The following is a 274,881-nucleotide window of genomic DNA, read 5'->3' as shown; positions in this document are numbered from 1 at the left end:
TGGAGCTGTTTCACCAGGCCAGGGCTTCTGGTGACATGAAGTCGGTTTGCTGTGAGCAGTTCTGCATCAGGCTGCAGTTGCTGTTTCCCAGAGGCTCCCTGCTGCCAGAGACTCACACCAGAATCCTTTCCATCAGGGGCATGGGCACTCTCTTTTGGACAAGCCTTTGTTTAGAAGACCTTAACAACCTGCCTCCCGATCCACCTGATTTCCGTGCTCTCAGCTGTCAGTTTCCCAAGAGGAGGCAGGGAGACAAACCAGGCAAATCCCAGCCAGAAGGAGAAGGTGGCTGCGGCAGCGCTCCCCTGCAGCTGACCTCTCCCCTGCCTGCCTCTCACCGAAGCCAGGCCCAGCCCACAGCAAGGCAGCGATAGGGGAACGAGCGGAGATGTTAAGGAGGCCAAGGGCGTCTGGGCGGTTGGAGGTTGGTCCCTGCCCAGGCGAGGGGTGGTGTGAGCAGGGCTAGGGCGCTGCGCGGAGCAGCGAGTGCCTCCGCCCGCCTGCGCGCTGCTGGCCCCACGGCTTCCTCTGGCAGCGCCTGGCACAGGCTATTTTTGTGCTCTGAGAAGGAGAGAGCAGGGGAGAGGCAGCGCGGAGAGGGAGAGGCAATCAGTGAAGGTCGCAGGCACAGCGTGGCTCTGCCTGCTGCCGGGGCACAGCCTGAAGGGGGTGGCACAGGGGGCTGGGTGGGAGGCTCATCTGGGGTAGGAAATGGTCACAGTAACACAGAATCAGTGAATCACAAAGTGCATCAGGTTGGAAGGGACCCTCCAAGGACATCTTATTCACCCCCACCTGCAGTCAGCAGGGACACCTCCAACTAGAGCAGGTAGCTCAGGGCCCTTCCAAGTCTGACCTTGAATGTCTCCAGGGATGAGGTCTCCACCACACCTCTGGGCAGCCTGTTCCTGTCCACTCTGATTGTGCAGAACTTCCTCCTGATGTCCAGCCTCAGTCTCCCCTCAAGCCACTGCCCCTGCTGGAGGAGCAGATGCGTGGAGCAGGTCCATGCTCCACCTCTGCCTCTGCTCCTGGGGAATCTCCAGGCACCATGGCCCTGCCAGCACTGGGGATGGAGCTGGCAGCCAGCAGCCACTTCTGCTGTGGGCTGTGCACGGAGCAGCCGCTGCAGCAGGGGCACCGATGGAGCTTCTGCACGCAGCTGCAGCAGTGATGATCTCTCCCCAGCTGCACGGCATGCACCCAGCTCACGAGATGGAGTCACTCCTGTCCACTGTGGCAAAACCTTGCTAACTGGGGAAGTCCAGGTCGCTCCCAAAGGTGACAAGCAGCCTTTCTTCAACCCACTGAAACCAATGAGGGGAGCAGTGCCCAGCAACATGCCCCTGGGACCAGGCCAAAAGCTGTAGTCAGTCCTGCAGCACCCCTTGACCCACATTTTCCCTTCCTCCTTTACAGCCATGGCTTTCCTGGGAACATCAGGGAGAGGTGAGCACAGAAGGTGTCCTGCTGCACTGCACTGTGTGCAGGTGGGGATCTGGGGTCTGGGCTTTCCTCACTTGAGTGTGCTGGGCAAGAAGTGGGCCGAGGTGCTCCTCAGCATCCCGCAGAGCTCAGGAGCCGGGGCTGGAGCATCCTTGTGCGGCGCTGCCAGCGGCTGCGTCCTGCCGCGCGTGGGCAGCAGGGTCGGGTGGGCAGCCCCCGTGCTGGCACAGCCTCCTGCTCCCGGGGGAAGCCGCGGGCAGGAGTTCCCATCACTTTCCCATCTCGGAGCAGATTTACGAGGCTCCCAAAAGCTCTCCCGCAGCCCTCCAGGAAGGCTGGTGCTGGGGGCTGGGGTGGAGGGGAGCGGCGGGGGGGGGGGGGGGGGGGGGGGGGGGGGGGTCGTGAATCCACTTTCTTGCCCGGCTGCGTACCACTGTGCAACGGTAATCCCCTGAGCAGGGTGAAACGGAGGCCTAGCTACCATGACCTCCTCTGTGGGTTTCCATGGATACCATGTACTATAAATAAAAAAAGGAATTTCAAACCAGTTCTCAATCCTGCTTAGTGGGAATAGGAAACCTCTTTTGAATTTGGTTTCCTATCTCACCTTACAGGGGTTATTTTGCCAGCCCGCTGGAAACAAATAATTACCCCTTCAGCCAGGAAATTACCACCAATCAGACCTATTTACTTCCAAACACTCGGGCTAATTAGCACGTTGGGGAGAGCTGCCTATTTGCGAGCAGGAGATGGGAGGCTTTAGTGTCTTTATTTTGGCCGTGCCGGAGAGAGAAGAAGAGGGAAAAAAAAGAGGACGTGGGGGCCAAGGGGTCAGTGAGGGGCGTCAGAGCCCTCCGGAAAACAACACACACACACAAATAATAATAAGGGAGCCGAGGCAGGAGAAGCTGTAAAAGTGGAGACACCGAGATGCTGCCTGAATTAGCAGTGTGAGAAGCCCCAGCGAGGAGGAGCGGGGGGGAAATAGGGGGGGGGGGGGGGGGGGGGAATATTACATCTGCATCCATTTGCAATGAATCAGAGTCATGCTGCAGATTTTGTCTGGCATACTGGGTCTCTGGAGGATAGAAAATAATTTGGTCGCAGCAGTGGGAGGTGTGTGTGCGTGGAGAAGGGAGTTGCTTTCCAACAGCCTGCTGTGGTGAGAACATGCCTGACACTTCATTCCTTTCCAGTTAATGCAGCGAGGCCGGGAGGAAACTTAACCCTCTAATTGCTAAAGTGTTCTGGGGACTTTGGAGAGGGGGGAGGAGGAGGGGGGGGGCGAGGGGAGAGCCCTTGGAAAAAGCAAAGTGGGAAGCAAAGCCCTGGGCTGGAGCGGGGCTGGCCCCGGCACCGCTGGCAGGCAGCTGCGGGGATTTGCCCGAGCGGCTGGAGGTGGGGGCAGGGGAAATGCTAATTCGAAACAGGCGCTGGCGAGGGGGGCAGGAGGACAGAGGGGTTGTGTTCTGCGGACCTCTGGGCTGGCAGTGGGCCTGCAGAGTCCGGTCCGGCACAATGCTGGGGCCGCGCCAGCCGCACTCGCGGAGGCTCTGCGCAGGGCTCCCAGGGGCTGCTGCGCCCGAGCGGCTCCGCGGCCCAGGCTCAGCGCCGCGGGCCGGGCCCCTGGGTCGCCGCCGCTGCCCCTCCTCGCCTCCCCGAGCGGCTCCTGCCGGCGCGGCCGCACAGCACAGCCCCGCGGGGTGGCCCTTGCAGGGGGGGGCACACCTTCCGCAGGGCAGGGCAGGGGAGGAGAGGGATGCAGGAGTGTAAGATGAGCATGGCAGTGGGCGGCTGCGGCCCCTCCGTCGCTCTGAGGATGCCTGGGGGGTGCTCACAGAGGGCAGGACTCGCTCCCCGCTGCTGCCCTTGGGTGGGCTTCGGGAGGTTGCTCTCGGAAGGCAGAGAAGCGGCGCAGGAGCCAGCTGCCGGCAGCGCATCGTCTCTTTGCCTTGCTCATCCCAGTAAGGGTCTCCTAGACAGTGGAGGACTGGGACTGGCAAGCAGGAGCTCTCCTCAGCTGAGGAGGAGGAGGAGGAGGCAGGCGGCCCCGCGGGTAGCAGGGAGGCAGAAAGCAGCCGGGGCTCAGCCAGAGCTCGGTAAGCTCTGCTCAGAGCCTGTCCGCAATGGTTAATAGCAGCAGATGATCGCGGGCGTCTGAGCCTGGCGGCTGCTGCCCTCCTAAAGCTGCTCATTAGCATTTCCAGGACACGGATGTTGTGCTGGGATCTACGGGAAGCGCCAGGCACGGTGAGCGCAGAGCAGCGATGCAGCAGCCTGGGAGCGAGGCCCGCTCCAGCTCCACATCAGAGGCTGGGCTCTGCTGGAGTCAGGTGTCTCCTGCCCATTGAAATTCAGCAGCAGTTGGAGCCTGCTCCCAGGGCTTCTTTGAAAGTCCCAGACTTAATTAGTATTTATCTTAATTAGGGGGACGTTACCTGCTCTGGGAGCCTCAGCTATCTGCTGGATTCATCCCTGCAGCACCCTGGGAAAGGCTCCCAGCCCTTTTTGCAGTGGGAGACCGAGGCACAGGATGGCTCACGCTGCAAACCTGCAGCTCAGCAGGGACCAAAAGCCAAAACGTTTTTCTAGGGGCTGGCAGAGCCACAGCATTGCCCAGATGACCCTTTCTGGGTCATCTCCTCTTGGGAGGCCAGAGTAAATAATGCAGGAGGCTGCAGGGAGGTCGTTTGACTGCGTCCAGCAGGATGCTGCTGAGCACCTCCTGAGGGCCCAGGGGCGTTGCAGAGGGGACCTGGGTGGACACAAGAGGCAGCTCAGCCCCAGTTGTGCTCTGGAGCACCGCTGCTCGTTCACCATCTTCAGGCCAGGCCACAAATCGCAGGGTGGAGGATGGGAGGGTTAGGAAGGAGCAGAAAATCACAGATGTCTTGGAAACAAAGTGACCGACCCGGGAGGAGTCCCAGACCGGATCTGGTCCGAGCCAGACACAGGCAAGAAGGACAAGCCAGGGGGCTTCTGGACACCAGGAGTCTCACTCACACTCTCCTGCTGAGGCAGAGGGAGGCAGGCAAGTCCAAACAGTTCCCCAGTCCCCTCTACACAAGCTCCCAATGGGCAGGGGATCAGAAGTCTGAGAGCCCCTTGCCTGCCCCCAGACCCCTGCCTGGCAGCGCTGGGCAAGGTGGGGTTCCAGATGGTGGCAGCTCTGTCCTCTGCCCCTGCTTGGCTGCAAGGATGATCCCCAGCCAGGCTGGCAGCTGGCAGGGATGGGGTTTGTAACAGAAGCAGCAAGTTGTCCCCAGGCAGAGCAATCAAAACACTGTGCCCTCCCCTGTGGTGCCCTCGTGGGTGGGATGTAAAGCCAGGGGGGCTGGGGGTGGGGTGGTCCATAGATCCTGGGACTGCACAGGGATGCTGGGGGTGCACAGGTGGCACAAGGCCCTAGTGCTGTCATGAGGCAAGAGAGGATCAACATCTTCTTCCCCCTGCTTCTTCAGGGCAGCAGCCTCCAGGAAGAGCCATGAGTCTGGTCCTGACAGGTAAGATACCTCCAGAGGGTCACAGCATCCCAGAAACACTGCAGCTGACAGAGCCCTTCAGGAGCACCAAGCCCAAGCCATGTCCCTACCCTGCCAGGCTCCCCCTAAACCACAGCCCCGAGCACCACAGCCAAAACACCTCTGGGTTGGTGGCTCCAGCACCTCCCTGGGCAGCTTATCCCAGTGCCTGACCACTCTTGCCCTGAAAAACTCTTCCTAATGTCCACTCTAAATCTGCCCAGTGGCAGCTTGAGGCCATTCCTCTTGTTCTGTCGCTGCCTGTGAGCAGAGCCCAGCAGCAGCCTCTCCACAGCCTCCTCTCAGGTAGCTGCAGACAGTGCTGAGCTCTGCCCTCAGCCTCCTCAGTTTCACACCAACCATCCCCAGCTCCTTCAGTCTCTCCTCTTCAGATTTACTCTCCAGGCCCTTCCCAGCTCCCTTGCCCTCCTCTGCACTGCCTCCATCACTTCCACCTCTTTTGGGCACCAGTATTGAGGTGCCCAAAACTAAAGACACTCGAGGGTCAGCTTTGCCCCCAAGGCTTTCCTGGGGCACATGGAAGAGGCAGCAGGTGGTGGAGCATGCCCAAAGCTGGCTCACAGAGCTCGTGGGGACAGTGCAGGCTGTGCTGGCCCTGCTGTGCAGGCAGAAGCTGGAGAAGAAGGACTACAGGTGGGCTGGGAAGGGCAGGAGTGGGATGAGCCAGCTACAAACAGTGGGACAAGAGGCAGGGAGCAGGCATGAGGAGTGGGAGCAGCTCTGATGGGGGTGGACACCATGGTATGCTGGCAGGAATCTGCTGCCAAGCCACAGGGACCAGCCAGGGGGGTCAGCCCACAGGTGAGCTTAGGGATGTTTTTGGTGGCAGTCTGTGGGGCAGGGAGGTGTGTCTGAGCTGGCACTGGCTGCGGTGGTGCTGAGCACCTGAAGCAGCCCCACCAGCACTGCCAGGGCCCTTCTGCCTCACCATCCTTCTGGGCACTGAGAACCTACACCAGGGGCACAAGGCCTGACTGCTGCCCTCCATCAACAGCCAGGGCTGGGTCCAAGGGGTGCAGGGTGATGGCTTGCCCAGGAGATGCCATGGGAAATGCTTGGCACCCTGCTGACAGATGGCTGTGACACTGCCTGGAAGAGGCTGAGAGCCTTCATCACCCAAGCACTTGGCAGGAGCCTAAGGAAGGGATGGCAAGAGGCATCTCTTGCCATACCAGACCTCAGACCAGCTCTTTGTCCAGCTCTCCTCCATCAGTTCCCTTTCTGAAGCAAAACAAGGATAGAGCAGGCCCAGAGAAGGGCACCAAAGCTGGGGAAGGGCCTGGAGAAGAGGTCTGGGGAGGGGCAGCTCTGGGAGCTGGGGGGTTGGTGTGGAGCAGAGGAGGCTGAGGGCAGAGCTCATTGCTCTCTGCAGCTCCCTGAGAGGAGGCTGCAGCCAGGTGGGGGTTGGGCTCTGCTCCCCAGTATCAGGTGATAGAAGGAGAGGCAATGGCCTGGAATTGTGCCAAGGGAGGGTTAGGTTGGAGAGAAGGAAAAATGTCTTTGGTGCCAGAGTGGTCAGGGGTTGGCACAGGCTGCCCATGGAGGTGGTGGAGTCCCCATGGCTGGAGGTGTTGCAGAGCCCTGTGGCCACGGCACCTGGGGCCATGGTATGGTGCCCATGGTGGGGTTGGGTTGGTGTTGAACCAGGTGACCTCAGAGGACTTTTCCAACCGAAACCATTCTGTGGTTCTCTGGTTTACTTGTGGACTGGAGGGCTGGAGGTTGGGAAAGAAGTGGTGTGGAAAGTGGTCTGGAAGGGAACCAATATGGTTTCATGTCTCACAGAATCAATCAGCTTGGAGGAAACCTTTAAGGTTGTTGAGTCCAACCTATCACCCAGCATCATCTAATGAACTAACCCCTGGCACCAAGAGCCTCATCCAGTCTCTTTTTAAACACCTCCAGGGGTGGGGACTCCACCACCTCCCTGGGCAGTCCATTCCAGTGCCTGTCACTGTTTCTGCCAAGAGCTTCTTCCTAGCATCCAGCCTGCACCTGTCCTGTTGCAGCTTGAGGCTGTGTCCTCTCGTTCTGCCCTGGCTGCCTGGCAGCAGAGCCCAACCCCACCTGGCTACAGCCTCCCTGCAGGCAGCTGCAGGCAGCAATCAGCTCTGCCCTGAGCCTCCTCTGCTGCAGGCTGCACCCCCCCAGCTCCCTCAGCCTCTCCTCACAGGGCTGTGCTCCAGGCAGAGTGGACAGCAGAGGAATTAGTGTCTGGGGGTGCATGGTCCTGAAATGCAGATCTTCCAGAAATGGGTTGATGAAGGCTTTGAGTGCTCTCCTCTCCCCTGCCTGCTCTCCTCTCCCCTGCCTGCTCTGCTCTCCCCTGCCTGCTCTGCTCTTCCCTGCCTGGTCTGCCTTCCCCTGCCTGCTCTGCTCTCCCCTGCCTGCTCTCCTCTCCCCTGCCTGCTCTGCTCTCCCCTGCCTGCTCTGCTCTTCCCTGCCTGCTCTGCTCTCCCCTGCCTGCTCTGCTCTTCCCTGCCTGCTCTGCCTTCCCCTGCCTGCTCTGCTCTTCCCTGCCTGCTCTGCTCTCCCCTGCCTGCTCTGCCTTCTCCTGCCTGCTCTGCCTTTCCCTGCCTGCTCTGCTCTTCCCTGCCTGCTCTGCTCTCCCCTGCCTGCTCTGCCTTCCCCTGCCTGCTCTGCCTTCCCCTGCCTGCTCTGCTCTCCCCTGCCTGCTCTGCCTTCTCCTGCCTGCTCTGCTCTCCCCTGCCTGCTCTGCCTTCCCCTGCTTGCTCTGCCTTCCCCTGCCTGCTCTGCTCTCCCCTGCCTGCTCTGCCTTCTCCTGCCTACTCTGCTCTCCCCTGCCTGCTCTGCTCTTCCCTGCCTGCTCTGCTCTCCCCTGCCTGCTCTGCCTTCTCCTGCCTGCTCTGCTCTCCCCTGCCTGCTCTGCCTTCCCCTGCCTGCTCTGCCTTCCCCTGCCTGCTCTGCTCTTCCCTGCCTGCTCTGCTCTCCCCTGCCTGCTCTGCCTTCCCCTGCCTGCTCTGCTCTCCCCTGCCTGCTCTGCCTTCCCCTGCCTGCTCTGCCTTCCCCTGCCTGCTCTGCTCTCCCCTGCCTGCTCTGCCTTCCCCTGCCTGCTCTGCCTTCCCCTGCCTGCTCTGCTCTCCCCTGCCTGCTCTGCCTTCCCCTGCCTGCTCTGCCTTCCCCTGCCTGCTCTGCTCTCCCCTGCCTGCTCTGCTCTCCCCTGCCTGCTCTGCCTTCCCCTGCCTGCTCTGCTCTCCCCTGCCTGCTCTGCTCTCCCCTGCCTGCTCTGCCTTCCCCTGCCTGCTCTGCCTTCCCCTGCCTGCTCTGCTCTCCCCTGCCTGCTCTGCTCTCCCCTGCCTGCTCTGCCTTCTCCTGCCTGCTCTGCTCTCCCCTGCCTGCTCTGCTCTTCCCTGCCTGCTCTGCTCTCCCCTGCCTGCTCTGCCTTCCCCTGCCTGCTCTGCTCTCCCCTGCCTGCTCTGCTCTTCCCTGCCTGCTCTGCTCTCCCCTGCCTGCTCTGCCTTCCCCTGCCTGCTCTGCCTTCCCCTGCCTGCTCTGCCTTCTCCTGCCTGCTCTGCTCTCCCCTGCCTGCTCTGCCTTCCCCTGCCTGCTCTGCCTTCCCCTGCCTGCTCTGCTCTCCTCTGCCTGCTCTGCTCTCCCCTGCCTGCTCTGCCTTCCCCTGCCTGCTCTGCTCTCCCCTGCCTGCTCTGCCTTCCCCTGCCTGCTCTGCTCTCCCCTGCCTGCTCTGCTCTCCCCTGCCTGCTCTGCTCTTCCCTGCCTGCTCTGCTCTCCCCTGCCTGCTCTGCTCTTCCCTGCCTGCTCTGCTCTCCCCTGCCTGCTCTGCTCTTCCCTGCCTGCTCTGCTCTCCCCTGCCCTCTCTGACTTTTCACTGGCTCTGGGAGAAGAGGAGCAGAGGTTTGAGAAGGGAGAAGAGGAGCAGAGGTGGGAGAAGGGAAGCTCCAGTAACCAGGGGTTGGTGCTGAAGGCTTTGCTGGGATTCCCTGGCAATGTTGGCACAGCAGAGCTGCATCCTCGCAGAGCTGTGAGGGAAGCCTCCAGGTACTGGTGGCAGTGGCAGTGGGAGCAGACAGGCGGCCCCGAGCTTAGCACAAAGCCTGTCCTCAGCCAGGAGAAGTGTGGTGGTGCAGTGCTGGGCGGCTCCAGCGCCTCACTCTGCTCCAGAGCTTGGGAGGGAGCCGCCGGAAGGGCTCAGCCCGAGGCTCCGAGCTCGCAGTGTGCTCAGGTAAAGTGGCCTGAGCTCAGGGCAGCCTCTGGGAGCCTCCTTCCCATGGCTGACACTGGCAGCATGGCAGAGCCGCAGCTCAGAACGCGGAGCAGGGAAGCTGCCAGAGAGTGACCTGGTGAGGAGGGCAGTGGCCTGGGGCTGCAGTCCTGCCTGCCTGCCCCACCAGGGGTGCTCCTGCCTGCCCCAGTGGGGGTGCTCCTGCCTGCCCCAGCAAGGGTGCTCCTGCCTGCCCCAGCAAGGGTGCTCCTGCCTGCCCCAGCAAGGGTGCTCCTGCCTGCCCCAGCGGGGGTGCTCCTGCCTGCCCCAGTGGGGGTGCTCCTGCCTGCCCCAGCAAGGGTGCTCCTGCCTGCCCCAGCAGGGGTGCTCCTGCCTGCCCCAGCGGGGGTGCTCCTGCCTGCCCCAGCAAGGGTGCTCCTGCCTGCCCCAGCGGGGGTGCTCCTGCCTGCCCCAGCAAGGGTGCTCCTGCCTGCCCCAGCGGGGGTGCTCCTGCCTGCCCCAGCAAGGGTGCTCCTGCCTGCCCCAGCGGGGGTGCTCCTGCCTGCCCCAGCGGGGGTGCTCCTGCCTGCCCCAGCAAGGGTGCTCCTGCCTGCCCCAGCGGGGGTGCTCCTGCCTGCCCCAGCAAGGGTGCTCCTGCCTGCCCCAGCGGGGGTGCTCCTACCTGCCCCAGTGGGGGTGCTCCTGCCTGCCCCAGCGGGGGTGCTCCTGCCTGCCCCAGCGGGGGTGCTCCTGCCTGCCCCAGCAAGGGTGCTCCTGCCTGCCCCAGCGGGGGTGCTCCTGCCTGCCCCAGCGGGGGTGCTCCTGCCTGCCCCAGCAAGGGTGCTCCTGCCTGCCCCAGCGGGGGTGCTCCTGCCTGCCCCAGCGGGGGTGCTCCTGCCTGCCCCAGCGGGGGTGCTCCTGCCTGCCCCAGCAAGGGTGCTCCTGCCTGCCCCAGCGGGGGTGCTCCTGCCTGCCCCAGCGGGGGTGCTCCTGCCTGCCCCAGCAAGGGTGCTCCTGCCTGCCCCAGCGGGGGTGCTCCTGCCTGCCCCAGCAAGGGTGCTCCTGCCTGCCCTAGCGGGGGTGCTCCTACCTGCCCCAGCAAGGGTGCTCCTGCCTGCCCCAGCAAGGCTGCTCCTGCCTGCCCCAGCAAGGCTGCTCCTGCCTGCCCCAGCAGGGCTGATGCTGCCCACCACACAGGCAGGCTGCTGTCCTGCTTCATGAGATGCACAGGAGATGATGCCACTGCTGGACACTGGGCTGGGCTGCCTTGCCCAGATGCCTGCTTTGCTGCAGACCAGCAGGGGCTCTGGGGTTGTGTGGAGGATGCTCCATGGTGGGAAGGAGGAAGGTGCAGCTTCCCTTCCCTGTGTTGGCTGTTGCCAGAAGTGCTGGGCCTCAGAAGTCCTTCTTGTCCACAGGCAAGGACAGGATATTTAGGACATCTAATTTTAGCTTGGTGAGGCACTTCCACCCTGAAGGAGGTCAGCTCTTCTCCAGAGTGACCAGGAGGGAGAAGCTGCTTCAGCTGCTCCAAAGTGCTGCCTGGAGGAGCTGAAACCCTGCTGAACGCTCCCGGGAGCAGTGCTGCAGAGTAGATCATTTCCTCAGCAGTGTCTGAGCTGCTCTGACAAAGGTCCCAGGGGCAGCAGAGATGCCCAAGTACACAGCTGGGTCCTGCCCCACCACCAGAGAGTCCTTTCACCCATGCAGAGCAGAGCTTATTGCCCCCAGGTGCCCAACTTCACTGCTTCCTGCCTGTGGAGCACTGCAGTGGAGGACCTTGCTCAGCACTGCAGGGAGGCAGCTCAGCAGCCCTGTCACAGATGAGGAGGCAGCCAGAACAGGCTCATCGGGGTACACTGATAGAATCAGGCTCACAGGTTGCGTGGGGTTGGAAGGGACCTGGGAAGTCCTCTTGCTGAAGCCCCTGCAGGCACAGGGACAGCTCCACCCAGAGCAGGCTGCGAAGGGACACAGCAAGACTGACACTGGATGTCTGCAGGGATTGGACTTCGAGCACAGCCCTGGGCAGCCCTGTGCCAGGCTCTCACCACCCTCACTCTGCAGAGCTTCCTCCTGATGCCCAACCTGACTCTGCCCTGCTCCAGTTTCAAACCACTGCTCTCAGCCTACCACTCTTGTCACGAGTCCCTCCCCAGCTCTCCTGGAGCCTTTCAGGCACTGGAAGATTGCTCTAAGGTCTGCCTGGAGCCTTCTCTTCAGCCTGAACAGCTCCATAGCAGAGGTGCTCAGGTCATCTTTGTGGCCTCCTCTGGACCCTCTCCATCAGGTCCACATCTCTATTGTATTGAGCACAGCCCTGCAGGTGAGGTGTGTCCAGAGCAGAGGGGCAGGATCCCCTCTCTCCAGCTCTGCCCACGCTGCTCTGGGTGCAGCCCAGCCTGCCCTTGGCTCTCTGGGCTGCCAGTGCCAGACAGGAGCCTTCTGGCTCCTGCCCACCAGCACCCCCAGGTCCTTCTCTGCAGGGCTGCTCTCGATCTCATCACCCCCCAGCCTGGACTGGTGCTGAGGGTTGCCCCACCCAGGTGCAGGACCTCACACTTGACCTCATTGGACCTCCTGAGGTCAGCATTACAGAACCACAGAACCAGTCAGGGTTGGAAGGGACCACAAGGAGCAGGCAGTGCCAACCCCCCTGCCATGCCCAGGGACACCCTACCCTAGAGCAGGCTGCACATAGCCTCAGCCAGCCTGGCCTCAAACACCTCCAGCCATGGGGCCTCAACCACCTCCCTGGGCAACCCATTCCAGCCTCTCACCACTCTCCTGCTCAACAACTTCCTCCTCACCTCCAGCCTCACTCTCCCCACCTCCAGCTTTGCTCCATTCCCCCCACTCCTGCCACTCCCTCACAGCCTCAAAAGTCCCTCCCCAGCTTTTTTTAGCCCCCTTCAGATCCTGTCAGGCCACAAGAAGGTCCCCTGGGAGCCTCCTCTGCTCCAGCCTGCACAGCCCCAACTCTTTCAGTCTGTGCTCACAGCAGAGCTGCTGTAGCCTCTGAGCATCCTCCTGGCCCTACTCTGGACACTCTCCAGCATCTCCACAGCCCTCTTGTCCCAGGGGTTCCAGAGCTGGATGCAGTACTCCAGGTGGGGTCTCAGCAGAGCAGAGCAGAGGGGGAGAATCCCCTCCCTGGCCCTGCTGGCCACACTGCTGCTGTTGCATCCCAGGCTCTGGTTGCTCTCTGGGCTGCAAGTGCACACTGCTGGCTCCTGCTGAGCTTCTCCTCCAGCAGCACCCCCAAGTCCCTCTCCTCAGGGCTGCTCTCCAGCTTGGTACTGTCCAGCCTGGATTGGTGCTTGACATTGCCCCCCCTCCAGTGGTCGGGAACAGGCAGCATGGCAGGGAAATGGATCTGGCCGTGGGCAGATGTGAGCAGGAGCAGAGAGCTCTGCGTGTGAAAGGGAGGCAGAGCCCATCCTGAGCCTCTGCACAGCCACTCTATGCCGAGGGCTCCCGAGCTGGCTGCGACCTGCCAGGAGTCAGGTGGTTGTGTGACAGCTGAGTGCAGAGCTCAGGAGCCCACCAGGGACCACAAAGGGAGGCTGCAGAGGAGGATGGAAGAAGTTTAGCAAAGGCCTTAGAGAGGTGAAGTGGCACCACAAGGACCACGGCAGGGCTGCACACCCACCTCAGGAATGGCAGTGCCTGCAGGAGGAGGGCTGGGAAAGCAGCTCCCAGCCAGGCAGGCTCTGGGACTATTCTGTGCCCAGGCTTGGACCCATTTGGCTTGCAGAGTGCTGGAGTGCCAGCTCCTGCTGGCTGCAGGGTCAGAGGGGCTGCAGCAGCTCTGCTCTGAGCACAGGCTGAGAGTTGGGGCTGTGCAGCCTGGAGAGGAGAAGGCTTCCAGGAGACCTTGGAGTGACCTTCCAGGATCTGAAGTGGGCTCCAGGAGGGCTGGGGAGGGATTGGCATAGGTTGAGGGTGGTGAGACACTAGCACAGGTTGCCCAGGGAGGTTGTGGAGCACAGAAGCACCCAATGTGATCTTTGATCACATTGGGTGCTTCTGTGCTCCACAACCTCCCTGGAGGTGCTCAGGACCAGGCTGGATGAGGCCCTGAGTGACCTGTTCCAGTGGGAGGTGTCCCTGCCTGTGGCAGGGGGTTGGAATTGGCTGAGCTTTGAGCTCCCTTCCAACCTAAGCCATTCTGTGACTGTTGGGTGACAGGAGCCAGAGGCTTGCTCCTGTGCCTGCTGCAGCCAGCAGGAGCCTTTCTGGTGCAACGCTGTGCCCCGCGGTGCCTGGGCTGGCTAAAACCCGACAGGGGCTGCTCTCAGGTAGAAACCCTCCGGGGGGTCAGCGCTGTGCTCTCTGCATTTCCTTAGGGCATCTCCTAACAAGCCTCCGTTCAGTGGCAGTCACCCTCCTGCTGCCCGGGCTGAGGCTGCTGTGCCCCACCACGATCGTGGTCCCAGCTAGAGGAGCTGCTTGCAGCCTATGGCTTGGCTCATTTAAACACACCTGAGGCTAAAAGGGGCTTTGGCAAAGGAGCCACCTAAAAACCAATTAGGAAGACAAAGGGATGCTCCCATGGCCCCACAGAGCTCCAGACAAAGAGGTTCCTCTTGCCAGAGAGCAGAAGGAGGTGGTCCAGAGGAGCTGCTAAGTACCTGCAGGAGGTAGGATTAGGAAGGAGGAGTCTGCAGGACCCAGCTGGCATCAGCTCACCAGCAAAAAGATCTGACCATCAGGGTGCCCCTGCAGGCTCCTGTCCAGTCTTAGAGGGTGAATAGAATCACAGAGCTGTCAGGGCTGGAAAGGACCCCAAGGATCAGCCAGTCCCAACCCCCTGCCATGGGCAAGGACACCTCACACTAGAGCAGGCTGCCCACAGCCACATCCAGCCTGGCCTTAAACACCTCCAGGGATGAGGCTTCCACCACCTCCCTGGGCAACCTGTGCCAGGCTCTCACCACCCTCAGGGTGAAGATCTTCTTCCTAACATCCAAATTCAATCTCCCCTCCTGTAGCTTGGATCCTTCCCCCCCCAGTCCTATCACTGAATCATAGAATAGAATCCAGCAGCTTGGCAGACAGCTCCAGGCTCCCCCAGCCCAGCCTAGCACCCAGCACTGCCCAACCAACCAGACCATGGCACTCAGTGCCCCAGCCAGCCTTGGCTTCAACACCTCCAGCCACGGCCACTCCACCACCCCCCCTGGGCAGCCCATTCCAATGCCAATCACTCTCTCTGCCAACAACTTCCTCCTCACATCCAGCCTAGACCTCCCCTGGCACAGCTTCAGCCTGTGTCTTCCTGTTCTGCTGCTGCTGCCTGTCAGGAGAGCCCAAACCCACCTGGCTACAGTACCCAACTATCACTACCCAGCACCCTAAGAAGTCCCTCCCCAGCTCCCCTGTAGCCCCCTCCAGACACTGCAAGGCCACAATGAGGTCTCCTGGAAGCCTTCTCCTCTCCAGACTGAGCACCCCCAACCCTCTCAGCCTGTGCCCACAGCAGAGCAGCTCCAGCTCTGCTCATCCTCCTGGCCCTGCTCTGGACACCTTCCAGCACCTCCAGACCCTTCCAGTCCCAGGACTCCAGAGCTGGGCACAGTGCTGCAGGTGTGGTCTCAGCAGAGGCTGCAGAGGGGCAGAATCCCCTCCCTGGCCCTGTGCCCACACTGCTCCTGCTGCAGCCCAGGCTCTGGTTGCTCTCTGGGCTGCCAGAGCACACTGCTGGCTCAGGATGAGCTTCTCCTCCTCCAGCACCCTCAAGTCTCTCTCCTCAGAGGCTGCTCTCAAGCCTGGCACTGCCCAGCCTGTATTGGTGCCTGGGACTGCCCCAGCCCAGCCCATGGGAAGCTCTGCACAGGGCACAGAAGCAGTGTCTGTGTGTAAAGCAGATGTCCAGCACCCCCTGCCCCTTGCTCCAAACAGTGCCAGCATAGTGAGCAGTGACTCTGCTGCCATGTCCTGCAGTGGGTTGAGTTGGAAGCTCAGCCAGTTCCAACCTCCTGCCATGGGCAGGGACATCTCCCACCAGAGCAGGAGGCTCCAGGCCCTGAGCCTGTTTTCTTTGTGGAAGAAAGCTTGGCAGGGTCTGTTGATGCCTTCATTCATGCAGCAGCAGCAGCAGCAGGGTTGTGGTCGCTGTGCCAGGACTGCTCCACCTTTAGAGGAGCCACCAGAAAAGGAAGTTCCTGTGGAAGAATTCTCTCTTCCCAGTTCTCTGGGTCTGCCTTGCACTGGAAATGTTGGTGCACTTCCAGAGAGAAGGCATCAGCTCTCCAGTGCCCTGTTGACAGCCATCTCCCATGACCCAGAGTGTGCCCAGGTGGGCAAGCAGGGCACCAGCTGCCTGGCCTGGGGCAGCAATGGTGTGGGCAGCAGGAGCAGGGCAGGGATTGTGCCCCTCTACTTGGTACTGGTGAGGCCACAACTTGAATCTTGGGTTCAGTTTTGGACCCTTCACTCCGAGAAAGACATTGAAGGTCTGGAACAAGCCCAGGGAAGGGCACCAAAGCTGAGGAAGGGTCTGGAGCACAGGGCTGGGGAGGAGCAGCTGAGGGAGCTGGGGGGATTGGTGTGGATAAGAGAAGGCTGAGGGAGACCTCATTGACAGGTGGGGGTTGGGTCTGCTCCCTGGTCTCAGGTGATGGAAGGAGAGGCAATGGCCTGGAATTGTGCCAGAGGAGGGTTGGGTTAGAGAGGAGGAAAAATGTCTTTGGTGCCAGAGTGGTAAGGTTTTGGCACAGGCTGCTCAGGGAGGCATTGGGGTCCCCATGGCTGGTGATGTTCAGGAAGCCTGTGGCCATGGTTTGGTGCCCATGGTGGGGCTGGGCTGCTGTTGCAGAGGATGACCTCAGAGAGCTTTTCCAGCCCAAACAGTTGCATGGTTCTGGGGTTCATGGCTGCACATCACTTCTGCTCCACAGGAGTCAGCAGCTCAGGGTCCCTCTCCTGGCTCCACTCCTTGCTTGCTCTGCCATCCAACCATCCCTTGTTCCTCTCCTCTTCCCCACGTGCCCATCTGGGCAGCTCCTTCAGGCTGGGTGATGCCAGGACAGCAGAAGATGAATCTGCACAGCAGGAGCCCTGCTCCCAGGCTGAACCCACCCCCTGACAGCAGCAGCAGCAGCAGATCTGTGCCACATCCTCAGCGAACAGAGGGCTGTGGGACACTGATCTCCTGTCCTGAGGTCATTGTTGCCCCCGAGGCAGTTCTACCTTTGTGCCTCCAGGGCCTCCAAAACCTAAAGGAGGCAGCGAAGAATAGGGGAGGGTTTGGTGGAGGCTTCCTGGCTGCCTCCCACAGTGCCAGCTGGCTCCTGCTGCTGGCAGCAATGCCTGAGGTGCAGCACAGCCTGCTCAGGTGTGTGGCCTTTGCCTCCATGGAAGGTGCTGCTGCCACCCCTGCAAGAGACCTTCTGGGCCAGCGAGCTCTGCTGGCACTGATGGAGGACCCAGGGTGCCAGGGGCTGAATAACCAAAAGGGGAAGCTGCCCCAGCAGTGTTCTGATGGGACCTGTGTGTGTGCTGGAGAACCTCTCCTGAGCACAGAGCAAATGCAGGAGCCTCAGGAGGAGGAGGAGGCTTGCTCTGAAGGCGCAGGTGTCTGAGCCATGCACCTGCCCAGGGCTGCCAGAGACCACAGCTCTGCTCTGTCACCCCTGCTTAACACCCTGTCAGTGACAGGGGCACTGGGATTGAGGCTCCCTCGGCAGGGCTGCTGCCCACACCAAGCTGTGTGGTGTGGCTGAGAGCTGGAGGGGAGGATCCATCCAGAGGGACCTGGACAAGCTGCAGAGCTGGGCCCAAGCCAACCTCATGAGGTTTACCAGGACCAAATGCAAGGTCCTGCAGCTGGGTCGAGGCAATCCCAAGCACCAATACAGGCTGGGCAGTGCCCCTGCCCCTGCCCTGTGGAGTGCAGCATCTCCTGCCCCTGCCCTGTGGAGTGCAGCATCTCCTGCTCCTGCCCCTGCCCTGTGGAGTGCAGCATCTCCTGCCCCTGTGTCTTGGGTTCAAATGCAGGTTCCCAGAGACTCTTATAAATTTGGTAGACCCAATGACAATTTATAGGATTTATAGAGTTTATAGAGTGCCCTCCCCTCCTCCCCCTCCTTTCCCCAAAAGACAGGGAGAGAGATAAGAGGTAGGGACACCCCCAATGAATCAATCTCGACTCGATTTGGAAGTAAAAAAAGGAAAAGTTTAACAATAACTTAGAAAAAAGGGATTGGAGGTAGGGGAGTTTACAAAGGATAAGGAAGGGAAAACATCAAAATACAAAACAGGGATGGATACAACCCGAGTAGTGTGATGGTGTCTCTGCCTCGTGGCTGGTATGCAGTATCAGTGTGTGTGTGTGTTCGTGAACGCAGGTAGGGAGAAAGAGGGCGAAAAGAGGAAGAGACAGGAGAACTCCTGTCTTTTATACCACAGGAAGTGGGGGGAGTGGGCTAACCATCACCTGGAGTGTGGCCCACCCCTGAGGAGGGGCCAAGACCCCTAGGGTCAGGTTCAGGGTCACTCCCCCAGGAGTGTTAACCCTATACATTCCACCCCTTGGTTAGACCACTTCCACCTTCCTAAGAACAGTCTTCTTCTCCAAAGATGGGAAAAGTGTCCATGGGTTAAGAGTTCGTGAAGTCCTTCTTGGTCCCCGGCTGTATCCCAAGGCGATGTGCTCCTCTGGTCCGGTGCAGGTTGCTGAGATGTGAGCAGGGCAGGAACGGAAGAAAAGTCAGTGAAACAGGAACAGTTCTTGTTGGTACTCAGGAAAAAAGTCTTTTCCCTCTGCGAAGAAAACATCAGGAACAGTCTCTTCATGTCTGGCATCAGGGGAACAGGTGTAGATGAGATGGCTGTAGACATCCTCTGGAGGGAAATCAGGAACAGTCTCTCACTGCAGGGCATCAGTGACGAATCAGATGCAGGGTTCTGGTTGGACGCCGTGGTGTGATGCGATGCTGTAGGACTCTGGATAGCTGCTGCTGTCATGTAGGTTCTGTTGGACGCCGTGTAGTGGTGAGGGTGTAACTACAAAAACAACTTGTAACCCCTTATGAACTATGATACAAGTATTGCACAACTATGATACAACTATTATACAACTATAATACAAGATAACCTGAAAGTATCTGGAACACATGGAATCAACTCTGAGATTTCAAAACCTTTTCAGCTAAAGAGAGGTTTCTCTGAGGGACACACTCGATAACACCAGTTTCCATCATCACCCAGTATGTGTGACCAGGACCCTCTGCAGATACCACCCCTTTGATGGGTTTTCCCCCACCAGAGGCAGGAGCAACCCACACAGTCTTTCCCAGTAGATTCCTTTCACAGACTACAGGAACTCCATCTCCCTCAACTATGGGCAGTAGGGCAGACTGAGCAGGACCAGCTCTGTTAACTGATCCCCTGCTGTTCACCAGCCAAGTGGCTTCTGCAAGGTGCTTCTCCCAGTTTCTGAGAGTTCCACCTCCCATAGCCTTCAGGGTGGTTTTCAGCAGACCATTGTGTCGCTCAATCTTTCCTGCAGCTTGTGGGTAGTATGGGATGTGATAAACCCATTCTATCCCATGCTCTTTTGCCCAGTTGCTTACAAGGTGGTTCTTGAAATGGGTCCCATTGTCTGACTCAATTCTCTCTGGGGTACCGTGTCTCCACAGGATGTGGCTCTGCAGGCCCAGAATGGTGTTACGGGCACTAGCATGAGGTACTGGGTAGGTTTCCAGCCACCCCGTGCTTCCCTCCACCATGGTTAACACATACTGCTTGCCACTGCGAGACCGAGGCAGAGTGATGTAATCAATCTGCCAGGCCTCCCCATACCTGTACTTTGACCACCTTCCCCCGTACCACAAAGGCTTCATGCGCTTGGCTTGCTTTATGGTGGCACAGATGTCACATTCATGGATAACCTGAGTTATGGCCTCCATGGATATGTCCACGGACCTGTCTCGGGCCCATTGGTATGTGGCATCTCTTCCTTGGTGACCAGAAGAGTCATGTGCCCACCGAGCTAAGAACAGTTCACCTTTGTGCTTCCAGTCCAGGTCAATCTGGCAGATGTGGGCAGCCTGGTCAGCTTGGTGGTTATGCTGCTGCTCTTCAGTGGCTCTGCTCTTTGGGATGTGAGCACTGATGTGTCGGATTTTAACTGGTAGTTTGTCCAGGCGTGCAGAAATGTCTTGCCAGAGATCAGCAGCCCAAATAGGCTTCCCTTTTCTCTGCCAATCATTTCTCTTCCACTCCTTCAGCCACCCCCATAAGGCATTTGCTACCATCCATGAGTCGGTGTAGATGTATAGCATTGGCCACTGCTCTCGTTCTGCAATGTCCAGGGCCAGCTGGATGGCTTTCACCTCAGCATACTGGCTGGATTCGCCTTCTCCATCTCTTGCCTCTGCAACCCTGCGTGTGGGGTTCCAGACGGCAGCCTTCCATCTCCGCTTGCTGCCTACCAGGCGGCAGGATCCATCTGTGAAGAGAGCATATGCCTTTTCCTCCTCAGGAAGGTCACTGTATGGGGGAGCTTCCTCAGCACGGGTCACTGCCTTCTCTTCTGCTGGCTTTCCAAAGTCAGTGCCCTCTGGCCAGTTGGTGATGACCTCCACAATGCCTGGACGCTCGAGAGTCCCCATCCTAGCCCTCTGAGTTATCAGAGCCATCCACTTACTCCAAGTGGCATCTGTGGCATGGTGCGGAGTCGAACCCTTCCCTTTAAACATCCAAGTCAGGACTGGAAGCCTTGGAGCTAAAAGGAGTGGTGACTCCGTCCCAATCACCTCAGAGGCAGCTCTGACTCCCTCATAGGCAGCTAGGATTTCTTTCTCTGTGGGGGTATACTTGGTCTCTGAGCCTTTGTACGCCTTGCTCCAGAACCCGAGTGGGCGGCCTCTTGTCTCATCAGGAGCTTTCTGCCATAGGCTCCAGCTAGGGCCATTCTCACCGGCTGCTGTGTAGAGAATGTTCTTAATCTCTGGGCCGGTTCGAACTGGTCCCAAGGCCATGGCATGGACCACCTCTCGTTTGATCTGGTCAAATGCCACCTGCTGCTCAGGTCCCCACTCAAAGTTATTTCTCTTTCTTGTAACGTCAAAGAGGGGTTTCACAATTTGACTGTACCCGGGAATGTGCATCTTCCAAAAGCCCACAAACCCCAGGAAGGATTGTGTCTCCTTCCGGTTAGTGGGTTCCACCATAGTGGCCACTTTATTCACCACATCCATAGGGATGTGGCGTCGGCCATCCTGCCATCGAACTCCCAGGAACTGGATCTCTCTGGCAGGCCCTTTCACTTTGCTTCTCTTAATGGCAAAACCTGCATCCAACAGGATATTAATGATCTTCTCACCCTTCTGGAAGACCTCCTCTGCTGTCTCACCCCATACAATGATGTCATCGATGTACTGCAGATGTTCCGGAGCTCCACCCTTCTCCAGTGCAGTCTGGATGATGCTGTGGCAGATTGTAGGGCTGTGCTTCCACCCTTGAGGCAGTCTGTTCCAGTGGTACTGGACTCCTCTCCAGGTGAAGGCAAACTGCGGCCTACATTCTTCTGCAATAGGGATGGAGAAGAAAGCATTAGCAATGTCAATTGTGGCATACCATTTGGCCTCCTTTGTTTCCAGTTCATACTGCAGCTCCAACATATCAGGCACGGCTGCGCTGATTGGAGGAGTCACTTCGTTCAGGCCTCGGAAATCCACCGTGAGTCTCCACTCCCCTGTCTCCTTTCGCACTGGCCATATCGGGCTGTTGAAGGGCGAGTGGCTCTTGCTGATGACAAGCTGCTGCTCCAGGCGGCGAATCAGCTGCTGTATGGGTAGCAGGGAGTCTCTGTTGGTGCGGTATTGCCTGCGATGAACTACACGAGAAGCAATAGGTAACTTGACATCTTCCACCTTGTGGGTACCAACCACGGAAGGGTCATCTGACAAGCCAGGCATGATAGACAGCTGCTCTTTGTCTGCAGTCTCTACAGCTGCTATGCCAAAAGCCCACTTGTTTCCCTTCGGATCTTTAAAGTACCCTTCCCGGAGAAAGTCGATCCCCAGGATGCAAGGTGCATCAGGGCCAGTTACTATGGAGTGCTTCTCCCACACATTCCCGGTGAGGCTTATCTCAGCCTGCAGCACAGTCAACTCCCGAGACCCCCCTGTGACTCCTGCAATTGTAACAGTATCTGTCCCCCTGTGGCTGGAGGGGATCAGAGTGCATTGGGCACCGGTGTCTACCAACGCTCTGTACTTCTCGGCTTCAGAAGTGCCAGGCCATTTCACAAACACGTCCCAATATACTCTGTTATCCCTGGCCTCCGCCTGGCTGGAGACAGGGCACCTCTAATTCTGAGCAGTGTGACTGCATGAGGCACATGGACCTGAGTTACTGGCTTCACCACCCCTTGAGCGAGAGCGCTGCCTGCGGGACACTGGGGCAACCCCTCTTCTGGAGGAGTTATTCCCTGTGTTTGTCCCCTGCAGTTCCCTTACCCTGGCCGATAGAGCTGAGGTGGGCTGGCCATGCCATCTATCCATGTTTTCCCCATGGTCACACAGTGTTCTCCAGAGTGACCCCCTGTGTGTACCCTGTCTGCTCTGGGCTGGTCTCCTGCGGGGAGGAGGAGGAGCACGGCGGCGTGTGTTCCTTACAGCTGAGACTTGCACCCATTCTGAAGGTGAAGAGCAGTCATCCTCTGCCTTCTGCATTTCAGAGAAAGAGGCTTTCAGCTCGTTCATTTCTTGGGTGAGGGTCTCTACAGTGGCAATTAAGGTTTTCCTCGACAAACTGTCTTCAAAACTGTCTCAGGTCATTCACAAACTCCCTGATTGTGGGAAGGTTGTTGGGGTCTCTGCCCAGCAGCAGTGCTCCCAATGTGGGGGCATATGTGGAAGGGGCACACTGAGTCAGTTTCTTTAAGAGGGCTGGCTTCATGCGGACATCATCAGGGTCCGAGGGCCTCTGGTCGGCTCCATAAATTATCTCTTGAACCGCCATTTGCCTCAGGTATGAGATCCCCTGTTCCATATCTGTCCATCTAAGGGGATGGAAAATCATGTCATCCTTAGTCGGGTACCTGTACCTCACAGCTATCAGAAGCCTGGCCCAAAGTGAGTGGGTACCATCGAGCCTTCCCAGCTCCTTATCCACACCTCCATCCCTCGACAAGGATCCCAGCTGCTTCGCCTCCCTGTGATCTAGGTCCACTGTTTCTGCTCCTGCATCCCAGCATTTCAAAAGCCAGGCTAAAAGGGACTGTCCGTTTGCCCTTGCATACTCCTGCCTTATGTGCCTGATTTCCTTTCTGGGCGTGGAGCTGATAAGGATCACTCCATTATCAGGTCCATTTCCAGCTGGTTGCTGTTGCTGGGGGGTGCTGGTTCCCGAAGAGGTCCCTTGCCCTGGATCGGTATCTGCGGGAGGGTTTTGATTTGATCTTGCTGGCCGCGTCGTAATTGGCGCCAGGTGAAGGGGGCTGGGCTGAGGGGGCAGGGTCCGGGGGGCTGCCCTGGGCGGGACCGGAGGCGGAGTTCGGGGCGGAGCCGCGCTAGGGGCGGTCTGCCCGGTCTGCCCTGTCGCCCATCCCCCGCAGCTGCAGCTGGGGCAGTGAGGACTACCCCTCCCCCTAAGCACCCTAATGGCGGCGCCCACTCGATATTTCCACGTGTCCCAGTTCACCGCTATCTTATTAATTCCCAAACCCAAATTTACACACAGTGAAATAACAGCTATCCAGTACCATTTCTCGCCCAAAATATCTGGAGCTTCTGTGCTCCAATGCATATACTCAGATTGATTCCATGTTCCAGAAACATTTCTAAACACAGTGATATTACTAACAGAATTCAGGAAATAGGCATAGACTCGGGCAGGCAAATGCTTAGAATATTCCCAGAGCATATCAATGACAATCCAGAAGACATGGTAACTTATAAACTTTAACAGCCAGCCCCACAACAGCCATGCAAAAGCGTTAATGATTAAGACTGTCAGAATATCCATTTTTTAACTTCCAAATCTTCTCTGAAAGAATTCTTTCTACCTAGCCCCACGTTGGGCGCCAAATAAATTGTCTTGGGTTCAAATGCAGGTTCCCAGAGACTCTTATAAATTTGGTAGACCCAATGACAATTTATAGGATTTATAGAGTTTATAGAGTGCCCTCCCCTCCTCCCCCTCCTTTCCCCAAAAGACAGGGAGAGAGATAAGAGGTAGGGACACCCCCAATGAATCAATCTCGACTCGATTTGGAAGTAAAAAAAGGAAAAGTTTAACAATAACTTAGAAAAAAGGGATTGGAGGTAGGGGAGTTTACAAAGGATAAGGAAGGGAAAACATCAAAATACAAAACAGGGATGGATACAACCCGAGTAGTGTGATGGTGTCTCTGCCTCGTGGCTGGTATGCAGTATCAGTGTGTGTGTGTATTCGTGAACGCAGGTAGGGAGAAAGAGGGCGAAAAGAGGAAGAGACAGGAGAACTCCTGTCTTTTATACCACAGGAAGTGGGGGGAGTGGGCTAACCATCACCTGGAGTGTGGCCCACCCCTGAGGAGGGGCCAAGACCCCTAGGGTCAGGTTCAGGGTCACTCCCCCAGGAGTGTTAACCCTATACACCCTGCTCCTGCCCCTGTGGAGTGCAGCATCTCCTGCCCCTGCCCCTGTGGAGTGCAGCATCTCCTGCCTCTGCCCCTGTGGAGTGCAGCATCTCCTGCTCCTGCCCCTGCTCTGTGGAGTGCAGCATCTCCTGCCCCTGCCCCTGTGGAGTGCAGCATCTCCTGCCTCTGCCCCTGTGGAGTGCAGCATCTCCTGCTCCTGCCCCTGCCCTGCGGAGTGCAGCATCTCCTGCCTCTGCCCCTGTGGAGTGCAGCATCTCCTGCCTCTGCCCCTGTGGAGTGCAGCATCTCCTGCCTCTGCCCCTGTGGAGTGCAGCATCTCCTGCTCCTGCCCCTGTGGAGTGCAGCATCTCCTGCTCCTGCCCCTGTGGAGTGCAGCATCTCCTGCTGGCAGACTCCCCAGTCTAAGTGGGAGTCAGGAGGGACTCCAGGGTGGGTTCATTTCCCTGCAGCCTGGGTGCGGGGCTGAGCAGAGGGAGGGGCAGCAGCAGTGCTGGGGGGGGGGGAGGCCAGCCCCCAGAACACAGCTCCTTGCAGCACTCACTTGAAGTATGGTGGGGGGGACGACAGGGCTGAGAGTGAGGCAGAGTCTGGCTTGTCTCTCCTGCCTGCTTCAGCTGCTGGAGGATGTCTGCCTCATGAACTCTTCCCAGTGCCTCCCAGGGTGGCTCTTGGAATCACAGAGCCAAGGAACTGCTGAGCTTGGAAGAGACCTCTGAGACCATCTAGTCCAGCACCCACCCAGGGCTCACAGCCCCCCTGCTGCTCAGCTACTGAGCCACCTCCCTCGGCACATCCTGTGGCGCCTAAACCCCTCCAGGGGTGGGGGCTCCACCACCTCCCTGGGCCACCTGTGCCAGGGCCTGAGGACCTTTGCTGGGCAGATTTCTCCTAGTGTCTAATGTGAGCATCCCTGAGTGCTGGGCACAGCAAGTTCTCTTCTGGTGACAGGGCTGAAGCCCCCCCGTGTTCCCCAGTGCCCACCTGGGCTGCACACAGTGTGGGGGTGCATGGCCTGGCCCATGGTGCTTGCACTCTGCAACGCCTGACCCGGGCTGGCATCCCAGCTCCTGCTGCTGTGCCATGCCCCACGGGGGACAGTGCCTCTGGCCCTGCCAAGGGGGTCAGCTGGAGGAAGTCTGGGGAGGGAAATGTGGGCAGAGGAAGATGTCACAGCTGGAGGGTACACAGACCACAGCCGTGGGGCAGGGAGTGGCAGATGCCCCAGGCAGGGCTGTGACATCTTCCCTCCTGGCCTTCCTCCAGCCTCTGCTCCCTTCCCTTTCCATTGGGTGGGACCTTCCCAAGCTGCCAAAACCAGCTGGGCTGCCTCTGCTCTGACAGGAATCCTGGGTAAAGGCAAAGGGACCTGGCAGGAGCAGTTCCTCTGTGGACACAGGACACAGGACCACATCACAGCACCACAGCATGGTAGGGCTGGAAGGCACTTCTGGAGGTCACCCAGTCCACAGCAGGGCACCCAGGGCAGGGCACCCAGGAACACATCCAGATGGGTTTGGACTCTGCAGAGATGCAGACTCCAGCACCTCTCTGGGCAGCCTGCTCCAGGGCTCCAGCATCCTTAAGCTACAGAAGTTCCTCCTCATGTCCAGATGGAACTTCTGATGGTCCAGTCTGTGCCCACTGCCCCTTGCCCTGTCCCTGGGCACCACTGCACAAAGCCTGGCCCCATCCTGCTGCCACTCACCCTTTGAGCATTGTTCAGCATTGCTGAGATCCTCCCCAGGCTGCTGTCCCCCAGGCCAAGCAGCCCCAGCTCCCTCAGTCTCTGCTCACAGAGCTGTGCCAGGCTCCTCAGCATCTCTGCAGCCCTCTGCTGTGCCCTCTGCAGCCAGGCCCTGCCCTCCTTGAACTGGCAGCCCAGAACTGGACACAGTAGCCCAGCTGTGGCCTCACCAGGGCAGAGCAGAGGGAGCAGAGGGCTCGAAGTGCTGCCCCAGGGGCAGCCAGCACAGTCCTGCAGGGAGCAGGTCCCTCAGCAGCAGCTTCTCTTGGAGCAGTTCTGCTGCCCAGGGCCTGTTTGCCAGCCTAGCAGCGAGGCTGTTTCCCAGGGGCTGTTGTCTTGCTCGATGGTGTGATTATGGCTGCACAAACAGCTTCACCAGCTCAGCTGCTCCCCTGCCTCCCTCCCTCCCTCCCTCCCTTTGTTTGCAGAACCTGACTTCTCTCCAAGCAGCTTTTTGCAGGCATCTGAGCCAGATGCCAAGCCCAGGTGACGCTTGCAGGTGCCAGGGGAGCTGCAGCATCAGCGGTTCCTCACCGCAGTGAGGAGGCAGCCTGTGGGCAGCTGCTTGGGTGAGCTTAGCAAAGCACCTCCGGGGAAGGCACATCAGCCCCTGCAGCTCAACCACTCGTTTGGAGGCAGGGCAGGGCTTGAGCCCGGGCAGGGCTTGAGCCCAGCCAGTGCTGCCCCTGCTTAGAACAGGGGCAGTGGCACCTCAGCTTGCAGGGCTGTGCTGGGCAGGTGAAGCCAGCATCAGCCTGCAGCTTTGCTGAGGTGACTGCAGACATTCCTCACCCCCCAAAACTGGGCTGCAGCTACCTCTGGTGAACAGCCAGAACAGGAGGAGACACCCGGGAGGCAGCTGAGAGGTGAGCTGCACAGAAGAGGTGGGCAGGGCTTGTGCATTGCTGCTCCCAGGTGGGGAGCAGGGGACTGAAGCAAAGGTGAGGAGCTGGAGCAGGTGGAAGGGAGCAGTTTTCCCACAAGCTGTTGTGGTGCTGTGGAGCTCCTTGAGAAAGGACATCACAGCACTGACACCAGTGCAGGGCCATGGGCCAGGGGCCCAGGGGAGAGGCCAGAGCGGGGCTGGGCAAGGCCTGGGTGGTTGTGAAATGTGTTTGTCTTCTCCCTGTGTCCTTCTTCAGCTGTCAGCTGCTGCTGGAGACAGGACCCAGGCAGTACCTTGAGGGGCAGCATGACACAAGAAGTAGCAGCTCAGATGGGTCCCCATCAAGCGAGGTGCCCCAGGAGGACACCCACTGCAGGAGTCAGAGTCACAGAAACACACAAGTGTAGAGGTCAGAAGGGACCTCCAGAGGTCCTCCAGCCCAGCCCCCTGCCAAGCAGGATCACCTAAGGTAGTGCACACAGGAATGCATCCAGGTGGGGTTGGAAAGCCTCCAGAGAAGGAGACTCCACAGCCTCTCTGGGCAGCCTGCTCCAGGGCTCCAGCACCCTCAGTGCACAGCAGTTTCTCCCCGTGTTGAGCTGAAACCTTCTCTGTTGCAGTTTGTAGCTGCTGCTCCTTGGCTTATTGATGCTGAGCCCCAAAAAGAGCTTGGCCCCAGTACACATTGGTCAGATCTGCTCTCAGCCTTCTCTTCTCCAGACTAAACAGCCCCAGGGCTCTCAGTCTCTCTTCCTAGGGGAGATGCTCTTGGTGCTCAGTGCATGAGCAGGGCTGGAGGGCAGAGCTGCAGGGTGCTCACCAGGCTTTCATCCAGCTCTCTGCCCTCCTGCTGTGCCAGGTCAGACAACCAAGGCAGGCCCAGGAACAAGCCACTCAGATGGATCTCTCCTATGTTCAGGTGAAGTAGGACAGGTTAGCAGTGGGCCTCACCTCAGTGGGGTGCTAGTTGAGTTGTAAGAGAGCCTTCTGTGAGAAGGTGACTGTCAGTGGACAGGTGGTGACCTCTGGATATGATCTGTCTGTACTGCTGCAAGGCCTTTCACACAGTCCCTGCAACATCCTGCTGGCCACAGCTGGAGAGATGTGGATTTGCTGGGTGGACTCTCCAGGGCATAGGCAGTTGGCTGAGTGGTGGCATCCAGAGGGTGGTGCTCAATGGCTCCAAGTCCAGCTGCAGAGCAGTGCCAAGTGGTGTCCCCCAGGGGTGCACGCTGGGCCCTGAGCTGTTTAACATTTTGATCACTGCTATAGGCAGCAGGAGCAAGGAACCATCAGCACTGTGCAGATGGCACCCAGCTGAGTGGTGCTGTAGACATGCCAGAGGGACAGGACAGCATCCAGAGGGACCTGGACAGGCTGCAGAAGTGTGCCCAGGTGAACCTCATGAGGTGCAACAAGAGCAAGTGCAGGGTTCTGCACCTAGGCTGGAACAATCCTCACAGGCCAGGGGAGGAGGGCACAGAAAGCAACCCTGAGAAGGACTTGGGGGTGCTGCTGGGGGAGAAGCCTGGCAGCAGCAGGCAGTGCAAGCCTGCAGCACCAGCTCCACTTCCCTGCCATCCTGCTTGTTCCTCACCATGCTGACCTCAGGAGGTCTAATGAGGTCAAGTGTGAGGTCCTGCACCTGGATGGGGCAACCCTCAGCACCAGTCCAGCAATGCACACTGGCAGCACAGAAGGCCAAGGGCATCCTGGGCTGCATCCAGAGCAGTGTGGGCAGAGCTGTAGAGAGGGAATCCTGCCCCTCTGCTCTGGGGAGGCCTCACCTGCAGGGCTGTGTCCAGCTCTGGAGCCCTCAGCACAGGAAGGACCTGGAGCTGATGGGGAGGGGGCCAGAGGAGGCCATGCAAATGCTCAGGGGGTTGGAGCAGCTCTGCTATGGGAACAGGCTGAGGGAGCTGGGGGTGTTCAGCCTGGAGAGGAAAAGGCTCCTGCAGACCTCATAGTGACCTGCCAGTGCCTGAAGGGACTCCAATCAGGATGCAGAGCCTGCAGGGACAGGAGGAGGGCAATGGCTTCAAACCGGAGCAGAGCAGGTTGAGATTGGATGTGAGGAACAAGCTCTGCACCAGGAGGCTGCTGCAACACTGCAACAGGTTCCCAGGGAGGTGGTTGTGGCCTCATGCCTGATGATATTCAAGGTGAAGCTGGGCAGGGCTGTGGGCAGCCTGCTCTAGTGGAGATGTCCCTGGTGAGTGCAGGGCGTTGGAGTGGAAGAGCTCTGGAGGTCCCCAACCCATCCTGAGACTCCGTGGCCAGCAGCAGCTGTGTGCACTCCTGGCTGCAGACCTCTCCTTGCATCCTCTCTGCACCTACAGCAGCCCCAGACAAGTCACCACCTGCAAGCCAAATACATCCCCCTGGGAGCCAGCAGGCATCCAGCAACCAAGCTGAGCCAGGGAGCACTTTTGGAGCCCAGGACCTGAACGCAGAGCTCACCACCTCCTGCAGCCCGAAGCGGTCCCCAGCTGAGCCACTCTGCCCCCTCCCGAGCCCAGGGGCGGCGAAGGGCCCCGGCGCGGTGAGCCTGGCGCTGGAGGGCGGCCAGCAGGGACTGCAGGTGCCGGAGCCTCTCCCGGGCACGGCCACGGCAGCTGCTGGGCTCCACCTTCCTGCCGTGCAGCGCTCAAGGGCACTCCCAAAAATAGGCTGCTGCAATCACCTTGGCCAGAGCCCCTGCTGACACAAATCACCCTGGCACAGCATCGGGAGGAAGGAAAGGCTGAGGGATGAGCAGAGGGGGGAGGGCAGGGAGCAGAGGGATGAGCAGGGGGAGGGCAGCAGGGTGGTGATGAGGGCACCTTGCCTCTCTGCAAAGCCAGGCCCTCTGAAGGGGGCTCTGGGAGCAGCAGGGTGCAGCAGGGCTGCAGCAGTCATGCAGCTGCACCCCTCCCGGCCCGCAGGAGGCTGTGCTGCCCTGGCCAAACCAGTTCTGCCAGTAGCCCCCGGCAGAGGCACCCAAGTGCCAGCAGCAGGTGCTGAACGCTGCCTTGCTGCTGTAATCAGCAGGTTGGGCTCCTCTCCTGCTCTCCCTGCTCTCCGTTTCCATCTCTCTCTGCTGCTCGCAGGAAGGTGAGAGGCAGTGCCCAGGGGCTGGGGTCAGCAGCAGCCGTTGCCAGGCTGAGCACCTTAGCAACAGGGACGTGATGGGATGGGAATGCTGACAGCAGAGGTACCTGAGAGCCCTCTGGGTGGGCACCTCGGTGAAAGGACCTCAGCTGTAGCTGCTGCAAGAGTTTCTAAGAGCTCTAATCATAGAATCATGCAATTGTTTCAGCTGGAAGAGCCCTCTGAGGTCATCCAGTCCAACATCAGCCCAGCCCCACCGTGGCCACCAAACCACGGCCCCAGGTGCCATGGCCACACATGCCGTGAACAACTCCAGCCCTGGGGACTCCACCACCACCCTGGGCAGCCTGTGCCAACCCCTGACCACTCTGGCACCAAAGACATTTTTCCTTCTCTCCAACCCAACCCTCCCTTGGCACAATTAGAGGTCATTTCCTCTCCTTCTATCCCCTGAAACAAGGGAGCAGAGCCCAGCCCCCACCTGGCTGCAACCTCCTCTCAGGGACCTTCAGAGAGCAATGAGCTCTGCCCTCAGCTTCCTCTGCTCCACACTAAACCACCCCAGCTCCCTCAGCTGCCCCTCCCCAGTCCTGTTCTCCAGACCCTTCCCCAGCTTTGGTGCCCTTCTCTGGACCTGCTCCAGCCTCTCACTGTTGTGAGGGCCCCAAAACTGAAGCCAGGACTTGAGGTGTGAGTACTGCCTGGAATGCAGAGAGAAGGACTTCTGGGGTGCCCTTTGCAGGCCTCAGTGGCTCTGCCTGTGGTAAGCAGCTCCCAGTGCCCCGAAGGAGCAAGGCTGGCTCAGGTGAGTCTGCCTCCTCCACAGCCACTCCAAGTGTCCCACAAGACTCTGCATCATTGTTGTGCTGCAGCAGGCACAGTTTGACTCATCTCTGGGAGGCATCCTCCAAAATGTCACTGCACACCACCACTTGGTTTGTATCACTACCTACTGGGGCCTCAGCAGAGGGGGGAGGAAGGCAGGGTGTGGGGCAGGCTTCCAGCCTTGCTCTCCTCCCCACTGCTCTCCCAGGCTGTCCCTAAATGCCTTCAGCAAGCTGGTTCCTTCGCGGGGCTGCCAAGGCACATCCTCATGTTCTCCTGCTTCCTTCTACACGCCTGAGGGCTCTGCTCTGCCTTCTGCACTTCTCACCAAAACCCACTTGAACTTACCTTGCCTGGGGACTTGGTAGGGGTGGAGGACACCTCCGTGGTGCTTTGAGTGGGGAGATATGAAGCTCAGGACCTTCACCCAACCCCCACCCAGGCAGGAGGTGAGACTCATTATTGGCAAATGCTTTGTGCTTCCAAAAGCTCTAAACTGTCCCCGCCCGGGCAGGTCCCCGCAGCTGCCCTCTGGCTCCGGGAATCAGTCCCTGGGATGCCAGCAGGACACCGGGCAGGTGGCTGTCAGGGAGGACTCCTCAGAGAGCAGGCAGCCAGCCCAGGCTGCCCGAGGCAGGCGGTGCTGAAGCAGCCTCCTGAGCTCAGCAGGCTGTGCCACATCCAGGCAGCGCCCGGCTCAGGTGGCTGAGGACCTCTCTCCAGGCTGACCCTCAGGTGAGGAGCCAAGGGTGGCAGCCTGGGTGGCATCCTTCCCATCCTCCCTTAGCGACACCTCCACCAGGACACCCTTCTCTGGTCCCTTGTCATGCTCTGATCTCCACTGCTACTCAGTAAATGCCTTCACGACCCAAGATGGAGGGGAGAGGCTTTGGCTTCGGTCCCAAAACAGGTCAGAGAAGGTCTCTTCACAGCTGGAGTCTGTTGTAAAGGCATTGAATTTTCAGTTCCCACCTGAGCAGCACACAAGGCAGCACAATGGCACTCCTGAGCCCTTTCTCAGGCTCAAGAACATCCCTCAAGGGTACCTGACTGCCCGGAGCCATGTGTTCTGCACAGGGTGACAAGGCTGAAGGGTGGCTGGGGAGGACAGCTTGGGACTGGAGGCAGTAGCAATGGCACTGGAGAGAGCTTCACTCCTTTGAGGAAAGGGAATGAGAAACAGGCTGGGTCCAGCCCAGGGCGGGGAGGCTGCAGCAGGAGCACTGGCCCCAAATCTCCAAAGAGGAATGGCTCAGCAGCCAGGATGCTCAGCAGCAGCCTGCCCAGCTGGCCTCACCCAGTGCTCCGCTCCCAGAGCTGGCTACTGGGTGGACAGAATCATTCTGTAAGGAGGCTCCTGCCTGCTTCAGCCTCCCCCAAGGCGTCACTGCTACCCCCAGGCCAGATCCTTCACCACAAAGGAGCTGTCCCCTCAGCCCAGCTCAACCCCGCGGGGAGGGGGGTGGCTGTGCACACACACGGGACACAGGAGGAGCCCACGGGACGCCTGGGCAGTGCGTGGTGGTCTGGGGAGCAAACAGGGCAGGGCGGGAGTGAGCCAACCTGCCCGCTCCAGGCTCCTGCCGACAGCAGAGAGCTGAGAGTGCCTAGAGCTGGTGAGCACCTGCCTGGCAGCAGGCCAGCTCTGCCTGGTGGGCCAGGTCCCAGAGCTGCTGGAGAGCTGGAAATGAGGCTGGAGAGACTGGCATAGCCTGGGTGCTTGGCACACGCTGGCAAGGGCACCTCTCCGTGGTTGTGTTTTGCTGTGGCTCTGCCTTCAGGCACCGGGCACCAGCCACTTCCACGGGGCAAAGTCCCTCGGTGCCCAGCCTGAGGGACCCCGCACACGCTGGCCTGGCTGGGCACTGGAGGTGCCCAGGGACACAGTGCCTGCGTGTCTGGATGTCCTCACTGACCCAGACTCGGTGTCCTGCGTGCAGAGCTCCCTCGCAAACACCCAGCCCTCCTCTGCCGAGAGACACCGCGGGGGCGGGGACCAGGAGGAGGAATTTGCTGGGTGTGAGGAAGTGACTTGAGCTGTGGCACAAAAACTCTCCGGGTGGGTGTCATGAGCACACGCTGGGGAGTATCCCGTGGGCCTGAGCTCAGAGCTACATATGCTGCTCCTCTGCCAGCACCAAAGATGGCACCTGGCATCTGCTCATCTCAGGCCCCATTGGTACACCGAGGCGGTAGGTGGAAAGTCCAAGCCCACAGCACAGCCCATAAAGGTCATGTTTTATTCTGGCTGATCTCCTTCGCTTGCCTCATCTCCTGCAGGAGAGGGAAGTGGTAAACAGCCAGCAGCACAGTTTGGTTAGAAACAAACCAGGGCAAACAAACAGGGGATGGAATTCTGTCCCTGGCTGGCCTGGGGAGCTCTGCTCAGCCCAGAGCCGTGCTCTGGGGACAGCCACTCTGCCCAGACCCCCAAGTCCTGCATGGCCAGCTGGCAGTGGCTAGCTTCCCCGTGGGACTGGACAGCTGGGGTCAGGGTCTTGCTGCCCAAACAGTTTCCTGGGGAATACAAACATTTTTTTTTCTCCTGCAGGATTCCTGCTTCTGCGTTTCCCAGACTCCCAGTGAGGGGTCCCCACTGCCAGGCTCTGCTGAGCCTGACCATTCACTGTGCCCGGAGCAAGAGGCTCTCCCCATCCAGGGACACAAAGAAGGAATCGGGACAGCCACCTTGGCTGCCCAAGCCTGTGCTCAGAGCAGATGAGGCAGTGAGGCAGAGCAGGCTGGAGCTGGGCTCTGCAGAGGAGGCAGGCGGGACCGGGAGCGCAGGCAGCGGGTCCTGAGAGGCGAGGTCAGGCAGCGATCAGAGGCGTGTGACAGCGTGAGAAGAGGAGGGGAAAGGCGAGTGCTGGCCCGGGGGGTGGTGCGGGGTCTGCGAGCAGCTTGGTTTCATTGTTCGGATCCTTACCTTCCTCCCCCGAGTGCCAGCAGCTCCCAGTCTCGTACAGGGCTTCACGATCCCAGAACCTGGCAAACCGCGGCACTGGGAATTGAAGGAGGCCACCGGAGAAGATGAGAAGAGATCGTGTTCCTCTTCCCCCCTCCCTGGAACAAAGCAGAGCTGTCAGTTGGCGCTTCCCGCGCTGCCCAGCCCCGCAGGCTTGCCGGGGCCACTTCCAGCAGCCCCGAGACGAGAGCCGTGGGGCGGAGGCGTGGGACGGCCGCAGCGCGGGGCCGGCGCGGAGCGCTGCTGGCGCCGAGCCGGGGAGCGGGATCCAGCTGCCGGCTGCCTAACGGCGACGCGGGGTCGGGAGCTGCGAGCCCGGGCAGCCCGGCGTGTCCTGGGGACCGGGGCCTTGCGGCTGTCTGCTGGGCAGAGGGTTAGGAAATCGGGAGGGCTGCTGCCCAAAGTCTGCCCAGGCGCTGGCCAAAGTCTGCCCAGCCATGCAGCTCCACGGGACGGCTCAGCTCGGACCAACGTGTGTGTGTGTGTGTGTGTGTGTGTGTGTGTGTGTGTGTGTTGTATCTCTTCCTCCATCACCCACCCACCTCTGGGGTTTTTTTCTCCTTCCCCCCCCCGCTTTTTTTTTCTTTTTCCCTTATTTTCCCCCCTTGTTTTAACGAAGAAAACAAACCAAACCCAACAACAAATCAAAACAAAAACCCAGCTCGGTGGCACTGAGAACTTGCCTGACTGGTCTGAGGATGGTTCAGAAGGCCCACAGGAGAGCTGGGCCCACCTCCTCCTGCACAGGCTGCCATTGTTCTCCGTGTGGAGCAGGAGAACGGCTTGCATTAAATCCTAGGACTGGACTGGACCTCCTGGGTCATTGAGGCTGGACCCCGACCCGCATGGGCAGGCTCCTTCTCCGTGTTTGCTTCCGGAGGGCCTGGGCAGCATCCACACCTCCAGCCTGCAGGGTAGCTTCCCAGGCCCCAGGGCAGAGTGGGACAGGCAGGGAAAGGCTAAAATTCGCCCTTATGGCCCAGCCCAGCTATTGTCTGGCACCGCAGCCCTGGCAGGGTTTTCTGACCCATCCCCATCCTTTCCACCTTCCCCTCTGCAGCTCAGTCCCGAGCACTGTCCCTGTGGTCTGACATCAGGGGATGCTTCTGCCCTGCTCTCTGGAGGCCACATATGGTTTTTAACGGCTCTAGGCACCAAACCAAGCATGGCAGGCGAGGGGTGAGGGGAGCTGGCAAGGCGGCAGCATCTCCGTACAAAGCCCGCGGCTGAACACCATCCCCACTGCTGTCACCTTGGCTGCACCAGAGCTCCTCCAACCCTCTCCTCTTGTCCTCCGCTGCTTCTCATCTGCTTGTTATTCATGGCAGGGGGCAAGATGCTTCCCCCTCCACCGCCGCCACCAGCACCACCACTACCCCCCGCCCTCCACTGAATGTGCCGCCGGCTCGGCATAGCCCCAGAAGGTTGAATTTAATGCTGGGGGGGATTTGCAAGTCAAGAATTCCTGCGCCCACACAATGTGCAGCTGGGCTCTGAAAAGGCCTGGGGATTAAAATGCAACCGCAAACTTGACAAACCGGCGCGGGGGCCGCAGACAATGGGCTGCGGCTCCTCTTATCATTCACGGCGTGTGAAGGACCCGCGGCGGGCTCGGCCGGTTACAAGTCATGCGCCGGAGATGCTGCTGCTGCCGCTGCCGGCCTGGACACCAGCAGGGAGGGCTCCTTTGTGCTGCTCTCGCAGCGGGGAGCAACCTGAAAGCCAAGCCTGAGCCAAGAGACATCTCCGCTCGCAGCCGGGGGTGAGGTGGGACCCGCTGCCACCAAGCTCCCGCCTGGTTGGGATTCATGCGCCCCCAGGGGGCTCCAGGTCCAGCAGGCTTTGCTGGATGGGAATTAAAGAGCTTTTCGTTTGCTCCGGTCCTAGAGCTGTAACTTGTTTTGTGCAGGATGTGGGTGATGAGGGGATTCTGGGCGGGCAGGGATGCCAGGACGGGGTAGACGGTTTCAGATGATGACGGATTAGATACAGGTCAAGCGTGTAATAGTAAGGGACAATGCCACCTGGGGCTGCAATAATTAACACTCCGGGGACAAAGCCGGCAAAACAACCGGCTGCATCTCCCCGTGGGCATCTCCCCAGGCCCCCTCAGCCAGCGCCTGCTGCTCTTGGGGCATGCTCCACCATGCACTGCTCCAGCGGGCCCCCAGCGGGCTGCAGAGCAAGGGAAGGGCTGGCGCAAAAGGCTTGGGTCTGGCCGGAGCAGTGGGAAGGAAGGAGCCACCAAAGAGGTGATGTGACAAGCATCTGGCGCTTGTGTGGCTGTCATGGGTGGGATCAGCGATTTTAATGAGCCCACGGAGAGAGGTCAGGGAGGATTGTGACTGGGCTGGTGCCAGGTCAGCCAGGTCTGGGCAGGGTGGAGCACGCTCAAAAGCACGGCTGGGAAAGCCACAGTAGTCTCACTGAGAGGCAGCAGCCACCCAAACCTCCCTGCCAAGAGGAGGTGGGACTGAGTCCTCTTGTGTCCCAGCACCCTGGTGTAAAGGTGGATTGGGTGATCTCCCCCTTCCCAGCTGCCTTCCCACCGTCTTCCTCGATGCTTCTCCTACAGTGCACCAAGTTACCTCTCAGCCCATCAGAACGTGGAGCACCACAGGCAGAGCTTAGCAGCAAAAGAGCTCTCCCTGCTCCTCCGGGGTCTCCAAGCAGAGATGTGTGTGAGGGCAGCTCTTCCTCCTCTCAACAGACAGGTGGACTGGTGAGCAAACTCCAGCACAGGAGATGCAGCTACACCAACCTCACAGCAAGAAAAGCTGTCCACGCAGTGGGTCAGGGCTGGAGGGACCAAAGAAGCCACAGCCATGTGTGCTTGAGCAGTCCTCAGCAGCAGCCACCCTCACCAGGCTGTGCTTTGGAACCTATAGCAGTGCTCAGCAGCAGCCACCCTCATCAGGCTGCGCAGGAGGGGTTTGTTGTTTGGTGTTTTGGTTGGTTTGGTTTGTTTGGTTTGGTTTGTTTCTTCTTTTTCTACTCAGAAAAGCTTCTTCCTCCCCTCAGAAAGGGGCCTTGCAAAAGTGGCACCAAACCAACTTCAGGGAGTTTCTTGGGAAGCAAGGAGCTGTAAAGATGTGTCTGGAGGCAGGATGGGCACTTCCCCACTCTTCCTACACCAAAGGGCAGTTTTGTAGCCAAATTGATGGCAGTTTCAACAGATGTGCTGAAGAACAGCATGCAGCTGGGCTTGGAGCTAATGCAGCTGCTTCAGAGGGACCCAGGGAGAGTGAGGCTTTGAGCTGACTTTGCTCAAATCATCCACAGCTCAAGAACAGGAGACTCAGCAAACTGGCCTTGACCTGAGAGAGGAATCAGCCTGGTGGTGAGATCATGGAATCACAGAATGGTTTAGGTTGACAGGGACCTCAAGGATCAGGCAGTGCCAGCTGTCCTGGCATAGGCAGACACCTCCCACCAGGACAGGTTGCTCAGGGCCTCATCCAGCCTGGTCCTGAACATCTCCAGGGAGGTCGTGGAGCACAGAATCACAGAATGTGATCTTTGATTCTGTGCTCCACGACCTCCCTGGGCAACCTGTGCCAGTGTCTCACCACTCTCACTGCCAACAATTTCTTCCCCATCTCCACTCTCACTCTCCCCTCTCCCAGCTTCATTCCATTCTCCGTCATCCTGGCACTCCCAGCCCTTGTCAGAAGTCTCTCCTCAGTTCTCCTGTAGCCCCTTTGGGTACTGGAAGGCTGCTCTAAGATCTCCTTGGAGCCTTCTCTTCTCCAGACCAGCCTCCCACTCCCATGAAAAGCAATGGTTGTAGGCTTAGGGTTGGGTGGATTCTTTGAATGAGAAATGCCAGGCACCAGGCATGACCCTCTGGAGCAGAACATTTCCAGCCTGTTGCTGAGCTCACAATCTCATCTCTGCCCCAGTGAGGGGTGACCCATGGGTGCTGGTGTCTGCTGGTGAGGGTCACAGCAGAGCCAGGGTCCAGCATCACAGACAGAGGCCACCAGGGGCTGGGGAGGGTAGAGTGGCATTAGCTTATGGGGCTGAAAGACAGCTTGAGGAAACGGTACCTGGATGCTGGGGAGCTGAAGGGTGCAGAGATGGACCTGGCTGGAGACTCTCCTTGGTCCACAGCAGGCTGGGAACCCTCAGGGGCTGCATTTTGGAATCAAAACAAAGGAGCAACAAGAACTAAAACTAGAAGTCTCCTGGGTCTTACCGCCACAGAATCAGAGAATCACAGAACACTTTGGCTTGGAGGGGACCTTCAAGACCATCTAGTTCCAAACCTCCGGCCACAGGCAGGGACATCTTCCACCAGAACCAGCCTGCTCAAGGGCCACTTGTAGAGTCACAGGACTGTTTCTGCTGGCAGAGATCCCTACCATCTTGCAGTCCAACCATCACCCCAGCACTGCCACTCAGCCCTGGCCCAGAGTGCCATGTCACACCTGAAGCTGGCCTCCAGCTCCTCCAGTGAGGGGCCAGCTACAGCTTCCCCGGATGGGCAGGCACAGCCTCCTCCCGCGGTAACTGGGTCCTCGCAAGCGCTGGTGCATCTGCTCCACCTCCTGCAGCCCTTCCCTAGGGACAGATGCCTCAGGGCCACCTTCCTCCTGCCCGTCCCCATTGTGCCTGCGGAGTGCCGTGCTACCAGCGCATCTTCTTCCCTCGCTGTGCTGAGGCTCTGCGGGGTGGGCAGTGTGCCCTGCAGGCAGTTTGGCCAGATGCCCCTCAGTCCCCACCCCGGAGCAGAAGCCATCCTCCCGCCCCCTCGGGCCCCGAGGAAGGCCGGCGGGGAAGGGACCAGCCTGGGCTGAGCCTGCCAGCAGGCTGCGTCTGGGATACCTGCCTGGCTGGGCGGGCAGAGGCACGGCAGCAGCTATATTTGGAAGGTGCCGTTGGCTTTCCTCCCCCGATGGCGCAGCGAGCTGCCCGCGGCACCCCGCGCACGGCTCCCCGCACGGCCCCACACCGCCCTCTGCTCCGGCTTTTGTTTTGCCTTTCTTTTTTTCCTCCCCCCTGCTTTTCTCCCCCGCAGGGCTGTGAAAAGGTGCAGCCTGCCTGTGACCGCCTCTCCTCCCTCCCTTCCCCCTTCCCGCTGGTCAAAACCGGCATCCTGGAACAGCCCAGCGGATTACTGAAGGGATACCTTTGAAACCGATGCCAGCAAAGCTCCCTGGATCAGTTAACAGCGCAGTAGAAAAAGCCAAGCCTGGCTCCCCCCACTCTCCCCCCAGCTCCCGTCCTCCATGCCACTGGCTCTGGCTGCCGGCTCGCCCCTGGCTGGGGGCCTGCGATCCCAAACGTGCTCTCCAGCCTGGTTTGCCTCATTAATTAAAGAAGACAGATTTTGAGCTTCTCTTCCCCTCCCTCCCTCTCTCTAGTCCTTTTTATTTTTCTCTCTTTTTTCTCCTTGGGCTCCTGCTGGGGAAAGTGGAGCCAGCCCGCGGGGGCAGGGGGAGGATGAGGAAGGGCACCGGGGACTGCAGGCGCTGGCGTGCTCAGCACCCAGGAGGCAGGACGCCCTGAGTCTGCAGTGTCCCCTGTGCTCCTCGAGGGTGGCCTTCTGGGAATGTGGGGAGAGAAGACTCAGCTCCCCAGGCTCACAGTCCTGGGACTGCCAGCAGCACTCACATCCTCTGCAGGGACATTCCTGCACGGCTGACAGGCAGGAGCACCCCCACTGCCAGCAGCATCTCCCCTCCAACTGCTGCACTGCTGGGCTGGGTGGACCAGGGCAGGGGGCCTGTCCCCTCCCTAGTGCAGAGGTGACTGCATGCAGGCATAGGTGGTGCAGTGGGCATGGTGCAGCTGTGCATGGAGTGGTGCATGTGGCATAGCTATGGATGGTGCAGTGGGCATGGTGCAGCTGTGCATGGAGTGGTGCATGTGACACAGCCATGGATGGTGCAGTGGGCATGGTGCAACTGTGCATAGAGTGGTGCATGTGGCACAGCCGTGGATAGTGCCGTGTACATGGTGCAGCTGTGCATAGAGTGGTGCATGTGGCACAGCCGTGGATGGTGCAGTGGGCATGGTGCAGCTGTGCATGGAGTGGTGCATGTGGCACAGCCATGGATGGTGCAGTGGGCATGGTGCAGCTGTGCATGGAGTGGTGCATGTGGCACAGCCATGCATGGATGGTGCAGTGCATGCTCCTGCTCCAGGGATGTCTCCCACTAGCAGAGCACTGCTGTTCACTCCATCTGCGTTGCTGTTGAGGTAACACAGCTCTAAGCCCATCCCCAGCACAAGTCCATCCCTCTGTGTGAGCACAGGCTGAGACACAGCCACCCTGGCATGGGGTGCAAGGGGGAACCAGCCTCAGTGAGGACAGGAGGGCAAAACAGGGACAACAGGAGCTCCAAAAGGGGTTGGAGGGCACAACAGGAATAAGAACAGCTGCAAGAGGGACCAGAGGGCAAAACTGGGACAACAGGAGCTGCAAGAGGGACTGGAGAGCAAAATGGGGACAACAGGAGCTGCAGGAGGGACCGGAGGGTTGTGCTGTGCTGTGCTGGGAGCTGGCCCCTGACTCTCTCTGGCTGCATCTGATCTTCCCTGAGGAGAAGGCCCGGCTGGCTCCCGCGGCTGAGTCACGGCCAGGTCTCTGAGGCAGGCTGCAGAATTCAATTGCGAGGCGGTGTCTGGAAGAGGCAGCTCGCTGACACCCAGCCGCAGGAGCCGCGGCCCCCTCAGGATTTAATAATCAAACGAATGCCCGTGACCTGCCTGTTTGCTCACGCCTGGACCTTCCTTGATGGATGAACAGAAATTGCTCCCTGGCTCGGGTCACCCGCAGCAAAGATCGCCAGTCGATGGCGGAGCCCTGCCCGGGCTGCTGCGCGCTCGGGGCCGCGCTGGCGGCGCTGGGAGCCGGCTCCAAACGGATAATCAATAATCATCAGGCTGGACGCTGCGCCGGCACCTTTGATCCCGGGATCTCGGAGCACTTTGCAGCGGATAATGAAGGGAGCCCCTCTGCGAGCAGGCAGGAGCTCTGCCTTTGATGGGGGAGCCGAGCCCAAGGACGGGCTGACCCCGCTGCTCGCCGGCTCCGTCCTGCTCGGCACCCCGGCTGCGGGCGGCTCGGCCCCGGACGGGCACACGAGGAGGTGCCCGACGTCTGCGGGGCTCATTCCCCCTGGAGCTCGTGGGTCTGGTTCCTGGTGACAAAGCTATGTGGGGAGAAGGAGTGCAGGTTTGGGGCTCAGCGTGGCAGGAAACAGCAGCCCCTGGGTGCAGTGCGTTCGCCCTAGGGACTGGGGGCCCCCAGGACTCCTTCTGGCCCACGCCCTGGCTTGAGGCCACCTCTGTGGCACCATACACGGTGCAGACCTGGGGCTGAGCTCTCAGGTGCTTTGAAGCTGTCTCCGTTGCCAGGCCTGGGAAGAGAGGCTGGCAGGCAGCAGCAGAGCTGCTCGGTCCCAGCTCAGCCATCTTAACCACACAGCAAGCTGGGCAGGGCTGGTGGCACGCACCTTGGGCAGGGTGGTGACATCTGCCTGAGGAAGAGCTGCAGCCCCCAAGGCCAGGCAGCGGGGGCACAGGGGACCCATCTCTTGCGATGCCACCCCTGTGTGCCCAGTCTGCACCCCTCAGCCAGGGCGATGCCCTGCTGTTGGATGGGCTGCATGCCCCATGGCCAGGCAGTGAGGGGAGAGGGCTTGCAATTCGGGGTGCCACCCTCTGTCCCCAGCCTGCCCCCCTTGGCCAGGATCGCATCCCGCGCTTAGAGAAGCTCTGCTCCCCCACTGCCAGTCAGTTGGACGGCAGGGTGGGTGGGGGCAATTCTTGCGATGCCCCCCCAGTGTCTCCAGTTTGCACCCCCCGGGACTGGCTGGTCCGCTGGTGTCGCAGCGCCACCCCTTGCCTCCCGGGGAAAGTGCCTGGTGGCTTCTCCCACTCTCCAGCAATTAAGGGACTGATAGATTAATTATTTCTCATCTGCTCTTCTCCAAGGTCACCTGTAAGGCTGGGCAAGGGAAAGCAAACGTCCTCCCCGAGCCACCCCTGCCGCTCGCCTCAAGGGAAGGGGCTGCAGGCCGGGGACTGGCCTGTGGACCTCAAACCCTCCATCCCCAAAGCCACCCCTGGGACCACGGCCGCGGGGAGCTCCCCACCGCACGCAGCCGAGGTGCGGACGCTCGGTGAGGCGGATGCGAGGCTGGGCTCGCCCTTGGGCGGGCAGCGGAGGCTCGGGGTGGCGAGCAGGGGCCGGGGAGCCGCGGTGCTCCCGCAGCCCACCCTCGCCTGCCTTTGTCTGCGCCGCTCGGCGCCGCTTCCAGTCTTCAAAGCGTTAAAAGTTTTCAGTGCGCGCTGCAGATCCCTCGCCCGCAGCCTCCTGCCCTGAGTCAAATTAATCATGTACTGGGAAACACAGCAGGCATGTACTAGCCCTGGGCATGGTGTAGCACGTACTTTCTGGAATCTGTCACATGGGGAGCGCTCTGTTTTAGGCTCAATTGATCCTTTCTCGGTTTGATACTGTGTTTAATTGTGAGATGGGGCCGGGTGTGTTTGCGCCGCAGCCCCGACTTAAAGGGCCGCTCTTCCCTTGCCTTGTTTTCAGATGTCCCCCCCAGAACAGACGGCCGCTGTCTCCTCGCCCAGACAAAAAGCCTTTCTCTCCCCGCGCACAATATCCCCTCTGTATTGTCCACAACAAAGAGCAGGGCTAAATTAATTTTAGGTCCGGCTCTTTTAATGTAGGGCTGGGGAGGGGAGGTGCCTCCATTGCCGCAGCTGATGGCTCAGAACCGATCGGCGAGAGGTGGCCCGGGCCACCGGCAGCTCCCTGGGTGGTGGGGATGGGGAGGGGGGATGCTCCTGCTGCCACCTCGGCTGGGGCGCTCAAGGCAAGGTGAGGTGAGCTGGAGCAAACCCCAACTCTCCTCCTCCTCCTCACTGCAGGTGAGTCAGAGCCTGCTTGGGCTTTCCCCCCCGCGCCAGCTGGAGCACAGCCCAGTCCTCCTCGCTGCAGGTGGGGCAGAGCCTGCTTGGGCTTTCCCTATACACCGCAGGAGGGTTTCCCCCCTGCTCTCCCCCAGAAAGAGTGGCCCAAAAGTGGTCCCCCGCACTTTCTGGGTGGGACGGGAAGTGTCCCCACGCCCAAAGCGATCTCCCGCGGGGGCCGGCGTTTCCCCTGGGACGGGCCGTGGCCATAGCAGGATGCTCCTTCACCCTGCCTGCACAGGAAGGGTTTCGGGAGCCAAGCGATTAACAGTCTCCGGCACTGGGAAAAGAGGGGCGGCGAACGCGTTTGTCCATGTGCCTTCCCTGCTGGAAAGGGCTTATCTGGAGCAGTCAGTGCTGTGTGCAGCAGCGTGGAACGGAGCCTGTGGGGCCTGAGAGAGGGTCTCCATAGGGTCTCCTCACCACCCTGGTGGCCACAGTCCTCTGGTGCGCTGTGCCAGCTGCGTGCACCAGTGGGTTGCGTGGCTCAGCCGTGGGGACCTGGTGGGAGGAGCAAAGGGGCCGTGTGGCCGCCAGGTCCCAGCAGCATCTCCAGGATGGGGGATGAGCAGAAAGAGGGGAAAGAGCATAAAACTGAGGCAAGGAGAGCAGGGGAGAAGGGGGCTTGGGCTAGGGGTTGGTCTGGTATGGGAGGTGGGAAGGAAAGGGGATACTGAGGAGAGCAGAGGAGGGAGACAGGAGAACCTGGCTGGGAGAGTCGGGCACTGGGAAGGGGAACAGCAGCAGAGGGGTGCTGGGAGGGGATGTGGGAGAGGGGAGGGCAGTGGGAGAGAGGAGGGAGGTGGCGTGAGCTTTGCTGCGAATTTAAGCAGAGATGCAGGACGGAAAGGGGAGGGAGAGTTGTTACAGACAGCTCAGCTCTGTGTCCTCCTCGCCTGCATCTTCTTTGCCTTCCCAACCGGGCAGGTGGGGCAGACCCCACTGCCTGGTGTGCGGGAAGGGTTCTGGACACCCCCGTGGTGAGCCAGAGGGCGGGTGCCTGCTCTCTGCCCTGCAGCCCCCACCCCCGGATTCTCTGTAGCTGGGGAGGAACTTGCTGCTGGTTTATAAATATTCAGTGCCAGCAGAAGCCATTAATGTTGCATTAGGGCTGTGAGTCGGAAAGCCCCAAAGCCAGGCAGCTCCTGCGCCGCAGCTGCAGCACCAGCCGGGCCCCACCGTACATGCGCAGCTGCCCAGCCCCTGCCCAGGCTCCTCCAGCTGCCAGGGCACCACATGGCTGCAGCAGCGTGCTGCTGGAGAGCAGGCTTCAAGCTCCCAGCCTCCCTGGCCCCAGCACGGTGTCCAGCGCTCACTGCTCAGATCGAGGAAGCATGGAATGGGTTGGGCTGGAAGGGACCTCAAAGGTCAGCCAGTGCCAACTGCCCTGGCATGGGCAGGGACACCTTTCACCGGCCCAGGTTGCTCAGGGTCTCATTCAGCCTGGTCTTGAGCACCTCCAGGGTGGTTGTGGAGCATAGAATTGATCTTTGATCACATTTGGTGTTTCTGTGCTCCACAACCTCCCTGGGCAACCTGTGCCAGTGTCTGCCCACCCTCACTGCTAACAATTTCTTCCTCCTCTTCACTCTCACTCTCCCCTCTCCCAGCTCAAAGCCATTGTCCCTCCTCCTGTCACTCCCGGCCCTTGTCACAAGTCCCTCCCCAGCTCTCCTTGGAGCCCCTTCAAGTACTGGTAGGCTGCTCTGAGGTCTCCCTGGAGCCTTCTCATCTGCAGCCAAATCTCCCACGAGGAGCAACGTTTGTAGGCTGAGAGCTGGGTGGACTTTTTTTGAGTGAGAGATGCCAGGAACCCTCTGGCCCTCTGGAGAACATCTGCAGGTTTGGCCAGGTCTAGGGAGGAGAGTGAGGAGCCCCATGGCTGTAGAGTCAAGCTGCCTTGCTGTCATGGGCTGCTCCCAGCATCCGGCAGCCTGCTGGGAGCTGCATCTCCAGGAATAGGCAGCGGCATTAGAACAGAAGCTGGAGAGAGGAGCTGCATCTGTGCGGTGCAGCCATCCAAGTGTGACTGTCGGGACCACATTTCTCACTTCCAGGAGAGCAGCTCTGAATGTGAGAGCCTGCAGCCAGCTTCCCAGCTAGCAGAGCCCCTGGCAGCCCTGGCCCCGCTGTGCCGGCAGCGCGCCAGGCATGGCAGCGGCAGAGCTGGCTGCGAGAGGGGCACACCGATTCAGTGGGGAGCAGGCAAGCTGAGGCTGGCAGTTGGTCAGGGAATCACCTGTGGGCACTGAAATGGAGGCCAGGGTAGACCCCTGGAGGTTCAGCCCTTGGGAATGGAGGGAAGGCCACAGAAGGATCAGCCCTTGGGAATGGAGGGAAGGCCACTGGAGGTTCAGCCCTTGGGAATGGAGGGAAGGCCACTGGAGGATCAGCCATTGGGAATGGAGGGAAGGCCACTGGAGGATCAGCCATTGGGAATGGAGGGAAGGCCACTGGAGGTTCAGCCATTGGGAATGGAGGGAAGGCCACTGGAGGATCAGCCATTGGGAATGGAGGGAAGGCCACTGGAGGTTCAGCCATTGGGAATGGAGGGAAGGCCACTGGAGGATCAGCCCTTGGGAATGGAGGGAAGGCCACTGGAGGTTCAGCCCTTGGGAATGGAGGGAAGGCCACTGGAGGATCAGCCCTTGGGAATGGAGGGAAGGCCACTGGAGGATCAGCCATTGGGAATGGAGGGAAGGCCACTGGAGGATCAGCCATTGGGAATGGAGGGAAGGCCACTGGAGGTTCAGCCATTGGGAATGAAGGGAAGACCACTGGAAGTTCAGTTCTTCAGAATTAATGGCCCCTACCAGGTCCCCTCCAATGTCTAAGCAGATGTCCTCCTAGCTAGGTGGTGCCAGTGCTGCTCTGAGAGCTCGGTGGGCTTCTGGAGGCAGTTGGGTGGCTCAGGCAAGCCAGCAGCTGAAGCCACTACCCAGTCCTGGCCAGCATGGTCAAACCGTTCTCCTCCCTGCTCCTGTCCCTGTTCCTCCCTCCCGAGCTGCTGCTGAGTGTGGGGGAGCACAGCCCTGTGGAGGGGCTGAGGGCAGCACACAGGTGTTGTGGTTGGGAGGACAGGGGGGGAGGGCAGAGTCCTTCTGGGCTGGAGCAAGGTTCAGTACCTCTTCAGGATGCCTGCAGCTTCCTTTCCCAGGGGACTGGGAAGTTCAGGAAGCTGGCTTTGAGCTCCAGGAGAAGAAAAGCACTGAGTCAAGGAACTGCTAATTTCTGCTGCTCACCTGAAAGAGGGGAAGACTTCCCGAGAAAAGAGGAGAGGTCTCAGCAGAGCCCAGGGATGTGCTTGGCAGAGACAATGCAACCAAGCCACTTGGCCCCTGTGGTTCAGGCAGGAGGTCATTAGAGAGGGAAGGGTCATTGAGAAAGGCAGCCAGGATCAGAGGCTTTGCTTATGGAAGGAGAAATGCTGGGAGGAGCCAGATAGCCCAGATTTAGGGATGGAAAACCTGGGGATGCTGGGAAGGGAGCAGCAGTGGCCAGGCAGCAGAATCCCCTGGCTCTCGGTGCTGCACACAGCCAAACAACCAGCAGTCTTTAGGGACACCCCTGAGAGTGGAACAATAGGCAGGAACCTTCCAGAAAAAGGCAGGTCTGAAGCTGCTGTGACCCCAGCTGGGCTGCTGTGGCCACGCTGGAACCTGGTGTGGTGACTGCTGCCCTAGTTTGGAAGAGCTCCACATTGGAGGTGTCCCAAAGGCCCATCCCAGCTGCCTGTGAAAGCCCAAAGCTTGTGACTGGTGCCAGACTCAGCACAGCTCTTCCTCACCTTCGTCCTGTGGTTCCTGGTCTGAGTCAGGGGTGGAGAGCTGCAGGTCAGCTCAAGTGTCAGAGGTGTTCCCCCAGCTGAGAAACTCCTGTGCACAGACCCCCAGGCTGCTCTGGCTTCAGAGGGACATTCAGAGGTCATCCAGTCTGACCCCCTGCAGTCAGCAGCGTCTGCAGCTAGAGCAGGCTGCCCACAGCCCTAAACACCCTGACCTGCAGTGGTGCCAGGGATGGGCATCTCCCACCTCTCTGAGCAGCCTGGGCTGGGGTGGGGGTGGGGGGGCGCGCAGGCTCTGCTCACTACTCCCTGGGATAGGACAAGCAGCAGTGGATGGAAGCTGCAGCACAGGAGGTTCCAGCTCAGCACAAGGGGTAACCTCTTGACTGGAAGGGTCACAGCTCACAGGATGTCAGGGGCTGGAGTGGACCCACAGAGCTCATCCAGTCCAAGCCCCTGCCAGAGGAGGACCACACAATCCAGCTCAGGGCACACAGGAACACATCCAGACAGGCCTGGGAAGGCTCCACAAAAGGAGACTCCACAACCTCTCTGGGCAGCCTGTGCCAGGGCTCTGGGACCCTTACAGAGCCTGTCCCCCCCACTCCTGACCCCCAACCCTCAGGTGTTTATAGACACTGATTCAATTCCCTCTCAGTCTTCTCCAGACTCTCAGCCCCAGGGCACTCAGCCTCTCCTCACCAGCCATACCCTCCACTCCCCTCATCATCCTCACAGCCCTCCCTTGGACCCTCTCCAGCAGATCCCTGTCCCTCTGCACCTGGGGAGCCCCAAACTGAAGGCAGTGCTCAAATGAGGTCTCAGCAGGGCAGAGCAGAGGGGCAGGAGAACCTCCCCTGATCTGCTGGGCACACTCTGCTCAATGCCCCCCAGGCCCCCATTGACCTCTTGGCCCCCAGGGCACATTGCTGTGCCAGGGCTGCTCTCCCCCAGCACTCACAGCTCCCTCTCCTTGGGGCTGCTCTCCAGCAGTCACCTCCCAGCCTGGACTGCAGCAGTTTACTCTTCCTCCCCAGGTGCAGGACTCTGCACTTGTCCTTGTTGAGCCTCAGCTGGTTCCTCTGTGCCCAGCTCTGTGCCCAGGGCTCTCTGGATGGCCTCACAGCCTGCAGCTGTCCCAGCCAAGCCTCCCAGCTTGGTGTCAGCAGCAAACTTGCTGAGCAGACTCTGTCTGTCTGTCTGTGCCCTCATCAGTGGCACTGATGAAGCTGCTGACCAGGACTGGCCCAGCACTGATCCCTGGGGGACACCACTGGTCACAGCTCTCCAGCTGGGCCTGGCACCATTGATCACCACCCTCTGAGCTCTATCTTGCAACCAGTTCCTAACCCACCTCACTAACTGCTCTCCCATCCCACACTGCCTCAGCTGGCTCACCAGGATGCCATGGGGGATGGTGTCAAAGGCCTTGCTAAGGTCAAGGCAGACTACATCCACTGCTCTCCCTGCAGCTGCCCATTCAGTTATGGCATCACAGAATGCTCTCAGGTTAGCCAAGCAGGACTGCCCCTTGGTAAATCCATGCTGACTGCTCCTGACAGCCTTCTTCTCTTCCAAGTCCCAGAGCCCTGGCACAGGCTGCCCAGAGAGGTTGTGGAGTCTCCTTCTCTGGAGCCTTTCCAGGTCTGTCTGGATGTGTCCCTGTGTGACCTGAGCTAGGTTGTGTGGTCCTGCTCTGGCAGGGGGGTTGGACTGGGTGATCATTTTGGGTCCCTTCCAACTCCTGACATCCTGTGAGCCTTGTGCCATGCAAGCCCACCCCTACCACATGTGACACCAGAGCACAGCTACCCCCTCGTTTGGCATGGGCAGCACAAAGAGGTGTCCCCAGCACCCCCAGAGCCTTCTGAGACTTCACATCCCCTCACAGCTGAGAGAAGTGCTGAGCTAAAGAGAGGCAGCCAAGATGAGCATGGGAACAGGAGTTACTGTTCTTGCTCTGGAGGCCTTCAAGCCTGAGCAAAGCACCAGCTTGTGAGGGACGAGGCAGGGGCAGGGCAGGCAGAGCTCACAAGGCAGGAGGGCTGCTCTGCAGAGTAGGAGGAGGGGATCCTGTGCAGGCAGGGTGAGAAATGGTGGAGCTGGACCTCACCCATGCTACTTTGCCAGCTGCCTTGTAGAAGCAGGGAGGCTGCAGACAGTCAGTGGGGAAGGGAAGGTGCTGAGCTTCATCCAGCCTGGCCTGGAGCAACTTCACAGGATCCCATTCTGTGCTTCTGTGCTCCACAACCTCACTGGGCAACCTGTGCCAGTCTCTCACCACCCTCACTGCAAAGAACTTCTTCCTCACATCCAGTTTCAGCCTCCCCTCAGCCAGTCCAAACCCATTCCTCCTCCTGCTGTCATCCCAGACCTTGTCAATGGTCCCTCCCCAGCCCTCCTGTAGGTCCCCTTCAGACCCTGCAAGGCCACTCCAAGGTCTCCTGGAAGCCTTCCCCTCTCCAGGCTGCACAGCCCCAACTCTCTCAGCCTGTGCTCGGAGCAGAGCTGCTGCAGCCCTCTCAGCATCTTGGTGGCCTCCTCTGGGCTGGCTCCAACGCTTCCATGTCCTGCTTGTGCTGGGGGCTGCAGAGCTGCACACAGGACTGCAGGGGGGTCTAAGGAGAGCTGAGTAAAGGGGCAGAATCCCCTCCCTTGCCCTGCTGGGAAGCTCTTCCTGGGGAGGATGCCTTTGGCTCTCTGCTGTGATGTTCCACCCTCAGAGCACGGCCAAAACCCCACCCTGGCTGCAGTAAGTCGATAAACTAACCAAGTGTGGGGCGGTGAGAGAGCTGCCGGGCAGGGGAGAGGAGGAGACTGCTTTAGCCACACCGCTGCAGAGGGAGGAGCAGGCACCCTGGTGATGGCAGCGCTGGAGAGGAGGCTGCAGAGGGCTTTGCAGTGCTGGTCATTAGCGAGTGGTAATCAAACTAACAACATGTCCCTGACCTGGGGGAGACTTAGGCAAAGGAGATGCAGGCTTTGCTTGGAGGACCAGGAGAAGAGGCCAGGGAAGAGATGAGGCTGATCCATCTCTGCCTGCAGGGCACAGAGCAGAGGGTGCCTGCCAGCACTGCCCCTGGGTGTGAGGACAGCGACTGCAGAGGGGCAGAGGAGAGAAGCCCTGGCGCAGGAGATGTGCCTGGTGGCTGCAGAGATGGTGGCACCAGGAGCATGCTGCCCGGGGTAAGGGAGAGCTGACTGCTGGCTGGCACTGGCCAGGTGCCTCATGGTGTGATGTGCACCTGAGCAGGGGGCCAGGGAGAGCAGACCCCAACCAAAGATGATCATAGAATGGTCTGAGTGGGAAGGCACCTCCAGAGCTCACCCACTCCAACCCCCTGCACTCAGCAGGGACACCTCCACCAGAGCAGGCTGCCCACAGCCCTGCCCAGCCTCACCTGCAGTATCTCCAGGGATGGGCCCCAACCACCTCCCTGGGCAACCTGCTGCAGTGCTGCAGCAGCCTCCTGGTGCAGAACTTGTTCCTCACATCCAATCTCAACCTGCTCTGCTCCAGTTTGAAGCCATTGCCCTCATCCTGTCACAGGATCACAGAGTGAACCAGGCTGGAAAGGGCCTCTGAGCTCATCGAGTCCAGCCTAGCACCTAACACCTTCTAATTAACTAACCCATGGCACCAAGAGCCTCATCCAGGCTCCTTTTAAACCCCTCCAGGCACGGGGACTCCACCGCCCCCTGGGCAGCCCATTCCAGTGCCAATCACTCTGGCAAGAACTGCACCCAGCCTGAACCTGCCCTGGCACAGCTTGAGGCTGTGTCCCCTTGTTCTGCTCCTGGGGGCCTGTCCCTGCAGGCCTTTGCAAACAGTCTCTCTGCAGCCTTCTTGGAGTCCCTTCAGGCACTGGCAGGTCACTATCAGGTCTCCCTGGAGCCTTCTCCTCTCCAGGCTGAACACCCCCAGCTCCCTCAGCCTGTGCCCACAGCAGAGCTGCTCCAACCCCCTGAGCATTCACACGACCCTCTTCTGTCCCCTCTCCATCAGCTCCAGCTCCTTCCTGTGCTGAGGGCTCCAGAGCAGAGGGGCAGGATCTCCTCTTTCCAGCTCTGCCCACACTGCCCTTGGCCTTCTGTGCTGCCAGTGCCCATTGCTGGCTCCTGCCCAGCGTCTCACCCACCAGGTCCCTTCAACCTTTGCCCCGTGCCCCTCTGCTGGCACCTGCCCTGGCAGATGGCAGAAGCTCTCATTTTGATGATTTCTTCCAGCTTAGCCCTGAAATGCAGCACCAAACCCATTCCCTGCTCCACCTCTCCTGCAGGGCTGGAGGTGGATGCCAAGGGCCTTCACACCGTGTGCCCACCCTGCCAGACGGGCATGGAGACAAGATGCATGGAGGAGCTGAGCTGAAAGGAAAGGAGGCTTGCAGAGGCTGAAGGAAGCCACCCCCGAAGCCCCCAGGAGAGCCCCGGGTGCCTCAGGGCATGAGCTGCTCATCTGCGGGGGCTGGGAAGGAAGTTGTCACCGTCTGCCTCTCGTCTCTCCGCTGTGGGGAGCAATAAGCAGGTGGTGGGAGGAGGCTCCAGCAGCCTGCTTGGTGGGAGCAGGGCACTACCCCCCCAGCCCGCCCCCTCCACACCAGCCTGTGCCTGGCGCTGATGGGGGAGTACAGGCAGGGCGGGAGGGAAAATGTCTGAGGAGAGGGAGAGGGGAAGGGTGGAGGGGGGAGCTGAATCGATGGAACAGAAGCATTAGGGCACTCAGGGGAGTGTTTGCCTGGGCCCATTAATACACTTCTCAGGTGGTAAAAGCCACTTAGCCTTTAAAAATGATAATGAAATGTTAACTACCCAAAGCATTATTGCTGAGTCACGGAGAGCAGCAGCCCTGCCGCTCCCGCCTGCTGCAGGGTGCCGGTGGGGCCAGCGCCGGCTCAGGGAGTGGCTGCCGTGCTGCGAGAGGGCTCAGGCACTGGCACAGCCTGCCCAGCTTGGTGGCGGAGTTCCCATCCCCGGGGGTGTGCAAGAACCGTGTGGCCATGGCAGGAGGTGGTTTGATGGCTACGGTGGGGTTGGGTTGGTTGGCTCTGGTCTTAGAGAGCTTTTCCCACCCAACTCATTCTGTGGTTCTGTGATCTGGCACATCTCTGCTCGGGAACCCAGCCCCTGGCATGCCGCTGCACCTGCCCTGGGCATGGGCGTGGGCATCTCCACCAGCTGTGTCTGCTGCACCTGCTGCTCACCAGTGCTGGATCCACCACCCAGCCACAGGTGACCATGGCTGGAAAAGCCCCAAGCTGCACTTGTGGAGAAGACACAGTGCCTGTCCTGCAGTCCCTCTGCTGCCACCCAGCCTCTTGGGAGAGCCAAGAAGCAAAGATCAGCCCCAGGACTATGCCAGGGCTGCAGCTATGCTGCTTCCAGGTGACAAGGGGCAGGTGGGCATTGGGAAGCTGACCACCTGCAAAGGCCCATGTGCAGGATGCTCAGGGAGGTCCATGTGCAGGATGCTCAGGGAGGTCCATGTGCAGGATGCTCTGGGGGGTCCATGTGCAGGATGCTCTGGGAGGTCCATGTGCAGGGATGCTCAGGGAGGCCCATGTGCAGGATGCTCAGGGAGGCCCATGTGCAGGGATGCTCAGGGAGGTTCATGTGCAGGGATGCTCAGGGAGGTCCATGTGCAGGATGCTCAGGGAGGTTCATGTGCAGGGATGCTCAGGGAGGTCCATGTGCAGGGATGCTCAGGGAGGTTCATGTGCAGGGATGCTCAGGGAGGTCCATGTGCAGGATGCTCAGGGAGGTCCATGTGCAGGATGCTCAGGGAGGTCCATGTGCAGGGATGCTCAGGGAGGTCCATGTGCAGGATGCTCAGGGAGGTCCATGTGCAGGGATGCTCAGGGAGGTCCATGTGCAGGATGCTCAGGGAGGTTCATGTGCAGGGATGCTCAGGGAGGTCCATGTGCAGGATGCTTTGGGAGGTTCATGTGCAGGGATGCTCAGGGAGGTCCATGTGCAGGATGCTTTGGGAGGTCCATGTGCAGGGATGCTCAGGGAGGTCCATGTGCAGGATGCTCAGGGAGGTTCATGTGCAGGGATGCTCAGGGAGGTTCATGTGCAGGGATGCTCAGGGAGGTCCATGTGCAGGATGCTCAGGGAGGTTCATGTGCAGGGATGCTCAGGGAGGTCCATGTGCAGGATGCTTTGGGAGGTCCATGTGCAGGGATGCTTTGGGAGGTTCGTGTGCAGGATGCTCAGGGAGGTCCATGTGCAATGATGCTCTGGGAGGTCCACGTGCAGGGATGCTTTGAAGTGGAAAGCTGCAGGGCATGGCCTTGCCTGGCTGCACAAGGTGCCATGCTGTGGGGTGCTCAGGTGTCCTGTGCAAGAGAGCAAGGTCCTCTTTTGGCTCTCAGGACATGGCACTAACCAACAGTGGATCCCTCAGTGGAGCCCTCCTGCATTTCTAGTCTGCACCGAGGGTGCTGGAGCCCTGAACAGGCTGCCCAGAGAGGCTGTGGAGTCTCCTTCTCTGGAGAGACACCAAACCCTCCTGGATTTGATCCTGGGCAAACTGCTGTGGTTGCCCCTGCCTTGGCAGGAGGGTTGGACTGGATGATTTCCAGAGGTCCCTTTCAGGCCCCACCAGGCTGGGAGTCTGATGGTGTTAATTTAGCAAAGACTGGTGACTGCAGGTAGCTGGCTCAGGAACCCCTGGAGCTCTTGACCAGCCTGAGGTCCTGAAGCACCTCCATGCCGCTGAACCAGCTGAACTTTGGAGGCTGTGGACACTCACAAGGCAGTTACCAGCTCTGAAATCCAGGGGGGACACACTTCTGGCTGTGATCTTGTTGAAGAGAACTTTTTCACCTTGCAAAGGAGCAGGGACTCTCATTTCTCATCTTTTCTGTCTCTCTGACTCGTGTTTGATTGTGAAGGGCCCAAGCAGCCCCCTGCAGTGTCACAGGAGGAAATCCAGCAGGCCTGCACGGTCCAACGAGCTGCAGTGTGAGCTGAAGGTCTTCTCCTAGGACGAGTCGGTGCCCAAGCAGAAAATTAATTTCCTTCCATCCATCTGTGTGTGACCCAAACCCTTCCCCAGCCAGGGAGATCAAGAAGGTTTGTGGGGGTTTTGTTGGATTTTTTTTGGTGAGTGTGGATTGGAAGTCAGAGGTAGCTGTGAGGGATGCTGGAGGAGGAAGGGTGCTGTGTAGAGGAAGAGGGAGCAGCTTGGCTGCTGGAGCTGTTCCATGGCTCTCATCCCCAGCACCCATTTCAGGCACTGCTGAGAGACCTCTTTCTGGAGGGTTTTTTTGTCTCCCTTGAATGAGTTTTCACCTCTGTTAGTCAGGGCCTGGCAACACTTGAAGCAGCCAAACTCCTTTCCTTACCCTTTGTGGCCCTATGCAGAGGTCACTGTGTGTGCTGCTTTTGGGGATGTTGGATGTGCTAAAGGTCCTGCTCACCCTGCTCTGCAGGGCTGAGGGCTAAGGACATCCTAAGAGCATGTCTGGGAGCACTCACCCGAGCACTTTGGGAGGGTACTCAGCCATGTCTGAGGGCCAGCCTGGCTGCTACCAGCCTACACTTCCCAGACAGCTTGGGGAGGAGGGGCCCAGTCGCCAGAACCTGTAAATGTAGCCTTGAGGCTAATGTGCCTGGGGCAAGCCTGGCTGCAGGGTTCACATGGCTATGGCTCTCTCCAAGGCCAGGAAGGGCACTGCAGGGGCAGCTGAAGTGGCACAGCCAGGGTGCATATGGTGACAGCCCTCTCCGAGGCCAGGAAGGGCACTGCAGGGGCAGCTGAAGCCACATGCCCATTTCTGCAGCTGGGATGAGGTGATGCAGGACCAGCAGCTCTTTCTGCCTCCCTTCCCAGCTTCACCTTCAGGCTTTGTCCTCTTCCAGGGGAGAGGTCAGCAGGAGGCAGCTCTGATTTCTGCTGGACCTGCAGGTCCTGCTGGATGCAGTGGCAAAGCAAATCGCTCCCCAGCCTCCAAAAGTGCCCATCTTATTTCCTGGCTGACACTGGGCTCCAGGGATGCTTCCCTTCACCCCCCAGGAAACCTTTCCCTTGAGTTGCAGGGGGCAGCTGTGCTGCTCCTGCACACCAGCTTTGCCTTGTGGCAGTGCAGAGAGCCTGCAGGTACAGCAGCGAGGGCATGCAGAGGGCATTTGCTTCCAGCGTGGCACTCGTGCAGTTCAAGGGCACCGAGGGAGCGGCTGGCAAAGCGCAGGGCGCGGCACACCTCGAGCCGCCTGGGGAGCAGTTACCTGGGTCACGGCGCCCCAGAGGCTCCGGCAGTGCCTGCCCGGGGCCCGGGACAGACCAAGCCTCCTGCCTCCGCAGCAAGGCAGCCCCAGGAGCAGCTGCTGGCACCGGCGGCCAGCCCCGGGCCCGGTGCCGCAGCGCCGGCGCCCGCTGCGAGCCGAATTGCCTGCGCTCGGCTGGTGCCAGCCAATCTCGCTCGCAGCAGGGGCCGCAGGTGAAGCCCCTCAGCCGAGGGACGCCGCACGGCTCCGAACTTTGCCGTCGCCCGTCTGAGCGCAGGGCAGAGGAGAAGGGATATTGTGTGCGCTCGAGCAGAAGCAGGGAAGGTGCCAAGAGAGAAGCAGATGGAAAAGGCAGAGAAAGCTCAAGCTGAGGAGGGAGCAGGAAGGATAAAGCAAGAGGGAGGTGAGAAAGGAGCTGGAGCTGGGATGCCACAAAGCAGTGGCCAAGGCAGCAAGGGAGCTGCATCTTCCCTTGTCCTCCCCAGCCGGCGCAGCCGTGGCAGCAGCGACTCTTCCTGGCTCCCGCACAAAAGCATTCCTGCCGTGCCAGCGATCCAGGCGCTGCCATGCCCTGGCTCTCCCGGCTCAGCTGCTGTCAGTGCACCTCGGCGGCCCCCAACCGAAGGGGGAGCAAACTAAAGGCAGATGGCAATGGATAGCTCTAAGGCTGCTCCTGTATCACAATGCAATCGCTGCAGCCTTCTCCGCTGCTGCCTTCTGCGCTGCCTCCCCCCGGGACGGTTTGCTTGCACCGCAGCACTGCCCGGGTAGGCAGCAGTGGCTCAGCTCCGAGCCATGACTTAGCACCACGCAGGTGGGAAAGAGTCACCTTCAGGGTTTCAGGTTGTTGTGTGTCAGGTGATGGAAGGAGAGGCAATGGCCTGAAGATGTGCTGGGGAGGGTCTGGCTGGAGAGGAGGAAAAATGCCTTTGGTGCCAGAGTGCCCAGGAGGTGGAGCAGTCCCCATGCCTGGAGGTGTGCCAGACCTGTGTGGCCATGGCACCTGGGGCCATGGCTTGGTGCCCATGGTGGGGCTGGGCTGGTGCTGGACTGGATGACCTTGGAGAGCTTTTCCAATCCAGTTCTATGGTTCTGTCTCTGTGGGTCCCAGCCCCAGAGCAGCTCCCCAGCAGCAATGCTTGTGCTGAGAATGCAGCTGATGGAATTCCCATGGCCAGGGGATGTGAAATCTGCTCTGTGCAGACAGCAGGACCCAGGACCTCCCTGCCCCACTGGCCTCCCTGCCAGCATCACATTGGCAGGCTGAGTCTGGCACTCAGGGTGCCCTGCCTGGTGCCCCACCAAGCTGGCAGAGGAGTTTTAAAGCCCGGACAAGACTCTCCACTGTGGGCAAAGGAGTTTCAGTTCTGGGCTGGGCCCTGACTTTAAGCTATGCTGAAGCAGGGAGAGGCAGTTCAGGTTTGGAGAGTGGAGGGCTGGCAAGGGTGGCACAGCCAGGACATGCTTCAGCCCTTAGCACACCAGGTGTGAGCAGGGCCCTTGCTGCCTCTCCCTGCCACCCAAATTTGCCAAGCAGCTACCACTATGACACAGGACAAGTGGCCCAAGGTGGCACAAAGGTGCACCAGGCAGCAATCATCTCTGCCCTCAGCCTCCTCTGCTGCAGGCTGCACCCCCCCAGCTCCCTCAGCCTCTCCTCACAGGGCTGTGCTCCAGGCCCCTCCCCAGCCTTGCTGCCCTGCTCCAAACACCTTCCAGCACCTCAACTCCTTTCTTAAACATCCTTCCCAATTGCTGAGCTCTCTCCTCCTGCAAGGCCAACCCAACCCTCGTGTCCAGCTGGATGAAGCTGTCAGCTCTGGTGTTGCTGGGAGCTTTGGGATATTCAGGTGTCCCCAAGGTGAAAAGCAGACCTCTGATCTCCTTCAGGCAGGGGATGGACATCTTCACCTCTGATGCTGTTGTTTTGGAAACCCTCTTTCCTGACTTCTCACCCAGGACCACCATGGCCAAGCAGAGCCCTTTGGTCAAGATGGTTTTTTTACCCATGGAAATGAGTATCCCTTAGCAGACTGCCTGGAGGACAGAGCACAGAGGGCTGTGGGCAGTGGTGCAGGGTCTGGTTGGAGGCCTCAGGCAGTTTGCTGGTGGTACCAAGTGGGAGGGGTGGCTGAGACCCCTCAGGCTGTGCTGGCATCCAGCATGAGCTGGGCAGGCTGAGAGCTGGGCAGAGGGAACCTCGTGAAGTTCAGCAAGGGCAAATGCAGAGTCCTGCCCTGGGGAGAAACAACCTCCTGCAGCAGGACAGCTGAGGGGGGACCTGCTGCAGAGCAGCTCTGTGCAGAAGGCCCTGGCAGTGCTGCGGGCACCAAGTTGCCAGGAGCCAGCAAGGTGCCCCCGTGGCCAGGAAGGGCAATGGGGTCCTGGGGTGCATTGAGAAGAGTGTGGCCAGCAGGGCAAGGGAGGTTCTCCTGCCCTCTGCTCTGCCCTGCTGAGGCCACACCTGGAGCACTGTGTCCAGCTTTGGGCTCTCCAGTTCAGGAGGGACAGGGAACTGCTGCAGAGAGTCCAAGGCAGGCTGCAGGGATGCTGAGGGGCCTGAGGCAGCTCTCTTAGGAGGAGAGGCTGAGAGCCCTGGGGCTGTGGGGCCTGAGAAGAGAAGACCAAGAGGGGATCTGATCAGGGCTTATCCACAGCTAAAGGGTGGGGGACAAAAAGTAGGTGCCAGGCTCTTTTCAGTGGTGCCCTGTGATAGGACAGGGGGCAATGGGCACAAACTGGAACTCAGGAGGTTCCACCTCAACGTGAGGAGAAACTTCTTTGCTGCCAGAGTGCTGGAGCCCTGTAGCAGGCTGCCCTGAGAGGTTGTGGAGTCTCCTGCTCTGGAGCCTTTCCAGCCCCCCCTGAATGTGTTGCTGTGACCTGATCTAGGCACAGCTGCATTAGCAGGGGGGTTGGCCTCAATGATCTTCAGAGGCTTCCAAGCCTCACCCCTCTCTGATTCTGTGATGAAAGGAGTTCTTTTTGGGCTGCTTTAGAGAAAGCTTCCAATTGAATGTATTAATAACCATCTCTAGTGCACTCCAACCTCTCTTCAGATGGTGCTGGAATACTCAGGGCTTGCCTCACTAGCAGAGGAACATGCAGAGGCACAGGGCTCAGGTCCCCACTCCTGCTGAGCCATGGTACCTAGCAAAGCTGTTAAAGCACTGGGCCTAGGTCCATGAAAACCAAAGTTCTGCCCTGGGCACTGCACTCAGCCTTCAAGGAATTCAAAATCCAGCCCAAGCCACTGCTCCCAGCAGCTGGCAGGGGCCAGGAGCTGTGTGACTGTGCAGGAACTGGCAGCCAGTCACAAGTGGGGGCCCCTGGAGGTCCACATCAGGCCCAAGGCTGTTTAATATCTTCAGAAGTGATCTGGATGTTGGAACCAAGAGCACCCTGATGAAGTTGGCAGATGACACCCAAGTGAGTAGGGAGGTTGACATTCCAGAAGGGAGGAGCCACCCTCCAGGAAGACCTGGACAGGCTAGCAAGGACCTTGTGGTGTTCAGTGGGGACAAGTGCAGGGTCTGGCACCTGGGAACACACAATCCAGGAGCGCAGCTCAGATCTACTTGGCTGGAGAGCAGCCCTGTGGAAGGAGACCTGGAGATCTTGGTGGACAACAAGGCCAGCAGTGAGCTGCAGGGGCAAGGCAAGGCAGCAGGATGCTGGGCTGCAGTGCCAAGGGCATCACCAGCAGCAACAAGCCATGGTCACCCTCTGCTCGGCACTGGCCAGGCCACGTCTGGAGCTCTCTGCCTGCAGTTTTGGCCCCTGCCATACAAAAGTGATGTGGGCAGGCTGGAGTGTCCAGAGAAGGGCAGGAGAACGAGCAGAGGGCTGTCAGCCCTGCCAGGGGAGGGAAGACTGTGAGCTGGGTTGGTTCACCTGGAGGAGGAAAGGCTCAGGGCAGACCTCACCAGCATGGATCAGCACATGAAGGAGGCTGCCAGGAGGATGGAGACTCCCTTTGACAAGGAGTCCATGGAGCAGACAAGGGCTGATGGGGACAAGTTACTGCTGGGGACATTCCCATGGGACTCCAGAAGGAAATGTTTGCCCATGAGTGCAGCTGGACACTGGAATCATCTCCCAGGGCAAGCAGTGCAGTGCCCTGCACTGGGCTCAGCCTGCCAGGGCGCAGGGACAGCTCATTCTGGCAGCACCATCGCCCAGAATGGTTGGAGCAGGTGACCCTTGGGGTCCCTTCCAAGCTGGCAGGCTGTGACATGCTGCTCCAGCATGTTTCCAAGCAAAGGAAGGACCTGAGAGAAAGCGAGGGCAGGGCCTGGGCAGCAGGCGAGAGGAGCTGCATGGCTCTGCGCTGGCACCCGGAGGCTGCTTGAGCCAGGCTAAGCAGGGAGAGGAGAGAGCACAGGTCAGAGAGCCTCAGCGTCCCTCTGGCTTTGAGCCAGCCCTGGCAATCAGAAGCTGTGAGACGACAGCCAGGACACAGACAAGCAAAGGCATCGGGAGGGGACGTGGAAAGCTGGCTGGGAGGAGAGCTCCTGGCAGGAGCTGCTCTGGGTCCTGCCTCAGTGGGGCTCAGCAGCACTCGGATTTGAGAGTGCTGGGAGCTGTTCTGCACCACCCCCTGGCTCCTTGTGTGGGAAGCCTTCTGAAAGAGCCTCTCCTTAAAAGCCACTTGTGGGGTTATGAAAACTTCTGCCAGCACAGCCCCGTGCAAACAAGGGCAGGGCCACCCAGCAGCAAGCAGAAGGATCATTAATGGTCCTTGCCAGCAGTGCTTTATGCCAGAGCTTGCGCTGCCAGCCTGACCCAGGAGCTCAAAGCTGCTTGTGAGGTGCTGGGCAGCCTGGTTCAGCCTCTCCTTGCCATGTGCACTGGGGTGCATCTGTGAGCAGAGGCTGTGGGTCCCCTGCAGCTTCCTGTAGGCTCCTTAGGCAGGATCAGTGCTGGGTCCAGTCCTGTTCAATGTCTGTATTTGATCATCTGGAGCAAGGGATTGAGTCCAGCAGCAGTGAGTGTGCAGATGGCACCAAGCTAGGAGCAGTGTGGAGCTGTTGGAGGGTTGCAGAGCACTGCAGAGGGACCTGGCCAGGCTGCATGGGTGGGCAGAGGCCAAGGGGATGAGACTGAACAAGGCCAAAGGCAGGTTTTGCACTTTGGCCACAACAACCCCAAGCAGCACTGCAGGCTGGGGCCAGAGTGGCTGAGAGCAGGCAGGCAGAGAGGGCCCTGGGGGTGCTGGCAGAGAGGAGCTGCAGAGGAGGCAGCAGTGCCCAGGTGGGCAGCAGAGCCAAGGGCATCCTGGGCTGGCTCAGGAGCAGTGTGGGCAGCAGGACAAGGGAGGTTCTTGTGCCCCTGTGCTCAGCACTGCTCAGGCCACCCCTGGAGTGCTGTGTCTAGTTGTGGGCTCCTCCATTGCAGAGAGATGTTGAGGTGCTGGAAGGTGTTGAGAGAAGGGCAGCAAGGCTGGGGAGGGGCCTGGAGCACAGCCCTGTGAGGAGAGGCTGAGGGAGCTGGGGGGGTGCAGGCTGCAGCAGAGGAGGCTCAGGGCTGAGCTCATTGCTGCCTGCAGCTGCCTGCAGGGAGGCTGTAGCCAGGTGGGGTTGGGCTCTGCTGCCGGGCAGGCAGGGACAGAGGAAGGGGGCACAGCCTGAAGCTGTGCCAGGGCAGGTTGAGGCTGGCTGTGAGGAGGAAGCTCCTGGCAGAGAGAGTGATTGGCATTGGAATGGGCTGCCCAGGGAGGTGGTGGAGTGGCTGTGGCTGGAGGTGTTGCAGCCAAGCCTGGCTGGGCACTGAGTGCCATGGTCTGGTTGGTTGGGCAGGGCTGGGTGCTAGGCTGGGCTGGGTGAACTTGGAGCTCTCTGCCAACCTGGTTGAGTCTATGAGTCTGTGAATCACAGAAGTGGAGAAGTGCTGAGGCTGGAAAGCACCTCTGGAAGACCTCATTCCAGACAATGCTTTATGAAAGGTGCTGCCACCACTGCCAGTGAGAGATGCCACCCTCGAGCCAATGCAGCCTGGTTAGGAACTGGCTGGAGGGCCGGACCCAGAGAGTGGTGGTGAATGGTGCCACATCCAGCTGGCAGCTGTCACTAGTGGTGTCCCTCAGGGGTCAGTGCTGGGCCCCATCCTCTTTAACATCTTCATAGATGATCTGGATGAGGGCATGGAGTCAGTCATCAGCAAGTGTGCAGATGACACTAAGCTGGGGGCAGATGTGGCTAGGTTGGAGGGCAGAAAGGCTCTGCAGTGGGACCTTGACTGCCTGCACAGATGGGCAGAGTCCAAGGGGATGGGGTTCAATAGCTCCAAGTGCAGGGTGCTGCACTTTGGCCACAGCAACCCCATGCAGAGATATAGGCTGGGGTCGGAGTGGCTGAGAGCAGCCAGACAGAGAGGGATCTGGGGGTACTGATTGATACCCACCTGAACATGAGCCAGCAGTGTGCCCAGGTGGCCAAGAGAGCCAGTGGCATCCTGGCCTGCATCAGGAATGGTGTGGTCAGCAGGAGCAGGGAGGTCATTCTGCCCCTGGACTCTGCACTGGTTAGACCACACCTTGAGTGCTGTGTTCAGTTCTGGGCCCCCCAGTTTAGGAGGGACATTGAGATGCTTGAGCGTGTCCAGAGAAGGGTGATGAGGCTGGGGAGAGGCAGGACTGGACGTGGCACTTGGTGCCATGGTCTGGCCTTGAGCTCTGTGGTAAAGGGTTGGACTTGATGATCTGTGAGGTCTCTTCCAACCTTGGTGATGCTGTGATACTGTGATACTGTGATACTGTGACTGGCCACAGGGACAGCAGAACCCTCTGATGAGCTCTCACCAAGCTTGCAACAGCAGCATCAACCACGTGGGCACCCTGGGGCAGGATTTTCATCCTCCTGCTGAGTTACAGTGGGACCAAAGGCTTGGGTAGCACCTTCCAGACCATAGACTTTGCAGCTCATGGTTGTGGCTGCTCTCTCCCTGGAGCTGTTCAAGACCAGGTTGGATGAGGCTTTGAGTGACCTGTTCAAGTGGGAGGTGACCCTGCCTATGGCAGGGGGTTGGAACTGGCTGAGCTGGGAGGTCCCTTCCAAGCTACCCAGCCTGTGACTCTCTGAACACAGCTCTTCTCCTAGGCCATGCTATCAGTGAGCAGGGAGTGGAAGAAAGTCAGCTGCTGGGGGGTGTGCAAGGAAGCTGCCCAGGCAGCAAGAGGTCTGCTTAGGGAAGCCAAGGTGCAGTGTGACTTGAGTCTGGGCAGGGGGCACAGAGGGAGCAGCAGCAGCTCCTGCAGGTGTACCAACGGCAACAAGCAGCCTCGGGCAGGCGTGGGGCCCCCAGGCAGGGAACAGCTGAAGCACTCACCAGTGACGTGGCACAGGCTGAGGTTCTCAACCACTCCTTTACCTCAGTCTCACTGCAGAGGCCTCCAGCCACACTCCTGGAGCCAGGGAAGGTAATGGCAGGGGCTGGCAGGAAGAGCTGCCCACCGTAAGTGAAGAGCAGGTTCGTGATCAGCTGAAGAAGCTGAGAGTGTTCAAGTCCATGGGACCCACTGGGATGCACCCAGGGGTGCTGAGGGAACTGGCAGATGAGGCTGCTAAACCCCTCTCTATTCTGCTCCCAAAGTCCTGGCAGCCTGGGGCAGTCCCCACTGACTGGACAAGGGGACACAGAACTCCCAGTGTCAAACAGGGTTGGAAGGAGGAGCCAGGGAGCTCCAGGCCAGGCAGTCTCACCTCTGTGCCTGGTAAGAGCATGGAGCAGATCCTGCTGGAGGCACTGCTGAGACAGGAGAACAGTAAAGAGGTTATTGGCTGCAACCAGCATGGCTGCAGCAAGGGCAAATCCTGCCTGACAACCTGGTGGCCTTCTATGAGCAGGTCACAACATGAATAGCTGAAGGGTGAGCAACTGATGGCATTGAGCTGGCCCTGAGCAAGGCCTATGGCACTGTCCTGCATCACATCCTGCTCTCCAAGCTGGTGCCACATGGGTTTGAGAGGTGGACCACAAGGTGGCTTGGTGGCTGCACCCAAAGAGTGGCTGTCAATGGCTCCATGGCCAAGCAGAGGCCAGTGACAAGCAGAGTCCCTCAGGGATCAGTCCTGGGATCAGTCTTGTTCAACATCTCTGTGGGAGCCATGGACAGAGGCACCGAGTGCAGCCTCAGCAGCTCTGCTGCCCACACCAAGCTGTGTGGTGTGGCTGAGAGCTGGAGGGCAGGATCCATCCAGAGGGAGCTGGGCAGGCTGCAGAGCTGGGCACAAGCCAAGCTTAGGAGGTTCAACAAGACCAAGTGCAAGGTCCTGCAGCTGGCTCAAGATAATCTCAAGCCCAAATATAGGCTGGGCAGGAACTGGCTGGAGAACAGCCCTGAGGAGAGGGACTTGGGGGTGCTGGTGGGGGAGAAGCTCAATATGGGCCAACAGTGTGCACTAGCAGCCCAGAGAGCAACCTGAGTCTGGGCTGCAGCAAGAGCAGTGTGGGCAGCAGGGCAGAACCCCTCTGCTCTGCACTGCTGAGACCACACTTGGCGTTCTGGAGCCCCTGGGACAAGATATGGAAGTGCTGGAAGGTGTCCAGAGCAGGGCCAGGAGGATGAGCAGAGCTGGAGCTGCTCTGCTGTGGGCACAGGCTGAGAGAGTTGGGGGTGCTCAGTCTGGAGAGGAGAAGGTTCCCAGGAGACCTCATTGTGGCCTTGCAGTGTCTGGAGGGGGCTACAGGAAAGCTGGGGAGGGACTTTTTAGGCTGTCAGGGAGTGACAGGACTGGGGGGGATGGAGCAAAGCTGGAAATGGGGAGAGTCAGACTGGATGTTAGGAAGAAGTTCTTCAGCATGAGAGTGGTGAGAGCCTGGCACAGGCTGCCCAGGGAGGTGGTGGAAGCCTCATCCCTGGAGGTGTTTAAGGCCAGGCTGGATATGGCTGTGGGCAGCCTGATCTAGTGTGAGGTGTCCCTGCCATGGCAGGGGGCTGGGACTGGCTGATCCTTGGGGTCCCTTCCAGCCCTGGCTGACTCCATGATTCCATGATTCTATGACTCCTGTCACTCTGCTCCCCCAGGTCCTTTCCCACCACAGCTCTCCTGCCATTCTTCCCCGAGCCTGTAGCCTTGCCTGGGGTTGTTGCAGCCCAGGAGCAGGTCCTGGCCCTTTGCCTTGTTGAAGCTGACACAGCTGACCTCTGCCCACGGGTCTAACATACCCAGGTCCTCTGTAGAGCCTCCCCACCCTCAAGCAGACCAACACTGCCACCCAGTTTCATGCCACCTGCAAAATGACTGAGGGTGTCCTCAATGCCCTCACCCTGGCCACTGATAATGGCACTGAACAGGACTGGTCCTGGTGCTTAGCCCTGGGAACACCACTTGGGACTGCCCTCCAGGTGGGTTTACCTCCTCTGGCCACTGCTCTCTCCAGCCAGGCAGTGCTTTGCCCAGCAGAGCCTGTGCCCATCTCAGCTGGAAGCAGCCACTTTTCTCTCTCGAGGTTGCCAGGAGAAACCCTGTCAAAGGCCCTCTGGAGGTGCAGGTGCACAGCACCCCCAGCCTTTCCCTCACCTACTAAGCAGATCACCTTGTCACAGAAGGACAACTCACAGCAGCACCAAGCCTGCCTCCCGCGCTGCCCTGCTGCCAGGGCATTGCCAGCACCTCTGGCAGGAGCACTTTGAAGGCTGCCTGCAGCAGCCAGCTGCCCCTGTCTTCAGAGGAAGGGGAGGCTCTGATGTTAGCACTGTCCTGCCCTTCACTGAAAGGGCCTAATTATTCCCAAGCAGGCAGCTTCGAGCTGGGCAGCTGCTAACGAGCCTTGATAGGGAGGGAAAGGCATCCAGATGCAAATTGCAGGGCTGGCTTGGGAGGGTTTGGATGGAGATGATCCTGTGCTGGCTGATGGCTCAGGGCTTTGCTGTCTCTCTCAGATGTCTCTCCCTCTTCTTCCTTCTCCACCTCCTCCCAAGCTGTTTACAAGTCCTGCTGCAGGGAGCAGTGGCCTGGCTGGATAGATGGGCTGAGGCCAGCTGTGTGGTGTGCAGCAGGGCCAGGTCCTGCCCTTGGGTCACTGAAACCCCCATGCAGCTCTCCAGCCTTGGGGCAGAGGGGCTGGGAAGTAGGTTGGCGCAGAGGGATCTGGGGTTGCTGGTTGGCAGCCATCTGAAGATGAGCCAGCAACATGCTAAGGTGGGCAAGAAGGGCAGCGGCAGCCTGGCCTGGAGCAGCAATGGTGTGGGCAGCAGGAGCAGGGCAGGGATTGTCCTCTTGGACTGGGCACTGGGCAAGCTGCACCTTGAATCCTGCGTTCAGTCTGGGGCTCCTCACTGCAAGAAGGACACTGAGGAACTGGAGCAGGACCCAGAGAAGGGCACCAAAGCTGGGGAAGGGTCTGCAGAACAGGGCTGGGGAGGAGCAGCTGAGGGAGCTGGGGGGGGAGGGTGGAGAAGAGGAGGCTGAAGCAGAGCTCATTGTTCTCTGCGGCTCTCTGAGAGGAAGCTGCAGCCAGCTGGGGGCCAGCATCTTCTCCCAGGTGACAAATGATAGGACAAGAGGAAATGACCTCAGGTTGCCCCAGGGGAGGGTTAGGTTGGGTATGACGGTGAGGGTGGGGAGACACTGGCCCAGGCTGCCCAGGGAGGTGGTGGAGGATGAGGAGCTCGGGGACGCGGTCTGAGGGTCGTGCTGAGGGAGGGGTTAGGTTATGGCTGGACTGGATGGCCTGAAGATCTCCTCCACCCAGGCAGTCCTGCCTGCTCCTGTCTGAGCAGAGCTGTGTGCTGGAGGCTTCAGCCCTGGCTTGCAGGGCCCTGGCTTTGCTCTGCAGGGGCTGAGTCCCCTGCACCGGCAGCAGTCGCAGCTGCTGGGGGATGCAGGAGGGAGAGCTGCGGTGCCCCTGCGGAGCGGAGCGGCACAGCTCCTCAGGCGGCACAGCTGCCCGCGGCGCCGGGCACTGCTGCCTTGTCCCCAGCAGCCCTGGCAACAGGGGCAGAGGTGTGGCAGAGGAAGCAGGGCCTGAGCTGGAGGAGAAGCAATGCTGTGAGAGGCAGAGGGGTCAGAGCAGCTGAGAGCAGCCTCTGAGCTGGCCGAGGTACAGAAGCAGCTGCTTCAGACTGCATCCCTGCAAGCTGTGTGCCCCCCTCAGCAGTCACCCCTGGCAGGACCCCTCCAGCCGCGGAGGGGCTGATAATTGCTTGTCCATTGTCAGCAGCCTGAGGGAACCCAGAGCACACTGCTGGGCTGGCAGCAGCAGCCTGCTCTTGGCCTGCCTCTGCAATTCTACCTTGCAGAAGGAAGGCAAAGAGAGCAGGCAGAGGAGGCTGTGGCAAGCTCCAGCGGAAGGCAAGAAGTGTCAAAGCTGAGGCCACCCAGCTCAGCCTGTTTCTGGCAGGGCCTCTGAGTGCCAGCAGGAACAACTCTCCCCTTTCACGAGGTGAAATGTGCCTTGTTTGGTGCTGAGAGCTTCAGTCTGTGGAAGGCTGTTGGAGGTTTTGCTTCCCCAGCGTCTCCAGTGTGTGTCTGGCCCTGCTCCTGGCGAGCCTCCTGGGTGCTCTCCTGGTGATGCAAGTGTTTGCCCTCTCCTGGGCTGGGCTTTTCTCCCCAGCATCTGGCAAGGGGAGAGGCAGTGGCCTGGAATCGTGCCAGGGGAGGGTTAGCTTGGAGGGAAGGAAAAATGTCTTTGGTGCCAGAGTGGTCAGGGGTTGGCACAGGCTGCCCAGGGAGCTGGTGGAGTCCCCATGGCTGGAGGTGTGCCAGAGCCATGTGGCCATGGTGGGGTTGGGCTGCTGTTGGACTGGGTGACCTCAGAGGACCTTTCCAACCCAAACCATTCCGATTCTAATTGTGATTTCTGGCTGCCAGAGGAGAACCAAACCAGTACCAGTGAGATCTCCAGCAAGTGAAGGGCTCAGCCTGCACTGCCCCTGCCTGGCTGCTGCTGTGGCAGAGCTCCTTGGCAGCATGGGCACTGCCAGGGCAGCCTGCACTGCTTTGCCTCTTGTCTCTCTGTGCCTTTCCCAGTGTGCAGGGGCAGAGGAGGGCTGCAGAGAGACTCCCTCCAAGCAGCTGCTCCTGCAGAACCGCTCAGCCTGGCAGCAGTCTGCATCGAGTCCATCAGGGGCCACAACTCCCACCAGCCTTGCTCCCCTCCTGCCTTGCAGGGACACAGCTGAGCCCAGAGTGGCTCAGGATTTAGGCAGACCTCAGTTCAAAGGTCACCAAAGTGGTTCTGATACCAGCAACAACCTCACAGTTTGCTGTTCCCTCACAGCTCCCCTGTGGGCAGTGGCATGGGGGCTGGCAGATGCTCCCTGCAGCACTGCACTGTCCTTCCTGGGCAAGAGATGAGGGGGAGAGCAGGTGGGGCAGTGCAGAGCAGACGTCTGTCTGCAGGCTCCTCAGGGGAAGGCTGGAGAAGTCAGTAGGAGAGAAGCTCATTGAGGGAGACTAAATAAGCAGAAGTTGTCTCCAGAATGTCCCCAGGCTTTGGACACTGCCTCCCATCACGTCCCCGTGGGCAAGCTCAGCAAGTTTGGGTTAGGAGAGTGGGCAGTGAGGTGGGCAGAGATGAGTGGGCAGTGAGGAGGGTTGAGAACTGGCAGGAGGACAGAGCACAGAGGGCTGTGGGCAGTGGTGCAGGGTCTGGTTGGAGGCCTCAGGCAGTTTGCTGGTGGTACCAAGTGGGAGGGGTGGCTGAGACCCCTCAGGCTGTGCTGGCATCCAGCATGAGCTGGGCAGGCTGAGAGCTGGGCAGAGGGAACCTCGTGAAGTTCAGCAAGGGCAAATGCAGAGTCCTGCCCTGGGGAGAAACAACCTCCTGCAGCAGGACAGCTGAGGGGGGACCTGCTGCAGAGCAGCTCTGTGCAGAAGGCCCTGGCAGTGCTGCGGGCACCAAGTTGCCAGGAGCCAGCAAGGTGCCCCCGTGGCCAGGAAGGACAATGGGGTCCTGGGGTGCATTGAGAAGAGTGTGGCCAGCAGGGCAAGGGAGGTTCTCCTGCCCTCTGCTCTGCCCTGCTGAGGCCACACCTGGAGCACTGTGTCCAGCTTTGGGCTCTCCAGTTCAGGAGGGACAGGGAACTGCTGCAGAGAGTCCAAGGCAGGCTGCAGGGATGCTGAGGGGCCTGAGGCAGCTCTCTTAGGAGGAGAGGCTGAGAGCCCTGGGGCTGTGGGGCCTGAGAAGAGAAGACCAAGAGGGGATCTGATCAGGGCTTATCCACAGCTAAAGGGTGGGGGACAAAAAGTAGGTGCCAGGCTCTTTTCAGTGGTGCCCTGTGATAGGACAGGGGGCAATGGGCACAAACTGGAACTCAGGAGGTTCCACCTCAACGTGAGGAGAAACTTCTTTGCTGCCAGAGTGCTGGAGCCCTGTAGCAGGCTGCCCTGAGTGTCCTGCTCTGGAGACTTTCAAGACTCACCTGATTGTGCTCCTGTGTGACCTGCTCTGGTTGCCCCTGCTCTGGCTGGATGATCTCTGAAGGTCTCTGTGAGTCTGTGATCTCTTCCTCTGGCGCAGCAACCTGCTCAGTGGTGCCAGAGGTTGTGTGTCACCAGCTTCTGACCCTGTCCAGACTCCTGTGACCTTTTGGCCTCTTTGCCCCAAGCTAGAGAGGTTGAGTGCCTATTTATAAGGCCTGTGGTGGTAGGACAGAGGGCAATGGGCTTAGGCTGGAGCAGAGTAGATTTAGTGTGGACGTCAGGAAGAAGTTCTTGACTGTTAGGGTGGAGAGAGCCTGGAGTGGATTCCCCAGAGAAGCTGTGAATGCTCATCCCTGGAGGTGTTCAAGGCCAGGCTGGGTGAGGCTTTGAGGGGCCTGGGCTGGTAGAAGGTTGACCTTGCCTATGGCAGGGAGGGGGTGGAACTAGGTTCTCTTTAAGGCCCTTTCCAAGTCAAGCCTTTGGCTGATTCTGGGATGAGTCCTTCAGGCATGAGAGCAGCCTGGAGCAGCACTGCCCCTGCACTGGGCTCCTGTGTCAGGGGGGAGTGTGCCAGGGGGGAGTGTGCCAGGCTCACTCTCTCAGCACCTTGCAGATGCTGAGGCTGGTTGGCAGCAGCCTGCTGTGTGCTGGGCTTGCCTCTGATGGTCTGGGGGGATGCAGCAGAAGCGGGGGGTGCCAGCACCGAGCAGCCTCCCTCAGCCGTCGGCCGCAGCCCTGCTGTTGCCAGAGCTTGTTCCCGAGCTGCAGGTTCGGGGGGAGTGGCTGAGGAGCACCGAGTGGGCAGCAGCAGGGGAGATTGATTGCTCTGCTGCTGGAGCTCTGCTGCAGTGCTGCAGGCTGCGGAGCACAGGCAGAGCTGCCAGCACCCAGGGCTGGCTGCTGCTGGAGGAGCTTTTGTCTGCAGGAGCCAGGCTGGGCTGTGCACAGCAGCTCTTCCAGGAGCAGCTTCCTTTGTTCTACACCTCTGCCAAGTGCTGCTCCAAAGAGACACTCAAAGAGCCAGCAGTGTGCTCAGGTGGCCAAAAAGGCCACCAGTAGCCTGGCTTGCATCAGGAAGAACGTGGCCAGCAGGTCTAGGGCAGGGCTTTGCCTCCTCTACTCAGCACTGGTGAGGCCACATCTTGAATATTGGGTTCAGTTTGGGGCCTGTCACTCCAAGAAGGACACTCAGAAGCATGGAGCAGGTCCAGAGAAGGTCAAAAGAGGTGGGGAAGGGTCTGGGGAACAGGGCTGGGGAGGAGAAGCTGAGGGACCTGGGGGGGTTAGCGTTGGTGTGGAGCAGAGGAGGCTGAGGGCAGAGCTCATTGCTCTCTGCAGCTCCCTGAGAGGAGGCTGCACCTAGGTGGGGGCTGGGCTCTGCTCACATGCAACAAGTTCTAGGACAAGAGAGAACAGCCTCAAGTTGTGCCAAAGGGGAGATTCAGGTTGGAAACTGGGAAAAAACCTCTTCCCAGCAAGGGTCCTCAGGCACTGGCCCAGGCTGCCCAGGGAGGTGCTGGAGTCCCCTGCAGGGGTCTAAAGCCCCATGGAGGTGGTGCTGAGGGACCTGGCAGTGGCTCAGGAGCAGTGGTGGCATTGTGAGCTGCTATGAGCTGCTGTGAGCTGATCATGGCCTCACAAATTCCACTGAGGGCTTTGGCCCAGATGCTGTGTGGTACCTCTCAGAGCTGCAGATGCTTTGGCCAGTGCTCTGCTGCTTCCCACTGAAGGCAGCATCAAGCTTTAAACAGCTCCTTTGGTTCTCTCCCACCCTTCATGTTTGCTGCCCTGACCACCTGGGCCAGGTCTTGTGCAGCAGCACAGAGAGTCACAGGCTCACAGGATGTCAGGGGTTGGAAGGGACCCACAGAGCTCATCCAGTCCAACCCCCCTGCCAGAGCAGGACCACACAATCCAGCTCAGGGCACACAGGAACACATCCAGACAGGCCTGGAAAGGCTCCAGAGAAGGAGACTCCACAGCCTCTCTGCACTGGTCTCAGCACCAGTGGACATGCTGACCCCTGCCACCAGTGCAGTGCTGCTGTTGCACCTTGCCAGCTGCCTCCTCCAGCTGTGTGCAAGGGCCTGGCACTGGCAGCAGCTGGGCTCATTTAACCCAAGTGGCTGTTGAAATCCCAAGGGGTTCCTGAAAAAGCAGCTGCAACCCAGCCCTTGCTCTGGAGATGAGCTGTGGGAGCTCAGCTGAGGGGTGGCTCTGGTCTGCTCCATCCTGCTGGTCTCTGCTCACAGGTCCTTCATGACAGGACAAGAGGGAATGGCCTCAGGCTGCCACTGGGCAGGTTTAGACTGGATGTTAGGGAACATTTTTCCCAGCACTGGAATGAGCTGCCCAGGGAGGTGCTGGAGTCACCAATCCTGGATGTGTTTCAGGGTGGTTTGGCTGTGGTGTCTGGGGCTGTGGTTTAGGGTGAGCCTTGCAGGGATATGGGTTGGGCTTGGGGATCCTGAAGGGCTTTTCCATCTGGAATGCTCCTGTGATTCTGTGATCCTGGGCTTCAGGTCCTTGTCTCTGCCTTGGGCTGGAAGACAACGTTTGGCCCAAGCACAGCTCCAGAATAGGTTGGGACTCAAGGAGCAGCACCTCCCTGCTCTGCTAAAGGTCCTGGCATGTTCAGTGCTGTGTGGCTGAGGCTCGAACTGCTTGGATGGGAGCTCGAGGGCAGCACTCTCTGCACAGGTACCTCTGGCTCTGGTGGCCTGAGCCAGCAGAGGGGCTGGGGGGGTTGTGTGTCCCCAAGCCTCTCCTCTCCTCCACTGAGAGGCTTCACTTGGCTCTCACAAGCCCCTGGGGCAGACACTGGGCTGCCTTCTTCCTGCCTCTCAGACGTGCTAGGTCAGGCTGGGCTCAGCTGCCCCAGCAGCCATGGCACCAGCAGCGTCCCCCCCTCCTGACCCCCAGCCCTCAGATGTTTATAAACATTGATTCAATCCCCTCTCAGTCTTCTCCTCTTCAGACTAAGCAGCCCCAGGGACCTCAGCCTCTCCTCACCAGGCACTGCTGCAGACCCCTCATCATCCTCACAGCCCTCCCCTGGACCCTCTCCAGCAGATCCCTGTCCCTCTGCAACTGGGGAGCCCAAAACTCTCCCTCAGGAATTGCTGCACTTTGCCAGTAAGGAAATTCCAAACTGCACAAACACCCAAGGTGCTCTTTTTGCTGCTGTTGTTTCTCCAGACTCAAAGGATGAGTGGTCCATGGGTGCCAGGCAGTGACCACGCTGCATGGTAGCAGCTGCATCAGAGAATGCTTGGGGTGGGAGGGACCCCCAGAGATCATTGAGTCCAACCCCCCTGCCAAAGCAGCACCGCCCAGGGCAGGCCAGACCAGGGGCTGAAGATCCCCAGAGGGGGCGACTCCAGGAGCTCGCAGCGCAGCCTGCTCTGGCACCCTTACGGCCAAGAAGTTTTACCTCTTGTGGAGGTGGAACTCCTGTGATTGAGGTGACCTCCATTGCCCCTGGGTGTTTGTGGTGGTTTGGGAGTTCCCCACACCCCCCCGTGCTGAAATCACCCAGACTAGACTCAGCCAGCTGGACGTCAAGGCACGGAGCTCTCTGTTCACAGCCTGGCACAGCACACCGGCAGGTAGCTCCACAGAAACACGCCCGGTAAAGGTCACACAGACACACAGCAGCCCTCCCAGACGGCAGAGTGCCCAGCAGGGGCTCCCAACCGCCCCTCCGCCTCCTTGCCTCCCCTCTGCCTTGTGCCAGAGCCTGCCTGGGCGAGTCTGGAGGCTGGGCAGGGGGCTAGAGGCAGGGCGAGTTGGGTCGCACAGGAGAGCGGCGCAGGCACGCCCTGGCTCTGCCTTCTCTGTGCTCATGTTCTCGCCTTTGCACGTCTCAGCAAGCCTGTGGGTGCAGCGCCGTCACCGCCGGCTCCTTTCGCAGCCTGCCACCCGAGTCCCCGCTCAAAGGCTCGGAGCAGCCCCGCGGCAGCGAGCGGAGCCTGCCTGCAGCCCCCTGCCTGGCGCCGCTCCGGGCCCCTCGCAGCCTGCCCTTCCCCAGGCTCCGAGCTGCAGACCCCTCAGCAGACCCTCACCTCCGCTGTTTGTGAGCTGATGAACTGCCCCATCCGCCTGCGTCTCCTCCTTCCCTCCTCCCTTCCCTTGCCTCCCCCTCCCCTGCCCGCAGCTCCTGGCTGCTCAGCCCGCGCCTGGGCGCTGCTGCCCTCCTGGCGAGGCGACTCCGCGCCCGCAGTGTGCCTAAGCACTGCCGCCCGCAGCCGCTGGGCTCGGGGCAGCTCCGGACCGCCGCTGGAGGAGGGGATGATCAGTCAGGAAACGGCCTGGAAAATGCCCTCGGGGAAGCCTCTGCAGCTGTGGCGCTGCTCTGGGACGCAGCCTCACCAGCGGGGTCGTGGAGAGGGCCGCTGGAAAGGACTGAACGCAAAGACTTTGCCTCGGCACTGGAAGCCTCCGGGGAACAACTGCTGCAGTCTGGAAGAACAGCACCGGGAAGGGTCCTTCCAGGGGCATCCTGGCCTGGAGATCAGCACCAGGTGGGCGCAGGAGTAGCTCAGGAGGCAAAGTGCAAGGACCTGCACCTGGGTCAGGACAATCCTCATCGTTAGCACAAGCTGGGGAATGATGAGATCGAGAGCAGCCCTGCAGAGAAGGACTTGGGGGTGCTGGTGGGGGAGAAGCTGGGCAGGTGTCAGCACTGGGCACAGGCAGCACAGAAGGCCAAGGGCAGCCTGGGCTGCATCCAAAGCAGTGTGGGCAGAGATGGAGAGAGGGATCCTGCCCCTCTGCTCTGCTCTGCTGTGCTCTGGGGACACCTCACCTGCAGGGCTAGGGCCAGATGTGGGCCCTCAAAACAAGAGGGACATGGACCTGATGCAAAGGGGCCAGAGGAGGCCACCAAGATGCTTAGAGGGCTGGAGAACCTCTGCTGTGGGGACAGGCTGAGATAATTGGGGCTGCTCAGTCTGGAGAGGAGAAGACTTCAGGGAGACCTTAGAGCTGCATTTCAGTATCTGAAGGAGCCCTGCAGGCAGGCTGGGGAGGGACTGTTCAGAAGGGGCTGTAGGGACAGGACAGGTTTGGAACTGGAGCAGGGCAGAGTTAGGTTGGACATCAGGAGGAAGCTCTGCACAGGGAGGGTGGGGAGAGACTGGCACAGGCTGCCCAGGGAGGTGGTGGAGGCCTCATCCCTGCAGACAGCCAAGGTCAGACTTGCTGGGGCTGTGAGCAGCCTGCTCTGGGTGGAACTGTGCCTGTGCCTGCAGGGCCTTGGACAGGAAGCCCCTGGAGGGTCCCTCCCAGCAGCGGTTCTGTGGTTGCTGAGTGCTGCACACAGGCTGCTGAGCCTGGTGCACCTTTGTGCCACCTTGGGCCACTTGTCCTGTGTCACAGTGGTAGCTGCTTGGCAAACTTGGGTGGCAGGGAGAGGCAGCAAGGGCCCTGCTCGCACCTGGTGTGCTAAGGGCTGAAGCATGTCCTGGCCGTGCCACCCTTGCCAACCCTCTGCTCTGCTTGCACTGGCCATGCCCTGTGGGAGCTACACCTGTGCCACTGGAGCCACCCCCAAAGCTGGACTGTTGAGGTGGCACAAAGGGCTGCAGGTAGCTAATGCAGTGCAGCCCTGCCCTGGCTGCCAGCCCCCTGCGGCACTGCCGATGAGCTCTGCTGATCAGGCTGCTGCTGGGCACTGCAAATGCTGCCTCAGCCCAGCTTTTCATGTCTGCCTGGCTCCCAGAGGCAGCCTTCTCAGGCAGTGCTGCCAGGAATTACTGCGACTCTCTGCCTCTGGTAGAGCTTTCAGCAAGTTCTGGTGAGTCCTCTCTGACCTGGCCCCACACCACCAGCTGGAATCCACACCTTAGCTCTAGCTGGTACCAGGACCACACTGGCAGCAGAGATCCAAATGAGGCTCAACAAGGACAAGTGCAGAGTCCTGCACCTGGGGAGGAAGAGTAAACTGCTGCAGTCCAGGCTGGGAGGTGACTGCTGGAGAGCAGCCCCAAGGAGAGGGAGCTGTGAGTGTTGGGGGAGAGCAGCCCTGGCACAGCAATGTGCCCTGGGGGCCAAGAGGCCAATGGGGTCCTGGGGGGCATTGAGCAGAGTGTGCCCAGCAGATCAGGGGAGGTTCTCCTGCCCCTCTGCTCTGCCCTGCTGAGACCTCATTTGAGCACTGCCTTCAGTTTGGGGCTCCCCAGGTGCAGAGGGACAGGGATCTGCTGGAGAGGGTCCAAGGGAGGGCCATGAGAATGATGAGGGGACTGGAGGGCACTGCCTGGTGAGGAGAGGCTGAGTGCCCTGGGGCTGAGAGTCTGGAGAAGACTGAGAGGGGATCTGGTCAATATTTATAAACACCTGAGGGCTGGGGGTCAGGAGGGGGGGACAGGCTCTGCTCACTGCTCCCTGGCACAGGACAAGCAGCAGTGGATGGAAGCTGCAGCACAGGAGGTTCCAGCTCAGCACAAGGGGCAACTTCTTGCCTGGAAGGGTCCCAGAGCCCTGGCAGAGGCTGCCCAGAGAGGTTGTGGAGTCTCCTTTTGTGGAGCCTTTCCAGGCCTGTCTGGATGTGTTCCTGTGTGACCTGAGCTGGATTGTGTGGTCCTGCTCTGGCAGGGGTTGGACTGGATGAGCTCTGTGGGTCCTTTCCAGCCCCTGACATCCTGTGAGCCTTGTTGCAGCTCCATGGAGTTTTGGTGTGCTGTGCTGCTGAGGCAATGGTTAAATCCCCATCATCAGTCCAGCTGGTCACTTGAGCACAGAGGATGCCTCCTGTTGGGAGCTGCTGCTGTTGCCCCATGAGGCTGCTCGTTGGAGCACACTGCAGTTGGGCTCTAAGAGCCTTCAGATGAGCTGAGCTCCTCCCATCGAGAACGGAGCCAGTGGGATTCAGAGAAGTCAGTCTGCATGTGGTGAGTTTGTGCTCTCTTTTGTCTGCCAGAGAGGGCACAGCAGTGTCCTGTCCCGTGGTCCTCAAAGCACAGAGGGCTGGGTCTGTGGGGGATCACTGCTGATTGCCAGGCTGTGCTCAAGCACTTCAACAGCTGCACAGTCCCAGTGTTGGGACTGGTTGGACTGGATACTCCAGCCCCCTGCTCCAGCAGGGCACCCACAGCAGCTTGCCCAGGATCACAATGCCCACGGGTGGGTTGGAAGCTCTCCACAGAAGGAGACTCCATAACCTCTCTGGGCAGCCTGCTGCAGGCCTCCAGCACCCTCACACCAAACAACTTTCTCCTCCAGTTCAAGTGGAACCTCCTGGGTCCCGGCTTGTGCCCATTGCCCCTTGTCCTGGCGCTGGGCACCACTGACATTTGATCTTCTACCAGCTCTTATGGCTCCCCTTCAGGGAGATGTGAGCTCAGAGAGCTTCTAGGCTGAGCAGAGATGAGTTGAAGCCTGAGCTTTGTACTAGGCTGGATCCCAGAGCCCAGGATTTGCCATCCAGTGCTGAGAGAACCACAGACTAAGATAATTGTTTCAGCCAGAGAAGACCTCTAAGATCACCAGTTCCACCACCATGGCCTTTAAAGCATGGCCCCAAGCCATGTCCACTTGTGTCCTGAGCACCTCCAGTGGTGCTGACTCTTCCTACAGAATCACAGAACCAAGCAGGCTGGCAGAGAGCTCCAAGCTCCCCCAGCCCAGCCTAGCCCCAGAAGTGCTGCCCTGGAGGTGGAAGGGTTATAGGGCCCCAGTGTCCGTCCCCTGGTTTACGGAGGTGACCTGGAACCAAGCAAAAGAGCTCCTGGTGCCTGCTCCATTGAAGTCCTTCTCAGGAGCACAGGTTTTCAGTCTGCTTTGAGTCAGGCTTGAGAGGTCCTGGAGAAGGAATCATTTGCTTTTGGGTTCTGCAAGGCTACCCAGAAGGCCTGGTGTTGCATGGGAGCACTAGACTGTGTCTGGGATGAGGTTTAGTGGCCATGGTGGTGCTGGACTGGTGGTTGGACTGGATCATGAGCTCATAGCATCATAGAATGGCCTGGGTTGGGAGGCACCTCCAGAGATCATTGAGTCCAACCCCCCTGCAAAGCAGCATCACCCAGGGCAGGTCCCACAGGAACACATCCAGGGGCTTCTGAAGATCTCCAGAGGAGGAGACTCCAGAACCTCTCTGGGCAGCCTGCTGCAGGGCTCCAGCACTCTCACACCAAAGAAGTCTCTCCTCATGCTGAGGTGGAATTTCCTGTGGTTGAGTTTGCACCATTGCCCCTTGTCCTGTCCCTGGGTGCCACAGAGCAGAGCCTGGCTGCAGCCTCCTGCCAGCCACCCTGCAGGGTTTGGGAGACGTTGATCAGATCCCCTCTCAGGCTGCTCTTCTCCAGGCTCAGAGATGCAGATGCCCAAGCAGGCTCTCACCTCTGCACTTTATAATGCTAATTAAGTGCCCAGTCCATCTGTGTCTCCAGCTGCCCTTCTCCATTCCTCCTGCCTCATCCTCCTCTGACTCCAGAGCTCCTCCACTCCAACCCCCTGCACTCAGCAGGGACACCCTCCACTAGAGCAGGCTGCCCACAGCCCTGCCCAGCCTCACCTTGAAAGTCTCCAGGGATGAGGCCTCAACCACCTCTCTGGGCAACCTGTTGCAGTGTTCCAGCACCCCCCTGGTGCAGAACTTGTTCCTTACACCCAGTCTCAGTCGGCTCTGCTCTGGTTTGAAGATCTTGGAGAGCTTTTCCAGCCCCAAGAGTTCCTCACTTCTAAGATTCTAAGATCTCCACTGCAGCTGTGCAGCAAAAGCATTCCCCCAACCTCTCCAGCGAGGTCCCTGGAGGCTCAGGCCTTTGCTGCATTGCTGACCTGGAGCTGCCAGAACCCGAGGGCTCCTCTGACCGTGGTGCTGCCCCAGAAGCCACTCAGACGTCACCTCCGTGTCTCACTCCAGCATCGTTTCCTTTGGGTTTTTTTTGGTGTGTGCTTTTTTCCCACCCCCTCCAGCCTGTATTAAAAATCCTGCGATGGATTTAAGTACAAAAGGGGAAAGAAGAGAACCTTTCTGTGCTCAGGACATTTGGGACATCAGTAGAATTCCATCCATCTGTGATTGGCCCTCAGACCGTCATACTCAATTTATTTCCCAGCCAAAGTTTTTCAGCCATCTGCTCAAGTGGAACAGCTTCCAGCATTTATTCCCAACAGTGCTCCTCGGAGGGAGCTGGTGGATGTGCTCCAGCACCACAGCATCATAGCCTCCAACAAAAAAAGCCCTCGGCCCAGCCAGGCTGCCTGCCGCGGAGCCCTCCCCGCTCCGCGCCCCCGACCTGCGCTCTGCAGCCGCTGCGCAGGGCAGCTCCGAGCTGCTTCGCCCCCGCCCGGGCCGGCAGGACGTGACGGATGGCTTCAAAGGGCTGCTCCGCAGCGATGCTAATGAGGGCGCCCTGGATGCTCAGCCCAAACCGCTGTCGCTTCAGCTTCTTTTATGGCAGCCATCGACCATGACAACAAAACCTCCGCAGCAGCCCAGCAGCCGCAGATCTGCTTCGGGAGGGGTGGGGGAGTCCTGGCAGGCGACCGGAGCAGAGTCCACCTGCTGCCAGCAGTGCCGTGGCGGAGCCTCTCCAGCTGCCTGCTAGAGCATCAGCACAATGATCTCTGCAATTATGATCTCCTTAAACTGGAGGGGGAAAAAAACAACCCCAAACACCCAACCAAAAAGCAGCTACAAAGCTCCTGAGTTCCCCACACCTCCTACGGAAAGGGTCCCGGGAGAGGACTTGAAATGGGCAGCAGCAGAGGTCTGGGGGGAGCCAGGGACACCACAGAGACACAGAAGGTTAGGGGCTGGAAGGGATCCCCAGTCCAACCCCCTGCCAGAGCAGGGGCACCCAGGGCAGGGCACACAGCAACACATCCAAGGGGGGGTTGGAAAGTCTCCAGAGTAAGAGACTCCACAGCCTCTCTGGGCAGCCTGCTCCAGACTCCAGCACCCACACACTGACAAAGTTTCCCCTCCTGTTCCCTGGTGCCTCCTCTGCTCCAGCTGGCACCCAGTGCCCCTTGTGCTGCCCTTGGCCACCCCTGGGCAGAGCCTGGCTGCATCCTCCTGACACTGCCCTGCACATCTTTAGCACAGCACTGAGGGCAGCCCCCAGGCTGCTCTGCTGCCAGCTCCCAGCCCCAGCTGCCTCAGCCTGTGCTCACAGGAGATGCTCACTGCCTGCAGCAGCTTGGGGGCTCTGGGCTGGGCTCTCTCCAGCAGCTTCCTGAGGTGCTTTTTGAGCAGAGGGGCCCAGAACTGGACACAATATTCCAGCTGTGGCCTCAGCAGGGAAATGAGAACAGACTCCCTGTGTGCCTCAGGTCTGCAGGGCTCAGACACCCACTGGCATTCCTGCTGCTTACTGTGCTGCTGTCCATCAGCTGAGCTGTCAGAGTGGACTCTGCTCAGGTATAAAAAGCATGAAGGGTGGAAGCTGCTTGCAGCAGGCACCTCAGTGCTTTGATGAGCTCCCTGACACTGCTTACCATGGCTCCAAACAAATGGCTTGGTTTCTCTGAGCCTCGCTTCTCCCCACTCATCAGCAAGGCTGAATGCAGTGACGCAGCTCCCAGGCTTCAGTGGAGCTTTGAAGACATCTGTGGAGCTACTGATGGAAAGGTGTGAGGGAGTTCAAAAGATGAGCTCTGGCAACCAGCTCTGCAGCTGAGCAGAGACCAGAGTGATTCCTTGATTAGCAGTTAGATTAATCAGCCTGGAGAGGAGCCACAGTCGTTGTTGTTATTCGTTTACTACGAGCTTACCATTCCACTTCACAGGATCAGCTGCTTGTGGAGGGAGCATTCCTCTGTCCCAACCCAGCAGTGCCCAAACATGATCATGGAGAACGTCCTCAGACTCTGAAGCAGGTTGTCACCACAGTCATACGACCATGGAATGCTCTGGGCTGGAAGGGACATCTCCCACCAGCCCGGGGTGCTCAGGGCCTCCTCCAGCCTGGCCTCAAACACCTCCAGGGAGGTTGTGGAGCACAGAAGCACAGAATGGGATCGAAGATCCACAACCTCCCTGGGCAGCCTGTGCCAGTCTCTCCCCACCCTCAATCCCAACAATTTCTTCCTCATCTCCACTCTCAGTCTCTCCTCTCCCAGCTCAAAGCCACTGTCCTTCATCCTGGCACTCCCAGCCCTTGACACAAGTCCCTCCCCAGCTCTCCTGGAGCCCCTTCAGGCACTGGAAGGATGCTCTGAGGTCAACCTGGAGCCTTCTCTTCTCTGGGCTGAACAGTCCCAACTCCCTCACCCTTTCCCCACAGGGGAGGTTCTGCAGCCTTCTGATCATCTTCATGGCCTCCTCTGGCCGCTCTCCAGCAGCTCCAGGTCCTTCTTGTGCTGTGTTCCCCAGAGCTGGAGGCAGTGCTGCAGGTGAGGGCTGAGCAGAGCAGAGCAGAGGGGCAGAATCCCCTCCCTGTGCTGCTGCTCTCCCTGCTCTGGCTGCAGCCAGCACACATCTGGCTCTGGGCTGCCAGTGACCAGTGCTGGCTGCTGGGCACTTTGATACCAACTGACCCCCCCAAGGCCTTCCCCTCAATGGCATTCTCCTCCCAGCCTATATTTGTGCCTTCTGTCAAGCTCCTCTGCAGAAACCTGTCCTCCTCCAGCCTGTCCAGCTCACTCCTGAGGTCAGGCCATGGGGGACTGAGCTGCTGCTGAGAGGGATCCAACAGCCTCTTGGGTCTGGGGAGCTTCCCTCCCCACTGCTTCCTGTGGTGTCATCTGGAAACTTCCCGATGAGAACAACCCAGCAGCAGAGCTGTGAAGCAGCCCTGGCCTCAGGACCAGGCCCTCCAGGGTCTCCCCAGTGACGAGCTGCCAAGTGGACCTCTCTGCTGCTGGCCAACGTGCCCTGGCTGCCAGCTGCTGCCCACCTGCCAGCCACCTTCTTCAGCAAGTCCACATCTCCCCAGCTTGCCTGGCAGCAGAGTCGTGCATGGAAGGCTTTGCTACAGGCAGGGGGAGTCACTTCCACTGCTCTCCTCTCAGCCATGCCTTGTCCACGCAGCCACTGGTCCTGCCAGCCAGAGGAGTCAGCTGCTCAGGACCAGCAGCCCTTGGTAGATCTCTGCTGGATGTTCCCTTCTGCTCCTTCAGGTGCTGGGCAGTGACTGCCAGAGGATTTGCTCCATCAGCTTCCCAGGAGCAGAGGGGAGGTTAGGCAGGCTGCAGGGGCCCAGACTCTCCTCCTTGCCCTGCCCTAAGCTGTGTCTGATGTTTGTCTTCTCCCACTTGCCATTATCTTCCCAAGGGTTCAGGTGCAGCTTGCCATGGCATCGACCACCTCCTTCAGCATCCTCAGGCACATCCCACCTGCTCCTGTGGACTGGTGGAGTGGTATTCCAAGTTATTCTTTCTCCAGGATGGATCAAACCTCAGCTGCTGCACCCTGCTGCTAGGAGCAGGGACCTGAGAGGGTTGAGGAGTGGCAGAGAGAGCTGAGGGAGTTCAGCCTGCAGATGAGGAGGCTCAGGGCAGACCACGTTGCTCTCTACAACTACCCACAAGCAGGTTGTGGCCAGGTGCTCCCAGGCAAGCAGTGACAACAGAAGAGGACACATCCTCAAGCTGTGGCAGGGCAGGTCTAGGCTGGATGTTAGGAGGAAGTTCCTGGCAGAGAGAGTGATTGGCATTGGAATGGGCTGCCCAGGGAGGTGGTGGAGTCTCCATCCCTGGAGGTGTTTCAGAGGAGGCTGCATGAGGCACCTAGTGCCAGGGCTTAGTTGATTAGAAGGTGTTAGGTGCTAGGTTGAACTCGATGAGCTCGAAAGGCCTTTTCCAACCTGGTTCATTCTGTGACTCTGTGAGGGCAAACCTCAGCAACAACAACAGTGCCAAACAGGGCTTTGAGCACCTTGGCTGCTCTGGGTCCATGGTGGCTGTGTCCTGCCCCTGTGAGCTGCAGTCCACCTCTCCCTCATTCCTTCCTCGTGCTGCCAGTGTACTTCTGGGAGCCTCCTCCTTCCTCTTCACATCTGTTGCTGGCTCCCACTGCAGCTGAACTTTGTGCACTCCATATGACTTGGCCAACAGCTCTCCAGCCTTCCCAGGTTGCCTGTGCCCACTTCCACCTTCTGTGTGCTTCCTTCTTGCAGCTGAGCTCAGGCAGGCATTGCCTGTGAAGTGATGCTGGAGCCTGCCTCACTCACTCGGCTCCCTGCAGAGAGCAATGGCTCATTCGTGTCCTTGAGGAGGAGGTCTGTGGAGATGCAGCAGCAACCTTGGCCCTCACACAGGGTCCTGCTAAGCAGAATCACAGAACATTAGGGGTTGGAAGGGACCTCAAAGGATCACCCAGTCCAACCCCCCTGCCAGAGCAGGGTCACCCAGAGTAGGCCACACAGGAACACATCCAGGTGGGTTTTGAATGTCTCCAGAGAGGAAGACTCCACAATCCCCCTGGGCAGCCTGTGCCAGGCCTCCAGCACCCTCACAGTGAGAATGTTTCTTCCTTGTTGTTTCCATGGAGCTTCCTGCGCCTCAGCTTCCACCATTGTCCTTTGTCCTGTCACTGGGCATCACCCAGTGACACCTGGCTCTGTCCTCTGGGCACTGAGCAGATCCCAGAGAAGCTGAAAGCTGCTCTGCACCTGGGGCTGGGGCTGTGCTATGTGCCAGGCACCCTTGTTTCAGCAGCTGGAGCTCGGTCACCTCATGGCTGGCCTCAGCCTTCCTAGCCCTGGCTTAGGAGCCACAGCTGCAGCAGATCATTTCCACATGCCAGGAAACTGCCCTCAAGACACTCCAGAAGTCCCTGGGGCTCCTTGCACACAGTCCCACTGCAATTCCAGGGGCAGGGAGGCAGAAGTCCCTCATGGGCATGCATGCACCAGGCTTGGTTCAGAGCAGCCCACCCCTGAGAGAGGCTCTCCTTCCTGGACCAGCAGCTGCACTGCTGCTGCCTACATGAAAGAGATCCCCAGGTGGTGCTGCTCCTGCACAGGCAAGGTCTGTGCACACCAGCAGAGCTGCTGCTTCACCTGCAGGCTCTGCATTTCCTTCTCCAAGCAGGTGGAAGGGCAGGGAGACAAAGAAACTGGAGGCCAGCAGGGATCCTTGGCTGAAGGAGCAGAGGCTCAAACTACCCTCAAAAGAGCTGCATGGAGAGGCCTCCTCAGGCTGCAGAAGGACTGGGCTTGATTTGCTCTGCCCCCCTGTAGGCAAAAGGCAAGCCAGGGTAAGTCCAGGCTGCTTGAATTCTGAGCAGGGATGTCCACACAGGCTAAACTCCACACAGTGGAGTTCAGCTAATCCAATTTGCAAAGGTTAATCCAGATTCATTTTCCTGATGGTCTGAATATAGATAGGCCCAAGGTCACCTCCCAGGGTCACTGGCTGAGCTCAGGGAGCAGGAGCTGCTGCTCCTGGGCTGATCTGTCCCCAGCTGTGCCCTCCCTCTGGACTCCCTGCACAAAAGGAGACCTTCCTTCTGCCTTCCTCCAGGAGCAGTGAGTGCCACTGCTTCTTGCTGGCCCCTTCTAGGCTGCAGACCACTGCAAAGCCTTTTTCTGGGTGCAGTGCAGCCACTGGTGGTGGGGAAGGGCTCACAGTGGTGCTGGGAGATGAACTCACAGAGCCACACAGTGGGTTGGGTTGGAAAAGCTCAACCCAACCCCACCGTGGGCACCAAACCATGGCCCCAGGTGCCATGGCCACAGAGCTCTGGAACACCTCCAGGCATGGGGGCTCCTCCACATCCCTGGGCAGCCTGTGCTCCTCTGGTTCTCTGCTTCTCTGCTCCTGTGCTCCTCTGGTTCTCTGCTTCTCTGCTCCTGTGCTTCTCTAGTTCTCTGCTTCTCTGCTTCTGTGCTTCTCTGATTCCATGGTTCTGAGACCCTCTGATTCCGTGGTTCTGAGACCCTCTGATTCTGTGGTTCTGAGACCCTCTGATTCTGTGGTTCTGAGACCCTCTGATTCCGTGGTTCTGAGACCCTCTGATTCTGTGGTTCTCTGGTTCTGTGGTTCTGTGATCCTCCTGAAGGTTGAGCAGATCCTCCTGAAGGCTCTGCTAAGGTAAATGGTACACAAAGCAGAGGTGATTGATGGTAACCAGCAATGGCCTGACAAATTTGGTGGCTATTTATGATGAAGTCACAGCAACAGGGCACAAGGGAAGGGCAACTGACAGCATCTGCCTGGACCTGAGCAAGGCATTTCTCTCCGTCCCACAGGACATCCTGGTCACCCAGATGGAAACACACAGCCTGGATGGGTGCAGCACTGCTGGGTAGGGAGATGGCTGGATGGGGGCAGGCAGAGAATGGTGACCAAGGGCACAATGGCCACCTGCAGACCAGTGCCAAGTGACCCTCAGGGGTCAGTGCTGCACCAGTGCTGTTTGACATCTTTGTCAGTGCCATGGACAGAGCAATCAGTGCAGCCTCAGCAAGTGTGCAGCTGGCACCAAGCTGTGTGGCACAGTCGACTTGCCAGAGGGCAGGGATCCATCCAGAGGGACCTGGACAGGCTGCAGAGCTGTGCCCAGGCCAACCTCATGGCATTCAGCAAGGCCAAGTGTAAGGTCCTGCACCTGGGTCAGAGCAATCCCAAGCACAGACACAGGCTGGGTGGGAATGGCTGAGAGCAGCCCTGAGGAACAGGCCCTGGGGGTCTGGGGTGGTGAAAAGCTCAGCAGGAGCCTGAAGTGTGAGTGCAGCCCAGACACAACCCTGTGCTGGGCTGCAGCCAGAGCAGTGTGGGCACAGGGCAAGGAAGGGGATTCTGCCCCTTGGCTCTGCTCTCCTCACACCCCACCTGCAGTCCTGGGGGCAGTTCTGCAGCCCCCAGCACAGGCAGGACATGGAAGTGTTGGAGCCAGTGCAGATGAGGCCACCAAGATGCTGAGAGGGCTGCAGCAGCTCTGCTCTGAGCACAGGCTGAGAGAGTTGGGGCTGTGCAGCCTGGAGAGGAGAAGGCTTCCAGGAGAGCTTGGAGTGGCCTTGCAGGATGTGAAGGGGGCTCCAGGAGGGCTGGGGAGGGACTATTGACAAGGTCTGGGAATGAGAGGAGGAGGAGAAGGAATGGGTTTGGACTGGCAGAGGGGAGATTTAGACTCGATGTGAGGAGGTTCTTGCCAGTGAGGGTGGGGAGACACTGGCACAGGTTGCCCAGAAAGTTGTGGCTGCTCCCTCCCTGGAGGTGTTCAAGGCCAGGCTGGATGAAGCCTTGAGCGACCTGCTCTAGTGGGAGGTGTCCCTGCCCACGGCCGAGGTTGGAGCTGAGTGGTCCTTGAGGCCCCTTCCAACCTTCAGCATGGCCCCTTCAGAGACCATCTCTGATGCTAGGGTTCTCTAAGGCTCTGTGCTCCTGTGTTTCTCTGCTTCTCTCGTTTGGTGTTCTGTGAGTCTGTGGTTCTGTGAATCCCTGCTTCTTGAGGCTCTGCTTCTCTCCTCCTCTGCTCCTCTGCTTGCCCCACCACGCCTTCAGCAGGGGTCCTTACCTCTGCTGCTCAGCATCCCCTGCTGGCCCCTGGCTGGCCGCTGCGCTGCTCCAGCTGTTCCTAAGGGGTAAGCATCCAACCTCCAGGTATTTCAGCGGATGAAACCAAGCTACCTCTCCCCTCCCAGCAGAAAGGAGGAGCTGCCCTCCCCTGAGCCGACACTGTTCCAGCCCGAGGTTTGCCTCCCCTAGCACATGACAAAGGGGTGCAGGAGCGGTGCTGAGCAGCAGGCAGCAGTGAATGGTTTCCTTTCCCTGGCCAAGAGGAGGAAGCTCTGAGTGACTTAGTTAAAAAAGAACACTCAATAGGAAGCCTTTTCCCACGATCTTTTTGCCACGAGGCCTTGGCACTAGTTTCAGCACTCACTTCAAAGCACTGGGGTCTCTTTTCTGGGCTTCTTTCCTGCCATGAGAAAGGAGCTTGCAAAGATGAGTTGCCTGAGCTCAGCAGCTGACTGCGAGCTCCTTGTTCTGTTCTGGGGAGGACTTGCAGCCCCCAGCTCCTTGTGCTGATCAGGAGTCTCTGCATGACAAGCCTTGCCACCACAGTGTGTGTCCGCACCTCTGTCCCTTTGCCACCACTAGAAGGTGATTCCCTCTCCTCAGGGCTTCCCAGAGGACATCCTGGAGGAGGTGTCCCTCCCACGGCAGGGCCTTAGCACTAGGTGAGCTTTCAGGTCCTTTCCAACCCAAGGCACTCTGCAGCTCCTCGCAGCGATGCCTCCAGCATTTCTCATCTCTCCCCAGTGTAACTCCACAGATCCTCCTCGTCTTCATCACCATCTTCTTCTCAAGGCTCCTGTCTTAGACTGCCCTGCACCATTCAGGACTTGCTCCCTGCTGTGAGGACCTCTGTGTGGGAAGGGAAGACCAAGACCAGGAGTGGGGGCTGAGGGGTGTGCGGCAAGCGGGGGCCGTGAGCTCTCTACCAGGTGGTGTTGCTGTAGCCCACTCCAGAGAGCTCATGGGGAGCTTGGGACAGCCTCCAGCTGAGCTCAAGCTGTGCTGCACACATCTGCAAGCAGTGCCAAGGAACAAAGGAGTCTGCCAAAGAGTGCTGCAGGTCCTGATGTCCTCCCTGTCCAGGGACATCTGCTCACACCCTGCTGATGCGTCCAAGGCACCAAAGAGTTTGCCTCATTCCAGCAAAATGTTCATTCCTGCCGGGCAAGTGGAAATGTTCCCTCTTCTTGGTCTGCTTCAGCTGCTCCAGGTTAGGGCAGGGTCCAAAAGGGCCTGGTCTGCCTCTCCACTTCCAGCAGTGGTGCCATCTGCTGCTACGTTCTGCTGCTCTCCTGCTTCGGAGGCTGCGGGAGGTGCAGTGGGGGCAGCAGAGCAGCTGAGATGTGGGGTCTGTGCTGCACGGGGTCCTGGGGGCCACCTCTGTGCCAGAGCTACCTCCACAGCCCTGCCTCACCTCCCCAGCCTGGCAGCTTTAGAACACCTCTGAAACGGAGTCTGAGCTCATCCCCCAGAACCTGCAGCAACTTATAGAATCACCTGGCTTGGGGGGGACCCCCAAAGCTCATCCAGCCCAACCCCCTGTGCACTCAGCAGGGACATCCTCCACTAGAGCAGGTTGCCAACAGCCCTATCCAACCCCACCCTGAATATCTCCAGGCATGGGCCTCAACCACTTTCCTGGGCAGGTCCAGAGCTCATCCAACATCTTCACCACTGCTCCTCTCATCGGCCTCAGAAACGTTAAAGGCAACCTCCAACTCCCCCTTTCCTTCCCTCTTTCTACCCAGTCTTTCTGCCTAGGCCTTTTGCCTCCTCTTCTTTCCAAAAAGCCTCTTTTGAGGCAAACCAAGCAGCTGGGAATCAGGTAGTGGAGGAGGTGAAGTCACCTTGGCTTTGGAAAGATGGCTCTGAGCCACATCAGCCCATTTCTGCCTGCCAAGGACAGAGCCAGTGGCACTGCCCTCATTGAGTCAGATGTGATTTGTAGCAGCAGCTCCTGGCCTGAGCTGCTCCTGCTGCCCAGGTGCAAAGCCAAACTTCATTTCTTCCTCTAGCCATAACAGGCAGCTCCAGCTCCCACCTGCTTGGGAACTGGAGTCAGGATGCCAGGGCATCCTGCTGGCACTGCTGCCATCAATCATTTCTCCCTGTCCTGCAGGAGCCTGCACGTCTCTAGGTGGATTGATAGCCCAGGACAAGTCTGCAGAGGCTGCTGGCTGTGCTCTGGCTGCTGCAGCAGTGGCTCCTGGGCTTGCTCCTGCCCAGTGCTGAGTGTCAGGCAGCCCCTGCTTTGCCTCCTTGGCCAGAGCCCTGGGAGCTGCCCACGCTCCAGTGTGTGCACAGCTACTGAGGCTTCTGAGAGCTCCCTCTCTGGCGCACCTGCCTGATCCCTTCTCCGTGTGGCACCTCCGCACTCAGAGAATCAGAGAACGGTAGGGGTCGGAAAGGACCTCTGGAGATCTGTGAGTCCAGCCCCCCTGCCAGGGCAGGGCACACAGGAACATCTCCAGGTGACTTCTGGATGTCTACACAGAAGGAGACTCCACAGCCTCTCAGGGCAGCCTGCTCCAGGGCTCCAGCACCCTCACACCAAAGAACTTTCTCCTCATGCTGAGGTGGAACTTCCTGGGTTGCAACCAGCAGCCCAACTCCACCATGGGCACCTAAACCATGGCCACAGGTGCCATGCCTGCAGCGTTCTGCAACACCTCCAGCCATGGGGACTGCACCACCACCCTGGGCAGTCTGTGCCAACCCCTGACCACTCTGGCACCAAAGGCATTTTTCCTTCTCTCCAACCTAACCCTCCCCTGGCACAGTTCCAGGCCATTGCCTCTCCTTCCATCATCTGAGACCAGGGAGCAGAGCCCAACCCCCACCTGGCTGCAGCCTCCTCTCAGGCAGCTGCAGAGAGCAATGAGCTCTGCCCTCAGCCTCCTCTGCTCCACACCGCCCCCCCCCCCCCCCCAGCTCCCTCAGCTGCCCCTCCCCAGCCCTGTTCTCCAGACCCTTCCCCAGCTTTGGTGCCCTTCCCTGAACTGCAGCTGACCTCAGTTCTGCAGGACACTGAGTTTTCTTTGGCTCTCTGCTGTTTGCCCTCAGCAAAGGGATAGTTCCTGCTGGCTGCATCGTCCTGCCCCAGTGATGGCCACACTGCAGTGGGACACTGAGTTCCTCCCAGCACCAGCTGCAGCCCTCAGCCCATGCTCTCCCCAGTCCCTGCAAAAAGGAGAAGCAAGAAGCTGGCTCCTGGGCTGGGATTTGTTCCATTTGTAAAACTTCTCTTCCAGTTCCCTGTGCCCAGCAGGCAGCTTTGCTAGGCTGTGCCAGCACCACCCTGCTGCAAAGCCCAGGGCTGAGCAGGGTGAGAGGGAGAACAAGGTGGGTGGCATCCAGAAGGGGCTGGCACTGCATGGGGACAGTGGCAGGGCAAGGTTGTGCAGCCAAGTGAAGGGGCTCCTGTGCTGGAAGTTTGCTGTCATGCCAGGGCTGGGGCTTGCTGGTCTGTGCTGGAAACATCTGTGTGAACCAGGGCCCAGGGCAACCTGCAGTTGTGTGGCAGTGGTGATCTGCTGGGGTCAGCAGGCTCTGCAGAGAGACCTGGCCAGGCTGCAGCCATGGGCTGAGGGCAGTGGGGGGAGGTTCAACGAGGCCAAGGACTGGGTCCTGCCCTTGGGACATGACAACACCAGGAAGGCTCCAGCATGGGGGCAGAGTGCCTGTCAGAAAGGCCCTGGAGGTGCTGGGTGCCAGCAGCTGAAGATGAGCCAGAGTGTGCCCAGGTGGGCAAGAAGCAATCAGCAGTGGTGTGGGGGCAGCAGGAGCAGCACCATGAGTCCTTCCTTTCAGTTTTTGGCTCCTCACACCCAGAAGGACATTGAGAGGCTGCAGCAGGTCCAGAGAAGGGCAGCAAAGCTGGGGCAGGGTCTGAAGAACAGGGCTGGGGAGGGGCAGCTGAGGGAGCTGGTTGGGGGGGTTGGTGTGGAGCAGAGGAGGCTGAGGGCAGAGCTCATTGCTCTCTGCAGCTGCCTGAGAGGGGGCTGCAGCCAGGTGGGGGTTGGGCTCTGCTCCCTGGTCTCAGGTAATAGAAGGAGAGGCAATGGTCTGGAATTGTGCCAGGGGAGGGTTAGGTTGGAGAGGAGGAAGATGTCTTTGGAGCCAGAGTGGTCAGGGGTTGGCACAGGCTGCCCAGGGAGCTGGTGCAGGTGTTCCAGAGCCATTTGCCCTGGCGCCTGGGGTCATGGTTTGAGGGCCGTGGTGGGGCTGGCTTGCTGGAGGTCCTTTCCAACCCAAGCTCCTCTGTGCTTCGGTGACTCTGCCAACGCCGAAGGAGCCTCCCCCGCAGGCGGAGCAGTGGAGCGCTGTGCCCGGGAGCAGAGCCTGGAGCCCTGCGCCCCTCAGCGCCCCAGGGCAGGGCGGCGGTGCCCGCTGCGCAGCCCGGCGCGGGCAGCGGCTGTCTGCAGCCGGAGGCAGCTGGGTGATGGGCAGCAGCTGGGTGATGGGCAGCAGCTGGGTGATGGGCAGCAGCGGCGGCTGCTGTGCCGCACACGCCTGCAGGCAGCGCAGGCAGAGGCTGGTGTAGAAGCTCATTTATCCCTCGGTGCCGCTTCTGGTCACCGCTTCCATACACAATAAAAGGTTCCCCCCCGTTCTCCGGGGGTGCTTTCACTGGGGGTGGTTGGCTCTGGGCTGCCATGGACTGGGGCTCCTCTCCTGCCTGGCCTTTGTCTGCAGGCAAGGCTGTGAGCTTGCCGAGCTGGGGCCATCCCCAGCGAGCTGCGGCGGCTCCGGGCAGCCCATGCTCAGGGCACTGCGTGGTAGAAGCCGTCGGCGGCAGGCAGCCCCCCGTGGGCTTTGGATTTGAGCCTGGCGGGGAGGAGCCTGCTGGGCTCGGCGGCTCTGCCTGTGCGGGGCACGGCCGGGGCCCTGCGGGCAGAGCAGAGGCGGACCCTGCCCGCTGCAGGGGAGAGGGCACTGCTGCTGGTGTTCCAGCTCTGCGGAAGGGAACGGCAGGGTAGAGCCCAGGACAATTCAAGCGCTGGCTGAACACGGATGGCGTCTCAGAGAGGAGTCTCCTCTCTTTCCCAGCCCGAGCCAGGGAAGCAGGCTGACACCGGAGCTGCTCAAGGCGCAATGCTCAGCCTCCCTCTCTTCTGGGGCTGCCCTGATGCACAGCCCTGAACCACCTTCTCCCTGGGTACCCTGGGTCTGGAGTGAGGGAGGCAAGCTGGCAGGGAGTGAGCCCTGGATGCCAGCCTCTGCCTCCCCCTGGGGCAGTTACTGCCCACTCTGTACCCACTGGAAGCAGCAGGGCTTGTGCTGGGGGGAGTGTGATCCTAGCAGGGGGCTGCCTCTGCTCATGAGGCAGGAGGTGTGGGAGCTGGGGGCTGTGGAGAGCGTGGCAGTGTAGGGGGGGACAGCAAGAGCATCATGGCAGGCTCTGGGACGGGCACGTCCCTCCTGCTACCCGAGGAATGCAGAGCACCGAGCCTGCCAGGCTGCTAGGGAGGACAGGAGTGGCAGGGGGTGTGGGGGCAGTGACTCCTGCTACCGGCAGTGCAGTGGTCCCAGAGAGAGCCCAGTGCCAGAGGCCAGTAAGCCCCAGCCCCAGGCCCGGTGCCCAGGGGCAGAGCTGTCTGTCTCTCATGGGTGGAAGGGGCTGTGCTGACTGCCCAGGGGTTCAGTGCAGGATGCTGAAGGAGGAGAAGCTCCGGGGCCAGAGCTGCCAGCAGGAGGCTGCCTGCAGGGTGGCACTGCAGCACTAATGAACCTTTGGGGAACCTGTGGCAGTGCCGCTCAGGCGTGGATGGCTCCGGCTGCGCCGTGGGGCACCAACCCACCGCGGTGAGAGCACCAAGGGACACCAAGGAGCCTCCCACCCGAGCCCGAGGGCCCCTGCCTGGCTCCCCAGCCCCCACTAAGTGCTTTTCTCTCCTCTGCCCCTGTCTCTCCAGGCCAGGCTGCTGGTGACCCTCTTGCCCACCTGGGCACACCCTGGCTCACCGTCAGCAGCTGGTACCCAGCTCCCCCAGGGCCTTTTCCACTTTGCTGCAGGCTGCAGCCTTTCTGGGGCTGTTGTGCCCCAAGGGCAGGACCGAGCCCTTGGCCTAGTTGAATCTCATCCCCCACTGAGCTCAGACCGTGGCTGCAGCCTGATCAGGTCCCTCTGCAGAGCCTTCTACCCCCCAGCAGGCCAACACTCCCACCCATGTCAGTGTTACCTGCAGACTCACTGAGGGTGCACAGTACCTCTGCCAGCACCATTCCTGCCTGGGCACCTGAAATATCAATGCCCCCTTAGCTGAAGTGATGTGGGGAGTCTAAGTCCTTGGCCATGCCTGTGGCCATGCAGCAGAGATACCTCCACGTGGCAGAGCCAGCAGGGAGGCCACACTGGTGGGGCTGTCCTGCTCAGCAGGCCCTGTTGGGCTGCAGGCAGTGATGAGGTGATGGTTCCTGCAGCTCCCTCCCAGGAGCCAGGCTTGGTGTGTGCTGAGCCACATATGGCCAGCTGGGAGCTCGCCTGTGGGCCAGGAGGTTAGGAGGAAAAGTGGGATGAGAGGGGCAGACAGAGCAGATAGCCACGAGGTTTGCACAGGAGCAGCAGCACCGAGGAGAGTCCTGCAGGGAGCAGCCAGGTCAGGCTTGGCCATACCTACTGTGTGCCTCTGCTCAGCCACGCAGCTCTGCTCCCCAGGGGGAGGAAACTGCTTGGCCAAAGCCCTCTGGGGCAGGCAGGCTCAGACTCCTGGCAATATGGGCTGGGAACATGCCCTGCATCCTGGCAGCACCCTTCAATATGCCCTGCATGCTGGTAGCATCCTTCAACATGCCCTGCATCCTGGCAGCACCCTTCATCTCAGCCTGAAGCCCTGATGCTGCTGTCAGTGCCTGGGCAGCAAGGGGACAACCAAGGTTAACCCAGGCACTGCTGGCACATGCTGCTGTCACTTCAGATGCTGTGGCAGGGATGTGCCAAGCTTCCCACAGCTCCCCTCCAGCCATGCAATAGTAGCAGGGTCCTTCTTCTGTCACCCTAGGAGACTGCCTCCTGCAGGACCAGGGAGCCCACAAGGCTGTGGTATGGCTTGGGGTCCCCTGGGCCCTGTAACACCTTCCCCGAGGGCAGCTCCCCTGGGAGGTGCTGGTTCAGCCACGAGGGCCTTGCCAGCACTGCCCCACAGCTGCCCCCCAGCCGCCCCCCAGCCTTGCCTGCAGCTCTGCTGGGGCAGCTTTCCAGAGATGCCCTGAGGGAGAGCTTTCCAGCGTGGCTGGGGAGCTGCAGACAGCGGAGCCAGGAGGCTGCAGCAGGACCTGGCTTGCTTCAAGTGCCCAGCCTGAGGATGGCTTCACAGCCTGCACCCAGCTCCTGTCTGGTGCCTGCCTGGTTGTGTTCTCATGGAAAGGGCTGCACCAGATACTGTTCCTATGACCTCAGCCCAGCTGTGACTCATGGCAAGCCTGGGACAGAGCTGCCTGAACCACTGCAACCACCCCCGAGGGCTCTGGGACCAGCCTGAGCTGTGGCGCTGCTGGGCGCAGGCTGTGCCCTCACCGTGGGGGACTGTCCTGCTGCTGCCCTGCTGGGCTGGGCTCCGTGGGAGTCACCGAGGCTGCTGCCCAGCAGCTCTGCCCTTCTGCACCCTGTGCCAGCAGCAGCAGCAGCGATGCATCCTTGGTGAGAAGCTCAGCTCCTGAGGCACTGGAGTGGAGATGCAGCCCAGGCCCTGGTGTGTGCCATCCTTGGCACCCTGCCCCTGGCCAGAGGGTGTCGTCTGAGTCGCTGGCGGGGAAGCAGGGGAGCAGTGGGGTGGCCATGTGGCTGAGCAGAGTGTCACTAGGTGGTTTCCAGTAAGGACAGCTCATTCCTTCCACAGCATCTGAAGACAGGTCTGGAAATAGCTCTGCCCAGCCTTGGTAGCTGGCAGCCAGGGGCAGACTTCCCCAAGGTGGGGCTGGGCTCTGGCAGTTGTGCCATGACTCACTCTGTGCAGATGTTTTCTGCATGCCTGGGAAGGAGCAGCTGAAGACAGCTCATTATGGGTACCAGGCAGGAAAAAGCAGATCTGTCCCCCCCCTCTGCTGAGCTGGGTGGTGCTGCTGCTTCTGGGGCCTCCCTGGGTACAGCTGGGGCCACTTCTCTTTCACATCTTTAACCGTGAGCTGGACCAGGGCATCCAGGCTCCCTTGGGACATCTCCAGGTCATGCTAAAGTGGGTGGGAATGGACCTGCTGGGGGGTAGGAGGCTCTGCAGAGGGACATGGCCAGGCTGCAGCCATGGGTTGAACTCAGTAGGAGGAGGTCCAACTTGGCCAAGGGCTGGGTCCTGCCCTTGGGGCACAACAACCCCAGAAAGGCTTCAGCCTGGAGCAGAGTGGCTGGGAACTGCCTGTCAGAAGAGGCCCTGGGAGTGCTGGGTGCCAGCAGCTGAAGGTGAGCCAGGTTGTGCCAAGAAGGGCACCAGCATTCTGGCCTGGAGCGGCACTGGTGTGGGCAGCAGGAGCAGGGCAGGGATTGTGCCCCTTGACTGGGCACTGGGGAGGCTGCCCCTTGAGTCCTGGGTTCAGTTTTGTGCCCCTGACTCCCAGAAGGACACTGAGGAGCTGGAGCAGGTCCAAAGGGCAGCAAAGCTGGGGAAGGGTGTGGAGGACAGGGCTGGGGAGGGGCAGCTGAGGGAGCTGTGGGGGTTGGTGTGGAGGAGGCTGAGAGAGACTTCATTGCTCTCTGCAGCTCCCTGAGAGGAGGCTGCAGCCAGGTGGGGGTTGGGCTTTGCTCCCTGGTCTCAGGTAATAGAAGGAGAGGCAATGGCCTGGAATTGTGCCAGGGGAGAGAAGGAAAAATGCCTTTGGTGCCAGAGTGGTCAGGGGTTGGCACAGGCTGCCCAGGGAGCTGGTGCAGTCCCCATGGCTGGAGGTGTGCCAGAACCGTGTGGCCATGGCACCTGTGGCCATGGTTTAGGTGCCCATGGTGGGGCTGGGCTGGTGTTAGACTGGATGACCTTAGAGAGCTTTTCCAGCCCAATCAGTTCCATGCTTCCATGAATTTGTGATGCTATCCTTGCCCCAGCCCTGCCTGAAGCATGAAGCTGGAGAGTGCTGCTGCTCTGGCTGCCTGCAGGAGAGATCTGCCAGGCTGGCAGCTACCTGGCAGGGCTCCCTTTGCCCACCAGGGAGAACACCACAGGAGCTTCTGGCTTCTGCTGTGAGGAACAGCAACACTTTGAGGCTGTGCACTGGCACTGGTGGTGTAACCTGGGCAAATCCACCACCAAGGTATCTGGCCTGGGATAATGCAAAGGAGGAAAGAGAGTCTGGGCCCTTTGGTGCTCAGGGTTTTACCTGGGAGAGAGCAGGTCACAGCTCAAAGGATGTCAGGGGTTGGAAGGGACCCAAAGAGCTCATCCAGTCCAACTCCCCTGCCAGAACAGAGCCTCACAATCCAGCTCAGGGCACTCAGGAACACATCCAGACAGGCCTGGAAAGGCTCCACAAAAGGAGACTCCACAACCTCTCTGGGCAGCCTGTGCCAGGGCTCTGGGACCCTTCCAGGCAAGAAGTTCCCTCTTGTGTTGAGCTGGAACCTCCTGTGCTGCAGCTTCCATCCACTGCTGCTTGTCCTGTGCCAGGGAGCAGTGAGCAGAGCCTGTCCCCCCCTCCTGACCCCCAGCCCTCAGATAGTCAGAAACATTGATTAGATCTCCCCTCAGTCTTCTCCTCTCCAAACTAAGCAACCCCAGGGCCCTCAGCCTCTCCTCACCAGGCAGTACTCCCCTCATCATCCTCGTAGCCCTCCCTTGGAATTTCTCCAGCAGATCCCTGTCCTTTTTCAACTTAGACCCTCTTTCCACAGAGCCCAGAGAGCACAACCATCCCCTGGGCTGGACTTTGGCTACCAAGAAAAGAAGCCCAAACCTTTAGAAAGATACAAAGTGAGAAAAGATTTGAGATAAACCATAGAGCTTTGGTTAAAAACCATCCCCTGGAGAGCCCTCTGGAACCAAAGTGGAACCAAACCAGGCTCCACTTAGACTAAGCAGTAGTAAAAATTAGTTCTAAGTGCCAATTTGCCTAACCCCAAGACCCTTCTGGGATGTCAGTGGTTACTTTTCACCAGGGTTTAGAAGTTTGCTCTTGGACCAGTTGAAGTTGCATCAGTAAAGCAGGGAACCTTTTCTGCAGGGAGAGGATGTTTGTAAGGTGAGCTTCTGCACCAGAGGTCTCTGCCAGAAGAGAAAAGGCCTAAAGCTCCTCAGGAAGGAGCCACTGAAACAGGTCGTGCTCTGCAGGCACCGAAGAGCCTAACTTCCTGTGTCACAGCATCACAGAATTCCTTCCACGGGAAAAGCCCTTCAAGATCATCGAGTGCCATCATTAGCATCACACAGGCGAGTCCTGCCTGAGCCAAATGCCTCAGCACAGCATCTGCTCACTGTGAATCGCTGTGCTTGGAAAGGAGCACCAGCATCAGAGTCATAGGCTAAGACACCTTGGCAGAGAGCTCCAAGCTCCCCCAGCCCAGCCTAGCACCCAGCCCTGCCCAACCAACCAGACCATGGCACTCAGTGCCCCAGCCAGGCTTGGCTTCAACCCCTCCAGCCACAACCACTCCATCACCTCCCTGGGCAGCCCATTCCAATGCCAATCACTCTCTCTGCCAGGAACTTCCTCCTAACATCCAGCCTAGACCTCCCAGGATCATCCAGTCCAACCTTCATCCCAGCATCCTTCATCATGAGATCACATCCACTCTCCTTTTAAACCCCTCCAGGGATGGGGACTGCACCACCTCCCTGGGCAGCCTGTGCCAGTGCCTGACCACCTGCTCAGAAAGAACTTCCTCCCAACAGCCAACCCAAACCTCCCCTGACACAACTTGAGGCCATTGCCTCTTGTCCTAGCATTAGTAACTGGGGAGCAGAGACCAGCTCCAGCCTCACCACAACCTCCTGTTAGGTATCTATAGAGGGCAGTAAGGTCTCCTCTCAGCCTCCTCTTCTCCAGACTAACCACCCCCAGCTCCCTCAGCTGCTCCTCACAGGCCATATTTGCCAGAGCTCTCCCCAGCCTCGTTGCCCTTCTCTGCACTGCTCCAGCACCTCAGTGTCCCTCCTGTGCTGTGGTGGCCAAAACTGGGCACAGAACTGGAGCTGTGGTCTCACCAGTGCTGAGGGCAGGGGCATGAGCACCTCCCTCCTCCTGCTGCTCACACCAGTGCTGATGCAGGCCAGGATGCTGTTAGCTTTCTTGGCTACCTGGGCACACTGCTGGCCCATGTTCAGCTGCTGGCCACCAGCACCCCCAGGTTCCCTTCTCCCAGACAGCTCTTCAGCCACTCCTGCCCCAGCCTGTAGGGCTGCTGGGGGTTGTTGTGGCCAAAGTGCATGACCTGGCACTTGGCCTTGTTAAACCTCCTGCCAATGGCCTCAGCCCATGGCTCCAGCCTGTCCAACGCCCCCTGCAGAGCCTTCCTACCCTCCAGCACATCTGCAGCACTTCTGCTTCCTTTGGTGTCATCTGCAAACTTGCTGAGGGTGCCCTCAGCCAGGTCACGGATGGAGATTAAGCAAAACTGGCCCCAAAACTGAGCCCTGGGGGACCCCACTTGTGAGTGGTGCCAACTGGGTGGAACCCTATGGACCACAGCTCTCTGGGCTTGGCCAGCCAGCTGATTTCTAACCCTCCCAAGGGCCCACCCAAGCCAGGAGCTGCCAGCTGCTCCAGCAGAGTGCTGTGGGAGACAGTGTCAAATGCCTTACTGAAGCCCAGGCAGACAACATCCACTGCTTTGCCCTCATCCACCTCACTCCTAGATAGCTTGTCAATCCCCAGCAGCATTGTGCTCTCCTTCTCACCTTCCTCACTCATCAATTCCACTTCTCCTTCTGCCCTGGGTAAGAAGATCCAATTTAGATGCCTGGGGAAAAAAAAGATAGTCTGAAGGGAAGAGCTTAGAGCTCTGGAATTGAACCTTCACAGTCACAGGCAGCACTTCCAGGGACAGCCAACTGGTTTCCACCAGGGTTTGGGTCCAAGAGGCAGGAGGTGAATGGCAAGAGGAGGAAGAGACAGAAACAGTTGAGACCACTTTGGGGTGTGTTCTGCTCCCTGCCTGTTGGACATCTGTGTTGGGTTACACTTGGCCACATCAAGTGTCTGTCTCCCAGCTCCTGTTTCCAGTGGGTTCCACAAGCCCTGGACCTAGTTTGGTTGTTCCTGGTCCATGAGCAGTATTAGCATCACTGAGCATGAGCCAGCAGTGCCCAGCTGGCCAAGAAAGCCACTGGCATCCTGGCTTGGGTCAGGAGCAGGGTGGGCAGCAGGGACAGGAGGGGATCATCCCCTCCTCATCCTCAGCACCAGGGAGGCCACAGCTCGAGTGCTGTGCTCAGCTCTGGGCCCCTCACTGCAGGAAGGACACTGAGGGGCTGCAGCCTGTCCAGAGCAGGGCATCGAGGCTGGAGAAGGGCCTGGAGCAGCTGGGGATGAGGAGGGGCTGAGGGAGCTGGGGGTGTGCAGGCTGCAGAAGAGGAGGCTGAGGGCAGAGCTCACTGCTCTCTGCAGCTGCCTGCAGAGAGGTTGGGGTGAGGAGGGGGCAGCCTCAGCTCCTTGGTGCCAAGGGACAGGAGCAGAGGCAGTGGTTCTAAGCTGCCCCAGGGGAGGCTCAGGCTGGAGCTCAGGAAATGTTTCTGCCCTGGAAGGGTTCTCAGACATTGGCACAGGCTGCCCAGGGCAGTGCTGCAGTGCCCATCCCTGGGGGTGTCCAAGCAGCTGTGGCCCTGCTGCTTAGGGCCATGGTTTGGTGCTGAGCCTGCAGTGCTGGTGGAGGCTTGGACTGGCTGAGCCTGGAGGGCTCTGCCAGCTGGCTGCACTCTCTGGCTCCATGCTTCTGTGACCTGTGGTTTCAGGGGGCTGTCAGTCCCAACATCCCTGGTGTGTTTCTGACTCACTTCCAATTACCAATAGGTTTTGTCTGCTGTGGAGTGGCCTGCAAAGCCCCTGGGCTCTAGATTCTTCCATAGTCATCATGAAGAAATATTCCCCAGGAGTGTTCTCCCAAGAAGTGATGATTTGCTCAAGGTTGCTGGGACTGAGGTGTACAAACTGCCTTTGAGAAACCATTTTTAAAGCTTTAGTGAAAGGTAGATCCTTCACCAGGGAGAGAGACCTTGGAGGGCAGCTCACAGACCCCGTGGGGGCAGTCTGAGTAATCACAGAACCACAGAATGGGTTGGGTTGGAAAGGGCCTCCGAGGTCATCCAGTCCAACCAGCAGTCCAACCCCACCATGGGCACCACACCACAGCCCCAAGTGCCATGGCCACACGGGTCTGGAAAGCCTCCAGGCATGGGGACTCCACCAGCTCCCTGGGCAGCCTCTGCCAACCCCTGACCACTCTGGCATCAGAGAAAGTTTTTCTCCTCTCCAACCTAAGCCTCCCCTGGCACAATTGCAGGCCATTGCCTCTCTGCCTTGAGACTATGGAGCAGAGCCCAACCCTCACCTCACTGCAGCCTCCTTTTGGGGAGTTTTTTAGAGGCTTTCAGGTAGCTGTAGAGAGAGACTGAGAATCCATCTCTGCTGTGAGCTCAGGACCTTTACCTCCCTCTGCAGCCAGCCGTTGTAGGTATCTCCTGTTGGAGCACTGAAGGTGGAGGAGCAGGGGCCTTGAGGATCTCCAGCTGTGGGTCAGTTTCCTGCTCTCCCTCACATGGATGTGTCAGGCATGCCCTGGCTGTGTGCAGACCCTTGCCTTTTCTCTTCCAGCAGACTAGCAGTGCCTCTGAGCCCATCTCCTGACTCCAAGCAGCAGCCAGGAGCAGGTAGAGTGGTCAAAACCAGCAGGTCCTGCCCAGCTCCCGCGGCAGCAGCAGGACCTGCAGCCCTGCAGCCAGCCCTGGATGTGCTCTGGCTGCAGGCACTCTGCTGGGCAGGGGCTGCCTGGGGCAGGCAGAGGCTGTGCTGACGGATGAGGAGCTGTGGGGGCTGCAGGCAGAGAAGCACAGGATCACAGAGTTGTTTGGCTTAGAAAATAACCTCCGAGGTCATCCAGTCCAACACCAGCCCAGCCCCACTGTGGGCACCAAACCATGGCCACAGGGTTCCGGAACACCACCAGCCAAGGGGACTGCTCCAGCTCCCTGTGCCAACCCCTGACCACTGCCACCAGAGGCATTTTTCCCAATCTCCATCCTAAGCCTCCCCTGGCACAACTTCAGGCCATTGCCTCTCCTTCTGTCCCCTGAGACCAGGGAGCAGAGCCCAACCCCCACCTGGCTGCAGCCTCCTCTCAGGGAGCTGCAGAGAGCAACGAGGTCTCTCTCAGCCTGCTCTGCTGCAGGTGGGACATGGACCTGGTTATGAGAGCCCAGTTCTGTGATCTCCCATTTCTGCAGCCCCCTCTCTCCCTGGTGCTGAGCTGCTGGGTTTTCTTCTGAGGCTGAGTGGCGCCAGAGGGAGCAGAACCTGCCCTTGGTGCCTGAAGCCTGAGCAGCAGTGCTGAGCTCCCAGCAGCCTCTCCTCTGGCCCTGCTCTCCAGAGCACTATGATGGCTTCAGATGCTGAGTCCTGTGCAGACAACACTCCCAGCTGCCCAAGCAGGCATCAGCAGAGAGATGAAGCTGTGGCTGCCTAAGGAAAGGTTTGATTAACTGCATTAATTAGGCGCTGAGCTGTGGTTCCTAGAAGCAGAGTGCAAGTGGTGGGTTGGATGGGGGAGCTGACTGTGCGACAGGGAACAAGGAGCAGCCTGAGAGGAGCTCTGCTCTGCCTGAGATGCTTTGGTTCATTACCAGCTGGGTGCTGCAGAGTGACAAAGTTGCATCCAGGAGCACTCAACCCCCTGCGTGGTGGCCATGGCCAGCCCAGGAGGGTGACTCTGAGCCACAGCATCACACAGAATGGTCTGGGCTGGAAGGGACCTCCACAGCTCATGCAGCCCAAGCCCCCTGCAGTGCTGGCAGTGCCCTCTGTGCCCTCGGCCAGGTTGTTGATGAGGTGATCCCAGTAGGGATAGAGGATCTCTAGGAGGGACACACAGGGAAGATCACAGAATGGTTTGGGTGGGAAGGGACCTGCAAAGCTCCTCCACTCCAACCCCCTGCACTCAGCAGGGACATCTCCACTACAGCAGGCTGCCCACAGCCCTGTCCAGCTTCATCTTGAATATCATCAGGCATGAGGCCACAACCACCTCCCTGGGAACCTGCTGCAGTGTTCCAGCAGCCTCCTGGTGCAGAACTTGTTCCTCACATCCAGTCTCAGTCTGCTCTGCTCTGGTTTGAAGCCATTGTCCTGGACCTGTCCCCACAGGCCTTTGCCAACAGTCCCTCTGCAGCCTGCTTGTAGTCCCCTTCGAGTACTGGCAGTTACTATTAGCTCTCCCTGGAGCCTTCTCTTCCCCAGTCCTGGCAGCCTCTCCAGGTGCTCTTCCCATGGCTCTTCCATCACCCAGTCTGCACTGTGGGGCAGTGCAGCCCCCTGGGGCCAGCGTGGATCTTTCACAGATCCAGAGGTTCAGAGAACAGCAGCTTGGAAGGGACCCCAAGGACCATCCAGTCCAACCTCCCAGGGCAAGCACAGAGCTGAACTGAGCTGGCCCAGGCCCCTGCCACGCTGGGCCTGGAGCTGTCTGACCATGGGGAATTCACCTCCTCCCCGGGGAGTTTGTTCCAATGGCTCACAGCTCAGTGGGGAAAACTTTTCTGCTGGCATCCAGTGGGAACCTCCCCAGTAGCAGCTTCTCCCCATCCCCCCTGGTCGTTACCTTTGCACAAAGGGAGTCTCCCTGCTGCTGAGAGCTGCCCTTTGTGTCGCTGTACATGGTTAGGAGCTCTGCCCTGAGCCTTCTCTGCTCCAGGCTGAGCAAACCCAATTCTCTGAGCCTTCCCTCACAGGCAGAGCTGCCAGGCCTCTCATCATTCTTCTCTGCACCCTCTCCAGCCTGGCCCCATCCTTGTACAGCAGGGACCAAACCAGTACACAGTGCTCATGGTGGCCAGCAGCCACTGGGCTCCTACAGGGACCCTACCAGAGCTCTGCAGGCTCATTGGGCTGCTGCTGCTGCCTGTCCTGCAGCAGGACCACCTTCTGCTGGGCAAAACGGTGAAAATGGAGGAAATTCATCCCAAAGGCCACTTTGGCCTTTCCTGTGGGCCACACTCCATCTTCTCAGCATGTCTCCATCTTTTGGTGTCACTGTATTTGCTCTCTGTGGGGCTGCCCCAGTGGCAGAGCCATGGCCCAAGCTCCCTTCCTAGGCCCTGGGGCTTGGTTGTGGTCACAGCTGTAGCTTCCTCATCCTCTCTCTCGTCCTTGCACCTTACACTTGGCCTTGTTGAACTTTGTGAGGCTGACCTGTGCCCACCTGTCCACCCTGTCAGGGTCCTTCTGGTTGGCACCCTTTCCCTCCAGCATGCCAACTGGGCCAGGCAGCTTGGCTCTTGCCCTCCACCTCACTGCAGTTCCTGGGGACTTGCCTGCTGCCCAGGCAGGTGCTTGTCTGCCTGCTGCAGGTGGAGGTGAGAGGAGGATCTGTGCTTGTGGTGTGCTGCGCAGCATCCACTTTCTGCTCTCCACCTGAGCCATTAAGGAGCTGCCAATAGCCCAGTCTGGGCCTCTTCTGCCCACTGTCAGCCCACAGGGCCTTCTGCCCTGTCTCAGGCCCTGCTGAGGGGGCTGTGCTGCAGGGGCAGCTGTGCAGGGCAAGCTTTCCAGCCTCCTCCTTGCCACTTGTCGTTATGGATTGTGTCTCTGGTGCTGCAGGCAGTGAGCATCTCCTGTGAGCACAGGCTGAGGCAGCTGGGGCTGGGAGCTGGCAGCAGAGCAGCCTGGGGGCTGCCCTCAGTGCTGTGCTAGAGATGTGCAGGACAGTGTTGAGAGGATGCAGCCAGGCTCTGCCCAGGGGTGGCCAAGGGCAGCACAAGGGGCACTGGGTGCCAGCTGGAGCAGAGGAGGTGCCAAGGGGAACAGGAGGGGAAACTTTGTCAGTGTGAGGGTGCTGGAGCCTGGAGCAGGCTGCCCAGAGAGGTTGTGGAGTCTCTTGCTCTGGAGACTTTCCAACCCCCCCTTGGATGTGTTGCTGTGTGCCCTGCCCTGGGTGATTCTGCCATAGCAGAGCCTTGGACTGGGTGATCTCTGAGGGTCCCTTCCAGCCCCTACCGTTCTGTGGCTCTGTGACTCTCCCTGGGTTCCTGGAGTGTGAACTTGCAAAGGGTGGCTGCTCCAGGGGCATCTCTTCATCTGGAGCAGCTACAGCACAGGCTCTGCTCTCCCCAGCTGTGGATCCATCAGAGGTTCACAACCTGGCAGATCATCTTTCCATCTTGCTTTGAAAGGAAACCTTTCCTTTTGCAGCTGCAGAGGCACAGTTTCTGGTCAAAGGGCTGGAAACACTCGTGGGGACTCTGTTGTTGGCTCAGCAGACTTCTTGCACTACAGGCACTAGATCTCAGCCTGCTTTTCACACCTGCTGCACAGTAACCTGGGGCTCGACCATGGCTTTCTGGGAGCTGCCCAGCAGAGAAGTTGTGCACAAGTCTGCTTCCAGTCTGGAGGCAGGCTGGTGGAGCATCCCTCTAGGCAGCAAGGCAGCCAAGCTTTTAGCTTGCTCTTGGGAGCATGGAAAGTGACTGGCAGCAGGCATGTCATGAGGGGAGATACCCACTGCATGGGGTTGCCACCTTAGCCAAGCAATGGTCACCTACCCTTGTCCTGGCCTCCCAAAAGATCACCCCTCTCCATGGCTCCGTAGAGCTGCTGAAAGGTACCTGGCAGATGAAGACCCTTTATTGCTGATACCAGCCCCAGAGGGACTTCCTGTGCCAGGGTACATTTTGGGTGGCAGATGAGATGAGAAGGACTGTGATCAGCTGCAACAGTGTGCAGCAGACAGGCTGGAGGGCAGGGATGTCAGCCAGAGGGACTCAGACAGGCTGGAGAGGTGAGCACAAGCCAGCCTCAGGAGGGTCAGCAAGACCAAGTGGAAAGTCCTGCCTCTGAGCAGTGCCAGGCTAGAGAGCAGCCCTGAGCAGAGGGACTTGGGGGTGCTGCTGGAGGAGAAGCTCAGCAGGAGCCAGCAGTGTGCACTTGCAGCCCAGAGAGCAACCAGAGCCTGGGCTGCAGCAGGGCCAGGGAGGGGATTCTCCCCCTCTGCTCTGCTCTGCTGAGACCCCACCTGGAGTCCTACATCCAGCTCTGGAGCCCCTGGGACAAGAGGGCTGTGGAGATGCTGGAGAGTGTCCAGAGCAGGGCCAGGAGGAGGCTCAGAGGCTGCAGCAGCTCTGCTGTGAGCACAGCCTGAAAGAGTTGGGGCTGTGCAGGCTGGAGCAGAGGAGGCTCCCAGGGGACCTTCTTGTGGCCTTCCAGCATCGGAAGGGGGCTAAAAAAAGCTGGGGAGGGACTTTTGAGGCTGTGAGGGAGTGGCAGGAGTGGGGGGAATGGAGCAAAGCTGGAGGTGGGGAGAGTGAGGCTGGAGGTGAGGAGGAAGTTGTTGAGCAGGAGAGTGGTGAGAGGCTGGAATGGGTTGCCCAGGCAGGGGGTTGAGGCCCCATGGCTGGAGGTGTTTGAGGCCAGGCTGGCTGAGGCTGTGTGCAGCCTGCTCTAGGGTAGGGTGTCCCTGGGCATGGCAGGGGGGTTGGCACTGCCTGCTCCTTGTGCTCCCTTCCAGCCCTGACTGGCTCCTTGTTAATCCCCACTGCCCTTGCCTCGTGGGCAGCAGCTGGCAGCTCTGTTGTGAAGTGGCATCCACTCTGCTGCTGGTTCCAGATGAAGGTCTCCTGCCCAGGGCCTCTTTTGTTCTTCACTTGTGTGAGTCCTTCAGCAGGAAGGAGGAGCCTCCCTGGCGGCCTGCCCCGCGGAGGAGCCGGGCTCAGGCTGCCGCGGCAGCCCTGCCTCGCTCCCCGGGAGGAGATGCTCCCTGGCGCGGCGGCTCGGGCGGCTCGGGCAGCGCTCCCTCCGCTGCCTGGCGCCGGCAGCGATTCCGGCTGTGGCAAGATGCAGCCAAGTTCATCCTCTGACCCTCGTCCCGGCGAGATGATTCTGCAGCGAGCGGGACTTGCCAGCAGGCTCAGCTGGCACCAGGCAGGCCAACCGGAGCAGATCGCATCCCGCTCCAGGCTGGCTCCCGAGCCCGCAGGAGGGGAGGAGAGCAGCGGGCGGGCGCCGGGGCGGCGCTGGCCCGGGCTCGGCAGCGGGTGCTGGGCCATACGGCTGCCGCAGGTAGGCTCTGCAGCCAGGAGCTGGCAGCCCCCAAGCTCCCCCGGGCTTCTGGCCCCGGGCGGCTGGCGTCTTGCAGAGCCTTCTGATGGGACAGGTTTGCCAGCAGGCGGCTGGCGAGCACCGCGCGGGGTGGGCGGCTCTTGGGAGCCTTCCATGCCTCGCTGAGAGGCAGCCTCCTGCCGGCTCCGCGCTCAGCCCCGGCGGCAGAGCCACCCAGGCTGCCTTGGAAGGGCCCCAGCCCCGCAGGGGCTGCCAGCCGAGCTCCTGGGTTGATGTGAGCAGCCTGTGCCAGTGGCACTCGCTGACATGTTTCGCCATACAGAGCCGGGTGAGGAAATGCTCCTGCCTGCCAAGCCTGGAAACAGAGAAGTTGATGGGCAGCTGCAACACATCGCAGGAGCTGGGAAACAAAAGTCTTCCCCGCTCCCAGAGCAGCTCTCCAGGTACCTGGAAACCTCGGGCTCCTGCCCACCCGGAGAGGGGCACGTCCAGCGACAGGACGGAGGGCACTGGTGCCGGCTGGAGCAGGGGAGGTGCCCCAGGACCAGGAGGAGAAACTTTGTCACTGTGAGGCTGACAGAGGCCTGGAGCAGGCTGCCCAGAGAGGCTGTGGAGTCTCCTTCTCTGGAGGCTTTCCAGCCCCACCAGGATGTGTGGCAGGGTGCCCTGCCCTGGGTGCCCCTGCCCTGGCAGGGGGCTTGGGCTGGATGATCCCCAAAGGCATCTACCAACCCCTAGGATCCTGTGATTCTGTAGCCTGCGTTTCACACACTCACAGACCCCCTGAGCCTGCAGCAGCCCTCCTCCAGCAGCTGAACCTTGCCCCCAGGTGCCACATCCAATCTTCGGCACTGCGCCACCTCCCTGGGCACTCCACCCCCCTGCCCAGTCACCTTTCTGCCTCACCTTTCCTAACATCCAACCTAACCCTCCTCTGGCACAGCCTCAGGCCGTGCCCCCTTGTCCTGTCTCAAGCCGCCCGGGAGCAGAGCCTGGCCCCACCTGGCTGCAGCTTCCCCCCAGGCAGCTGTGGAGAGCAGCAAGGTCCCGGACCAGCGCCCCGCAGCCGCTGCAGGCACGGAGCTGGGGCTGGCAAATCCTCCTCTGCAGCCTTTCCTCTCTGCTTGGCTTCCTCCCGTGGGTCCCTAAGCAGTCGATGGCACTCTGCGTGTGGCACTCCACAGCCCACGGGCTCCCCTCGAGTGGGCCACGGCCCCTGGCACTGCTCCTGTGGGCACGGGAGGGGAAGGGAGGCTTGGGGGAGTCGGGAAGCCAATCCCTGTCCACATGGCAGAGCAGCTGCAGGCCCTGCGGGGCAAGGAGCTTCTGCTCCTGGAGAAGGGCACAGCCCTGCCGTGCCACCTGCCCTGCCCTGCCACCTGCCCTGCTGTGACACCTGCCCTGCCCTGCCTCCTGCCCTGCCGTGCCACCTGCCCTGCCGTGCCGCCTGCCCTGCCATGACACCTGCCCTGCCGTGCCACCTGCCCTGCCGTGCCACCTGCCCTGCCGTGCCTCCTGCTCTGCCCTGCCTCCTGCCCTGCCTTGTCACCTGTCCTACTGTGACATCTGCCCTGCTGTGACACCTGCCCTGCCTTGTCACCTGTCCTACTGTGACACCTGCCCTGCCGTGTCACCTGCCCTGCCTTGTCACCTGTCCTACTGTGACATCTGCCCTGCTGTGACACCTGCCCTGCTGTGTCACCTGCCCTGCCTTGTCACCTGTCCTACTGTGACATCTGCCCTGCTGTGACACCTGCCCTGCCGTGTCACCTGCCCTGCCTTGTCACCTGTCCTACTGTGACATCTGCCCTGCTGTGACACCTGCCCTGCCTTGTCACCTATCCTACTGTGACACCTGCCCTGCCGTGTCACCTGCCCTGCCTTGTCACCTGTCCTACTGTGACATCTGCCCTGCTGTGACACCTGCCCTGCTGTGTCACCTGCCCTGCCTTGTCACCTGTCCTACTGTGACACCTGTCCTGCCGTGACACCTGCCCTGCTGTGTCACCTGCCCTGCCTTGTCACCTGTCCTACTGTGACACCTGTCCTGCCGTGACACCTGCCCTGCTGTGACACCTGCCCTGCTGTGTCACCTGCCCTGCCTTGTCACCTGTCCTACTGTGACACCTGTCCTGCCGTGACACCTGCCCTGCTGTGACACCTGTCCTGCCACCTGTCCTGCTGTGTCATCCAGCCCTGATGTGTCACCCAGCACTGTTCTGTCACCCAGCCCTGGTGTGTCAATCAGACCTTGTGTGTCACCCAGCACTCTTGTGTCACCAGCCCTAGTGTGTCACCCCAACCTGGTGTTTCACCTAGCCCTGCTGTGTCACCCAGCACTGGTGTGTCACCCAGCACCAGTGTGCCATCAGCTCTGCTGTGTCACCCAACCCTGTTGTCTCACCCACCCCTGGCATGTCACCCAGCCCTGATGTGTCACCCAACCCTGGTGTGTCACCTAGCACTGCTGTGTCACCCAGCCCTGCTGTGTCACCCAGCCCTGCTGTGTCACCCAGCCCTGGTGTGTCACCTAGCACTGCTGTGTCACCCAGCCCTGCTGTGTCACCTAGCACTGCTGTGCCACTCAGCCCTGGTGTGTCACCCAGCCCTGCTATGTCACCTGGTGCGGGTGTGTCACGGTGGGTGCCTGTTTGTGACTGTGGAGGGCACACTGGCCCCAGCCGGTGTTTTGCTCCCGCTGTGCTCTCCCATCTGCCGAGGGCTGGGCCAGGCCAGCTCACAGTGCTGTCAGCCTGCAGGGCCACGGGCGCCAAGCATCGAACCTGTTCCACAGCAGAGCTGGCCTGGAGCGTGGCAGCAGTGTGGCCAGCCCCGTGCCACCCATCCCTGTGTCACCTAGCCCCGTGCCACCCAGCCCCGTGTCACCCAGCCCCGTGTCACCCAGCCCCGTGTCACCCAGCCCTGTGTCACCCAGCCCCATGTCACCCAGCCCCGTGCCACCCAGCCCCGTGTCACCCAGCCCCGTGTCACCCAGCCCCGTGCCACCCAGCCCCGTGCCACCCAGCCCTGTGTCACCCAGCCCCGTGTCACCCAGCCCCGTGCCACCCAGCCCTGTGCCACCCAGCCCTGTGTCCCCCAGCCCTGCTGTGTCCCCAGCCCTGTGTCCCCCAGCCCTGTGCCACCCAGCCCTGCTGTGTCCCCAGCCCTGTGTCCCCCAGCCCTGTGCCACCCAGCCCTGCTGTGTCCCCAGCCCCGTGTGTCCTCAGCCCCATGTGTCCCCAGCCCTGTGTCCCCAGCCCTGCTGCTGGGAGTGCACAGCACAGCAGCTCTCAGGCTCTCAAGGGCTGAGAGCAGCCAGAGCAGCACAGGTGCTGGTGAGGAGATGGCTTCATGCACAGCTGAGCAGGGAGGGCCCCAGGGGGCCCGGGGGAGCTCTTCCTGCCTGCCCTGCCTCTGCCTGGCTCCCCATAGGGTCATGCAATTGCCTGGGTGGAAAAGAGCACCGAGTCCAAAGAGGTCATCCAGGCCAGCCAGGACCTAGCACCTCCCTGCACAGGACCTTCAGGCCATGGCCCTAAGCTCCTCACCCAGAGGTCAGTGGTGTGGGCTCCAGCACCCCCTGGGCAGCCTGGGCCAGTGCCCAGTGATGCTTTCAGTGGAGCAAGTTTTCCTCATATCCAACTTACAGCTCCCCTGGCGCCACTTGAGGACACTTCCTCTCGTCCTGTCCCTTGTTTTCTGGCAGCAGAGCCCAACCCCCACCTGGCTGCAGCCTCCTCTCAGGGAGATCTCCTCTCAGCCTCCTCTGCTCCACACCACCCCCCCCAGCTCCCTCAGCTGCCCCTCCCCAGCCCTGTTCTCCAGACCCTGCCCCAGCTCTGGTGCCCTTCCCTGGACCTGCTCCAGCCCCTCAGTGTACTTCTGGGAGTCAGGGGCACAAAACCGAACCCAGGACTCAAGGGGCAGCCTCCCCAGTGCCCAGTCAAGGGGCACAATCCTGCCCTGCTCCTGCTGCCCACACCAGTGCTGCTCCGGGCCAGGCTACTGGTGCCCTTCTTGCCCACCTGGGCACCCTCTGGCTCATCTCCAGCAGGCCATTGACCCCCACATCTCTTCCTGCCAAGGTACTTCCCAGCCACTCTGCCCCCAGCCTGGAGCTCTCATGGGGTTGCTGTGCCCCAGGTGCAGGAGCTGACACTTGGCCCTGTTGAAGGCATGCAGCAGCCCTCAGCCCATGACTCCAGCCTGCCCTGGTAGCTTCCCACTGCTGGAAGGGGCTGGCAGCACTCAGAGGGCTCTCAGCATGTGAGGATGCTCCCTGGCCCTGAAGGTTGGATGCCTCAGGCCTACTGGGCACCCAGACAGCTGCTGCCTTGTCCCCTCCTGCAGGTCTGGGGAGAGCATGGGCAGAGCAAAAGGGGGAGAAGTTGTGGTCGAGTTGCAGCTGGGCTGAGGAGAGAGATGGAGCTGTGCACTGGCCAGGGGGGAGAAGGGACTCATGCCCCCTTCCCACGGGCAGGCAGATGTCCAGCTGCTTCCTGGGGGCAGGGCCTCAGCACATGTGATGCTGGCTTGGGGAGACAGACACCACCAAGAACAGCTCTGCTCCATCCCACTGCCCCTGAGCCTTCATGGCTCTCATCAGGGTACAGAATGTGCCTCGGGACAGCTGGGGACAGCTGGCCTGGCTCTGTGCCCTACACCCCACACCTTGGGGCAGGATGGGAACCAGAGAGCTGCTGCACACTGCTGGGCCCCAGGCAGGAGACCAGAGTGCTACCAACCTTGCCTAGCCACAGCTCCTAAAGAGGGGCTGCTGCCAGGGGCACTGCCCTCATGCCAGCCAGACCCAGCACACCCACCCAGCTCCACTTCCCAGAGCAGCATCCTGCAGGGCTCCACAGCTGGCAGGGCTCCAGCATCCTGCAGGGCTCCACTTCCCAGAGAAGCTCTGCAGGGCTCCACAGCTGGCACACACAGGGGCAGCCCCAGCAAGACCATTGGCCCTGCAAGTCTTCTGTGGATCCCAGGGACAGACAGCCTGAGGCTGGGGGCTGAAGGTGGTGGCTAAAGGGTGCCACTGCTCACTTCAGACAGCCTGCATGTCCCTGATGCCCTTCAGCGTGGTTACCTGCCCTGTGCCTTCTGTGCCCAGTGCCGAGAGCAGCAGCTGGCAGTGCTGGGGTCCTGGGCCTTGGTGGTGATGCAGGGACAGTAAGGAGAGAGTCTCAGAACCATAGGACTGGGCTGGGTGGGAAGGGACCTCCAAAGCTCCTCCACTCCAACCCCCTGCACTCAGCAGGGACACCTCCACTAGAGCAGGCTGCCCACAGCCCTGCCCAGCCTCACCTGCAGTATCTCCAGGGATGGGCCCCAACCACCTCCCTGGGCAGCCTGTTGCAGTGTTGCAGCAGCCTCCTGGTGCAGAACTTGTTCCTCACATCCAGCCTCAGTCTGCTCTGTTCTCATCTCAAACCATTGCCCCTGGTCCTGTCCCTGCAGGCCTTTGGGAACAGCCACAGAACCACAGCCCCTCAGGAGCACCAAGCCCAGCCTAGAACCCTGCTCTGCAGGATTCACCTTAAACCACAGCCCCAGGCACCAGATCCAAACCACCCTGAAACCCCTCCAGGCTGGGTGACTCCAGCACCCCCCTGGGCAGCTCATTCCAGCCCATGACCACTCTCTCCAGGAAAAACTTCTTCCTAATGTCCAATCTAAACCTCCCCAGCCTCAGCTTGAGGCCATTCCCCCTTCTTCTGTCTCCAACTACCTGTGAGCAGAGCCCAGCAGCAGCCTCTCCACAGTGTCCCTTCAGGTAGCTGTGGACAGCAATGAGATCTGCCCTCAGCCTCCTCTTCCTCACATTACCCATCCCCAGCTGCCTCAGTTGCCCCTCATAAGATTTACTCTCCAGGCCCTCCACAGCTTTGTTGCTTTCCTCTGCACTGGCTCCAGCACCTCCACAGCTCTCTGATACCGGGGTGCCCCAAACTGAACCCAGCACTCAAGGTGTGGCCTCACCAGAGCAGAGTCCAGGGGCACAAACCCCTCCCTGCACTTTTAATACCAGTCAGGATGCTGGGCACACTGCTGGCTCACACTCAGCTGCCTGGGCACACTGCTGGCTCACACTCAGCTGCCTGGGCACTCTGCTGGCTCACACTCAGCCCCCTGGGCACTCTGCTGGCTCACACTCAGCCCCCTGGGCACTCTGCTGGCTCACACTCAGCTGCCTGGGCACACTGCTAGCTCACATTCAGCCCCCTGGGCACTCTGCTGGCTCACACTCAGCTGCCTGGGCACACTGCTGGCTCACACTCAGCCCCCTGGGCACACTGCTGGCTTCTGTTCAGCTCCTGCCTGTTACAGCCCCCAGATCCCTTTCTGCAGGCAGCTCTCCAGCCACACTGCCTTGAACCTGAGTGTTGCTTGGGGTTGTTGTGCCCCGAGTGCAGGACCTGGCACTTGGCCTCTGCAGAACCTCTGCAGCCTTCTTGTAGCCTCTTCAGGCACTGGCAGGCAGCTCTAAGGACTCCCTGGAGCCTTCTCTTCTCCAGGGTGCACACCCCCAGCTCCTCAGTCTGTCCCCATAGCAGAGTTGCTCCATCCCCTGTTTGTTTTGGTGGCCTCCTCTCAAGTCTCTCCACCAGATCCATGCCCTCCCTATGCTGAGGGCTCCAGAGCTGGCCCCAGCCCTGCAGGTGAGGTCTCCCCAGAGAGAGGGCAGGATTCCTCTCTCCATCTCTGGCCAGGCTGCTTTGGATGCAGCCCAGGCTATGCAGCTGGCTGTGTGACCCCCCTCTGTGGCACAGCCATGGCATCACCTCCCCTCTGCCCTGCTGTGCCTTAGGGCTGCCTCTGCCCTACGACCTAACCTCCGCCCGGGGGGAGCCTGATCTGGGTTAAGGCTGGAGGAAGTTTCCCTGCAGATCTGTGCCACAAGATGTGATGCCAACCTGCAGCACATATGGCTCAGATCTCCTCCTTTCGTGTGGAACGAGGCTGCTCTCCAGCAGCCTGAGCTCAACAGCAAGAGACAGCAGCAGAGCCAGAAGGGAGCTGTGCCCCTGCTCCCCTGCCAGCTTCCTGGGCACAGCAGCGCTCAGCAGGCAGCCAGGCTCACCCACACAGCCTCCCTGCCAAGCACCCAGATGGGCACTGAGTCAGGTTTGCACGGAACCACTTCCAGGTGCTCTACTGGGTAGCCTTAGGCAGACCTTGTGCTCTGCTGCAGCTCCTTGCTGATGATGCTGGCAGGCAGGGCTGCACCCAGCTGGGTGCTGCTCAGCTTCAGGCTCCTGAAAGAGCCTCCCAGGGAGCACCCAGAGGCACTGGTGACCCTGTGGTGGCAAGGGTGGGTGACAAGAACCAGAGCCACAGAATGCTCCGGGTTGGGAGGGACCTCCAAAGCTCATCCTGCTCTCAGCAGGGACAAGAGCAGGCTGCCCAGAGCCCTCTCCAGCCTCACCTTGAATGTCTCCAGGGATGGGCCTCAACCACCTGCCTGGGCAACCTGTCCCAGTGCTCCTCAGTGCGCAGAACTTGTTCCTCACATCCAGTCTCAACCTGCTCTGCTCTAGTTTGGAGCCTTTGCCCTGGTCCTGTCCTTGCAGGCCTCTACAGCCTTCAGGCCTCTCCTCGGGTCTGGCCAGCAGCCTGGAATAGAGCTTTAGGTCAGGAGCTCGCTCCGAAGGGCTTCCGAGTGCAGGGGCTGTGCATGTGCCCAGGCAGGCAGGAGGGGCTTTGCTGTGCTGCACCCTCCTGGACAGCTGGGATGCTTTTGGAGCCTCAGCTTTTCTGCCCAGGCTGAGGCTCCTCTTTTGCTCCTTACTCAGATGTAGTTATTCAGATTTCCCTCCCCCCAACCCTGTCCTCCTCCTCCAGTTTCACATCAGTGAGACCACACCTGCAGCACTGTGCCCAGCTCTGGAGCCCTGGGACTGGAAGGGTCTGGAGGTGCTGGAAGGTGTCCAGAGCAGGGCCAGGAGGATGAGCAGAGCTGGAGCTGCTCTGCTGTGGGCACAGGCTGAGAGAGTTGGGGGTGCTCAGTCTGGAGAGGAGAAGGCTCCCAGGAGACCTTATTGTGGCCTTGCAGTGCCTGGAGGGGGCTACAGGGAAGCTGGGGAGGGACTTCTTAGGGTGTTGGGTAGTGATAGGACTGGAGGGGATGGATCCAAGCTGGAGGAGGGCAGAATCAGATTGGGCAATAGGAAGAATTTCTTCAGCGTGAAGTTGGTGAGAGCCTGGCACAAGTTGCCCAGGGAGGTGGTGGAAGCCTCACCCCTGGAGGTGTTTAAGGCCAGGCTGGATGTGGCTGTGGGCAGCCTGCTCCAGTGTGAGGTGTCCCTGCCATGGCAGGGGGCTGGGACTGGCTGATCCTTGGGGTCCCTTCCAGCCCTGACAGTTCTGTGATGCTGTGAAGAGCTCAGGACTCAGCTGCTCTGTTCCCTGCTGTGTTTCTCTGTCTTACTCTGTACCTGCAAACTGAGAAAAGATCATTTCTGCCAGGAGCTGTCAGCAGCCTCTGTCTCTGTCCCCCAGCCCCTGTGAGCTCACCTCCTGCCTCTCCGAGGCTGCAGGAGACATCTCTCAAGACCATTGTCTTTCTCTTGCCACTCTCCTGCTACTTCAGAGCTGTGAACTCTCCCAGCTGCTCTCACCCAAGGTGCCTCCCACTTTCTGCTTGCAAGGCTCCCACATCAGATGCCTGCAGCCTAGAGCTAGCAGATGTTTCCCCAGCCCATCAGCTCCCTGGGAAACTGAGACTCAGGCTTTTTTCCATTGCTGTTAGCATTGGTACCAAAGGCTCTATGGGATGGAAGTCTTCCTCACTGAGCACCTGCTCAGCCCTTTGCCTGCAGTCCTTCTGTAAAGGTCTGCTCCTGCCACTTCCCTGCAGATAGAATCACAGAATTGTTTAGGTTGGAAGGGAGCTCAAAGCTCAGCCAGCTCCAGCCCCCTGCCATAGGCAGGGATACCTCCCACTGGAACAGGTCACTCAAGGCCTCATCCAACCTGGTCCTGAACACCTCCCTGCGTAACCTATGCCAGTGTCTCACCACCCTCACTCATTCCTTCCTCATCTCCACACTCAATCTCCCCTCTGCCAGTCCAAACCCATCCCTCCTCCTCCTGTAATTCCCAGACCTTGTCAATAGTCCTTCCCCAGCCCTCCTGGAGCCCCATTCAGATCCTGGAAGGCCACTCCAAGGTCTCCTCCAAGCCTTCTCTTCTCCTTTGCCCTGCTGCCCACGCTGCTCTTGCTGCAGCCCAGCACAGGGCTGCTGTCTGGGCTGCACTCACACTGCAGGCTCCTGCTGAGCTTTGCATCAGCCTATGGCATGCAGAGTTGAGAAGAAGTCACTTCAGCAGTCCTGAATATCCCATCTTTGATTACAGGACCCTTCTGTCTTTCTCCATGTCTCCTGAGGATGTTTCTGACTGAAGCTGAGTGCTACCTGCCCACACTTCCCCACTCCTAAGAGCTGCTCTCCTCTTCATGGCTGGAAGGAGGAGTCACACTGGTGGAGAGCTACCAAACTCTTAGCAGGGGGAAGCTGTGACTCCAGGGGGAGGAAAGTCCTTGGTGGTTACATCTCACTGGACAAGGGTTTGAAGCTGCAGCAGGGCAGATGTTAGGTTGGACACCAGGAGGAGGCTCTGCACAATGAGGCTGCTGAGGCACTGAACAGACTGCCCGGGGAGGTCATCGAGGTCCCATGCCTGGAGATATCGGAAGTCAAACTTGCTGTGGCCCTGAGCAGCCTGCTCTAGCTGGAGGTGTCCCTGCAGAGGGCTTAGACAAGATGAGCTTTGAGGGTCCCTTGCAGCCCAGTGCAATCTGTGAGTCCCTACAGGGCACGTCAGGAAATGCAAAGCACAGCAGAGAGCCTGCCCCAACTGCATGGCTGCAGAAAGGAGCGGGAGGCTTTGTGTGGCTCCAGAGCAGGACCTTCCTCTGCTTCTCGAGCAGTGCTGGGGCTGCTGTGCAGGAATCCTGCCCTCGTGGCTGCTGTGCATCACCAGCCAGGGCCAGGGCCATGACCCAGCCCACAGCCTGGCTTCCCACCACCACCACCACTCCTGCACACCCCAAAGGGAAGCAAAGGATGGATGTGGAAGTGAAGAGTGCCAAGCACTTACCTGTCCTACCAACAGCCCGGCTGCTCCCTGGCCATCTCCAGGCTCTGCACCTGTGCCACAGCCTGGCTGCTCTTCTTGATGAGTCACCAGCAAAGGCACCCTCCCAGCTGCCTCCCCAGCAAGCAGCCTTGCTCTGCAGAGCTCTGAGTCACACACAGCAGCAAGAGTTTATTCCTGGCACCATCACAGCAGCTTAGCCTGATGCAGAAGGAAGCTGGTGGGCTGGGCAAGGAGGTGCCATTTGCACGTGGTTGCTTTCCAGGCAGGAGATGGACTCTCTCACAGCAGCTCAGCAAGCAGAGCTCTGGGCACAGGGGATCAGGGCATGCTCCAGCTCCGCCAGGGAATGCAGCCGAAGGGAAGCAGCTGCTGCATTCTCCTGCCAAGCCCTGTGGAAACCCAGGCCTTAGCTCTGACCTGTCTTGCTGCAGAGGGCAGCAGGCATCAGGACCCCACAAACTGCCAGTGAAGGAGATGGAAACCACAAAGGGCCTGCTGGGTGGAAGAGGACTTGGGAAAGCTGAGCATGAGGTTTTGATAAGGCACAGCCAGAGGTGCCAGGGAAGCTGGAAGAAGAGAGCAGCCACCACCTGCTCCTCACCAAGGAGCTGAGGCTGCCCCCTCCTCACCCCAACCTCCCTGCAGGCAGCTGCAGAGAGCAATGAGCTCTGCCCTCAGCCTCCTCTTCTGCAGCCTGCACACCCCCAGCTCTCTCAGCCCCTCCTCACCCCCAGCTGCTCCAGGCCCTTCTCCATCCTCACTGCCCTGCTCTGGACAGGCTGCAGTCCCTCAGTGTCCTTCCTGCAGTGAGGGCCCCAGAGCTGAGCACATCTGATCTACAGGAGTCCTGCTCCAAGCAGGGGGCAGCATCAGAGACCTCCCAGCCGAGGACTCCTGCAGGCTCTATTTCATGACTCAGCCTGGCAGTCTGGGCCATTGTCTGCTCCACTCAGGTGGGACACCCTCTGCTGAGGGCTGCTGTGAGCAGTCAGGCCTTGGGAGAGCTCTGAGCCCTTCTGTGCAGCGATTCTGGGGGTCAGGCAAAGGCAGGCTGAAGGCTATAAACACTTCTTATCCCACAGCCTCTGTCCTCACCAAGCCTTGGAGAAAGACCTTTCTTCTCAAGCCAGCAGAGGTGAGCACAGCTGGATGGGGCTGTCAGATGGCAGCCCAGATCCACCCAAGACAATCAGCCCCCTTGCCTGAGGCCAGCTCGGGGCCGGCAGGGGAGCAGGACCCCTCCCGGAGCTCAGCCCCCAGCCAGGCTCCCGAGCCCTGCTCGTGCTTTGCCTTCCATCAGGGACAGATGAGCAGGAACTCAGGGAAGAGCAGCAGGAATGATTACATGGGAGAGCTCTGTGGTAAAGGGTTGGACTTGATGATCTGTGAGGTCTCTTCCAACCCTGATGATACTGTGATACTGTGATACTGTGAGGGAATGGCTGAGGAGGAAAGGCTCTGAAATCTAAGGATGGATAGCCAGGCCAGGAGCCTAGACACAGAGGCATTGTCACCAGCCACCAAACAGGACCACAGCTCAGAGCCAGGGCAGGCTCCCGAGCCAGCACAGCTCAGGCTCCAGCGCAGTCAGCCCAGAGCAGCAGCACAGGGCTGGCTGGCAGCAGCCTGCCCACGAGTCTCAGCCCCAGCACTCACCTTTCCTCCCCCTCCTACAGGATCTCACATGAAGAAGGGAAATTCTCCTTGGCACTGGGCAGTTCCACCGGGGAGGCTGAGCACAAGGGAGGCTGTCTATAGGCTGGACTTCACTTGGCATGGCAGTGACTAGCCAGAGTGAGAGTCAGAGCTCCACTGCACAAATGCAGGCTGGCTGAGGAGTGGCTGAGAGCAGTCTTGAGAAGGCCTTGGGGTGCCAGGTGGTGCCAAAGTGCCCAGCAGCCAGCACTGGTCACTGGCAGCCCAGAGCCAGCTGTGTGCTGGCTGCAGCCAGAGCAGGGAGAGCAGCAGCACAGGGAGGGGATTCTGCCCCTCTGCTCTGCTCTGCTCAGCCCTCACCTGCAGCACTGCCTCCAGCTCTGGGAACACAGCACAAGGACCTGGAGCTGCTGGAGAGGGGCCAGAGGAGGCCATGAAGATCTCCTATGGAGACCTTAGAGCAGCATTCCAGCACCTGAAGGGGCTCCAGGAGGGCTGGAGAGGGAGTTTGGAAAAAAGCTTGGAGTGCCAGGGTGAGGGACAATGGCTTTGAGCTGGGAGAGGGGAGAGTGAGAGTGGAGGGAGGAAGAAATTGTTGGCGGTGAGGGTGGTGAGACACTGGCACAGGCTGCCCAGGGAAGTTGTGGAGCACAGATCTTTGATCACATTCTGTGATTCTGTGCTCCACAACTTCCCTGGAGGTGTTCAGGGCCAGGCTGGGTGAGGCTTTGAGCACCCTGGGCTGGGGAGAGGTGTCCCTGCCCATGGCAGGGGGTTGGCCCTGGATGATCTTTAAGGTCCCTTCCAACCCAACCCATTTTGTGGCTCTGGCTGCTGGGGATGCTGCAGTCAGAGGGCCCAGAGCCTCAGGCAGTGGCGAGTGCCCCGGCCCCGGCCGCGGGCGGGCACAGCGGTGTCCGGGAGGCTCTGCCGGCGCAGCCTCGCGGGGCAGGGGCCAGTGCTGCCTCCGCTGCCCTCCGCAGCTCCCCGCGCTGTGAGAGGCACTGTGCCAAGCCCGGCAGAGAAAGGGCAGCGAGTACCATGCAGCTGGTGCGCGGGCCGGGGCGAGCGGCGCCGCCGCTGACCACCCTGAGCTGCCGCCTGGACACGCAGGAGAAAGGCCGAGGGGCTGCTGGGTGTGACACCCAGCACAGCAAAACAGACGCAGCAAGCTGAGCAGCAGCAGTGACAGCAGAGCCCACGGGCTGGGGGGCACATGCTCGGCACAGAGAAAGCAGGAGGCCAGAGAGAAGCGCAGAGGAGCTCCAGCGAGGGTCAAAAGCTTGTGGTGCTGAAAGCCAGAACAAACAGCAAGTGTGCTCCTGCCACGCGTGGCAGCCTGCTGCAGGAGCTGCGTGGGGTCTCCACAGCCCTCCAGGAGCCATCCGGAGGTAGGCTGCTTCCCAGCTCAGCCCAGGATGCTCCAGCATCCCTCCTGCACTGCTCCGGGGAGCCACATGCTGCTGGAGGCGGTTCAGGGGCTGCTCCTCCAAAGCAGCCCTGCAGCAAAGCATCCTCTGCCCTCCAGCATCCAAGGCCTTCCTGCTAGGAGGGAGGGAAATCATCTATGCCCTGCTCAGTGGGATCTGTTGGTTGCACAGAGCTGTGAACTCACAGGGTGGCATCAGCTGGAAGGGACCTCACAGACCATGCAGGTGTTGTCAGCTGGGGCAAGGGCTGCACCAGCTTGAGGCTGCCAGCTTGGCTCTGCTGTGTGAGGGGACTCACATGGAGACTTGGGAGGGGAACAAAAGGTCCACAGTGCAGGGGCATTGTGCTGTGGGTCAGCACAGCAAGTGATGCCATGACAAAGTGGTGCCACGATGCACTGAGCTGGTTTTGCAGCCGGGGGCACAGGTGCCCAGCCCAGGAGCTCTCGTGTTGATGCCATCCACGAGTCTGGGTAAGCCTTCGTGGCTCCTGTCAGATGAGCAGGGCAGCAGACTGCTGTACCTGGTGAGGAACAGGAGCAGATCTGCAGGGGGTGCAAACCAGCAGAGCTGTGCCACCTTGCATGTGAGGGCACCTAGCCCCTACCTTTGGGTGCAAGGATGCAAAGACCCCAAGCTGGTGGCTTCCTGGCAGCACACAAACGACAGCAAGGCAAAAGCTGAGTGTAGCTGCACTTAACCTTCAGGAGCAGGAAACTTGCCTTGAACGTCTGAGGCCATTTAAAGAAAGGAAAAGGAAAGCCAACAACCACCCAGACCATCTGAAAAGTGCCCCCTGACTCCTGGCACCTCTGCTTGCGGCCTCCCTTGTGAAGAGCATAAAGGAGATACCTGCCGAGGGCAGGGTGGGGCTCCCAGATGCTTCTGGCGTCTCCCAATGCACAGCCCAATTTAGAGCAGCATTGCTCCATCTCCCCAGCTCCTGACAGCTAACCTGTGGAGCAAGACAGGCTCTGCAGCGCTGCAACAACCCATTAGACAGGCAGTCAATCACAGCAGCCAGCACTAAGCTGGCACACACAGCAGTGGGTGCTTCCCCACTGGGGCTGGGCACTGTAACATGCCAGCAGATCCCCTCAGCACCTACCAAGGGACCAAAGCACATTGAAGTGGTAAAAATAAACCCCTCAACCTGTTCTCTCCTCCAGCTGCCTCTGCTTCCTGCTGCTACAGACCCAGCGAGTTCAGGGTGCCCTGCCTGGGTTAGAAAGTGTCCCCTCCAGCTGGAGCTAGGCTCTCTGGGCAGCTGGAGCCTGGTCTCTGCCCAGCTGCCTTCCCAAAGGCAGGCTGCAGGGTATGCTGCAAGCACAGGTCTCTGCCTGTGCCTGCCAAAGGCTTTCTCAGGAGCTGTGATGACCAAGGGGAGTGTGGCTCCAGAGGGCAAGCTGGCCCTTGCTACAGCCCAGTCCTGCTTCTCCTGCCTCTCCCAATGCATCCTCAGAGCATGCTGGACCCAGGGACCAACATCTTGGATGCAGCAGAGAGGCTCTCTGTGCCCAGTCCCTCCAAATCTAGATGCAGGCAGCTCTAGGAACCTGCACCAAGAAGTGGTTTTATTTCTTCTCCAGACCAAGGCCCTCTGAAGAGTGCTGCCCACAGGCTGAAGCTCTTCCAAGCAAGCCTCAAACTAACTGAAGCATCAAAACCATGGAAGCAAGGTTGTCACCTCCCCCAGCCTCCCAACACCCACAGCCCTGCATTATGACCTGCCAAGGCAGCAACAGCTCAATGTCTCAGAGGGCCTTTCTGCAAGGGACTCCCTGGGTCTCTCCATCTTACTGGATGTTGTGCAGAGACAGCTGGAGAAGAGCCTCTGGACTTGGCCACTCCAAAGGATCTCAACTTTCTCCTGGCCTGAAAACTCCTTTATCAAAAGGACACTGACTCTGGGCACTGCCAGCAACAGCAGGGCCAAGGCTACAGCAGCCATTGACATCATCGTGGTGCATCTGCTGGGGCAAGCCTGGGGGAAGGAGGGGCAGGGAGGTGAGGAGGAATATGGTACACATGCAGATGTGTGAGAGGGACATGCAGCTGCTGAGAGGCTCCAGAGGAGGCCATGAAGATATAATCTGGGCAATGCTGGGCTTGAGAGCAGCCCTGAAGAGAAGGCCTTAGGGGTTCTGGTGGAGGAAAAGCTCATCCTGAGTCAGCAGTGTGCTCTGGCAGCCCAGAGAGCAACCAGAGCCTGGGCTGCAGCAGGAGCAGTGTGGGCACAGGGCCAGGGAGGGGATTCTGCCCCTCTGCAGCCTCTGCTGAGACCACACCTGCAGCACTGTGCCCAGCTCTGGAGCCCTGGGACTGGAAGAGTCTGGAGGTGCTGGAAGGTGTCCAGAGCAGGGCCAGGAGGATGAGCAGAGCTGGAGCTGCTCTGCTGTGAGCACAGGCTGAGAGAGTTGGGGGTGCTCAGTCTGGAGAGGAGAAGGCTTCCAGGAGACCTTATTGTGGCCTTGCAGTGTCTGAAGGGGGAGGAACTTCTTAGGGTGTTGGGTAGTGATAGGACTGGGGGAGGATGGATCCAAGCTGGAGGAGGGCAGATTCAGATTGGGCATTAGGAAGTTCTTCAGCATGAAGTTGATGAGAGCCTGGCACAGGTTGCCCAGGGAAGTGGTAGAAGCCTCATTCCTGGCGGTGTTTAAGGCCAGGCTGGATGTGGCTCCAGTGTGAGGTGTCCCTGCCATGGCAGGGGGTTGGGACTGGCTGATCCTTGGGGTCCCTTCCAGCCCTGACAGCTGCTATGGGGACATGCTGGGAGAGTTGAGGCTGTTCAGCCTGGAGAAGAACTCTGGGGAGACCTTACAGTAGCCTTTCAGTACCTGATGGAGGCCTGCAAGAAAGCTGGGAAGAGACTTTTGACAAGGGCTGGGGGTGATAGGATGATAGGGAATGGATTGAAGCTTGAGAAGGGCAGATTTAGACTGGATATTAGGAAGAAATTCTTTCTGGTGAGAGTGAGGAGATGCTGGAACAGGCTGCCCAGCAAGGTTGTGGATGCCCTCTCCCTGGGGATGAAGCCTTGAGGTTCCCCTGCCCTTGGCAGGGTGGCTCGAACTGGATGATCTTCAAGGTCCCTTCCTTTCCAACCCACTGCAAGGTTGTGAGCAGAGTGCAGCTGGGAACCCCTTACTGTTCCAAGACAGCCAAGCTGTGCTCCAGCCCATGGCTCTGCTGCTGGCAGCCTGAGCTGTGGATTCCTGATGATGAAGGTGGATGCAAAAGAAGCCTTTGTTAGTGATGGCTGTGATGGCTGCACTGAAATGGCAGTGACTGGTGAAGGCAAGCCAGACACAGTCATAGAGTCATGGAATCCAGCAGGCTGGCAGAGAGCTCCAAGCTCCCCCAGCCCTGCCCAGCACCCAGCCCTGCCCAACCAACCAGACCATGTGTCTTGGGTTCAAATGCAGGTTCCCAGAGACTCTAATAAATTTAATAGACCCAATGACAATTTATAGAATTTATAGAGTGCCCTCCCCTCTTCCCCCTCCTTTTCCCAAAAGACAGGGAGAGAGAAAAGAGATAAGCACACCCCAATAAATCAATCTCACTCGATTTGGAAGTTAAAAAGGAAAAGTTTAACAAATAACTTAGAAAAGGGATTGGAGGTAGGGGAGTTTACAAAGGATAAGGAAGGGAAAACAGCAAAATACAAACAGGGATGGATACAACCCGAGCTGTGTGATGGTGTCTCTGCCTTGTGGCTGCCACGGGGTGTGCTGGTATGCAGTGTGGGTGTGTGTGTGTCAAGAGGTAGCGAAGGAAAAAGAGGATGAGGAGCAGGAAGTGCTCCTCTTTTATACCACAGGAAGTGGGGGGAGTGGGGTAACCATCACCTGGAGTGTGGCCCACCCCTGAGGAGGGGCCAAGACCCCTAGGGTCAGGTTCAGGGTCACTCCCCCAGGAGTGTTAACCCTCTACACCATGGCACTAAGTGCCCCAGCCAGGCTTGGCTTCAACACCTCCAGCCACGGCCACTCCACCACCTCCCTGGGCAGCCCATTCCAGTGCCAATCACTCTCTCTGCCAGGAACTTCCTCCTCACAGCCAGCCTCAGCCTGCCCTGGCACAGCTTGAGGCTGTGTCCCCTTCTTCTGTTGCTGCTTGCCTGGCAGCAGAGCCCAACCCCACCTGGCTACAGCCTCCCTGCAGGCAGCTGCAGGCAGCAATGAGCTCTGCCCTGAGCCTCCTCTGCTGCAGGCTGCACCCCCCCAGCTCCCTCAGCCTCTCCTCACAGGGCTGTGCTCCAGGCCCCTCCCCAGCCTTACTGCCCTGCTCTCAACACCTTCCAGCACCTCAACATCTCTCTGCAATGGAGGAGTCCAGAACTGGACACAGCACTGCAGGGGTGGCCTGAGCAGTGCTGAGCACAGGGGCACAAGAACCTCCCTGCTCCTGCTGCCCACACTGCTCCTGAGCCAGCCCAGGATGCCATTGGCTCTGCTGCCCACCTGGGCACACTGCTGCCTCCTCTGCAGCTCCTCTCTGCCAGCACCCCCAGGACCCTCTCTGCCTGGCTGCTCTCAGCCACTCTGTCCCCAGCCTGTAGTGCTGCTTGGGGTTGTTGTGGCCAAAGTGCAGAACCCTGCCCTTGGCCTTGTTCAATCTCATCCCCTTGGCCTCTGCCCACCCATCCAACCTGGCCAGGTCCCTCTGCAGGGCCCTTGATACAGTGCTCCTGGACAGTTGCAAGGGAATGGTCCTCTTTGTTGTGCACCTTACTGTGGGGAAGAACAACCCCAGGGATCAGTACAGGTTGGGAACTGAGCTGTTGGAGAGCAGCACAGAAGGGAGGGCCCTGGGGGTACTGGTGGACAGAAGGATGCCCATCAGCCAGCAGTGTGCTCTGGTGGCCAGGAGTTGTGGTGAATAGGTCAGAGAGGCTCTCCTGCCTCTCTGCCCTGCCCTGCTGAGGCCACAGCTGGAATATTGTGTCCAGTTCTGGGCCCTTCAGCTCAAGAAGGACCTCAGGAAGCTGCTGGAGAGAGCCCAGCCCAGAGCCCCCAAGCTGCTGCAGGCAGTGAGCATCTCCTGTGAGCACAGGCTGAGGCAGCTGGGGCTGGCAGCTGGCAGCAGAGCAGCCTGGGGGCTGCCCTCAGTGCTGTGCTAGAGATGTGCAGGGCAGTGTCAAGAGGATGCAGCCAGGCTCTGCCCAGGGGTGGCCAAGGGCAGCACAAGGGGCACTGGGTGCCAGCTGGAGCAGAGGAGGCACCAGGGAACAGGAGGAGAACTCTGTCAGTGTGAGGGTGACAGAGCCCTCAAACAGGCTGCCCAGAGAGGTTGTGGAGTCTTCTTCTCCCCTGGATGTGTTTTTGTGTGCCCTGCCCTGGCGGGGGATTGAGCTGGATGATCTCCAGAGGTCCCTTCCCACCCCTAACCCTCTGTGATTCTTGGTGTGATGTTTGGGCTCTCTCATCTGCCCTTTTGCCTTGGCTGTGTGCAAGCCAGGCATGGGTGAGTGTACAGGAAGCATTGTGGCAGGAGGCTTGGCACCATCACATCATTCCCATCATGGCTGCAGATGCTGGGCCTGGCTCTGTGATCAGAACCCAAGGGCATCACCTCAGCAAGATCTCAGGGATGGGCACACAAGAGGCGGCCCAGAAGGCCCTTGTTGAACACAGTGGTCATGGAGCTCAGAAGAAAGGTAAAGGAGCACCCACAGGAGGTCACTGTGATGAGCAGGTCGTACCAGCAGGAGCATTTCTGACACTGCTGCTGCTGTACATCTCTCTGCATGGCAGTGCAAGGCCCAGCCTGCCCCCAAGCCTGCCCTGCTGCTCCTGTTTGCACTTTGCCATCGCCATCTTCTGCCCTCCCTGCCTGACTGGCAGCCAGGTGTGCTCATTCTCCTCAGCAGTCCACTCTGTGGAAGACTCAAGCCACGGTGCTGAGGGGCCTTTGCCAGAAACAGGAGACCCTCAGACCCTGTGGGATGCTGGCTTCAGCCTGCTTGGCACCTCCATGGGCATCGCTACACACAGGCATGGCTGGAGCAAACCCAAGATGAGTTCCTGTCACCACGAAGCATCTAAACCCTTCCTTCTAGGATCACTGCTCCAGCAGGCTGAGCTCTGCCCCCCGGGCCCCAGCCCCACTCAGCTGCCTGCCTTCCCTTCCGTTGCTCTCCCTGCTCAGCTCCACTTCTCGGCCACCCATGGGCATCATGGATCAGGTCTGAGCGTCCAGAGGCAGGGAGGACCTTCCCCTGCCGCAGCCAGCTGACAGCTTGGCACAACAACAGCTTGGATTACTGAAGGAACTTCTCCCACTGAGTTAATCTGCAGTGGATGGAGGTGACCTTCTAAGCATCTATTAATCAAAAGCCCCCGCGCCCCTCCGCCCTGCTGGGCTGAGCCCTCTGGGGGGAGGGGGCTGCTAATTTCCCTCTCAGATAAATCATCATTTGACAATAATCATCTGCCTTAATCACTCCCACCCTCCCCCGTGCTTGTTTGTACACACAGCCCTGCCTGCCCTGCGGCACAAGGGATGGCCTGGACCTGGCCTCGGCTCTGCGCAGGGCTGCAGCCACAGCCGCAACTGCCCCCATGGCTGCTCAGCACCCAACGCAGCCCAGTGCCAGGGCTGCAGCCAGCTCTGCCCAAGGCTCCAGCCACAGCCTCATCTCCCCCCCATGGCTGCTCAGCACCCAACGCAGCCCAGCGCCAGGGCTGCAGCCAGCTCTGCCCAGGGCTCCAGCCACAGCCTCATCTCCCCCCCATGGCTGCTCAGCACCCAACGCAGCCCAGTGCCAGGGCTGCAGCCAGCTCTGCCCAGGGCTCCAGCCACAGCCTCATCTCACTCCCACCACTGCTCAGCACCTGATGCAGCCTAGGTGCCAGCTCTGCCCAGGGCCAGGGAGTTTCCATCCCTGGAGACAAGAGTGATCCTGAGCCCGTGGAGCAGCCCTAGACCTAGTGTGAGATGCCCCTGCCCACAGCAGGGGGGCTGGAACTGGGGGATGCTTGAGGTCCCTTCCAGCCCTGACAGGTCATCCCAGCACTGCCCACAGCTGTACCTGCTTGGAAGAGGCAACCCAACTCCTGTGCTCTTCCCACTTGCAGGGCTGTAACAACAGGCAAGCTGTGGCGAGCAGGGGGTTAATGTCCCACCAGTGCCCCTGGGCGCTGGGAGGAAGCGCTGTGACCTGGGAAACCAGCAGACCGTGGGAGGAAGGAAGGAAGGGAGGGAGGGAGGGAGGGAGGGAGGGATGGTCTGGGTGGTCTTGTGCCGTGCCAGATGCCTTGTGCTGGCCCAGGGCTGGTGCCTGGCTGGGATGAGACCCTCACCCAGCTTGGGTGTGTTGTGAGGTGCAGCTTGGACAGGCACCGATGGGCTCCTGCCCTGGACAGCTCTCTAGTGGTGCCTGGCTCTTCTCTGGGGATCCAGCATGGGACAAGGCCTGCACTGTCTCAGCTTCTCCTCTCCTGCTGGCCAAGGAGCTGAGGGGTGTGGAGCCAGGGCCAGTAACTGCCTCCAGCAGCAGCTGGTCCTTTGCCCCAGCCACCCAGGAGCCATCCTGGTGCCCAAGGGCTGCAGGCTTCTTCCCATGCTCCACGGGCAGTGATGCTGTGCCCTTGGGCAGCCACACAAGCTGGGCAGTACTGATGGGGGTCTGATGTGCTTCTGGTCAAAACCTGCATCTGTGGGGTGAGAGTCTGAGCCCCTGGGTGTCTGACATGGGGGCAGGGGTCTGACTACCCCAGGACAGCCAGGCTGCAGCACTCCTCTGGGGGAAACTGACCGCAAGCTGCTCAGCAAACTTCGTCAGAGCTCTGTCGGGTGGGTGCAGGCTGGTCCTGGGTAAAAGGGGGCTGCTCCTTTTCCTCCTGGAGGAAGACCCCTCTGGAACTGGAGACAGCCAGGAAGTTCCACCCAGCGCCTCAGGGGAGCTCAGGTGTCTCACTGCACCCAGATCCTCTCCCCCTGCCCTGTGCCCACAGTGTCCCCTGCAGTTTGGGCAGCCGGGCACAGGCTTGTGTGTGCCAGCTCCTCTGTGCCAACCACTCCATGGGACAGGAAGCCTGGAGATGCACAGTCCAGCCTGGCCAGGGCGGGCTCCTGAGTGCATCACACTGCGGCCACGTTTCAGCCTCTGCTGGGTAAGGTCTGGGGGCAGGGGGCTTTGGGACTTAAACATTGCCCCCCAGGCCGAGCCGCCTTGGAGACAGCCCTCAGCATCTTGCCAGTGCTACTGGGCTGGCTCCAGCAGTTCCCCAGCCCGGGCCGGTGTGGTGCCTCGCAAGCTCTACCACGGACCTACAGCACCATGTGCTGGCCTCGCTCAGCATCGACACAGCAGCGCAGTCTGCCTCGCTGCACGGCTGCTCCAGCGAAGCGGCGCCGGGCAGGGCAGGGCAGCTCCGAGGCTCAGCCGTGCCCTACACTCCTGCAGCAGGGCCCCCAGCTGAGGCCACTTCCAAGGAGGGAGCAAGGCAGCGCTGGAGCAGCATCACCTGTGCGTATGGGCACCAGCAGAGCAGCAACCCAAGGAGCCTGCTCAGCTGCTGCTAGCAGAGGGAGGCTGCAGCTCAGCTTGTGCCGTGGGTCCGGGCAGCTGTGTCCTCCCTGAGCTGTTCCCTTCTGACCTTCCCTGATCCCTGCAGCCTTCCCCGCGCAGCACCGTGCCAAAGCCGACCCCGTGGGGCAGCTGCGCTCCGGTTCCAGCAGCCCTGGCTCTAGCGGAGCCCTCCCTTGGCGCCTGGCGACTGCTCCAGAGAGCCCGTGGGGACCAGCAGCTGCCCCACTGGCAGGCTGGTTGGGGCCACCTTTGGCTCTTGCCCCAGCAGCAGCATGCGGAGCTGCCAGGCTCAGCGCAGCTCAGCTGATGAGGATGGGAGGGACACAGTGACCCTGAGCAGCTGGGAGGGTAACTGCATTAGCATCGAGCTGGGGAGAGGCAGGCTGCCGCCCGAAAGCATCATCCCTGCCGTGCCAAGGATGCGGAGATGGTGACTTCACACGGCTGCAGAGAACTGACATCACCCTGCCGGGGGCCTGGCACCTCTGCCTCCTGCTTCTCCTCAGGCAGAGCCCCATGGGCCCCCTGGCACTGACCAGGGCAGCACCAGAAGCTTGGGCCGTGGCGCTTGTGGCAGGGCAGGGAGGTGCTGCTGGGCACGGGGGCTGTCAGCAGGGCTGGGCACTGCCATGGTGTCTCCTCAGCTCAAAGGTACAAAGCCCCAGAGCTCAGCGCTGGGGAGGCCACTCCTCAAACACGGAGCTCAGCCTGGGGTGCTCACTGCAAGAAGCACAGTGAGGGGCTGGAGCAGGTCCAGAGAAGGGCTGCAAAGCTGGGAAGGCTCTGGAGAACAGGGCTGGGGAGCAGCAGCTGAGGGAGCTGGGGGGGTCGGTGTGGAGAAGAGGCATTGCCCTCTGCAGCTCCCGGAGAGGAGGCTGCGGTGAGGTGGGGGTTGGGCCCTGCTCCCAAGTGGCAAGCGATAGGACAAGAGGAAATGGTCTCAAATTGCACCAGAGGAGGTTTAAGTTGGACATTAGGAACGATTTCCTCCCTGCGAGGGTCGTGAAGCCCTGGCACAGGCTGCCCAGGGCAGAGGTGGAGTCCCCATCCCCAGAGGCATTTAGAAGTGTAGCTGTGGTGCCGAGGAGCATGGTTTAGTGGTGACCTGGCAGTGCTGGGCTGGAGTTGGACTGAACGACCTGAAGGGTCTCTCTGAGCCTCGTCTGGATTCTGATTTAGCTTTCCCAGTATAGCTGACAGAAGATGACAGTTGCTAGGATGCCCTTCCCTCTTCCCCCCTCTGTCCCAGAGAGAAGGACTTAGGTGCAGAGAGAGGAGAGGTCAGCACACCCAAACCCATGACCTCGCTGCCACCTGGGAGTTAGAAGCTGCTCACCAATAAACGGCAGTGTGTGAGGTGGGGAAGGTACAAAGGGGCAGGGAGGGGAAAACAAGAGGCACAATGTGTAAGTACTCACCCAGCTGGGGTGGCAGGGGTCGGTCTGCCTCGTGGGTGCTGGCCAGGCGGTGGAACAAAGAGGAAGAGGATGGCGATGCTGCGAGCAGGGAGGAGAGAGAGGAAGGGGAAGTCCCCCTGCTTTTATGGCCCTTAGGCAGGGAGGGGGAGTGGGCTAAGCGCCACACCTGGGAGTGTTCACACCCACCCCCGGGCACGGGTCAGGACCACCTGGGGTCAGGGTCAAGACCACTCCCCAGGAGGGTTAACCCTGGGCAAGCCTTTGGGTTCTGTGACTCTCTGCTGCTCTAGAACAGCTCTGGCAGCAGGTCCTGGACTCTGGGGCACCACCCCTGGCCTGTGCCTGTGTGGCCACTGCCATGGCACCAAGGGTCCACGCCGCAGAGATTCCTAAATCCACAGAATGGGAAGGACCTTCAAGATCCAGCCCTGCCACGGGCATGGGCATCTCCCACTGCAGCAGGTCACCCGAGGCCTCACCCAGCCTGGCCTTGGACACCTCCAGGGAGGGAGCAGCCACAGCCTCCCTGGGCAAACTGTGCCAGCATCTGAGGAATGTCTCCCTAGTGCCCAGCCAGTTCTGCACCATGAGAGTGGTGAGAGCCTGGAATGGGTTGCCCAGGGAGGTGGTTGAGGCCCCATGGCTGGAGGTGTTTCAGGCCAGGCTGGCTGAGGCTGTGGGCAGCCTGCTCTAGGGTAGGGTGTCCCTGGGCATGGCAGGGGGTTGGGACTGGCTGCTCCTTGTGCTCCCTTCCAGCTCTGACTGATTCTGTGATTCCATGATTCCAAACCTCCCCTCCTCAAGCTCCAATGCATTCCCCTCCAGTGCTATCACATTCCTCCTGCAGGCTGAGGCAGCTCTGAAGTCCATGTCCCTGCAGAGCAGCATGACCCAACCCAAACACAGCTGGGACCCAAACCCCAGCACAGGGTTGTGTCTGGGCTGCACTCCCACTTCAGGCTCCTGCTGAGCTTTTCACCACCCCAGACCCCCAGGGCCTGTTCCTCAGGGCTGCTCTCAGCCATTCCCCACCCAGCCTGTGTCTGTGCTTGGGATTGCTCTGACCCAGGTGCAGGACCTTACACTTGGCCTTGCTGAATGCCATGAGGTTGGCCTGGGCACAGCTCTGCAGCCTGTCCAGGTCCCTCTGGATGGATCCCTGCCCTCTGGCAAGTCGACTGTGCCACACAGCTTGGTGCCAGCTGCACACTTGCTGATCCTGTCCTCCACTTGGTTCTGCCTATGAACCTGTCTGATGCCCAGCAAGCAGAGTGATGCCCCTGGAGGTCTCACAGCACCCCCTGTGTCCCTCTTACACCAGGATCAGGCCACCTCCACAGATGTGGGCTCCCAGTGAAGAGCCTGGGGAGAAGTGGAGAGACCATTTGTGGCTGAGGTCTAAGGCTAGTAGAAACCAAAGGACATGCAGGAGGTGAGCACTGGCAGGTGGGGCCAGAGACAAGACAATTTAGGGAGCTGAGGAGACAGGAACTCTCCAGGGGTGCTGGTCACGCACTAGGAATACCTCCAGGGGAATGACAGCCACGCAGGCAGTGAATTATTCACCAGCCCTGGGCATGGGAGGGCAGGAGGCAGTGACCTGCATCTGAGGAAGGGGAGGCTGGGTGAGGAGAAAGCCTGGTGTGGGATGGGCTCCCTGGGGCAGCCTTGCTTGCTCTGCAGAGACCACCTGTAACACATCTGGTCCCACAGCACTGCTGGTGCTGGAGGGGCTGAGGCCAGCTCATGGCCTGTGTGGGAGCTCCCAGACCCTGCTGGCATGGAGGGAGCAGGTGAAGTTTCCTGCCTGTGGTGGCTCTGGCCCATGCAGGGAGCCTGCTGCATTCCCAGGGCTGCAGCTGAGCAGCAAACAACTTTCCTTGCCTGTGAGTGTGCACTGTGGCTGCCTGGACCCACAGGTGGGGGTGGATGGAACCCAGTTTGGCATCTGTGACAGCTACAAAGCTGGGCAAGCCAACAGCAGGCAGCTGGAAGAAGCTGTAGCTGTGACTTGGAAAGAAGCACCAAGGTCTGGAAGTGCTGCCTCCAGCATCACAGACTGGCAGAAATGGGCAGGGAACTCTGGAGGTCATCAAGTCCAAGCCTCCTGCCCGAGCAGAGCCACCCAGAGGCAGTTGTCCAAGGCTCTGTCTGGATGTCCTTAGAGTGCTTCCAAGGATGGTGGCTCCACAACCTCTCTGGACAACCTCTGCAAGAGTTCAGGCAGCTTCACAGTGTCAAAGTGTTTGCTGGGTGTCAGTTTGTGCCTCCTGCCTCTCGTCCTGTCACCAGGCACCACTAAGAGTTGGACTCCATCCTCCTGCACCCTCCTGTGCCTATACAGCAGTAAGATGCCCCTGAGATGGAGGCTTCCTGTGCACAGCCAAGAAGCCTTCTTCTTGCTGTTGGAGCTTTTATCTGCCTGTGGGTGTGCAGGTCCCTGCTAATGAGTGGCACAGTGAGATGATGCTTGTGAGGAGGTCTAGGGAGGCACTGTGCCTCTGCTGATGTTCTGGGCACAGCCTGAGTTCCAGTTCTACTCCTGCTCTCTTCTGCTTCCCAGCAGCCCCAGTGTGGAGCTGGGAGCAGGTTTCCCAGCCCACAGAACCACAGAATGGACTGGGAGGGAAGGGGCCTTAAAGAGCAGAGCTGCTCCAACCCCCTGACCAGATACTTCTCACACTGCCACTGCTTACCTGGCTCCCCATTGCTGCACCTTGCAGCAGAGAGCAGCCTTGAATGAAACGGGCTGTGGGGTGGGCAGTGCAAACCATTCCTGCTTGCTGATAGCACAGGTTCACAGCTTGCATCAGGTTGGAAGGGACCCTCAAAGTCGTTTTGTCCACCCCCCCTGCAGTCATCAGGGACACTCCCATCTAGAGCAGGGTGCCCAAGGTCACAACAAGGCTGATCTTGGATGCCTGCAGGGATGGCCTCCAGCACAGCCCTGGGCAGCCTGTGCCAGGCTCTCCCCACCCTCACCGTGCAGAACTTCCTCCTGATGTCCGACCCAGCTCTGCCCTGCTGCAGTTGCAGACCATTGCCCCTCACACACGAGCCCTCTCCTGCCACCAGCAGGACTGCAGGCCTCCATGGACCTCCTTCTCTGGCTCCCTGGGCAGCTGTCAGCTAGAAGGCTGGGGGCAGGGCAGACTTTGCTGCTAAGCCTGCCCCTTGACAGGACACTGTCCAAGCTCAGAGGCAGCCACCTTGGACATACAGGATCTGGACTGTATCTGGACTCTAAGACTCTGGAACCCTCAGCCTTGCCTCTGCTGTGTCCTCCTGCCTCAGCAGTTTGCATCAAGAGCAGGAGCTGGGGTTTTGCCCGGGGTCACATCCTGCCCTGCTGTAGCTGCTACAAGACAAGAGCAGACTGGGAAGATGAGTGGGTTAGGCAGGGTGCAGCCCACCCGTGCCCAGCTGCAGGAGACACCAAGGCTCTGCCAGGGCTCTGCGAGGCAGCTCAGTGGAGCCAAAGCCATGCAGTTACTGCAGAGCTGAGCTTGCCCTCCTGCCTTCCAGGGCACTGGTTCCTCAGTGCTGATCTGGCAAGACTTTAGATGGTGCCAGGATGATCACCTCTGAGAAGATTCCCACATCCCTGTTGGACACTGGGAAGAAGACACTTGGCTTCCTCAGGCCCGTCTCCTCTGCACCAGGCACAGCAGAGGCACTGCCCCTGTTACTTAGCACAGAATGAGAGTTCCAGCTAGGGCCAGCAGTGGAGCTGGGGAGTTATTTTACACCTCTGGAGAAACTTGCTTGGGGGGAGACTGAGTACGGAGCAGAGCAGGTCATGGAATCACAGAATCAGTCAGGGCTGGAAGGGAGCACAAGCATCAGCCAGTGCCAACCCCTGCCATGCCCAGGGACACCCTACCCTAGAGCAGGCTGCACACAGCCTCAGCCAGCCTGGCCTCAAACACCTCCAGCCATGGGGCCTCAACTACCTCCCTGGGCAACCCCTGCCAGGCTCTCACCACTCTCATCACCAACAACTTCCTCCTCACCTCCAGCCTCACTCTCCCCACCTCCAGCTTTGCTCCATTCCCCCCACTCCTGCCACTCCCTCACAGCCTCAAAAGTCCCTCCCCAGCTGTTTTGGAGCCCCCTTCAGATCCTGGAAGGCCACAAGAAGGTCACCTGGGAGCCTCCTCTGCTCCAGCCTGCACAACCCCAACTCTTTCAGGCTGTGCTCACAGCAGAGCTGCTGCAGCCTCTGAGCATCCTCCTGGCCCTGCTCTGGACACTCTCCAGCATCTCCACAGCCCTCTTGTCCCAGGGGCTCCAGAGCTGGATGCAGGACTCCAGGTGGGGTCTTAGCAGAGCAGAGCAGAGCAGAGCAGAGGGGGAGAATCCCCTCCCTGGCCCTGCTGGCCACACTGCTGCTGCTGCAGCCCAGGCTCTGCTTGGCTCTCTGGGCTGCAAGTGCACACTGCTGGCTCCTGCTGAGCTTCTCCTCCAGCAGCACCCCCAAGTTCCTCTCCTCAGGGCTGCTCTCCAGCAACTCACTGCCCAGCCTGGATTGGTGCTTGGCATTGCCTCGACCCAGATGCAAGACCTTGCACTTGGTCTTGTTGACCCTCCTCAGGTTGGCTTGTGCCCACCTCTGCAGCCTGCCCAGGTCCCTCTGGCTGGCATCTCTGCCCTCCAGTGTGTCAGAGCTGCCAGGACAGATGATATCCAAATGTCACCAGTGGGCCTTAGAGGATAAATGAGCCTTTGAAAGGCAGACCTAAGAGACCCTTCCTGCTACAGCTTCTCCTCCCCTGCAGCTGAGGGAAGTCCCTGATCAGCCCCAGGCACTGATTCCACAGAGGCCACAGCAGGCAGCAGTGCTGGCAGAGCAGCCAAGCTCCCCAGTCCCACCACATCTGGCATGAGAAGTCTTCCAAGAGACGCTGGCCAAGGCCTGGACAAGCTGCTACCTCCACAGAGAGCTGGAGATGGAGCAAGTGACTTTGACAGCACCATGTGAGTAGAAGCTGCTGGCCAGAGGCTGCAGTGGGGCAGATCTTCATTGTGGTTTACACCCCTGGCTTGCAGGTGATGCTGCTTGAAAGCTGCCCTGCTGGAGGGCTGCTCTGTGCCTGGGCTGAGCTGCGCTGACCACGCAGGCACCACTGGAAGCAGAGCACTCCAGTCCTTGTTGGGCAGACCTCGGGCTCATGGCTGCTGTTGTGGGGCACAGCCTCAACCTAGAGGCAGGCCTGAGCTTCATTCTGGGGGTGCTGCTGGTGATGTGTCTGCAGAGGAGCTCAGGTGCTTCCCAAAGCTCCACATGAATGCTTCCCGAGGACAGCAGGAGAGCAATCAGCATCACCAGGAGGAGCTGCAGAGACAGCAGGCAGCTGATCGAAGAGCAGGGCTGCAGCAGCTCTCTCACCTGCCCAGCCCTGAGGGATGAACATTAGCCACAAGCAAGGTCACAGAGCAGCACAGCCTGCGCCATAGCAAGCATGCAGCAGCCGTGGCCAGCAGCCAGCACAGACTCCACATCTGTGGTACCCCCGCGAGCCCCAGGCTGGGTGCTCAGCTCAGCCACTGCCTGGTGCCATGGCTTGCCCCGGTGTCTGATGCCCTTCAGAGAGCCCCAAGCACCCCCAAAGCCCCATTCCTGAGACTCTCCAGGAGCAGCAGCCCAGCAAACGGAGGCCATCCAGCATGTGCTGGGCCCCAGCTGGGGATGCCAGCAGGATGAGTGGAGGCCAGGTCTGGTCTCAGGAGGCATGGGGCAGGATCTGCCTGTCTGCTTGTGCCCCAGTGTGGGCTGGCTGGGGAGCAGCACGTGTGACACCCTAGGGGTGTCCTCCCCAGGGCAGTGCTCTGCTGCCTGGGCTGGGGCTGGGCTGCACAAAGCAGCAAGCACATGTGGAGGCTGAAGGTCCTGGGGTGCATCAGGAAGAGTGTGGCCACCTGGTCAGGGGAGGTTCTTCTGCCTTCTGCTCTGCCCTGCTGAGGCCATACCTGGAGCATTGTGTCCAGGTCCGGGCTCTCCAGTTCAAGAGGGACAGGAAACTGCTGCAGAGAGTCCAAGGGAGGCTACAAGGACGATGAAGAGCCTGGAAAATGTGTGTGAGGAGGAAAGGCTGAGAGCCCTGGGGCTGCTCAGCCTGGAGAAGAGAGGGCTGAGAGCAGAGCTGATCGATGACTACAGACACCTGCAGGGTGGGTGGCACGAAGGGGCCAGGCTCTTTGCAGTGGTTCAAGACCCACTCCTGTGAGACCTGCCCTGGGTGCTCCTGCTCTGGCAGCGGGGTTGGGCTGGATGATCTCCAGAGGTCCCTGCCAGCCCCTGACCTTCTGTGATTCTGTGACAGTTTGATCTCATGCTGGAGGTGATGAGCGTGGAATGGTGACGTGCGGGGGGATGCGCACGGCCAGGGCCTCTTTTACTCCTTGCACAGGGAGAGGGGGCAGGAATGGGGTCTGGATGCGAGGAGTGGGAGAGGAGCTGCTGCTGCACGAGGATAAATCAGGCTGGGATTGGAAGGTGGCACTGGCAAGCTGCCAGGTGACAGGCAGGCTGCAGAGCCAGAGGCCCAGCTGTCAGCCTGGTGGCAGCAATTAAATGAGGTATCGATTGAGGAATTGTTGTCTGCAGGGTTTAAAGATAAGATCGATGGAGACCAAAAGCTTTGGGCTCCGGTTACTAATTAGTCGAGCAGGCTTGGGAGAGAAGCCTCCGGAGACACCCAGGGAAGAGCTGTGCTCTGCCAGCCGGCTGGGGCGACCCCTTCCCTGCCACCCAGTCTCCACCACTCCCAACTCTCTGGTGCCAAAGGGCAGACAGGCACTTGGGCTGCTGGTGCCAGGGATATGAATCAGCTCTCGGAGAGGAGCAGGGGGGGCAGGATGGAGCTGGGGTCTGTGCCCGGCTTGTCCCCCGGGGCAGGGGTGTGGGAAAGAGGAGCTGTGTGGCTGTGGGTGGGGAGGTGCAAAGCAAGAGCAGAGCTGCTCCCTTTGCGGCGCGTCCGTTTGGGGATGAATTGATCCATTCCGGGGCTCTGGCAGCAGTTCCAGCCTGAACTCTTTGCTCTTCCCTGCTCCTCGAGCAGCAAGGCCAGAGACACAAAGCAGACAGCTGCGGCACAGGCTCTTGGTGGCTGACGTGCCGGGTCTGCCTGCTCTCTGCCGGGCTACAGCAGGGCACAGCACGGCGAAGGCTTTCTGCTCGCTCTGCTTTGTTCCCTCACTTCCAGATGATGGCTGCGACATGGTCAAATGGGGACAAGCCGGCAACAGCCTTGCCTGGATGTGGTTTGGGTGGCATTTGAGACTGTCTCCACGCTTGCTGCTGTGGGAGGAGGGTCTGCTGAGCCATTCAAAGCAGAGCTCTCTTAGAGCAGCTGGGCAGCTGGGCTAGCCCACGGCTCCAGGGACTGCTCCGTGCTAGGAAGAGGCTGGGAGCTGGCTCCCCCTTCCCGGCACAGCCAGAGAACTCCTCTCAGCTCACCAGGAGAATTCATGCCCAGCAAGCAGCGCAGGTCAGAAGCTGCCTCGATGGGTGCCGTGCCCCACAGCCAGCCTGGGGCAGTGCTTCATGCCCACCACAGCCGTGGCCCAGGGGAGCAGCAGAGCGCTGGCAGCCCCGCGGCAAGCAGCCACCAGTTCGTTTTGCCTGTCCTGGGGGCTGGCAGGAGAGGGCGGATGTGCAGCTGGCAGCCGTGCCCCGCAGCTGGCAGCCGTGCCCTGCAGCTGGCAGCCGTGCCCCGCAGCTGGGCGCTAGTCCTGGGCACCCGGGGGCTGGGCGTGCCTGGGGGTGCTGGAGGGGGGGCTGGGAAAGAGAGCTCAAGGGCACTGTGGCGCCGGGCAGCTGTTGCAGGGTGTCTCCTGCTTTCGCGGCAGGGCCGGGCGGATCTGTGGCTGTGTCTGGAGGAGCCGGAGCCAGCCCCCAGTTATTCCACACTCGGGAGGCAGTCTCCTCTGCCGTTCCTGCTTCTCTGGCTCATAAAGCTGCCTGGCCCACGCTGCAGCAGGCCAGGGCTGGGACAGACACTTCATGGCTGCCAGCGCAGGGCAGGGGCTGAGCACTGCTGTGCCCCAGCAGCTCTGTGCCGCTGCGCTGCCCAGAGGCTCTGCACCGAAGAGTTCTCCAGGGCAGAAGCTGCCCAGGGCTGCTCTTCCCAGGCGGTTTCCCTTCCCTTGCTCTCCCCCAGCAGCCAGGCTGCCTGTGCTGCCCGTGGCCATCTGCCCGTGCTAAGCAGGAGCAGGAGACTCTGTGGCTTCTGCAGGCTGCAGAGCCTCCTCTGGACTCTGCTCTCCTTCCAGCCGGTGTCTCCCCCTACACATGGCTGTGCTGCGTGAGCACCACCAGAGACGTCTGCCTGTCTGCCTGCCTGCCTGGCTCAGACAGCACAGGCAGGACGCTGGCTCTGGGGGGCTCTGCGTTGTGGGCACTGCTGCTTCAGTGTCACCTGGGCAAGAACCACCCGAGCCCACTTGTCACCCAGGCTGCTCCAGCTTTTGCCCAGAGTGGCACTGGGGGATGGCTGATGGAGGCTGCCCCAATGCCACCCTGACCCATAAGTGGCTCTATGGGACCCGTAGCTAACTCCCAGGCCTGCTGGCCGTGATAAAGCACTTGATAAAGAGTTCCTGCAAGGGAGATGTGGATAAGGTCAGGTCCATCTGCAGAGGGATAGAAAAGACTCCTGGAGTCAAAGTGGATCTCCTGGAAACACAACAGATGCCCTCCACAGCTGAATACCCCTGCTGGTCAGCTGAATCAGAGGTGCCCAGACAGTGCCACCTCCCACTTGCCCTCAGACTGGTCTCTGCCCTCACCAGGATTGTGCTGTGGCTTAATGCCCAGCAGGGAAGAGAAGCCTGAGCTCCCTCCATGTTCCTAGGGGGTGGATGCTGCTCACAGGCAGGACAGCTTGATCTAAGCAGGTGTCCAGGAGCCAAGGATGCACTCCAAGCCTGGAGCATGTTTGCCTGCACAGCAAGACCTGGCTCTGGCAGGGTGAGGGGAAGCAGGTTTGTTCTGCCACCTTTCCTTCCTGGCAGCCTAGAAGTGATGAGGCACAAGATGGGTACCAGGCCTCATGGGTCACCATGGCAAAGGGAACAGCAGAACTATGCCCACCTCTCCTCTGTTTCCCTGATGGCATCAGGATGTGACCCAGCAGCAAGAACCAAGAGCATGGGTGCCCAGCAGCACAAGGAGGGGATTCTGCTCCTCTGCTCTGCTCAGACCCCACCTGCAGCACTGCCTCCAACTCGGGGGCCCCCAGCACAAGAATGGCCTGGAACATGGAGAGGGTTCAGGCAAGGCCACAAAGATGGTCAGAGAGAAGCTCCTCTGTGGCGACAGGGTCTGTGCAGCCTGGAGAAGGCTCCAGAGAGACCTCAGAGCAGCTTTCCAGTGCCTGAAGGGGCTCCAGGAGAGCTGAGGAGGGACTGTGACAAGGGCTGGAAGTGCGAGAACGAGCGACAATGGCTTTGAGCTGGGAGAGGGGAGAGTGAGAGTGGAGATGAGGGAGAAATTGTTGGCAGTGAGGGTGGGGAGGGACTGGCAGAGGCTGCCCAGGGAGGCTGTGGAGCACAGAATCACAGAAGTGACTGCAAATCGTATTCTGTGCTCCACAGCCTCCCTGGAGGTGCCCAAGGCCAGGCTGGGGGAGGCCCTGAGCACCCTGTGCTGGTGGGAGGTGTCCCTGCCTGAGGCAGGGGCTGGCACTGGCTGATCTCTAAGGTCCCTTCCAACCCAACCCATCCTGTGGCTCCAGGATTCTCTGAAGCCTCCCAAGGAAATGACTTCTCTCTTCCTGGGAGCACCCAGGGCAGTGCCGGGCGAGGGCTCAGCCCCCGCCAGAGGTAGCCCTGCCCCCCCCATGCCTCCCAGCGCACGGCACAGGCGCCGCTTGCCAACGCCTGTGCCTCACAGGCAGCCTGGCAGCACTCCTGTGCGGCTGAGCTGGGAGCAGCTCCCTCCTCCTCCCCATCACACGGCAGAGCTGTGTGCAAACAGCCTGGCACTGAACCATCTGGGGCACGCTCGGGGCCACCTGCACAGCCCCCAGCAGCATGTGGCGAGGCAGCCTCCTGCTCCCTGCCCACGGCTACCCCCTGGCACAGGTAGCCGAGTCAAGACCTTGCCCAGCCTGGACCCCCAGGGAGGCAACCTGTGCCAGTCTCTCCCCACCCTCACTGCCAACAACTCCTTCCTCAGCTCCACTCTCCCTCTCCCTCTCCCAGCTCAAAGCCATTGTCCCTTGTCCTGGCACTCCCAGCCCTTGTCACAAGTCCCTCCCCAGCTCTCCTGCAGCCCTTCAGGTGCAGGAATGCTGCTCTGAGGTCCCCATACGGAGGTTCTCTGCCACCATAGATCACAGAATGCTCTGGGTTCAAGGGACCTCCAGAGCTCCTCCACTCCAACCCCCTGCACTCAGCAGGGACACCTCCACCAGAGCAGGCTGCCCACAGCCCTGCCCAGCCTCACCTGCAGTATCTCCAGGGATGGGCCCCAACAACCTCCCTGGGCAGCCTGTTGCAGTGTTGCAGCAGCCTCCTGGTGCAGAACTTGTTCCTCAGAGCCAATCTCAGTCTGTAGAGATGCCAGGGGACACAACCTGCCGGGATGGGGGAGGGACCTGAGAGGGAACTCAGGGACAAAAGAGAGCAGATCACCTTTGGGAAGAGGGGGAGGGAGCTCTGGAAAAAAGTAAGGATGTTGCTAGGTAGTGTAGGAAGAAAATGAGAGAGGCCAAAGCCCAGTTAGAACTTAGCTTGGCCCCTGCTGGGAATGACCATAGGATCATAGGCCCATGGAACCCAGCAGGCTGGCAGAGAGCTCCAAGCTCCCCCAGCCCAGCCTAGCACCCAGCCCTGCCCAACCAACCAGACCATGGCACTAAGTGCCCCAGCCAGGCTTGGCTCCAACCCCTCCAGGCACGGCCAGTCCACCACCTCCCTGGGCAGCCCATTCCAGTGCCAATCACTCTCTGTCAACAACTTCCTCCTAACATCCAGCCCAGACCTGCCCTGGCACAGCTTGAGACTGTGTCCCATTGTTCTGTCCCTGGCTGCTCTCAGCCACTCTGGCCCCAGCCTGCAGTGCTGCTTGGGATTGCTGTGGCCAAAGTGCAGAACCCTGCACTTGGCCTGGTTCAGTCTCATCCCCTTGGCCTCTGGCCACCCATGCAGCCTGGCCAGGTCCCTCTGCAGTGCTCTGCAACCCTCCAACAGCTCCACACTGCTCCTAGCTTGGTGCCATCTGCACACTCACTGCTGCTAGACTCAATCTCCTGCTCCAGCTCATCAATAAAGACACTGAACAGGACTGGGCCCAGCTCTGATCCCTGGGGCACAGCACTGGTGCCAGCTGCCAGCTGGATGTGGCACCATTCAGCACCACTCTCTGGGCCCTGCCCTCCAGCCAGTTCTTGACCCACTGCAGTGACTCTGTCCAAGCCAGGAGCTGCAGCTGTGCCAGGAGCTGCTTGTGGCAGACTGTGCCAAAGGCTTTGCTGCAGTCCAGGGAGACTCCATCCACAGCCTGCCCCACGGGCACCAGGCAGGAGCCTGATCACAAAAGGATGACCTGTTCCATGCCCTTTTCTCCGTGGCCTTTTCACATCGGGGGAGCTGAGCCCTACACCTCCTGGGCGTTCAGGCCGGGCGTTTGCATCCCTGAGCATCCTGCCAAGCGCCTGGGCTGACTCCGGGAAGGTAACAAAGGCAATCTTTATCTTTGTCGATTTACATGAACAAGGCAGAGGCTCCCCAGCGGCTCCTCTTCTCCAGGCTGAACGCCCCCAGCTGCCTCAGCCTGGCCCACAGGATGTCAGGGGCTGGAAGGGACCCAAGGAGCTCATCAGTCCAACCCCCCTGCCAGAGCAGGACAATCCTATCTGACACAGAGCACAGGGGAACACATCCAGACAGGCCTGGAAAGGCTCCAGGGAAGGAGACTCCACAACCAGTCCTGGTCACAAATCCCTCCCCAGCTCTCCTGGAGCCCCTTCAGGTACTGGAATGATGCTCTGAGGTCTTCATAGGGAGGTTCTGCAGCCCTCAGATCACTTTTATAGCCTCCTCTGGCCCCTCTCCAGCAGCTCCAGGTCCTTCTTGTGCTGTGTTCCCTGAGCTGGAGGCAGTGCTGCAGGTGAGGGCTGAGCAGAGCAGAGAGGCAGAATCCCCTCCTGTGCTGCTGCTCTCCCTGCTCTGGCTGCAGCCAGCACACAGCTGGCTCTGGGCTGCCAGTTACCAGTGCTGGCTGCTGGGCACTTTGGCACCACCTGGCACCCCCAAATCCTCCTCCAGGCTGCTGAGTTTGAAGCTCCCTTTTCCAAATGTGTGGCACATTGATGCCCACCTTCCCAAGGTGAGGCTGGGTGTGCTGGGGACATCTCTGAAGCAGCAGAATTTGAGGGATGCACATCCCACTTGGGCAGGCAGGGCAGTGCCTCTCAGGCTTGGTGTGCTCAGCACAGCACAGAACAGCAGGGATTGAAAGGGACCTCTGGGGACTTCTCACTGCTCCCTGGGATAGGACCAGGAGCAAGGGATGGAAGCTGCAGCACAGGAGGTTCCAGCTCAACACAAGGGGCAACTTTACTGTAAGGGTCCCAGAGCCCTGGCACAGGCTGCCCAGAGAGGCTGTGTAGTCTCCTCTGGAGCCTTTCCAGGCCTGTCTGGATGTGTTCCTGTGTGCCCTGAGCTGGATTGTGTGGTCCTGCTCTGGCAGGGGAGTTGGACTGGATGAGCTCTGTGGGTCCCTTCCAACATCTAACATCCTGTGAGCCTGTCACCACCTAGCCCAATGCCACTGCTGAAGCAGCTTTGCCTAGATCAGGCTGCACAGGAACATGTCCAGGTGGGTGTAAAAGGCTCCACAACCTCCCTGGGCAGCCTGCTCCAGTGTCCTGTCACCCTCATGGGAAAGATTTCCCTCCTGGGTTCCAGTTTGTGCCCACTGCCTCTTGTCCTGTCACTGTGCCCCACTGGAAAGATCCTGGCCCCATCCTCTGGAGCCTCTGGGTGCTGATCACTGGCAAGCCCCCCAAGGAGGCTGCCCATCAGCACCAGGGCTGAGCCAGGCTGCTGCCCACACTGCCCTGCTGCTGCCTGAGCTCAGCACCATGCCCTGGGGCTGGGCCTTACTGCCCTGAGCCATTAGCTCTGGGCACCTGAGGTGCCATGCACAGGAGGGAAGGGATGGGAGCTGTGGAGAAGGTGACACTGGACAAATGGGTCAGGGGTGGGCAGCATGAGGCAGCAGCTGGGGCCCAGCACTGTGCCCAGAGGCTGGCACAGGTCCCCTTGCCTCAGGCCCAGTCTGGGACCTTCCCATACTTGTGCCATGGCTTTGCAGTGGTGCTGTGAAGGGAAGGATTGCCTCCAGAGGGCATCTCCAGGGGTCCCTGGGCTTGCACAGGCCACATTAACTGAGCTGCAGCAGGCAAAAGGCAGGTCTAAGGCAGTGCAGGTGGGAAGGGAGTCCTGACAGCACCGAGCCAGGGGGCTGCTGTTTGCCACTTGCCATCAAAGCAGCAGGGATGGATGCAGCTCTGGCAGCCTCCTGTCTCACAGGACACACCTGTGTGTCATGGCCAGGCCCCATGCAGGCACTGACTCCAGGGTCCTGTGCTGCCAGGAGCTCTGCCCTGCAAAGTGCTGAATGCTTGCCAGGGCATCAGGCTGGGGGCAGGAGCACCCAGAGAAAGGAAAGCATGGCCCAGGGAGCTCAAGGCTCACTGAACTAGGGAAGGACTTTGGCTTTGATCCTCTGTTTTTTTGCTCAGGTGGGCAAGAAGGGCACCAGCAGCCTGGCCTGGAGCAGCACTGGTGTGGGCAGCAGGAGCAGGGCAGGGATGGTGCCCCCGGACTGGGGTCTGGGGAGGCTGCACCTTGAGTCCTGGGTTCAGGTTTGGGCTCCAGAAGGACACTGAGGGGCTGCAGCAGGTCCAGAGAAGGGCACCAGAGCTGGGGCAGGGTCTGGAGAGCAGGGCTGGGGAGGGGCAGCTGAGGGAGCTGCTCTGGCAGGGGGTTGGACTGGATGATGCTTCAAGGTGCCTTCCAGCCCTAACGTTCTGTGATTCTGTGAGCTGGGAGGGGCAGTGTGGAGCAGAGGAGGCTGAGGGCAGAGCTCATTGCTCTCTGCAGCTGCCTGAGAGGAGGCTGCAGCCAGATGGGGGTTGAGCTTTGCTTCATAGGATCAGGGGACAGAAGGAGAGGCAATGGCCTGGAATTGTGCCAGGGGAGGGTTGGGTTGGAGAGGAGGAAAGATGCCTTTGGTGCCAGAGTGGTCAGGGGTTGGCACAGGCTGCCCAGGGAGCTGGTGGAGTCCCCATGCCTGGAGGTGTGCTAGTACCCTGTGGCCATGGCACCTGGGGCCATGGTTTAGTGCCCATGGTGGGGTTGGGCTGGTGTTGGTCTGGATGACCTTGGAAAGCTTTTCCAACCCAAGCAAATCTGTGACCCAACACCAGAGCAAAGGTTGCACAGGCGCTGCAGGTGCCCCTGTCACCAGCTCCTGTGAAGAGGATGAGGTCCTTGCAGAGCATGGGGCTGGGGCCAGCTTGGTGGCAGCTGGGCTGAGCCTTCCTCCACTGCTCACCACTGCCACGCTGCCCCCTGCCAGCTGTCAGCGACAGGAGGAGCTGAGTGCTAGCAGCCAGGCCAGGCTGTGGCACCCACTGACACCCCAGGCTGCAGCCAGGGCTGCTCAGGGCACCCACCCGTGGCTGCAGTGCCCTCGCAGAGCCTGCTGCAGGCAGCCAGCACTTGGGATGCTCTGTGAGTGTGGCCCAGGGCTCGGTGCCTGCCACACAGCAGAGGCTCAGAGTCTCAAATCTGCCTGGGCCTCTGCTCTGCCTGCTGTGCCCTGGCATCTCCTTGGGGCTGCCAGCTCCACATCTGCTTTAGTTGTTCCAAACCTGAAGCTGCACAGTAGACAAGTTGGGCACCTAACAAGCAAGGACAGCTTTTAGCTGCTGTTTTTAGCATGGGAAGGACTTGTGAAAGTGCTTTCTGTGGTGCTGAAGGGCAGCTGCTCACAGGGTGAAATGTCAGAGCATGGGGTCAGACTCCACCACCTCCCTGGGCAGCCTGTGCCAGGGCTCCACCGCCCTAAACTGAGGAAGTTCCTCCTGGGGTTTAGATGGAAGTTCTTAGCACAGAATCAGAATTGGTTTAGCTGCAAGAGACCTCTGAGATCACCAAATCCAACCACGAACCTGAGCCCACCATGGCCATTAAAACAAGTCCCAAAGTGCCATGGCACAGATCCACAGATTGCATCAGGCTGGAAGGGACCCTCCGAGGTCACCTCGTCCAACCCCCTGCAGGCACAGGGATACCTCCACCCAGAGCAGGTTCCTCTCGGCAGGGATGAGGCTTCAACCACAGCCCTGGGCAGCCTGTGCCAGCGTCTTTCTGCAAGGAAATGTTTGCTGATCCTGCCCTCGTTCAGTCTGTGGGCACTTGCCCAGCTAACTTGCACTGGGAAAAGTCCTGGAAGTCGAATCCTGCCTCACTTCCAGCGTTTCTCACCACCTCCCACACTGGCTTTCAGATCCCCCAGGAATTCCTTGCCCACATCAAAGGAGAGCAGACAAAAGAGGCCAAGTGACTGCTCCTCCACCCAAAGCGAATGCCCCAGGCAGTGACCCAAGCAGCAGCTCAGCCACCACAGTGCCCAGCTCCCACTGCAGCCTCATCCTCACACTCCCTGTCCCCCCTGCCCTCCCCACCCTGTCCCCTTGCCCTCCCCTCTCTGAGACTGCCCACTCAGCCTTCACCCTGAAGCTTGCACGTTGCAGCTGCTCGCCCCCCACCTAGCCCAGTGAAGCCCCTCTGCAGCTGCAGGAGGGGGAAGGGACTGCCGAGGGAAACATCTCCCTGCAGTGGCAGCCCCTTGCCCCGAAACCCTCCTGCCGATGCTGAGCTCTTCCTCCTGCTCTAGACCCCTCCCCATTTCACTTTTGCCCGTGAGGGGCGGGGGTGTCTCTGGTGGTGCCTCGCTGCAGCCTTGCCTCTGATCTCCCCTGTCGGCCTTCCCTCATCAGAGGCTCCTCGGCAGCTGCATCCCCCCTGCCTCGGCAGGGCTCAGGGCTGGCACCGCAGCCTCCCCGGGGATCCTGTCTCCTAGCAACGTTGCAGCCCAGAAGGTAGCTGCTGAGCACACGTCTGGTCCAGCAGCCCATGGGGGCTTTGTGCAGGGGGCAGAGGGCAGCTGCTGCCTGGAGAGGGGGCTGCATCCCCCCCCCACATCACTTCCTCTCCTTGGAAGTGGCTGGAGGGCACAGGAGGCTGAGCACCGGCGTGGGGCACCACAGCCCAGTACTCTGTGCTCTGGACAGCTGCAGAGCTCTGTAGGAACCCCTGCCCACACCAGGGACCTGCAGCAGCCCCTCTGCCCTGCCTGGCTTCTGCCTCTGCTCCTCCACCCTCCACAGGACCTCAGTGCTGCTCACCACTGGCAAGACCTTATCGTCCTCTACAGCTTCCTGAAAGAAGGTTGCAAGCAGGTGGGGGCTGGGTTCTTCTCCCAAGGAACTAGCAGTGGCATGGGAGGAAGTAGCCTCAAGATGCCCCAGGGCAGGTTTAGGTTGGCCATGAGGAACAATTTCTTCCCCCAAAGCGCTGTGAAACCCTAGCTCAGGCTGCCCAGGGCAGGGGTGGAGTGCCCCTCCCTGGTGGGGTTGCAGAGATGTGGTGCTGAGGGCCATGGTTTGGTGTGGATGTGGGGTAAGGGTTGGACTTGATCTTACCAAAGCCATCCCATGATCCAAAGGCCCTGAGAAGGTGCTCACATTGCCCTGGCCCCAGGACAGCCACAGTGGGGATGTGCAGAGACTCAAGCAGCCTGGACCTGGGCTGCAGGGGGGGTCCCCACTGGCACATCACCAGTGGCTGGGGGTGGGTGTCTTGGAAAGTGCTGGGTCCTTCCCAAATTCCCCCCAAACTGCCTCGAGGAAACAACTCAGGCTGCTGATGGCACCAAACTGGCAGGAGTGGCTGGCACCCCTCAGGCTGTGCTGCCCTCCAGAGTCACCTGGGCAGGCTGGAGAGCTGGGCAGGGAGAAATCCAACAAGGACAAGTGTAGGGTCCTGCATCTGGGAAAGAACAACTCCAGCAGCAGGACAAGTTGGGGCTGATCTGTTGGACCCTGGACTCCTGGTGGACAACAGGATGCCCATGAGCCAGCAACGTGCCCTTGTGGCCAAGAAGGCCAAGGGCATCCTGGGGTGCAGCAAGAGGGAGGTGAGGGAGGTTTTCTCTCCCCTCTACTTGGCCCTGCTGAAGCCATATTTGGGCTACTGTGTCCATTTCTGGGCTCCCCAGGTCAAGAAGGACAGGGACTTGCTGGAGAGGGGACAGCAAAGGGCTACAGAAGTGCTGAACAGAGCAGGATGGAGAGAGTTGGAGCTGCTTGGCCTGGGGGAGAGCAGCCTGAAGGGGATCTCATCTGTGCTGAGCAATGCTCAAAGTGGGGGTGGCAGCAGGATGGAGTCAGGCTTTGTTCAGTGGTGCCCAGGGACAGGGCAAGGGGCAATGGGCACAAACTTGAGCATAAAGAGACCTGCCCAAGCTGGATCCATGGGCTGAGATTAGTGGTATGAGGTTTAACCAGGCCAAGTGCTGGGTGCAACACTACAGGCTTGGAGCAGAGTGGCTGACAGAAAAGGCCCTAGGGGTGCTGGGTAACAGCAGATGCAGATGAGCCAGAGGGTGCCCAGGTGGGCAAGAAGTGCACCAGCAGCCTGCCCTCAAGCAGCAGTGGTGTGGGCAGCAGGAGCAGGGCAGGAATTGTGCCCCTCCACTGGACACTGGACATTGGACATTGGACACTGGACACTCAAGAGTGCTGGGATCAGTTCTGGGCCTTTCACTTCCAAAAAAGACGTTGAAGTGCCCTCTGAGTGCTGCCAGCCCCTTCCAGCAGTGGGAAGCTACCAGGGCAGGCTGGAGTCATGGGCTGAGGACTGTTGCACGCCTTCAACAGGGCCAAGTGTCAGCTCCTGCACCTGGGGCACAGCAACCCCATGAGGGCTCCAGGCTGGGGGCAGAGTGGCTGGGAAGTACCTTGGCAGGAAGAGATGTGGGGGTCAATGGCCTGCTGGAGATGAGCCAGAGGGTGCCCAGGTGGGCAAGAAGGGCACCAGCAGCCTGGCCTGGAGCAGCACTGGTGTGGGCAGCAGTGGCTGGGCACTGGGGAGGCTGCCCCTTGAGTCCTGGGTTCATTTTTGTGCCCCTGACTCCCAGAAGTACACTGAGGAGCTGGAGCAGGTCCAGGGAAGGGAACCAAAGCTGGGGCAGGGTCTGGAGAACAGGGCTGGGGAGGAGCAGCTGAGGGAGCTGGTGCGCGGGGGGGGGGGGGGGGGGGGGGGGGGGGGGTGGTGTGGAGCAGAGGAGGCTGAGGGCAGAGCTCATTGCTCTCTGCAGCTCCCTGCAGCCAGGTGGGACTTGGGCTCTGCTGCCTGGTCTGAGATAATGGAAGGAAAAGGAATGTCCTGGAATTGTGCCATGGGAGGCTTAGGTTGGAGAGGAGGAAAAATATCTTTGGTGTGGCACAGGCTGCCCAGGGAGCTGGTGGAGTCCCCATGCCTGGAAACATTCAAAACCTGCCTGCCCGTGTTCCTGCGTGATCTCCTCCAGGTGACCCTAATTCGCAGGGGGCTTGGCCGGGAGGTCCCCTCCAACCCCTACCCCTTCTGTTCTTCGGTGATCTGCGAGATTTGGCCGCCAGAGGGCAGCAAAGGACTCGTCGCCGCCGCCGCACAATTTGCTGCCCTCTGGCGGCCACAGCTCTCACTGCTTCCCGGCGCTAGAGACCGGCCCCGGGTGGCCCGGGGGATACACCGAGCGGCTGCCCCGTGGCCGCGCGCCTGTCCCGGGGACCAGCGGGGACGCGGAGGTGAGCAGGGCAGGGTGTTATAGAGAGGGAGCATCTCCAGAAGTGAGAGCAGGCTTTGCCACCCTCGGTATCAGCAGCAGGGTGCAGGAGGGGCTGTGCAAGGCACACCCCTCCCCAAATCGAGCAGTGCCCCAAGATGGTGAGACCACTCCTAGCTGGTCCTCCAATAAGTGGTGTGAATGTGTTGAGTTAGAGGTAGCTTGTCCTTCCCTGAGAGGCCCCAGGGAAGAGCACTAGGGGATTAAGCTTGTGCTCAAGTGGTGTTTTGCTATCTCAAAGTGCTTGTGATGCTGCTCAGGCTGTTGAGGGAAGGACTTGGTGAACATGTTTTGGAGGATCTGAGGTCTGGCAGGAGGTTTGCTGCAAGGATTTTTCAGCTGAAAGGTTCCTGGCCAGCTGCTTCCTCCTCCAGTGCCTCTTCAACTTTCTTACGTGCAAAGGAGCAAGCTCAACTCTGTGGCAGAGTCATCATTTCAAGCCCCATCCAGAAAAAACATGAGCCAGGGAAACAGCCTCTCTGGCAGGCTCTAAGCAGTGCTGCTTTGCTTGGGCATGGGCAGGAAGTTGTGGGCTTGTTGCAGTTCTTAGATGCTGGGGGAAGGCTGAGAAGTAGGATTAAAAACCTGCCCAGTGCTGCTCAAGCTGAACTTGCAAGTCACCTTGCTCTGATGGACAAGGTTTCACTCTGAAGGCTTCAGACCTCTCCTTGGCAAGCAAAGTTAGAAACCTCTTGGGAAGCTGCAGGCATAGGCTGCTGGCAGTGTGGGGTGGGGAGCTCCTGCTCTGAGGAGCAGTCTCCCAGAGCTGTTAGATGTCTTCAGTTCATTGTCCATCCTTTTGGGCAGGTGCTCCTAGGAGGAAAGCAGACCTCTTGGTTGGTTGTGTGCTTCTGCTTTCACCTCATCACAGAGGGCAGGGTTAAGGATTCTTGAATGTGCCCAGAGAAGGGCAGCAAGGCTGGGGAGGCACCTGGAGCACAGCCCTGTGAGGAGAGGCTGAGGGAGCTGGGGGTGTGCAGCCTGCAGCAGAGGAGGCTCAGGGCAGAGCCCATTGCTGCCTATAGCTACCTGAAGGGAGGTTGTAGCCAGGTGGGGCTGGGCTCTTCTCCTGGGCCCCCAGGGACAGAAGAAGGGGACACAGCCTCAAGCTGTGCCAGGGCAGGTTGAGGCTGAATGTTAGGAGGAAGCTGCTGACAGAGAGAGTGATTGGCATTGGAATGGGCTGCCCAGGGAGGTGGTGGAGTCTCTGTGCCTGGAGGTGTTTAAGGCTGCATGAGGCACTTGGTGCCAGGGGTTAGTTGCTTAGAAGGAGGTAGGTGCTAGGCTGGGCTGGAGGAGCCCAGAGGGCTTTTCCAACCTGGGTAATGCTGCTGTGGTTCCAGAAGGTTTGATCCATTCAGTTGCCTTTTTAAGCATGAATCCACATCTTCAGAACTAAGCTCTTGATGGACTTAAGATGATCCCTTAGCTAGAAACGCCTTTTGTGCAGGGTGGAAGAGACTCTGGAGTCAATCCAAATCATAGTCCCAATGCCAGCAGTTCCAATTGCCTGGCAAAACTTGGCATCAGCATGGCAAGAAAAGGGGAGGAATGGTTCCTGGGTCAGCTGGAGGGAGGCAGCATGTTTGGAGGTGTTGCCTGCGCTAGCAGTGGTGCTGTGTGGCGGAGGGGCCTTGAGCAGCCTGCTTGGTGCACAGGCAGGCGTTTCTGCAGCTAAGAGCTGGCTTCAGCCTGCTCCCTGCTGCCAGGAGAATGAATTTCATCGCTGTGAGGTCAAAGGCACTGATCCACCACCCCTGCTAGCACCGCAGCTGGCACTGGGAGCCCTGGGCTGCAGATGCTGCTCTCCTATCCCAGTGTTTTCTGGCACCCCTGGGCATTGCTCAGGGTGCTGGAGGGCTGCCCCTGGGGAAGGATCATGATGTTCTGGACCCCCAGTTCAAGAGGGACATAGAACTGCTTGAGAGAGTCCAGTGCAGAGCCACAGAGATGCTGAAGGGAATGGAACAGCTCTGTTAGGAGGAGAGCCTGAGGGAGCTGGAGCTGTGCTGCTGGGACAGGAGGAGACTGAGAGGTGACCTCAGCAGTGGTTATCAACATGTAAAGCTGAGTGCCAGGAGGCTGGAGTCAGGCTCTGCTGGGTGATGCCCAGTGCCAGCATAAGGGCAGTGGTGGAAGCTGAGGCAGAGGAAGTTTCATGGAAACATGAGGAGGATTTTTTCCCTGTGAGGGTGACAGAGCCCTGGAGCAGACTACCCAGGGGGGTTGTGGAGTCTCCCTCTCTGGAGATATTCAAACCCTGCCTGGATATGTTCTGCTCTGGGTGACCCTGCTCTGGCAGGGTTGTTGGACTGGGTGAGCCTTGAAGGTCTCTTCCAGCCCCTGACATTCTGTGATCTGCAGCACAGAGTAGCCAGGCCACCTTCCTGCACGTCTGCTGCCTCAACTTGCCCTGCCTGCACTGCAGAGGTTGGAGACTCCTCCTGCCTTGAGTGCCTTGTCCTCTCCTGAAGACAGGTGCTAGCTGCAGCAGTCCTCGTGAGGACAGGAGAAACCTTTCCCCACCTCTCCTCGCTTCACCCTAGGCCAGTGTGCCACTGCCCCAGCCCAGGGCAGTTCCGAGGCCACTGTGGGGGAGCAGTACCCATGAGGTCCAAAGGAAGCTCACACAAATGGTCTCCATCTCTTTTCTTTGGGTGCTAGGCCAGAAACGTTCACCTCCTTATGGCATCTGCTGTGGGGGGCTGCCACACTTTCCAGCTCACCTCTTGGCTGCCCCAGATTGCTTGCTGCAAGTCTGGGTTCAAGGAAACAGACCACAGCCACCAGAGAGACCTTTCTCTGCAGCCCTTAAAGCTTTCTGCAAGTGACTTGGGACCTGGATGGTTTCTTACTGCTTCCTTCCAGCTCAGCAACAGAGAACAGCATTTTGAATGGTGTCCTGAACCTGGTGCTCAGGGTTCCTGTTCCAGCACAGAGTCTGAAGCCAAGAAAACTTCCTGTCCTGCCAAGGCCGGGTAGGAAACTCAGCCTGGAGCAGTCAGTGCTCGGTGTGGCATTAACTCCTCCCTGCAAACTGCAGCGAGCTCCTTTGCTGAGCTGGCTGCAGCCTTTGCTTTCTTCTTGCTGTTTGCAAGGCACTGCTGGCTGGGCTGGGGCCTGCCGGCTGCCTGCTCTGCTGTGATGAGCCTGAATCACCTCACCAGGGCCTGGCTGAACGCTGCTCTGCCAGTGGGCTGAAAACCTCACTGCTCTCTGCAGCTGCCTGCAGGGAGGTTGGGCTGAGGAGGGGGCAGCCTCAGCTCCTTGGTGCCAAGGGACAGGAGCAGAGGCAGTGGTTCCAAGCTGCCCCAGGGGAGGCTCAGGCTGGAGCTCAGGAAGTGTTTCTGCCCTGGAAGGGTTCTCAGCCATTGGCACAGGCTGCCCAGGGCAGTGCTGCAGTGCTCATCCCTGGGGGTGTCCAAGCAGCTATGGCCCTGCTGTTTAGGGCCATGGTGGAGGCTTGGACTGGCTGAGCCTGGATGTGTGTTCTGTCATGCTGTGGTTCTGTGAAGGATGTTGAGGTGCGAGGATGCAAGCAGGGGTAGGTGGGCTGCAGCCAGCAGAGAGGGCTGAAGTGGTTGTTGCACAGCAGCAATATTCTTACATCCTCTCCCTTGGTTCGCTGCAAACTGCTGCCTTTGGCATGGAGATCTCACAGGCTCCTGGGACCAGGAGGTGGCTTCTGGGAGGCAAGAGATTGGCTCTGGGAGGCAGCAGATGGGTTTTAGGAGGCAAGAGATTGGTTCTGGGAAGCAGGAGACAGGTTCTGGGAGACAGGAGGTTGGTTCTGGAGACAGGAGATGGGTTCTAGGAGGCAGGAGGTTGGCTCTGGAGGCAAGTATCTGACTGTCAGCTCACCTCTGGCAGTCAGCTCAAAGAGCTGGAGAGCTTCAACCAGAGGCTGCTTGTCCAGCTGCTTGCCTGAACATGCCACAGGTGTGTCCCGCAGGTGCCCAGAGGGCAGCGGGTGTGAGGTGTGTGTCCCTCTGGTGCTCGGCAGGCAGTGGGTGTGAGGTGTGTGTCCCAGAGGTGCCCAGAGGGCAGGCAGCAGGTGTGAGGTGTGTGTCCCTCTGGTGCCCAGAGGGCAGCAGGTGTGAGGTGTGTGTCCCATAGGTGCCCAGAGGGCAGGCAGCAGGTGTGAGGTGTGTGTCCCGCAGGTGCCCAGAGGGCAGGCAGCAGGTGTGAGGTGTGTGTCCCTCTGGTGCCCAGAGGGCAGCAGGTGTGAGGTGTGTGTCCCATAGGTGCCCAGAGGGCAGGCAGCAGGTGTGAGGTGTGTGTCCCTCTGGTGCCCAGAGGACAGCAGGTGCGAGCTGTGTGTCCCATAGGTGCCCAGAGGGCAGCAGGTGTGAGGTGTGTGTCCCATAGGTGCCCAGAGGGCAGGCAGCAGGTGTGAGGTGTGTGTCCCATAGGTGCCCAGAGGGCAGGCAGCAGGTGTGAGGTGTGTGTCCCTCTGGTGCCCAGAGGGCAGCAGGTGTGAGGTGTGTGTCCCATAGGTGCCCAGAGGGCAGGCAGTGGGTGTGAGGTGTGTGTCCCTCTGGTGCCCAGAGGGCAGGCAGCAGGTGTGAGGTGTGTGTCCCTCTGGTGCCCAGAGGGCAGCAGGTGTGAGGTGTGTGTCCCTCTGGTGCCCAGAGGACAGCAGGTGTGAGGTGTGTGTCCCTCTGGTGCCCAGAGGGCAGCAGGTGTGAGGTGTGTGTCCCATAGGTGCCCAGAGGGCAGGCAGCAGGTGTGAGGTGTGTGTCCCTCTGGTGCCCAGAGGACAGGCAGTGGGTGCAAGGTGTGTGTCCCGCAGGTGCCCAGAGGGCAGGCAGGAGGTGCGAGGTGTGTGTCCCATAGGTGCCCAGAGGGCAGGCAGTGGGTGTGAGGTGTGTGTCCCATAGGTGCCCAGAGGGCAGGCAGCAGGTGTGAGGTGTGTGTCCCTCTGGTGCCCAGAGGGCAGGCAGCAGGTGTGAGGTGTGTGTCCCTCTGGTGCCCAGAGGGCAGGCAGCAGGTGTGAGGTGTGTGTCCCATAGGTGCCCAGAGGGCAGGCAGCAGGTGTGAGGTGTGTGTCCCTCTGGTGCCCGGCAGGCAGCAGGTGTGAGGTGTGTGTCCCATAGGTGCCCAGAGGGCAGGCAGTGGGTGTGAGGTGTGTGTCCCATAGGTGCCCAGAGGGCAGGCAGTGGGTGTGAGGTGTGTGTCCCATAGGTGCCCAGAGGGCAGGCAGCAGGTGTGAGGTGTGTGTCCCTCTGGTGCCCAGAGGGCAGGCAGCAGGTGTGAGGTGTGTGTCCCTCTGGTGCCCAGAGGGCAGGCAGCAGGTGTGAGGTGTGTGTCCCATAGGTGCCCAGAGGGCAGGCAGCAGGTGTGAGGTGTGTGTCCCATAGGTGCCCAGAGGGCAGGCAGCAGGTGTGAGGTGTGTGTCCCGCAGGTGCCCAGAGGGCAGGCAGCAGGTGTGAGGTGTGTGTCTCATAGATGCCTAGAGGGCAGCAGGTGTGAGGTGTGTGTCCCTCTGGTGCCCAGAGGGCAGGCAGCAGGTGTGAGGTGTGTGTCCCATAGGTGCCCAGAGGGCAGGCAGCAGGTGTGAGGTGTGTGTCCCATAGGTGCCCAGAGGGCAGGCAGCAGGTGTGAGGTGTGTGTCCCGCAGATGCCCAGAGGGCAGGCAGCAGGTGTGAGGTGTGTGTCTCATAGATGCCTAGAGGGCAGCAGGTGTGAGGTGTGTGTCCCTCTGGTGCCCAGAGGGCAGGCAGCAGGTGTGAGGTGTGTGTCCCATAGGTGCCCAGAGGGCAGGCAGCAGGTGTGAGGTGTGTGTCCCTCTGGTGCCCAGAGGGCAGCAGGTGTGAGGTGTGTGTCCCTCTGGTGCCCAGAGGGCAGGCAGCAGGTGTGAGGTGTGTGTCCCTCTGGTGCCCGGCAGGCAGCAGGTGTGCGGTGTGTGTCCCATAGGTGCCCAGAGGGCAGGCAGTGGGTGTGAGGTGTGTGTCCCTCTGGTGCCCAGAGGGCAGGCAGTGGGTGTGAGGCGTGTGTCCCTCTGGTGCCCAGAGGGCAGGCAGCTGGTGTGAGGTGTGTGTCCCTCTGGTGCCCAGAGGGCAGGCAGTGGGTGTGAGGTGTGTGCCCCTCTGGTGCCCGGCCGGCAGTGGGTGCAAGGTGTGTGTCCCGCAGGTGCCCAGAGGGCAGGCAGGAAGTGCGAGGTGTGTGTCCCATAGGTGCCCAGAGGGCAGGCAGTGGGTGTGAGGTGTGTGTCCCATAGGTGCCCAGAGGGCAGGCAGCAGGTGTGAGGTGTGTGTCCCGCAGATGCCCAGAGGGCAGGCAGCAGGTGTGAGGTGTGTGTCTCATAGATGCCCAGAGGGCAGCAGGTGTGAGGTGTGTGTCCCTCTGGTGCCCAGAGGGCAGGCAGCAGGTGTGAGGTGTGTGTCCCATAGGTGCCCAGAGGGCAGGCAGCAGGTGTGAGGTGTGTGTCCCATAGGTGCCCAGAGGGCAGGCAGCAGGTGTGAGGTGTGTGTCCCTCTGGTGCCCGGCAGGCAGCAGGTGTGAGGTGTGTGTCCCTCTGGTGCCCAGAGGGCAGGCGGCTGGTGTGGGGTGTGTGTCCCTCTGGTGCCCGGCTGGCAGTGGGTGTGAGGTGTGTTGGCCGAGCTGCCTGCCCTGCCTGTGCTGGTCTCCAGATGCCCTCCTCCCGCGGTGCTGTCCCACTTTCATGTAGGTTAATCTATTTCTGCCTGCCCAGAACGCTGAGGTGTCCTCTGCTGTGACTTTGCCTCTCTGCCCGTCCTGTGCCTGGCTCTCCTGGCACGCAGGTAGGCACCTGCAGGCCATGGTGCCCCGCAGCAGAAGCTGTTCCCTGTTGCTGTTTCCTGGGGGCAGCACCTTTGACCTGGCTATGACCCCTGCCGGGAGGGCAGATGCGGGGTCCAGTGCACAGGTCTGACCCTGCCTCCTCTAAGCTGCTTAGATGCTGCCGGTGCTGAGAGGGCAGCGTCAGGCTTCCAGCCCGGGTTGGACATCCTGGCGCCGGCTGGCAGGCAGCTGGAGGTGGCTGCGCCTTTTTGCACATCTTCAGGTGTCAGCACTCGCAGTCTGGAAGAGACATCTGAGCAGAAGGGAGGAGGACTTAGACATCAGGAGAAGCTCTGCAGAGTGAGGGTGGGGAAGTGCTGGCACAGGCTGCCCAGAGCGCCCTGGAGACATTCTAGGTCAAACTCGATGGGGCCCTGAGGAACTGATCTCGCTGGAGATGTCCCTGCTGCCTGCCTGCAGGGGGGGTGGGGAAGGTGACCCTCAAGGGTCCCTTCCAGCCAGATGCAGTCTGGGAATCTGTGACTGGCTGGAGACAAAAAGAAGGCTGATGCAGGGCACCACTTCTTCACAAGCCTGCCTCCGGGGATACCTTGCCTCTGGCTTCCAGCCCCTCCTGGCGCTGCTCTCTGGCCCTCCCTGACCACCACTTCCTTTGCCCTCTGGCTTCACTTTGAAAGCAGCAGCTCCTTGTTCGAGCTAACCATGGCACACTGCATGCCTGAGGGGGCTCTGAGCTACCTGGGTGGGCTCTGGGTGTCCTGCCCTGGCTGCAGTGCTGCAGGCACGGGGTCAGGCTGTGGAGCTGTGCTCTCCCACCTGGCTGTGCTGCTGCAGGGCTGGCAGAGAGTGCGCAGGGTGCAAGATGAAGGCGAATGAGCTGTGGACCTGTGCTGCAGTTTATTTATGGCCTGCTTAGCACTCTCGGGCAGGCAGTGTGGGGTAAGGCATCTCCTGTCCTGGATTGACAGTACAGATCCAATTAGCCACGAAAGCCTCTAATTATTTGTCCTGAATTGCTCTGGTGGTAACTGAGGCTCTGCTATCTCCTCCTTTTGTCTGTGTCCCAGCGGGAGCGCCCCAGCGTCCCAGCAGCAAGCCAGGGAGAGCAGAGTCAGCAGCAGCCAGCCAAGGCAGCCAGCCCCGTGAGTTACTGAGGGGATGGTCCTGCCTCCTTGGCTCTGGGGCTGCTCCAGGGCCTGGCCTGGCACAGAACGCACAGAGACTGCGTCCCGGGGTGAGGCTCGGGAGAGGGATTGCTGCAGTGGGGAAGATGGGTTGGGGGGATGGGGGCTGCAGACCGTGGGGAGGGAGCAGGGTGGCTGTCAGAAAGGCTTTGACAGCAGAAGGTCTCTGCTATCTGTGCAAGTCAGGCACATCCCTCACTGGGTGCAAGGTCCATGCCCAGGCTAGGTCACTCCTTTCCAGGTCTCAGTGCTCCCTTCACAGCCACACTGGCAGGACTTAGACACAGCAGAAACTCCTCTTGCTTTGCCTCTCTGCTGCCAGCCCTCTAGAGGGACTCCTTGTAGAGTCACAGAGTCACAGCCACAGAAGGGGCTGGGTTGGAACCTCCAGAGCTCCTCCACTCCAACCCCCTGCACTCAGCAGGGACACCTCCACCAGAGCAGGCTGCCCACAGCCCTGCCCAGCCTCACCTGCAGTATCTCCAGGGATGGGCCCCAACCACCTCCCTGGGCAACCTGCTGCAGTGCTGCAGCAGCCTCCTGCTGCAGAACTTGTTCCTCACATCCAATCTCAACCTGCTCTGCTCCATTTCAAACCATTGCCCTTGTTCTGTCCCTGCAGGCCTTTGAGAACAGTCTCTCTGCAGCCTGCTTGGAGCCCCTTCAGGTACTGAAAGGTCACTGTTAGGTCACCCCAGAGCCTCTTCTCCAGGCTGAACCTCCAGCTCCCTCAGCCTGTCCTTGTAGCAGAGGTGCTCCAACCCCCTGAGCATTTTGGTGGCCTCCTCTGGACCTGCTCCATACGATCCATGTCCTTGCTGTGCTGAGGAGCCCAGAGCTGGATACAGTCCCAGAGTGGGACTTAGCTTGCTTGGCCACTAAACATATCTCTTTGACCTTCAGCTGAGGGGCATTTAGACGGGACCCATTTCTGCCAGGGCCAGTGCTGGTCCAGCAGGCCTAGGAAGCAGCTGGCACATCCTTCAGGCCTCTTGATGTGCTGCTCCTGTGGGCCAGGGGCACGGCTGCCAACTCCAAAGCGAGAGCTTCCTCCTGTGAATGAGGCCGAGGGGCAGGCTGCTAACCACAAAAAGTGCTTCTTTGCTGCCCACTTGGCAAGGGGAGCTGTGGAATTTTAAGCAGCAAAGACAAAACTCTGCTGAAGAGACCTCTTCTGTGCCTGTCTGGTGAAATCACTGATCACAGAGGTGGGGGGTGGGAGGGTGCCAGGCTTGGCCTTATTAATGCCTCTGTTGTTGTCTGCTCTAGTTTGTGGGTCTTTGCCCTGGGAGACAGCCTGCTGAAGCAGCAACTCTTTTCCCCAGAGAAGCTTCCTTGAGAGCCAGCCCCGTGGTGGGAGCTGCTCCACTGCACCACTGAGCTGCACAGAGCCACAGCCACACACTGCATCAGGCTGGAGAGGACCCTCCAAGGGCATCTCATCCAACAGGGACACCTCCAACCAGAGCAGGCTGCACAGGGACATAGCAAGGCTGACCCTGAATATCTGCAGGGATGGGGCCTCAACCACAGCCCTGAGCAACCTGTTCCACTCTCTCTTTGTGCACAACTTCCTCCTGAAGTCCAACCTAGCTCTGCCCTGCTCCAGCTCCAAACCACTGCCCCTTGTCCTGTCTGCACATGAACTTCTGAACAGCCCCTCCCCAGCCTGCCTGTAGGCCCCCTCCAGATCCTGAAATGTAGCTCTGAGGTCAGATGGCCTCAGAGGATGACCCAAAGTGCTCTGGGGATCTGCTCTGTGGCCACAAACCCTGAACTCAGGTGTGAAGGTGGCACAGACAAGAGAGACAGAGGCTGTTTGTTCTGCCAGGAGCTTCTCCCCTCTGAGTTTTAAGGATGCCCATCCTCCCAGCTTGGTACCCCAAGAGGGCCACCTGATCCTCACAGCAAGGTCTCTGCTCCCTCCTGCAGCAGTCTGGCTGAGCTGATTCGTGTTTCCATTGACCACCCAGCAGAGCAGCTGTGCATTGCCCTGCCCAGCACACCTCCTGCTCCCCACCCCGGGCTCTGGGCACCAGGCTCTGCTGGCTGCATTTTCCTCCTTGAACCACTTAGTTATGAAGTAGAGCAGCAGGAGCTGCTTTGCTCCAATCCAGGGCACCTGTGAGTGCAGCAGCCTGCCCAGCTCTCCCTGGCAGCACAGCTGTGTTCCGGCATGGCTGTGCTCACCAGGGAGTGGTGCCCAGGGCTGCACCTCCAGGGGATGGCTGGGTCAGTGCTCCAGTGGCTGAGAAGGGTCACTCCTGGTGCCAGACTTTCCTTCACAACCACACCAGGCATCCAGGTGTAGATTTGGCAGCGACACCCAAACATTCTGCTGGGCTTCGCAGCCCTCCCTCCACAGCCCTGAGGGGTCTCGGGGTGGGGAATGCTTCCTTGTCCCTGAGCCTAGGTGACAAGCAAAGACAGACCTTCAGCCTTCCACCTGCAAGTGAGGGGTCTGTGGCGCCGAGATGTGGTGATGGAACACTGCAACAGGTTGCCCAGAGAGGTGGCTGAGGCCCCATCCCTGGAGACTTTCAAGGTGAAGCTGGACAGGGCTGTGGGCAACCTGCTCTAGTGGAGGATGCCCCTGCTGAGGGCGCGGGGGGGGGGGGGGGTGTTGGACTGGATGAGCTCTGGGGGTCCCTTCCAACCCAGACCATTCTGTGATTCTGTGTTGCTTAGTCCATGCTCATACTGGAAGATGGGACCACTTCTAGGGCACTGCCAACAGAGCCTTATCCAACCTGCCCCTGACCTCTTTTACACGCTGGAGAGGTGGCCTGAGTACATAACTGCCTGTGGGGCTAAGTACTGGAGATCCAGGAGAGCCTTTGCAGGAGCTGGTTGTTGAGGTGAGGTCACTGATGGAACAGATTCTGTCACTTCCAGCTGCCTGGTGGGCTGTAAGGTTCAGCTGATGTGGCTGTAGCTCTTGTTCAGGTTCATCTTTTGAGTGATGGCTAAGCCTGTGCTGGGCTGTGAAATCTGGTCAGGATGGGAGAGGACAACCAAAGCAAGCCCTGTGTAGTGCAGCCAGGGACACTTGGGACACAACGACCCCAAGAAGACTTGGGTCAGAGTGGTTGGGAAGTTGCCTCACAGAAAATGCCCTGGGGGTGCTGGTTGGCACTCCTCTGCAGATGAGCCAGCAGTGTGCCCAGGTGGGCAAGAAGGGCACCAGCAGCCTGGCCTGGAGTGGCACTGGTGTGGGCAGCAGGAGCAGGGCAGGGATTGTGCCCCTGGGCTGGGCACTGGGGAGGCTGCACCTCAAATCTTGGGTTCAGTTTTCACTCCCAGAAGGACACTGAGGGGCTGGAGCATGTCCAGAGAAGGGCACCAGAGCTGGGGAAGGGTCTGGAGAACAGGGCTGAGGAGTAGCAGCTGAGGGAGCTGGGGGGGTTGGTGTGGAGAAGAGGCTGAGGGCAGAGCTCATTGCTCTCTGCAGCTGAGAGGAGGCTGCAGCCAGGTGGGGGCTGGGCTCTTCTGCCCCCTGTAACAAGTGACAGGACAAGAGGAAATGGCCTCAGGTTGCCCCAGGGGAGGCTTAGATTGGACATCAGAGGAAAATTCCTCACTGGAAGGTTTCTCAAACACTGGGCCAGGCTGCCACATCCCTGGAGGTATTCAAAAACTCCATGGCCATGGCACTTGGGGACATGGTTTAGTGGCCCCTGCAGGGTTGCTGTTGAACGGGATGGCCTGAGCAGCTTTCCTAACCCAAACAGGTCTGTGATGCTCTGACGTTAGTTACTGGAGGCTCCTAGTGCAGTCCAGAAGACCAAGCTGAGCAGAGGCTAGAGGCTGGGAGTGTGAGGCTGGCCTCAACAGCAGAGGGTGTTTGGCTGGGGACACAAGAGCAGACTTCTTGTCTTCCAGCAGAGCTTTAGGTCAGTTCAGTGAAGCCAGAGCTACAAATCGCAGACTGCAGTTTGGAGCCCTACGAGTGAGCTCAGAGAGACAACTCAGCATGTCCCCAAGGCCCTGACAAACGTTTCAGAAGCCAAAGCATGGGAGGAGGCTGCATGGCTGTACGTGCTCTGTGTGTGTGTGCAGGGCTGTGTGTGCTCTGTGGGTGTGCAGGGCTTTGTGTGCTCTGTGTGAGTGTGCAGGGCTGTGTGTGCTGTGTGTGTGTGTGCAGGGCTGTGTGTGCAGGGCTGTGTGTGTGTGCAGGGCTGTGTGTGCTCTGTGTGTGTGCAGGGCTGTGTGTGCTCTGTGTGTGTGCAGGGCTGTGTGTGCTCTGTGTGTGTGCAGGGCTGTGTGTGCTCTGTGTGGGTGTGCAGGGCTGTGTGTGCTCTGTGGGTGTGCAGGGCTGTGTGTGCTCTGTGTGTGTGTGCAGGGCTGTGTGTGCTGTGTGGGTGTGTGCAGGGCTGTGTGTGCTCTTTGTGTGTGTGCAGGGCTGTGTGTGCTCTGTGTGTGTGCAGGGCTGTGTGTGCTCTGTGGGTGTGCAGGGCTGTGTGTGCTCTGTGTGTGTGTGCAGGGCTGTGTGTGCTCTGTGTGTGTGCAGGGCTGTGTGTGCTCTGTGTGAGTGTGCAGGGCTGTGTGTGCTGTGTGTGTGTGTGCAGGGCTGTGTGTGCAGGGCTGTGTGTGTGTGCAGGGCTGTGTGTGCTCTGTGTGTGTGCAGGGCTGTGTGTGCTCTGTGTGGGTGTGCAGGGCTGTGTGTGCTCTGTGGGTGTGCAGGGCTGTGTGTGCTCTGTGTGTGTGTGCAGGGCTGTGTGTGCTGTGTGGGTGTGTGCAGGGCTGTGTGTGCTCTTTGTGTGTGTGCAGGGCTGTGTGTGCTCTGTGTGTGTGTGCAGGGCTGTGTGTGCTCTGTGGGTGTGTGCAGGGCTGTGTGTGCTCTGTGTGTGTGCAGGGCTGTGTGTGCTCTGTGGGTGTGCAGGGCTGTGTGTGCTCTGTGTGTGTGTGCAGGGCTGTGTGTGCTCTGTGAGTGTGCAGGGCTGTGTGTGCTGTGTGTGTGTGTGCAGGGCTGTGTGTGCTCTGTGTGTGTGTGCAGGGCTGTGTGTGCTGTGTGTGAGTGTGCAGGGCTGTGTGTGCTCTGTGTGTGTGTGCAGGGCTGTGTGTGCTGTGTGTGAGTGTGCAGGGCTGTGTGTGCTCTGTGTGAGTGTGCAGGGCTGTGTGTGCTCTGTGTGTGTGCAGGGCTGTGTGTGCTCTGTGTGAGTGTGCAGGGCTGTGTGTGCTCTGTGGGTGTGCAGGGCTGTGTGTGCTCTGTGTGAGTGTGCAGGGCTGTGTGTGCTCTGTGTGTGTGCAGGGCTGTGTGTGCTGTGTGTGTGTGTGCAGGGCTGTGTGTGCTGTGTGTGAGTGTGCAGGGCTGTGTGTGCTCTGTGTGTGTGCAGGGCTGTGTGTGCTGTGTGTGTGTGTGCAGGGCTGTGTGTGCTGTGTGTGAGTGTGCAGGGCTCTGTGTGCTCTGTGTGTGTGTGCAGGGCTGTGTGTGCTGTGTGTGAGTGTGCAGGGCTGTGTGTGCTCTGTGTGAGTGTGCAGGGCTGTGTGTGCTCTGTGTGTGTGCAGGGCTGTGTGTGCTCTGTGTGAGTGTGCAGGGCTGTGTGTGCTCTGTGGGTGTGCAGGGCTGTGTGTGCTCTGTGTGAGTGTGCAGGGCTGTGTGTGCTCTGTGTGTGTGCAGGGCTGTGTGTGCTGTGTGTGTGTGTGCAGGGCTGTGTGTGCTGTGTGTGAGTGTGCAGGGCTGTGTGTGCTCTGTGTGTGTGCAGGGCTGTGTGTGCTCTGTGTGAGTGTGCAGGGCTGTGTGTGCTCTGTGGGTGTGCAGGGCTGTGTGTGCTCTGTGTGAGTGTGCAGGGCTGTGTGTGCTCTGTGTGTGTGCAGGGCTGTGTGTGCTGTGTGTGAGTGTGCAGGGCTGTGTGTGCTGTGTGTGTGTGTGCAGGGCTGTGTGTGCTCTGTGTGTGAGTGCAGGGCTGTGTGTGCTCTGTGTGTGTGCAGGGCTGTGTGTGCTGTGTGTGAGTATGCAGGGCTGTGTGTGCTCTGTGTGTGTGTGCAGGGCTGTGTGTGCAGGGCTGTGTGTGCTGTGTGTGAGTATGCAGGGCTGTGTGTGCTCTGTGTGTGTGTGCAGGGCTGTGTGTGCAGGGCTGTGTGTGCTCTGTGTGTGTGCAGGGCTGTGTGTGCTCTGTGTGTGTGTGCAGGGCTGTGTGTGCTCTGTGTGTGTGTGCAGGGCTGTGTGTGCAGGGCTGTGTGTGCTCTGTGTGTGTGCAGGGCTGTGTGTGCTCTGTGTGTGTGTGCAGGGCTGTGTGTGCTCTGTGTGTGTGCAGGGCTGTGTGTGCTGTGTGTGAGTGTGCAGGGCTGTCTGTGCTCTGTGTGTGTGTGCAGGGCTCTGTGTGCTCTGTGTGTGTGGGCATGGCTGTGTGTGCTCTGTGCTGTGTGTGGGCAGGGCTGTGTGTGCTCTGTGTGTGTGCAGGGCTCTGTGTGCTCTGTGTGTGTGGGCATGGCTGTGTGTGCTCTGTGCTGTGTGTGTGCAGGGCTGTGTGTGCTGTGTGTCTGCATGGCTGTGTGTGGGCATGGCTGTGTGTGCTCTGTGTGCTCTGTGTGTGCAGGGCTGTGTGTGCTCTGTGTGTGTGGGCATGGCTCTGTGTGCTGTATGTGCTGTGTGTGGGCAGGGCTGTGTGTGCTGTGTGTGCAGGGCACTGTGTGTGCTGTGTGTGTGCAGTGCTGAGTGTGCTGTGTTTGCATAGCTGTGTGTGCTGAGTGTGTGCAGGGCTATGTGTATGCTGTGTGTGCATAGCTGTGTGCTCTGTGTGTGCATGGCTCTGTGTGTGCTGTGTGTGCATAGCTGTGTGTGCTCTGTGTGTGCATGGCTCTGTGTGTGCTGTGTGTGTGCATAGCTGTGTGTGCTGTGTGTGTGCATGGCTATGTGTATGCTGTGTGTGCATAGCTGTGTGTGCTGTGTGTGTGCAGGGCTCTGTGTGTGCTGTGTTTGCATAGCTGTGTGTGCTGTGTGTGTGCAGGGCTCTGTGTGTGCTGTGAGTGCATAGTTCTGTGTGTGCTCTGTGTGCATAGCTGTGTGTGCTGTGTGTGTGCAGGGCTCTGTGTGTGCTATGTTTGTGCATGGCTCTGTGTGTGCTGTGAGTGCATAGCTGTTTGTGCTGTGTGTGTGCAGGGCTCTGTGTGTGCTGTGTTTGCATAGCTGTGTGTGCTGTGTGTGCATAGCTCTGTGTGTGCTGCGTGTGCATAGATGTGTGTGCTGTGTGTGCATAGCTCTGTTTGTGCTGTGTGTGCATAGCTCTGTGTGTGCTGTGTGTGCATAGATGTGTGTGCTGTGTGTGCATAGCTCTGTTTGTGCTGTGTGTGCATAGATGTGTGTGCTGTGTGTGCATAGCTCTGTGTGTGCTGCGTGTGCATAGATGTGTGTGCTGTGTGTGCATAGCTCTGTTTGTGCTGTGTGTGCATAGCTGTGTGTGCTGTGTGTGCATAGCTCTGTGTGTGCTGTGTGTGCATAGCTCTGTGTGTGCTGTGTGTGCATAGATGTGTGTGTGCTGTGTGTGTGCATAGATGTGTGTGTGCTGTGCGTACATAGATGTGTGTGTGCTGTGTGTGTGCAGGGCCCTGTGTGTGCTCTGTGTGTGCATAGCTGTGTGTGCTGTGTGTGTGCAGGGCTATGCGTGTGCTGTGTGTGCATAGCTGTGTCTGCTGTGTGTGTGCATAGCTGTGTCTGCTGTGTGTGTGCAGGGCTCTGTGTGTGCTGTGAGTGCATAGCTGTGTGTGTTGTGTGTGTGAAGGGCTATGTGTGTGCTGTGAGTGCATAGCTGTGTGTGCTGTGTGTGTGCAGGGCTATGCGTGTGCTGTGTGTGCAGGGCTGTGTGTGCTGTGTGTGCAGGGCTGTGTGTGCTGTGTGTGTGCAGGGCTCTGTGTGTGCTGTGAGTGCATAGCTGTGTGTGTTGTGTGTGTGAAGGGCTATGTGTGTGCTGTGAGTGCATAGCTGTGTGTGCTGTGTGTGTGCATGGCTATGTGTGTGCTGTGTGTGCATAGCTGTGTGTGCTGTGTGTGTGCAGGGCTCTGTGTGTGCTGTGAGTGCATAGCGGTGTGTGCTGTGAGTGCATAGCGGTGTGTGCTGTGTTTGTGCAGGGCTCTGTGTGTGCTGTGTGTGCATAGCTGTGTCTGCTGTGTGTGTGCATAGCTGTGTCTGCTGTGTGTGCAGGGCTCTGTGTGTGCTGTGTGTGCATAGCTGTGTGTGCTGTGTGTGCATAGCTGTGTGTGCTGTGTGTGCAGGGCTCTGTGTGAGCTGTGTGTGCATAGCTGTGTGTGCTGTGTGTATGCAGGGCTCTGTGTGTGCTGTGTGTGCATAGCTGTGTGTGCTGTGTGTGCATAGCTGTGTGAGCTGTGTGTGCATAGCTGTGTGTGCTCTGTGTGTGCAGGTCTGTGTGTGCTGTGTGTGCATAGCTGTGTGAGCTGTGTGTGCATAGCTGTGTGAGCTGTGTGTGCATAGCTGTGTGTGCATAGCTGTGTGAGCTGTGTGTGTGCTGTGTGTGCATAGCTCTGTGTGCTGTGTGTGTGCATAGCTGTGTGTGCTGTGTGTGCATAGCTGTGTGAGCTGTGTGTGCATAGCTGTGTGTGCTGTGTGTGCATAGCTGTGTGTGCTGTGTGTGCATAGCTGTGTGTGCTCTGTGTGTGCATAGCTGTGTGTGCTGTGTGTGCATAGCTGTGTGTGTGCTGTGTGTGCATAGCTGTGTGTGTGCTGTGTGTGTGCATAGCTGTGTGTGCTGTGTGTGCATAGCTGTGTGTGCTGTGTGTGTGCATAGCTGTGTGTGCTGTGTGTGCATAGCTGTGTGTGTGCTGTGTGTGCATAGCTGTGTGTGCTCTGTGTGTGCATAGCTGTGTGTGCTGTGTGTGCATAGCTGTGTGTGCTAGTCCACTCCATGGGGCTGTCTTGAGCCAAGCTCTTCTGGGTGGAGTCCCAATGCCCCTGGCATACAAAGCCAAATCTTCCATGGACAGCCTCTCAGGGAATCAGCTGGGGCAGAGTTTAAGACGCGGTCCAGCTGAAGAAGAAGCAGGTCACACCTTGGCTGCTTTGGACTTCTCCTGCAGGAGTGCCAAGCTGCAGCCCCCAATCACAGACCCCTCACAGGTCCTCAGGGTTCCACCCAGCAGCTTTATACTCTGAACTGTTCCATCAGTGCAGAGCAAACGTGTGGGGCAGACCCAGTCATGGCCTGGCTGGTGCCTGCAGGCAGAGTCAGTCTTCTACCTGCTGTCTGCCATTTATAGCCTGTGGACCAAGGCAGAGGAGCATTCATGGTTCAAAATGTGTCCAAAAAGGCCATGGGCATCTTGGGGTGCATTAGAAGGGCAGTGGTGAGTAGGTCAGAGAGGTTCTCCTGCCTCTCTACTCTGCCCTGGCCACATCTGGAATATTGTGTCCAGTTCTGAGCCCCTCAGCTCAAGAAGGAGCTCAGGGAGCTGCTGGAGAGAGCCCAGCCCCGAGCCCCCAAGCTGCTGCAGGCAGTGAGCATCTCCTGTGAGCACAGGCTGAGGCAGCTGGGGCTGGGAGCTGGCAGCAGAGCAGCCTGGGGGCTGCCCTCAGTGCTGTGCTAGAGATGTGCAGGGCAGTGTGGGGAGGACGCAGCCAGGCTCTGCCCAGGGGTGGCCAAGGGCAGCACAAGGGGCACTGGGTGCCAGCTGGAGCAGAGGAGGCACCAGGGAACAGGAGAGGAAACTTTGTCAGTGTGAGGGTACTGGAGCCTGGAGCAGGCTGCCCAGAGAGGCTGTGGAGTCTCTTGCTCTGGAGACTTTCCAACCCCCCCTGGATGTGTTCCTGTGTGCCCTGCCCTGGGTGCCCCTGCCCTGGCAGGGGGTTGGGTGATCTCTGGGAGTCCCTTCCAGCCCTGCCATTCTGTGACTCTGGGCAAATCCTCTGCACTTCTCCCAGGTCATTCTGTGCATTTTTCACACTGGAAATTGAGGTTTGCAAAGGCTGGAGGTGTGGTTGAGGTGAGGTGGTGAAGGGAGTCAGAGCTGCAGGGAGGGAGAGGAGAAGCACTCAGGGAAGCTGTGAAGCTGCCGTTTGGACTTGGTGTGCTGCCCTCTGAGAACATCCTCACTGCTAGAGCTGCCACCCTGCTGCTCATCTGCTGGCAGCTGCTGGGCATTTGCAAGTGGAAGAGCTTTAAACAAGGGGCAGCATGGATTGATCCCACAACCCCACTGGATCCTCCTTCTCTTGGCACCTCTTCCAAACCACCTGACCCATTCTGCAAGCTTTGAGTCACTCTGCTGGGAGAAGAGGAGACTCAGGGAGGACCTTATCACACTACAACTACTTGAAGAGAAGCTGTAGTAAGGCAGAGATCAGGATCTGCTCCCAGGCAGCTTGTGCCAAGAGGAGAGGGCATGGCCTGAAGCAGTACCAGAGGAGGTTTAGGCTGGATGTTAGGAAGCACTTCCTGATGGAAAGGGGAATTAGACACTGGAATGGACAGCCCAGGGAGGTGGTGGAGTCACTGTCCCTGGAGGTCACAGGATCACAGGGGGAAAGGCTCCAGAGGAGACTGCACAGCCTCTCTGGGCAGCCTGTGCCAGGGCTCTGGGACCCTTGCAGTACAGAAGTCCTTCCTCAGATTGAGGTGGAGCTTCCTGTGCTGCAGTTTCCATCCCTTGCCTTTGTCCTGTCCCAGGACACAAGTGAGCAGAGCCTGGCCCTGTCCCTGACTCTGTCCCCCTCCCTGTCCCTGTCCCTCTCCCTTCCCAGCCCTCAGCTAATTACAGACACTGACCAGGTCCCCTCTCAGCCTTCTCCTCTCCAGACTAAGCAGCCCCAGGGCTCTCAGCCTCTCCTCCTCAGGCAGTGCTCCAGGCCCTGCAGCATCCTTGCAGCCCTCCCTTGGCCTCTCTCCAGCAGATCCCTGTCCCTCCTGAACTGGGGAGCCAGAGCTGGATGCAGTATTCCAGGTGGGGATGCCCTGGTGAGGGGCAGAGCAGAGGGGCAGGAGAACCTCCCTCCATCTGCTGGACACTCCTCTGCATGCCCCCCAGGACCCCGTTGGCCTCCTTGCCCACCTGGGCTCCTTGCTGCCCATGCAGAACTTGCTGCCCAGCAGCACCCCCAGGTCCCTCTCCACAGGCTGCTCTCCAGCAGTCACCTCCCAGCCTGTGCTGCTGCAGTTTGCTGTTGCTCTGCAGGGGCAGGACTCTGCACTGATCCCTGCTGAACCTCACCAGCTTCCTCTGTGCCCAGCTCTGTCTGCCCAGGTCTCTGAATGGCCTCACAGCCTGCAGGGCTCTCAGCCAAGCCTCCCACTTTGGTATCCTCAGCAAACTTGCTGAGCAGCCTCTCTCTGTCTGTCTGTGCCCCCAGCAATGGCATTGATGAAGGTGCTGAACATGCCTGGACCCAGCACTGGTGCCTGGGGGACTCCACTGGTGACAGCTCCCCAGCTGGACCTGGCACCAGTGACCACCACTCTGCACTCTGCTGTGTAGCCTAACCCAGCTCACTGCCTGCTCTGTGCCACCCCTCTGAGCCTGCTCACAAGGAGGTCACAGGAGAGCGTCCAGAGCCTTGCTAGGGTCAAGGCAGACTACATCCACTGCTCTGCCTGCAGCTAGGCAGTCAGTTCCAGCATCCTGGAGCGCTCTCAGGTTAGCCAAGCCTGCCTGCCCCTTGGTCAGTCTGTGCTGACTACTGATAATCTTCTCCAAGTGCTGAGCGCTGAGCTGCAGGGTGAGCTGCTCCCCTGTTTTCCCGGGGGTGCAGGTGAGGCTGACTGCTCTCTGGTTAGCTGGAGCCTCTTTCTTTCCTTTTTCCAGGGCTGGAGTGTCCTTGGCTTTCCTCCAGGCCTCAGGCACCTCTGCCCCTCGACAGCTGAGCAGAGTGACAGCATCTGGCAGCTCTCTCAGCACTGCTGGGTGCATCTCCTCAGGGGCTTAAGGACAGGCTGGGTGTGGCACTTGGTGACATGGCCTGGTCACTGTGGTGGTGTTAGGTCACAGGCTGGGCTTGATGAGCTCAGAGGTCTATTCTAACCTCAACAACTGTGATTCTAAATGGAGACAAAGCTTTTGGCAGCTGCCCATAGGCCTGGGCACTCATTTCCAGTAATGGTAATGAGAATGAGGCATCCAAACCCCACTCAGCCTTGGAGCACCTCTGGCAGGCAGCTTCAGCCAATGCAGCCCCCCTCTGCCTTCTTCCCACTCTGCAAGTGGAGAGTGAGGTCTGGGGATACCTGGCAGCCCTCTCACCCCTGTGCTGTGCCACTCCTCTCAGCTGAGGGTGGCTGGCTGGGAACTCCACAACTCTTAAGCATAGCCTCATGGTTCCATCCCATCAGTTCTTTTCCTCCTCCACCTCCTCTACCTTCCAGTACTTTGAACCAGCAGTGCCTGCATGAAGCCCCAGCCTGCCTGGCTGCTGCCTGGGCATGGCAGGCAGAGCAGCTCTGCAGGGAGTAGCTGAGTGATCTGTCTGGCAACAAATGGGCCCTGGCTTGGAAGAGATGAGGGGGGGCACTCATTGAGGCAGCCCACGGGGGAGAGAAAACGTGTGTGCATGCAGGGTGTGGTGGGACGTGTGCTGGGGTGAGTTGGGGTGTACTGGGGTGAGTTGGGGTGTGTTGGGGCATGTTGGGGTGCACTGGGGTGTGTTGGTGTTGGGGTGTGCTGGAATGTGGTGGTGTGTTTTGCTGTAGTGGGGTGTGTTGGTGTGTACTGGAGTGTGTCGTGGTGAGTTGAGGTCAGTCGTGGTGAGTTGGGGTGCGCTGATGTTTGTTGGGGCATGCCAGGGTGTGCTGGGATGTGGTGGTGTGCACTGGGGTGTGTCACTGTGGGTTGGGCTGTGCTGTGCTGGGCTGTGTAGGGCTGTGCTAAGCTATGTTGGTGCAGTTGCTCTGTGCTGTGCTGTGCTGGGCTGTGCTGTGCTGTGCTGGGCTGGGCTGTGCTGGTGCAGTTGGGCTGTGCTGTGCTGTGCTGGGCTGTGCTGGTGCAGCTGGTCTGTGCTGTGCTGTGCTGGGTTGTGCTAGGCTGTGTAGGGCTGTGCTGAGCTATGTTGGTGTAGTTGGTCTGTACTGGGCTGTGTTGGTGCAGTTGGTCTGTGCTGTGCTGTGCTGGGCTGTGTTGGTGCAGGTGGTCTGTGCTGGGCTGTGCTGGGCTGTGTTGGTGCAGGTGGTCTGTGCTGGGCTGTGCTGGGCTGTGTTGGTGCAGGTGGTCTGTGCTGGGCTGTGCTGTGCTGTGCTGGGCTGTGTTGGTGCAGGTGGTCTGTGCTGGGCTGTGCTGGGCTGTGTTGGTGCAGGTGGTCTGTGCTGGGCTGTGCTGGGCTGTGCTGGGCTGTGTTGGTGCAGGTGGTCTGTGCTGTGCTGTGCTGGGCTGTGTTGGTGCAGGTGGTCTGTGCTGGGCTGTGCTGGGCTGTGCTGGGCTGTGCTGGGCTGTGTTGGTGCAGGTGGTCTGTGCTGTGCTGTGCTGGGCTGTGTTGGTGCAGGTGGTCTGTGCTGGGCTGTGCTGGGCTGTGTTGGTGCAGGTGGTCTGTGCTGGGCTGTGCTGGGCTGTGTTGGTGCAGGTGGTCTGTGCTGGGCTGTGCTGGGCTGTGTTGGTGCAGGTGGTCTGTGCTGTGCTGGGCTGTGCTGGGCTGTGCTGGGCTGTGTTGATGCAGTTGGTCTGGGCTGTGCTGGGCTGTGCTGGGCTGTGCTGGGCTGTGTTGATGCAGTTGGTCTATGCTGTGCTGTGTTGGTGCAGGTGGTCTGTGCTGAGCTGTGCTGTGTTGGTGCAGTTGGTCTGGGCTGTGCTGGGCTGGGCTGGGCTGGGCTGTGTTGGTGCAGGTGGTCTGTGCTGTGCTGGGCTGTGCTGGGCTGTGCTGGGCTGTGTTGATGCAGTTGGTCTATGCTGTGCTGGGCTGTGTTGGTGCAGGTGGTCTGTGTTGGGCTGTGCTGGGCTGTGCTGGGCTGTGGCCTGGGAGGAGGAGCAGGTGAGCTGTGCCCAGCACCCTGAGCTGCTCAAGCTCTGCACTCTGCCAGAAGCTGTGCAGTGCTCGGCCGAAGCGAGCAGGAGCCCTCCCTCAGCTCTGGGGATGAGGATTCTGCAGACAGATGTCAGCAGGGGCTCAGGAAGTGGAAATGGAGCTGAGAAGCAGCACAGGCTGGGGAACTGCTCAGCTCCACCTCAGTCCCTCCATGACGTGCAGCTGAGGAATGCTAAACTCTGGCTGGGAGCAGGGCTGCTGCCCTCTGAGGTGTGCACACCTGCGCATGTGTGCACCGCCTCTGGGGGTGCCAACTCCATGGGAACATTCCCTGTGGTCGAGAGGTTTGAAACGCAGGAGCCCCCGGGAGGTTATCTGGAGGTGGCAGGAAGGATGGAGAAGGGAAGCTGAGTTGCAGCTGTGCCCCTGATGCCAACAGCAGATGTGTGAAGGCATGAGGGACAGTAACAGCCTTTCCAGACCTATCCCAGCTTCCCTCCCAGTACCTCCAGAGTGATTCATTCCTTCCCAGTGCCTCACAGAAATCCACATCTGCTGCAGCATAGGAAAATATCTGGGAATTGAACTACAAAAAACAGCTCAGGAAGGCAAGTGGACCCCAAAGCCTCTCCCTGCAGGCAGCTCACGTTCAGCATGAGGCTGCAGAGCTGTGCAGCAGGCACACACCGGGACAGCAGCACACCACACACCCACGGCACCAGAGACACACAGGACCACAGGTCACAGAAGCATGGAGCCAGAGAGTGCAGCCAGCTGGCAGAGCTCTCCAGGCTCAGCCAGTCCAAGCCTCCACCAGCACTGCAGGCTCAGCACCAAACCATGGCCCTAAGCAGCAGGGCCACAGCTGCTTGGACACCCCCAGGGATGGGCACTGCAGCACTGCCCTGGGCAGCCTGTGCCAATGTCTGAGAACCCTTCCAGGGCAGAAACATTTCCTGAGCTCCAGCCTGAGCCTCCCCTGGGGCAGCTTGGAACCACTGCCTCTGCTCCTGTCCCTTGGCACCAAGGAGCTGAGGCTGCCCCCTCCTCACCCCAACCTCCCTGCAGGCAGCTGCAGAGAGCAGTGAGCTCTGCCCTCAGCCTCCTCTTCTGCAGCCTGCACACCCCCAGCTCCCTCAGCCCCTCCTCACCCCCAGCTGCTCCAGGCCCTTCTCCAGCCTCGATGCCCTGCTCTGGACAGGCTGCAGCCCCTCAGTGTCCTTCCTGCAGTGAGGGGCCCAGAGCTGAGCACAGCACTCGAGCTGTGGCCTCCCTGGTGCTGAGGATGAGGAGGGTATGATCCCCTCCTGTCCCTGCTGCCCACCCTGCTCCTGACCCAAGCCAGGATGCCAGTGGCTTTCTTGGCCAGCTGGGCACTGCTGGCTCATGCTCAGTGACTGCCAACCAGCACCCCCAGGTCCCTCTCTGAGCTGCAGCTTTCCAGCCACACATCCCCAGGTCTGTATCTCCCCCTGGGGTTGCTGTGACCCAGGGACAGGCTCTGGCCCTTGGCCTTCTTGAACCTCATCCAGTGAGCCCTGGCCCATGGCTCTCACCTGTCCAGAGCCCACTCTAAAGCTTCCCTATCCTCTAGCAGATGGGCACACTGCCCAGCTTGTTGCCATCTGCAGACCTGCTGAGGGAACATGAATGCTCCCACCCAGGCCACTCTGAAGACATTAAAGAGGACAGAGCCCAGCACTGAGCCCAGGGGACACCAGTGGTGAGTGGGTGCCAGCCAGACTCAGCTCCACTCCCAGTGCTCCCTGGGCCCAGCCATCAGGCAGGTTCTGTCCCAGGGCAGAGGGCGCTGAGCCCAGTCCTGTGCCAGCAGCTGCTGGGGCAATGATCTGCTTCTGAAATGGATTTCTGCCCTGCACTGCCGAGCTGCTCTCCCTGTCTGTGCTGGCAGATCCCTTCCTGCCCTGCCTGCAGGCTCCCAGAGGTGAGGCTCGGGGCTCTGACTGCTTTATCAGACACCGTCTGGGGCTGGGCTCTCAGCCTAGCCACGGAATGCTTCCCTCCTTGCCCCCTGCAGTGCCATGGCTGCAGTGGTGCTGGGGGGCTGTGAGGCTGCAGCCAGGCAGCTTCCTGCTCCCTGCCCCAGTTCCAGTGCTCCTGCCACAGATAAAAGGTTACAGCTGCGGCAGCCCTGAGGGCACAGATGGCTAATGGGAGTTCATTGCCATCTGTGTCACCTCTCCATCAGCAGCCCAAAGTGTCCCTCCTAGTGAGCCCACTTAGCAGCCCGGGAGTGCTGCCGGCACTGGGAGGCTGCTGGCAGAGCTCTGTGCAGTTTCAAGCCTCACCAGTGCCAGCTGGCCCACTGCAGCCCAACGCCTGCCATGCCCAGGGACACCTCCACCAGCACAGGTTGCTCAAGGTCTCATCCAGCCTGGCCTTGAACACCTCCAGGGAGGTTGTGGAGCACAGAATCACTCCCTGGGCAGCCTGTGCCAGTCTCTCCCCACCCTCACTGCCAACAGTTTCTTCCTCATCTCCACTCTCACTCTCCTCTCTCCCAGCTCCCTGCCATTGTCCCTCATCCTGGCACTCCCAGCCCTTGTCCAAAGCCCCTCCCCAGCTCTCCTGGGGCCCCTTCAGGCACTGGAAGGCTGCTCTAAGGTCTGCCTGGAGTTTTCTCTTCTTCAGGCTCAACAGCCCCAACTCTGCCAGCCTGCCCCAACAGGGGAGGTTCTGCAACCTCTGATCACCTTCAGGGCCTCCTCTGGACCCTCTCCCACAGCTCCAGGTCCTTGTGCTGTGTTCCCCCAAGCTGGAGGCAGTGGTGCAGGAGGCTTGCCAGCAGGGCAGAGCAGAGGGGCACAGTTGTGTGGGTGGTGAATGAGGGTTGTTTGAGAGGTGCTGTCTGCTGCACATCCTGCATGGAATTCTGCAGTCATCAGAGATATTCTTAGCTAAGAACCTATCATGGGTGAGGAAGAGAAAAGAAGTGATAATAACGGCAGTGAAAACCCCAGACAGCAAGAGAAGGGCTTCAGCTCCAACAGCTCCTAGTTAATGCAGATCCCTGCAAGGCTCCTTGGACGAGCAGCCACACAAAATTATATCCCCTAGCACCGAGGGGACTCTAAATGCACCTTCTCTGGTGGCTGTCAGGAGGAAAATGAGTGCTGAGTGCTGCTTTCAGGTGGATGTGCTAAAAGAGTCTGCTCTGATGCTGCAGAAAGGAAGGGGCCAGCTCAGGGGGGTTACAACCATAGAACCTTGGAACTGCTGAGCTTGGAAGAGACCTCTGAGCCCATCCAGTGCAGCACTGCCCAGAGCTCACCACCCCACCAGTGCTGCCCAGCCACTGCCACTGAGCCACCTCCCTCAGCACCACATCTTGGCAGCTCTGAAACACCTCCAGGGTGGGGACTGCACCACCTCCCTGGCAGCCTGGCACAGTGCCCAATGGCCCTTTCTCTGAAGAAATAGCTTCTAATGTCCAATCTGAACCTCCCCTGGTGCACCATTTCCTCCTGTCCTGGCACTTGTTACCTGGGATCAGAACCCAACCCCCACCGGCCCCAGCCTCTTTTCAGATGTAGAGAGCAATGAGGTCTCCCCTCAGGCTCCTCCTCTGAAGACTGGCTCCCCCCAGCTCCCTCAGCCATTCCTCCCCAGCCCTGTTCTTCAGACCCTTCCCCAGCTTTGGTGCCCTTCTATGGACCTGCTGCAGCCCCTCAATGTTCTTCTGAGAGTGAGGAGCCCAAAACTGATCCCAAGACTCAAGGTGTGGCCTCAGCAGTGCTGAGTACAGGAGGAAAATCACATTCCTGTCCTGCTGACCACACCATTGCTGATCCAGGCCAGGATGCCATTGGCCTTCTTGGCCACCTGGGCACACCCTGGCTCATGTTCATCTGCCATCAGTCAGCACCCCCAGGGCCTTCTCCACCAAGCAGCTCTCCAGCCACTCTCCCAAGCCTGTGCCATTGCTGGGGGTTGCTGTGTCCCAGCTGCAGCTCTCAGCACTTGGCCTGGTTCAGTCTCATCCCTTTGGTCCAAGCTGTGCAGATCCCTCTGCAGAGCCTTCCTGCCCTCCAGCAGGTGGGCACAGCCACCCAGCTGAGTGTCACCTGCAAGCTGAGGGAGCCTCCATGCCCTCACCCAGATCCTTGCTAAAGGTGTTCAGCAGGACCCAGCACTGAGCCCTGGGGAGCACCACTGGTGCCACTGGTGCCACCTTCCAGGGATGAAGGGAATCACAAGAGGTTTGGGTTGGAAGGGACCTCAAAGCTCATCCAACCTCCTGCCAGATCTGTGCTGGCACCTGGGGCACTGGGGAAAGGTGCATTTGCTGCCCAAGGGAGACAGACAAGACAGGATGAAATCGGAGCTGTGAAGGGTGGCAGAGAGAGGGAGGCTCCTGGTGGTGGGCAGCATCCACTCAAGGGTGCTGGGGGCTGAGCTCCAAGCCCCTTTCCACCAGCTCTCAGCAATGGGGCAGTTCCACTGGACTGCAGGTTGCCCAATGCTGTGCCCATTGACAGGAAAGGCTGTAGGGAGGGTGTGAGGAGCTCCACACCTTCAGCCTGACCTCGGGGCCAGGAAAGGTCCTGGAGCAGATCAGCTTGAGGGTCAGCAGCACCACATGCACAGCAAGCAGAGGATCAGGCCCAGGCAGCAAGGGATTCATGGAATCATAGAACCCAGCAGGCTGGCAGAGAGCTCCAAGCTCCCCCAGCCCAGCCTAGCACCCAGCCCTGCCCAACCAACCAGACCATGGCACTCAGTGCCCAGCCAGCCTTGGCTGCAACACCTCCAGCCACAGCCACTCCACCACCTCCCTGGGCAGCCCATTCCAATGCCAATCACTCTCTCTGCCAACAACTTCCTCCTTACATCCAGCCTCGACCTGCCCTGCCACAGCTTGAGGCTGTGTCCCCTTCCTCTGTCCCTGCCTGCCTGGAAGCAGAGCCCAACCCCACCTGGCTACAGCCTCCCTGCAGGCAGCTGCAGGCAGCAATCAGCTCTGCCCTGAGCCTCCTCTGCTGCACGCTGCACCCCTCCAGCTCCCTCAGCCTCTCCTCACAGGGCTGTGCTCCAGGCCCCTCCCCAGCCTTGCTGCCCTTCTCTCAACACCTTCCAGCACCTCAGCAGCTCTCTGCAATTCAGGAGCCCAGAACTGGACACAGCACTGCAGGGGTGGCCTGAGCAGTGCTGAGCACAGGGGCACAAGAACCTCCCTTGTCCTGCTGCCCACACTGCTCCTGAGCCAGCCCAGGATGCCATTGGCTCTGCTGCCCACCTGGGCACTGCTGCCTCCTCTGCAGCTCCTCTCTGCCAGCACCCCCAGGGCCCTCTCTGCCTGGCTGCTCTCAGCCACTCTGTCCCCAGCCTGCAGTGCTGCTTGGGGTTGTTGTGGCCAAAGTGCAGAACCCTGCCCTTGGCCTTGTTCAGTCTCATCCCCTTGGCCTCTGCCCACCCATCCAGCCTGGCCAGGTCCCTCTGCAGGGCTCTGCTACCCTCCAGCAGCTCCACAGCTGCTCCTAGCTTGGTGACATCCACTGACTTAATGCTGTTGGCCTCAATGTCCTGCTCTAGGTCATCAGTAGAGATGTTGAACAGATTCATGACAGGCAGGTCCTGCCTGACCAAGCTGACATCCCTCTGTGACAAGGTGAGCTGCTGAGTGGCTGAGGGGAAGGCTGTGGCTGTCCTGTGCCTGGACTTCAGCACAGCTTTTGCCATGGCTCCCCACAGCACCCTCTGCACAAACTGCCTGCCCAAACTCCAAAGAGTGGTGGGGAATGGAGATAACTCCAGCTCAGGGCTATCTGCTAGGGGCATCCCCCGGGGCTCAGAGCTGGCTCAGTTCTGTCTGACAGCTTCATTGACGACCCCAGCAAGGGGCTCGAGGCAGCCTCAGTCAGCCTGCAGATGGCACCCAGCTGAGTGGCAGTGTTGGTTTGCTGGAGGGTAGGAGGCTCTGGACATTGGAATAGAGTGACAAAGGATGAGGAAAAGGCAGAGGTCCTTAACACCTTCTTTGCCTCAGTCTTCACTAGTGGGACAGGTTGTCTTCAGGACAGCTGGGCTCCTGAAGTGGTGGATGGAGTCAGGGACCAGTATAGTCTCCCTCTAATCCATGGGGAAGAAGTAAGGGACCTGCTGAGCCACTTGGATCCTCACAAGTCCATGGGACCAGATGGGATCCATCCTAGGGTGCTGAGAGAGCTGGCAGCTGAGCTGGCCAAGCCACTCTCCATCATTTACCAACAGTCCTGGCTCACTGCAGAGGTCCCCAGAGACTGGAAGCTGCCAATGTGATCCCATCCACAAGAAGGGTCACAAGGAGGAGCCAGAAAACTACAGAGCTGTCAGCCTGACCTCAGTGCCAGGCAGGGTGATGGAACAGGTCACCTTGAGTGCCATCACACAGCACCTGCAGCATGGCCAAGGGATCAGGCCCAGCCAGCATGGGTTTAGGAAGGGCAGGTCCTGCCTGACCAACCTGATCTCCTTTTATGATCAGGTTCCCACCTGCTGAGTGTGGGGCAGGCTGTGGATGGAGTCTGCCTGCACTGCAGCAAAGCCTTTGACACAGTCTGCCACAACAAGCTCCTGGCACAGCTGCAGCTCCTGGCTTGGACAGAGTCACTCTGCAGTGGGTCAAGAACTGGCTGGATGGCAGAGTCCAGAGAGTGGTGCTGAATGGTGCCACATCCAGCTGGCAGCTGGCACCAGTGCTGTGCCCCAGGGATCAGAGCTGGGCCCAGTCCTGTTCAGTGTCTTTACTGATGAGCTGGAGCAGGAGATTGAGTCCAGCAGCAGTGAGTGTGCAGATGGTCTGGATGATTGGCCAGGGCTGGGTGCTAAGTTGGGCTGGATGAGCTTGGAGCTCTCTTCCAACCTGCTTGATTCTATGATTCTATGATTCTATGATTCTATGATTTAAGTGGGCAAGAAGGGCACCAGCAGCCTGGCCTGGAGCAGCAGTGGTGTGGGCAGCAGGAGCAGGGCAGGGATTGTGCCCCTGGGCTGAGCACTGGGGAGGCCACAGCTCAAATCCTGGGTTCAGTTTTGGGTCCCTTGTTAAAGGAGGGACATTGAAGTGCTGGAGTGGGTCCAGAGAAGGGCACCAAAGTTGAGGAAGGGTCTGGAGAACAGGGCTGGGGAGGAGCAGCTGAGGGAGCTGGGGGGGTTGGTGTGGAGAAGAGGCTGAGGGCAGAGCTCATTGCTCTCTGCAGCTCCCTCTGAGGAGGCTGCACCAGGTGGGGGTTGGGCTCTGCTCCCTGGCTTCAGGGGATAGAAAAGTCGATGGCCTGAAATCGTGCCAGGGGAGGGCTAGGTTGGAGAGGAGGAAGAATTTCTTCAGAGAAAGGGTCATTGGGCACCGGGTTAGGCTGCCCAGGGAGGTAGTGGAGTCCCCATCACTGGAGATGTTGGGTGAGGAGCTCAGGGCCATGGTCCAGGAGCTGTGCAGAGGGAGACGTTTGGTTAAGTGGGACTGGATGATCTCGAGGTCTTTTCCAAGCAGGTGATTCTCTGATCCATGGCACTGGGATGTAATTAAACATGGAAGACCTGCTCCAGTTTCCTTGTAGGCAGAACAGCAGAGTCCCTGCTGGACCTCCCAGAGGTTGCTCAGTGAGTTGCAGAGGACACAGTTTCCACACGCTGCAAGCCAGTGAAACCAGAACCACTCAGACCCTGAGGGGCTCTGCCTGTGCAGCTGATTTGCTGCCCACAATGGGCTCTGAGGAAGACTTCCCAACTCCTGCATTCTGGGGCTGCCACGAGCAGAGGGAAGGTGATGTTGTGGAGGTCATCTGAAAGTTGCCGTGCAGCAAGGTGGAGAGCAGAGAGGAAGCATCCAGCGGCACCAGTCCTGCCAACAGCTGTCTGGGGCAGCCACCAAACCCTCCCCTCCCAGAGTCACAGAGGGTTAGGGGTTGGAAGGGACCTCTGGAGATCATCCAGTCCAACCCTCTGCCAGGGCAGGGCACCCAGGGCAGGCCCAGGGGAGTTTGGAAAGTCTCCAGAGCAAGAGACTCCACAGCCTTTCTGGGCAGTCTGCTCCAGGCTCCAGCACCCTCACAGGCACAAAGTTTCCCCTCCTGTTGCCCTGGCACCTCCTCTGCTCCAGCTGGCACCCAGTGCCCCTTGTGCTGCCCTTGGCCACCCCTGGGCAGAGCCTGGCTGCGTCCTCCCCACACTGCCCTGCACATCTCTAGCACAGCACTGAGGGCAGCCCCCAGGCTGCTCTGCTGCCAGCTCCCAGCCCCAGCTGCCTCAGCCTGTGCTCACAGGAGATGCTCACTGCCTTTGATGCAGCCCAGGGTGAGATTTGCCTTCTGGGCTGCAAGTGCCCATTGCTGGCTCATGCCCAGCTTCTCACCCCTCAGCCTGGGTGGATGATGAGGTTCTCCCCGACCCAGGTGCAGGACCTTGCCCACTTCTCCAGCTTGTCCAAGTCCCTCTCAGTGCCCTTCCATCCCTGAGTCACATCGACCACACCACGCAGCTTGGTGCAGGCTTGCTGAGGGTGCCTCAGTCTTGCTGTCTGTAGCACTGCTGAAGCTGCGGAGGTGCTGGCAGCAGAGCCCTGTGGGACACCACTTGTCACTCCCCTCGGGCACAGAGCCATCCCCCACTGTCCTCTGGTGGCAATCAGCCAGTTCTGTGCCCCCTCCCGGGATCTCTCCCTGCAGCTTAGAGATCAGAATGTTGCTGGGCACTGCAGCAGCCCAGAGAGCTGACATCTGTTGGTTTCCCTTGGCCACTGCCCCTCACCCTCCCCCTTCTGCACAGTCCCTCCCCAGCTCTCCTGTAGCCCCCTTCAGATATCGAAATGCATCTCTAAGGTCTCCCTGGAACCTTCTCTTCTCCAGGCTGAACAACCTTAGCTCTCCCAGCCTGTCTCCATAGCAGAGGTGCTGCAGCCCTGTGATGATCTCTGTGGCTTCCCCTGGACCCTCTCCATCAGGTCCATGTCCTTCCTGTGCCGAGGGCTCCAGAACTGGACACAGAGCAGGACTCTCCCCTTTCTGCCCTCCCGGAGTCACAGCCCTGCCAGCAGCCCCAGGGCCCCGCAGGGGCTCTTTGCGCGCACTCTCTTCCTCCTGACTATCTTTAAAGCCTCATTTCTGCCTGTCATGCAGCCACCCGAGGTGAGACAATCACATCTGAGCTCTCCTAGCCCCCAGACTTGCCACAGGGAGCTGTCTCCTCCCCAGCTCTGGTGGCCCTGATGTGAACCTTTCTTTGTCAGTAGTCTGCTCAGACAGCTCCAGGGCAGACTTTCCAGAACAAAGAGCTGCTTCTAGGTGTCAGGAGAAAGGCAGACAAAGGCTCACAAGGACTGAGCCTTCCTCTTCAGAGGGCTGTTCCTCACCTCCACCTCTTCCTATCTTCCTACTCACACTACCTGTGAAGAGGATGTTGAAAGGTCCTTGTAGAGCTTCCCCCTGATCCTGCCTTCCATCCAAGTGTCTTGTACTGAAGGTCAGGGAAGCTGGATTCCAGATAAGGAACCCAAGGGATTTCCTAGGAAACAGACCTGTGGGAGGACAAGGAAGCAAAATCCTGCCTGGGCACATGAGAACACCTCATGAGGCTGCAGCCAGGTGGGGGCTGGGCTATGCTCCCTGGGCTCAGGGGACAGAAGGAGAGGCAATGGCCTGAAATTGTGCCAGGGGAGGGTTGGGTTGGAGAGGAGGAAAAATGTCTTTGGTGCCAGAGTGGTCAGGGGTTGGCACAGGCTGCCCAGGAGGTGGTGAAGTCCTCATACCTGGAGGTGTTCCAGAACGCTGTGGACATGGCACCTGTGGCTGTGGCCCGATGGCCATGGTGGGGTTGGGTTGAAGGTCGGACTGTAGGATCTCAGAGGGCTTTGCCAGCCTTACAGATGGCAGCTAGGCTAAGAGGGACAAGCAGAGCATGCTGTCAGGGGCGAGAGGAGGGCTCCCCCTGAGCCCGGCCGTCGCTCTGCTGCTCCCCAGCAGGGTGGTCGCTCCCTCGGGCACTCGGGGCCCCACCAGTGCCGTATGCTTAAGGACTGACCCTGGCTCGCCTGTGCTGCCGCCGGCGGCTGTGCGGGACCGTTGTGTGCCTCGCCCCCGGCCCCGGCCCGCACGGCAGGGGGTGCGGATCGATGGCGCTGCCCTGGCGGTTCGCGGTGCCGGAGCAGCCCAACCTGGTAATGGCCTGATCGATGCGGGCGGAGCGGGGCGGGGGGGACCCAGCGGAGCCCCGCGGGCGCTTGGCAGGCCCACGGCTGGGCTCGTTCCGCTCCTCTCCGCGGCCAGGAGATGCATTTCTTGTGCCTCTCCAGCACAGAAACCCTCATTCCCAGTGGGGTTTGTTGGCTAACTCCTGAGCAGAGCTGCAGGGTGGCTCATTACATGGCTCATTAGCGATCCTCTGGCTGGCAAACAGCCCCAAGTGCTCTGCTGTGGGGTGGCCCTGCTGGAGGAACCTCTGCCTGTGCCCTGCTGAGCTGCTCCAGGATCTTGTCTCATCTCAGATATCCCAGAATCCATCCAGTTGGCAGAGCCCTCCAGGCTCAGCCAGTCCAAGCCTCCACCCAGCACTGCAGGCTCAGCACCAAACCATGACCCTAAGCAGCAGGGCCACAGCTGCTTGGACACCCCCAGGGATGGGCACTGCAGCACTGCCCTGGGCAGCCTGTGCCAGTGTCTGAGAAGCCTCTCTTACAACTGTACTTCAGCATCTGGAGGTGTGGGTGTGCACTGGGATGGGTGCTGGGATCTCACCCACATGCATCCTCTGGAACAAGGTCTGCAGGAGGCACAGAGCTCTAGGAGATGTTTTCCACAGGGCATCAGGAAGACAACTGCTGTCTTGGAAGATAAGGCAGCAGTGTGCCCAGGTGGGCAGAAAGGGCAGCAGCAGCCTGGCCTGGAGCAGCACTGGTGTGGGCAGCAGGAACAGGGCAGGGATTGTGCCCCTGGGCTGGGCACTGGGGAGGGCACATCTCCAATCCTGGGTTCAGTTTTGAGCTCCTCACTCCAAGATGGACACTGGAGGTCCAGAGAAAGGCACCAAAACTGGGGAAGGGTCTGGAGAACAGGACTGGGGAGGGGCAGCTGAGGGGGCTGGGGGGGTGGATGTGGAGAAGGGAGGGTGTTGCTGAGGGCAGAGCCAGGTGGGGGCTGGGCTCTGCTCCCTGGTCTCAAGTAAGAGAAGGAGAGGAAACAGCCTGAAACTGCCAGGGGAGGGTTAGGTTGGAGAAGAGGAACAATGTCTTTGGTGCCAGCATGGTCAGGGATTGGCACAGGCTGCCCAGGGAGGTGGTGGAGTCCCCATGGCTGGAGGTGTTCAAGACGTGGCACCTGGAGTGCCAATCAAGTCAGTGATGCTCTGATTCTATGTGTCTGGGGCAGGCACCAAGCCCTTCTTTCCCAGCCCAAAGATTCATCTCGGGGCTACACTCTCTGGACACTGCTGAGAGAGCCCTCAGCCTCCTGTGAGCTGTTATAAAGGAGGTCACTGCATGGCTGTGGTGCTTTGGGCACGAGGAGGCACAGGGCTGAGGGCATTCAGGCATCACACAGCCCTGGGAAGCAGGGGGGCAGATGAGTGAGCATCCTGTGTGCTTGCCAAGCTGTGAGCAATCCCAATCCACAGCCCTTTTATCCTGGTCCAGGTGTGGGATCCTCACTGCTGACCTGGTAGTGTCCCAGCTGGCCCAGGCTGTGCTGCAGTTGGGCACCTTGAAGCAGGCAGCAGCCACCAGCTCTCACCTCTGTGCCCACAGAAACCCCTCTTGCAAGCCACCAAATGGGCAAGAGGCAGAGCAAGCCAGGTCAGGGGGGCCGCGGGGAGGGGTGGGATGCAAGGAGAGGGGAGGGGATGTTGGGTGTGGCGCTTCAGGGCATGGTCTAGTGGACATGGAGGTGTTGGGTAGAAGGTTGGACACGATGGTCCGAGAGGTCTTCTCCAGCCTGAGTGACTGGATGTGGCGAGGTGGGACTGCAGCAGGTGGCATTGCCCAGGGCACAGAGTAAGCTGAGCTGCAGCGCAGGGGGCTGCGCCGGGGAGGGTCTGGCGACATTTCCAGGTGCCTCGGCCGTGAGCATCTGGCAGGGTTTCAGTCCCAAACTTCGGGCCAGTCCCGGCCTGAAGGGTGGCGGCTTGCTGGCTGGAAGCAGAGCTGACCCCAGCGCTTTGCAGGTGCCTGTGCGGGTTCCAGCCCCAGAATCGCTGGGGTCGTCGCTGGCGGCTCCTGCACAGCCCCCAGCAGCGAGCAGAGGCTCCAGCCCAGCTCCAGGGCTGCTGCTGCTGCGCGGCGCCCCGGGGGCTCCTCCAGCCGGGGCTGCGTTCCAGCCCTGCACCGGGGCCATCCAGCAGCCCTCCCTGCCTCCTCCCCCTCTGCCATCCCCTCCCACCCTGCCTGCCGGATCCCCGGCAGTCTCTCGACACCTCGGGGGAAGGCTGGGAGGTGTAACCGTCGCCGGCAAGGGAGAGGGAGAGCGGCAGGGAAGGGAGACGGAAGCCAATAACAGGGAGGTCTAGGAAGGTGGTGGAGGGGGAGGGCCGGGGCCACTCCTCCGTCGGTGGGACTGCAGATTATTTTGCATGGCTTGCTGAAGAGAAAAGGGAGCTGCCTCGCTGGAGAGACCCCAGATCCAACGGCTTGCTACTGGGGTAAGTGCAAGCTCCCCTCGCTCATTGTCACGTCTCGTCCGCCCCCCTCCTCCCCTCCCCCCCGTCCTATTTTGCTTAGTTCTCGGCGTTCGGGTTCTTGCGAGGCGGGCTGGGTGGCTGAGCGGTGTGCCGGGGCTGGCAGAGCCTGGCAGCGGGGGGTGTGTGCCTGCATGTGGAGCGCTGCCCGCTGCCGAGCAGCCTCTGACACATTTTCCAGCCCTGGGTGTGCTCTGCGCTCCGAGCTGCGCTGCTCCGCACGCCCTGCACACGCACCACGCACACACACACACACAGACACACAGACACACACGCACGGACTGCGACCCCCCCGCCCGCACCGCCGCCCGCAGCAGCAAGCCGCACACGAAAGGGGGTGGGGGCTCTCCGATCCTAGGGGTGACTTTGCTGGGCCCCCCCGCCCGCTCCCCCCAGCCTGCCGGGCTCGGGGTTCTGTTTTATAACAAAGCTACATTTAAAGATCAATCCGGCAGTGGTTATTGCATCCCGACCCGCGGTTGTCATGGAGATGCGGGAGAGAAGCTGAAGCGAGATGACTGCATCTGGAGTGGAGCGGGGCTCCGCCGCGCAGCCCCAGCCTGCCCTGCCTCCGCTGCCTTTTTGTCTGGGCTGCCTTACAGCTTCTCCTCATCTGCACCCAGGCAGTGCTGCCTCGGAGGCTGTGGAGGTCAGGCTGCTGTGCGGGGGGGGGTGTTGCCCCCGTGCAGCGCTGTGCTATTATCATAATTGCTATATTAGCATCTGTGTCTCCCTGAATGTCTTCTGCAAGTCTGGGGGGAGGAGGAAGGAGTGAGCAGCAGAGAGAGTTTGCAGAGCACAGCCAGGGCTGGGAGTAGTTCCTAAAACCATACCTGCCATGCCCACACCTGCCTGCTGGCTCCCACATCTCGGGGGACAAAAGGCAAAGGATGCTCTGCTTTTAGCTATGGCTCCCATTTCCTGCCTCAACTCCGAGGGTACGAGGAGGCAGTCACCTGCTCATCACCACGTCGGGAGATGGCATTTGGCTCTCTTATCTGCTTGGTTCCACACCTCGAGTTGCATTTGTGTCCTTTGCAGCTGGCAATATGCATGTGCTGGCAGCTGGGGAAGGAAATCTTTAATTGATGAGGATGCAAGTTCCCTGCCTAAGGTTAGCTGGAATACAAAGAGCCTGTCTGTGGGAAGGGCATGTTAGATGCTACAGATGTGTGTTATTCCCCCCCCACACCTCTCTAGCTCCTGGGAGTAAATCACACTGTTGTGCTCAGCTTCATTATTTGGGGTGTTAGGCTGGCTGCAGTCAATATTTAATCCCAGCTCATTGTGTGCTGACACAATAAAGGTGCAATCTGGAGCCCAACTTTACATCTGGCATTGTCTCCAGCAATGCAGTTTCACCCTTCGCTGTGAGCCCCAGCCCACCGTGGGGCTGCAAACACAGCAGAAGGCACTGCTGGTGGAAAGAAGCCCACCAGAATGGCAGAGTTCCTCTAATTGTAGCACTAAACATCAGAGGGAATTAATTACCAGGATAAACAGAGCTTTGGAGCTGTTGGCTCAGGCTGGTAACTGCATGGAGTTCCAGGCCTGCATGCAGCAGCTTAAATCCCCCCATGCCAGAGAGAAGGTTTTTAGCCAGGAGTGCAGCATATTATCACTAGGTTTTATATACAGATTTTGCATTGAAAGTCTGCTAAATCCCACACCCTGCTCGGATCAGCCAGCACAGCCTCCCCAGAGTGTGTGATCCACAGGAGGACTTCTCTAGCCTGGTTTTGGCTGCACAAGTCCCAGCAAACAATGGCTGGAGTGTGGAAGTGGGCGGCTGAGCCCGGAGAGGAGGAGATGGCTGCTGCACAAAATGGATGTGCCCATTTCACCTCTCTCCCCCTGGGAAAGTTGGACACAGTGGAGCTGAAGCGGGTGGCTCTCCCTGGAGGTCACTTAGGACCCACGGGGCCAGGTGTTTGTCTCCGTGGCCATTGGGTTTCCTCCTGTCCTAGCACATGGCCGCTCCTGTGCCCAGCCCAGGACCTGGCCATGCTATGCCTGTGGCTAACCGAGGCCGAGCTGACATCACAGCATGCAGGAGCTCTGATGGTAGGGTCCTCTGCCCCACCTCAGCACCCAGGTGGTGTGGTCCTGTTTGGAGGTGCAGAGATGGGCAGCAGCAGCAGCAGCACTGGCTCGTGGAGCTGGAGTGGATGGAGTGAAGCTGCTCTTTGCTGAGGCTGCTTGGTGGGGTTGCACAACAGGTGGTAAGAAGGAGTCAAGCAGTGTCCCGCCAGCGTTGGTGGTGCCCAGGGTTGGGACAGGCTTTTCTGACCCCTACCAGCCCTTCAGGACAGCTGAAATACCTCCCCCCCCTTGTTGTCTTCAGGATGTACCCCGTCACACTGCCCCGGGGTGCTTGGCAGGAGGCAGCTGCCTTGTTTCTCTTTATGGCTGCATCCAGCTGTGAGGGTGAAGCCTTCACATCTGCCTTGGCTTCCCACTCTCCTCACTGCTGCTGCTCACAGCTCATCTTTCATGCAGTGCTTCCCCACCTAGCTCTCATTGACTTCAGCTTCCAGCCCCAGGCCTTCTCTTCCTTTCATCCCATACCCAACATGGCTTTGCCCTCTTCCCCGATGGGTTTCCCCACCAAGGAAGGTCTCTCTGTCTGGTGTTGCCATGATTTGGGTGTGCCCTGCCTGCCATGAGGTACCCAGCTCTAAGCATGTCAGACCTCTGTGTTCGTGAGACTGAAGTCTCCTGTGAGGTCTGGAGTTGCCTTCTCCATCCAGAGCAGAAGGCTCCAGGGAGAACCCAGAGCAGCCTTCCAGTACCTGAAGGGGCCCCAGGATTGCTGGGGAGGGAGTTGGGGCAAGGGTTGGGAGTGCCAGGATGAGGGACAATGTCTTTGAGCTGGGAGAGGGGAGAGTGAGAGTGGAGATGAGGCAGAAATTGTTGGCAGTGAGGGTGGTGAGACACTGGCACAGTCTGCCCAGGGAGGTTGGGAAGCACAGAAGCACAGAATGGATCTGTGATCTGTGATCACATTCTGTGCTCTACAACCTTCCTGGAGGTGTTCAAGGCCAGGCTGGATGAGGCCTTGAGCATCCTGGGCTGGTGGGAGGTGTCCCTGGGCATGCAGGGGGATGGAACTGGGTGGTCCTAAAGGTCTTTTCCAACCCAACCCACGGTAGGATTCTATGATCTGTGGAGTTGCCCCATGTGGTGCCAGTGGCTCTGCTGGTGGTTGTGTGGTTGTTGCCAGAAGGAAATGGAGCGGTCTGCTCAGCCCCCATACCTGGGTGGCCCTGCTGGCTTGCTCTGCTTGCTGGCACTGCCAGCAGGACGCCCTCTGGGCTGGGAGGGAGCTGCTGCTGCTGGCTGTGGGCAGGGTGGGTCCTGCTGAGGGAACGCTGTGCTTGGAGCCTGGGGGAAAGCCCTTCCTGGAGGCTGTCCCCTAGCAGGGGCTGCAGTGGGTGACCTGCTGCTGCCGATGGCCACATCTCCTGAGGCTGTTCTCTGCCAGATTTGCCAGGGCTCCTAACAGCCTGCTCAGCCTTTGCCAGGGATGTGCTGGGTCAGGAGCCATGCGAGGCCCAGGAGCCATGCGAGGCTCAGTGTTTCCAGGCTCTCAGTGGTCAGATGGGTCCAAAGCAGTGGCACCTCCTGCATATGAGGCTCAGGAGGCTTCTGGGTGGCTGTCATGGTGCAGGAACCATAGGTGAGAGGGCCAAGGTCAGCTCTGACTCCCCCATTTCCTCTGTCAGCTGGGGAGGTGACTGGCAGACTGAGCTCACTGCTGGAGGGGCACCTGCCCACCCTGGCCAGCAACCACCTCCCTCAGCTTTACCCTCCCTGCTGCCCCTTTGTCTTCCTGCAGGAGCTCCAGGAGGCTGAGATGCTCGGGGAGGTCCTTCGCGGTAGTCCCTAGCTGGGCTTTGCTCACCCCGGGCACCACCCAGCTCTGCTCAAGGCCTGGGCAGGGCCACAGTGACTGCTCCTGCCCCGGAGCAGCCTCACTGCTCCCTCGCTGGCACATGCAGAGAGCCATGAGGAGCTCAGGCAGTCTGAGCAGAGATGGCCCAAGCCTGTTCTTGTGCTCTCCATGCTTCTCCTGGCCTCTCAGCTTCAGCCTGACGCTAGGCACAGTTTGTCACCTCTCCCTTCAGCACCACTGCTTACACATCCCCCACTCCTTCCTCTTCCTCCTTCTCATCCTTCCCTCACGGTTTGTCAGCTCTCTGGTGTGCATGCCAGTCTTGAAAGGGCTGGCTGGTGGCTCTGGAGGAGGCAGGACTGGCAGCTGGCTCAGGCTGCCTGCTGCAGGGCTGTCTAAGCAGCAGAATGCCTCCATGCCCTGGGCAAGAGCCATGCTGGCACTGGAGAGCACACCTGAAGGCAGCCTCCCAGCACCTCTCAGAGGGGTCCCATGCCAGCTGCTCAGAGTGTCAGGTTTGTGGTGTCACCAGGTCAGGAAGGCCTTGCTGCATCTCCTGCTCACCTCCCTGTGCTGCTCCAAGGCATCCTGAATGGCTGCCAACAAAGGTACTGTGGGTGGGATGCCCTCTTGTTGCCAGCTGCCTTGAGACACCTCACTGGGGCTCAGGGAAGGGGCAGGATGGGCTTAGGATTCAGCCCAGGATTCCCTGCCCCCCTCCACAGACATGGCTTGGTGCCCTCACTGCAGCCAGGATTTGTTTCTGCTGGGTCCATCTGAGACACCTCAGCACCGTGGGGGCACTCAGCCTGTCCTGGAGCCTTGGCTGTGTCGTGAGTGGGGCAGGAGCACTCTGACCTCCCAGAGGAGAGCTCTTCTGCACCGAGGGGCTCACAGGTGGTGCCACACAGCTCCTCCTCTCACTGAGGTGCTGCAGGACCAAACCCTGCCTGAAGAGACAAAACCTGCAGGTCAGCATCAGGAGATCAAATGCCAGTGCTGCCTCCTTCCCAGAGGCTGGGGCCTCTGAGCAGTCCTGGTCAGCTCTGAGAGGGAAAACTTCCCTCATGGAGTCAGGGAATGCCCTGGGTTGGAAGGGGGCTCTGGGGCTCAGCTGCTCCGAGCCCCCTGCAGTTAGCAGGGACAGCCCCAGCCAGGTCAGGGTGCTCAGAGCCAGGCAGCTGCTGGGCTGACATTCACCAACCCCCTGGAGGAAGTGAGGTGAGCTCAGCCTCCTCTCCAGCCTCTTTCTCCTTGCTAACAGCTTTCTCTCTATTAACTTCTTGACAGGAAAACAAATCTGACCCAAATCTTCTTCTCTTTTAAATCCTCACCAAGCAAGGTGTAAGATCCTAGGGAAGTGCTGCAGCAGGGAATTAAATTGCAGGGGTTCAGCCTTTGGGGGCAGTTTTTTGCCTGCCCTGAAGGCAAAGCCAAAAGCTCACTGCTGGTGTCCTTTGCTTTCTGCTCCTCTGGGGCTTTAGTCTCAGTCCAGCTCCTGGCTGCTTTCAGCCCAGCTCTGGCTAAGGCTCCCCTGACCCAGAACTGCAATTTTCAGCCAATGAACAATTTGGCCAAAAAATTTCACCCAGTTCTGGCAAAGAGCCTCAAGGAGATGGAGAGGGAGGGCCCAGGGCTGCCTTTACACCCCCTCCAGCTTGAAGAAGCAGCCACACACTGCCAGCAGCCAGCCTTGCCCTCTCCACACATGGCTCACGTTGGCCAGGAAGAGGATGGCACCTCCTGCACTTCAGCTGCCCAAGGGGCAGAGGATGGCACCTCCTGCACTTCAGCTGCCCAAGGGGCAGAGGATGGCACCTCCTGCACTTCAGCTGCCCAAGGGGCAGAGGATGGCACCTCCTGCACTTCAGCTGCCCAAGGGGCAGAGGATGGCACCTCCTGCACTTCAGCTGCCCAGGGGCAGAGGAGGGCACCTCCTGCACTTCAGCTGCCGAGGGGCAGAGGATGGCACCTCCTGCACTTCAGCTGCCCCAGTGGCAGAGGAGGGCACCTCCTGTACTTCAGCTGCCCCAGTGGCAGAGGAGGGCACCTCCTGCAGCTGACCTGCAGCCTCTCTTCACTGCATGTCTTGAAGCTGTGCTGTTTCCCCACCAACATGGCCCTTACAGACTTGGGTGAGACCTGGAGCAGGCTGCCCAGGGAGGATGTGGAGTCTCCTTCTCTGCAGACTTTCAAGACCTGTCTGGATGCCTTCCTGCATGCCCTGCCCTGGGTGATGCTGCTTGGGCAGGGGTTTGGTCTCCAGAGGCCCCTTCCAACCCCCAGCACTCTGTGGTTCCATCTGCACCCAGCGTGGCTCCAAGGCAGCACTCACCTGAATGGGGCTCTGCTCCTCCAGGTCCTGCACCTTGGCTCCTCAAAAGGCCTCTGGGATGCCAGGCAGAGGAAGAGCATGGAGGCAGGAGGGGACCCTGGGATTTTGGGCACTTCCTTGGAACAGCAGCAGGCAGGTTGTGGGCAGAGCCTACCCAAGCAAGGCAGAGGGGGAACGGAGGTGGTTTGTGACCAGAAGGGGATTCTGCTAAATTAAGAATAGCTCTTTGTCTTTGCTGGTAGAGCAGCAGCCAGGGGAGCAGGCAGGAGGGGAGGCAGGAAGATGTATTTAATTAGATTATGAGCCCCCAAAGGCTTCAAACTCATAACAAAGACCCAGAAAAGGCATGAGCATTGTAACTGGGGATGGGGCTACTGCCAAGCACAGATCTAATGAGGATTTAGGTTTGACCTCAGAAGGTAACAGCAGTGGGCAAGAGCAGTTCTTGGAGCTGCCCTTCAGCAGAGCCTCGAGCAGAGCACGAGCTGATTGCCTGCAACTGGGAGCCTTAGCTGGGATCCTTTTGCTCTTAGGAACGAGTTCTGCACCAGCAGGGTGCTGGAGCACTGGCACAGGCTGCCCAGGGAGGTGGTTGGGGCCCATGTCTGGAGATATTCAAGGTGAGGCTGGACAGGGCTGTGGGCAACCTGCTCTAGTGGAGGATGTCCCTGATGAGTGCAGGGAGTTGGACTGGAGGAGCTTTGGAGGTCCCTTCCAGCCCAGAGCTTCTGTGATGCTTTGAGGAAAGGGCATCCTTTGTCCTCCCGAGGCTCTGCATGCAGGCTCCTGCTGCTCCCCCCTGTGCTCAGCACTGCTCAGGCCACCCCTGGAGTGCTGTGTCCAGCTCTGGGCTCCTCCATTGCAGAGAGCTGCTGAGGTGCTGGAAGGTGTCCAGAGCAGGGCAGCAAGGCTGGGGAGGGGCCTGGAGCACAGCCCTGTGAGGAGAGGCTGAGGGAGCTGGGGGGGTGCAGCCTGCAGCAGAGGAGGCTCAGGGCAGAGCTCATTGCTGCCTGCAGCTGCCTGCAGGGAGGCTGTAGTCAGGTGGGGTTGGGCTCTGCTGCCAGGCAGGCAGGGACAGAGGAAGGGGACACAGCCCCAAGCTGTGCCAGGGCAGGTCGAGGCTGGCTGTGAGGAGGAAGTTCCTGGCAGAGAGAGTGATTGGCACTGGAATGGGCTGCCCAGGGAGGTGGTGGAGTGGCCGTGGCTGGAGGTGTTGCAGCCAAGGCTGGCTGGGCACTGAGTGCCATGGTCTGGTTGGTTGGGCAGGGCTGGGTGCTAGGCTGGGCTGGGGGAGCTTGGAGCTCTCTGCCAGCCTGCTGGGTTCTATGATTCCATGAATCCCTTGCTGCCTGGACCTGATCCTCTGCTTGCTGTGCATGTGGTGCTGCTGACCCTTAAGCTGATCTGCTCCAGGACCTTTCCTGGCCCCGAGGTCAGGCTGAAGGTGTGGAGCTCCTCACACCCTCCCTACAGCCTTTCCTGTCAATGGGCACAGCATTGGGCAGCCTGCAGTCCAGTGGAACTGCCCCACTGCTGAGAGCTGGTGGAAAGGGGCTTGGAGCTCAGCCCCCAGCACCCTTGGGTGGATGCTGCCCAGCACCCTTGGGTGGATGCTGCCCACCACCAGGAGCCTCCCTCTCTCTGCCACCCTTCACAGCTCCGATTTCATCCTGTCTTGTCTGTCTCCCTTGGGCAGCAAATGCACCTTTCCCCAGTGCCCCAGGTGCCGGCACAGACCTGGCAGGAGGTTGGATGAGCTTTGAGGTCCCTTCCAACCCAAACCTCTTGTGATTCCCTTCATCCCTGGAAGGTGGCACCAGTGGCACCAGTGGTGCTCCCCAGGGCTCAGTGCTGGGTCCTGCTGAACACCTTTAGTAAGGATCTGGGTGAGGGCATGGAGGCTCCCTCAGCTTGCAGGTGACACCCAGCTGGGTGGCTGTGCCCACCTGCTGGAGGGCAGGAAGGCTCTTAGTGCCATGGTCTGGTTGGTTGGGCAGGGCTGGGTGCTAGGCTGGGCTGGGTGAGCTTGGAGCTCTCTGCCAGCCTGCTGGGTTCTGTGGATCTCCAGAGCTCTCTTCCTTCCCCAGGCCAGGGTGGGAGCTGTCTGCACTGCCCAGGTGTGCAGGCTGAGGCAGCAGATGGTCCCAGGGCTGCTCCCCTTCCCAGCCACACCGCCGCAGCAGCTGAGGTGCTCTTCTTGGACAGCTCTGTCCTAGCGGCTGTGGCACTGCTGGGTGGCACTGCTGGCTCCTGGCCCTTTTGTGGCCCAATGGTGGCCTCTGCCCAGTGACCACGGAGTGGAGCAGCCTCCCCCACTGCCCGTGGCACTTCAGGACTGGGCTGGTGGCCATGGGGGTGATTCTGGGACTGAACTCAGCTGGGATGAGGCAGCCTGGGATGGGCTGAGGTGAGGGTCTGCTGATCTGTGGTGTCCTCTGCTCCCCATCCCCAGCTGCCAGGAGCCCGTGCCAGGCTGTGTGTGGGTGCTGTGGGCAGAGGAGCTCAGGTGCCCAGCACTGCCAGGAGCCTGTGCCAGGCTGTGTGTGGGTGCTGTGGGCAGAGGAGCTCAGGCCACCTGCAGAAGAGCCTTTCTGCAGCCCCTCCCGTGGTGGTCACCTGCAACTCTGCTCCTTCCCCCTGCAGAAACGAAGCCAAATCTGCTGCCCCTACCCACCCTGAACCCCACAGGCTCATCAGGCTCCCTGTGCCCACCAGCCACGGAGCTTGTCAGGAGCTGGGGCACAGAACTGCTCCTTTCTGGGACACCTTGAGCCCAGAGAGAGAACTCCCAACTGTCTTTCAAAGCAGCAGCTCAGCCCAGCTGGGAGCGCTCTGCTCCAGGCTCCATCTAATTAGAGGTGGTTTGGAGAGGATTAAGGCAGGTACCCAGCAGCTTTAATGGGCATCTTGTCCTGTGGCACGGGCAGCATCTCTGAGGTGCTCCAAGTGGCAGTCAGCAAGGCACTGAAAGCCTCTGCCAAGCATTTATTAACCCCTCGTGAGCTAATCTTGTCCATGAGCACCTTCCTCCTGCCCCTGGCTGTTGGCTGCTCTGCCTGATGGATCAGGGCCAGAAAGGGCAGCAAAGCTGGGGCAGGGTCTGGAGAACAGGGCTGGGGAGATGCAGCTGAGGGAGCTGGGGGTGGTGGTGTGGTGAGGAGGCTGAGGGCAGAGCTCATTGCTCTCTGCAGCTGCCTGAGAGGAGGCTGCAGCCGGGGTGGGGTTGGGCTCTGCTCCCTGGTCTCAGGTGATAGAAGGAGAGGCAATGGCCTGGAATTGTGCCAGAAGAGGGTTAGGAGATGAGGAAAAATGCCTTTGGTGCCAGAGTGGTCAGGGGTTGGCAGAGGCTGCCCAGGGAGCTGGTGCAGTCCCCATGGCTGGAGGTGTTGCAGAACTGTGTGGCCATGGTTTGGTGCCCATGGTGGGGCTGGGCTGGTGTTGGACTGGAGGATCCTGGAGGCCTTTTCCCACCCAAGCCATTCTGTGGTTCTATAATTCTGTGATTCCCAGGCAGCTGCCAGGCCCTGTGCCATGGAACTCATCCTGCACCACCTCTGTCCCTGCTGCCTGCAGGGGGGGAGGTCAAGATGACTTCTGAGAGTCCTCTCCAACCCTGTGCAACCTGTAAGTCTGGGATGTTGCCTCCTCCTGCATGTCCACTGTGCAGCACCTGAGCACTCTGCAAAGGTGTTTGGTGTCCTGGGGCCTGCCTGCCGCACAGGTGTGAGATGTGGCACAGCAGAATGGGCATCACCCATCCCTCCCTCCCAGAGCACCAGGCTGGCTTAAAGAGGAGGAGATGTTTATCCCCAGCTCTTGGAGCTGCCTTCTTTCAGCACTTGGAGCTCTGCTGTTCCCCAGGCTTGCTCCACTGCCTTGTGCAGCAAGATGGATGCAGCTGGAAATGCAGCTGCAGCTCCAAGAAGCCTGCATGCCCACGGGCATCCAGTGTGGGCAAGCTGAGAAAGACAAGAGGAGGCAACCCTGCAGTTCCTGGTGGGAGTGCTGCAGCAAAGCTGCCAGGAGCAGAGTACCAGCCCCAGGGGAGAGGGAAGAGAGTCCCAGGTGAGAGGCAGGAGAGCCCCAGGGGAGAGGGAGTAGAGTCATAGAACCACAGAATCCAGCAGGCTGGCAGAGAGCTCCAAGCTCCCCCAGCCCAGCCTAGCACCCAGCCCTGCCCAACCAACCAGACCATGGCACTCAGTGCCCAGCCAGCCTTGGCTTCAACACCTCCAGGCACAAAGACTCCACCACCTCCCTGGGCAGCCCATTCCAGTGCCAATCACTCTCTCTGCCAGGAACTTCCTCCTCACACCCAGCCTAGACCTGCCCTGGCACAGCTTCAGCCTGGGGCCCCTTCTGTCCCTGCCTGCCTGGCAGCAGAGCCCAACCCCACCTGGCTACAGCCTCCCTGCAGGCAGCTGCAGGCAGCAATCAGCTCTGCCCTGAGCCTCCTCTGCTGCAGGCTGCACCCCCCCAGCTCCCTCAGCCTCTCCTCACAGGGCTGTGCTCCAGGCCCCTCCCCAGCCTTGCTGCCCTTCTCCAAACACCTTCCAGCACCTCAACATCTCTCTGCAATGCAGGAGCCCAGAACTGGACACAGCACTGCAGGGGTGGCCTGAGCAGTGCTGAGCACAGGGGCACAAGAACCTCCTTTGTCCTGCTGCCCACACTGCTCCTGAGCCAGCCCAAGATGCCATTGGCTCTGCTGCCCACCTGGGCACTGCTGCCTCCTCTGCAGCTCCTCTCTGCCAGCACCCCCAGGGCCCTCTCTGCCTGGCTGCTCTCAGCCACTCTGGCCCCAACCTGTAGAGCTGCTTGGGGTTGTTGTGGCCAAAGTGCAGAACCTGCCCTTGGCCTTGTTCAGTCTCATCCCCTTGGCCTCTGCCCACCCATCCAGCCTGGCCAGGTCCCTCTGCAGGGCTCTGCTACCCTCCAACAGCTCCACACTGCTCCTAACTTGGTGTCATCTGCAAACTCACTGCTGCTGGACTCAATCTCCTGCTCCAGCTCATCAGTAAAGACACTGAACAGGACTGGGCCCAGCTCTGATCCCTGGGGCACAGCACTGGTGCCAGCTGCCAGCTGGATGTGGCACCATTCAGCACCACTCTCTGGACTCTGCCATCCAGCCAGTTCCTGACCCAGCACAGAGTGAATCTGTCCAAGCCATGAGCTGCCAGCTTGGCTAGGAGCTTGTTGTGGCAGACTGTGTCAAAGGCTTTGCTGCAGTGCAGGCAGACTCCATCCACAGCCTGCCCCACACTCAGCAGGTGGGAACCTGATCATAAAAGGAGAGCACCAGAGCATATAGGCAGAGGTGAGGCTGGAGGTGGCTCTGAGCTGAGCCAAGAGCCCCTGCTGTTAACAGCCAAGGAGGGAAGGGGTTTGTCTGGATGCACCCTTGCAATACTGTCTGCAGGATGCCCAGGCAGGTGCTCTGCTCTCAGGCTGTGTTCTGAGCTGAGGAAGCTGCCAGCAGCTGGGCTGCAGGGCACAGCAAACCTCTGCCCTTCCACACAGATCCACTCATTCACAGAAGCACAGATTGGATTGGGTTGGAAGGGACCTCAAAGCTCAGCCAGTGCCAACCTCCTGCCATGGGCAGGGACACCTCCCACCGGCACAGGGTGCTCAGGGCCTCATCCAGCCTGGCCTTGAGCACCTCCAGGGAGAGCAGGCAGTGAGGTGGGTTAGGAACTGGTTGCAAGATAGAGCTCAGAGGGTGGTGATCAATGGTGCCAGGTCCAGCTGGAGAGCTGTGACCAGTGGTGTCCCCCAGGGATCAGTGCTGGGCCAGTCCTGGTCAACAGCTTCATCAGTGCCACTGATGAGGGCACAGACAGACAGACAGACAGAGTCTGCTCAGCAAGTTTGCTGCTGACACCAAGCTGGGAGGCTTGGCTGAGACAGCTGCAGGCTGTGAGGCCATCCAGAGAGCCCTGGGCACAGAGCTGGGCACAGAGGAACCAGCTGAGGCTCAACAAGGACAAGTGCAGAGTCCTGCACCTGGGGAGGAAGAGTAAACTGCTGCAGTCCAGGCTGGGAGGTGACTGCTGGAGAGCAGCCCCAAGGAGAGGGAGCTGTGAGTGCTGGGGGAGAGCAGCCCTGGCACAGCAGTGTGCCCTGGGGGCCAAGAGGCCAATGGGGTCCTGGGGGGCATTGAGCAGAGTGTGCCCAGCAGATCAGGGGAGGTTCTCCTGCCCCTCTGCTCTGCCCTGCTGAGACCTCATTTGAGCACTGCCTTCAGTTTGGGGCTCCCCAGGTGCAGAGGGACAGGGATCTGCTGGAGAGGGTCCAAGGGAGGGCTGTGAGGATGATGAGGGGACTGGAGGGCACTGCCTGGTGAGGAGAGGCTGAGTGCCCTGGGGCTGAGAGTCTGGAGAAGACTGAGAGGGGATTTGATCAGTGTTTATAAATACCTGAGGGCTGGGGGTCAGGAGGGGGGGACAGGCTCTGCTCACTGCTCCCTGGGACAGGACAAGCAGCAATGGATGGAAGCTGCAGCACAGGAGGTTGCAGCTCAACACAAGGGCAACTTCTTGCCTGGAAGACAAGGGCTGGGAGCACCAGGGTGAGGGACAAGACAATGGCTGGGAGCTGGGAGAGGGGAGAAATTCTTGGCAGTGAGGGTGAGGAGAGACTGGCACAGGCTGCCCAGAGAGGTTGTGGAGTCTCCTTCCCTGGAGCCTTTCCAGCCCTGTCTGGATGTCTGCTCTGTGATCTGTGTTAGATAGGATTGTCCTGCACTGGCAGGGGGTTGGACTGGATGAGCTCCTTGGGTCCCTTCCTGTGAGCTGTGATCCTGTTGTGGAGCACAGAATCACAGACTGTGATCTATGTGATCTACTCACAGTCTGTGCTCTGTGCTCCACAGCCCCTCTGGGCAACCTGTGCCAGTCTCTCCTCACCCTCACTGCCAAGAATTTCTCCCCTCTCTCAGCTCACAGCCATTGTCTTGTCCCTGACCCTGGTTTTCCCCGCCCTTGTCCCAAGTCCCTCCCCAGCTCTCCTGCATCCCCTTCAGGTTCTGGCAGGCTGCTCTGAGGTCTCCCTGGAGCCCTCTCCAGGCTGAACAGCCCCAGCTGTCCCAGCCTGTCCCCACAGGGGTGGTTCTGCAGCCCTCATGGCCCTTCATGCCTTTCTCTGGACCCTCTCCAGCATCTCCAGGTCCCTCTTGTGCTGGGGACACCAGGCCTGGGTGCAGTAGAGTTGACCACATCATCCTGAGGAGGCAGAAATGACAGCCCCTGGGTGCTGCCCTTCTCCTCAGCTCCCTGCCATGCATGAAACATATCCCCTCCTCTGCTGTTCTCCCTCTGGAGCCTCCTGCTTCAAACTGAGCCTCAGGAGGGTGCCTGTGAGTAGCAAGGTCTCCAAGAAGGTCAAGGCTCGCTTCTGCAGCAGAGCAGAGCTAAAGGTCAGACAGCTCTGGCTGCTCTGTCACTGACAGGACCTTTGCCCTCCCATTTCAAACCTGGAAATGCTGGCTGGGCTTTGGAGGGAGGCTGCTGCAGGCTGCAGCATGCTGCCAGCAGCAGAGGCACATTCAGATCCAGCTCTACCAGCCTCCTGTTGCTGCTGCCTCAACCTCCTGAGTCTCCTGGGGAGCAGCTAAGCTCTTTTCTCAGCACCTGCCTGCTTTCTTTTAGCCCATGGGATTTGTTTTATCCATGGCCTCCTTGAATGGAGGGTGCAGGACCTCCAGTAGAGCTGTTGGTGATGGGATCCACTGGGCCAGCTCCTTGCCCCTGAGCAGTGCCCCCACGGGCTCGGCGCAGCCCAGCACCAGCAGCAGTGTCTGCCCAGGTGTCCTTGGGGCATGTTTCCTGCCAGCCCAGGTGCCCAGGCAGCAGGACTGCCACCCTGCATCTGCCATGGCCAGCCTGGCCCTGCTGACCCCCACAGGTGACCTCCTGAAGCCTGATCTGGGGGCCCCACATCACTGCCCTCCCCTTGTCCACTCCCTCCGGGCCAGCGAGGTCTGGGGGCCGTGGCTGGAGCGAGAGCAGACAGACCTGACCTCCAGGCTGGGTTTCCAGCACCCCCTGTCTGCAGCTCACTGCTGCCAGCCCTCCTGGGCAGTGCTGAACCAAGAGAGGCTGCTGCAGAGCAGGGAGCTGAAGGCTGGGATGAGTTCCTCGAGCCATGAGCTGAGAGAGCAACCAAACCTGCCAGGATCCCTCTAGAATGCCCCAGGCAGATGGATGCTGCCTGGGCCACCACTGGGCAGGGCATCACCATGCAGCCATGGCACCTGGGAGGGGACACAGCTGCTCCTGAAGCAGCACACAGTGTGGGCTGGCAGCAGCTGCCCACAGCAGCTCACTTGCTGCCAGGATGGGTGCTGTAGCCACGGATGCCCTCCACAAGATATTGGAAGACCTCTTAGGGTGCTGGGAACACAGGGAAGGGCTTCACAGAGCACGGGCAAAGGCAGCAGGGGAGAGTGGAGAGCAGGGAGCCCCTGCCCTGGAGCAGCACATTCAGAGTCCAGCTGAGGCTCCAGCCCAGTCTTGCTCAGGACCCCCTGGCCTTCAGCTGAGATGCTGGAGGTAGCTCAGAGCTTGGTGTCCTCAGGGAAGGACAGGGCAGGGTCGCTGTGCAGGGGAGTCTGGAGCTGCACCCACAGCTCGAGGTCCTGTGCAGTGCTGCTCTCCCCTGCTCTAGACTGTGACAGAACCACAGAATCAGTCAGGGCTGGAAGGGAGCACAAGCATCAGCCAGTGCCAACCCCCTGCCATGCCCAGGGACACCCTACCCTAGAGCAGGCTGCACACAGCCTCAGCCAGCCTGGCCTCAAACACCTCCAGCCATGGGGCCTCAACCACCTCCCTGGGCAACCCATTCCAGCCTCTCACCACTCTCCTGCTCAACAACTTCCTCCTCACCTCCAGCCTCACTCTCCCCACCTCCACCTTTGCTCCATCCCCCCCACTCCTGCCACTCCCTCACAGCCTCAAAAGTCCCTCCCCAGCTTTTTTGGAGCCCACTTCAGATCCTGGCAGGCCACAAGAAGGTCACCTGGGAGCCTCCTCTGCTCCAGCCTGCACAGCCCCAACTCTTTCAGGCTGTGCTCACAGCAGAGCTGCTGCAGCCTCTGAGCATCCTCCTGGCCTTGCTCTGGACACTCTCCAGCATCTCCACAGCCCTCTTGTCCCAGGGGCTCCAGAGCTGGATGCAGGACTCCAGGTGGGGTCTCAGCAGAGCACAGCAGAGGGGGAGAATCCCCTCCCTGGCCCTGCTGGCCACACTGCTGCTGCTGCAGCCCAGGCTCTGCTTGGCCCTCTGGGCTGCAAGTGCACACTGCTGGCTCCTGCTGAGCTTCTCCTCCAGCAGCACCCCCAAGTCCCTCTCCTCAGGGCTGCTCTCCAGCCACTCACTGCCCAGCCTGGATTGGTGCTTGGCATTGCCTCGACCCAGATGTGGACAGAGTTAGAGAAAACCCAAGGGAAGGCTGTCAGAGTGCCCAGGGGGATTGAGAAGACATCACATGAGCACAGGCCAAGGTGGCAGGAGAAGAGAGGTGGAGAGGGCCAGTAGTCCTGGGTGCAGTTCTGGAGCCCCCAGCACAAGCAGCACATGGAAGTGTTGGAGCCAGTGCAGAGGAGGCCACCAAGATGCTGAGAGGGCTGCAGCAGCTCTGCTCTGAGCACAGGCTGAGAGAGTTGGGGCTGTGCAGCCTGGAGAGGAGAAGACTGCAAGGAGACCTTGGAGTGACCTTGCAGGATCTGAAGGGGGCTCCAGGGGGGCTGGGGTGGGACTGTTGACAAGGTCTGGGAAGGAGAGGAGGAGGAGGAGGAATGGGTTTGAAGTGGCAGAGGGGAGATTGAAACTGGATGTTTGGAAGGAGTGAGGGTGGTGAGACACTGGCACAGGCTGGGGGTGGTGAGACCCTGGCACAGGTTGCCCAGGGAGGTTGTGGAGCACAGAGTCACAAAATGGGATCAGAGATCACATTCTATGTCTCTGTGCTCCACAGCCTCCCTGGAGGTGTTCGGGACCAGGTTGGATGAGGCCTTGAGTGACCTGTTCTAGTGGGAGGTGTCCCTGCCTGTGGCAGGGCATTGGAACTGGCTGAGCTTTGAGGACCCTTCCAGCCTAAACCCTTCTGTGATTCTACAGTCCTGTGCCTGAGCTCCTCAGAATCATCTAAACAGCAGCCTGCAGCCCCTGGAGGGCACAAATGAGGATTCTCACAGTGAGAATGGGAAAGGCTTTTTATTTTCAGCCCTGTGGAAAGGGCAGAGGCCAAAGCAGAGACATGAGGAGCAGGAGATGCTCTTCAAAAGGCAGAGCCATGGCTGTGATCTCTTCATCTCACTGCAGGTTTGCTCCTTAAAGAGCCCTCCTGGTGCCATGCCCTGCCCTGCACCAGGGCGATGCTGCACCTGTGTTTGCTGCACCCCCTGGGGAGTTTGGTCACCAAAGCAAAGCTGCTCCTGGTCACCAGCCACAGCATGGAGGGCATCAACAGCACGGGGAGCTGAGAGCCTCCAGCTCCTGCTGGGAGGGGCTGGGGCAGGTGGATGAGCAGAGCAGAGGTTGCCACTGGAGATGTTTTAGCCTGAGCTGCTCAGGGGCTCTCTCCAGCAAGAGTGGCCAAGGGGATCAAAGAATGGTTTAGGTTGCAAGGGACCTCAAGCATCAGCCAGTTCCAATGCCCTGCCACAGGCAGGGACACCTCCCACTAGAACAGGTCACTCAAGGCCTCATCCAACCTGGTCCTGAACACCTCCAGGGAGGCTGTGGAGCACAGAGACATAGAATGTGATCTCTGATCCCATTTTGTGACTCTGTGCTCCACAACCTCCCTGAGCAACCTGTGCCAGGGTCTCACCACCCTCCGCCTGTGCCAGTGTTTCACCACCCTCACTCCTTCCAAACATCCAGTTTCAGTCTCCCCTCTGCCAGTCCAAACCCATTCCTCCTCCTCCTCTCATTCCCAGACCTTGTCAATAGTCCCTCCCCAGCCCTCCTGGAGCCCCCTTCAGATCCTACAAGGCCACTCCAAGGTCTCCTCCAAGCCTTCTCTCCAGGCTGCACAGCCCCAACTCTCTCAGCCTGTGCTCAGAGCAGAGCTGCTGCAGCCCTCTCAGCATCTTGGTGGCCTCCTCTGCACTGGCTCCAACACTTCCATGTGCTGCTTGTGCTGGGGGCTGCAGAACTGCCCCCAGGACTGCAGGTGGGGTATGAGGAGAGCAGAGCCAAGGGGCAGAATCCCCTCCCTTGCCCTGTGCCCACACTGCTCTGGCTGCAGCCCAGCACAGGGTTGTGTCTGGGCTGCACTCCCACTGCAGGCTCCTGCTGAGCTTTTCACCACCCCAGACCCCCAGGTCCTGTCCCTCAGGGCTGCTCTCAGCCATTCCCACCCAGCCTGTGTCTGTGCTTGGGATTGCTCTGACCCAGGTGCAGGACCTTACACTTGGCCTTGCTGAATGCCATGAGGTTGGCCTGGGCACAGCTCTGCAGCCTGTCCAGGTCCCTCTGGATGGATCCCTGCCCTCTGGCAAGTCGACTGTGCCACACAGCTTGGTGCCAGCTGCACACTTGCTGAGGCTGCACTGATTGCTCTGTCCATGGCACTGACACAGCTGTCAAACAGCACTGGTGCAGCACTGACCCCTGAGGGTCACTTGGCACTGGTCTGCAGGTGGCCATTGTGCCCTTGGTCACCACTCTCTGCCTGCCCCCATCCAGCCAACTCCTTACCCAGCAGTGCTGCACCCATCCAGCTGTGTGTTTAAGCTTGTGTAAAATCCAAACCAGATGCCCAGAAAAACAGGGCATGGATTCATGGAGCCCCTGGGACAAGAGGGCTGTGGAGATGCTGGAGAGTGTCCAGAGCAGGGCCAGGAGGAGGCTCAGAGGCTGCAGCAGCTCTGCTGTGAGCACAGCCTGAAAGAGTTGGGGCTGTGCAGGCTGGAGCAGAGGAGGCTCCCAGGTGACCTTCTTGTGGCCTGCCAGGATCTGAAGTGGGCTCCAAAAAAGCTGGGGAGGGACTTTTGAGGCTGTGAGGGAGTGGCAGGAGTGGGGGGGATGGAGCAAAGGTGGAGGTGGGGAGAGTGAGGCTGGAGGTGAGGAGGAAGTTGTTGAGCAGGAGAGTGGTGAGAGGCTGGAATGGGTTGCCCAGGGAGGTGGTTGAGGCCCCATGGCTGGAGGTGTTTGAGGCCAGGCTGGCTGAGGCTGTGTGCAGCCTGCTCTAGGGTAGGGTGTCCCTGGGCATGGCAGGGGGTTGGCACTGCCTGCTCCTTGTGCTCTCTTCCAGCCCTGATTCTATGATTCAGAGAAAGGCTTGGGTTGGAGAGGACCTTAAAGAGCATCCAGTGCCAACCCCCTGCCATGGGCAGGGACACCTCTCACCAGCCCAGGTCACTCAAGGCCTCATCCAGCCTAGCCTTGAACACCTCCAGGGAGGTTGCTCGACAGCCTCCCTGGGCAACCTGTGCCAGGCTCTCCTCACTCTCACTCTCACGAATTTCATCTACATCTCCACTCTCTCTCCCAGCTCAAAGCCATTGTCCCTTATCCTAGCACTTCCAACCCTTGTCACAAGTCCCTCTCCAGCTCTCCTGCAGCCCTTCCAGGCACTGGAAGGTTGCTCTGAGGTCTCCCAGAGCCTTCTCCTCTCCAGGAGCACCTCATGTCTCAAGGATGAACGAAGTTAGGCAGAGCAGGATTAGTGGTTCATGACCTGTTTGCATGAGTGTGTGGGACCTGAGGGTCACTCAGAGGGTGAGATCTCCTGGCTGGATCTGTCTGTGCTGTACCCACATTACACCAAACAAACTCCAGCTGCCCCTCAGCCTCTGCTGGCAGCGCCATCAGCAGGAGTGCGCCCAGGCTGGAGCAACCCCAGGCACTGGCATGGGCTGAGGACTGCCTGCACTGCTGCTCTGCCACATTCCCCCTGGCAGCAGGGTGCAGGGGAGCTCAGGTGCACTGGGGGCCATGGAGCAAGCCAGCAGCTTGTGACAGGACTCTTCCCCTCTGAGCAGGCCTCACAAGCACAGATCTGGTACTGGACCTCCAAGCACAGGAAGGAAACATGCAGACTGGAGCTGGTTTCTGCATGTGCCTCCAGGTGCCAGCATGGGCTCAGGAGGCCAAGGGGCAGGTGGCACCTGAGTGGCAGCACAGACATCTGTGGGACAGAAGTGGGACACTCTGCTGCTGGTCCCCCCAAGCCAGCTGTGGGTCCACTCACAAGATCTGGCTCTTCCCTCTTAGCCTTGACCCTAGCAAGGCTCTGGACGCTCTCCTGTGACCTCCTTGTGAGCAGGCTCAGAGGGGTGGCACAGAGCAGGCAGTGAGCTGGGTTAGGCTACACAGCAGAGTGCAGAGTGGTGGTCACTGGTGCCAGGTCCAGCTGGGGAGCTGTCACCAGTGGAGTCCCCCAGGCACCAGTGCTGGGTCCAGGCATGTTCAGCACCTTCATCAATGCCATTGCTGGGGGCACAGACAGACAGAGAGAGGCTGCTCAGCAAGTTTGCTGAGGATACCAAAGTGGGAGGCTTGGCTGAGAGCCCTGCAGGCTGTGAGGCCATTCAGAGACCTGGGCAGACAGAGCTGGGCACAGAGGAAGCTGGTGAGGTTCAGCAGGGATCAGTGCAGAGTCCTGCCCCTGCAGAGCAAGAGCAAACTGCAGCAGCACAGGCTGGGAGGTGACTGCTGGAGAGCAGCCTGTGGAGAGGGACCTTGGGGTGCTGCTAGGCAGCAAGTTCTGCATGGGCAGCAAGGAGCCCAGGTGGGCAAGGAGGCCAACGGGGTCCTGGGGGGCATGCAGAGGAGTGTCCAGCAGATGGAGGGAGGTTCTCCTGCCCCTCTGCTCTGCCCCTCACCAGGGCATCCCCACCTGGAATACTGCATCCAGCTCTGGCTCCCCAGTTCAGGAGGGACAGGGATCTGCTGGAGAGAGGCCAAGGGAGGGCTGCAAGGATGCTGCAGGGCCTGGAGCACTGCCTGAGGAGGAGAGGCTGAGAGCCCTGGGGCTGCTTAGTCTGGAGAGGAGAAGGCTGAGAGGGGACCTGGTCAGTGTCTGTAATTAGCTGAGGGCTGGGAAGGGAGAGGGACAGGGACAGGGAGGGGGACAGAGTCAGGGACAGGGCCAGGCTCTGCTCACTTGTGTCCTGGGACAGGACAAGGGCAAGGGATGGAAACTGCAGCACAGGAAGCTCCACCTCAATCTGAGGAAGGACTTCTGTACTGCAAGGGTCCCAGAGCCCTGGCACAGGCTGCCCAGAGAGGCTGTGCAGTCTCCTCTGGAGCCTTTCCAGCCCTGTCTGGATGTGTTCCTGTGTGACCTGAGCTGCATTCTCTGGTCCTGCTCTGGCAGGGGCTGGATCTGAAGATCTCCTGAGGTCTCTTCCAACCCCTAACATCTGTGATCTGTGAAGCTGGGCAAGGGCTGCAGCAGCCCCTCTCAGCCGTGCAGCACACCAGGGCCAGCAGAGCATGCTGAGCTCGAAGACTTAGAGGGGTCAGTCCTGCTCTGCAGCCTCCAAACTCTCAGGCTACACACAGGCAGGTGCCAGGCTGCACTGCAGCTCCTGGGGCCTGCCCCCCAGCATAGCCCAGAGGAGAGCAGCTGCCTTGACAACCCTTCCCCACCCTGAGCCCTTCCCTGCTTTCTGATCTTCACTCTGAGCTTGTCAGATGCACACAGGATCTCCTTCAGCTGTAGCATCCCAGGAGCTGCCTCAGAACGGCCTTTCCTCCGGGGTGCTGTCCTAGTGCCTCCTGCTCTGCCCCTGGGCATCCTCACCGGGTCCCACTAGAACAGGTCACTCAAGGCCTCATCTGTCCTGGTCTTGAACACCTCCAGGAGGCTGTGGAGCACAGGACCACAGAATGTGATCTTCAGTCACAACCTCCACAGCCTCCCTGGGCAACCTGTGCCAGTCTCTCACCACCCTCACTGAAAACAACTTCTTCCTCACATCCAGTTTTAATCTCCCCTCTGCCAGTCCAAACCCATTCCTCCTCCTCCTGCTGTCATTCCCAGACCTTGTCAATAGTCCCTCCCCAGCGCTCCTGGAGCCCCCTGCAGACCCTGCCAGGCCACTCCAAGCTCTCCTGGAAGCCTTCTCCGCCGCAGGCTGCAGAGCCCCAACTCTCTCAGCCTGTGCTCACAGGAGCTGTGGCAGCAGAGGGGCTCTGCCCTCGCACAGGACCTGCCCGCACCGAGGCCGGGGGAGGGGGCACGGCGCAGGCAGGCAGGGCAAGGCTGCAGCCGATGCCGGGGGGCTGCGAGCGCCAGCGCAGTCCTCTGCCAGGCTCGGGGCCGAGCGGGAGCCCTTCCAGCGCTGGCACGGGCAGCAAGATTACAAAGAAGTCCTCCCCCAGCCGTCAGGCAGCTTCAGCAGCGCTGGGAGAGCTGCAGAGCCAGCCCCTGGCACAGCTGCTGCCTGGTTTCCAAGCCCTCAGCGTAATCAGGGCAAACTGTGCTGCCTCTCTGGGGCTGCTGCTCCAGATGCCAGCCTGGCCCTGCTGCTCCCACTGCCATCACCACACAGTGCTGGGGCACTTCTGCTCTCCTTCCCCACCCCAGCTCTGCCCCAGCTCCTCGGGGTGCAGGTGCAGTGGCAGCACAGTGGGGATGGAGCAAGTAGCTGCTGGTGGTGCTACCTTGTCCCCGGGTGGCGCAGGGCACAGGACAGTGCTGCTTGGTGTTGCCGGGATCCTGGTGAGTGAAGTCAATAGGAGCTGGCCTGCTTGGGTCCAGCCTGCAAGCAGCAGAGGAGGGGATTCTCAGTCCCTTCTGGCTCAGGAGCAGTGTGGGCAGCAGGACAAGGGAGGTTCTTGTGCCCCTGTGCTCAGCACTGCTCAGGCCACCCCTGGAGTGCTGTGTCCAGTTCTGGGCTCCTCCATTGCAGAGAGCTGCTGAGGTGCTGGAAGGTGTCCAGAGCAGGGCAGCAAGGCTGGGGAGGGGCCTGGAGCACAGCCCTGTGAGGAGAGGCTGAGGGAGCTGGGGGGGTGCAGCCTGCAGCAGAGGAGGCTGAGGGCAGAGCTGATTGCTGCCTGCAGCTGCCTGCAGGGAGGCTGTAGCCAGGTGGGGTTGGGCTCTGCTGCCAGGCAGCCAGGGACAGAGGAAGGGGACACAGCCCCAAGCTGTGCCAGGGCAGGTTGAGGCTGGCTGTGAGGATGAAGTTGTTGGCAGAGAGAGTGATTGGCACTGGAATGGGCTGCCCAGGGAGGTGTTGGAGTGGCTGTGGCTGGAGGTGTTGCAGCCAAGCCTGGCTGGGGCACTGAGTGCCATGGTCTGGTTGGTTGGGCAGGGCTGGGTGCTAGGCTGGGCTGGGGGAGCTTGGAGCTCTCTGCCAGCCTGCTGGGTTCTATGATTCCATGAATCCCTTGCTGCCTGGACCTGATCCTCTGCTTGCTGTGCATGTGGTGCTGCTGACCCTCAAGCTGATCTGCTCCAGGACCTTTCCTGGCCCCGAGGTCAGGCTGAAGGTGTGGAGCTCCTCACACCCTCCCTACAGCCTTTCCTGTCAATGGGCACAGCATTGGGCAGCCTGCAGTCCAGTGGAACTGCCCCATTGCTGAGAGCTGGTGGAAAGGGGCTTGGAGCTCAGCCCCCAGGGCTGGGTGCTAGGCTGGGCTGGGTGAGTTTGGACCTCTCTGCCAACCTGCTGGATTCCATGGTTCTATGATTCTGCCTCTCTTCCATCTCGTGGTGGAAGCACCAAGCCCCAGCCCTGGGGGGACAGGCCTGGCTATGCATGGCTAGCACTGGACCTTGGAAGCACAGAACCATAGGATCACAGAGCTGGAGGACATCCTTAAGCTCATCAGGTCCAACTGTTAACCCAGCACTACCAAGTCCACCACTGAACCACCTCCTTCAGCACCTCATCTCCACAGCTGTGCAATGCCTCCCGGGATGGGGACTCCACTGCTGCCCTGGGCAGCCTGTGCCAGGCCTTGAGAGCCCTTTGGGTAAAGAGCTTTGTCCTGATGTCCAACCTAAAGCTCCATGGCACTGCTTGGGGCTGCTTCGCTTTGCCCTGCTGCTGGTTAGCTGGGAGGATAGACCAAGTCCCACCTGGCTCCAGCCTCCTTACAGGGACTTGCAGAGAGTGAGAAGCTCTCCCAAGCTCTCCCCTGAGCCTCCTTTTCTCCAGGCTGAACCACCCCAGTTCCCTCATCCCTTCCTCACAACAGCTGTGGTCCAGCCCAACCATCCTCCAGCCCAACCATCCTCCAGCCCAACCTATCCTCCAGTCCAACCATCCTCCATCTCACCCTATCCTTATAGCTCACCCTATCCTACAGCCCAATCTATCCTCCAGCCCAATCTATCCTCCAGCCCAACCATCCTCCAAGTCCAACCCATCCTCCAGCCCAACCATCCTCCAGCCCAACCTATCCTCCAGCCCAACCATCCTCCAGCCCAACCATACTCCAGCCCAACCTATCCTCCAGCCCAACCATCCTCCAGCCCAACCTGTCCTACAGCCCAACCATCCTCCAGCCCAACCATCCTCCAGTCCAACCCATCCTCCAGTCCAACCATCCTCCAGTCCAACCCATCCTCCAGTCCAACCATCCTCCAGTCCAACCTATCCTCCAGCCCAACCATCCTCCAGCCCAACCATCCTCCAGTCCAACCCATCCTCCAGCCCAACCATCCTCCAGCCCAACCTATCCTACAGCCCAACCATCCTCCAGCCCAACCATCCTCCAGCCCAACCTATCCTCCAGCCCAACCATCCTCCAGCCCAACCTATCCTCCAGCCCAACCATCCTCCAGCCCAACCATCCTCCAGCCCAACCTATCCTCCAGTCCAACCATCCTCCAGCCCAACCTATCCTCCAGTCCAACCTATCCTCCAGTCCAACCATCCTCCAGCCCAACCATCCTCCAGCCCAACCTATCCTCCAGTCCAACCATCCTCCAGCCCAACCTATCCTCCAGCCCAACCCATCCTCCAGCCCAACCATCCTCCAGCCCAACCTATCCTCCAGTCCAACCATCCTCCAGCCCAACCTATCCTCCAGCCCAACCATCCTCCAGTCCAACCATCCTCCAGCCCACCATCCTCCAGTCCAACCATCCTCCAGTCCAACCTATCCTCCAGCCCAACCATCCTCCAGTCCAACCTGTCCTCCAGTCCAACCCATCCTCCAGCCCAACCATCCTCCAGTCCAACCCATCCTCCAGTCCAACCATCCTCCAGTCCAACCTGTCCTCCAGTCCAACCATCCTCCAGTCCAACCCATCCTCCAGTCCAACCATCCTCCAGTCCAACCTGTCCTCCAGTCCAGCCATCCTCCAGTCCAACCCATCCTCCAGCCCAACCATCCTCCAGCCCAACCTATCCTCCAGTCCAACCAACTTGTCTCCTAACCACATCTAGCTTCCTGGTTTCTGGTTGTGTGCAGCTCTGCCAGGCTGGAATTTAGCCTGGGAGGTGTCTGGTTCCTGATGGAGTTCTTGGCTGGCAGGCAGGGAGGTGTGGAACTTCAGTCCCAACTCTGTGGCTGGTTTTAAGGACTCTGACTCACAAAAGCCCCACATGGTTCTTCTCCTGGTAAGGACGAGGCCAGCAGAGCTTGGCTGGAGAGGCTTCCCCAAAGGTTTGAGCTCTGGCTCTGAGCTTCAGGGCTGGATCTTGTCTTCACTATGGGAAAGCCAAACTCTGGACCATGGCAGGTTTGCAGCACTACTCAAGATTAGTAACCTGCAGTGGTGGTGCTCAGGAGAACCTTGGCAGTGTTTGAGGCACATCCCTCGCGGATGCTGCCTTGGCTCGACCCTGCTGGCAGTGCATGGGGAGACCAAGCACCTGAGACTGATTTTCTGCTCAGGATTTGGTCTTTCCCTTGCATTTTGGATGGCAGGAAAACAAGCTAGGGGAGACTTGGCCACACCTGAGGCCTGTCTCTGGAGCTTGTCTGGAGCTGTCCTGGGAGCGTTCAGCTCCTGCAGGTGGGACTGTGGACCACAGCAGGGTGATGTGCTGGCACCCCAGAAATCTAGGCTAGGCTTTCTCTTGTCTGGGAGACAAAGGTGGGTGAGAGAGAGAGGCCAAAGGCCTTGCAAGAGCAAGCTTAAGAGAAAATATAAACACTCCCCTCTGGGGGACTCAGCACAGACATCTGCTGCCAAGCTCCTCCGTGACCTCTTTGCAGCCACTGGAAGGCAGGTGGCCCAGGTAGCTCCTGACCCAGCCGGGCTGAGGCTGACCTCTGGGGCTGCACAGGCAGTGGTGCCCTGCATGTCTGTGTCCAGCAGCTCTCCTGCAGCCCTGGCTGCTAGCACATGCTCTGGAGAATGGCACAGCATGGGTGGTGTGAGCACGCCGGGGGCACACTGTGGAGAGGCACCGCTGCCCTTGCTGCCCCCTGCAATGCCCCCTGCAAGGGGAGGGACCTCATCAGTGCCTCTGATAGGTCAGATCTGCCTACACAGACCTCATTCTGGCCTCTGCTTTGTTGTGAGGGCTCAGGGGGACTGCTGGAGGAGATCCACCTGTACAAGAAAGGTCTCCTCTGTGGATCTTGTGGGTGACACTGGGCATTCGGTGGGTGCATCCTCAAGTCACTCCTGAAACCCCAGGCCCTTTGCTCTCCTTTAATTGGCCAGGAGGGTCCTCAGGAAGAGGGCAGCCAGAAGCTCTTCCCGAGGGTCCCTCCTGAACTGGGCAGTTGAGCTGCCACGCTGGAAGCCAGGCAGGAGCAGAGCTCATGGAGCAGGCCCCACCTGCAGTGCCCTGCAGTGCAGGCCATGGGGTGGGTCTGGGCAGCAGGCTCCTGTGGAGCTGCAGTAGGGTGACAGGAGGTTGCTGGGGGTCTGCTCTTGGGCCTGGGACTGACTTTGCTCCCTTGTTACAGGCAGGGAGCGCAGAGGGGTCGGAGTGGTACTGGGTCAGGCGCTGTGACCACGAGGGATGCAGGCACCTGGAGAGCAGGTAAAGCTGCCTGAGGAGGGACTGCCCACCTCACAACCTGCAGAGTTCCTCCCCAAACCCAGCCCCTGCAGGGCTTGCCACATCCCCCAGCTGGCACAGGCGTCAGGGCAGAGCCTGGCTTCAGGACCACCTGTGCTGTGAGTCTGGAGCAAAGTCAGGCAGGGATCATCATTCCCATTGGGAGCAGTTCTGCTCAACCAGCCACTCAGCACTGACTCACGGGAGTCTGCCCATGTCTAGGCCAAAGAAGGATGTTTGGGGTTCAATCCCACTGGGGAGGTGACCACAGAGCTTCAAGGGGCTGGAGATGGCCAAAGAAGAGCACCCAAGCTGCTGAAGGGCCTTGAATACAAGTGTGAGGAGCAGCTGAGGGACCTGGGGGTGTGCAGTCTTCAGGAGAGGAGGCCAAGGGGAGACCTCATCAGCCTCTACAGCTCCTTCAAAGGAGGCTGGGGCCAGGTGGGGTTGATCTCTTCTCACGTGCCACAAGTGCCAGGACAAGAGGAAAGGGCCTCAAGTTGTGCTAGGGGAAGCTCAGGTTGGACATTAGGAACAATTTCTTCCCAGCAAGGGTCCTTAGGCCCTGTCCCAGGCTGCCCAGGGAGGTGCCCAGGGAGTCCCCATGCCTGGAGGTGTTCCAAAGGTGCCAGGATGTGGTGCTGAGGGAGGTGGCTCAGTGGCAGTGGCTGAGCAGCAGTGGTGGGGTTGTGAGCTCTGGGGGAGTATTGCACTGGATGGGCTCAGAGGTCTCTCTAAACAGTTCCAAGGTCCTGTCTCAGCAGGGCTGTAGGAGCAGAGGCAGCTGCAGCCCAGCACCTCTTGGTATCAGGCACAGCAGAGCACTAAGGAGCCAAGAAATCAGTGATCTCCTCTCTAGGGAGAGCTACAGCTCAGCAAGTTGGGGCACCCAGAGCTCAGTGCTGCCATTTGGGCATCCTCATGGCTTCCCAGGGGGGTTGTGTAACCCCTGGCTTACAGAGAGGGAAGCTGAGGCAGGGGGTTCCAACCATGCAATGTGCTCGGCTGGAAGGGAGCCTAAAGAGCATCCAGTGCCAACCCCTGGGACACCTCCCACCAGGCCAGGGTGCTCAAGGCCTCATCCAGCCTGGCCTTGAACACCTCCAGGGAAGTTGTGCAGCACAGAGTCACAGAGTGTGGTCTCTGATCACATTTTGTGACTCTGTGCTCCGCAGCCTCCCTGGGCAACCTGTGCCAATCGTTCTCCATCCTCCTTGTATTCTTCCTCATCTCTACTCTCAGCCTGTCCTCTCTCAGCTCACAGCCATTGTCCCTCACCCTGGCACTCCCAGCCCTTGGCACAAGTCTCTCCCCAGCTCTTCTGGAGCCCCTTCAGGTACTGGAATGCTGCTCTGAGGTCTCCCTGGTCTCCCTGCTCTCCTCTCCTTCTCTTCTCCAGGCCTTGCAGCCCTAACTCTCCCAGCCTGTCCCCACAGCAGAGCTTCTCCAGCCTCTGATTATCTTGGTGACCTCCTCTAGACCCTCTCCAGTAGCTCCAGGTCCTTCTCATGCTGGGGCACCAGAACTGGAGGCATTGCTGCAGGTGGGAGTCTCAAGAGAGAAGAGTAGAGTGGGAGAATGATCTGCCTGAGCTGTGAGTTAGGAACAGAACTAGGGAGAGGCCCCAGAGGCTCCCTCTGCCTGCTCGAGGTGGGTAGCCAAGCTCCCTGCACAGGTGAGGCTGTTTTAAACCCACAGCAGCTGTTAGCATGGCTCAACTTAAGACCCACACAGAAACTCCTGTTCGGGAAGAGGACATTCCAGGTGGCAATGGTAGGGAGCTTGTATGGATCCGTGGGGCCACAGCTGAGGTCTGTGTTGGCCATAGAACCACTCAGGTTGGAAAAGACCTCTAAAGATCATTAAGCCAATCTAAGACCACCATGGCAAATAGACCATGCCCCCAGTGCCATGGCCACACGGTTCCTGAACACCTCCAGGGATGAAATGGGTCAAGAACTGGCTGGAGGGCAGGGCCCAGAGAGTGGTGCTGAATGGTGCCACATCCAGCTGGCAGCTGGCACCAGTGCTGTGCCCCAGGGATCAGAGCTGGGCACAGTCCTGGTCAATGTCTTTATTGATCATCTGGAGCAGGGGATTGAGTCCAGCAGCAGTGAGTGTGCAGATAGCACCAAGCTAGGAGCAGCTGTGGAGCTGTTGGAGGGGAGCAGAGCCCTGCAGAGGGACCTGGCCAGGCTGCATGGGTGGGCAGAGGCCAAGGGGATGAGACTGAACATGGCCAAGGGCAGGTTCTGCACTTTGGCCACAACAACCCCAAGCAGCTCTACAGGTTGGGGCCAGAGGGGCTGAGAGCAGGCAGGCAGAGAGGGCCCTGGGAGAGAGGAGCTGCAGAGGAGGCAGCAGTGCCCAGGTGGGCAGCAGAGCCAAGGGCATCCTGGGCTGGCTCAGGAGCAGTGTGGGCAGCAGGACAAGGGAGGTTCTTGTGCCCCTGTGCTCAGCACTGCTCAGGCCACCCCTGGAGTGCTGTGTCCAGTTCTGGGCTGCTCCATTGCAGAGAGATGTTGAGGTGCTGGAAGGTGTTTGGAGAAGGGCAGCAAGGCTGGGGAGGGGCCTGGAGCACAGCCCTGTGAGGAGAGGCTGAGGGAGCTGGGGGGGTGCAGCCTGCAGCAGAGGAGGCTCAGGGCAGAGCTGATTGCTGCCTGCAGCTGCCTGCAGGGAGGCTGTAGCCAGGTGGGGTTGGGCTCTGCTGCCAGGCAGCCAGGGACAGAAGAAGAGGACACAGCCTCAAGCTGTGCCAGGGCTGGTTGAGGCTGGATGTTAGGAGGAAGTTCCTGGCAGAGAGAGTGATTGGCATTGGAATGGGCTGCCCAGGGAGGTGGTGGAGTGGCTGTGGCTGGAGGTGTTGCAGCCAAGGCTGGCTGGGGCACTTAGTGCCATGGTCTGGTTGGTTGGGCAGGGCTGGGTGCTAGGCTGGGCTGGGGGAGCTTGGAGCTCTCTGCCAGCCTGATGATTCTATGGTGACTCCACCACCTTCCTGGGCAGCCTCTTCTGCTGTTCTTGGCTGGCAGCTGCTGACACCCCCCAGCAGTGCTTGTGTGTCCTGGAGAGAGCTGTGTTCCACTGGCAGGTTGTCGGCAGGCAGAACTACACAGGCTGACCCTGCACAGCTGCTTGCAGGTGCTCCAAATCACACTGCACAATCTCCTGTTGTCCGGGGGAAAGCAGCCATGCCTCATCCCCGGCCCCGGGCAGCTGCTGGCCTCAGCTGGGGCACCGGCAGCCTGCATAGCTTGAGGCTCCTGTGCTTGAGGCTGAGGCTATGGGAACAGGAGCAGAAGGTGGACGGCTCAGGCCACGCAGGGGATTGTCCTCCCCAGCTCTCACCGCGCTGAGTAAAGAGCTCGTTGGAAAAGCAGCCAGGCCCTGGATGGGCTTCTCCTGCTTTTACACCGAGGGGTCCAGAGGGGTGGGGATGCATTTGCCGCGCTCTGCTTCCAGCCACCACCCTCCCGAGCCGCTGTCCCCCGCCCGCGCCTGGCCGCGTCCGTCGGGGCGCTCCTGACGCCGTCTCTGTTCCTCCCTAGGCAGCGGCGAGGCTGAGCTGAGCGCGGGGAGCGAGCCCGCAAGCGCCGCCACCGGAGGAGCATGAGCCAGAGCGGCCCCTTCCCCTGCCCCGCCGCTGCCGACGGCTGCCAGCCGCATTCCTCGGGCTCACAGCCCACGGCGCCGGCCTCGGGCGATGGGGACGAGCAGCCCGCGGAGCCTGCCAGCGGCGCGGCCAGCCCCCGGCACGGCGCTCAGCCCTCCCCGGCGGCCGACGGGGAGCCCGGGGGCCAGGGGGGCCAGCATCTGGCGGCGGTGACGGAGCCGGGCGAGAGGCAGGGGGAGCAGGGACTAGGGCCGGGCGTCAGCAGCGAGAGCGGCCCTGGGGACGAGCCAGCGCTGGCGGACGGCGCGGCCGCGGAGCCGGAGCAGCAGGACGCCGCCGCGGCCAGCCCCAGCCGCACGGAGCCGGGCGAGAGGGGCACCGCCGGCCCGGGGGCACCCGGCCAGGCCCTCAGCAAGGAGCGGTGGCACAGCGTCCTGGGGTCCTCAGAAGCGCTGAGTGCCGACGAGCCCGACGAGCAGCTTGGGTGAGTGTGAAGCGTTGCGGGGCTGGTTTGCGTGCGTGGCGCCTCCAGCGCCTCTGGTTTGAGTTACTCTGCTCCATGTGTAACTCATCAGTTAAAAATGCTGCAGCTGCTCCGCGGCTGCCTCTGCCTTCTCGCTCCCCTGTGCCTCTCACACCACTTTTGGTTTTGCCTGCTACACAGGCAGAAAGTCTGTGCACAGAGGCAGGATCTGAGGGGCTGGAGCAAAGGAGCCCTTAGGGATCTCCGGAGTGGGTGTGCTCACTTTGGGGGTGCCTCACCTGCAGGTCGGGGATTCATCTGCAACACTCGCAGCAGTTACTGGAGATAGCTCAGGCCAAGCACGACAGGCTGGGGGCGGAGAGCTGGGCTTGCCTGGGAGGCTGGCTGGCTCTGGAAGTCCTGGGAGCATGACTTGCTCTGGCAGTCTCTGCGCTGGCAGCTTACAGCTCTGTATCCAGAGGACCATGTCCTTAGTAAAAGAGGGCAAGGCTCTGAGCATTGCTTCCTGCCACACCTGGCAGGTGGTGCCAGTGCCTGGGTGGCACAGGGGTAGTGGGAGGACACCAGAGGTGTGCCTGCCATCCCATTCCCGAGTGGCTGAGACAAACCATGGGCAGTGCCGCTCAGTCTCTGTCCTCTGCACTGCCAGCCTGACCTCAAGGGGGAGCTCTCCAGGCTGGGGGACATTTCACACCAGCTGTTGTTCTGCCTCTGCCCAGACCTCCCTGGGGCTCTGTGGGTTGGGGGCTAAGGGAAGGTGGCTGGGGAGTGGGATGAGGTGGGGTGTTTCCCACAATATTCCCGTGGGAGAAGTACAGATGCTTTCCTTTGCCACCAGAAGTCACCCAGAGGTCTTAATCATTGCCACCAGGAGCTGAAGGCTGCTGAGAGTCTTATGGCCCTGCCTGTGCACCTACCTCAGCATGGGAGAGATGCTGCAAGCAGGATGGGGGCTGGAGAAGAGCAGCAGAGGCTGTCACAGAGGATTGTGGCCTTCCTGAGAGGAGGAAGTACAAAAGGGACAGGATGGCCACGAGTGACCTGTGAGTCACCTCCTGGGTTTAGTGCAGGGCAGGCTGAGCTGCTCAGTGCAGCCTGGAGTGGCAGGAGAGCTGGGAGGCCACACAGCCTGTAGGCTGAGGAGAGGAGTCTCTAATTCACTGCAGTGCTAGGGCATTGAGCAGCATCCCTTATTAAAACCTGAAGGAGCAGCACTTTGAGAGCATTGTGGCAGGCTGCCCAGAGAAGCTGTGGAGTCTCCATCTCTGAGAGGTTCCAAGCCCACGTGGACACCATCCTGGGCAACCTGCTCTAAGTGATTATTGCTTTGGCAGAGGGATTGGAGCACCCTCAGAGGTCCCTTCCAACCTCCGCCCTGCTGGGGTTTTGTGATTCACTTTAACACGAATAGAAGGCACTGAAGAGGAAGCGCATCCAATGCAGGCAGCTGATCTTCAGAGGTAGTGGAGTCAGCCCCCAGGCAGGTCCCACAAGATCCAGAAGCTATGGGGTCAGGTCCTGGGTGTCTGCAGCTCCCCCAGATTGCCAGGAGATCATTGGTGCTTGCTATGTGGGTCCCAGTGCAGCTGGTGAGTTCAGAAAGAAGCAGAGGGTGCTCAGTGAATGCTTCTGCAGCCGCTGGAAGGGCACAAAGTGGTGGAAGTGGCAGGCTGAGGATCTGGAGATGCAGCCTGGCTGGGCTCTGCACACACAGCGTGGGCTCTGGTGCTCTTGGCACGTTCCCCTGGATAGCAAATAGGTCTTTGGGACAAGTCCCACACCATAGCCAAAAGCAGAAGAGCAGCTGCAAAACTTCATGGATACAGCTGGAGTCTGGGAAAGGGCTGAGGCATGGGGTTGGCTGACTGGGTTTGTTCCTTTGTGCTTTGGCCACCTATCTTTAGGCTAAATGCTGGAAACATGTGGCTGAGCCAAACATAGCATGGAGCTGGCCCTCACTGACCGAGGCTGACTGTCTGGCTCTCCCAGATCAGCGTGGCTCAGGAGTAGCAGAGCTGACAGATGGACCAAGGCACCGGGAACTCACTGTCAGCCTGCATCATCTCTGAGCTTCCCTGCTTCCTCCACTCCCCTCCCCGGGTGCCTGTTTCCATCGTGACCCATTCTGGACACAGGAGGTTCTGGGGTTCCTCTGTCTCGTTCAGCTCTCCCTCCCTGGGGAACAAGTCACTGGGCACCACCCTCCTTGGTGCTCCTAGGATGCATTTTGCCCCTGGATCCTGAAGTGCTTTGCAAAAAAGGCTTGAGCCTTGCTCTTCCTGCTGAACAAAGGGGAAGGAGTCACCCGAGGTCAGGAGCTCCCTCGTGGAGCTGCAGGAAGAAATCCTCCTGCCCTGCTGCACGCAGGTTCCTGCATTTGGGTGTGACAGAACCATGGAGCTGTGGAGCTTGAAGAGAACTTTGAGATCCAGCACTTGCCCAGAGCTCACAACTCCACCACTGAGCCACCTCCCTCAGCACCACGTCCATGGGGCTGTTAAACACCACCAGGGATGGGGACTCCACTGCCTCCCTGGGCAGCCTAGGACAGTGCCTGACCACTCTAGTAAGGAAATTTTCCCTCATGCCAAATCAAAACCTGACCTGGCACAACTTGAGGCTGTTTCCTCTTGTCCTGTCACTTGTTGCATGTGAGACCAACCCCCACTTCGCTCCAGCCCCCTCTCAGGGGGCTGTTGAGGGTGATGAAGTCTCTCCTCAGCCTCTTCTTCCTAAGACTAAACAGCCCCAGTTGCCTCAGGCACTCCTCACAAGACCTGTGCTCCAGACCCTTCAGCAGGTAGGGGGTGGCTGTGACAGAAGTCAAGGGAATAAAGGCAAAGCTTCAGTGCTCGTTTGCAGTTGCTTTTAGCCTGTCCCGCTGCCCCCTGGCGTCGGCTGGCATCCGCTGGCATTCCGGTACCCAGCGTGTCAAAGCCTCGTTTTCCTGCCACTGTGGCTGTGTTGCCTTTCCTCTCCAAGGAAGAGCCCAGCACTGGCTGCTGCTCTCAGGGAGCCCACAGTCCTGCAGCCCCACTGGGGAGTTCACCAATGAAGGATGCTCTTTGCTTCCAGCCCCATGAGCAGCAAGCTCCACACGCAGCTCCTGGGTCCAGCTGGTAGCTGCAGGTCTCTGGGCCTGCTGCCTTTGCCCACAGGTGTCCTCATGTATCATCATGCACCCATGGAGTCCTGTTCCATCAAATAAAGGCTCAGAAAAGCAGGCAAGGAAGTCCTGATCTCCACCCTGTCCCTTTCTGAGAGGACTCCTCACGCCACCAGTGCAACAAACTGGGTTGTGCTGTGTTGCAAACAGTTCACCAGTGAGACACAGACAATCCCAGCGGGGTCCAGCTGTGGTCATAACCAATGGCCTGCCCTGCTGGGAGCAACACAGCAACATCCCTGAGGTGACTGGAGAGGTCTGGAGGAGAGGAGGCTGAGAGGAGACCTCATTGCTCTCTGCAGCTGCCTGAAAGGAGACTGGAGCCAGATGGGGTTGGGCTTTTCTCCCAGGTAACAAGTGATAGGGTGAGAGGAGATGGCCTACAGTTGCACCAGGGGAGGTTTAGGTTGGGTGTGAGGGGAAAAATCCTTCCCAGAAGGGTTTCTCAGGCACTGGCCCAGGATGCCCAGGGGATGCTGGAGTCCCCACCCTTGCAGGCATTCCAAAGACCTTGGGGTGAGGAGCTCAGGGCCATGGTCAGGGTTGTGCACAGGGCGATGCTAGGTTGTGTTTGGTCTGGATGATCTCAAGGTCTGTCCCAGACTGTGAATGCACAAAGGGAAAAACCTCAAGCTGGGGCAGACTCAACACTGCCCAGCAGCAGCCCAGAGGCCAGACAGGCTCTCAGCAACTGCTGCTGGGAAAGACAAAACTCCCTCTCCTTTTGCTTGCCTTCTTCTTTCTTCTGAGACTGACAATATGTGGCCTGGAATATCACAGGATCACAGCCTGCCAGCTTGGAAGGGACCCCAAGGGTCACCTGCTCCAACCGTTCTGGGCGATGGTGCCACCGGAATGAGCTGTCCCTGCACCCTGGCAGGCTGAGCCCAGTGCAGGGCACTGCACTGCTTGCCCTGGGAGATGATTCCAGTGTCCCCAGCAGTAACTTGCCCCCATCAGGACACCCCACTGGAGGTTCCAGCACAACACAAAGGGCAACTTCTTGCCTGGAAGGGTCCCAGAGCCCTGGCACAGGCTGCCCAGAGAGGTTGTGGAGTCTCCTTCCCTGGAGCCTTTCCAGGCCTGTCTGGATGTGCTCCTGTGTGCCCTGAGCTGGATTCTGTGGTCCTGCTCTGGCAGGGGGATTGGACTGGATGAGCTCTTTGGGTCCCTTCCAACTCCTGACATCCTGTGAGCTGTGATCAGCCCTTGTCTGCTCCATGGACTCCTTGTCAAAGGGAGTCTCCATCCTCCCAGCAGCCACCCCTTATGTGCTGGTCCGTGCTGGTGAGGTCTGCCCTGAGCCTTCCCTTCTCCTGGTGAACAAACCCAGCTCTCAGCCTTCCCTCTTGTGCCATATCCCTTTGGTCAGCTCAGGCCAGCTGTCTCAGCTGGGTCCTCCCCCTGCCTCTTGCTTAGCCCCAGCCTGCTTGCCAGAGGAAGGCTTTTGCTGTGCAGCTTCAGCAGCCGACAGACCATAAAGACATCAACCCAAATCCGAACTGCAGCACCAGATGTTGAAGAAAGCTAACTGCCACAGGAGGAAGAAAAGCAGCTTACTGCTGCCCCAGCTTCACCTCTGTCACTGCATGGGATGCCTGCCTCTGAGGGAGCATCTGCTGCAGGTGGGGAGGCAGCTTTCACCTGAGAAGTGTGGGCTACTTCAGGCAGGTCCTTACAGCCCAGCCTAGTCCAGGAGGTTCTGAGTCTTCCCAGGTCTCCAGAGCTCTCAGCACAGTGGCTGTGGCTGGGTTTGACTCAGATTAATTCTCCCAGTAGAGGTTTCATGCTCAGATATGTGCTGGAATGGATCCTCCTTATTGGAAGACTGAGCTGGGGATGCTGGGAGCCATCGGAACAGGCTGGGACTGATCTGTTGGAGAGCAGCTCTGGGGACAAGCACCTGGAAGACCTGGTGGGCCACAGGATGTCCATGAGCCAGCAGCGTGCTCTTGTGACCAAGGAGGTCATGGCATCCTGGGGTACATCAAGAAGAGTGTGGCCAGCAGGTGAGGAGGTTTTCTTTCCTCTCCCTTCTGCCCTGGTGAGGCCACAACTGGAGCACTGTGTCCAGCGCTGGGCTGCTCATGTCAAGGAGGGCAGGGCCTGGCTGCAGAGGGCACAGCAGAGGGCTGCAGAGATGCTGAGGAGCCTGGCACAGCTCTGTGAGGAGAGACTGAGAGAGTTGGGGCTGCTTTGCCTGGGGGAGAGCAGCCTGGGGAGGATTTCATCAGTGCTGAGCAATGCTCAAAGGGTGAGTGGCAGCAGGATGGGGCCAGGCTTTGTTCAGTGGTGCCCAGGGACAGGGCAAGGGGCAGTGGATACAAACTTGACCATCACAAGTTCCATCTGGACACGAGGAGGAACTTCTGTAGTTGAAGGGTGCTGGAGCCCAGGCGCAGGCTGCCCCGAGAGGTGCTGGAGTCTGCATCTCTGGAGACACCTGCATGTGCTCCTGTGTGACCTTCTTTAGGTGCTCCTGCCTTGGCAGGGGGTTGGCCTGGATGATCTCCATATGTCCCTTGCAGCCCCTCCCATGCTGTGGCTGTGACTGTGATCCATGCTCACTTGGCAGCAAGGTTTGCAGGTGCTGTGCCTGGACCCCTTGGGTTGGCTGTAAAAGGGTGGAGCCTCCCCAGCCTGGAAGGGTGCTCCTCATCCCCCTCAGTGGAAACACAACCATAGAGTCATAGAACCACAGAACCCAACAGGTTGGCAGAGAGTTCCAAGCTCTCCCAGCCCAACCTAGCACCCAGCCCTGCCCAATCAACCAGACCATGGCACTAAGTGCCCCAGCCAAGCTTGGCCCCAACACCTCCAGGGACAGAGACTCCACCACCTCCTTGGGCAGTCCATTCCAATGCAAATCACTCTCTCTGCCAGACCTGCCCTGGCACAGCTTGGGGCTGTGTCCCCTTGTTCTGTTGCTGCTTGCCTGGCAGCAGAGCCCAACCCCAGCTGGCTACAGCCTCCCTGCAGGCAGCTGCAGACAGCAATGAGCTCTGCCCTGAGCCTCCTCTTCTGCAGGCTGCACCCTCCCAGCTCCCTCAGCCTCTCCTCACAGGGCTGTGCTCCAGGCCCCTCCCCAGCCTTGCTGCCCTTCTCTCAACACCTTCCAGCACCTCAACATCTCTCTGCAATGGAGGAGCCCAGAGCTGGACACAGCACTGCAGGGGTGGCCTGAGCAGTGCTGAGCACAGGGGCAGGCACAGGGTCCTGCTGGCCAAACTGCTCCTGAGCCAGCCCAGGATGCCCTTGGCTCTTCTGCCCACCTGGGCACACTGCTGCCTCCTCTGCATCTCCTCTCTACCAGAACCCCCAGGGCCCTCTCTGCCTGCCTGCTCTCAGCCACTCTGTCCCCAGCCTGTAGAGCTGCTTGGGGTTGTTGTGGCCAAAGTGCAGAACCCTGCCCTTGGCCTTATTCAATCTCATCCCCTTGGCCTCTGCCCACCCATGCAGCCTGGCCAGGTCCCTCTGCAGGGCTCTCCTACCCTCCAACAAATTGAGAGCTGGTCCTGTGCCCTTTCAGGGTGCCACATCCAGGAGTAGAGGCTGAAGGTACAGTCCATGAGCTGCTGAAGGCCACTTGCTGCTGTCATCCCAAGTGAGATGAATTGGCCTCAGTCTGAAAGGCTTTTGTGCTTTTGAAGCAGCTGTAATTGGAGCACCTGAAGGGAGAGAGAACCTGAAGTTCAAACCCACTCTGGCAGTGGAGCCAGCAGCAGGCATCAGTTGCAGACATCTCCAGGTCAGAGGTCTGGCTCTTTACTGGAAGGTGACCATATGAGGGGTTGGCTGTGTCTCTGGGGTTGCCCACTGTAAAACTCTGCCCCTTTCAGCTCTGGAAGCTTGCACTCAAAGAGGGAGTGCAGCAAGGTCTACCGGAGGAGGGTGCCTGGGGCCTGTCATCACAACATCCATTTCTGCCTCTTCTCTCCTAGCCCAAAGTGGAGCAGAGCAAGCATTACTCTCACACTGCTCTCTACCCTTCTGGTCCAGGTTTGCTTCTGGAGATGCCAACCTGAGCTACAGTGAGGATGAGAAGGAACATTTTCAGTTCAAGGACATCAGGGATGGGTTCAGCTCAACCTTTGAGAAGATTGTTGAGTCTGACCTCATGAAGGGTACCTACTACAGCAGCTTGGACTCCCTGGACGTCCTCTCGCTGACCGACGAGACTGACAGCTGCGTCAGCTTTGAGGCTCCCCTCACCCCTCTCATCCAGCAGAGAGTGAAGGAGAGCCCAGAGCTCCTGGAGCAGAAACTGGTGGCCCAGCAGAGAGACGCCCTTCAGGACACCGCTGCCAAGAAGCAGGAGCAGGCAGCAGCAAAGTCAGCAGAGGGGGACTTTGGAAGCCCTCTCAGGCACTCGATCACCAGCAGCAGGTCGGAGAATGTGCTGAGCCGCTTGTCCTTGAAGAGCATCCCCAACGGGTTCCACGTGGAGGGGGCGGAGGAGGATGCCACCAAGATCATTACCTCTGTCAGGTAAGGCGGGAGGGGAGTTCCCTGGGCCAGGGCTCTTTGTCTTCTGGGGTGCCAGTGCAGGAGCAAGGCTCAGAGGCCTTGAGAGAGGGAGCTGCTTCCGTGCGCCTTGTGCTTGCTGTGCCGCTGGCGGCGGGGCCAGGCAGCAGCGGCAGAGGCTTTCCTGCCTGCAGGGTCGGGGACCCAGGCCTCGTGGCGTTCGGCCACCCAGGACCCCAAACTGCAGCTGAGCTGCAGGTGAGCTGTGGGGTCCTGTAAGAGCCTGTCAAGGCCAGGACAAGCCGAGGCTCAGGACCTGGTGTTCAGCGCTGCTCTGCAGAGCACCACTGCTGCTTGGGCTGGTCTCAGAGCCTGCTGGGAAGCTGGAGCTGCTCTGCCTTCCTGCCTGCCACCTGCAGAAGTCCTTGGCAGGTCAGAGGCAGTCAGCACCCTCCCGAATGTGCTCTGAAGGGCAAGGGAACCCCAGAGTCCCTTAGGACTGGGTGCCCCTGTAGAGGCTTCCCCAAAGGTTCTCCTGCAGGCAGTGAGGAGATCAGCAGAGACTTCATCTTCTGGATGAACTCAGAGCCAAGCCACCACCCCCAGGAGGCAACAGGTCACCCAAAGGGCACTTCCTTGCATGGAGAAGCCAGGTAATGAGCAGCCAGGTCATGGGAGAGCTGGAGTGAGGCCGCACACCCAGCCACCCAGCCACGCCACTCACAGGGGTGTCGGTAGGTGCCAGAGGTGGCCTTGAGCAAGAAAGCAAAGGGACACAGCCCACCTGTGTGGTAGCAGCAGGGCTGCTCAGCTTGTTGCCGATGGGAGTGACAGCAGGGCTGGTGCCAGGCTCATTGGCACAATTTGTACACGTGGTCACACCCTTCAGGCTGTGCTGCCATTCAGCCAGACCTGGACAGGCTGCAGAGTTGGGCAGAGAGAAATGGAATGAAACTGAACAGGGGCAAGGGCAGAGTCTGGCATCTGGGGAAGAACAACTCCAAGGAGCAGTACAGGCTGGGGGGACACCTGTTAGAGAGCAGGGCAGAGAAGAGGGACCTGGGGGTCCTGATGGACAGGAGGATGCCCCTGAGCCACCAATGTGCCCTGGTGGCCAAGAAGGCCAAGGGCATCCTGGAGTGGATTAGAAGGGCTCTGGTGAGCAGGTCAGAGAGGTTTTCCTGCTGAGGACACCTCTGGAATATTGTGTCCAGTTCTGGGCCCCTCAACTCAAGAAGGAGCTCAGGGAGCTGCTGGAGAGAGCCCAGCCCAGAGCCCCCAAGCTGCTGCAGGCAGTGAGCATCTCCTGTGAGCACAGGCTGAGGCAGCTGGGGCTGGGAGCTGGCAGCAGAGCAGCCTGGGGGCTGCCCTCAGTGCTGTGCTAAAGATGTGCAGGGCAGTGTCAGGAGGATGCAGCCAGGCTCTGCCCAGGGGTGGCCAAGGGCAGCACAAGGGGCACTGGGTGCCAGCTGGAGCAGAAGTGGTGCCACAGGGACATCAGGAAGTGCAGTTTGTGACCCTCAGCAGAGCCGAGCTGCACAGCAGCCATCTGCCCCCAGGGCTTCCCGGATGGCCACAGCTCTGCAGGGCTTTGGTGTCCCAGAGGAAGCTCCCAGAGGTGTGGGGCTGCTTGCTCTGCGTGGCTGTGTCCTCACTGCTCCAGCAGAAGTCTCTTCCCCTGGAGCTTTCCCTCCAGATGTGACAATAAATGGAACTGTTTCATCTGACCTGCAGTGGGACAGGCTTTGGCCACCCTGTGGTTTCCAAATGTGGTGGTGTTTGTCATGGGACCTGGGGCTGTGCAGCCTGGAAAAGAGCAGCCTGAGAGGGCATCTTTGTGATGTTTGTAAGTGCCTGAGGGCTGAGGGCCAGGCTCTTGCCAGTGGTGCCCTGTGGTAGGATAAGGGGCAACAGGGGCAAGCTGGAACCCAGCAAGTTCCACCTGAGCAGGAGGAGAAACTTGTTTGGTGTGAGGCTGCTGGAGCCTGGAGCAGGCTGCCCAGAGAGGCTGTGGAGTCTCTGCTCTGGAGGTGTGTTGCTGTGTGCCCTGCCCTGGGTGCCCCTGCTCTGGCAGGGGTTGGCCTGGGGGGTCTCTGGAGGTCTCTGTTCCATGGTTGCAAGCTTTCGGCCGGCGCAGGAGGAGCCCAGCCCTGGCTGTGCCCGGCGGCGCTCCCTGACGGGTTGTTGTTTGTGTGCAGCGATGCCAGCCTGAAGGACACGCTGTCAGACTCGGACTCCGACATGGGCAGCACGGAGCAGCTGGACCAGGGCAGCACGGAGCAGCTGGCCAACGGGTGCCGCGCGGACGGGGAGGCCGCCAAGAGGCTGGCCAAGCGCCTCTACCGCCTGGAGGGCTTCAAGCGCTGCGACGTGGCGCGGCAGCTCGGCAAGAAGTGAGTGGGGCTGCGCCTGGCACCAGCCCTGCCCCGCAGCGGGCGCAGACCACGGCCCGTGGCCGCGCCGGGCAGGGGCTGGGAGCACAGCAGAGAGGCACAGTGGGGAAGCCTGCTGGTGCCAGGCCCTGCTGGGTAGGGTTGAGGCTGGTGGAGAGGCTGCTCCAAGACCCATGCCCTCGAAATCAGAGTTCTGCAAGTCTGCAAAGGCCTGCAGGGACAGGGCAGGGGCAGTGGTTTGAAATGGGAGCAGAGCAGATTGAGACTGGATGTGAGGAACAAGTTCTGCACCAGGAGGCTGCTGCAACACTGCAACAGGCTGCCTGGGGAGGTGGTTGAGGCTCCAACCTCAGCCAGAGCTGGAGAGGCCTGCGGGCAGCCTGCGCTAGTGCCGGATGCCCCTGCTGAGTGCAGGGGGTTGGAGTGGAGGAGCTTTGCAGGTCCCTTGCAATGCACAGCATTCTGTGAGCCTGCTGCCTGCATGCATTGGGCATTAAGTGCCACAAGTTGCTGCTCATCAGAGCCAAGAGCTTCCTGCACACGGGAGGGGCCCAGCAACACCTAAAGTGACCCCCAGGCTGAAGGGTTTGGGATCCAGACCTTCAACACTGAGCTTCCTGCCAGGCTCTAAGCTTTTCGTGCCTGCAGCTCCAGCTCTTCTGGCTGCAGTGCCTGCTGACCCAGCCTGCACACACAGCAAGAAGGCAGTGCTGAGGAGCCAGATGTGTGCCAGAGCTCCCAGCCCCTCAGCTGGGAGATTGGCCTAGGTAAGGTGGAAGAGAAGGCCAAAAGTGTTGGTTCCAAAGGGGGAGAGCTGCAGAGTTGCTGAGGGAGAGCAGCAGGAGCCAGTGCAGCACTGACAGCTTATTTTAGGCTGACAGTGGGTGTGAGGACACTGAGCCCAGCATCCTCCTCCTGCACCAGGCACAGCCTCTCCTGCTGGGGGACTTCTGTCCTTGCAGTGTCTCTGGGGGCCCCCAGCATCCAGCCTGCTGTGCCTCCAGCCTGCTGTGCCTCCTGTGCCTCCAGCCTGCTGTGCCTCCTGCTTGCTGTGCCTCCAGCCTGTTGTGCCTCCAGCCTGCTGTGCCTCCAGGCTGCTGTGCCTCCTGCCTGCTGTGCCTCCAGGCTGCTGTGCCTCCTGCCTGCTGTGCCTCCTGCCTGCTGTGCCTCCTGCCTGCTGTGCCTCCTGCCTGCTGTGCCTCCAGGGTTTTGGGTCAAGCAGATGGATTTGCAGGGCAGGGAAGGAGGAAGGATGAGGATCAGTGTGATTTAAGTCAGGCCTGCTCACTTAAGGTGAAGTGAAACCAGCCTACAATGGTGGGAGCAGGGCAGGGTTAAGTGGTGCTGTCAGGCCAGCCCCAGGCAGGAGGTGGGATGGCAGGAGGTGGGGTGGCAGGAGGTGGGGTGGCAGGCAGGGGGTGGGATGGCAGGCAAGGGGTGTGGTGGCAGTCAGGGGATGGCATTGCTGGGAGACTTGTGCAGAAATGCAAAGCTCCTGTTTAAGGATCTTGGCTCACTTGAAGCTTGGCACCAGAGCTGTCCCTCGTTGTCACTCAAGGAGCTGTGTGGTGGGGAGGCAGAGGCTTAACACCACACCACGGAGCCTGCTTGCCTTAGGCACAGCCAGCAGTGTGCACCAGAGGCAGGCCAGAGCCTCGGCCTGGCCCTGGGGTGAGTGCAGAAGTGGCTGTGCCCCACAGCTTGCCCCAGACGTGCCTGGAGCCATCTGGCCTCTGCGCTGGGAGAGCTGTGCACCTGGAGAGTTGGCTCTGTCTCTGTGGCCAAGGCTCCTGTACTGCTTCCGAGGGAGGCTCCCTGTGTGCTGCTGCCCACTCTGCGTGTGGCACTGAGGTGGGACAAGCTCCCAGCCCCACTGATACTGCATCCCAACTGCGTTTCTACTCTGGGATCTGAAAACACAGGAATCCTGCCCTGTCCCTCCCCCTTGGAGCGGACACAGGTAAGCTCAGCTCCAGGGTGCCCCTGGGCTCTCTGCCAAGCATTGCCACCTGAGCTCTCCAGGGAAGGTTCTTCCTGCTGGGCTGCTCTGTAGCCCTACCCACAGTCACCTGGCCCTTGCTGAGCGAGGTTTGACCTATCCCAGCTGTCAGCCCGTGCCACCAGCAGCTCCCTCGCAGCGTTCCCACGAGAGAAGTGTGCTCACAGCACCAGGCAGAGCCTCAGCAGCACAGTGCCCTAGGAGGCAGGGGTCTGGCACCGTCTCGCGGGCAGCAGGGCATGGGCACGCAGCATACTGCCCTCCCCTGGAGAGGAGGTGAATTGTCCTCAGCTGAACTTCTCATGGGCGGTCTTTCTTTTGGCCCAGGTGGCACAAGGATGCTGGGCAGCAGCTGTGTAGGACAGTGGGGTTCTGCAGGTGGCACAGCCACATCAGACTAGGAACTGAGAGAGAAGGAGAGGGCTCCGGTGTCACCTCTGGGCTGGTTTGTGTCCAGCAAGCCACCAGGCACTGCTGGTGACCAGACCTTCCCAAACCAGGCAGAGGGAGGGAGCCTCAAGCTCCCTTGAGGGTGGAAGGTGAGAGGATGTCCTTAGAGATTGCCTTTGTGCCAGGGCCGGCAGCCAGAGGATGCCAGCCCCATCCTTATGGGAAACACCCTGCTGCTCATGTCAGCTGCCTGCTGGAAGTGTCACCTCTGCCTGCAAAGGGGCTGGGACTGGCCCAGAGAGAGGTCAGTTCCTGAGTGAGGAAACCAGAGCCTGGGAACACCTCAGTTTAGGCAACGCTCTTGCCCTGGCCACTGCTGGGTTCTGTGTCTCAGGCATGCCATGGGCATGGTAACTGGCTCTGGAGCTGAGGATGAAGGGTCCCATCAGTGCTGCTGACCAGCTGCTAGACAGAGGAGTCTGAGCTTGCTGGAGGCTGGCTGCCTTCAGGTGCTCTCAGCAGAGCTGGCTGTGCCTTCAGGGAGCCTCAGACAAGGCCTTCAAGCCCAGCCTGGGGTGGGGGGCAGTCAGACACTGCTGTGCTGCTGCAGCTCCCAGCAGCTGTGCTCAGTGCTCAGAGTGCCCAGGCAGGTTCCCAGGGGGCCTGGTGCCCGAGCTGGAGGACCCAAACCCTCTCCAGGGCCTTGTGTGAGGTGAGCTGAGCTGTGGTGGAAGAGCTCTGCCTGGCTCCAGCACTGGCCAAGGCCTGAGTTCTTCTGCACACTTGGAGCTGAGGGGGTCCCTGGGGCTTGCTGGCCTCCTCCCACTGCCTGGCACAGGGCTGAGCGTGACCCTTCCCTGGCCACCTTGCAGCGAAGCTCCAGGACAGAGGTGTCCCTGGGAAGCTGCAGGGACCTGCACAGCAGTCATGGCAGTGCCTCAGGCAGGGCTGCCTGGGGGCCTGCCTCAGCTGGGACACTGCTGCCTTCTCTGCAGACCCTTGAGAGCCAGCTCAGGGGCACAGAATTGCTGAGTGCATTGGCTTGGAAGGGACCCTCAAAGGTCACCTTCTCCAGCCCCAGCCCAGGCAGCAGGGACACCCCATCAAGCCTGACGCTGAATACCTGCAGGGACGAGGTCTCCACCACCTCCCTGGGCAGCCTGTGCCAGCATCTCTCCACCCTCGCTGTGCAGAACTTCCTCCTGATGTCCAGCATGAGGCTGCCCTGCTGCAGTCCCAGGGCATTGCTCCTGTCCTGTCCCCAGCAGGGGCCCAGGAGGAGCTGTGCTTCCCCTGAGGTGCAGCCCCAGGCGCTGAGCTCATTCTGTGAGGCCTTGTGGCTGCAGGTGGCTTTGAAGCAGTCTCCTGCCCGAGCTCCAGCACCAGTGCTCACATCTTGCCTTCAAAACTCAGCCTGGACCCCTGGCCTGGAGCTGCCACCCTGCTCCTGCTGGCGTCCTGCTGCCGAGCAGATGCACTGCACAGGCTTCCCCAGAGCCCCCTGGCAGAGTGGCCCCGTGCTGCAGGAGGGTGCTGAGCTCTGCCCGAGGCTCTGCTGCCGTGCAGCTGGTCTGCAGTGCTCAGAGGCTTCCCTGCATCTCGTGGGTGGAAGGCAGAAGGCAGAGGCTGAGGGGTCGAGGTCATCTCCATCCCTTGCCAGCACATGTTGGTCACTCTTGCCGTGCCAGCAGCCAAGCCGCGTGGGCAGAGGCACTGGGCAGAGCCATTCTGGCTCTGAACCTGGCACATCTCCAGGCAGCCTTCAAGAACACGACAGGGCAATGGTTTCTGGAGCAGCACAAAGGGGTGAGCAGGGCCAGAAGCTTGGCTGAGCTCTCCTGCTCCAGTTCCCAGAGGCGTCCACCTGACGTGAGCAAGGTGCTGTGGCAGGGGGCTGGGCTGGGAGGCAACATGGAATGAAGAGCAGGAATATGGCAGTAGCAGGGGGGGAACATCAGCAGTGGCAGAGTACCAGGTCAGAGAGAAGCTGCCTGGTGAGCTCAGGATCCCCTTACGGCCTCCTCCTCCTTCCAGCTCTTCGGGAGGAGGCTGTCCCCGATCAGCAGCAAAGCAGAGGGGTGCAGGCGTCTCTCACTCTCGGGTGTCGAGGGCTGGCAGCTGCAGTGCTGGGCTGTGGGTACGTTAGGACCCCTTGGAGGTCTTCCAGCAGCATTATAAGCTAGGAGAGAGTCCCCCTGGGTCTGGGATCGCCGCTGCTGGGTCTCACTGGGAGCTGGGCTGGCCAGGAGGCAGAGGGCTGCTGTCGCTCTTGTAGACAGTGTCTGCTTCCCTGCTGCAAGGGCTGACCACTGCCTCTTTAATTGCAGTAACGAGTTTAGCAAGTTGGTAGCAGAGGAGTATCTCAGCTTCTTTGACTTCACTGGGCTGACCCTTGACAGAGCACTCAGGTGAGCTGGTCTCTGGCACTGCCGTCTGGGCCCTGGGCTGCACAGAGCAGCTCGGTGGGTTCCCGCCGCAGGGGCCTGTGCCCGCGCTAGCAGCAGGGACCGGGGGGAGCTCCAGCCTACCGCTCCGTTGGTGCTTCGGTGTCAGGGTTGGCACAAGGCACTGCCACCAAAAGTGGGCCTTGGCAGGGGGGCCACAGGCTGCTTCCCCACAGCGGAGAGCAGCGTCCCAGGGACCCCAGCCCCCAGAAAATCAGAGCACCTGGGAGCAACTTCTTGCCCTGGGCTGGGAGAAGCCAGCCTGGTGCCACCGAGCCCAAGGTGGGGCAGGCGGCAATGGCCAGCATGAGGCCCTGCTTGGCTGGGAGCCGGCTCCAGGGACACCTCCCGCATTGCTCCTGCGTGGCTCTGCTCCTGCAGAGACCTCCCGAGCTGCCCTGAGCACCTTTGCATCTGCCACCTTAGCACGGCTGCTGCCCCGCAGGCCGGCCCCTGGCACCTCTCCGTGTCCCTCTCTCTTCGCAGGACGTTCCTGAAGGCCTTCCCGCTGATGGGAGAGACGCAGGAGCGGGAGCGGGTCCTGGTCCACTTCTCGCGGCGCTTCTGCCACTGCAACCCTGCCGAGAGCACCTCCCAAGGTACCCCTGGCAGCAGCATTGTCCTCGCAGGGCTCTGTGCCACACTCTGCCTGCCCAGCCAACCTCCCAGGCTCGGACTGCACAGCACCTGCCGCGTCCGTGGGGCTGCAGCTGCTTCCCCTCTTTGGGATGTGCCCTGCTGCCTGTGTCTGCCCTGGGGGGGCCTGGGCGGACCAGGTGCTCTGCTACCCTTGGGAGAGCCACATCAGGGTCACAGAATGCATCAGGTTGGAAAGGACCCTCTAAGGTCATCTTCTCCAACCTTCCTGCACTCAGCAGGGACACCTCCAACCACAGCAGGTTGCTCAGGGCCACGCTGAGCCTGATGCTGAATGTCTGCAGGAATGAGGCTTCCACCACCTCTCTGGGCAACCTGTTCCAGTGTCTCGCCACTCTCATTGGGCAGAACTTCCCTTTCATGTCCAACCCTCACCTGCCCTGCTCCAGTTCCAAACTGCTGCCCCTCGTCTTGTCCCCACAGGCCCTCTGGAGCAGTCCCTACCCAGCCTTCCTCTAGGTCCCCTTCTGATTCAGAAACGCAGCTCTGAGGTCTCCCTGGAGCCTTCTCCAGCCTGAGCAATCACAACTCTGCCAGCCTGTCCTCATAGCAGAGGTTCTCCAACCCTCTGATCATCTTGGTGGCCTTCTCTGGACCCTCTCTAGCAGGTCCACGTCTCTCTTGTGTTGAGGACTCCAGAGATGGACACCAGAGAGTGGTCTGACAAGGGCAGAGCAGAGTGGCAGAGTCCCTCTCTCGGTTGTGCTGCATCACAGAATCACTGCATGTTGAGGGCTGGGGAGTGACCTCCGAAGATCAGCCAGTCCAAGCCCCTGTCAGAGCAGGATCACCTAGAGCAGGTCACACAGTGGCACATCCAGGCTGCCACTGGCCTCTGGGTTGCCACTGCTGGGTGCTGGCTCGTGTCCAGCTTCTCTGGGATGCCAGCTCCCAGGGAGCCTTGTCCTGTGCAGTGGCAGCCTTGTCCTGTGCAGTGCATGTGGGCAAGCTGCCAGGGCAGGCTGGATCAGCCCAGCAGCAGCAGTGGTGCTGAGAGGCTCTCCGGGGTTGCCCATGACAGGAGCTGTGGCTCGCTGGGTGCTGCTGGCAGCGGGCAGAGGGGTGGTGCCTGCCCAGCCCTCGCCCACTGAACGGGAGAGGCCATTCCCGGCAGCCGAGTGCTGCTGGCTGCCTGGGCACGGCAGTTGCGCTCCTTGCGCCTGCCAGTGCAGCAGAAGAAGGCAGAGCTGGGAGCACTCCTGGGCCCACTGCCCCCCACGACTTCTCTCTCAGCAGACGCAGGTCCTTGTGAGCGTTTGGGACGGGAAGGCTGTTCCTGGTGCAGAGCTGCACTGCTCCAGACAGGAGCACCCCCACATTGCCACTGGCAGGACTGCCGCCAGCACCTGCGTCTGGCTGCCGGCACAGCAGTGCCAGTGGTTCCTGCCCCAGCCTCTGCTGCACGCCCTGTGGCAGCTGTGCCTGGGGGCTGCTGCTGTCTGCTTCCTGCAGGCTCCCCAGAGAGCAGCAGCACCCTCTGGCCCCTCTGCCGAGCCAGCCCGACACAAGCACTGCCCTTGGCTCTCACCAGGGCTGTCCCAGTGAAATCACAGCATCACAGAGCCTTAGGGGTTGGAAGGGACCTCCAGAAACCCTCCGGTCAAACACCCCCTTCCAGAGCAGGATCAGCCAGGGCAGGCCACACAGGAACACATCCAGGGTGGCTCTGAATGTCTCCAGAGGATGAGACTCCACAGCCTCTCTGGGCAGCCTGCTCCAGGACTCCAGCACCCTCACACCAAAGGAGTTTCTCCTCATGGTGAGGTGGAACTTCCTGAGTTCCAGCTTATATCCATTGTTGCTTGCCCTGTCACAGGGCCCCATAGAGCAGAGCTTGCCCCATTCCTCCTGGCACCCACCCCTCAGATACCTACAGACACTGCTCAGATCCCCTCGCAGCCTTCGCTTCTCCAGACTAACCAGCCCCAGGGCTCTCAACCTTCCTTCACAGCAGGCATGTTCCAGTCCCTTCATCATCCTCACAGCTCTCTGTTGGCTCTCTCCAGCAGATCCCTGTCTCTCTTGAATTGGAGAGCTCAAAATGCAGGTGTGGCTCTCATTTCCCTGTGTTTGGAAGGCCTTCTTCTGACCTGATCCAGAGGGGTATCCCCTTCCCTGGGTGGGTCCTCCACCTGTAGAGGCTGAGCAGCAGGCAGCATCTGAAGCTGAAATATGCCAAATGCCGAGCCCTGACTCCTCTTCAGCACTTCCCCTGTGGTGTGATCCTTAATTCTAGAGCATCCAGCTCCCATCCCTGCAGGCAAGGGCCTGGGGCCCTTTCTCCCCTTCTGGTCCTCAGGAGCCTGGCACGCAGTGGGTGCCAGGTGCAGCAGAGGGGGGCAGGCCTGCAGCTCCACCTCGCACCCTTCAAGGTGAGGGTGTTTGGAGGGCAGTGGCTGGTCAAACAAACACAAACTCTGCCTTGTGGCAGCATGGGCTACAAAGCTGCTGCTGGGGCCACCCTAGGGCAGCTGTTCCAAAGAGGTGTTAGAGCCCAGTCCGGGGCACTCTGGTGTTCCACACCAGGCTGCTGAACCTTTCCATGAGTGCATGGTCCTTAGTGGGGATGTGTCTGCTGCTGGTAGGACCTGCCTCAGAACTGCTACACTGCTCAGCAGCACAGAGCTGGTAAGGATAAGGAGCATTGGATCTGGAAGACATCACTGCTGCTGCCATGGTGCACTCACTGACCCTTAGGGCCACTGCCTTGGCAGTGATGGCTGCAGCACCTTGCAGCCCTCTCCTCTGCCTCTACTCTGCCCTAGCGAGGCCCCACCTGGAATACTGTATCCAGCTCTGGGCTCCCCAGCTCAGAAGGGACAGAGATCTGCTGTAAAGGGTCCAAGAGAAGGCTGCAATGATGCTGAAGGGCCTGGAGCACTGCCTGAGGACGAGAGACTGAGGGACCTGGGGCTATGTGGTCTGGTGAAGGGAAGACTTGGAGGGCATCTAGTCAATGTTGATAGATATCTGAGGGCTGGGGGTCAGGAGAGAGGGGACAAACTCTGTTCAGGTGTGCCCTGGGATAGGACAAGGGCAATGGATGGGAACTGCAGCACAGGAAGCTCCTTCTCAGCCTGAGGAAGAACTTCTGTACTGCAAGGATCCCAGAGCACTGGCACAGGCTGCCCAGAGAGGCTGTGGAGTAGTAATCTCTGGAGCCTTTCCAGCCCTGTCTGGATGTGCTCCTATGTGACCTGAGCTGCATTCTCTGGTCCTACTCTGGCAGGGGTGTTGGACTTGATCTGCTGAGGTCCTTTCCAACCCCTAACATCTGTGATCTCCTGCAAGATACTGCCAGAGCATGCACTGGATGCATGGTGGGTGGAGAAAGCTGTTCCAGGCCCCTTCTCCAGGAGGCAGTTCCACCTTGCTGCATCCAGCCTGGGCATGCAAAGGATGTTCCACCAAGAGGAGGTCTGAGCCAGAAACAGCTCTGTCTGTGATGGCATAGAGGCATGGCAAAGTCCAGGCAGTTTTGTCTGGAGATGATCAGGTTGGTGAGAAGGTCTTCCAGCCCTCAAAGACATTGAGGGCACTGCCATGTGCTGGCTCAGTAACTCTTCCATCGATAGCTGCTGCCACTGCAAGAGGCACTTCAGGCTTGCTGTGGCTGAGGGCAGCAGGCAGGAGCAGTGTGCCCTGGCTGAGGGCAGCAGGCAGTAGCAATGTGCCCTGGCTGGGGGCAGCAGGCAGGAGCAGTGTGCCCTGGCTGAGGGCAGCAGGCAGTAGCAATGTGCCCTGGCTGGGGGCAGCAGGCAGGAGCAGTGTGCCCTGGCTGAGGGCGGCAGGCAGGAGCAGTGTGCCCTGGCTGAGGGTGGCAGGCAGGAGCAGTGTGCCCTGGCTGGGGGCGGCAGGCAGGAGCAGTGTGCCCTGGCTGGGGGCGGCAGGCAGGAGCAGTGTGCCCTGGCTGGGGGCGGCAGGCAGGAGCAGTGTGCCCTGGCTGGGGGCGGCAGGCAGGAGCAGTGTGCCCTGGCTGAGGGCGGCAGGCAGGAGCAATGTGCCCTGGCTGGGGGCGGCAGGCAGGAGCAGTGTGCCCTGGCTGAGGGCGGCAGGCAGGAGCAGTGTGCCCTGGCTCGGGGCGGCAGGCAGGAGCAGTGTGCCCTGGCTGAGGGCGGCAGGCAGGAGCAGTGTGCCCTGGCTGAGGGCGGCAGGCAGGAGCAATGTGCCCTGGCTGGGGGCGGCAGGCAGGAGCAGTGTGCCCTGGCTGAGGGTGGCAGGCAGGAGCAGTGTGCCCTGGCTGAACGCAGCAGGCAGGAGCAGTGTGCCCTGGCTGAGGGCAGCAGGCAGGAGCAGTGTGCCCTGGCTGGCGGCAGCAGGCAGGAGCAGTGTGCCCTGGCTGAGGGCAGCAGGCAGGAGCAGTGTGCCCTGGCTGGGGGCGGCAGGCAGGAGCAGTGTGCCCTGGCTGAGGGCAGCAGGCAGGAGCAGTGTGCCCTGGCTGAGGGCAGCAGGCAGGAGCAGTGTGCCCTGGCTGAGGGCAGCAGGCAGGAGCAGTGTGCCCTGCCTGCCTTGGCCAGTGGAGCTGTGTGAGCACTCCAAGCTGCAGCCACCGCTGCAGGATTTCTGCCCCTGCCTCCTCCTGCTGCCCGCTGCTGGGAGCTGCTTCAGGCAGCATCTGATATGCCAGAGGGCAGCTGCCTGTGTGAGGTGGTGAATGCAGACAGAGCTTTTAGCCTCGGCTCTGCTTGAGGACACAGCATGGGTCTGAGGAGCAGGCAGCCAGCAGCGAGCCTGGCAGAGCAGAGGGCGCTGGAGGGGAAGGAAAAGTTCCTCTGAGTTCTGATAAGTCAGAGAGGCAAAAATGCCACAACCATTCATAGAACTGTAGAGTGGAGGGGGTTGGGAGACACCTCCAGAGACCCTCCAGGCCAACCCCTGCCAGAGCAGCAGCACCCAGCAGCACATGCAGTGGGGCTTGAAAGACTTCACAGCCTCTCTGGGCAGCCTGCTCCAGGCTCCAGCAGCCTCACACCAAACAAGTTTCTCCTCCTGCTCAGGTGGAACTTGCTGGGTTCCAGCTTGTCCCTGTTGCCCCTTGTCCTACCACAGGGCACCACTGGCAAGAGCCTGGCCCTCAGCCCTCAGGTACGTAGAGACATTACAAAGATGTCCTCTCAGGCTGCTCTTCTCCAGGCTGCACAGCCCCAGGGCTCTCTGCCTTTCCCCATCATGCAGATCTTCAGTCCCTTCAGCAGCTTCTGTTGGACACTCTGAAGTAGTTCCCTGCCCTCTTGAACTGGGACCCCAGAACTGGACAAGGCTCCTGTCTGTCAAGAAGTTAATTCAGCAGCAGTGCACTTCACCTGCTCAGTCCTATCTGTGCACTGCTGCGCTTCTTCTGCTCTCTACAGTGACATCAGAGCATCAGGCTGGCATCTAGAGAGGCTATAAGCATGGGCACCTCTACCAACCATCAGGTCTGGGCTCCCCAGTTGCAGAGGGACAGGGATCTGCTGGAGAGGGTCCAAGGAAGGGCTATGAGGATGATGAGGGGAGTGGAGCACTGCCTGATGAGGAGAGGCTGAGGGCCCTGGGGCTGCTTAGTCTGGAGAAGAGAAGACTGAGAGGGGATTGAATCAATGTCTGTAACTCTCTGAGGGCTGGGGGTCAGGAGGGGGGGACAGGCTCTGCTCACTGCTGCCTGGGACAGGACAAGCAGCAATGGATGGAAGCTGCAGCACAGGAGGTTCCAGCTCAACACAAGGGGCAACTTTCCTGTAAGGGTCCCAGAGCCCTGGCACAGGCTGCCCAGAGAGGCTGTGGAGTCTCCTTCCCTAGAGCCTTTCCAGCCCTGTCTGGATGTGCTCCTGTGTGACCTGAGCTGGATTGTGTGGCCCTGCTCTGGCAGGGGGGTTGGACTGGATAAGTAATTTGGGTCCCTTTCAACTTCTGACATCTATGAGCCTGTGAATATTCTAGATGTGGTCTCACCAGGGCTCAGCAGAGGGAGAAAAGAACCTTCTGTGATCTACTGGCCTAGTCCTAATGCACCCCAGGATGCCCTTGGCCTTCTTGGCCACCAGGGCACATTGGTGTCCCATGGGCCACACATTGTCCACTGTTTGTGTGATGGTGTTTGATGAGCAGCTCCAGAGCTTACAGGGTGCCCCAGAATGACAGATGAAGACCTCAGGACTAAGCCCTGAGGAGCCTGTGGTCAGCTTGAGCAAACCAGCTCAGTGTGCCAGGCTCTCTGAAACATTCTACAGTGGCACTGGCACAGAATGGTCATGGAGGAAGGTGCAGCACAAACCTGGTCTTGAGGAAGCCACCAACAAAACTGCTGCAGAGCCAAGGCCCTGCTGCTTGCTTCAGAAGGATGTGAGGTTCAGAGGAAAAGAGGATGTCTTTGAATGACACAGACCTGCTGCAGCAGCTTCACAGGAGGCCACCAGGATGCTCAGAGGGCTGGAGAACCTCTGCCATGGGGACAGGCTGTGATAGTTGGGGCTGTTCAGCCTAGAGAGGAGAAGGCTCCAGGGAGACCTCAGAGCAGCCTTCCAGTGCCTGAAAGGGCTGCAGGAGAGCTGGGGAGGGACTGTTCAGAAGGGCCTGTGGGGATAGGGTGAGGACAATGATCTGAAACTGGAGCAGGGCAGAGCTAGGTTGGACATCAGGAGGGAACTCTGCACGGTGAGACTGGTGGAACACTGGCACAGGCTGCCCAGAGAGGTGGTGGAGTCCCCATCCCTGGATGCGCTCAAGGTGAAGCTTGCTGCAGCCCTGAGCAGCCTCTCTGGCTGGAGATGTTGCTGCTGCCTGCGGGGGGCTGCAGATGCTGCCCTTTGAGGCTCCTTTCCAACCCGATGCAATCTGTGGTCCTGCAGACTTTGTTTTGCCAAAGCTCCCTCGCCCAGAAGGACTCAGACAACCTCTCAGGTCTCCGGGTGGAGCTTTGGCTCCTTACTGCGCTGCCAGGAGAGCAAGCAGCAGGAGTGTGCAGGGCAGTGAGCAGGTGTCTGTTGTGTTCCAGATGGGATTCACACGCTCACCTGTGCCCTGATGCTCCTCAACACAGACCTCCATGGCCACGTAAGTACTGCCTGCAGGGCCCTTCGCCCCTGCTCGCTTCTCAGAGGGCAGGGCTGCCCCTGCACAGGCTCTGTCGCTGGACAACGCAGATTGGTTGGCAGGGAGGGCACTGTAGGTGCCCGGCCCAGACCTGGGGACAGCCCTGGCAGCACCACTGCACACTCGAGCCGCAGCCATGGCTCCTGCTGGCAGCAGGTCTCACCCAGCACAGCTGTGCAGCTTTCTTCCCAAGGGAGGGCTTTGGCACTGCTTGCAGCGCTCTCGGGGAGGGCTTCAGCCTCTGTGAGGCTGGCAAACAGCAGCACCAGTCGTGGTATTTCTTGAGGTATGGGTACCTGAGGCCCCCTCACTGCAGAACTTGCTGCAGGGGAGTTGGTGGCTTCAGACAGGGCTGGATTTATCTTCCCTTTCCAAACCATGAAGTATTTCCCACTTGTTTTTTCCCCCTGAGACTTAAGAGAGCCACTGGAGAGCTTCGTATTGGAGAAGGCTCTGGACAAAGAGCAGGGCAGGCAAAGCTCAGTGCCCAAAGGTGGGGTTGGAGAACAGCAGAGGCTGATTTCTCACCACCTTTAAGAGGCTCTTTCAGGTGGAGCTGGTTGGATTTGTTCCCCAAGGATCAGTCAGAATGCAGAGAGTACAATAGAGGGGGAGAAAAAGGAACTACAGAAATGAGATGGGCATAGGGGACAGCACAGGAGCATTGTGTCCCCTTGGAGACCTCTGCCATGGCACCTCGGGGACTGTGCGTGGACTTCGTGCCCTGCTCTGTGCTGAGGAAGGCTGCAGGCAGCACTGAACCAGATCAGCTCTCTGCTCTCTAGCCTCATGGTGCAGGTGCAGAGCATGGCTGTGAGCCTCGGGAGCTGTGCCCTTTCCAAGGGTACAGAGGCTCCTTGCCTTGGGTCACTGAAGTGCCTCTTCACAGCCCCTCTGAGAGCTCGGGCCTGGAGCTGCAGGCTGCCCAGCCCCCGCGTGGAGCTTGTTAGAGCAGCCTGTGGACCCCACCCCCTTTGCTGCCCCACAGCCTCTGCTTTCCAAGCTGCAGAGACCTCTTCTGCCTCCAGCAGGTCACCATTTGCTGTCCAGCTGCAGAGCCTTGCCCTGCCTTCCCCTCCGCTAGCCTGTCCCTGGGGGAGTACTGCCAGAACCTAGCTCTGGGTTTGCATGCTGGTTTGTGAGGAGCTTTCTCCCGTGTCAGTGGCAAGAGGACACAGCATGATGGCAAAGTGCCACGCTGCCAGCCCACCTGGGGGCCCCTCTCCGTCACCACAGCACACACACTGCCTTCAGGGCAGCAGCAAGGTCTGAGCACAGCAGCCAGGGAAGGGAACTATTGCTGTCTGCAGGAGCATTCTCTCCAGATGTGCACCGTGGCCTGCACCAAGCTGGCCACAGCTGCCACGGCCTCATCCTTTGGGGGTAGGTGGCCATGCCCAGCCCGAGCTGGCCACTGCTGGGATTGGGCTTCCCACCCCTGTGGCAGTGCTCTGTCTGGGTGAAGTGTCTGTGCAGGCAGTGGGGCTCCTGAGAGGCTCTCAGCTCCCTCAGCAGAGTGCCTGCAGCTGGGGAAAGGTTATCACCAAGGCAGCAGAAGCAGCACTGTGGCAGAGGGCAAACTGCAGCCTCACTCCAAAGCCATCTGACTCTGCTCAGTTTCAGTTGCAATCCACATTAGGTGTCTGGGAAGACAGAAATTGCTGAGAAGCAAAAAGAAACCCAAAGCCCTCAGCCTGCTGGGAAGCTGGGAGGAAAAAAGGATCTCATTCTGCCTGGGCAAAGGACCAGCAGCTTTGCTCTGAGCAGCTGTAGAGGTGCCTGAGCTTCTTTGATGTCTTCTCTTTCTTTTGCCACGTGTGTAATGTTAATTGCTTCTTCTCCTCCTTTGTCTTTTTTTTTCTTTCTTTCCTCCCCTGTGCTCCTGGAACCTCTCTTTCTGCTCTTTAACCTTTTGCCAGGTGGTAAGTGCAGTCATTCTGGTGTTTTGTTTTCAAGCACTGACGTCTGACTTCTTTGAGTTGTTTTATTCTGTGTTAAAAAACCCACAGAACAAAGGCCAAAGCCCTCCCACAACCCCAACCCCTCCAAACCCCCAGGATCTTTGTCCAGATTCCTAAGTGTTGTGTCCTTCAGTGGCCAGCAGCCCATTAGCAGCATCAGATGAAATTCTGGTGTGAGCTGCAGGGGCCTTGGGGTGCTGTGAGTTGGTCTCTCAGCCTTTTGTTGCAGCTGCTGCCACGTCCTTGCAGACCACTTCTGATTTCCTCTCCAAGCATTGTGTGTGTTTCACTTTCCCTCTGCATTGCCAGGGAGTGGGAACTGCTGTGCTGAGGGGGGGGGGTGGTTGCTATGCCTGGGGAGGGGCTGTGTCTGGATTGGGCTAGCAGTGGCCACCACAGCTACTGAGTCCAGGCTGATTGAGACTGGCTCTAGATGAGATTTGCACCCAGGCACTCTGGAATGCTGCCTGAGCTCTGCTGATTTTCTGTCCCAGGTGCACCCAGCCCCTGCTTCCAAGCTCTTCAGTTGGCTCTTTAGAGTGAGATGTGTCCCAGAAGCACCTGGAGCTGCTGTGGCATGAGTCAGGTCGTTTCCACCAGCTCTGCTGGTGCTGTTTGATCTCTGAGAGATCTCATAGCTAAGAGCTCCTCTGCTCCATCTCTGCCCCGTGCAGGCAAAGCTTTGGGATGTCTCCTTCGCAGCCGTCAGCGTTGCCCTTCTGCGTTCCGAGCTGCTGGGAGGACAGTGGCAAAGCCACACCTCTGCATCTCCAGCACTCCAGCAGTGCCTTGGTGCTCCAGCACAGCCCAGCTGCTGCAGCCAGGCTGTGGTGTGGCAAGCGGAGGCATAGGAGGGTTCATCTAAACAGGAGAAGGAGTTTCTGCCCTGTGAGGGTGACAGAGCACTGGAACAGGCTGCCTGGGGGGGCTGTGAAGTCCTCCTTTCTGCAGAGGTTCCAGACCTGCCTGGGTGTGTTCCTCTGTGACCTGCTCTGTGGTCCCTCCCAGCCCCTGACACTCTGTGATTCTATGGTCCTAAGCTGTAGTGTTTGCTCTGAAACCGTGGACCAGAGATGAGCTGGGTTGGAAAGGGCCTCCAAAGGTCATCATGGGTGCTCAGAGGATATTCTGTGGGAAAATCCAGGGAGTCTGGATGGAGTCCTAGAATGGTCTGGGTTGGGAGGGTTCCCCTCAGGTCATCCAGCCCAGCCCCTCTGCACTCAGCAGGGACATCCTCCACTAGAGCAGGTTGCCCAGAGCCCTGTAGGGCCTCACATTGAATGTCTCCAGGGCCTCAACCAGCCCTGGGGGAGAAGCACTGAGCCAAGCTTGCAGTGGGATGCCAGGCAGCTCCTAACCCCACTGGTCCAGCACTACCAACCTCAAGCCCCTGCGATACTCTCCTTAAGCCGAGCTTATGCTTTGGTGCTAGCAATGCTGCTGTGCTAGCAGCACTGGGAGAAGAGCTCTGAGGTGTGATCTGCTGCTGGCAACAGCTGCAGACTGAGACCAGCCTGCCCACAGCAGCTTTGCATGGACCAGGAGTCGCTGAGGAGGTGCTGGTGCTTAGAACTGGCAGGTCTGTTCCCTGCAGATGAGTGATCCTTTTCTGCAGCCTAGACAACAGCCCTCAGTGCGGTTAGACCAATGACCCTCTCCTCAGGCTGAAGCACAAACCTGGTTGTGGTCTTTTTTTCCTCGTGGAGTATTTGGGAGAGGTCCAAAAAGTGTGAGTGAAAGCAGGGGCTGCTGGGGGCATGGTGCTGGGCAGCTCACAGGGTGCCCTCCGCTCACCGCTGCAGCCGAGGTGTTTGCTGCCCGAGGCCTCCGGCCCCAAGGCTCAGGTGGCTTAACACCTGCCAGAGGAATGCTGAGGAGAGACCTCCAAGAGCCACCCCTCCCAGCCTGCCCCCAGGACCCTGCTGCTGCTGCTGGGGCTGTCACATCAGCCTGCTTTGCACACTGCACACCTATCCCCACACTCCCTTCCCAGCCTCCTAACACTGAGATGGGCAACAGCCCAGGAGCACCAGACTACAGCCCAGTCTTCTGGAGCTGGCTGGTGGCTAGAGCCATCTTGGACCCCTCAGGAGGGCACCTGTGACCATCTGGGGTGAGTCAGCTCAGCAGCAGATGGCTGAGGCCTAGAGGAGGCAGGAACCCAACTGCAGACAGGAGAGTTCAGTGGGTGGCAGGAGAAGCCCTGTCCCTCTCTAGCCACCCTCACACCAGTCTTACCCTTCCTCATTTACTGCTGTGCCCTGCAGCTGCTGCCATGCTCCTTGTCTCTGCCACTCTCCAGTCTCATGCACCATCTGCACCCACCCGCCTCTGTCCATCCATTCCCACCCAGCTACCCATCCCTTCTGCCCTGTTTGTTCACTCCTCACTCCCCAGCCAAGCTCAGCATGGTGTTAGCTCACTGCTGGTGCTCTCTGGTGCATGGTCTCTCTCTCTGCTGGTGCATGGCCTGGAGCAAGCAGAGGTGGGAAGGAATTCCTTCCTGCCAGGGGGGCCTGTCAGGAGGAGCAGCTGTGTGTGGCTAGGAAGCAGCCTGGCTGCCTTCTGCTGCTGCTGAAGCAAAACCCGTGTGAGTGGCCAGGAGTGAAGAGACAGTGAAGGTCCCAGTTCAGCAGGGGACACAGGACCTGGACACTGAGCTTTGAGATGGGCAGATACATTTCCCTGAAGATGAAGGTGGTGGTGTCCCGAGGAACAAGAGATGGGACAAGAGGAAATGGCCTCGAGTGGTGCCAGGGAGGGCTTAGGTGGGACAGGAGGAATGACTTGTTCCCCCAAAGGGTTGTCACGCCCTAGAACCAGCTGCCCAGGGTGATGGTGGAGTGGTTTGAAGGCTGTGTAGATGTAGTGCTGCGGGCCATGATTTGGTGGTGCCCTGGCAGTGCTGGGGTAAGGGTTGGACCAATGGTCTCAGAGGGCTTTTCCAGCCAAAAGCATTCTCTGGCCTGCTGTGGAGGAAGGCAGCCACTGCAGCTCCATGCTGTCCATTCCATGTGGTGGCATCTGGCCTTGGGGACTTCCCTCTGAGGTGCGCAGGCTGCAGTGTGATACGGACTGGAGACACAGAGCTTTGCTTTCTGGCATCAGAGCCCTCTCTGCATCTCCAGCTCTCACTGACTCCTCCACACCCCTGTGCCTGTCCATTGGAGAGGCAGCTCACACAGAGCTCCTGAGCTCACACAGAGCTCACACAGCTCCTGAGCTCACACACAGCTCACACACAGCTCCTGAGCTCACACAGAGCTCATGCAGCCTCTGAGCTCACACACAACTCACACACAGCTCACACACAGCTCACACACAGCTCACAGCTCACACACAGCTCACACACAGCTCACACACAGCTCCTGAGCTCACACAGAGCTCATGCAGCCTCTGAGCTCACACACAACTCACACACAGCTCACACACAGCTCACACACAGCTCACAGCTCACACACAGCTCACACACAGCTCACACAGAGCTCCTGAGCTCACACAGAGCTCACACACAGCTCACACAGCTCCTGAGCTCACACAGAGCTCATGCAGCCTCTGAGCTCACATATAGTTCACACACAGCTCACAGCTCACACACCTCACACACAGCTCACACAGAGCTCACACAGCTCACACAGCTCCTGAGCTCACACAGAGCTCACACACAGCTCACACACAGCTCACACAGCTCCTGAGCTCACACAGAGCTCACACACAGCTCACACAGCTCCTGAGCTCACACAGAGCTCATGCAGCCTCTGAGCTCACATATAGCTCACACACAGCTCACAGAGCTCCTGAGCTCACACACAGCTCACAGCTCACACACCTCACACACAGCTCACACAGAGCTCACACACAGCTCACACAGCTCCTGTCTGAGGGCTTGTCTTGACACAGAGCCTGTACCAGAACCAACCTGGGCAGCAGAGGTGAGATGACTCAGCAGGTTTGGAGCAGGAGCTGGAGAGGTGATTTTTAGGTGGTTTCTGTCCACCATCAGAAGAAAGGCTACTTTGACATGTTTGGGTGGTGGCAGCAGCAAATGAAGCAGAGCCCAACAGAAAATCTGAGCAGACCTTTCAGACTGGAGCAAGCTCAGGGTTCACCCCCACACAGAAACTGTTCCTTGACAGACCCTCTGCTTCCAGTCAGGGCTCTCCAGAGGCTCAGTGAGCTGCTGCTTTGCCTTCCAGAATATTGGCAAGAAGATGTCCTGCCAGCAGTTCATAGCAAACCTGGATGGGCTGAACGATGGGAAGGACTTTGCCAAGGACTTGCTGAAGGTAAGGAGGGCACCAAGGAACTGCCTTGCCCTGCTGGGATGCTCCCAGCCCCCATGTCAGCATCTCCACCCCACAGGTCCTGTGAGCCTGTAGCACACAACTGCTTCCTCAGAAGAGCTGTAACCCACCAGAGACCTGGTCCCTGGGGGTGTTTTAGCCCTTATGGTGGCACGACTGCCCTCGGAGCACATCAGGAGTCCCTGCCCCCACGGTAGCTCCGTGAGGCACCAGGCAGTGCCCAGAGCGAGATGCCCCTCGGCGCTGACTGCCTGGCACCCATGCTTGCCTCTGCTTTCTCTTCCATGCACCGCTCTGGCATGAGGAGTTCAGGGCCAGGGCACAGTGGCTACACAGCTCCAGCAGGGATTTGCTCCTCTCCCATGGCTTAGCACTGCCATTGCTGTCCGCACCTGCTGCAGGGCCAGCAGCCTGCCCAGTGCCACTTTCATGTGTGCCACATCCTGCTGCAGGTGACACCCTCACCTCCCAGCAGATACCAACCTACCCCCACCCCTCAGGATGATCAGGGCCACCTTCACATTCTGCTTTCCCAGCCCAGTCCTGCTGCTTTCCTCGTGCCCCAGGTCAGCCTCCGAGGAAGAGTCCAGAACCCAGACAGGTCTGCCATGAGCTAACACCACCTTCCTCTTGCAGACCCTGTATAACTCCATCAAGAACGAGAAGCTGGAGTGGGCCATGTAAGTAGCTGTTAAGCATTTCAGAGAGCTTCCAGAGGCCTTCCAAAGTAACTGACAGCTGAGCCTTGTGTTAGCCCCAGCAGCTCCCAGGATGTTTCCTGCCCAGCCTGTAAGCACCTCCCGTAGGCAGGGTGGGGCACAGAAGCACAGGGAGGTTGGTGGCCGTTGTGGGCAGAGGCTCCACCGGTGTGGCCTGAAGGAAGGGAATTCCCTCTTGGTTTAGGCTGGTCCCTCTCCAGGTGCATCAGAGTTCTTGGCACAAGGAGCTCAAGATCTGGGATCACTTCTATCACTCTGACTTTCCAGCTCTCCCATACAGTTTCTTCTGGCATTAGGATCAGATATGTTGGAAGGGACCTTGGGAGATCTGCAGTGTGGCTTCACTCTCCCAGTATGGCCAAAACTGAGTTCAGGCCAGGGTGCTCAGGGTTTGCCCAGTCTGATCCTGACTCTCCTCGGATAGAGAGTCCACAGCCCCTCTGTGTCCATGAGCCCTGCTGGGTCTGCAGCCCCTCTGGGTCCATGAGCCAATGCTCTGTTCTGAGAGTGACATTTTTTTCTCACCCATTTGAAACCTCTCTTATTTTGACATGCCTACTGCCTCTTGTCCCCCTGCCATGCACCGGAGTGAAAGCTGCTTTTACCCCCTCGATACCTCCTCACACATGTTGGAGCCTGCCTCGAGGTCTCCCAAACCTGCTCCAGGTTGAACAGGTCCAGTTCCTGGAGTCGGTTTTTACATTAGAGTTCCTCCAATGCGTGAGCATCTTGGTGGCCTTTGCTCAACTGTGTCCACCTTAATGATGCCTTCCCTGTGCTGGAGGCCTGATGTTGTTTGCTGTATCAGGACCTGATGTGCTGAGTGTGGAGCAGAGGAGGAGATGGAGGATCACTTCCCTCAGCCTCCTCACTGTGCCGCTGTTACCCAGCTCAGAATTATGCTGGTCTGTTTCTGCCAGGACACACTGGCTGCCTCCTCTTCCTCCTGCTTCTCACCAGGGTTCCCAAGGGCCCTTGTTTTTGTTTGCAGAGCTGCTCTCCAATCAGTCAGCCCCAGCTGACCCTTCTGCAGGGAAGCTACATGAGGTGAAGCTCCTGTGCCTCTGAGCAGCGGCCCTGTGCTTCCCATTTTCACATCAGCCACAAAGTCGATGAGATGCATTCTGTATCCTCCTCCAGATGAGAACTTGTTACCCTGAAACTGGTCTGGGAACGGCTGACATGGTGGCCTCTGTGACAGGCTCATGCAGCGCCTTCCTCAGCCCTTCCAGCCCTTTTACCCTTGCTCTGCTCTGCACAGCAGCAGCAAAGGGGATACTGTGCTCCCCAGCCCCAGCACTTCCCCACCACTTTCTCCTCTCCCTCCTCCTCTTCCCCTCCCTCTCCTCTCCCCCTCCCTCTGCCTCTCCCTCTTACCCTCCCTCTCCCCATCCCTAACCCCCTCCCTCTCCCTCCCTTGTGGCACATGAGCTCCATCCCCTGCTCTTTCCCTCATGCTGCCCTGGCTGGAGCATTGTCTGGAGATGGTTCATCCTCTCTCACCTACCTATGCCAGGCTTCGCAGGGCAGGAGCCTCCACTGCTAGCCTTGCCCCGCTGCCAGCAGAGCTCCCTGCGCGTCGGTGTCTCCCTCGGGAGGGACACAGCCAGCTGGTGGCCCCGGAAGGGCAGAGGTGTCTTGGCGGGTCACGTCGCAGCCGCTTCGCTTCCGAACCGCTCTTGCGCGGCAGGTGCGGAGCGGCCGCGGGCGGCGGCCAGCAGAGGGCGCTCTGCAGCGCCGCGTCCCGTAAGCGGAGCAGGGCAGCGCGGATCTGTCCGCTGCGGGCAGCGCTTACATAACGCCTGCCCGCACCCTGCCACATGCGCGGCTTGGCGGAGCCCCGGGGCCCACCGCAGGCACAGTCAGCAGCATCCAGCCCTGCTGCTGCCCTCCTCTACCCGCCATGCTCGTGTCCGTGCACCCCTCCTGCAGCCTGGCCCCTGCCTTGCTGCGGGGTGTGCTGCTTGGCTGCGGATGGACAGCTGCTGTGGCACAGGTGCTCCAGGGGATGGGGTCCCTCAGAGACGTGGCACGGCGTGCACCTTGCACAGGCGAGACCTTCTCCTCCCTGCTTGCCTCTGCCGTCTGTCCTTGCCTGTGCAGGGCCATGGAGTGCCGCTGGTCACAAAGCCCAAGCAGCCGGAGCAACGTGCAGGCACTGTCCTGGCAGCGAGCAGGAGCTCAGAGAACTGAGCCCCACTAACTCCCCACCTAGGCACAGTGGGCTTTGCCCAAGCCCCAGGGCTCCTGTGGGTGCCGAGGAAATGTCCCTCTCCTGCCAGAGGTGCCTGATGCTTTGGCCATGTGCTTGCTGCAGCCGGGGAAGTGTGGAATTTTACTGCTGACACCCCAGATAGGGGTCACAGGGACTTGTCTCTGAGGTTTGATCCTAGACTAATCTGCAACTAAAGGTGCCCACTCACACCGTTTAGACATCAGCATCTGTCACACAGCAGAAATCCCCTCTTTGCTCTCCCTCTGGAGCCAAGAACACTGGAAATGCCACTTGCCAGGCAAGTTCTGGTTTCCACATGCCAGAATAGGCTTTGCTCCAAACGGGAAGAGTCAGTGGACAGTTCCATAAGATGCTCAGCCCTTGCTGACCCAGGGCCCATCAGCAGATCAGTGAAGAGAAGCTGCTTTTAGGATTAGAGGGAATGGCCTTGAGCTGGAAGAGGGGAGATTTAAACTGGATGTGAGGAAGAAATTCTTGAGAGTGAGGGTGGTGGTGAGACCCCAGAACAGGTTGCCCAGTGGGTGCTCCCTGCCTGGAGGTGTTCAAGGCCAGGCTGGACGAGGCCATGAGCAGCCTGGGCTGGTGGGCAGTGTGCTCATGGCAGGGGTTTGGCACTGGATGCTCTTTAAGGTCCCTTCCAGCCCAAGCCATGCTGTGACTATGGTTTTATGGAAGTCGCAGCATTCCTTGCTCTCTGCTGGCCAGCCCTGAGGACATGGATGGGGAGCTGGTTCCAAGGGTTGTGATTTCCCTAGAGGTGTTCAAGGCCAGGCTGGATGAGGCCTTGAGCGACCTGTTCTAGCGGGAGGTGTCCCTGCCTGTGGCGGGGAGTTGGAACTGGCTGAGCTTTGAGCTCCCTTCCAACATAAACCGTCTGTGATTCTGTGATCTCCCTAAGGTCTGTGGAGCTCTTGTTCCTCGGAGGAGCAGAGAGCATTCCTCATGCTTCTTCAGCACGCAGAGGCAGAGGCTGCCTCTCAAAGGCTGAGAAGCCCCAGGTGATATCTGTGCCCTTAGGGCACGGAACTGGAGACTCTTGTGAAGCACTTGTGCTCCTCAGCAGCAGCCTGTCTGCAGATCCCTGGTGCTCAGGCAAGCACCCACTCTCTTGCCTGTTTGGAGTGACTCCACATCCTGTGCTCCTCTGTGGCTGTCTCTGCTGGGGCTCCGGGGGCACAGCAGGCAGGGCTCTGCGTGGCTCAGCCCAGCTGGGGCTCCGGGGGCACAGCAGGCAGGGCTCTGCGTGGCTCAGCCCAGCTGGGGCTCCGGGGGCACAGCAGGCAGGGCTCTGCGTGGCTCAGCCCAGCTGGGGCTCCGGGGGCACAGCAGGCAGGGCTCTGCGTGGCTCAGCCCAGCTGGGGCTCCGGGGGCACAGCAGGCAGGGCTCTGCGTGGCTCAGCCCAGCTGGGGCTCCGGGGGCACAGCAGGCAGGGCTCTGCGTGGCTCAGCCCAGCTGGGGCTCCGGGGGCACAGCAGGCAGGGCTCTGCGTGGCTCAGCCCAGCTGGGGCTCCGGGGGCACAGCAGGCAGGGCTCTGCGTGGCTCAGCCCAGCTGGGGCTCCGGGGGCACAGCAGGCAGGGCTCTGCGTGGCTCAGCCCAGCTGGGGCTCCGGGGGCACAGCAGGCAGGGCTCTGCGTGGCTCAGCCCAGCTGGGGCTCCGGGGGCACAGCAGGCAGGGCTCTGCGTGGCTCAGCCCAGCTGGGGCTCCAGAGGCACAGCAGGCAGGGCTCTGTGTGGCTCAGCCCAGCTGGGGCTCCGGGGGCACAGCAGGCAGGGCTCTGTGTGGCTCAGCCCAGCTGGGGCTCCGGGGGCACAGCAGGCAGGGCTCTGTGTGGCTCAGCCCAGCTGGCCTCCACTCACTCTCTCCCCTGGCTTTGTTTCCAAGCGATGAGGACGAGCTGAGGAAGTCGCTCTCAGAGCTGGTAGACGACAAATTTGGAGCCAGTGCCAAGAAGGTGACCAGGATCGTGGACAGCAGCAACCCCTTCCTGGACATCCCGCAGGCGCTGAACGCTGTCACCTACAAGCACGGCGTCCTGACGCGCAAGACCCACGCCGACATGGATGGCAAGAGAAGTAGGTGTGCAGGGGCAGCCTTGCCCCACCCTGCTCCTCCCTGCGCTCCTCCTTGGGCTTCCTGCATCCCAGGGAACACGAGGGAGGCTCCCAGCTCCGTGAGCGCCAAGACGTGGGGAAAGGAGGGGGCCAAGGTGTCTGTAGCCTGAATGCGTTCAGGGGTCCTCAGTCTTCCTACTGCCAAGGACCCTTTCAGTCCCTGTCCCACCCAGACAGACCTGGTTTCCCAGCCTGCTCCTGGGCATGATCCTGAATCTCGCACTCTGGGGCTGCTTCCACAGCAGTTCTCCACCACAGCCCTGACCTTGGGGACAGTTCAGTCTTCAAAGGTTTGTCCCTGTCCATGTCCTGCCATGTGCTAGAAAGAGCTGCTGTGTGCTGGCTGGGCAGGAGGTTGCCTCTTGGCCCTGCTTCCAGAATTTGGGATTACAAGAAAGGCAAAGGAAAATGTATTTGGGAGCTGCTGATGAGCAGAGGTTAATTCAGCCTTGGATATCTCCCTCTGCTAATTGATGCAATTGGCCTGCTCACCACAGACCACTAAGAGCCTGCCATAGAGAAGACCACCAAGGGTCACCCTTGCTTCCAGCACTTTCTTTATAGCCCATGCCTGGAGGAAGACCTGTTCTGAGCTGATGGACATGGCTGACCTCGTGTCCCATCCTCTCCAGCTTCCAGCAAGGTCTCCAGGTCCGTCAGCGCTCCCTTCTTGGTGGAGCAGAAGGAGCCTTATCCAGGCTATGCCTGCTTAACTTACCTGAAGCAGAGGAGCTCAGGGAATGTCTCTGCTCCTCAAGCAGAGGAATGTGACCCTGGCTTTGGAGGAGCAGAGGCTTCCTACACCTGTGCCCCCATGCCAGCTCATCTCTGGTCATGACCTCCTGTGGGAAGGCTGCACCTCTCAAAGCTGTGTCCCTGCAGACAAGCAGGAGCCTGGAGGCTTCATCAGGTCTGGGCATCAGAGCATGTTGGTGGTGGACAGGAGAAGGGTTGGTTGGGCCAGGAAGGTGAGAGGCAAGGGCAGGCTGTATGATGAAATGTTCTTCCTGTTTCAGCTCCCAGAGGAAGAAGAGGTTGGAAGAAATTTTATGCTGTGCTTAAAGGGACTGTCCTGTACTTACAGAAGGTAACTGGTGGCTGCCCCCTCTGCTGCTCCATGCTGTCTGCAAAGCACACAGCTGTCCTAAGCAGGAGGCCATAGATGCAAGCAGAGGTTAATCCATGCCCTAATGCATGCATGGACATCTACAGAGCTCCTCCAGAGCCCAGTACACAGGACTGGAGGATGCTGTGGGCCTCAGTAGTGGTTTTCACTCTAGGGACATAGATCTGCTCATGAGCAATTGCACTGAGCCTGGCAGGGACCATGCTTAAAGTTTGTCTTCTCCTTCAAGACCTTGCTGAGCTGTGTCTCTCTGTGGCCTGCCATGGGACACTTCCTGTGTTCATCCTGCAGGCACCTCTGCTGCACACAAGTGTAAATCCTAACTGCTCATGGGAGGAGAACTTCCCTGCCTGCTGCACCCTTCAGCTCTCTGCTTTTCAAGACACTTGGGTACTCAGAGGATTTTCTGTGGGAACATTCAGGGAGCCTGGATAGAACCACAGAATGCTCTGGGTTGGAAGGGAGCTGCAACCCCCTGGACTCGGCAGGGACATCCTCCACTACAGCAAGTTGCCCAGAGGCCTATCCACCCTCACCTGGAATATCTCCAAGGCTGAGGCCTCTGTCACCTCCCTGGGCAACCTGTTGCAATGTTTCAGCAGCCTCTTGATCCAAAACTTGTTCCTCACATCCAATCTCAATCTTCTCTGCTTTAGTTTGAAGCCATTTGCCCTGCCCAGAACCCTGCAGGGCTTTGCAAACAGTCCCTCTGCAGCCTTCTCATAGCCTCCTTCAGGCACTGGAAGCTGCTCTAAGGTCTCCCTGGAGTCTTCTTTCCAGGCTGAACAGCCCCAGCTCCCACAGTCTGTCCCCATAGCAGAGCTGCTTCAGCCTCCTGATCATTTTCATAGTCTCCTCTGGACCTTCTCCATCAGGCCCATGTCCTTCCTGTGCTGGGGGCTCCAGAGGAGCCCCCTTGACTGCTACCGTGAGCCAGGCAGGGCTGCCAACCACCTGCTCATCACCCAGCAGCACAGCCACTGAGCTAGCTCTGAACTGCCTGGCAGCACAAGCTGTGCGGGAACCCACCCTGCTGGAGCAGCCCTCGCCGTGGGGAGATGTTCCTGTCTCCTGCAGGGTGATCTCCAGAGCAGGGAGAGTAAACAAACACTGCATTATATAAGAAGGGCAGGAAGATCCCCGGGGCAGCAGGGAGCTGTGACTCAGAGCTCGCTGCACACCCCTCACAGATCCTCCTCTGCCAGATCCCATGGCACATGGCAACAAGCAGCCACTTGGAATCTGCACCGTGGGCTGCTCTTGGCCAAAGGCTGTCTTCACTCCCTTGTCACTCCTGCAGCTGACAGAAGCTGCAGCATGCAGAAGAGCCCAGACCTCCAGTGCTCTGAGTGTGGCCTTCGAGTCACTTCTTACATCTCAGCCTCTTGTCTTGTACGGCTGGGAGCTGGGACAGGGCAGACTGAGACTGGAGAGGAGGAAGAAATTGTTGGCAGTGAGGGTGGAGAGACACTGGCACAGGTTGCCCAGGGAGGTTGTGGAGCACAGAATCACCCAATGTGATGAAAGATCACATTCTATGATTCTGTGCTCCACAACCTCCCTGGAGCTGTTCAAGGCCAGGCTGGATGAGGCCTTGAGCAACCTGAGCTGGTGGGAGGTGTCCTTAAGGTCCCTTCCAGCCCAACCCATTCTGTGACTTCTAGGACATCTGGGACCATTCTATTGAAGGGATTTATGTTTGGAACAGAACAGACTTCCAGGGCAAGATTTTCTTCTCCTGCTGAACAGAAAAGAAATTTACTGAAGATCTTCTTGACCACTTGGATAGAACTAGGAGAAGGCTTGAAGCCAGCTGCTGCTGGGGCAGAGGCTTTGAGGTTCCTTTGCCATGGAGGGCTACAGCAGTAATCATCCTGCTGAACTGGCAGAGCTCATTCTGTTTGTAGGAGGTGTTTGGAATTGTTAAAAGGGAGGGCAGGATTGCTACGGCAGGTAGAAGAGTGATGTTCTTACCTGGGGAGTGATGTTCTTACCTGGGGAGTGATGTTCTTACCTGGGGAGAGATGTTCTTACCTGGGGAGAGATGTTCTTACCTGGGGAGAGATGTTCTTATCTAGGGGACTGCAACTGTCTCCCATGACATTTTAGTGAGCCAGCTGAGGCAGTGTGGGAGGGGAGAGCAGGCAGTGAGGTGGGTTAGGAACTGGTTGCAAGATAGAGCTCAGAGGGTGGTGATCAATGGTGCCAGGCCCAGCTGGAGAGCTGTGACCAGTGGTGTCCCCCAGGGATCAGTGCTGGGCCAGTCCTGGTCAACAGCTTCATCAGTGCCACTGATGAGGGCACAGACAGACAGACAGAGTCTGCTCAGCAAGTTTGCTGCTGACACCAAGCTGGGAGGCTTGGCTGAGACAGCTGCAGGCTGTGAGGCCATCCAGAGAGCCCTGGGCACAGAGCTGGGCACAGAGGAACCAGCTGAGGCTCAACAAGGACAAGTGCAGAGTCCTGCACCTGGGGAGGAAGAGTAAACTGCTGCAGTCCAGGCTGGGAGGTGACTGCTGGAGAGCAGCCCCAAGGAGAGGGAGCTGTGAGTGCTGGGGGAGAGCAGCCCTGGCACAGCAGTGTGCCCTGGGGGCCAAGAGGCCAATGGGGTCCTGGGGGGCATTGAGCAGAGTGTGCCCAGCAGATCAGGGGAGGTTCTCCTGCCCCTCTGCTCTGCCCTGCTGAGACCTCATTTGAGCACAGCCTTCAGTTTTGTGCTCCCCAGGTGCAGAGGGACAGGGATCTGCTGGAGAGGGTCCAAGGGAGGGCCATGAGGATGATGAGGGGAGTGGAGGGCACTGCCTGATGAGGAGAGGCTGAGTGCCCTGGGGCTGAGAGTCTGGAGAAGAGAAGACTGAGAGGGGATTGGATAAAAATCCATAAGTATCTGAGGGCTGCCAGGAGCAGGGGGACAGGCTCTGCTCATTGCTGCCTGGGATAGGACAAGCAGCAATGGGTGTAAGTTGCAGCAAAAGAGGTTCTGCCTCAACACAAGGGGGAACTTCTTGCCTGGAAGGGTCCCAGAGCCCTGGCACAGGCTGCCCAGAGAGGTTGTGGAGTCTCCTTCCCTGGAGCCTTTCCAGGCCTGTCTGGATGTGTTCCTCTGTGATCTGTGTTAGATAGGATTGTCCTGCTCTGGCAGGGGGGTTGGACTGGATGAGCTCCTTGGGTCTCTTCCAACCTCTAACATCCTGTGAGGAGAGTTGGGGCTGCTTGGCTTGGGGAGGAGCAGCCTGAGAGTGATCTCATCAGTGCTGAGCAATGCTCAAAGGGTGAGTGGCAGCAGGATGGGGCCAGGCTTTGTTCAGTGGTGCCCAGGGACAGGGCAAGGGGCAGTGGATACAAACTTGACCATCACAAGTTCCATCTGGACATGAGGAGGAACTTCTGTAGTTGAAGGGTGCTGGAGCCCAGGAGCAGGCTGCCCAGAGAGGTGCTGGAGTCTGCATCTCTGGAGACCTGTCTGGACACATTCCTGTGTGCACTGCCCTGGGTGCCCCTGCTTTGACAGAGGGGTTGGACTGGATGATCACAGCTCACAGGACATTAGGGGTTGGAAGGGACCCAAGGACATCATCCAGTCCAACCCCCCTGCCAGAGCAGGGCCACACAATCCAGCTCAGGGCACGCAGGAGCACATCCAGACAGGGCTGGAAAGGCTCCAGAGAAGGAGACTCCACAGCCTCTCTGGGCAGCCTGTGCTAGGGCTCTGGGACCCTTCCAGGCAAGAAGCTTCCCCTTGTGTTGAGCTGGAACCTCCTGTGCTGCAGCTTCAATCCACTGCTGCTTGTCCTGTCCCAGGCAGCAGTGAGCAGAGCCTGTCCCCCCCTCCTGACCCCCAGCCCTCAGATAGTTGTAAACATTGATTCAATCCCCTCTCAGTCTTCTCTTCCCCAGACTAAGCAGCCCCAGGCCCGCAGCCTCTCCTCATCAGGCAGTGCTCCACTCCCCTCATCATCCTCATGGCCCTGCCTTGGACCCTCTGCAGATCCCTGTCCCTCTGCAACTAGGGAGCCCCAAACTGAATGCAGTGCTCAAGAGGAGGCTTCACCAGGGCAGAGTAGAGGGGGAGAAGAACCTCTCTTGACGTGCTGGGCACACTCTGCTGAATGCCCCAAAGATCCCATTGGCTTCTTGGCCACCAGGGCATATTGCTGTGCCATGGGTAACTTGTTATGATCTCCTCAGGCTCCTTCCAAGCCCTTCCATGCTGTGACCTGTGATCCATGGTGCCCTGGAAGCAAGGCTTGCAGGTCCATGCCTGTCACCAGCTGTGATGCGTTCCGTGGTTGTGATGACCATCAGGAGGAAGTGGTTAAGAAACTGAGGCTTTCCTTAGGGACAGACAAACAGCTAAGGTGTGGCCAGGTGATGAAAGGCTGTGACAAACAATAGCCATGACTGGTAACAGAATGGTAGGGGATGGAAGGGACCTCAAAAGATCAGCAAGTCCATCTTAGCAGAAGGGACAGGAACTGCCAAGGGTTCCCCAAGGCAGCAGCATTTGGAACAACACCAGAAAGTAACATGGTGAAGGCTTGGGCAAAGTGTTTGTTCAGGAGAGGCTTCGTGGCCAGCAACTGCTGGCAGAGTGCTGTGGCTTGAAAAAAAGGAGGCTGGGGGAGACCTCACTACTCTCTGCAGCTCCCTGGAAGGAGGCTGTGGAGAGGTTGCTGCTGGTCTCTCCTCACAGATCATCAGTGACAGAACAAGAGGGAGAGGCCTCAAGCTGCAGGGCAGGTTTGGACTGGACAGCAGGAAACATTTTTCACAGCAGGAGTGTTAGGCAGTGGCACAGGAGGTGGTGGAGTCACTGCCCCTGGAGGTGTTTAAAGGTCCTTTAGGTGTGGTGCTTGGGGGTGAGCTTTGCAGAGCAGGGTCAGTGGTTGGGCTTGGTGATCCCAAGAGCCCCAACCTGGTTGATTCTGTGATTCTGAGGTCTTCTTAAGAGGGTTCCTCTGCCTGGGCTTGGCTCTAGACACTGTGAGGTTTGCAGAGACAGGAGAGAAGGATGAGCCCACGAAGACAAAGTCTCTGCCACTTCCAAACCTTCCCAGCACCACAGCAGAGTGGATAAGCATCCACCTGCCCCACAGTGCCCTGCCTGAGGGGTGCTCTGCAGAGCAAGAGTTGCACGATGCAGGAAGGAAACGGTGTGCCAGCTTCCTGGGCTCTCCAGGGAAACAGAAGGCAGAACCTGGCTGCAGCACAAACCACTGGGAAGGACTTCCTGGTGGGAAGGTAGGGGAGGAGGTCCCAGCTGCCAGACCCTCCTGATGCTGTGCAGCAGAGCTTCAGCCTCTTCCCGGTTTTCGCCCAGACCAAACCGAGCCTCGAAGCTTTCAGCCCCTGGCGTTTAACAGGAAGCTCTCCTCAGCTTGGCTTTGGAGGAGCAAGGGAGAGGGGTGGGAAGGAAGAGGAAAGGAGGAATGGCCAGGCACAGAGGGCCATGGGCACAGGGCAGGCAGAGGAGTGGCTGCCAGGGAGAGGTCTGTTAGAGCAGCTGAGGCAGCAGCCCTGCAGCTGTTAGCTGCCGCATTAGCATGTGCCAGCACCGGCTGCGGGAGCTCTTGCCTGCTGCCCTGCAGGGATGCAGCAGAGTGGAGGAGGAAATGCAGGCTGGGGAGCCAGCCACACCCCTGCTGTGCTTTAATGTGCACTGGGCACTTACTGCACCCTTCAGAGCCTTCAGAGGCTGTTGAGAGGAAGAGCAGAGCTGTAAAGCAGGAGGAACTTTTCTATGGCAAGGTGCAGGTCTTCTGCAGGGGCTGCCCTGGGAGATCCCAGCCCCAAGCTACAGGCAGGCCCTTGCCATGGTAGGTCATGGAGGGGTTGGGTAGAAGGTTGGACCTGATGATCTTGGAGGTCTTTTCCAGCCTGGATTCGATGGGAGTTGAAGCACCAGGCTCATGAGGAGCCTGAGAGGGACACAGTGGTCCTTAGGGAACAGCTGAGGCTGCTGTAAGTGAGCTGAAGACAAGGGAGAAGAGGAAACCCAGCTCCCAGGCCAGAGCATGGGAACAGTGCAGGGATGCTGCTGAGTGCAGGGGAGAAGGCAGCAGGACCAATACATCAGATCTGCTCTCATTCCACCCAGTGCACCAGGGCAGTGCCTTCTTTGAGTCACAGAACTGTCAGGGCTGGAAGGGACCCCAAGGATCAGCCAGTCCCAACCCCCTGCCATGGGCAGGGACACCTCACACTAGAGCAAGCTGCCCACAGCCACATCCAGCCTGGCCTGAAACACCTCCAGGGATGAGGCTTCCACCACCTCCCTGGGCAACCTGTGCCAGGCTCTCACCACCCTCACAGTGAAGAACTTCTTCCTATTGCCCAATCTGAATCTGCCCTCCTCCAGGTTGGATCCATCTCCCCCAGCCCTATCACTACCCAAGACCCTAAGAAGTCCCTCCCCAGCTTCCCTGTAGCCTCCTCCAGACACTGCAAGGCCACAATGAGGTCTCCTGGAAGCCTTCTCCTCTCCAGACTGAGCACCCCCAACTCTCTCAGCCTGTGCTCACAGCAGAGCAGCTCCAGCTCTGCTCATCCTCCTGGCCCTGCTCTGGACACCTTCCAGCACCTCCAGACCCTTCCAGTCCCAGGGCTCCAGAGCTGGGCACAGTGCTGCAGGTGTGGTCTCAGCAGAGGCTGCAGAGGGGCAGAATCCCCTCCCTGGCCCTGTGCCCACACTGCTCCTGCTGCAGCCCAGGCTCTGGTTGCTCTCTGGGCTGCCAGAGCACACTGCTGGCTCAGGATGAAGTTCTCCTCCACCAGCACCCCCAAAGCCTTCTCTTCAGGGCTGCTCTCAAGCCTGGCACTGCCCAGCCTATATCAGTGCCTGGGACTGACCCAGCCCAGAGGCAGTAGCTTTGACCTGGGGAGCTCATGTTAGTTGTGGATCTCCCACTACAGAGGGGGGCAGCAGGGCAGAGCTGGAACACAGAGAGAAGCAAAGACCCCGTGGAGCACTGCCGCAGAGGAGAGCAAGCCCGGGCCGGGGGGGTGGTGTTTAAGCAAAGCCCCCTGCAGGCAGCAGGGGCTCCTGACTGGAGAGCACCATCAGCAGCGAAGCTGCGAGGGAACGAAGTGAATTTAGAGGGACTCTGAGGCAGAGTATCCACATCTGGGCTCAGTTCCTGCAGAAGATACCCCCAGAGCAGACCCTGAAAATGCTGCCCTCAACCAGCCTGTGCCTGGAGAAGTGAGGGAGAAATAAACAAAGGGGAGAAAAGCAGTGCTGAGGGCAGCTGAAATGGCTGTGACACAGCACAGCTTGCCCCGTGCCCAGTGCCCAGCGCCTGAGAGGGGATCTGATCAACGTCTCCCAAGCCCTGCAGGGTGGCTGGCAGGAGGCTGCAGCCAGGCTCTGCTCTGTGGCACCCAGGGACAGGACAAGGGGCAATGGTGCAAACTCAACCACAGGAAATTCCACCTCAGCATGAGGAGAGACTTCTTTGGTGTGAGAGTGCTGGAGCCCTGCAGCAGGCTGCCCAGAGAGGTTCTGGAGTCTTCTCCTCTGGAGATCTTCAGAAGCCCCTGGATGTGTTCCTGTGGGACCTGCCCTGGGTGATGCTGCTTTGCAGGGGGGTTGGACTCAATGATCTCTGGAGGCGCCTCCCAACCCAGGCCATTCTATGATGCTATGAGCTCATGATCCAGTCCAACCACCAGTCCAGCACCACCATGGCCACTAAACCTCATCCCAGACACAGTCTAGTGCTCCCATGCAACACCAGGCCTTCAGGGCAGCCTTGCAGAACCCAAAAGCAAATGATTCCTTCTCCAGGACCTCTCAGGCTGGCCCCAGCATCCTGCAGTGGCACCTGGGTGCCTGCAGCACTCCTCCTTCCCTCTCTCACGGCCTTGGGGCTCACCCAAGGAAGGCAGTGGTGTGGGCAGGGATCCCATGGCCAACATTTCTGGGCTCTGGGTCTCGTGGCTGTAGCTTTGCTGTAGGCTGTCACATGTTGGGGGGCACAGTATGGCAGCCACTCTCCTGCTGTGAGGATTACTTCCAAGAAGGAGAAAAGGAAAGGCTTCAGGAGCTTCAGGAGCAAGGAGCCTCATCCCAGAGAGGTGCTGGAGTCACCATCCCTGGAGGTACTCGAGATCCATAGAATCAGAGAATGGCTTAGGTTGGAGGGGAGCTCAAAGCTCATCCAGTTCCAGCCCCCTGCCACAGGCAGGGACACTTCCCACTGGAACAGGTCACTCCGGGCCTCATCCAGCCTGGCCTTGAACACCTCCAGGGAGGTTGTGGAGCACAGAATCACAGAATGTGATCAGGGCAACCTGTGCCAGTCTCTCACCTCCCTCACTGCAAAGAACTTCCTCACATCCAGTTTCCATCTCCCCTCTGCCAGTCCAAACCCATTCCTCCTCCTCCTCTCATTCCCAGACCTTGCCCATAGTCCCTCCCAGCGCTCCTGGAGCCCCCTCCAGACCCTGCAAGGCCACTCCAAGGTCTCCTCCAAGCCTTCTCCTCTCCAGGCTGCACAGCCCCAACTCTCTCAGCCTGTGCTCAGAGCAGAGCTGCTGCAGCCCTCTCAGCATCTTGGTGGCCTCCTCTGCACTGGCTCCAACACTTCCATGTGCTGCTTGTGCTGGGGGCAACAGAAGTAGCAAGTGACCGTGGCCCTTTGGGACGTGGTCAAGTGGTCATGGAGGTGTTGAGTAGAGGGCTGAGGTTGATATTCTTCTGTGGACTTCTCCAGCCCTAATGATTCTGTGAGCCATGGGCTGGAAGGTGCTGGTCCCTGGTGCTCTGAAGATCCACAGAGACCCACAGCCCAGGGGGAGCCATAAGGAGACTGTCCTGTGGCTTTGCCCTGAACTGCTGGACTTGTGCCACCAGGACATGAGGAGAACACCCCTCTGACCATGCTGTGTCAAGATCCCCCTGGCAGAGCCTTGTGCCTGCTGGTAGCTGTTCATAAACCACACCATGAGGTGTCCTGCCCCTTCTTTAACCAGGCACCAGTGGTGCTCCCCAGGGCTCAGTGCTGGGTCCTGCTGAACACCTTTAGCAAGGATCTGGGTGAGGGCATGGAGGCTCCCTCAGCTTGCAGGTGACACCCAGCTGGGTGGCTGTGCCCACCTGCTGGAGGGCAGGAAGGCTTTGCAGAGGGATCTGCACAGCTTGGACCAAAGGGATGAGACTGAACCAGGCCAAGTGCTGAGAGCTGCAGCTGGGACACAGCAACCCCCAGCAATGGCACAGGCTTGGGAGAGTGGCTGGAGAGCTGCTTGGTGGAGAAGGCCCTGGGGGTGCTGACTGATGGCAGATGAACATGAGCCAGGGTGTGCCCAGGGCAAGTCCTGGGTCAGTTTTGGGCTCCTCACTCCAAGAAGGACATTGAGAGGCTGCTGCAGGGGAAGGGCCTTGAACACGAATCTGAGGAATGGCTGAGGGAACTGGGGGTGTGCAGGCCTCAGGGGAGACTGAGTCATGGCCTCTGCAGCTCCCTCAAAGGAGGCTGGGGCCAGGTGGGGTTGACCTCTTCTCATGTGCCACAAGTGCCAGGACAAGAGGAAAGGGCCTCAAGTTGTGCTAGGGGAGGCTCAGGTTGGACATTAGGAACAATTTCTTCCCAGCAAGGGTCCTTAGGCCCTGTCCCAGGCTGCCCAGGGAGGTGCCCAGGGAGTCCCCATGCCTGGAGGTGTTTCAAAGGTGCCAGGACATGGTGCTGAGGGAGGTGGCTCAGTGGCAGTGGCTGAGCAGCAGTGGTGGGGTTGTGAGCTGTGGGGGAGTGCTGCACTGGATGGGCTCAGAGGTCTCTTCCAAGCTCAACAGTTCCATGAGCCTGTGGGAAATTGTCCTTCAGTGGAGAGAGGGAATGCTGCTGCCAACTGCCAAGTGCCAGCATGATGAGTTAGGTCAGACACCATGCCAGGGGGGCAGCCATGCCAAACATGCTTCAGGTGGGCCACACTCTGCGGCTGCCCAGCACACCCCAGAGCTGCACAGGGGTGCAGTGGCTGCTGGAATGCTGCTACTGCTGTGCCAGCTGCAAGAGCCATGGCCAGAGCCTTTGCCACACAAAGCTGCAGCACCAAGGCAGGGACCTGCTGATACCTGCTGAGAGCAGAGAGCTGCATCCTGCCTGGAGCTGCAGGACCTGCTCCTTCTGCCTTCCCCACAGCCTCAGGCAGAGAGCTCTTGGTAACTGCATTTCAAACTTTCATCTCCTCCTTCACTTCTTCCCAGTGCACTTAAGGAGGGGAGAAGCTGCCAGGTGTTAATTATTGTCATCAGCAGCTCCTGGCATTTGCTTCTCTGGGTCTCAGCACCCTGTGATTAGAGCAGGGAGGAAGGCAGGGCTGTGACAGCAGCATGCAGACGTTTGGGTTGTGGTTACCCAATTAAAGTTCCTCTCCACAGGATGAATATAAACCTGACAAAGACCTCTCTGAAGTGGATCTGAAAAATGCCATCCGTGTGCACCACGCCTTAGCCACCAAAGCCTCTGACTACAGCAAGAAGTCCAACGTGCTGAAGCTGAAGACAGCTGACTGGAGAGTCTTCCTCTTCCAGGCTCCGTGAGTACAGCTCTGCTGCACGGCAGGGAGGGCCCAGGTGCACCTGCTGAGGATCAGCAAGAGCAAGGGCAGGGCCCTGCACCTGGCCAGGACAGCCTCACTGTCCATACAGCCTGGGCCAGGAGGGGAGGAAGCAGCCCCTGGGGCTTGGGGTGCTGGTGGGGGAGAAGCTGGGCAGGAGCCAGCACTGGGCACAGGCAGCACAGAAGGCCAAGGGCAGCCTGGGCTGCATCCAAAGCAGTGTGGCCAGAGATGGAGAGAGGGATCCTGCCCCTCTGCTCTGCTCTGCTCTGGGGAGACCTCACCTGCAGGGCTGGGGCCAGATGTGGGACCCTCGACACATCAAGGACATGGACCTGATGGAGTGGGGCCAGAGGAGGGTCATGCAAGTGCTCAGGATGTTGGAGCAGCTCTGCTGTGGGGACAGGCTGAGGCAGCTGGGGGTGTTCAGCCTGGAGAGGAGAAGGCTTCAGGCAGACCTTAGAGTTGCTTGCCAGGAACTGAAAGGGCTCCAAGCAGGCTGCAGAGAAACTGTTGGCAAAGGCCTGCAAGGACAGGATGAGGGCAATGGCTTCAAACCAGAGCAGAGCAGATTGAGATTGGATGTGAGGAACAAGTTCTGCACCAGGAGGCTGCTGCAACACTGCAGCAGGTTGCCCAGGGAGGTGGTTGGGGCCCATCCCTGGAGATACTGCAGGTGAGGCTGGGCAGGGCTGGGGGCAGCCTGCTCTGGTGGAGGTGTCCCTGCTGAGTGCAGGGGGTTGGAGAGGAGGAGCTCTGGAGGTCCCTTCCCACCCAACCCATTCTATGACTCTATGAGAGGCTCCCTGGCCTCCAGCCACTGCCAGACTCCCTCTGACCTGGCCAGACCAACACAGGCATGAGGGCGCAAACCCAGAGGGAGCAGGAGAGAGGGTGAGGCCCAGAGGGGCTTGGCCATGGGATCTCAGTTCTGCTGTCACTCTGTGTGTCAGGCCTGGAGGTTTTCTCCTCTGTCACTGAGGTGGTCTGAGCAGGAGGGAGCTGAGTGAAGGGCAGACTTTGCTAACCTCTCCAACCTTTGTGGTGGAATCTTTATGGATCTGGGGAGCTGCTGGGCCCCCTCATCAGCTCGTGGTGGGGAACCCTGCCAAGGCTCGGTGAAGCCTGCCCAGCCAGGCTGTGTCTGTGTCACGGAGGAGTTTGTCTGGGTTTTGGGGGAATGAAATACGAGGCCGAATTTTGAAGAGTTTAAACTATTTCATATTCCATACACTAGGAATCTCCTTCCCCAGGCTTCTTACAACTACCCCACGCAAGTTCTTTCTATGCGGTTGCGAATTGAACGACAGAATGACTATGTGTGAGAAGTCAGGAACTTAGCAACAGTCCGAAGGAGCTTAGGAGCAGAGTCTGCGGCTTGAGAGTGCCGCTGATAGGCTTGTTGGGAGACTGTTCTGGCTCAGATCAAGTTTCTCAGTTACTCACTGGCCGGGAGGCAGTTCTGAAGGTCCCAGCTATCATGGATATTGCAGGCTATGGAGGCAGTTCTGAAGGTCCCAGCTATCATGGATATTGCAGGCTATGGAGGCAGTTCTGAAGGTCCCAGCTATCATGGATATTGCAGGCTATGGAGGCAGTTCTGAAGGTCCCAGCTATCATGGATATTGCAGGCTATGGAGGCAGTTCTGAAGGTCCCAGCTAACATGGATATTGCAGGCTATGGAGGCAGTTCTGAAGGTCCCAGCTAACATGGATATTGCAGGCTATGGAGGCAGTTCTGAAGGTCCCAGCTATCATGGATATTGCAGGCTATGGAGGCAGTTCTGAAGGTCCCAGCTAACATGGATATTGCAGGCTATGGAGGCAGTTCTGAAGGTCCCAGCTAACATGGATATTGCAGGCTATGGAGGCAGTTCTGAAGGTCCCAGCTAACATGGATATTGCAGGCTATGGAGGCAGTTCTGAAGGTCCCAGCTAACATGGATATTGCAGGCTATGGAGGCAGTTCTGAAGGTCCCAGCTAACATGGATATTGCAGGCTATTGAGGCGCAGTCTGAGCCTCCGCGGGCGCGGTCAAGCTGGGTGCTGGCGTCCGGAGGCTGGCGAGGCGGATCGGAGCGCTGCCCGAGTCGTCTCTGGAGCCGTGCCGAGCCCTGCGTGTGTGTGTGTGTGTGTGTATGAGCCAGCGAGCGGTGCAAGCAAGCAAGAGCGAGAGAGTGCCAGTTTATTAGGATAATGCAGCATCTTAAATAGTGTTCAGAAGAGGTGTGCCAGCCAAACTTGGGTTGGCACAAGTGGACCATACAGATTGGCTCAGAATTAGGTGTAAGGCACAGATAGGTTATTTTCTTGCCAAAACAACCTGTGGCACCACCCCAGGGGCTGGCAAGGGTCAGCCCCCAGCAGATGTCCGTGGGTGCTCACAGTGCCTTCCAGTCAAGGTCCCTTTCCCATAACAAAATAGGTGTTTACAGCCTGTGTCCCGCCGGGGGCAATTCTCTCGCGGCTGGGACAGCGGCTGTCGTCATGCAGGCAGATGGGAGCCACAATTCTGTCCAAATGAGGGCTTTGCAACAAGCCAACACAGTCATTTTGAGGCCTCTGCATCCCTTCACCACAGTCTGCTTTCTTCCCCAGGCACCGCAGAGGGAGCTGCTGACTGAGGCATCCTCTTGTCCCCTGCTGAGCCTGGGGTCCTCCTGACTTGGGCTGAGCTGCTAAAGTCAGGCTTCACATCCAGATATGGGAAGTGAAAACCCACTTGAAGGCCTGAGCAGTGTCCCATGAATGGCACAATCAAGGGCTCCACTCTGCTCCCTGGGACCTCTCCTCCATGGCTTCTGCTCTCCAAGGTTATCCTTGGCTCTTCCTCTCCCCAGCTCCTCAGGGGCTGCAGTCAGAGACCACATGCAGCTTTGAGGCTAATTGGGGTATGTGGGCAGCAGGACAAGAGAGGTTCTTGTGCCTCTGTGCTCAGCACTGCTCAGGCCACCCCTGCAGTGCTGTGTCCAGTTCTGGGCTGCTCCATTGCAGAGAGATGTTGAGGTGCTGGAAGGTGCCCAGAGCTGGGCAGCAAGGCTGGGGAGGGGCCTGGAGCACAGCCCTGTGAGGAGAGGCTGAGGGAGCTGGGGGGGTGCAGCCTGCAGCAGAGGAGGCTGAGGGCAGAGCTGATTGCTGCCTGCAGCTGCCTGCAGGGAGGCTGTAGCCAGGTGGGGTTGGGCTCTGCTGCCAGGCAGCCAGGGACAGAAGAAGGGGACACAGCCTCAAGCTGTGCCAGGGCAGGTCTAGGCTGGATGTGAGGAGGAAGTTCCTGGCAGAGAGAGTGATTGGCATTGGAATGGGCTGCCCAGGGAGGTGGTGGAGTGGCTGTGGCTGGAGGTGTTTAAGGCTGCATGAGGCACTTGGTGCCGGGGGTTAGTTGCTTAGAAGGTGGTAGGTGCTAGGCTGGGCTGGAGGGGCTCAGAGGGCTTTTCCAACCTGGGTAATGCTGTGATTTTAGCAAGAGGAGTTCGATCCTTGGCTGTGGAAAGCAGCTCATGGTGAAGTGTCTGTCATTCCTTGGCAGCCAGAATGCCAACCATTTCTGCACTCCGGTCTGCAGAGTCCTATTTGCTTCCCCCTCCCCCTGCTCCACTCTCTCCATTAACACAGAACAAACTAAGCTGTGCTGCTTGTTTCTGTCTGTCTGGGAAGGCAGAGGAGAAGGAGAGGGGAGCTTGGAGCCCTTCTGGGCAGTTTTTTTTGTCCGTGGGGGGGTTTGGATTCCTGCAGTAGCTCTGATTTGTATACAGCAGTAAATACCTGTAAGTGCCTTGTGCATATCTGCTTGTAGCTTGGCTCTGCTGTCCAGGGCTGCGGCTCACTGCCCGCCTGGCTGAGCTGGCCTGGGAAATCTCAAGAGTGTGTGGAGGGCTAGCTCCAAACCCACCAGAGATGATGAGGAAGGCAGGGCTGCCAGGCCTTCAGGGAGAAGGCAGCAGCCCTGAAGTCACTGGGGCACTGTGGAGGCGCAAGGCAGGCAGGGTTCTGCTCTGCCCACAGCCCAGGGTGGCACAGAAGGGCTTCAAGGTAAGGCCATGATGGCCCTCCTGAAAGCAGCTGGCTCCAGGGCTGTTGTGAGCTGGCTGGCCCTGGGGTGGGAGCATTTACAGACCCCCACTGCCCTTCTCTCCCACAACAGGAGTAAAGAGGAGATGCTCTCCTGGATCCTGCGGATCAACCTGGTGGCTGCCATTTTCTCTGCCCCAGCCTTCCCCGCTGCCATCTGCTCCATGAAGAAGTTTTGCCGCCCTCTCCTGCCTTCATCCATGACCAAGCTGTGCCAGGTAACCTGGGAGAGAAGGAGCAACAGAGGGGTGTCCAGCCCTCAGCCCCTCAGCTCAGCCTGAGCCCACTTGCAGATGCCCCAGCTCCTGCCTGACAGACAGTCAGGAGGTGCCCTGGACAGCCCGAGGCCAGCGCTGGTGCCTGGAGCCGCTCCCTTTGCAGTGGATGTAAAGTAGCCCCAGGCACTCCTGCAGCCTGGTTCTGCCTTGTTTATTGCTCTTTGCCAAGCACCTTTCTGCTGCTGGAGTTGAACCAGCTGATGCTGCTGAGGCCAGCAGCCAGCTGCAGCCTTGGTTTGTTTCATAAGGTGGCGCTCAGAGGTGGCATCTGGCCACAGCTGAAGGAGGACTCTGAGTCCCAGTCAGTGAGGAAGGCTTTCTGGAAGCAAGGAGCTGTGATGCTGCCTAAGGCTCAATTAATCAAGAGCAAGGGGCAGCTGCCATCTGGAGAGCAGCTCTTGTGTGCACTGCCCCAGGAAAGCCCAACCTCCCTTGGGCTCCCCAGAAAGTAAGGGCACACTGCCACTGGTCCCCAGCAAAGGGAAGCACAGCCTCAAGTGTCAGGGCACAGCTACAGCTGCTGTCTGGTGAACCAGATGTGGCCAGATGTCCCCTCTCTCATAGCCCAGATGGGGAGGGGGATGTGGTTCAATGGCCATGGTGCTCTTAGGCTGATAGTTGGAGTCAGATCTCAGAAGTCTTCCAGCCAAACTAGGGCTGTGATGCTGTGATCTCAGAGAGGAGAGCAAGAGGAGCAGCTCCTGACACGTTGCTGGCTCTGCTTGGCTGCTGAAGGCTGCAGAGCATTTCATGGTTATGACACTACAGGGGCCCAGGGGCCAAGGAGAGCCACTGCTGACAGTGGCAGTACCTGAGCTGAGGTCCTGCTCAGACACCTGTGTCTCATCTGCTCCTCACCAGCACTGCAGAGGTTTGGCTGCAGCGGCGGAGCAGAGCCACCCTGGCAGGGGCAGGTGCCAGCCAGGCAGCAGCGCAGAGGGAGCTGCCCTCCTGCCTCTGCACACCTGACCCACTTCTCTCGGCAGGAGGAGCAGCTGAGGTCCCATGAAAATAAAATGAAGCAGATTGCAGATGAATTAGCAGAGCATAAATTGCATCCTGTGGAGAAGAGCCTCAAGTCAAAAGAGGCTGAGGAGTACAGACTCAAAGAGCATTACCTAATATTCGAGGTAAAGGAACCTTCATCGTTTCTCTGACAAGTGACACCTTGTCTGACTGCAGAGAGCTGAGAGTGCCCGGGGGGGTGCTGTGAGCCTGGAGAGCCTGAGAGGAGAGAGGAGGAGGAGGGTGCAGGGGCTGGGTGGGCCGAGGGGCAGCAGCAAGCCTCACTGTTTTGCGCTGAAGCTATAAAAAGCAGTAACAGACATCTCCCCCGCTGTGAGCTCTGACCAGAGCAGGGGACGACCAAGGGGAGGAATAAAACCCTCCTCTGCTGTGCGAAACTTGGCACCTCCTCGAGGCCCAGGTGAGGAAGTGCTTCAGGCCTGGGTCTGCATCAGCCCCAGCAGCGGCAATACGAAGCTAAGGGAGTCCCTGGGAGCATCCACCTCGTTTTGCTGCAGTAATGTCTGTGAAGGAAGCTCAGAGCAGGGTTACAGCTGACAACAGCCACCCCGAGGGTGCACACAGCTAAGCTGAAGCTCCCTGCAAGCTCTAGGAAGCATTTACCGCTTGGAGGAACAGGGAGGTTGTTGCAGGGAGAGCTGAGCAGGACGTGGTTGCTGCCACAGAGCCAGTGGGAAAGGGCTGCTGGAGGCTTCCAGTCCTGCTTGCAGAAGGAGCTCAGGTGATGCCTGCTGTTAGGCCAGGCTGAGTGTATCATCTGAGGCTGAGCCTCAGAAAGCTTCAAGGATGGAAGTGCCTCCCGTGCTGCAGGGCAGGGCTTACCCCGGTGTAACACCCACCCTGACTCCCCAAAGCTGCTTGCTGCTGCCCTTCCTGTGGAGCCCTTCAAACAGCTGCTTGCTGCTGCCTGCTGTCTCCCAGACACCTTCTTCTGGATGCCTGCAGACAAGTTTCCATCTGAGCATTTTCTCCAGGCTGCCCGTTCAGTCTTCAAGGAGAAGTTGGCGCTTGCAGAGCAGAATTCAGCTCTTTCCTGAGCTGGGCTCTAGAAGTGCTTCTTTGTGCTGGCAGAGGCCTATAGGCTGCCTCTGAGGTGGAGGTGAAGGGATGAGAATTACATAAGTCCACAGAAGAGGTGCCACAGCCTTGGAATAAAGGTGCCAGGCCGAGGGGAGATGCCTCCCTCTGTTTTGTGCTCTGTCAGGAGCAGTGGGGATCGGCAGTAGCAGGGCACCACAGATGAAGGCAGCAGCAAGCAGCAGCAGCGGGACCAGAGGGGAACTGCTGACTGAGGAAGGAGCAGATCTCCTGGGCTGATTTTGCCTCCTGTATCCACCTTGTAGAAGCAGAGTGACAACTGAGACCCATGAGAGTAACTGGAGAGCCTTGCACAGCCCTTCCCCTTCTCCTCAAGCCTTCCATCCATGGGCTGATCTGTCCTGTCAGGCCTTGAATGGACCAGGCTTGTCCTTGCTGGGGCAATTAGTGGGGTCCTGGTGATAAAGGATGGGGCTTTGGAGGACCACCAAAATGATCAGGGGACTGAAGCAGCTCTGCTATGGGGACAGGCTGAGGGAGCTGGGGGTGTTCAGCCTGGAGAAGAGAAGGCTCCAGGCAGACCTTAGAGCTGCCTGCCAGGACCTGAAGGGGCTCCAAGCAGGCTGCAGAGAGACTGTTTGCAAAGGCCTGCAGGGACAGGATGAGGGCAATGGTTTGAAATGAGAGCAGAGCAGATTGAGATTGGATGTGAGGAACAAGTTCTGCACCAGGAGGCTGCTGCAGCACTGCAACAGGCTGCCCAGGGAGGTGGCTGGGGCCCAACCCTGGAGATACTGCAGGTGAGGCTGGGCAGGGCTGTGGGCAGCCTGCTCTGGTGGCAGCCTGCTGAGTGCAGGGGGTTGGATGAGCTTCGGAGGTCCCATCCAGCCCAGCCCATTCTGTGAGCCTGGGACTGCCTCCCACGCGAGCCGTGGCCTGTCCTGTTCCCAGGCTCTCTCTTCCCTCTTTCCCTGCAGAGGAGTCGCTATGAGACCTACATCAACCTGCTGTGCATGAAGATCAAAGCAGGGACAGACGACCTGGAGAGGATCGAGAGCAGCTTCCTCAAGGTGGAAGCCGAGGACCTGGCCTTGCGCAAGACGCACTCGAGCCCCTCGCTGAGCCAGGGGCATGTGCCCAGCAGCTGCAAGGGGGACAAGGACCTTTTGGAGCAGAACACTTAACGAGGCCCAGGGCACCCGAGGGTGGCCCCGCGGTGTTCTGCGCTCCTGGGCTGGATCGATGAGCACAATTTTACCTAGGAAACCGCAGGAGCAGCGCCCCAGCTGCGTGTGAGGTGGTGACTGCTCCGGCGACAGGACAGCGCAGCGCCAGCTGGCACCCCCTGGCAGCACCCTGGCACTGCAGCACTGCGCACACGCCAGCTCCTCTTCGTCCTCAGCAGCGCCCTGGCTTTTCTTTCCCTCCTCCTGCAGCCTGCACAACAAGGAGCTGCCTTGGTGCTCCAACAGCCAGTTTGCTCTTCTCTCCACCAGCCCTCCTCCTTCTCTCCCCAGAGCCCCCACCAGCTGCTGGCCTCGGTGCCCAGCACCGCAGGGAGCCCAGCCAAGAGGCTGGCCTGCGGCACCACCAGCGCCCCAAGAAGGGCACAGAGAGGAGCACCTTGTGGTGGGACAGGATGGGTGGCAGGCAGCAGCCGAGCAAGTGCGGGGCTGCCATCTGCCCCGGGCAGCACAGGTCTCTGCCAGCTTCTCCTTGTTACATATATAGAATATATACATAGGAATCTATATAAATGGATCTATATGGAAGGACACTGAGTGGAGCTCGAAGCTCCCTGTGCAGGTGAAGGCAAGCGGCCTGGAGAAGACACTAAAGCCCAGGGAGGCTCTGCCCAGCCCAAGGATGGTTGACAACATGCAGTAGCCTCTGTATCTTCTTTTTTGGGGGTTGGTTGTGTTTTGGGTTTTTTTTTCCTCCCTTTTTGTTAACTTGACCAGAAATCCCCCCTGGCCTTGCTGTGAACCATCACCCTCCTGTTTCTGCTTCTTCCAGCTGTCCCAGTGGCTGGTGATTCAGCACCCAGCACTCTGGATTGGAGGCCCACCTGGAGCTTCAGATGCAGCTGAACCTGGGTCTGGGGAGCCCATGGGAGCAGCTCCTCTTGCAGCTGGCCAGGCTGTGCTCCTTCCAGTGGGGAATTGTGTCTCTATTCTTTCTGCTGTCTGTGCTCCAAGGGTTTGCTGTTGTGCCAGAAGTGACTCCTCTGCATTTCCACAACTCTGCTCCCACACTTTATTTATTTATGCCACTCTTTGCTTTGCTCCTTGGTCTCAGACTGCTTTTCTCTCCCCTAGGTGCATTCACAGGAACCAAGTTCCAGTTTTGCAGGATCTTGTAGCTGCTAACTACAGTCATTTCTTGGGCAGATTTTGCAACCTCCAGCGTTTGAGAGCCTCTGGGACCACTGTTTTCCATGATGGTTCGTGACACTAAAAACCTCTGCCCAACTTTGTCACCTCTTCTTTTATCTCTATTTCTTTGTACAGTTTGATAGTTTATTTGAAATGATGCACTAGGAATCGTGTAAAAAACAACAACAAAGAAGAGAAACCAGAACAGAGTAACAATAAAGCTGAATCTGTTGGTAAAGAGAATTGGTCTGAAGCAGAGTTGCACCTCGTGCTGGATTAGCCGCAGCCTTCACAGCACCAGGGTCACAGAGTGGCCCTCAGAGATCATCTCCTCTCAACTAGTTCAGGTTGTTCAAGGCCTCCTCCAACCTGGCCTTGAACACTGCCAGGCAGGAGGCAGCCACAGCCTCCCTGGGCAGCCTGTTCCAGACTCTCACCACCCTTCTACTGAAGAACTTCCTCAGCTCCAGTCTGACCCTGCTCTGCCTCAGCTTTGAACCATTACCCTTTGTCCTGTCTCGAAAAGTCCTTCTGCAGCCTTCCTGCAGGATCCCTTCAGGTACTGGCAGGCAGCTCTGAGGGCCCCCTGGAGCCTTCTCTCTAGGCTGCACACTCCCAGCTCCCTCAGCCTGTGCTCACAGCAGAGCTGCTGCAGCCCTCAGAGCATCTTTGTGGCCTCCTCTGGCCTCTCTCTAGCAGCTGTGTCCTCCTGCTGCTGGGGACAGCAGCACTGGAGACAGGATTGGAGGTGAGGCCTCAGCAGAGCAGACCCAAGGGGCAGAATCCGCTCTCTAAACCCCCACCAGAAGGAGGCCAGGTTCCCATGGGCAGCCAGCAACAGCACAGTGCAAAGCCTGCCCGTGCCCAGGGTACCAGCCCAGTCCCCTCCAGAAGCTGACAGCTCTGCTCTGCCCTGCCTGAGCTGTGGCAGCACAGCTCAGCACTGCAGCAGGCGTGGGAGAAGGCTGCTTTGAGGGCACAGGCAAGGAGCTTCACCTGTCTGGGGTATCCCAGGAGTGTCTGTCCACCTGCAGCCAGGGTGGCATGGGAGGAGTAAAATCCCACTGGGGTTGGAGAGTTCTAGGAGCTTTTCCTGGAGGAGCTAAGGAGGACATTCAGTGTCCTGGCTGCTTCCCAAGGCATCAGGTGCTTTGCATGTCGGGCACTCTGCTGACATCCCTTGCACTGAACACCTCCAAAGATGCTGCCATCAGGCACCTGGGGCCCAGACTCACACAGTGGGAGCTCAGGGCCCTGACTTCTGCCTCCCAAAATCTTGGGTAATGTTTACCTGGGCCTGCCCGTTCTGACCACCCCCAGGCAGTGGCAGAAGCACAGAACCACAGAATCACTGAGGCTGGGAAAGCTCTCCAAGGTCAGCCAGCCCAGCCCAACCCCACCATGGCCACTATACCATAGCCCCAAGTGCCATGGCCACATGATTCTGGAACACCTCCAGCTGTGGGGACTCCAACATCTCCCTGGGCAGCCTGTGCCAACCCCTGACCACTCTGGCACCAAAGAATCTCTGGTACAATTCCAGGCCATTGCCTCTTCTTTTCTCACCTGGGACCAGGGAGCAGAGCCCAACCCCTACCTCACTGAAGCCTCCTCTCAGGGAGCTGCAGACAGCAATGAGCTCTGCCCTTAGCCTCCACATCACCACCCCAGCTCCCTCAGCTGCTCCTCCCCAGCCTTGTTCTCCAGACCCTTCCCCAGCTTTGGTTGCCTTCTCTGGACCTGCTCCAGGGCCTCATCTTTCTAGTAGTGAGGGCCCCAAAAGCAGCAACTCAGAGGAATTAAGCAACCACATAGTTTTGTTCTCCTGGAGGTACCCAGATATACTTTGTGGCAGAGCTCCAGCATGTGCCAGGCCCTCTGGCAGGCAGCACAGCTGCCATGGGTCACAGATGGCATCCCCTGATGCTGCTGATCCCAGCTGACCTTTTGTCACACTCCTTTGCCATCCCAAAGTGAGAATCCAGTTGTTCTCTCCTGCTTGCATCATCTGACGTGTGTCAGCAGAGCAATTCCCCACCCTCTGGGAAGGGCGGCAGAGGCCCCATGCATGGGAGCAGAGCTGGCAGGAGGCTGCCCCAGCCTGATACCTGCTGTGATTTGCAGCCAAAGCCCAGAGACAGCAGGGCAGGAAAGGAGTGGTCTAAGACTAAAGCAGCCAGGCAAAAGGGAGGAGATGAAAGCCTCCTCCAGAGGTGTCTGGAGAGCAAACTGAAGTGCTGTAGATGCCTCCAAATACAGAGCACAGTGCTGGGACTCCGGGGGCCTGCTGAGCAAGAGATCAGGGCTGTCAGGGCTCCGAGCTCGCAGGCTCTGGGCAGGTGCAGGGCAGGCAGAGACCACAGCTCCCTGCAAACCATGTCCACAAGAAGGACCTGGAGCTGCTGGAGTGGGTCTAGAGGAGGCCAGGAAGGTGATTAGAGGGCTGGAATACCTCTGCTATAGGACAGGCTGAGAGAGCTGGGGCTGTTCAGCCTGGAGAAGAGAAGGCTCCAGGGAGACCTCAGAGCAGCCTGCCAGTGCCTGAAGGGGCTGCAGGAGAGCTGAGGAGGGACTTGTGACAAGGGCTGGGAGTGCCAGCGTGAGGGACAATGGCTTTGAGCTGGGAGAAGGGAGAGTGGAAGGGAGGAAGAAATTGTTGAGAGTGAGGGTGGGGAGACACTGGCATAGGTTGCCCAGGGAGATGTTCAAGGCCAGGTGGATGAGGCTTTGAGCACCCTGGGCTGGTGGGAGGTGTCTGTGGGCATGGCAGGGATTGGCACTGGATGACCCAAACTATTCTATGACTCTACAGAGCACTGCAGCATGCCCCTGCACAGGGCAGCACTGGGCCAACCCATGCCCCCTTTCTGAGGGACAGGGAACAGACAGCCAGGGGATGCCTGCTGTGGATCAGCTGCACTGAGCACACCCTGGGTGCAGCCTACCCCCAGCTCTCTTCATCCCAGTCCTCTGCATCGCCGCCCAGAGCAGGGCAGCAAGAGGCCCAAGAGCTGTAAGCCTTCTTGTAATCCTGTGCCAGCCCTAGGAGGGCATCTCACAAGCTCACAGATCTCACAGGAGAGCCAGGCAGTGAGACTGGGTGCCTTTGGGCACCTAAAGGCCCCCCATCTCTCACTTCTATGCAGCTGGTCTCCCCAAGGATCCTCACCCTTGCTGAATGCCCACAGGGGATCAGGTACTCTCTGTCCATCCCTGTCCAGCTCACCATGCTCCAGGAGCTGGGGGACAGTAAAGGCAATGGAGAGTCACAACCTGTCCCAGACTAACAAAAGGGTGCAGAGCTCCATGGTGCTGCTGCTTTCATCCAGCCAGGCTTGGGGCTGCACAGACGCTGGACATGATGTGCCTGAAGGTTACATGGCCAATGCCAGCTACATCAGGGCTTGGCCCTACTGCCTTTATCCCCAGCCTTGGACATCTTAGACCTCTCTTGCATGTCCTTGGCTCCCACAGGACCTGCTGCAGGGTCCTTCAGCCTTTGGCACTGTGGGAAATCAGCGCCAGATGCCTTTATTCTGGGCATAACTCTGAGCCCTCTGGTCTGGCTACAGTGCCCACAGCACGTGTGACAGATGGTCCCACTCAGGTCAAGCCAAAGACACTGAGCATCCAGGGGGTGCTGAAGCAGCAGCAGCCCAGGGTGAGGGTGTGCTTAGCCTGCCCTTCAGCTTCCCTGTGAGGAGCAGGGGCTTCCCTCCTGGCTCTTTGTGTTCCTGCGGGCTGACCCAGAGCAGTGGGTAGCAGATCTCTCTCCTGCTAGGTGACTTCAGCTGGGACCTTTGGCCACTTGTCCCCCTCACTGAGCAGGAACAAGGGCTGAGCCATAGGTGCACCCTCAGGCACCTCCTGCTAATGCACCACATGGGGGCTAGCCAGAGCCCCACCTGCCATGGAAGAGCTGAAGGGATGGCATCCCCCATGTGTAGCATCCACTCACCTCAGTGAGCCTGCACTCCTGAGCCCTGTGGTGAAGGTCAACTGCCCAGGGCAGGCATAACACCTCTTGGTCTCTATGGGCACAAAGGTGCTCATGAAACCAGAGCACCATTCCTACAAGGACAGGCTGAAAGACCTGGGACTGTTCAATCTGAGGAAGAAAAGGCTCAGCAGAACCATGTGCATGATGTGAGACAATGAAGAAGATGGAGTCAGACTCTTCTGTGCAGTCTCCAGTGATGGGACAAAAGGCAGTAAGGAGTTCAACCTGACCCAAGACAACACTTTTGATGTTTTGAGGGTGACCAAGCACTGGAAGAGATTGCCCAAAGAGGCTGTGGTGTGACCATCTCTGGAGATAGTCACAGAATCACAGAACGAGCCTGGTTGGAAGGGACCTCAAATGTCACCCAGCTCAACCTTCGCCCCAGTTTAGGCTCAGCACCAAACCATGGCCCTAAGCAGCAGGGCCACAGCTGCTTGAACACCCCCAGGGATGAGCACTGCAGCACTGCCCTGGGCAGCCTGTGCCAGTGTCTGAGAACCCTTCCAGGGCAGAAACATTTCCTCAGGTTCAGCCTGAGCCTCCCCTGGAGCAGCTTGGAACCACTGCCTCTGCTCCTGTCCCTTGGCACCAAGGAGCTGAGGCTGCCCCCTCCTCACCCCAACCTCCCTGCAGGCAGCTGCAGAGAGCAATGAGCTCTGCCCTCAGCCTCCTCTTCTGCAGCCTGCACACCCCCAGCTCCCTCAGCCCCTCCTCACCCCCAGCTGCTCCCGGCCCTTCTCCAGCCTCGCTGCCCTGCTCTGGACAGGCTGCAGCCCCTCAGTGTCCTTCCTGCAGTGAGGGGCCCAGAGCTGAGCACAGCACTCTAGTGTGGCCCCTGGCCAGCTGGCTCTGAGTGAGCTGGCTGAGCGACCCAGCCGACCTCCACAAGTCTCTTCCGAGCTCAGGCAGCCTGCGGTGCAGCTGCCCCAGCTCCCTGCGGGCCCCTCAGACCGCCTGAGACCAACGCAGCCACAGCTCGTTCCTTCTGGTTTTATTGATCATGTAAAAAATGTTCAAGTGTTCAACAGTCGTTCTGACATTCAGAGCAAACTTGGATAATCATCTCATGACAAAGGAGCAGTTGTCTAAGGACCCCGGCAGGGCGAGGAGGAGAGGGTTCAGTCACTTTATTGCTAAGAGTTAAATGGAGTACACTGTCAGTTGTTGTATTGTCTTCTCAGTCACAGCTGCACCATGCATCCAATCTACAGTATCTGAAATGCAAAGGACATGCAGGAGTAAAAACACCGAAAGAAACAGAAGTCAGGCTACAATGGGAACGGGTTTGCTGCGGAGGACTGCGGAGCCAGGGGCACCTCCACGGGGGAGCTCTGCTGCCCGCACACGTGGGGCTGCCTCTCTGCACCGCGGGGCCGAGGGCCGCAGCCGCCGCGAGTGTGCCGCCGCCGAGCCGCCAGGGAGACAGCCGCGGGCACAGGCAGGGCAGGGCAGGGCAGGGCAGGGCAGGGCAGGGCACAACCCGCCCGCCGCTCTGCCCCGCGGGGCCCTCCGCAGCCGCTGCAGGGACTCCTGCCAGCGCCTGGGGCAGCAGGGCCGGCCTGAGCCACGGCCGCGCCGCGGGGCCACTCCCCGGAGCGCTTCCAGCGGCACCCGAGGCGCCGGGGCGTAGCGGCCCCGGGGCACCGTGGCACCGTGGCACCGTGGCACCTCCGCCGAGCTGCGGTTACAGCCCTTGGGCAAGCGCGCCACTGGTGGGCAACGCAGCCACGGGGCTCTAGCAGCGGAGTGGAGACCACTATGCCTGCCAGGGCACCACGTCCGCCTTCCATGGCTGGCTTCGCTGGGCTGGCTGCCACCCTACCTAGCTGACTGCTTCACCAGCGGGTGTCTGCCTCGCCTGGCCACAGAGCTCTGCCGCTCCACCTTCAGACCCACAGCAAAGTGGCTAAAGGCTGAGCGCTTTACTGCAAGGGCTGCTGCTGCTTTGCGATTTTGCTTCCTCTTCCGACCTGCGTGGCAAAGGAATCACAGAGTCACATAACCGCCAGGGCTAGAAGGGACCTCAGGACTCATACAGCTTCGACGCCCCTGCCGTGGGCAGGGACACCTCACACTAGCTCAGGCTGCTCAGTGCCGCATCCAGCCTGGCCTTAAACACCTCCAGGGATGGGGCCTCAACCACCACCCTGGGCAAACTCTGCCAGTCTCTCACCACCCTCGCGGTGAAGAACTTCTTCCTAACATCCAAGCTGAATCTACCCACTTCTAGGTTTGCTCCAGATCCTTCCTGCCGTTCTGCTCGCTGCTGGTGGGCTGCTTCTCCTCCTGATGGCAGCAAAAAGAGAAGCATTTAACAGGGCAAGACAGATCCCCTCAACGCAGTTGCAATGCTCCCACTCGCATCCTGGATGTGTGTTTAACGATGCCTCAAAGAATAAGATCACTGGTAGCAGGGTGGGGGGCAAGGTGGGGAGGCTGCTTTCTGCTGCCAGAAGAGCACCCTTGGTGACAGGGCTGTCTCCAAACAAAAACAAACAAAAATCCATGACCTTAAAAATGCTACGGAAACAGAATCCTCGGCATGAATCCCAGCACTAGCATACAGCAAAAAGGCACCACAAGAGTTTTGTTTTCGACCGCTTTTTTTGTTTGTTTGTTTGAAGTAGTCAAAAATTGGCCCACTTTTTTTTTTTTAACTTTATTGTTTGTTTTATTTTCTTCTTTTTTTGTCTTTTGTGTTTTGGTTTTGTTAGTTTTTTTTTCTCTTTTTTTTGTTTTTTTTGGAAGCTGTAAATCAAGACATTACAATATAAATAGAGAATCCCTATAAAAAAGTCATTGTTGGCAGCTATTATAAGACAACTTTTGCTAAAATGAAAATAAAACATTTTTATTTGTTATATTTTTTGTCTGTTTTTTTTCCGTCTTTTATATAAAATAAAAATATTTATTTTTGTTCTGTTTTGTCTCGTTCTGCTCTGTCTTGCTTTGCCTCGTCTCGCTCCTCAGCCTTCTCCATGCAGGTTCCGTCCACGGGCGCGCAAGGTCTAGAAGGGTGCCTAGAGAGGATCCGGGTCTGGTTTGGGTGCGGCGTGTGCCAGGCCAGCGCGCCCAGGCTCGCCATGGGCGCTGTGCCTGCGGCAGGCGTAGTGAGTCCGGCTGTCGCCCGGCCGGTGCGGCGGCGGCGGCGACTCCATGTGCGCCGCCTCAGTGTTCTGAGCGCCGAGGAAAGGAGTGCTCTCGGCCACCAGCTCCTCGTCAGACTCGCTGTAAGAGGCGCTGCTGAAGGAGAAGGAGTCCCGCACGGCCCGGGCCCTGTGGGGGATGTGCCCGTTCAGTTTGGCCTTTTTCCAGCGCCTGTTGCCGCTGGCTGTTTTCTTTGGCTGCTCTAGCGCTGTGACGTACTCCTGCGTTGTCTCGTACTCGTCGTCCTCTGTGATGCGGAAGGGGCTGGAGGGCAGGCTGCCCATGCTGTCGTTCAGGTAGGCCTTCCTTTGGTAGTAGCTGTCGTAGCGCTGCGAGTCCTGGAAGGGGAGCTGGTAGCGCCGCAGGAGGGGCTGCTGCTCCTCCACGCGGAAGCTGATGGGGGCTGCTGGCGGCAGGGACACGGCATGCGCCGAGTTGGGGGAGGTGATCTCGAAGGTAGGCACCTGCGCGGCCATCGAGTAGTGGAAGTCAACAGGCGACAGGCGTGCTGGGGTGGTCAGGGCCGACACATACCTGGAAACAAAGCGACACCTCCAGTTGGATGTGGAACCACCCCAAAGCCTCCAGCTGCACCCCTGCGCTGCCCCACACCTGGCACAGCCACCCCTGAGGCCTCCAATGCACCTGGTGCTGGACAAGAGGGACATGCTGGCTCCAGTGGGTGCCCTTGCCCATGTACCCCAGGACTACCTCTCTCAAGGGACTCAGAGAGCAGTTCCCACTCTGACGTGCTGCAGTCTCTCCTAACAAGCTAAGTCAAGACTTCCCTGCCTCCCATCTGCCTGCCAGCTGCTTTCTCTTCACTCCAGAGTTGTCAGGCTTGTCTCTGAGAAAGGTGCCCAAAACACCTTCACTCTGCCCAGGCCACAGATGGGGAAAGCCTGGGAACGGCTTTCTCTGACTGAGCAAGACTCTTGAGTCTCAAAAGGCACCTGCTGCTTTCCTCTGCTGAAGTAGCAGTGCCAGTGTGGCAGCTCAGGCCTGGCCTAGGCCCTCTCCAAGCAGCCCTTGCTTTGACATCAGCCCTTTCCGAGGAGCAGATCTGACTTCCTCTCAACATCTAACTGATGTCTATGCTCTTTTCAGGCTGCCCAGGCTCCCCGGTGCCTTTTCACCTGTATGTAGCCTGAGCGATGGCTGCACAAGCTGGGTCAGCCTGCCTGGGTGGACTGAGGACAGGAACAAGAGAGCAGGCAATGCTGCCTTTCTCCTCTGCCCCTCTGCCATCACAATCTTGAAGTGTAACTGCCCAAAAATGGGCACATGGACACCCAGGATCATTCATGGCTGCCCAGGAGGGGCTGGAGTCAGGGTGGAGGAACCAAACTAAAGAAGAGGCCAACTGTTGCTGCCTCGCATTGACTGGTGGCATTTCACAGAACCACAGAGCCGTCAGGGCTGGAAGGGACCTCAGGGCTCATCCAGTTCCAACTCCCGTGCCATGGGCAGGGAGACTTCACATTAGAGCCACACCCAGCCTGGCCTTAAAAACTTCCAGGTCTACAGTTTCAGGTCTGCAGATGTTCTCCCCAGAAGTGGTTGTGCAAAGCCCTGCCTCCAGTTGTGACCCCATACACTACCCCTGCTCATCAGGCCATCCAGTACCTCACTGAGGACTCACATCTCTTCCCCATATATCTGGGGGCCAGACTCTGAGCTGCCAGCCCAACAACTGCCCAGGCAGTTTTTCTTCACCAGTTGCTGACTGCAGCCAAGTACTTTCTGCTCCTCTCCTCCCTTTGCTCCACATCGACGCTGCCACCCAGGGATCAGGGTGCAGTGCTTGCTGCTCCCCCTACAAAGGTGGCCTCCTGAGCTAGCAGCTTCCCCTGGTAGGAGTAGAGCTGGAGTTCCTCCCGTGCTACCAGGCTGTGGCGCTGAGGACTGTGAACCTTTCTGGGCGCAGGCAGTGAGCTCTGACCTCTCGCTGTGTGGTGAGTCCCGCAGGGAGTCCACGGAGTCGCGGTACTGCGTGGAGGGCCTCCGCGAGTCCTCGATGCAGAAGGCGGCGCCGCGGCGGGCCCGGGCCTCCACGCAGGCAGGGCTGTTGCATTTGCTGGTTCCCACTGAGGACAGCATTATCCCAGACTGGGAATCTGAAGTCAGGCTCTCTGTCCGCTCCAGGCTCCAGGTGTGGCTTTCATGTCTGTGGACCAAACCCCACAGGGACAGTCAGCAAGGTGCTCTCCAAAGGGCTGCGTGCAGGCACTGCTCACACCGTGCTCTCTGCTGGTGCCCCTTCTTCTCTCTTACATGGGAATACATCTGCCCAGGCATGCCCAGCTTCCCAGCCTTGCCTTTGACCTGCCTCTCCTTGGTCCTTCTGGGAGATAACAAGAAGAGGGTAAAGGAAGGCAAACCAGTGCATCCCAGGGTCTTATCACACCGGGGCCAGGACAGGACAGCCTCTGAAGGGAGGCCAAGGCAATCCTGCATTTTGCTTGCAAGGTATTCTGGGCACTGGCCGTGCCAAGGCAAGTCTGCAAAGGCTCTGCGAGTGTGCCACCTGCCTTGACAAGTGAGAGCCCCTTCAGAAACGCTACCAGAAAGCAGCCAGAAAATGCCCACTCTGAGTTACTTTGTCATCAGCAGAGGAAAGCTGATCAAAGGCAGAGCTGGATGGTCAGATTCCACTGCTTTACAAAGGACTCTGGCAGCAAAACACTCTCAAGGTGCTAGACAGAACCTGTGATATGTAGCCCCTGCTGAGTGCCTGGAGCTCCACCTGCTCTAGCCTTGGTACCAAGGGGACATCCATCCAGGACTCACCAGGGACACAGGGGTCCCTGCACACACCAGTGCCAGGGCCAGCAGGCTGCTTTCCACACAGATCCTTTGGAGCAACAGCTCTGAACTCCCAAACTGCACCAGCAGAGGACTCTGGCTGGGAGTTCGCAGAGGAGGCTTCCCAAAGCTGTCTTCATTTAGATGGCTCCAGGCACGTGCTGGGATGCAGCCACCACACTCATTTATAACTTCAAGGGCGTTCTCATCAGAGGCACTGACTGAGTGAAGTGCAGCCTGATGATGCCAGGAGTTTGCCTCTGGCATGACTTCCAGAAACACCTGCTTTCTGCACTTGACTTAAGGATTAGGTGGCAAGTAGCCAGGGCCAGAGGCTGTGCAAGGTAGGTGCCTCCTCACAGCTGTCCTGCATTAATAATGCCCTTCAGACACGTCTTTGTGCCCAGAGCTGGCCCCAGGATCCCCGCACTTTAAAGTGAATGTGGAAATCTGGCAAGGAGCAGCTCTGCAAGAGCAGGGGCCCCTGTGCTCCTGACTCCATCTTGCACACACCTGGCTGGAGGACACCACCCCACCTAG

General features: G+C 59.5%; 2 protein-coding genes and 2 long non-coding RNA genes across 12 annotated transcripts in view; 1 reads left to right on the top strand and 3 right to left on the bottom strand.

Annotated features, from left to right (window-relative positions):
- Positions 1 to 31,118: 31,118 nt before the first annotated feature.
- On the bottom strand, positions 31,119 to 31,462 carry LOC135185059 (uncharacterized). The gene is made up of 2 exons (XR_010306350.1): positions 31,356 to 31,462; positions 31,119 to 31,248 (listed from the first exon to the last, which is right to left on the bottom strand). It is a non-coding gene; the product is annotated as an uncharacterized LOC135185059 (long non-coding RNA).
- A 1,069-nt stretch (positions 31,463 to 32,531) lies between these two features.
- On the bottom strand, positions 32,532 to 33,610 carry LOC135185058 (uncharacterized). Of its 2 annotated transcripts, none has more exons than XR_010306349.1 (2): positions 33,236 to 33,610; positions 32,532 to 33,106 (listed from the first exon to the last, which is right to left on the bottom strand). It is a non-coding gene; the product is annotated as an uncharacterized LOC135185058 (long non-coding RNA). The 2 variants fall into 2 exon arrangements; XR_010306348.1 differs by having other exon boundaries at positions 32,532 to 32,826; positions 33,236 to 33,579.
- A 111,572-nt stretch (positions 33,611 to 145,182) lies between these two features.
- Positions 145,183 to 264,629, top strand: PSD2 (pleckstrin and Sec7 domain containing 2). 3 transcript variants are annotated; one of them, XM_064161367.1, is made up of 17 exons: positions 145,183 to 145,202; positions 205,807 to 205,883; positions 209,447 to 209,995; positions 217,161 to 217,649; positions 218,171 to 218,278; positions 219,824 to 220,018; positions 224,735 to 224,815; positions 225,338 to 225,450; positions 232,482 to 232,542; positions 238,736 to 238,826; positions 239,481 to 239,524; positions 243,685 to 243,875; positions 244,931 to 245,001; positions 255,422 to 255,579; positions 259,743 to 259,887; positions 260,934 to 261,077; positions 262,989 to 264,629. In XM_064161367.1, the coding sequence occupies exons 3-17, from the start codon at positions 209,508 to 209,510 to the stop codon at positions 263,193 to 263,195; spliced, it is 2,586 nt and encodes an 861-aa protein (XP_064017437.1). In that variant the 5' UTR covers positions 145,183 to 145,202; positions 205,807 to 205,883; positions 209,447 to 209,507; the 3' UTR covers positions 263,196 to 264,629. The 3 variants fall into 3 exon arrangements, with proteins under 3 accessions (XP_064017437.1, XP_064017439.1, XP_064017440.1); XM_064161369.1 differs by lacking the exon at positions 145,183 to 145,202 and adding an exon at positions 179,440 to 179,701 and having other exon boundaries at positions 232,482 to 232,540; positions 238,737 to 238,826; XM_064161370.1 differs by lacking the exons at positions 145,183 to 145,202; positions 218,171 to 218,278 and adding an exon at positions 179,444 to 179,701 and having other exon boundaries at positions 232,482 to 232,540; positions 238,737 to 238,826.
- Positions 264,630 to 269,365: 4,736 nt separating this feature from the next.
- The window catches only part of NRG2 (neuregulin 2), a 223,790-nt gene continuing 218,274 nt past the window's right edge, over positions 269,366 to 274,881 (bottom strand). For 5 of the 6 annotated variants that reach the window (XM_064161360.1, XM_064161359.1, XM_064161362.1 and 2 more), the window contains 2 exons: positions 273,479 to 273,703; positions 269,366 to 272,070 (listed from right to left, as the gene is read on the bottom strand). In XM_064161360.1, the coding sequence (XP_064017430.1) occupies positions 271,410 to 272,070; positions 273,479 to 273,703 (886 nt within the window). In that variant the 3' untranslated portion in view covers positions 269,366 to 271,409. The remainder of the gene's footprint in view (positions 272,071 to 273,478; positions 273,704 to 274,881) is intronic. The other variant, XR_010306347.1, reaches the window with a different exon arrangement.

This window comes from Pogoniulus pusillus, chromosome 22 (genome assembly GCF_015220805.1).
Source record: "Pogoniulus pusillus isolate bPogPus1 chromosome 22, bPogPus1.pri, whole genome shotgun sequence".
Taxonomy (NCBI): Eukaryota; Metazoa; Chordata; class Aves; order Piciformes; family Lybiidae; genus Pogoniulus; species Pogoniulus pusillus.
The sequence above is the reverse complement of the archived record's forward strand: the minus strand, read 5'-3'. Positions and strand labels throughout refer to the sequence as shown.

What these genes read in the sequence shown, in the direction of transcription:
- PSD2 (XM_064161367.1), top strand. Translation starts at nt 209,508, where the DNA reads ATGAGCCAGAGCGGCCCCTTCCCCTGCCCCGCCGCTGCCGACGGCTGC. An exon ending in GAGCCCGACGAGCAGCTTGG is followed by an intron (nt 209,996 to 217,160) that starts GTGAGTGTGAAG and finishes CTTCTGGTCCAG; the next exon opens with GTTTGCTTCTGGAGATGCCA. An exon ending in GCGCGGCAGCTCGGCAAGAA is followed by an intron (nt 220,019 to 224,734) that starts GTGAGTGGGGCT and finishes CTTTAATTGCAG; the next exon opens with TAACGAGTTTAGCAAGTTGG.